General features: G+C 28.0%; 7 protein-coding genes and 1 long non-coding RNA gene across 12 annotated transcripts; 4 read left to right on the forward strand and 4 right to left on the reverse strand.

Annotated features, from left to right (window-relative positions):
• The first annotated feature begins 2,439 nt into the window (after nucleotides 1-2,439).
• On the forward strand, nucleotides 2,440-56,641 carry LOC123295293 (ecdysone-induced protein 78C). Its single transcript, XM_044876585.1, has 6 exons — nucleotides 2,440-2,779; nucleotides 52,788-52,912; nucleotides 52,979-53,120; nucleotides 54,133-54,650; nucleotides 55,751-55,930; nucleotides 56,450-56,641. The coding sequence occupies exons 1-6, from the start codon at nucleotides 2,440-2,442 to the stop codon at nucleotides 56,639-56,641; spliced, it is 1,497 nt and encodes a 498-aa protein (XP_044732520.1).
• A 14,665-nt stretch (nucleotides 56,642-71,306) lies between these two features.
• Nucleotides 71,307-116,834, forward strand: LOC123294735 (tyrosine-protein kinase Abl). Of its 3 annotated transcripts, none has more exons than XM_044875863.1 (8): nucleotides 71,307-71,571; nucleotides 84,109-84,141; nucleotides 111,488-111,778; nucleotides 112,087-113,349; nucleotides 113,422-113,689; nucleotides 114,067-114,164; nucleotides 114,229-114,488; nucleotides 114,547-116,834. In XM_044875863.1, exons 1-8 carry the CDS (start codon nucleotides 71,442-71,444, stop codon nucleotides 116,677-116,679), a joined length of 4,476 nt encoding a protein of 1,491 aa, XP_044731798.1. In that variant the 5' UTR covers nucleotides 71,307-71,441; the 3' UTR covers nucleotides 116,680-116,834. The 3 variants fall into 3 exon arrangements, with proteins under 3 accessions (XP_044731798.1, XP_044731797.1, XP_044731799.1); XM_044875862.1 differs by lacking the exon at nucleotides 84,109-84,141 and adding an exon at nucleotides 91,217-91,264; XM_044875864.1 differs by lacking the exon at nucleotides 84,109-84,141.
• Nucleotides 116,835-124,965: 8,131 nt separating this feature from the next.
• LOC123295188 (proteoglycan 4-like) lies at nucleotides 124,966-126,605 on the reverse strand. Its single transcript, XM_044876436.1, has 3 exons — nucleotides 126,449-126,605; nucleotides 125,793-126,379; nucleotides 124,966-125,195 (listed from the first exon to the last, which is right to left on the reverse strand). The coding sequence occupies exons 1-3, from the start codon at nucleotides 126,458-126,460 to the stop codon at nucleotides 125,120-125,122; spliced, it is 675 nt and encodes a 224-aa protein (XP_044732371.1). The 5' UTR covers nucleotides 126,461-126,605; the 3' UTR covers nucleotides 124,966-125,119.
• Nucleotides 126,606-128,721: 2,116 nt separating this feature from the next.
• On the forward strand, nucleotides 128,722-130,454 carry LOC123295690 (selenoprotein F). Its single transcript, XM_044877112.1, has 3 exons — nucleotides 128,722-128,780; nucleotides 128,851-128,966; nucleotides 130,085-130,454. Exons 1-3 carry the CDS (start codon nucleotides 128,739-128,741, stop codon nucleotides 130,416-130,418), a joined length of 492 nt encoding a protein of 163 aa, XP_044733047.1. The 5' UTR covers nucleotides 128,722-128,738; the 3' UTR covers nucleotides 130,419-130,454.
• A 2,584-nt stretch (nucleotides 130,455-133,038) lies between these two features.
• Nucleotides 133,039-133,671, reverse strand: LOC123296417. The gene is made up of 2 exons (XR_006535170.1): nucleotides 133,389-133,671; nucleotides 133,039-133,316 (listed from the first exon to the last, which is right to left on the reverse strand). It is a non-coding gene; the product is annotated as an uncharacterized LOC123296417 (long non-coding RNA).
• A 9,695-nt stretch (nucleotides 133,672-143,366) lies between these two features.
• LOC123295509 (UDP-glucose 6-dehydrogenase) lies at nucleotides 143,367-162,168 on the reverse strand. 3 transcript variants are annotated; one of them, XM_044876886.1, is made up of 7 exons: nucleotides 162,013-162,168; nucleotides 149,885-150,109; nucleotides 149,171-149,671; nucleotides 147,693-148,139; nucleotides 146,960-147,115; nucleotides 146,774-146,891; nucleotides 143,367-143,465 (listed from the first exon to the last, which is right to left on the reverse strand). In XM_044876886.1, exons 2-7 carry the CDS (start codon nucleotides 150,041-150,043, stop codon nucleotides 143,410-143,412), a joined length of 1,437 nt encoding a protein of 478 aa, XP_044732821.1. In that variant the 5' UTR covers nucleotides 150,044-150,109; nucleotides 162,013-162,168; the 3' UTR covers nucleotides 143,367-143,409. The 3 variants fall into 3 exon arrangements, with proteins under 3 accessions (XP_044732821.1, XP_044732819.1, XP_044732820.1); XM_044876884.1 differs by lacking the exon at nucleotides 143,367-143,465 and having other exon boundaries at nucleotides 145,399-146,891; XM_044876885.1 differs by lacking the exons at nucleotides 143,367-143,465; nucleotides 162,013-162,168 and adding an exon at nucleotides 152,035-152,163 and having other exon boundaries at nucleotides 145,399-146,891.
• A 1,422-nt stretch (nucleotides 162,169-163,590) lies between these two features.
• On the forward strand, nucleotides 163,591-164,748 carry LOC123296036 (zinc finger protein 180-like). The gene is made up of 3 exons (XM_044877498.1): nucleotides 163,591-163,823; nucleotides 163,944-164,095; nucleotides 164,318-164,748. The coding sequence occupies exons 1-3, from the start codon at nucleotides 163,591-163,593 to the stop codon at nucleotides 164,746-164,748; spliced, it is 816 nt and encodes a 271-aa protein (XP_044733433.1).
• Nucleotides 164,749-170,117: 5,369 nt separating this feature from the next.
• Nucleotides 170,118-224,992, reverse strand: LOC123296564 (epidermal growth factor receptor). The gene is made up of 4 exons (XM_044878088.1): nucleotides 224,857-224,992; nucleotides 174,023-175,550; nucleotides 171,476-173,324; nucleotides 170,118-171,152 (listed from the first exon to the last, which is right to left on the reverse strand). Exons 1-4 carry the CDS (start codon nucleotides 224,957-224,959, stop codon nucleotides 170,268-170,270), a joined length of 4,365 nt encoding a protein of 1,454 aa, XP_044734023.1. The 5' UTR covers nucleotides 224,960-224,992; the 3' UTR covers nucleotides 170,118-170,267.
• Between the last annotated feature and the right edge of the window lie 63,366 nt (nucleotides 224,993-288,358).

Genomic DNA, 288,358 nt, shown 5'->3' on the forward strand with positions numbered 1-288,358 from the left:
TTCATGATAACAGTCAACTTTTACTTTGGTATCTCGTTTGATTTGCCTTCAAGATTACATCGATGTGTTTTATAAGTCGTTTTCAATTTATCATTTCAGCGATTAGATGCTTGCTTTGGAATTTTATACGTTCTACTGTATATTCAAAGCCGCATCCTTCTTGAACTTTCTAAACTGAAGTTTTGGTTTGAATTGCTTTTAAAAAGATTTAGACATGATTTCGAAAATTCAAACCTAAATGTAGCCCTTAATCTTCTCTTTTTTTGGGGATCATAGGTCGATGTATTTAGTTGTTTTTGCATTTAGGCATTTCGTGGAGTCTTCTTCCAATTTGGGTAAAATTTTTCTATAGGTTATTCTAATTTACTTGAAATTTGACATTTCCTTTTTCTTTCATGATAACAGTGAACTTTGGTATCTCGTTTGATTTGCCTTCAAGATTCCATCGATGTGTTTTATAAGTCGTTTTCACTTCATCATTTCAGCGATTAGTTTGAATTAGTTTTAAAAAGATTTACATATGATTTCTGCAAGTTTCTGCGTGCCAATTCTGCGCTTAGTATGCATCATAATGAAAAGATTTTGGTGTTGTGGGTGACTGTGAAGGTCTATTATAGAAAATAATGAAATTAAGTCCTGAATTTTTTTTTTTTTTTTTAATTTATTTCCTGCACTTTCAACAGCTAGGGTCATTTGTACAGCTTGTATCTTGAATTTATGGTAGCTCTAGATAACAAAAATAGTATACTGTTTCTATGGAATATGTAGGAAAATGTGTAGATAGGTGCCTTGGAAATAAGAGTCAGTCGATATAGAGTTCACTATGATCAATGCGAGAAAATTGTGAAATGATTTTTTATTTAGAATGAAATTAGGGAATTCTTTGAGTTTTCAAAAAATGTTCGTGTATATGTAACCAAAAATAGAATGAATGAATGGTCCACCTTAAAAATTGAATATTTTGTTAGTTTCTGTGTATTGTATATTATATAGTCATTCGTTTGTTGTACTCACTTCTTAGTTGTTATAACGTTTGTCCCTTCCTCTTTCTATCTCACTATTTTATACAACAACAAAACGTATAATGTATCTCTAACTATACGCTCGCTATACGTGTATACTACATAATATTATTATCCAATATAGTAATATACACTATAAGGTACTATACGAACGAACTGAGCTGCACACTTTTATAATATTCGTGTATAATAACAATAACAAACAATACCTCTTGGATGGTTTGTTGTGGCCATCGCCATCCACCACCAACAAGAACAAGAAGAAGCAACAAACAAACCACTTACTGATACAACAAACCATTCACACAAAACCACAGGAACATCGAATAAAAACCTAAAACAATCTAAGGAACTATAAGAAATAATTCCAAGTGCAAACCATGGTTGTTATTATTAAGCACAAGAACAACCATAATAATAACAACGAAGCCACGTCAACACGTGCTTCTTCTTCCATCACTACTGGAGGAGGAACTCAAACATACTGAAAATAGTCCTTCGAATGTTGTACACATTAAACATACACACATACCTAGCACACAGCTGATTGGTGGCTTTGATTATAACTTGTATGTGTGTGTTTTGTTTTTTGTTTTTTGTGTAAGCTCAGGAAATTCTACCACCGTCCGCGTGCGTCGATTTATGCAAGTGGCGCCTATTTACGAAAAAAAGAAAAGTGTGAGTGTAAAAAAGTGTGATTTTTTTGATTTTTTAAAAAATTTTTTGTTTTTCAAAATCACTGCCTTAATTATTTGTTAATAATTTGTTAATTTATTTTGTTATATTTAAAAAAATATATATTATTGATTTAATAATTGTTGTGTTTTTTAGTAATTTGTAAAAGTGAATTGTCTGTGCAATATTCATGTGAATTTATTTAAAAAAAAATTTAATTTATTGTATTTCTAAAACAGGAAGTGTATTTTACTTTACAACAAAGTAACTGAAGTTTGTTCTATATGAGTTTTTTGAACTTGAGAAACAAGAGATTTCTTCTAATTGTAAATTATGGTAGAATACATACTATAGAAAAAAGAAATGTTGTTTGAATAAATTTACCTGTGTGTTCATTTACGAAAAGTAATTAGAATTATTTACATTTTAAATAAAAAAATAATTTTAGAACTTAAGTGCTTTTTTTTATAAATATATTTTCGGTTTGGAAAAGAAAGTTAAAAAGTTTACATAACTTTTTTATACATATTATTATTTTGTTTTTTATATAGAGTGTTTATTGAATATTTGTATTTAATGTGAGCTTTGGTTACGATAATTAAGTGTTTTTTTCTTTTTAATAATATTATTTTTGGGTGAATTGTTTTTTGGTATTTGATATAATAAATGTTTTGTGTTGATAATAATGTGTACGTAATAAACTCAAAAATACAAGACAATCGTGATATTGTCGTGATACATCATGGACGTATTTAAAATTGATCAAACGTTAAGTGGGAATCTTGGTAGTGCACCATCCCCGGATAAAATTACACCAGAAGTATCATTTGATGCTGGCTCAGAATTTAATTTGAGTTTTTTTGATCAACCAACAGAAGATAGTAGCACACAAGGATTTAGCGATCCTGGATCGGTTGGTTCTGCATCGGCTAGTTCACCACCACCACAACAGTTACAGCATTTACATTTAACACCTGGTGGGAGTTCATCATCGTCTGTATCATCACCAGGTGGTCCTGCAAGTGCTTTACTCTTGCAACCTGGTGCTAGTTCTTCTACATCCCAAATTGGGATTAAGCAAGGTAATAATTATTTATAATTATGATTAAGATCTATAATTATATCTTATTAGCTTTTACTTAAGCTCACGTAGAAATACTGACAGATCTTTTCTTCTCGTTGCCAATCCTTGCTTTGAGTCAAACTCAGTTTATATTACTTTACTTTTGTTTTAATTTATATGCTTTATAAAAAAAACAAATCCTTGTATATATCCGATATTTAACAAAATTAGAAAAAAAAATGTTTGAAATAATTGAAAACACTACTTTAAAACAAATAAATACTATCGATATAATGGTGGAGGTATATAAAATGTATTGAGTAAAGGTGGAAGCGTCGGGAAAAAGCCTATTGACGTGACAATATACAATCTTTATGTAGTTAAAAAAATTTTCTGATGGGTTAGATATATTCCAGAGATAAAAAGTAGTTTGTGTCATTATAGGGACCACCAGCTAACTTGGTGTTCAAAATTACATTGATCATTTTGATTATGAAGGATAAACAAACAACTAATAAGAAATATTATATGTGTATAGACTTATCATGTTTTTCACTTTTTGGCGGTTGAAATTTCTAAAAAAAGTAAACATACCTATGTTTTTCCTGAAATTTTTTTGATTTAAATGAAGGTCCTTTTTCATACTAGCTAGAAAAGTCAGATTTATATAGTATTAAATTGTGTTTTTGTCAGACCGAATGAGATAAGAATATCTTACCCACATATCGTTGCGTCTAAATTTTATTCGAAATCCAAAACTGTAACTCTGGTCTCAACATTCGAATTTTACATACTCTCGATAAACGAATGACCAGTGAATTAAAGAAACTTGGCTAGCTATATGTGTATATTACTCGTTACAAATTTTTATGGTGAATGTTTATCATTGTTATAGTATGAAATTAAATTGTTGAAAGTATTTCCAAAAGTATATTTTTCCTTAGTTATGTCGGGCAATATTTTGTGGAAAATTTGCAATATTCCACTAATTTTTTAATGATATTTATTTATATTTAAATTACTTACATTTTTGTTAAAATTGTTCTGATATTATAAAATATTATCATAAAAAAATTAGTGGACACACTTAGGCTATAGAGCCCATTGTGATGACATATATGTGTTTTTTCATCTTTCCGCTTATAGTTTCATTTATCAGCTCCTCAATTTCAGAGGCTCAGTGCACCTCCTTCATGCATTTACCATGCACTACACCAACCCATCACAACTTTTAATTAAATTAATTTTTTTGCGAACCCGCTACCCTAAACATACCGCGGACGGAATTGGTTACGCCTTAACCAACTGAGATAATAGGGCGACTAATTTATATTACTCCCTTTGGAAATGTTAAATCTTATTTCTAGAGAATATAAAATAAAAGTTTAACTTTTAAAGAAAATTAAATGGAACTTTGTTTTTCTCTGGAGATGTTTATATATAATTGTACTTAGATAACTAAAAAATGTTTTAATTGAATATATAACAGTCTGATTTTTAAAAAACGTTTCCACCATTATATTTCGAAAACAAATTGAAACATCATCAATCAGCTCCTTTTTGAGGGAAATGAAAATAGGTTGTTTTACATTCTTTTCGAATGTCGTCATGATCAACAGGATCATCTTTGTTTTTTTTAATGAAACTATTTGCTCTTTCCTTCAAAAAAGCGACTTTTGTTGTAAAATAGTTTTGAGAATTTGTTCATTAAAAATTTTCTTGGAGTAAGCTTGTACAAATACCTAAAATTGGGTCTTTAAAATTGATGTTAAGAAAAGTTTCCTTTTTGTGGCTAAGAACAAGAATCTGTTACAGAAAATATAGTAGCTCCTCTTAAAAAACAAATTAGATCAGTCCTGTTGGATCAGATAAACAAACTTGACTATTGGATCAATTTTTCCATTTTACGATTTTCCAATCCATTTGCAAAATATTCTTAAGGGTGGAATCTAAAAAATCACTTGTATAAACTGACTATTCATGAAGTTTTTGAGAATATAATCAGTGCGATAACAATATGTCTTATAATTACAAGTAGATTGTATAGTTAGAAGGTTTCGTCGCTTAAATCCCCCTTATAGGTAATTTCTTTATATTATGAAAAATTTAAAATAAAGCTCATGGTTTCCGAGATGACTAAGCTTGAATAACCACCATTCTTAATAGGTATTGGTTTTACCTTATTAATAGACATAAATTACGTAAATTGTGAATGATTAAAAAATCTAGACCGTCTCAAATCTTCTGGACTTGTTTCTTTCTCTTCAGATTTTATTTAACGCAGTCGAGTTTTTGACCATCTTATAATACTATATTAAATCTTTTTAAACCAATTTATTATTCCTAATTAAATTTGAATATTTAACTGATATATATTTTTGTAATCTCCTTTTAATTTCCTTTATTTTGATACCCTACTCGATAGGTTGGGTTTTTTTTTTCTTAACGTATTACTTTTACGCGCGAAATCTACCGGAGGAGGGTTTTAAGATGATTATATTGATACCTTAAATGTCGAAATCCGTCAAGTCGGAAGATACGAGGTAATAAAGAAATTTACAAATATATATAATGTACATACATACTATATGTATATACATACATAACACATACAAAACATACATAATTCAAGCAAAAAACATAACCATTCCTTGTCAGTCGGGTAATAAAAAATCCCAATATTTTTGTAAAAAGAGCTGATAATTTAATTAAATCCAAAGTGCGAACTAGAAGCTAGGAGCAGAATATCTGCCAAATATCCGCCACCGCACTTCTTGCACATGGCCATTCTTCTGATGAAATTTTTCATTTTCGCATAATTGCGGTTGAATTTCGCGGATAACAAGCTCTAATATGTGCTGTAACGAGTGCTTGAATTTTGGTTGAAGCCCAAAGAAAAAAGTTCAATGGTCTTAAATCACACGATCTCGGTGACCAATCAAATCCTTCATTAGCAATATATTCTAGTAGGTTAGATTACATAGATTAAACTATATTTTGATGAATCACAATTACTACTTGCAACGTTTGCACGAAGTCAATAGAGAAATATATTTTTTATTGAAATTTAATCATCTTAAGTTTTCCAATTACATTACTTTCATACTCTTGTTGTCTTGTTGTCGTTTGAAAATAAGAAAAAAATAAATAAAATAAAAAGAATATCCGTAATTCAATCATCTCAAAGTAAAGCCGCCAGGTACGTCTAATAGTTTCTATAGAAGAAAAAATTTTTTAATATAAAAATATTATTGATATAAGTTGATATTTTTTTCAAATTTGATTATATTTTTACAGTAATCATGTTGTATAATAATTTTAGTATTCCGGTAATGTATCAAATAAAAACAGTTATATAAAATAATGATAAAATATTTTTATTTCTATGAACGTATATAAATTGAATGAGAGTTTATTTATATAAAATAATGCAAATTAATTCATTCAGCGTTTTATTGATTATTATTACTATTATTATTATTATGGGTATTGTATACATCGAGAAACATCAACAGACATCATCCAATCATTCTAAAAAAATTTTTACTGGTTTTTACATACCTATACAATTTCAATGTATAAATAAATTATATAAACTAGGAAGCAGAATTACAACTTTATAGTCTCTCCAATCACATTTGGTCATTCAAATGAAAATTCGCTTGAGCTATAGTTTGGTAGTAAACCTTTTTCTTTTTTCTTAAGAATTTGATCAAATTAAAATATCATAGAATATCGACATAATAGACAGAAAAAGTCAATTGTGTTTTAAAGTCCAATCTTGTAGTCCACGGGACAGTAAGTGTTTTGTTAAATGATCAATATTTACTTGAAACCAAACTTTCTCTCTATCAATTTTTCCGAAACTGCTACGTTTTCAAATGAGCATGGTAACGGTATATTTTTGCTATCAGTCTGAACAAACGCAGCAGGAGACTTGTCGGACACTATGACCACTTGATAACACTTATAATTGTTAAACAATTCAGAAAAAGTGAATTATATATGTATTGAACAAATTATATATGTATATACAAAAATGCATAAATACGGCATGTTCAAGGTGATAGACAAGCTCATCGGTGAAGTCTTTGGACAAAATATTTTTCGAGTTTCTTATTAAATTATCTTGTAAATGCGTCAAAACTATAAGTAAGTATTCATCAAGAAAAAATTCGGCATTGCATTCAGAATATTTCGATCAAGCTCATTTGAAAAAGCTGCGCTAGAGAGAAAGTTTGGTAGGTAGGTCCTCCTCGCCAAGAGGAAGGCACTAACGAAGTTTCAACTATATCATTTAAAAATATCATTCTCTCGCGGATAATTGGTAGAAAATTGACAAATATAAAGTTCGTGTATGAAATGTATTGCTTGGAACTAACTATGTTGAAGCAAAGAAAGAGTGAATTTTTTAATAAAATTGATTGACTTTTCAACTTCAGACTATCTTTGCGGTCTATCTTAGGCATCTACAAGTAAATAAACTGATATACTTAAGTAATAATAATAATGAAATAATAATAATTCATGATCATTTGAGGTTGTTGATTCGTCTTAAACATAATGTTAAATATTTAAATTATATTTTGTTTAGGTAAACACTGAATAAATCAATGGAAAAGTTATTTTTGTAGACAATGTTCTGAATTTTAAATAATATTTTTGAATGGACAAAAATACAACACATGTTCTATTCAACTATGACAAGAACAGAAGAGTAAAGATATTATTTAGATGTGTAATGAGAGAATAATAATTAATATTTTAACGTAATATTTTATATATTAAAGTACAAACTACTTAAACAAGCGTTTATATAATCAACTTCAAGACCTTTAAAAATGATTTTTAGCGAAATGCCGAAAGAAATAGAGCTATTGCTTTTGTACTGATGGTGGAAGTTTGGAAAACTTTCTTCAAATGTTCATATGAAGGGTTTTGGTATTTGAAAAGTCAAGTTTGTTAATGAGAAAAATCGACCGATAAACAAATGGCGGGGGGATGAACAAGGTACAAAATTTTGAATTTTTTCGAAATAAAAATTCATGAAAAATTAAAAATGTAATATTCGATTTTTTTTAAATTGTGTAATTTTTTCAATCTCTTAGGCAATTGGCTTAGCTGACGCAGCTCTTGCCCTGCGAATTTTTTAATTTACTTTATTTTTGGGGTTTTTTTAAGGTCTTCAAATTCTTATGTCCAATTTTACTCCGGAACATGTTGCGACAAGTTAGGTATAAGATAATCTTGATAATGGAATTCAAGGGCAACTCTAACTATAACTCTCTGAGAGCTGAGTTTATTTACACCTAATATATATTTATTTATTTATTATCTGTTTCCCTATGAACGCACATAGCAAACCAAGGTGTCAAAGGAACGTCCTTAATTCTAATATATTAGTTTTTTTTTAATATAAATGCAATTTGATAAAGTCACACTATCAATGGTTGCGTTTTATATTACACAAATATTCCGTGTCGATATAAATATTATAATTATAATTTAGTAAAAAAATGATTAGAATGTTAATTAATGTTTTTATTTTATTTACTCATAAATGACTTATAATCATATTCCATTTCGTGAACTAATTATAAGTCATTCATTGGTTTATTAAATTTATAGTATTTAATGAGTATCAATAAAAATCTTTAAAGTGATTGTTATTTCTATAAAATCTAAAAATTAAAATGCAAAGGGCTAATATATTCAAATTGTACATTAAGAGCTAAAAATTTAAGAAAATGCACTTGATTGACATATGGATTATTAATACAAATAATTTTAACGACAGTAAAAAAAGGTAAAAATTCACTGTCAAAAACTGGAATGCTTTCTACATGCAGTTTTATAATTGGTCGACGTAACAGATATCCAACATTTTTTAACATTGAATTAATTGATTTTACTTATTATCATAAAAATTATTTTATAATTTTTAGTCCAAATGGTTAATAAAGTGTATTTTTAACCCCCGATCTAAAAAAAGTTGTGTTATAAGTTTGACCGCTATGTGTGTGTGAGTCTGTCTGTGGCATCGTAGCGCTTAAACGGATGAACCGATTTTAATTTTTTTGGTTTCTTCAAAAATGCTTTAAGGAAAAAAGTAATTTAATGGAGAGTGTTCTTATATATGTTTCAAGTGCGAGTTTAGAGTTCCGTACCTGAAAAATTAGTTTGGGGGTTTTTTAAATTTTGTAAGTTTTGTACTTGTTTTTAAGTACTTGTAAGTTTTTAAAGTGAATTTTTAAATGCAAAAATAAAAACAATTGCTAGTGCTTAATCAAGTATACGCCATCCCGTAACCTCGGTCATTCAAATTTCGATGAAATTAGGTCAAATTACTAATTTGGTACATCAATATACCTGCCCAAAAATAAAAATTCTGAAGGTCATAGGTACCTACGTGGTTCGATGAATACCAAAATTATTTCAGAAAGCTGCCCGTCTATAAATAATCGCCTCTAGATTGTTTTTTTATAGAACATAATTTATTCTATGACTATTTAACAATTTTAAAATTGAGGGTCTATTTAAAATGTTTTATACGTAAAAAAATTCATACAATAGACATATTAACAATCTTTATTGTATTATAACTCATATTTGACAGAATAAGAATTAAGTATACATCTTTAAATAATAATCATTTTCGTCTATGAAATAACCTTGAATTATTTTACTAAGTACCAAAGAGATTATTATTAACGTCAAAAATTTATTGTCGAAAAATTCAAAAAAAAACTTTTTTTAGTTAATTTTTTGGTGAAACACCCACGATTTAAACACTGAACGATGAACTTTTTAGTCACCTTGAAAATTTTAGAATTTTAATATATATAGTACAGGAAATAGTGGAACGCGAGTTCAATCTATCAAAATATTTCTTTTACATCTTCCATATTGATGTCCAAAATTTCTTCCAAAATTTACTAAAAAATGATTATTGAAAAGTGAAGCTACATGTTAAGATTATTTATTGATCTTATTTATTTTTATGTTAGCCAGTTATACTGGTTGGGCGGCAAGCATGCTGAACGCTTGAGCCTGACAGTTTATCATGGCTGCTGCAGGAGCTTTCATAGTGGTGAGGGAGAGGAGACAATGTATCATCTTCTCTGTCACTGCAAAGCTCTTGCCATGAGGAGACGGACTTACTTAAGCCAGCCTTCTTTGCGTGTCTTCATCCTCTGAATCTCCAATTTGGAAGTTTTGCTAGATAAATTACCATGCCAAGTTTGGGTTAGGTGTAACCAATTCCGTCCGCGGTAAGCTCAGGATAGCGGGTTCGATTCCCGCTATCGCAACAAAATTAATTTAATTAATAATTGTGATGGGCTAATGTAGTGAATGGTATATGCATAAAGGAGGTGCACTCAGCTTCTGAAATTGAGGAGCTGATAAATGAAATTATCAGCGAAAAGGTGGTAAAACACATATATGGTATCACAGTGGACTCAAGGGCCTAAGTTTGTCCTTCGTGGACAGCCAATATATTCCAACCTAACCTAACCTTGGGAACCAATGCTTTTGAAGTGAAAAATGAAAATTTTTCTGATGCATTCGCAACCGTATCCTATACTAATATTAATGTTCAATAATAATAATAGAGATATTTGTTAATTTGTTATGCGTATTTCGTGGTGTTTGTAGAGTCCTTGAATTACTTCAAGGTGATGTTCATTTGTATAGTTGATATACCTAAGAAGAAACACTTAAGTGAATGAATCAATGAATTAACTTGTTACTATACTTAACTTATGTATGTATAAAATAAACTGATAAAAAGTTATTATAATTAAAAGTTTCTTAATAAGGTCTACAACCTCTTACTTTCATATAATCAATTCACATGTTATTCTATTAGGCCGTGAGCCCATAATAAAACGAAATTTCTATGATTATTTTAGTCTGTCAATTAGACAACTGACAAAGTTTAGTTTGTCGATAAAGATAAATGAGCTCTTATGAGATAAATGAGTTCGAATTTTTCGATTGTCGTGATTTTGATCATTTTGTTCGTATATGTTAAACAAGTGAAATTTACAAAATTTAAAGAACCCCCGACAAATGCGATTTATTCCTTGTAAACCGATTTTTGGAAACTTAGCTATAAAATATTCTCAATCTAGTCGGTTTAGCCGTTTAGGGACTATGATGCCACTGCGAAACACACAGACACACAGATAAACCCTTTAAACTTATAACACTTAAATTATTAAACTTAAATCAATATCGAAGTGATGGTCAAGGACATCAGATTTTTGGGATAAAGTTTTGGAAATATTTTAATTGAAATTATTTTAATTATTCTAATTATTTTACCATTTCACTTTTCGAAATGAATTGAGCCAGGTTTATTTGACCATTCATCTCCATAGTATATATATATATGTCATGCCTTTCCAAACTGAATTGATTTGAAGATCATCGCCAATTTTTTAGTTTTTTCGGGTACGGAAATCTAAGCTCGCACTTGAACACTCTCCGTTAAATTAGCTTTCAAATGAAATCAAAAAAATTAACTGACACTGATACACACACGTAGCGGTCAAACTTATAACACCCCTTTTTTAGTACGGGGGTTAAAAAATAAAATTCTTCGTCAACCCATGAAATGATTGAAAAATGAAGTGAAACTGAAAAAAATAAAATCATCTTGTCAATCAACTCTTCGATATAGATCCTTTACAATTTGTTTGCACGCATTGTATTTGATTTTCGAAAATCGAAAACATCATAAATTCGTCAGACGAATCACATCTAAAAATTCATTTTTCTATAATGTAAAACTTACCTTCATCAGTCCTCCAAATGGCAGACAAAAAGAATAATAGAATTAGAAGATTTACTTTATTATGGACTTACGATCTATTTAAGAGAAATCTGTTGTTATAATTTATTTAAATAACATTCATAAAGTTTTGTTTGTTCATTTTGATTTAGGCAGAAATAAAATAATATATGTAATTTTTATGTCTAATAAATCTTTTAAAAACGAACTTAAATAATTTTTGTATGAAACTTTTATTAACTGAAGAATATCATATCAAGTTTATTAAGCGTTACAAATTACTATTAAAGGTTCAGTAAAAGTAGTAATTTAGTGAATCGTATGTGTACATGAGAGTGTGTATAAAGAATTATAGGCTTTGTCTAAATCGAGTTTAATAACAAAAATGCTCGGATCTTCAATTGGGATTCAAATTGGCCTTAGATATATTTAAAAACCAAACAGACCGCTTTTACAAAATCTTCACATTTCAATAAAACGTGTTTTCTAGTTTCTAAAACTACAATTTATTTAAGTTAAATACTTATAAATTAGCGATCATGTTCATCGAATGAAAATGTTTTCCCGTTCCTTCCACCAATTTTAGTTTCATATGTTTGCACTTCTGTAAATTTGAATGCTGTGAATAGTTTTTGTTTGTTTCAAACGTCAAATGTCTGTTCGAAATATTCTATTTACGATACTAATTGTTTAACTAACACTCAATGCTAAACTTGTTCATTTATTCTCTAGAAATTCTGTAAGAACGATGTGTATAGACTTTTACGAGATAATTATGGCCAATTTAATTGCCTTAGTAAACGAATAATTTGCATAATCGTGCAAAAGCTCGAGCAAACTGTAAGCATTAGTTTGAACACCTAAAAGCAAACATTCGCTTGGTTATAGCCGAAATACGTTTCTGAAACTTGCGAAAAATCATAGAAAATTTTCTCGAACGAATAAAATGTTCAGGTTTTAATATAAGTAATTAAAAGTCTGACACACATAAAGTTCGAACACTAAAACCCCGACAGTTACAGAATCGCGCTTTTAAAAGTATGAAAACAAGAAAATATTTTAATCTGAAATTGTTATGATAAGTAAAACCGTCATTACAGTCGGAGGGCCTCTAAGATTAAACAGATTAAATATTTTCTTGTTTTCATACTTTTAAGAGCGCGATTTTGTAATTGTCGGGTTTTTAGTTTTCGAACTTTATTTTTTTCATATTTTTGTTAATCGTTTTCCTGGGTCTCTCCAGTTTGTTTTCGGGCTTTAAAGTGGATTAAAACTTTGTAATTCTCGGCACTTTTCCAAAACGAACATACGTTTATCCACCCCTCACAGGATCTGTAGTAAAAACTTTCCTAAATAATTTCTTACTTGATATTTAAAAATGTAAATTTTGACTTTAGATACTACACCTTTTCCTATTTCTAAAATTTGAAAATATGTTTAATTATTCCTGATATTTTACTCCATATTTCAATTAAAATTTTCAAACTATATTATAAAATGTTTAAGTATGTACTTGAAAGCACAACCAAATGAAAAGAAGATTTGTATACTGCGTGCAGGTGGTAACGATTCCTGTTTCGCATAAGCATACGTAATACGTATACAACTTCGTAACGATAAATTAAAGATAAGTTATAATTTATTGAGTATAATTTTTTTTCTTCATAATATTGGAATAGTATGTATTTAGTATGTATACGAAACAAGTTTTCTTGTCAAACTACACACATTCCATTCGTTTTTGCATATGTATATTACATACTTATACTTTACAAGCGAAGAAGATGTACTTTTAATACGTGTGCGTATTTTAAAAAGTGTAAATGAAATATGCAAACATATTAACTTTTATAAATTCACTACTTATTAACCACATTATTACGGATTCTGTAATCAAAATTTTAATTTGTTTTAGTTTAATTATTTACGTATTTATAGTGTGAGCACTGTGAACAAAAAAGCATTTTTAGAAGAAATGCCAGGGAGTACCCAAGAGAGGACAGCCTTTCTATGAAAATTAACCAATTGTTAGTTATTTATAGTCCGATTTAAAATTACCGGTCGAAAACTTTTTCGCAAGTTCGTAAGTTTCGGAATTTCGCATAATTTTTTGCCTTCGTAAGTCTTTCGAATTTTTATACCATGTATATATGAAATATATATCAAGGTATACTAAGTTTAGTCCCAAATTTGTGACGCTTAAAATATTGATGCCACGAACAAAATATCTGTTAAATATTACTCTCAAAATATCTATCTCTTCTTATGTCTTTTATTTCAATTAGCACAAAAATTTGTTTTGAAAACAAACAATACTTAATTGCAAATTTTTTGAAACATAATTATTCATAAAATGATTGACAGTTATAAATTATACAGAAAATAGAAATTTCTAAGTTCATTCAACTTTATGAATAACACCAGCAACTAACTCAAGTAATTATTTATTTTTCGTCAATTTTTATTACTAAATTTATATTCTAACAAGTTGTTTTTCTATAAATAATAATTAATAACAGATAAAAATATAATTATTGGTATAAAAATAGCAATCATATATGAAACAAAAATAGCGAAACTTGAAATTAATTCAAATGGAAAAAGAAAGTATAAAAAATATCAGAGATTTGTTGTCAGTGATTTATGGTGACAGTTTCATTTGTAAATATTTCACAATTTCCCACGCGATGAATAGAGATTTTTTTGAATTCGAAGTAAATCATTCCTATTTACATTTCCTATTTTAATCTAATCTTGCCATTTTCTTTATAGGCTTTTGTCCTGATGTCACAAATAGATCAAACACTGTCGTGGAATAAACTTTACTGATCATAAAACAGGGCGAGCTATTTTATATCGAAGTCACCATTGTTATAATTTTATTGTGTGCCATAAACTTTATTGTGTGTATCTTTATCCAAGACCACATAGCTCATGGAACAGGAAGCGAGACGGGTATACGACTCTTCTACCTATTTCAGTTTCTCTTCCAGTAATGAGATACGTAGAAAAAAATGTTGTCTTTCTGTCTTACTCGAATTTTTGGTTGTCACTGCATAAGTTGTAGCTGTCTTACATGCCATGTTTGCCCATGCCTGGTTTATACGTTTATAAAAGTTTAATTTTTCAAATAAAATACCAAATAGATGAAACACTGTCGCGGAATAAACTTTACAGATCATAAAATACATATAATTTACACAATAATATAAACATTAATGTATTTATTGTGTTGCCTTGAACCTCACTCATATAATATCAATGATTTATAACACCAGTAAAATATATTTATTCGATAAAATATATTTAAATCGATTAAATACGAAGAGGCAATACATAATAACAATGTGCATGTTTAATGTCTGCCAGTCGGCTACAGTACGAACGATACGTTAACGTAGGTATAATACGATGGATTAAGAAATCACTTATAATATTTGAATGTTTAAAATGAATGACACTTAAATAAATCAAGGTAATATTAAGGCGTTTCGATACCAAAACGATAGTGTTAACAAAAATTAAGGAATTCCTTTGACATTTTGTGTGTCAATGAATATCGAAATAAACGTCTTCTGTTTAAATTCCAAGTCGATTCTCTGAACGGTTTACGAAAAATTAATTATTAAAAACAACCCTTTTTACATGGTGGTTAAAAGTAATAAATGTAGGTTTATAGTCACAAAGTGCTTTACCACTTACATAAAAAACTTAGGTTTATGCTTTATAATCATGTCAAAATTAAGAACTTTCTCATTACCACTATTTAATAAAATTAATACCGATATATAGTCAAAAATTAACGCAAAACTTAAACCAATCTAAGTGTAATTACATGTGATTCACAAATAATGTTATAGTTATAACACTTAGAATGGTAAAACACGTACATTATTTTGTAAAGAGTGTTGAAAATTTCGTCAATATCGGTTTAGTAGTTTTTGGAAGATATGGTGTAATACCTCTATAAGTGATCGTGTTTATTACGTACGAAGCAAAACCTACTAAACCTACTAAAACGTACAAAATAAACATTTTTACAAAAAATAAAACTGTCGCAGAAGAAATGCATAGAAAAGTAAGAAATTATTTTAAGTTCTAAATCCAGTTAAAAATGGGTAATTTGAACGACGCCAATGAATCGATTTTTTTAGCTAAGGATATGGTAAACGTCGACTTCAAAGCGTAGTTACTGACAAGGAATTTATTCATTTTTTTTTTTGCAAAATATGTTTTTTTTTGTACTTTATTTTAATCATATTACGGACATCTTAAAAACTGCTGTACCGATTTTGATAAAACAATTATGGCACCAACTCGACAGTTTGCCCTATAAAACAACCAAAAACTTCAAAATCGGTTCACAATTGGCGAAGAAATCGGTAAAACAAACATAAAAAAATACATTTAATCAATCCTAGAACTTTCCTTCTTTTTGAAGAAACCCTTTCAGATAATTTTGTATTTCACTTAAGATACAGAATCACCCTATTAGCTGAGTCAGCGATATGCTTAGGGTAGCGGATTTGATTATCGCCGTCGCAACAAAATTAATTTAATTAATAGTTGTGATGGGCTGGTGTAGTGCATGGTATATGCATGAAGGAGGTGCATTCGGTCTCTGAAATTGAGGAGCACATATATGGCATCACAATGGGCTCTATAGCCTAAGTGTGTCCTTCGTGAATAGCCAATATAACCTAACCTAACCTAAGATAGAGAAATTTGCAAGCTAATTTTAAAAAATTCATAAATACAAGAATGCAATGTTTAAATATTCTAATATTGAATAGATTATTATTAATAGATAGTTAAAATTCATAATTGTTGTTAAGTTTATTGAAGAATCACGCGTTTGATATTTAGCATTTTTTTTTAAACTTACTTAATTTTATTCATTTAATAATTGCTTCTTCGGATCAACGTTTTGCAGTCACGTTGTGTGAAATGATGATGGTGATCATCATAATATGTGTAGTAAGTATTCATTTTCAATATTTACATAATTTATTTCTCACTAAATACTCTTATGTAACTTCATTGTTGATCCGATGTGTAATGCAGACATATTGTCATTTCAAAGTATTTCTCTCCTAAACAAACAAAAAAATTGGCAGTACATAGTCGCTTTGGTACTGAAGTCGTGTGAGTGCGACCCCTGTAGTCCACACGACTAACTTCCCAGAGGGGGAAAAACATTAAAAAAAGGTCTTGTTAGCCTTCATAGATTATTCTTCGAACATGTACTGCAGCTTATGCAGGAACGATCATTATCTCAATAGATAATAATAAATGATGTGTTTTATCCACTTTTCAGATTCTGTTTATTCAGTTTTTTCCAGTTTTTTTATTACCATTAAAAAAGGGCTCAACTAATTCTGCTGAAACTCGTTCAGTTCTCAAACATACGCACATACATACACACACACACACACACACACAAAGACATCACATTGAAAAGGTTTGATTCGGATATTACGGCGTTAAAACCGCAGAAATATGTAAAACTGGAGATTTTCAAAATCGACCCCATTACATTAAAAAAAAAAACTTTAATTCTTCAATTCCTATCCAATCGAATGCAATTTTTTCGTTTAATTTCGTTTACTAAAGCCGTAAAAGAATAAAAAGAAGTAAAAAATTGTTTCCCTTAAAAAATGGCATTAGGTCGAACAAATAGTTAGAATTTTGCCTTTGCTTTCTAAAACGTACAATAAACGGTCGTGTATGGGCTTTAACATCATAAACTTTTAGAATTTTGGTCTGAATTTTTTATAGTGAGCTTAGAACAGAATTTACTTCAGAAAGATTTCTTTTTGATTGATTGATTTCACATTATTATTTAACAAACATATTTTATTATCTATACAGGGTGAGTCCTTTAAATCTATAATGGCTAACAGCCCGTTTTGTAGTTAACCAATCAAAAATTGCAGAGTTTAATGGGGGCATTATGTTCTGACATCCGATTGGACCTAGTTCTTCGGGTTGCTTTAATAGTCAATTTAGATTCTAAACGGTAACAGATAGAATAACACTTTAAATTAGTTGAATCTGCTAAAAAAACTAACAATTTTTGTTTAAAACATAATCGAAGGAAAATACGCTTAAAGTATATCATATACTTTTGTTACTAAATTTACAAAAAGTATTACATTTTCAACAGGTTTTTTTTGGGATATATGTATTATATTGATGTTTTTTATTAGTTACTTGTATGTTTTGCGTGTATTCTAATTTTTTCTTCTTAGAAAGAATCAACAAAGATTCCTTGCATGTACATAGAAATTATTGGATTAGGAAAAATCTTTAGACCTAACCGGATGGCCCAAGTATATCATAGATTTAATTTATTAAAAATTGAAGAGTTCGCCACCAAAAAGGTGTTATCTTAGATCCGTCTTCAAAACGAGAATTTATAACGAATAAGATTTTTTATCAAATTCATCGATTAACTTCGTTAACTTGAGAAACACCAACACTTAACATATTACACGTTATTTAAACATTGATGCAAGGTATTGGGTGATTTCTAGTAACCAGTATGTGGCCGATGCCATTTCTCTGTGGCAGAACTGACATGATGGTGGAGGTGTCTTTTCAAAGAGATGTTAGTTAGTGTGTAAACCTCATATGTTCAATTCGTAATATTGATACTAAGCATTGGAGTTCTCTTGTGGACATATAAGGAGCTATCTGCCAAATATTGTCACTACAATTATTAATTCCAGATGACCTTGCAGCCAATCAACATTTATTCCAATATTCTTCTGAATGTTTATTAGTTATTTTATTAACTTTGGTGGTACTTTCGTATCTGAATGTATTGGTAAAAGTGTTGCTTCTTTTGCGAGAGCATCTGCTCTTTCATTACCTCCAATTCCTTCATGTGACGGGATCCAGGCAAGTAGCAATTCTTTTTTACTGATATAGAATTCGAAGCGCTGTTCTTGTATATGTATTAAGGAATTGTTTGAGTTTATATTGTAGATTGGGAGTCGATGAAAATAATTCCTTCATTGTGTACGGAATTGAAAATTATTTTATTATTATTACTTTACCAATTAAAAACATGGCGAAAAGTTTCCTGTAAAGATAATTTTTCATAAAATATTTTAAATGGTTGTTTTATCTTTCCTATTTCTTATTTTCATTAAAATTATCAAGAAAGTTGCGTATTTATTGATTGAAAATTACGTTTTTCTAATTTTTACAAGCGTAGATATATGAAATTAATAATTATTATTATTTATTTTGTATACCAATTTAAATATATCCCCAATAAATGAACTACACAAATGTGATCACAATTTTTGATTGTTATCTCAATAGGTTCGTGATCTTAGGAACATAAAGCGACAAACGAAATAACTTGACAAAGGTATTAAATACAAAAAAATAATAAAATACTTTTTTTAATTTTGCGTTTAGCCTTGATATACGTGAAAATATCTTATATACAAAAACAAATTGCTTGTTAACTAAATTACACAATAATTAGTTTTTAAAAGTATTTTCCCAAAATCTCATATAAGTTATTTTTAAAGTTCAATTTACACTGAAGAACGAAATATTTTACTCTACGAATAATAAATAGAGTGAAGCACACGGGTTTTCAAATTTTTCTCTCACCGATTTAGATAAAATATGTCTTTAAATTAATCTCTTATGTCTTTTTTAATTTGCCAAATGTCTCTTTGTCTTACCAATTGAGGCACACTGAGTTTCAAAAAAAAAAATATGAAAAAATTCTAACACGTTGAAACGCCTTAGCTTCTTTCTTGTATTTACTTGTGTCTCTTAAAATAGTCCAGCAATTGTCCTTGGTGTCCCTTTAAATAGAGCAATGATAATCACGTAACATGGCCTGGTCGCAGTATTCATCAGAAATGTAAAAGAAAAAATGAAATATAAATTCTTAAAAGCTATGATAATGCTTCAGAAAGGATAGGAAAAATGAAGTATAAATGCTTAAAAGTTAAGCTAGTAATATTTAAAGTTTTGACAAAGTTTTAAGGTCTGAAAATAAAATATGATGATAACTTCATTCTTTGATTTAATCAAAATGAAACGAATAAATATTTGCATTTAGTTATTGCCACTAAATAAAACGATATGACATGATTATTTTATTTTGTAAACTAGTGTAATTTTATTACAACCTGGTATCCCTAAAAACCTGGGCTTTATGATATTGAAACTTGAAAACCATCACTTTCCACGTCTGATCCCAAGAGAGCTTTAAATTCATTTTTAATATTGATTGAATGAATATTTAACAAAAATCCTTTATAATTTTAAATTAAAATTATCTGAATTTTGTTTTGTTTTGTATCTATGTTTATCTTATGTTTGCTAATTTCAATGGAGTAAGTTTTGCATTCAATTGTACATAATGATGCTACTCAACTTCCAGGACCTTTGTTCTTTGTTCAGGTCTCAATTTCATTTTAATTGCAAAATATGAAAAAAAATAACACAAAAAAATTATTAATTTGATGTATCGTATTATTATTGATAATATCGCAAGGGTATTTAATATGTATGAATAAAGTACGTGCTAGGTATAAAGATAGCGTACATTTTTTAGAATTAGTTGCTACGAGTCAAAAATTTTTGCAAGGTCGCTACTAAGTCGCATTTTTTACGAAGTTTTGCTAAGCTCTTTTTCATTCTAACGTGAAGATAAGGAAAAAAACAAATACAAAAATCTTTTATTTGCTTAGCAAAACGTCGTGTACGTAAGTAATTTTAATTTTCAAAGTGTAGAACAGATGAAATAATTATTGCATCATAAAATGATTTTTGCATCTGTTTTTGAATTGAAAACTTCCTTAGCTGCGTGGAACGATTTTATTATAATAGTTTTATTAGGGGTCAAAATTATGATTAATTTTAATAGGGGGTTAGTGGTTTGATGTCACCATGGTTCTGATCGTCCCCTCAGAAGCGACATCATAACATGATAATAATTTCTTATTATTACAGTTAAACCTAGATAAGTGGGACCGGTATATGTAAGAAAACTCTACAAGTGAGTATAATTGCCAGGTCCCGTTATTTTTACCTTCTAAATCTAAAATCAATATAAATGAGAAAATCATCCTCTGTAAGAGAAGGTCCCTTTAATTGTTTTCTTCCTGGATCTCTATTATAAGTGAGACTGTTACTTGCCTGTGCTTCTATAAGTAACAGTCGTTAACAGTTCCAATTTCGTGGAACTAGCTAAAAATTGTTTTTGTCTAAAAACTTTATAAGTGAGAAAAACCACTCCCATATCTGTATAAGTGAGAAACTGGTTTAGTAGAAACGCGCCATAAGTAAAAAGCTATTGCGGTTCCTTAATCCTATGCTTATCCTGATTCGACTGCGGTTCCAAAAAACTGTACGTAAGTTTTACACCTAAACCTATCTTGTAACTTTGTAAGCAATATTAAAATTCTGCTTTATTTCGTAGATTCATACATACTTTACTTGTAGTATTACAATGTACATACATACATAATATTACGTACGTACAGCAATAATATAATCATTGGTTCATTGGTGTGTTCACCAACCAAAAGTTCATTGAACCCAACCAAGAGAATTATTTTGCCTTTGGCTATAAACATATATCCTCTGAGTATAAATGTATACCTATGTGTATAAAAATATATTATTATAAATAAAAAAACAAGCCAAACAGTGTCTCTCAATCAAAAAATAATCAAATGTGATCATAAAATTTTTTATTTTGTTGACGGAGGTATTGTCAAAACGACGTGATTGAATTCCCAAATTTTTTTTAGTATTAAATTTAGATAAGAATAATTAATGTAACCATATTGAATTTCAAATTGGTTTTTAATGCTGTACGTTTTTTAACTATGGAATCACCAAGAAAAGGACAGCTCAAAATTATTCTCATTGTTTTTTGTTTATATACCAAGAAACCAAACCTTCCAAATTTTTGCCACGGGTTGGGTTTCTTGCATTAGTATTTTTATTTTATCAACTGATAGTAGATCGTAATAGATTAAGTTTGAGTTAGGAGTAAGTCTTGGAGGATATTAGTAATGAGCGATGCTAATACCAAGACCAAAATCTATACTGTATTTGACTATCGGCCTACTTATTGATCTTGGTCTTGTTTGATCATAAATACGTGCAAGAGCAAAACACCAAGTATGCTAGACAGAAGCAGTTAATTACAGCAGAACCAAGACCAATGTCTTGAGAGCAAAGCTGAAGTCTAAGTGTGTAAGATAAAGACAGTCAAATTAACATTATTTTGGTCTTGGTGCTCATCATTAAGTTTGATCTGTTGTACCGTATTTGATTTCAAAAGTGCTCAAATAAGCATTACAATTTTAATTAAGTTTAGAACATTCCTGGATGACATTTCAGGCCATCCTAAGTAATAATGTCGTTTGAAACAGAAGCTTTCACATTTACACAGATTGTATATATGCTTATTCAGTTGAGCATATGTCTACAAAGGCCAGAAAGGATCCTAAAATCGGTTTCTTATGCTTAAATCTGAAATTTTTTTGCAACTGTCAACTTGTAAATACACAAATAGAAGAATAAAATTTTGTCACTTTTTTCGCGAAAAGCTTTTACTTTTAGCTTATTAAGAGATTAGACACGATTTTTGCTCGTGATCTGTAGTCCTTCCAATTTTGTTGTCATTATGTAAAGGGGAGGGACCTTTTTCGGTAATGGCGAATAAAATCACTGTTGCGGGTTGGAAGGTTACGGTGGGAAGGAGCGATAATGTTGGATAAAATCACCGTTGGAGAGATGATAGTGAAAATCTGGGCAACTTATGTAATATGTCTGGCCTTTTTCCAATATAATTTATGTCACCTAAGAAGTGAGAATGGAAGTGGGCGGATGACTAGGTCTTGCCTAACAAGTAAAAAAAAAATTATATTTTTCGTTTTGACATTTCAAAACAGGATGAAGGAGATACAATTTGTGGACATCTGTAAATAATAATGCAAGTAACGTTAAGTTTGGAGTTTTTATTAAATAATGTAAACATTAGGCAATATATTATGTAATAAAAAATCCTTACTGGTCATTACTAATATTATAAAATAACTCTGTTTGTCTGTACTAAATTTCATATAAATCGGTTCATTAGTTTAGGCATGATTGCGTAACACACAGACAAACAGACAGAGTTTATAATATTAGAAAAGTTTATAATATACGACTAGTAAGAACTTGTTTATTACATAATATATTGCATAATGTATACATTATTTAATAAAAACTCCAAACTTAAAATTACTTACATTATTATTAACAGATGTCCATAAATTGTATCTCCTTCACCCTGTTTTCTCACCCGCTTACTTCAATTTCTTAGGTGACGTAAGTTATATTGGAAAAAGACCGGACATATTGTATATAACGAGCAGATTTTTACTTTCACTCCATTCCCGCATCAGGGATTTTATCCACCATTACCGAAAAGATTCTCCTCACACTCCCTTTACATTATGACAACAACATTTAAAGGACTTCAGATCACGAGCAAAACTCTCTTCGTCCTCAATGTCCAGCCTACCTGCATTATCATAAAAATAAAATATCCTAATTTCAATAAAAAATGTTGTTCAGTAAATGAGAATATATATCGAGAAACTACAGAAAATTCAAGGAACATATAACTCTAGGACTAGGTAATCTTGCCCTATCTAATAAAAAAGTATTAAAAAAAGAAAATGATTGATTATATTTAATTAATTAATAGAAATTTGATATTTAAATTAATTATAAAGGCTGTCAATTATATTTACATGTGTTAATTTTCTTTTTTTATATTTTTTATACAAAGCTATTCAATTACAATTGAATAGTTTTCAAAGATGATATAATAATAATATAACAAAGTGTATATTTTGCTTTGTATAATATTGTTTGAGAAATACTGAGTGTATGTGATGCGCGATGTTATTCAAGTATATTGGTTTAGGTACTCCTTGTGTTATTGTAAAAAAAAAACCAGTTTTGTCATTATTATGAACAACACGTCCGGTAATTTCGTTGATTCACTAATGTTATGTGTGATTGTATCTTTTTGAAATTTTCTGTCGTACTTAAAAATTATACAATTGAATTTTATTTTTAAAAAAATAAAATTGATTTCACGGTTTTTAATGAATATTTTTGTGAATATATCCTGATTGAAATTTTTTTATACAATTTCCCACCGCTCCCACCAAATTTATATTTTATGGCATAACTTATTTAGTTATTTTAATTTTCAAATTTTGATATAAAACACCTTTTGTATATAGCTGTTATATTTTATAAAACCAATTTTAAATATAAGTATATTACACAATATATCGGCTTTAAGATGAGTTATCTTGACAAACTAGGAATCTAAATATACATACTTGGGGTTAAGAAGTACAACTGCAGCAAACTTTGGTTCTAAAGGAAAATCTGCCAATATCCTTTGATTTGACGTTGGCTTTCAAGGTCAAGTAAAAGTCAACTTAATTTCATAACTGTTGAGAAAAAGAAGAAAATTTTAAATAAGCTACACATTTTTGCCCTCGCTGATGCGAAAGCAAGAAATCGGTGTACTCTGATATATCATACATTTTTCTTAAAGCAAATTGCAAAATAAAACAAAAATTGAACTTAACTCATAATTATTAAAATTCAATTCAATTTTTCATCCATCAAGTTAATATATTCTGGTTTGTTCTGGAATAACTAATTTACCAACATGATAAATGAAGAATGACTCCACATTCCAATAAGGCAAAATCCTCTTGCGGCTTTTGTGTTTACCCTCAATAACCTATATTATATAACCTAATAAACTTTTGATTACACTTCAAAGCTTCAAATTTAAGAACGATATTTCAGGTACTCGATGTGAGCTCTGTATCTCACCTTAGCTTCTAGATCTCCGAGGTCGCATGACAACGGTATAGTAAATCGGAAGATTTTTTCTTAGGGCCAATCACCGGGAAATAAATTAACTGGCCTCGTCGAATTGGGGGCCTCCATGAACTTTTTGGAGCACGATCTGGCTTTCTACGAATGGGTGTTCTGGTGAACATTTGGCGTTATGGAATCGTTCCATGCGCTCCTGTGCCTTTAATAGGGATTCTCGGACCTGTTCGAGGCCTGGTGGAAGATCGTCACTTATGATATCGGGGAGCTTCCACCGGAGGTCCAATGTGATCAGAACTTCAATTAAAGATATTCTTACAGAAAGATAATCGAACTAATGAAAACTTATTGCGCACAGCCTTTAATAAAACGAGGTATTCATTGACCTACAACTTAAAAATTGAAGTTTTCTGAGCATTGGTTAAGAAACACACTACTATACTAAAGAACGAATTGAGGTGCAATTAAAAATTTCCGAGTCCCGTGAAAAATAACGCTATATTACCGAGAAACGTTAATTTTTTAATGTAATGTATTAACCACAAGGATATAAAGAAGACATATTAGAAGCCTGAACGGTAATGTAATCAGTATTTTTTTTTTTTGAGACTGTAGGTAATGTATGAAATAAATAAAATTTCAAACATTGCCCGAATGTTTTGCATATCTAACGATTCTAAAGTATCGTTTGTTATTTACATTGACGGTAACATGTACACTAATATGCAAATTAAATCAATGATGATAAATTGCTACTTAAATACATTATCCATATTTTAAAGAATATCTAATCAAAAAATCTTTTTCTTCTTATACTTAGTTTTGATCAGCAGATGTTCATCATCATTCAAAGAACTTTCAATAAGGTTATTATAGAACGAATATATATATACAAAACAATTCACAATACCAAGTTAAAAAATATTTTTTGGGAATGCCCTTGAATATGAAATGTTGTTATTCAAATGACAGCCAAAAAAAACTGACAACAAAATTGTATAATAATATTTTTTGGTAGTACAGTTTTGGACATTATATTTACTTTACCTATAATTACCATTCTATCAAAGATTATACACATTTTTTTAAAAGCCAGTTTTTTAAAACTGGATTCTGTGTTTCTGTTGTGGCTATATTTACTCTTGTTCTTACATATAGTTTTTTGGATATTGAATAACCATTTGCATATCTTGTTTCAATAAAAATAATATTATTTAATATATTTTTTTAATGAAAACTGTTATTAATAATTTTATTATTGTTGTTCAGGTATCTAAAAAACTGTCAGTCTTAATAAATTTTATTTTTAGTTTTCGTTTTTAAATTTTATACTTTAAAAATTCTATTGCAAATATGTCAGTTTATGAAAATCCAGAATTCCTATAATATAGGTCGGAAACTAAAAAATATGACAGGATTTTTTAACTGCTTCTTATAGATTTTTATCCACTTAAAATTCACGTTTTAAGGATTACAGTTTTTCTTGCAAAATTCATTTGAAAAATCCAAATTTCGTGGAATTAAGAGGCGTTAATAGACGGGATGCTGACTCAAGAGGAACCTTCCGGTTTTGATACCTGATTATTATGTGCATGATACCCCTGCGGAAAACAGAAGTTGAAGAGCGAAAACGTGCTCGGAAGAGCATCGAAAAGAAGAAAATCTTCAACAAGAAAGTAAAGTTTTTGAAAGACAAAAACAAGTAAACTGTAAATTCAAGGATTCGCATCATCCCTAATATCATCCAATTCAATTTCGGGAATTAGTATCATCCTAACTTACCCCTTCAATTAATCGAATTTCCGATTTTTAACTTTTCTAAATGAGTTTTGCAAGAAAATTTGACGTGGAAGATGAAAATGGATATTATTCTAGCACATTCAGAAACGTCCTCAGTGCCGGAATAAGCCCATCGGGGACCCTAGGCCAATAAAATTTTGGGGCCCCCCTTTTTTGAATAATTGTAAAATTAATCGTTATTTGTGTATTCGTAGCATTCGTACAGCCTATTCATATCATTCCAAGGTTATAAACGAAATAAAATGAATGATGAATAAAGAATTTTCGAAATTTGAAAAAAAAAACTTGAAATTGAAAATTTTTGTTCAAAAATAATCATATCAGATTTTCGTGGGGGCCCCTGCCCGTCTAAGGCCCTAGGCCATGGCCTAGTCCGGCCTAATGGGTAATCCAGCACTGAACGTCCTCAATTCTCCGGCGATTACCTTCTTTTGATATCTATGTCTACGAGATCTACCTCTAAATTTCTGAACGAAAACCTTAATTGCAGGACAAATCAGGGCTGTCACACCATATAGCCCCCTTTGTGGTACCTAGGTGGTTCGCAGAGTTACATGAGCATGTATAAAGGTTTCGTACTAATTATGCATACTGATTTTGGGTTAAAATTCCGTTTAAAATTTTCAATAACAAAAACTCTTTCAATTCTTTTGAATAAAAAGTATATACCTAAAAGAACAAACAAATTGAATACTACTTTTTTCAATATACATACAATATAAGAATAGAAATATAAAAATAAATAAAAGAATTGAAAATAGCAAGAAGTTATATTTGAATTTATGCTATTTGCTATTAATGTGTCACTGATGTGTGTGCATCTCATATCATATCATATAATATTTACGAACAAAACGCGACGAACGCAATGTAGTATTTACAATCACTTCCGCGTTACAGTGTGGCCGTTGCCCATATAACTATTTTACATTGGTTGAAGATATACACTATGTACAATGTATAATATATACATCTATCTTTATTCAACATAGTTTAAATATATAAAATGTTATATACGTATATAAAAGAGATTTGAATGCCTATAATTTAATGATATAATAATGTATACTAATATAATTGTTATACAAAATGTATCAAACGTCAATGTATTGCGTAAATTATAATAGACCGTAAATATGGATGTTTATACAGTCAAACATGGATAAGCGAGAGTTCAAGGGAGCACAATCTCATTCTCGATTATAGAGGTTTCTCACTAACCCGAGTTTCTCGGTAATGCAGGTACATGGGTAGCGTTTCTCTCTTATAGAGGTACGCAGCAATAACAAGTTATAGCAAGTACGAATGTAGTAAATTTGTAATATGATAAAATATAGTTCCTCCTAAATAATATAAATAGATAAAGCTCGACTGTCGCTTCTAGAGGTATAGATAAGTAGCAGTCTCACTTACGGAGGTCCATGAGGGAAAAACGACTCTCTCTTACAGAGATTTCTGTTTTTCGCTAATACAGGTTTTGGGAGCTTAAAAAGACGAATCCTGTCCCGTTTTCTCACTTATCCAGTTCTCACTTACCCAGGTTTGACTGCATCGCTTCTACCTTGGGGAAAGCTAAAATTGAACATTTGCGAGTGAATCACATGGATATGGATTTTTTCCCATTTTTCGAACGCTTTATCTAGCTTGAAGAACATTTAGAAACACTATACCAACATTCTTCGCTCGATACCTGCAATCTTTTTATTATTTTTCGATGTTAAGTTTTTTCATAAAATTCATTTACAACATAGAGCTGCAAAGAATTAACAAATTATTAAAGATTTAGCATTCACAAAAACGGCAAACTAAGTGTCTATCAAAAATGGCACGATTTTTTCAAACTGCTTCCAAAAATACCTGCTAGAACAAATTTTGGATGACAATTATTTAGTTTGCTGTTTTTGTACTATAAAAGTGAAGTTCTTGGCCAATAATGGCACGATTTTCGGAATACGTCACAGAATTCGTTAAGCTGACATCAGATTCGTAATCAGTGACCAAAAATGTCTTCTATAAACAGTTTGGATGATAAATACTTTCCTCCGTTTTTATGCCAAAAATGGCACGATTTTTGAAATAAGTCACAGAATTCGTATAATCTGACATCAGATTGGTATTCAGCGACCAAAAAGACCAACTAGATGACTATTGAAAGCTGAATTATAAGCAAAGATAATCATTTCTGACTAGGTTAATTTGGCTGAATAATAATATAAACATGGGGTCCTATAAACAGGGTACAAAAGTTTCATTAAAATCGGTGCTGTTTTTCCACTTTTCCTATGCAACCTGTCTTATTAGTTGTACTACAAATATATATGTATGTACATTCTGTGAATTGACTTTTCTGAAGTTTATTGAATCTGTTTATTTATAAACATACAAGCATGCACATTAGTAAAATTTCTTTCACTAATCACAACCTCTCGTTCATGGAGCACACGCATTATATTTACAATGTCCGCATGCATACGCCATGCTGTCACATACCAAATACCATACACATACAAACAAATTAAACGTGTATCCTACACACACAGTCAGCCAGAGATAGATAGACGTTCTAAAAGCTAAAAATAAATTTTTATAATATTCGCCGCTCGCTATAATACAACCTAATGACTATGCTGAATATCCCACCTGTTTTCCTTTCCATATAAATGTACACTCACACATTAATTATATTTTCAAATGTTTTCTTTGTAAATATTTTTAATTTTTTCGTGTATTTTTTTGTTTATTAAAATTATTTAAAAATTGACATTTGCTATTTTCGGAATTTCGTATATTCATTTTTCTTTTGTTTCGCTTCCTACTATTCCCACCGTGCGGAAGTTTTATTGGAGGCGTTTCCCTGGTCACCATACATTACTTTAATTATAGAATTGTATGGATGCATATATAATTGTATGGAATGCATTTATGACTTACATTGAAAATTTAATAATATTATCTCACAATTTTTAATAAATAATTATGATAATTTACATTTGAAAAATAATATTTGTGCAATTTGATTACTTATTTTCACAATTTTTAATGCACTAAATTTAATTAATTAGTGTTTTTCAATAATTTTAATTTGACATTTTCTATAACATTAACATATGAAAAGAATTGCAAATTAGTCATAACAGCCTCCTTTATCGCCAAAACTTATCACTGGAAGCGCTGGCATCGATTTTATTGTCCCTACCATGGCAACGCACAAAACGTATACTCTACACTATTTGCCTACCCGATAAAATTAATTAAATTAAAATTATAGTGGTAAATGATCTTATTGTCGATTGAAAATTTTAAATATATTTTTGATTATCGTTTTTTCTTCCCTGATGAAATTACCACTTTACTTTAGATTTACTTTAGAATAGATTTATCGAAAAAAAAAACTAATTTATTTTATTTTATATTTTTCAGGTATGTATCCAGAAAAATTATGCTACTAATGCAATTAAAAAAAAATTTGGGTAAGAAATAGAAATTTTGAGAGATTTGAAATACCAATCTCATAGTGTTAATTTAAATGTGGAACTTAATCCAATATGTCCACATCTACAAAAAAGTAGTTTTATGATAATTATAAAGTAGAAAATAATTTTTAAAATGATTTATCAGTGAATAGAATAATTTCATCATCAGAATACTATAATGACCTTTACAAGCCATTTCTACAACGCCGTATTTAAGGTAGATATTTGTGCCTTGGTGGTTAATATTAGTACGTCAGCCAGTAAAATTTTAAAGGTAAATTTTATTTCAATTGTTTATTCAATTGTTATAATTTCTTAACTGTTTAGTGTTTAATATCACATTCTACCTAAATGACTTGTAATTGGTACGTAATTTCTTACGATATATATCAGTTTTAAAAATTATGAAAAATATTGAGGAGGTAAAGTTTGAGCTTAGCTTATCTTCTGCATCTTGTACCACTGATCACTGATCATAGATACTTAATAATATTACAACCACAAACATGGTGGTTTAATTTACCTAATGACGAAGTACAAGTAGGAAAAAAGGCTCTAAATCTGGATATGTTAAGTCTTTCTGACTTTAGGTAAATTCAATTGAAGTAATTACTCTACGTTTGAGAAGAAGGTGGGTATAACAGAAACTTTAAGGGTTGTCAAATTTCATTCCTAGAGTAAACTGTAACGATTACATGAAGTCAAGTGGACTCGTGTACAATAGATTTGAGCAATTCAAAATATATCATGGTATGAGCCATGATCCATCATGGTCTTCTACCATGAACCTACCATATTTAAATAAAATATATCTTAATATTGTTTTTATCTGTAACTATTTAATATTTAAATTTTAAAAACATATAAACTTAGTGGCGGGCATAATGGTGCTATCAAAAGAGACATTGTTATTAATGTAATCAAATTTGATTTAAAAAAGATTCGTGATCCAAGGTACAAGAGTCCTTAACATTATATACATAAATTATATTAAACATATACATAATTATGTTAGAATTTCCATGTAAAATTTTAAAATTTGATCACAAACCACAAGTAAATAAATCATTTTGATTATTATCTTATTATTATTCTATTTGTTTGTATGTGAGCTAAGTGTGTAAGTGTGTGTGTGTGTGTGTGTGTGTGTGTGTTTGTGTGTGTTTGATGTGGGCACACAATATTTGTGAGTACCAAGCACCATTGTTGATGATATTTTATAATTCTATTATAAATGCTTATTTAGATATAAAATACCTATTTGTTTCGTGCAGGACCAAATTTAGCGCCAAGAGCGCAAATATTTTTAACTTCTATATTTTTCTATTATATTATTCTGAGTTTTCACACAATGATTGTGTCAATTATGTAATAAAATTGCCCAAATTATTTAAATATACAATAATATTACTTAAAAATAAAGATAATAGGTACTAATACAAAAATAATTAAATACTTGGGTAAAACTCGTATGAATAATATAATGGAAAAACATGTAACTTCTATAGATGTCGCTAAATTCGGCTCTGCACGCAGCGAATAACTATTCAAATGTGTTTGTTGTTTGTTTATGAAGTGAGGTGTGAAGAGATTTTAGTATAACTAATAAATGAAGCCAGCCATATTAAATGAATTTATTAAATACAAGAGTGATACCCAGCCGCTTCGCTGGGCTTAAAAGTAAAGATTGATAAAGATTTCTCTCGCTTATCTCCTTTCTATAACACTCGAAATAATGGTAAGGATTGTTTGACATAGGTAAAATATATGTATGGTTTTCTATTATTTTAAAGGTATAATTTTCCTGATTATACATTAAGTATATCAGAAAAGATGGCCGTGGAATATTTAATATTGACTATTTTTACAGAAATCTGTAATTTATGGTAATGTCAAATTAAATTTTTTTTTATTAATAAAACTTTATAAATTATATCTCATGTGTTATTCTGAAGTATGAGCTCTATTGCTGTACAGTTTCATTAAAAACCATTCGCTTGTTTTAGCGTGAAAGTGTAACAAACAAACAAACAAACATGTTTACTTTTACATTTATAATATCTAGAAATAGAGATTTATAAAAATATATACATTGACAAGTATTCTTAAAAACAAGTTTTCAACTATCTAAAATACTATCATAAAAAGAAAAAATCGTTACGACGGAACGACGTGCATCAAGCCAACTTTTTCATAAGACTGGAAAATATTAAGCCTTAATCAAATACGCAAATATAGTAGTTTAATTTTTAAAACATTATGTTTTTATACATTCATAAAAGTGCTAAAATCAAACAAAGTATTATAATAGACACAGGCAAAGAAAATCGTTCCAATTCGAATGCGTTATTAAAATGAAATAAAGGCTCCAAATATTATAACATATATACAAAAAAACGGGTATCAGAAATAAATCAACACCCCGCAATATCTGTTTCACATCAAAAATTATAACAAAATTCTTGCACAAAAACATTCGAATAATATCGATATAAAAATCTGTAGTTATTTATATATAAAAATTATAAAAATCATTTCATTTTCTAAATCTGATATATCGTATAGTAATACTAAAAAATTCAATTTTGTATTAGTTAAAGAATCGAATTTCATATGTGTCGACAAAACCACAAACATATTTTAGTCTACTATGTTTTTTGATGGATTATGTTCATTTACATATTCTTATATTTACATAACTAATATTCTTATTTACTTTTATGTGATTTCGTTGACATATAATATTTATCACCATTACTAATACCTAAATATTTCCAGTCAATGGATTACATTGCCGTATATTTTGAATTTTAAAAACAATGACTATTTTATTAATTTATATTATCGTAACGTAGGGGAAAGCAACCACAATCCTTTATTATACATAAGTACATACACACCAGTAGCGCAATAGACTTGATTCAACGTAAACCAATTCTTTAAATTTAGTATTTAATGGCACAATTAAAGATGAAAATTCCGAAACAAATTTATTTCAAAGGTTGTAGGACAGATTTTATTACCCATATAGGAAATAAGAAACAAGGCTAAGCTTTGAAACTGGCCCAGGCTTGTTCTAACATCGAAAGGAATTGTCGTTTCAAGCTTGGAAAGATATTGTTCTAATGACTAACGTATATGAACATATCTCGCTAACTCATTAGCCGTATTCAAACATCATTAGCCGTAGAATGTTTGATTTAGGACAGTTGTTGTCTTTGTATCCCTTCAAATGTTATGGAAGGGGGATAAGTGAGATCAAGAGAGGTGGAGGCTATAAAGTTGTGGTTTTTACTTTTAAGCCCAGTGAAGTGGGCGGGTATCAAGCAAGTTTAAAATATTTCTAATATCAAATCTGATTATCGAAATGCTATGCAATTAATTATTTTTAAATCTGATTATCGAAATGTTACACGAGGATATGTTATGCAAGTAATTTCACACATAAAGTAATTTTATCAACACATAAAAACAAAAACAAAGTTTATTGTAAAGTACGAGAAACATTAATTATATGAAAAACATTTGTACAGACATTTTCAATTCCCTTTATAGTCAACATAAATTTTATGCATTCATTTATTTTAACTAAAATAATGTACATACGGACGGTACGTTTACTTTTTAATTACCTAACCGTGGGCTGACTCTATTCGCACCGTGCGTGAGTTTTATTGGAAGCGTTTCCATTGTAACAATACACTACTTGCATTTATGACTTACATTAAAAATTTAATATTATTGTCTCTCAAATTTAAATAAATAATTATGATAATTTACATTTGAAAAATAATATTTTTGCAATTTAATTTCTTATTTTCACAATTTTTAATGCATTTTGTTTAATTAATTAGTGTTTTTTCAATAAATTTAATTTGACATTTTTTATAACATTAACATGTAAAGAATTGCAAATTAGTCATAACAGCCTACTTTAACGCCAAAATTTTTCACTGGGAGCGCTAGCTTCGATTTTATTGTCCCTTCCAAGACTACGCACACAACGAATTAAAAAGGAATGGTAAATTACTAAAGTATATTATACAAGATTATTCAGTAATAGGCTACCACTTATATGGTAGGTATATAATTTTTATGTGCTGACTTTAGAAGGGAGAAGAAAGTTGGGAAGGAAATAACTGCTACTTTCTTTCCTTTTTCCAAAATCACTTAGGATACCGTATTTAGTTACCATTATCTCTATTAAATTATGAATGTGATTTAACGGAGAGTGTTCTTAGCTATGTTTCAAGTGCGAGCTTAGAGTTTCGTTCTCGAAAAAACTAAAAAATTGACGATGATCTTCAAAATCGATTCAGTTTGAAAAAAGCATGACGTATAATTTTAACATATAAATAATTACTATGGAAATGAATAGTCAAATAAATCTGGCTCAATTCATTTTGAAAAGTGAAATTTCAATTAAAATATTTCAAAAAATTCCCCCAAAAAATGGACAGCTCTCTAAGTATCCTTTTCACCTCATCTGATATCCTTGACCATCACTTTGATAATAATTTAAGAAGGAGTGTTATAAGTTTAAAGTGTTTATCTATGCGTCTGTGTGTTTCTCAGTGGCATGGTTGCCCCTAAACGGTCGAACCGCTTTGATTGAGAAAATTTTATAGCTAAGTTTCCAAAAATCGATTTACAGGGAATCAATCTCATTTGTCGGGCGTTTTTTAAATTTTGTAAATTTTACTTGTCTTCAAGTAAATCATTTAATTTAACTTGTTAGGAAATTTTAGGCATATATGTTCATTTGTTTCTCAAATCTTGCTGAATTTGCTCTAAGGATGGCTCAGAAGTATCTAAACGTACTGTATACAATATACTATAATGTAATGTAGTAAGGTAATTTTAAATACTGGGTTAGAGGGTATATAATACAAAATGACTATATAGTGGCAATGACAAACATATTATATATATATATACTGTATAGATATGTAACTAAACTTATATAAATATATAAAACCAAGTACAAGGTCTTTCAATGATATTGTTATTATGTTTGTATTTGTGTTCCACTGTATTACACAAGCCACTGTATAGTGAGTGTGGCAGAAAACTAAGTTTCGCAAACACTATAATACCGTATCAATTTTTCCAAATTATTCAATTAGCATCTTAAAATCCAAACATTTAAGAGCGAGCAAAAAAGCATTGAAGAAAATTACATAAATTTAATTTTTAAGCAAATTAGAAGTTGTATTTTTAATTAAATATAGTTAATTACTAAAGAAAAAGTGTTGCTTGTTTTTGCTTAGTATATAGAAAATTTAATTTAATTTTCGCCATACCTTTATTTCGCCCTAGCTTAGGACATTGAGTTTTGGTAATTTTATAAGTGGTTTTTTTCGCCATAAAGTAATTAATAAACTCTTTACTCTTGCAGATTTTTTCACAAGACACTCTATATATACAAACATGTATAAGTATTATACAGTCATTGGATTATATCGAAAATTATTAGTAGCTAGAGAATATTGTTAATATTTTGTATCTAATCAATACACTACTGATAGAAATGTTTTCACTAGAATGTAATCTGTAAGTTTCTGTAGCAGATATAGCACGGGAGAACATTACAAAAATATATCTTGGATTTCATAATTTTTTTTTTTTTAATAACGATTAGATTTAATAGAAATAAAAAGTTGTATAAAAGTATTTTATAAAGAATAATTTTCGTAATTGAACTTCTTATCTCTTCGATATCTTTTGAGCCAATTTCAAAGTGTATTTTTAAACGACCTTCAAGCAATGGACAAATCTAAGAGTTTGACATCTCCATCCGAATAAACAAATTTGAAAATAAATTTTAGTTTATGTTTAAAATGAGACATTTTGGTATAAATACATCTTGAGAATAAATCATTTTTGGCACATAGTTTTTGTCAAGAAAGTACAGACATCCTACTAAACATGAGTTAATTCTGAGCAATTTTGTAAATAAACTTATTTTTATTTAAATTGTAAGAAAAAAGATCCGTATTGATGCCTAATTTTCCAAGCGTTTGAGGTAAAACTGGTGCTCAGTAGAAACGGTGGCTAATTGAGCACAAGCAGAGTGAAAGATATTATTTGAAGTTTTTTGTATATGATTGTATTTGATATTACCTTGTATTAAAGCATTGCAAATGTCATTAGGATAAGCGTAAATCATTAAGGGTGAAGAGTATTATACGTGGTTGAATTTATTTTTATATTGGAATTTTCCAACGAAGCACATGGGTAGCCGCTAGTAATATATGCAATAGGATAGTTTCAAAAGATGATAATCATTTGTTTTATTACAAAATCGATAAAGGAAGAAAATGTATTTTATACAATGCAAAATCGATATACAGGCTGTCTTTTTTAAGTTGACAAATGTAACTCGAAAAATAAGTTTTATCGATGAAAATACTTCAAGCAAAAAATGTCGGGTTTATAGGCACACATATTATACAGACCTTAAACTTGAACCAGGTTTTCAGGTTCAATGAAAAGTTTATTCTATTTCATACTTGGTAATAGAAAGACACTTTAAATTAGAAAGTTATTATTGATTAGAAGAGAAACATTTTTTGTTTGAAACATTTTTCTGCAAACCGCCCAGTTTAGGCAAAACCAGACGGAAAATTTTCACCCAAAAATTGTTTTTTCGTATGTTTTTTGCGGAATCTAGAAACTCTTCAAAAAAAATTTTCCAATACAAGTGTCTTGTTTTTCTATAAACCATTTTTGCTCAAATTGAATGAAGAAATGCGCAAAAAGCTATGATATGTAGCTTCTTGTAGTGTCTTATAGGGTATTTTTGCTATCAATTACTGTCTAAACTATTCGGTTTACAATAAAATGTTTCAAACAAAGTTTTTATGAACAACTTCTAATTTAATGTGTTCGTCTAATGTTTGCCAGTTATGAATTAGAGGAAGGTTTTAATTGAACCGGAAAACTTAAGTTGAATTTAATATCCGCACAAGATGTGTGCCTTTTAAATAAAATTTTTTCGTTTGAAGAATTTTCCTCGATGGAACTTTTTTTAGAGCTTCACGCATATGTCAAGTTAAAACAGACACTCTGTACATAGGTACTGTTAAAACAGGAATACTGATTACATTTTAACCATTATACTTTTGTATAATAAAGGAGTAACCAGTGGTGGATTTACACTAGGGGCAGTCGGGGCTAGTGCCCAGGGCGACAAATTTTCTAGGGCGGCAAAATTTGGAAAGTGAGAAAATATTTTCAATACAATATATAATTAACTTCTTTTAAATAAACATTTTATTTTTCAAGAATTATAATTTATGCATTATGTATCAAATCAAAATTTTATATATTATAATATAGGAAATTTAAGTGAAAACTATTAAAATAGTTTAATTAATTTATTTCCATAAAGGTTTGCAAAAATAAAATTTGATATTTTTATTTTCTGGGATTGATAAATTCCAGAAATATAGTTTTTTTGAAGAATTAAAAATATTTTCAAATTATCTATGTCTTTTTGATAACAGAAACTTTAATTGATCAATGAATTTTCCTAAAATTGCAGAATTATCCAATAACACTAATTAATTTAAATTTAAAAGAACAGTAATAAATAATATGTAATACATAATAAATTTTCTGCAATTAATTAGTTATCCTAATTTTTTTTAAATAAGATATCAAAACTATTAAAATAAAATTTCAGTCATAGGGCGGCATTTTCTTCAGTGCACCAGGGCGGCAGAAATTTAAATCCGGCCCTGGGAGTAACTAACATCCACGTGCATTTTATCAATGTAAAAATATAATCACATGTGAAATTCACATGATTATCCACAGTTACAATATAATAAATAAGATTGTCCATCCCTATTATACAAATAATTTATTCATGTCTACAAAACTATTTGCTAAAATGTATTATATTCATTGCAATTATGACTTCTAAAATGAATAATATAACTTCTAAAATAAAATTTAATAACTTAATATTAACAATTTTGCGTGGGATCTTAATACTACCACATTAACTTCAGATACGTTTAATATAAGAAAAGCATGATTTTGATTACTAATCTTCAAAGGACTAAACAAATCTTCATCAAGCAGAAGTGACTCAGAATATCAGAACTTTACCGACTAATTCAACCTACCATACCAAAAACAAATTTTTAATATAAAGATTTGAGAATTTTAAGCAGTTTTATCTTTTTTGAATTATTATATGTCATAAATATTATCAAAATCAAAACTCAACAATTTTCTCTTGCACAAAGAAAATATCGGGTGGATATGGTTTATGATAATATCTCCTTTTTTTTGTAATTGTGTCCCACGCAAGGGCCAAAAACTTCAGAACCAAACCAGCTCCTTTAAAGTCGACAAACTCAACCCAACCAACTCGTAATTACAACAATACAGAGTTATCAAAAATCAATATCAGATATGTTTGGGATTTATATTTTCGGATTTATTTTTTCCCTGGTCTATTTTTGCCGCCGCTATTATTTCCGGGTCTATTTTTCCATCTCTATTTTTTCCGATTAACATTTATTGAGCTAAAACTGTTTGTTTTCATGTATCCTACGACCTGTAAAAGTTGGACCGTAAATTTATAAGACATCCTGCTTTTAATCTAAAAAAAATAGGTAGCATGTTCTATTTAAAATAAAATCCACTTTTTATCTAAACCTCCTAATTCACTTCTCCAATTTTTAAATCAGTGGTGATAATACGACTGCTGTGAAATACTCTGGTAATAATAATAGTTATATAAACAAACGCATATTTATAGTTTATAATAATTTATATAAAATAATAGTGAAAGATGTGTGTAATAGTTTATGTATTCCGCATGCTTGACCCTGAGAGTGTTCAGCCAGGTCAATGGCATATTGATAATATACCTATAATATACACAAACATACAGTTTTACATTGCTAATATTGCTGCTTATATTCCATTCTATACATAAAAATGTATATCATAAATCAGTTCAAGTTTGTGTTTATTTAAATCAATTTTTACTTCCGATAATAAATATTTTTATAGAGTACTGATATATATTATTATCCATAAATGATTTTCTTAGTTCTGATGATATATAATAAATAATAAAAATGGTGCAGGTGCAAGGAAAACAAGCAAAGATGATTCACATTTTGATTCGTTAAAATCTGATCGTCTTTAAGATCGTCTCTCAAGTTAAGGTATTTCTATAGGAGTGAGAGAGAATACGATATGTTAGAAAGCGATAAAAGATATAGTTCTTTCAATAGTAGTTGTATCAATGTAGTAAATTTGTCGCTACAATGAATACTCTCCTAAATTGCACAATGTCACAAGACAGAAGTAAATTGTATAAGGCTGTTCTATACACATTTTTATTGGCGTGAAATCATTCTTTGATTGCCGTGAATCTTCATTATTTTTTTAAGAATCCATTTAAATATTCATTGGTGGATAAACAATTTATAAAGAAAAGCGCTTTTCCAGATAAGAATGGTTAAAGTTACAATTGAATTTGTTATAGGTTTGAGTTTGTTCATATTCTACCTGCTCCGGGTACTTTTATTTTTCGAAAATAATGTTAATTTTCACAATTTTCATTGTTCACATCCAAGTACAGTGGAGTAAGAAAAAGTACCTGAATTTATATTTAAACTTTTGTTCTATCTCTAACGGTTACAAAATGAGTCATACGGACCCAAAACCCAATTGACCTATGTTGCTCATTTACGAACTCGACCTCACTTTTTATGTTCTAAGCACGCTATAAAAATATCAGCTTAATATCTTTTTTCGTTTTTGGGCTATCGTGTTGACAGACAGACGGACAGAAACCGAAAATGGACTAATTAAGTGATTTTATGAACATCTGTACCAAAATTTTGTTGGTTGTATCAATATTTTTAAGCGTTACAAACTCAAGCGGGACTAAACTGAATATACTATGACATATTTCATATACACGTGGTATAAAAAAATACGCCTAGATTAATATTATATTGTAATTTCATAAAATTCTTAAGGAGGTCCTTTCGCTTTGGAGAAGAAAATTGTGCACTGGATGGAAGTAAATTGTGTATTTTTTTTTCTTGTAAATTAACATTGGCGGCGAAAATTCTTAATTCAATAAAATAAGTATTTGACTTCTTAAAAATGAAAGTATAGCAAGAAAATATTGTCTTAAATCAAGGTATTTACTTGCTGCTTTAAGAACACATTTTTCTGCTAGTACTTTTTTCAGTTTATTATTTATTTCTCAATAAATTTCGCGGTAACATATACATTTTAGTGCAAAAACAGAAAAATAAATATTCCCAAAAACTAATTTTCATTTTTTTTTAAATTTCATCTAAACGATAACTGGTAGTATAGTTCAAAAAAAGTTGATAGGGTGTTACTTTCTCGTAAGACTATTAACAAATGTTAACATTCTTAAACAATTTTTCCACAAAAATTTACACGGTAAGGTCTGATTGATACGATAGATAAAGACTTAAACTATTATTTTTCCTTGTAATCTAATATTTTTTAATTAACATGGAAGGTGAAAGGACCCTCTTAAGAAAAGTGGGTAAGAAATGCATCAACGATATTTAACAATATGAAACAAATATAAAAATGTGCTATTTAGTACTATTTAAGGTCAGTATTATTTCGGCTGGCTACGATTTTAGCACCAATTGTAATCTTGTTCAATTCAATAACTCCAAATAAAACAGGTGATCGAAAAAAAAACTGCTTATAAATTATATTGGATGTGATGTTTATATAAATAATATACATAGTTTACTTGAGAATATACTTATTTTTTAATCAAAATTGATTGAAAATTGAATATTATATTATATGATTTAAATTATCGAAATCAGTAGTTTATAAATAATGTATACCTACCTATCTATATAGATATAATTACTTCATCATAATCATATTGAAATTTATGTGAAACGTATTATCATACTTCTTGTGTACTACGTACTTATGAAAAAACAATAAGGATTGTATCTTTAATTTTATTAAATGCGTTTTATTTATGATTTAATTACTTTGAGACCTTTTAAAATACAATATTTTAAATTCATTTTTAACTCTTGACAAATAAGGAAAATTTTTTAATTCCCAGTTATTGTAATGGGTCTGAATGGGTTGTTGTAATGGGTTATTCTAATTTTCAAAAGATCTTTACGTTTCATGGTCAGGACAAGGCATTAACACCAATTTGAAGAAGAAGTATGTACGTGTGTGGAAATTTTTTTCCTAATCAATATCGCGTAACCAAAAAATGGTATCATTAAGGTGTCAATCGAAGCGTATTAATGGCAATATAATCCGAAAAGAACTTCATAACATTCGGTCAAGTCGTTTTCTTCGGTCGAGTTTTTTTAATTATTTTTTGCTGATCGATGACAATGTAGTCATCATCAGTAAGAATGAGCCAATCGTAATTGTTCTCCTGAGAGATATTACTCGTCGCTAATTTGGTGAAGATGAAACAATCAGGTTTACTAAATTTTGTATACAAATTTTAAATGTCAAAATTTTTCGATTATAATTGATGTTTTTTATAATACATTGGCGTAAATTATAAAGACAAATAGCTCGTCGAGCCTATCTTTTCCAAGAGAATTGGAAAAAATACACATATATCAGGAGTCGGACCCGGTTCTCTTGGATTCATAGCAAATACCTACCTTAACCAAGTGGGCCATACGTGCTCTAGGTACAATTTTTCAAATTTCTTATTTAGTTGTCAACATTAATTTATTTATTTTTTAATATTTGTTTACTAAATTTTTTTAAAATTCTATTTAATTTATATTAAAATGTCTTTATAGTATACACCATTGTATTGTAAAAAAGTTAAATATAACCAAAAGACTTTCAGGTTTAAAATTTTTATACAAAATTTAGTAAACAAACATGGTTATTTTGGCAAACAACAAATAAAATTTCGTTGAGTTGAAAAAAATTACACGTTGTGCCTAAAGCACGTATGTACAATTTACACAAAAATTTTCTAAGTCGATCTCGCTATTTAAAGCTTAATCTTAAATTGAATTTGTCATTTTAAAAGAATATATTTAATATTTTTCCTCTCACTTAATAAACAATTTTCTATATATATTTATGCAATTTTTATAATCAGAATAAACAAAGCGAATCGCTTTACATAATGTAGGTACATGCAAATAAATATTATGTTTATTATAAACAATAATAAATAAATAATTCATTTCTACAATTTTTTGAAAGTTGTAGGAGTTGTTTTAATCGAATGGACAAACCTTAAATTATGTTTAAATAACAATTGGACATACACTACAATTATTATTAAGGTTATTTGATTTATACGATATCCGTTGGTATCTCTCAAAAAATACCTTTATATTTTCTATGCATGCCTTGTTGTTAATTATTATCAGGTTAACCTACGATTTCTTTAAAATAAAAGAACGTTTTTGGTTTTCAAGAACTTTAATTGCGAAGCCTTACTTCATGCTCAAAGAATAAATAAATATGATCACCATTTTCTTTAAAAATGATGTTCACCACTCAAACCCACACCCACAAGCGTACTGCTCTCAGACTTCCTTATTTTTTTAACATTTAAATCTCGAAAACGGTGATATATATGTTAAAAATGGCAAGATGCAAAAAATGTATAGAACATAGTTAAAAAAAAAAAAAAAACTTTTACGATTTTCCAATCAAGTATTTGATCATAAACGCGATAATTTTTATTAATGACAAAATTTTAGACTAAAATCTCTGCTATATCTCAAAAACACTGATTAGTTAAAAAAATCTAGAGATAAAAATTGATTATGTTTTATTTTTTTTGTTTTCTTTATAAATAAAGACTCTTTTAGTATTCACTGCTCAATTAAATCAATTTACAATCAATTATTGTTTTATGATAGTCCCTTCTATATTCTAAAGTGACACCTACTAATTTAATGAATTTCATAGGTCTCTGAATTCATAAATATTTCTATTTTCCTAATTTGGTACAAAGCTTTTCCTTTTGTCTTGATAGGCTTAATTTACTGGCATAATATTCTGCTATCAATAACAGAACACCCTGTATAGGGTCTTGAATAAGAATCTTCATTTATCGTATCAAAGTTTAATTTTTTCATTACACAAAACGGAAATAAATTCGAACGCAGTCCTGTTAAAGGAGATGTTGGATCCATTTTAGAGATATTTTGAAGACTCTATACTTTGCATTATTAGTCGAATAAACTTAATAAATAGAAAGATAACAAATAAAATTCAGCGTCACAATATGCATATATAAGTTAATAATATATAAATATAGAAATTAAATATTAAATATTATATAATGATTTAAATAATAAAATAATAATAAAGCAAAAAAGTGAAAGATCACAACATCAACATTAAAATAAATTATGATTATTATAATATTTAAAATAAAAAAGTAAAAAAAATAAAAACGAAATATAATTTGTTATTATAATTTTAAAAAGAAAGTTTTTTTTACTACTTAATATAAAACTATCTATACGTATTATACTATAATAAAAATAATAATCATAACATTTATTATTACATATTATTTTAATTATGTAAATAAATTGTCGTTTTTTTATTATGATTATTATCTAATCGATTATTTTTTTATTAGATTTTCAGGGAAAATATTAAAACATTGTACGTATAACATATACGCACACTGTTATATCAAAGTTAAGGAAATGGAATGTATAAACCAGAATATTTTTAACCCCCGAACTAAAAAAAGGAGTTTTATACGTTTGACCGCTATGTGTGTGTGTCTGTGTGTTTGTGTGTTTGTCTGTCGGTGGAATCGTAGCGCCTGAACGGATGAACCGATTTTAATTTTTTTTTTTTTTTTGGTTACATTTGAAAGTTAATTTAACGGAGAGTGTTTTTAGCTATTTATAGGTTTCCGTACCCGAAACAACTAAAAAATTGACGATGATTTTCAAATTCGATTCAGTTTGGAAAAGGCATGCCATATAATTACTATGGAAATGAATGGTCAAATAAACCTGTCTCAATTCATTTCGAAAAGTGAAATGGTAAAATAATTAGGTAATTCAAAACAATAATTCAAAAGAACAAAGTCAACTCAAATATCTCAATTCCAATTAAAAAATTTCCAAAAATTTGTCCCAAAAAATGATAGATCTCTAAGTATCCTTTTCATCTCATTTAATTTTCTTGATCATCACTCTGATATTGATTTAAGAAGGAGTGTTTAAGAAGAATGGTGTATATATATCAACATACACTGATCAAAAAACATTTTATTAGTCAGCGGTTTTTTTTTTGGATTTCGCCGCATACTGCATACATGAAAAAAAAAGTTTTATCTTCATACAAAACTGAATGCAATGAAAAAACCATGTAACAATAAGTTCACAATAATTAATTTAAAAAAGTTTGTAAGAGAGATGAGTTGTAACTTTGCAAGACTAAATTGCATAGATACAAAATGAATTTGCTATGACGGTGCAGTGTCTTTTAAACCAATGCAAGCCCTTAACTTTAAAAAGTTTTTATAGTAAAAAAGTTTCATAGTGAATTAAATAAAACTTTTAAAATTTTACATCCAATATAAAATGTAGATCAAACACCAATAGCTGAAAAGAGTTTCAGAACAGTTTTGTATTTGAACATCTAAAGAGTCGGACAGATAAGTGTGTGATTTTGAAAACTCTGTTACCTATCAATTTTTCCAAATTATTTTTTACCACCTTAAACTATTAAAAAAAAGGAGTTAAGAAAATTACATAAATTATATTTTCAAAAAAATGTATATTTATAACAACATAAACGTTAAATTAAAAAAAAAATATTTTAAGAATATTTATTAAAACTAACTGATTCCAAGATTTGAGCCACCTATTATCAGTTTCGTTACTGCTGTCCTGATATTTTTCAAGTAAACTAAAAAAAAAAACCATAACGATAACGTTGATAACGATACAACTAAATTATAGCTTAATTTAACTTCATCTACTGCTTTCCATTAATTTTACTTTAAAATTTAATTTATGTTATATTGTTAAATGCTTTTTATACGTTTTAAGATCGTAAACAATTAATTTGGAAAAACTGATAGTTTTCGTTTTTACATTATTTTTAAATTCGCACACTTCACTGCTCCACCCTGTATAAAAAATTTATAAAATATCTTAATATTTGTAATAAGAACATCCTATTATATAATACATATAATGTAAATAGATGTATAAACAATAAAACTGTACTTTCTAACCGTTTTTACCTAATAATTTAATGTTATAAAACAAATGGTTCCGCTTCATTAATAAAACTACATAATATATACTTAATTCAGCAGTTATTATAAGGATTTTAAACAAAGTTTAATTACAACAAATGCATTTATTTATTAAATTTTTAATGTATCTAATCCTAATCCTTACTAATATTATAAATGCAAAAGTACTATATCTGTCCGTCTGTTTACCTGTTACTTTTCACGCCCAAATCACTGAATCAATTTTGAAATCTGGAATAGAAATAAATGAGGCCGGGGAAAAGGGTTGGGGCTGCCTTTTGTCGCAAAATTAAAACTAAAAGAGATTGAAATAGTGATAAACGTTTGTATAGATTATAACACATTAATGTTATAACAATTTCGTTTAGTATTCATAGATGTCGTTTATATCCAAATTAGAATATGATTTAAAAATTTCAAAGTTAAAAGTCATGGTTCATATTTTCAAGATATGAACAATTTACTATAATTACCCCTAAAGCTTCTCATAAGCTTGCAAGGTGTTGAATTATTTTTTTTTATGTATATGTCTATATACATAAACGGGCACCTTTTTAATTCATTGTTGGATAAAACATATTTTGCATTTATTACTCAATTATCTTCCTAATAGAATGATAAAAAGCGGTTATCCGCCTAATTGAATTGACCTTCTGGGGCGATCGAATACTTTCCAAGGGGTGTGAAAGAGAACGTGTTTCTCTTACCCTCAACAGTCATAAGGTACAAAAAGAGCAATTTGGCCATTGAATATGAGCATAAAGAGGATACAAAAACTCAAAAACTTTTTTTTTAATTCCATAAAAAATTATATAGAATAAAATGCGAAAATTTATCAAGCGTTTAAATCCCAAAACGGAAAATAAAGAAAATATATTAGAAAACTATTTACAAAATAGCAAATAGACTAAATGATATATAAAAGTGAGGATCATACTATCGCTTTACAAAAACAGCGTTAACTTTTTAAAAGTATTAAATTATAAGTAATTAAAAATGAACGGGAAAATTATTTATGGCCATTACAAAAACACATCGATATAATAAATAAAGTTGGGCGTGATAAATCTTTATATTCACATTTATGAAGAAAATAAAAAACAGTTCATTCTTAGAATTTTCACTCACAACAAATATATAAAATATATAGACAAATACCAACGGATAGAAGAATGGATTATTATTATCTATTTATCAGACTGGTAACTTAGCAATATTAGTCCAAGATTCAAAAATATCTAGTAATACACAATTTCAATTCTCTTTAATTAAGATTGACTCGACAAGCTTGTCGAGTCAATATGCTTTGACCTTAAAATTTGTATACAAAATTTAGTAAACAAACATAAAATATTTAATAAATAAGTAAATGTTGACAAGCAAAACAAAGTAAAAAAATTCGTTGAGTTGAAAAAATTATTAATTCTGTCAATAGCACGTGTAGTCCAATTGTTTAAGGTGCTTGGCGTGAATCCAAGAGACCCGAGTTCGACTCCTAGTATGGGTTTTTTTTAGATTCTCTTTTATTAATAATACAAGCTTTATTAACCCCTGTCCTATCCAGAAGTAGAAAATAATTTTTATGATAATGTAAAATCGAATATAAAAAACTGTAGGGTGTCTTTGTATGTACTGTACATTCACTCTTAAGATTAGTCAATTTAACATGTATCCATCGAGCATCCCATGCTTTTAACATTAAATTTAGATCATCATAAAAATTATTTTATACTTTTTAGTTCACATGTTAATGAAGCGTGTGTTTTGTCTTCATCAAATATATATCTTCCTTTCATTTCTACCAATCAATTACCTACATATCGTATTTTGAATTTCGTTATGACTGTCAGTTATGAAAGAAATATAACTTCTTTCATTGTATCATTGTATTAAGCCAAGAGGCGCTATAATACATAAGCGCTAAATCATGTTCGTAAGTGGTAAAAGATAAAGGAGAATTTATATAAGAACCAATATTCTTTATAAAATAACAAACAACTTATATCCGAAACATTTTTCCGTAAATTTTATAGATATGGAAGAAAATGAATTCAAAAATTTTGTTCCAGCTTATTTTCATGTAAGGTTTAACTTGAAGATTTTGCAAATAAATTATTTGTATTGTATTTTCGTATATACACGGACACAAGCGAAAATCCCCGTACATCGCCGAGTTTTTATACTTTTACCAACAGTTAACTATCTTCCTTTTGCATTAGGCATTGATTGGCCTAAAATTATCTTATATTTGGATAATATAAGATCATCAGTGATAATAGTAGACTTTGAGTATGAAATAGACATGTTGGATGTCATTGCAAGGCTTTTGATCTAGCAATAAAAACTTTGACTCCTTGACTAAAGTTATTTAATAAAAATCCATACATGTTTATCATTCTATTCGTATAAATTATATTGTTCCTTTATATACCTATCTCATTCTTCCAATCCATAATTACGTATCGTAAGAACGCATACTTTAAAAAAAAAAAAATACATTCTTATGCAAATTTTTTTCCTATATTTATGATAGAATCCGTTTGTTTCTTCTATTGTAAAATATTTTTATATAATAATAATGCATAATAATTTTAATCAGTCTGTGTTAATTGATAATAATATTTATGAGGGAAATTATTATTTAAGTAACATGATATATCTTCTTCATCAACAATACACGCATAATTTTTTTTCTTAATACATATATTGAGTGTTTTTTTTTAAGAGTAGAAAAGAGAAATACACGAAATGCAAATAATTTTTCTATGCTAATGGAGCTCGATTAAACCCGCACTCGCGTGATGAGCATTTTGCTCACGCTCGATTTAATAACTTTTATTTTTCAAATGGTGTATGAGATTGAAACTTTATCTCTTTTTTCTCTATTATCTCTCTATTTTCAACTTATTCACAGAAAAATATTAACTTTTCGGTTTTGTTCGTGTACTTTCGTTAGTTTAATATAAGTCGTACTCAGTAAATTATAAAAACTTAGGATAGAAATATGGTTAAAATTTTTTTTTTTTTTTTTTGGTATCCTAATATTCTATTATCAGTTCCTAAAGGAACTATAAATAGGTCTGATGAATAGATAACATGAACGGCAACTACCCAGTGATAGTCACCTAATCGAATTTATAGTATGTGAACTATAATTAAAACTATTTACGTAAATCTAAATCTTAAATCTAGAACACTTTGTCTATTTAGTCTATTTACTCTTTCACTATAAAATGGTTAAAATGAATTTAATTACTTAGATTCTGTCTCTGTTCTAATATTTTCACTAAATAAACATCATTCAATAATTTTGTAATCAAACTATTTTTAATTAGCTAGTGCATTAAAAAATTAATTTACACAAAATTAGGTAGAGGTTATGATTTGCAAAGTTAAAGAATATTTAATACGTAAAATATTTGACGCATGTGCAAAATCCGTAAGCAAATCTCTCATCACACGACTTAAGATTACCAAACAATTGGCCCGAGTACTAACGGGTTAAAGATTTTGCTAAAAACGCGTCTGTCCACTTCAAAGTCTATTGATTAATTGTACTGCCCTAACAAGACAATAACCTATTTAGTGTTTTCTAACCCTTTGTCTTGGGCATATTTTCAGCTTCGTGCAAAATTCATGATCTTTCTGTTACTGCTTCTATAGGCTTCTTAGAATATTGAGGATTGTACAGCAAGCAACTCCTTTTAGCTCCATTGCACTGCAATAATCCCCGTTGATAATTTTACTTTCAATTCGCGTATGCCAGCTGCACAATGGTAATGCACGGGAAGGTCTATCTTGTATTTCAGCATTTGCAGATAGTTTTATTTGCAATTATCTTGGGCCACGGACTTAGCGCAGCATGGCAATTTATACTGTTCTGCATCGTCTCGTGTTTCACGGAGATAATATCCACAATGACTAATTTATGTGAAATCAACCATTGTAGACTGTTATACTATGAGCTTATAATGAAATAAAAATTTTGATTTACTTATTTAAAGCATTAAAGTTATTTTCTGCCACCTTGTATTATTCATTCTGAGACTTTGATGAGAAATAAAACTGTCGATCTCAGGCGATTTTTGATACATCATCGAACATGCAATAAAATTGTTCATCAAGAAACAGTTTTATACTTATCGTGCTGTCAAACGGAAGGATCGAAAGTAACAGCATTTATTTTATAATTTTTTTTTAAAAAGTAACTATTCTATTTCTAGTTATCGATACAAATATTTATGTACATAATTTGTTCGTAACGATTATCATCACATGATATGTTCCGTTGCGTTGATTGTCACAAAGACAAGTCGTCATGTATTTATATGTAATTGAAGTACAATGTAACTGTTTTATAGACAAAACAAATGGACGAATTGCTTCCAGCATTTCTAATATTACACAACTCTCAGAGAAAGAAGTGTATATAAATAAATAAATACCAGCAAAATGGACATATAAATATTGTCGATTATTAGAAGTACTACCACACCCCATCAAACAACTTACGATGAAGAAAGAATATTGGAAAGAGTGTTTCAGGCTTTTAACCTAATAGAAAGGAATATTTTGAATATTGAAACTGATTTCTTTCCTCTTAGTACTCCATCTTCTTCTTTACGAAATTTGGTAGTCGTCCTTAAAGATTCTGTGAAAACTGGTTTTCATTGTTTTCGTGATTAATTTTGATGAAAATTTTAAAGAAAATTTAGAAAAAGTATGAAGGTTTTTCTTGTTTATTTCTTATGAAAAAGAAAATAAACTAATAGAATATAGATTATTAATTTTAAAATTAACTTAAACAAGTGAAAACATACAATTGACTGAGTTAATTGTTGAAATACCATGCATAGACAGTGTTGATTACTCTATCACATTACACCTACATACATGCCACATATACATAACTGATATTCCCATATAATACATACTATACAAAGTACGCCTAATTTGCGCACTCACAGGTAAACAGTGATTTTTACGAAAAAATGTTTGAAACAAAAGTTGGTTATTTTTTTATAAGGAATATTTTTTACATTTAAACTTTTGTTCTATCTATAACGGTTTACAAGATGGGTCCTACAACGCTTTCTTTATCTCAACTCATCCTCCTTTTTGTTTGAACATTATTTAAGGTTTATCCACCTGCTTTAGAAAACTTAATGTAACTCGGTCCAAAAAGCTTGCGTAAGAATACATAAACGCAGTTATTTGAAATTTCAGAAAAGTCTGATTATTTTAAAAAAGAGTGGCAAGTGTATATATTTTATTAGATAAAATATCTCTTACACTTATACACAAAGCCATATCATACTGGAACATTCTGTACATTTATTATATTACCTGTTAGTTATTATAAAAAACTATTAAATAATGCCCGCTACTTGATTACTTATTCTTGAATAGCTTGGCCTATCTAGTATAATAAACATACGATAACTATATAATATAAGTATAGCTGATATAGGCAGCCGATAGTTTATTGCAGAGTATAATTGAATTTTTAAAACAAAAAATGGTCTAGAAATTATTATAAAAACCGTTTATTTAACAGGATATTATCAATATTTATTTTATTAATTTACATTATAATCTAATCAATAGTTTGATTTTAATCGAACTTTATTCATCAGAAAACTTTTTTTTTCTTATTTACATTAAGGGCCAAAATAAGACATTGAAACCTAGACAAAAAATAGAACTAATTATGCAACCCGTTTATAGTTTTTTTTCGATTTTGTGAGAAAAAATCATAAAAACTTTATAACTGAGTTATCAATTTCGATGAAAGTTTACTTTGAAAATAAAATGAAGAATTCTATTGGGACACGACAAAACTAGATTCAAAAACTATAATTTCAACAAGCAAGTGAAAATAAACAATGGATTGAGTTAACTGTTGAAATACCCTGTATGGAAAATGTTGAATATCAATGTTTGCATTGTTTTTAATAAATTAGAGGGGTTTAAAAATCGTTTGTGGCAATCTGTCGCCCTCATTTAGTTTTCGAAAATCTTTCGAAGTATGTTATAAACTAATTTTTTTTTCGTTTTTCAAAACATTTACAAGACTCACTAGTTGAAGATACCTACAAATTTTCAACGCTCTACCTTTTATAGTTTTGGAGAAAGTGGATTCCAAAGTTTTGTCATAATTTGCATCCTCACGAAAAAACAATAATATTTACAAAAAATGTTTCTAATAAAAGTTGTTTATTTTTTTATAAAGAACTTTTACATCTAAACTTTTGTTCTATACCTTACGATTTAAAAGATCGGTCCTTTGTATTTATGATCCAATTAACCTATGTTGCTCATTTACGAACTTAAAGCCAATTTTTATGACCTGACGCTATAAACTTAAATTTTATATCGATATCTCGGAAATAACGATAAAACGGAAATGGATTAATTAGGTGATTTTATGAACATCTATACCAAAATTTTGTTAGTACCTACTATCAATGTTTCTAAGCGTTACAAACTTGAGACAAAATTTAATATACTTTGATATATTTCATTTCTTTGTAGATGATTGAGATTTGTAGAACTAACTTTGCCAAACTGTAATATAGGTAATACATATAGCATCAGTTTCAAATTCAACTTAAATCTGTGAAAAAATCGAATGATAAAAATAAAAATTTAGTTAACAATTTATAAATTTAGTACCACAAAGGGTAATGAAAGTTTTTAAAAACCACCGAATCTAGTAAAAATTTGAAGACAGAATACGATATTCTACTAATAATAATTTGTATATGATTTATTTTATAACGTTCTTTCTGTTTCACGTGAGAAAATTCGTTAAATCTACGCAGCTTCTGCTTAATATTTTCATCAATATAGATGTTATGAATTGAGATTTGAAAAGATGATCAATAAATAAGTACAATATAACCAGGAACTAAACCGATTCTATTTTCTAATAAAACACAACTATTTAATAGATATTGGAAATAATCAATCCGTAATTCAAATGGCATTCAACCTCCATACAGAATCTTTGTATCTACGTTGTGGCATATTATCCACATTTTTATTTCGAATGCATTTCAAGTCTGGAATTTTGGATAGGGTTGCTCTCAAAATCGTGGTATTAGAAAATTATTTCCTTCTCCCATAATAGAGAAAAAATATTCCTACGTGATTATTCAAAAGCCACATATATTTCTTATTAGAATCACATACACTTTTCTATAAACCTTATTGATGGCGAGTCAAGGTGCTCTGAGCGAATGAAATCATTTTTTAATGGGTGAATTATGAAATAGAACATAAAGATCAGCATAAGGTTTTCGGATAGCAAATGGTAAAAGAATTGAAAGAAAGATCTGATTTTTTAACGAAACATGGCTATTTTCGCGTTTTTTAGAAATTTAGCATATTTTTCGCCTGTCTTCGTCGCTAGCATATTTTTGTGCCTTCTACGTTTTAGCCGTTTTATATAGAGGTAAAAAGAAATTTGATAAAATTAATTTGCAAATATCGATTACATAATCAATGTAGGTATAAAAATAAAAATTATAACAAGTGAACATTGCTCTCATTAAATATTATTATTGATTGTTATTGAAAATTTCTATGGGCAATTTAGTTTAATATTATAATAAAGGTAACACAACAATAGTTCAATAAAATAAATAAATATTTTGTGGCGATTATTATTCATGTGATCGAATTGTTGTGTTATGTTCATTTGATAGCTCTTTGTTAGAAAACTAAACTAACGAAACTAATTATTCGCTTTAATTTGTTTCAGAACAACATTATGCTGCAGCGGATTCAAACAGTTCTACTCCGACCAAATCATTCGTCCCGTGTAAAGTGTGTGGCGATAAAGCTTCAGGATATCATTACGGTGTTACTTCCTGTGAGGGATGCAAGGTATTATTTCTTGTTATTAATAGTATTCAAAATCAATTTTATTCAATTTTGTTTTTTTTTTTCTAGGGTTTCTTTCGCAGAAGTATACAGAAACAGATCGAATATAGATGTTTACGTGACGGCAAATGTTTAGTGATCAGATTAAATAGGAATCGGTGTCAATATTGTCGTTTTAAAAAGTGTTTAGCGGTGGGAATGTCAAGGGATTGTAAGTAAATTTTGTCCTTATTTTTCAAAAGTATTTTCTAAAAAATTAATGCGAAATTCAGCAAATTAACGCAAAATAATGAATATCATCTTCTCACTTAATCTATGTCTAAACTCGTGTTTTTTTCATAGAAAAAAAAAACAAAATCATACCTGTACCTGTCTACCTGTCCGCCTGTCACATATTACTATCTTTCAGTCTACTGGAATTATAGTAACGGCAAAAATTTCGACTTCGAATCAATCCATCTTAGCGTAGGAAGTTTGGAATTTGGATTTTTCATGTTTTTAGAAATAATGAAATCTCATCTTCTTAGTGAAGAAAAGGAATCAGGCTCGGAATCTAACGGAAGATACGTATAGCTGAGCACTCAATCCTCAGCGTCGTCTATTTCAAAAACGGTTCGACGCCTAAAAAAAGGTTTCTTTCGAAATTTGTAGAAAATTTCATCCTCTACAACTTTTATAATAAATGAAAACACGATTGAAAGCAAAGGAAACGAGATATTCTCAAAAAACTGATTTTTGCGACCTTTCACCTTGAATATCTAAGGACGTGCAGATGATTGAACTCTAGATGCATTTAATAAATTGTGGAAACATAATTATTAAGCAGTATCAATTAGCATGCAGTTATCTGCACTTCCACCATATTTATCAGTACTTCCTTGTTTGAGAGAAACAAAGTTTGAATGCTGGAACAATTGAATTTTTTAGCAATCTTTTTGGAGAGAGTTCACTTATAAAGTTTGCAGTCAAACCTAAACAAAAAATCCAAGGTCCTTAAATTTTCTCAACATAGACGTTCTGTTGCATCATACAGTCCTAATCTACTGACGCCGTTGTGCCTTCTACTAATCTCTTAAAAATTTTTATCCGCCAAGCCAATAAAAGCTAAAATAACATGCAAATCAAATCTTGCACTCTTATCGAAACACAGCAAGATTTGTTATAAAAAAAATAATTAGCAATTAATTAATTTTGAGAATATAAAATTCAATAATATTTTTTAGCCGTGAGATACGGAAGAGTACCAAAACGATCCCGAGAACGTAGCTCAGACGAAATGTCGCGTGTGACAACAACCGATGCTGATCAATCCGATGCTGAAACAAAACAATTAGCTGTGTATGATATAATATTAAGTGTGTCACAAGCACATCATGCAAATTGTGGTTACACTGAAGAGCAAACACGTGGACTAATACAAAAACCGTTAACATTACCACCGCCTGTATCACCGAAGGGACAAGACGTTGCCACATCAACAGCTGAATCAATGGAATATGAACGAATATGGCTTTGGCAACAATTTGCATCACAAATTACACCTAGTGTACAACGAGTTGTGGAATTTGCAAAACGTGTACCTGGCTTTTGTGAATTGAGTCAAGATGATCAATTAATTTTGATAAAAGTAGGATTTTTTGAAATATGGTTAACGCATGTTTCAAGGCTCACTAGTGATACAATACTCATGTTTGACGACGGGGTATCCGTTACACGAGAACAAATTGAACTCATGTACGATGTAAGTGAAATTTTTTTATCATAACATTAACAATTCTTTTTCTTTCATATTTGTAGCAAATTTCTTATTTATCTGTGATTTAAAATTTTTAGTGCCGCAATAGTGACAATACTCCAGTTAAATAAACTATAAAAGTCGATACGAATGAAAAGAAATAGTTAGATCCGATCTTTTCCTACCTATCACAATAACTTTTTTAATATAGATTTTATATTGAAGGAAATACTAGCCATAATCGTATTCTTAAACTTAAAAAAAAGAACCTTGCTCCTACATATGATGACGAATCCACTTGTATGATGATGAATCCACGATTTGAAATCCACTTTCTGAGAGTAATTGGTTATTAGCGTAACCAAAGTAATATATGCGAGATGATAACCATGGATCTCCTTGACCTTATTAGACCAAAAAGAAATAAGCATCACCAGGTCGTTCAATTACTCCCCCTGCAATACAAAAAAAAAGGGAAAACTAACAATATTCAATTTAAAAATACTTTTTTTACATGGCCGCTTTCTAAGTGCCTGTCTATTGAAAGATGAACTTAACCCGCAACGGGATGTCAAAAATTATTCGAAATTGAACCCAAACTTCGTATTTTCTACGAAAAAAGTACGGGAACTGAAGTTGAAGCAGGCTCTAGGCCATGAATGAAAAGGATACGTTTTACGTATTTCTGGTGGAAATGACAAACAAGGTTTCCCCATGAAATAAGATGTTTTAACAAATGGTCGAGTTAGTTTGTTACTTTCAAAGGGCCATTCCTGTTACCGACCAAGACGTTAGCCGAAGCCCCTTAAATATTTAACTACAAATCCAACTATTATGAACTATGAATATTTATTACTAGTACATACAGGGCCATATTTACTTGTGGAACCACTTTTTTATTTAAAAAATTAGAAACATGCCAGATTTTGATGGTAGGAATGCTCCTAAACCCCCCCCCCTATTTTCTACAAAAGATGTTTAACAGAATAATTAATGTCATTAACTGTTTTATGTCAAGCAGCTTTTAGTCTTTCCTTGCCTGTGTTAGGTTAAGTGATGCAAACCCATTCAATTTTTATACTAATTGATTGTTTATTTTTATTTAGATCGATTTCGTGTCAACTTTATTTCATTTTACGGGATCTTTCAACGCTTTAGCACTAAATGATACAGAATTAGGATTGTTCAGTGCCGTTGTGTTGTTAACAGCAGATAGGCCTGGCGTAACTGATGTCAAATCAATTGAACACAATCAAGACAGGCTGATTGAAGCTTTAAAAGTACAGGTAATAAGCATGATATATTCATTATCAAAAATAATAAATGAGAGTTCAAGAATTTTTCGTAATAAATTATGATTTTTGCCCCAATTTCCTTGACCAATTTTCATACTATGTAAATACGTATTTCGACTATCGAGATTAATATGAATTAGCCATAAATAGCGTATGTTATTCATTGCTATAATTGCAGATGTTACCAAATTAGCAATGAGTAACATACGCTATTTATAGCTAATTCATGCTGATGGTGACTACTTGGTAATCGAAATACGTATTTATATAATACAAAAATTAATCTAGGAAATTGGGGCAAAAATTGAAATTTAATATACAGGATGTTTCAGAATTATGTATCACTATTTTACAACAATATTCTCTAGCATTTAATGAACAAACAAAACATTATATTTCTTGGGGTCAAAATAGCCCTAAGTAAAAATCAAAATTTTGTTATGTAATTCTGAAAGATCCATAATAAAATACAATCATAAAACTGGTATAATAAAAGTTTTTTTTTTAAAGGTTGGACGTAATCACGCAAATGAACCACAATTGTTTTCAAGTTTATTAATGAAATTACCTGAACTACGTAATTTGGGTGCAAAACATTCAGCTCACTTGGATTGGTTTCGAATAAACTGGGTGAAATTGAAACTACCACCATTGTTTGCTGAAATATTTGATATTCCGAAATGTGAAGATGATTTACAGTGACGGAATTAATAAATAACAACATGAAAAAAAATGATGTTCTTAGTTCACTATGTACAATACAGCAGTATTTTGGTTTTGAAAAATGAAAATATTGTTTTTCAATAATTTTCTCTCTTTTTAAGAAAATCAGAAAAATTTTTTTAAAAATAAAATAAACTTAGTTTTATATAAATACGTTCAAATCGATAGTCCTGGGACGAACTGAAACCTCATAACTATACAATGCGTGACAATATTATATTACAAAATAGGGATTTTTAACTTAAAACTAAAAACTATATTTTAGTAACTCTTTACTTATTTAGTACTTACATAATTGTTTTAAGCTAATAAATGTTTGCAAGTATAAAGAATGACCCGTAATCACAGTATTCACATAGCACAGTGATATAGACAAACAAATTTTATGCAGAAAAGTTCATAGAAGTTTTTTGATTCAATGAACCACTAGCGCTCTTTTTCTAATAACCTATGGATACTAAGAGTCTCTTATGAAAACGGAGGCGTGGGTGGCCACGTAATATTAATAATAATAATGGGGTTTAGCCTCCGTTTGTCAGACCACGTCTATAACAGAGGCCACCCACATCATTATTTTTAATATTTGGTGGCCACATAATAATGACTTAATAAGCCATATATACTTAAGCAGTTAATACGTGTAAATTCTTATTATTAATTAACGATTATTTCACTAATAATGTTAATTTTAAGGAGTTTCTACATCACTTTATTATTCAAATGTGATAACTATTAATAACCTCAAGAAATAGCCTGATTTTTTAAGTATGTTATAAACATACGTTCACTTCAAATTGCCACCGAGCACAGCTCTAAACCTTAAACCACTGGTCAAAATATCTTAAAAAATATCTAAAATTCATATATTAGTGGAAAATATAAAAGAAATTTAGAAAACCAATAATCAGGACCGTCTTTCCAAAGGATGAAAGGATGCGTAGACGTAAGATCTATGGTGGCGCCAGCCTATCGCCTACCTGTACCTGTACCTACATACACACCTACCTAATCAATCTGTTTCTTTTGAAAAGAATTTAATAAACATCCATTATATCTATGCGCCTCATGCAGCTCGATAAAATTTTTGCACCTCGGCGTAAAATATGATTAAAACGGCCCTGACAATGGTACTTCAATAGACCGGTAAAATATTATAATTATATTATTATTATTACTCAAAACAAATTTATGAAAAGATGATTGATTGACGTTTCACTCAATTCAAAAATATTTCAGGGTGTATAATAATTATCAGAGTGTGCGGGTCAGTTCCGGGTGTCACAGCTATTCGCCATGGGAACTGGTTCTAGCGCTGTCTGGTGGTAGAAAATAGAAGCTGTCTATGACAAGTCAAATTTCAACAGAAATAAGAAATAAATCACATCACATAGTTTAAATAATTTTTTTTATTTATTTCACTCATTATCAAAATATAAATAAATAATTCAATCATAGCCATGCATAAAGACTTGTCATAGACAGCTTCTATTTTCTACCACTAGACAGCGCTAGAATCAGTTCCCATGGCGAGTTCAAATTTTAATTTTATGCTCCTACGTTTTTGTCAAACAAAATAACTTTCCACTAGCACGTACTCAATTGATTATTTTTACTCATAACTCTTATTTTATAAATCACAATCCGTTCCCAGTAAACATTTTTCATTTTTATATGATGGTTATGTCATATGATAGATGTCTCTTGTATTGTTCCCACTTTTTTGCATAAGAACATGATGTAAATATGTTAAACGAGGCCAGAAGAAAGAAAAACTTTTTGTAAGTTTGGCATGTGGACATTTATTTATATTGAGCACTTTTTGCTGTACGTAAAAGCCCAATTTTTTCCGTAATATTTATACATAAAAAACTGGGAACTGGTCATATTTCTATGACATAATTATGTATTACATAAATATAATAATTTTTCACTAGGCAAGGTTCCTAAATCTTTTTGTCATTCATTTATTGTTAGCATTGTTTAGTAATGTCTAATAATGTATTACTGTTACATAATATAGTTTTTACTTGTGAATTTACAAATCATTAATTAATTAATTAATTAATTATGCACGCTTAACCTGTGATCTCGACATTCATTTATTAAAAATTTAAAAAAAAAAAAATTAACAATCAAACATATTATATTAAAGAAAAAAGTTAGTTAAGCAGTGCCATTTTGTTCAATTATTCATATTCATCACATTTTAAATTTAGGAATATTTATTTTAAAGTTAAAATCACTTTACTTTGCTTACAATGTTTAGGAAATGAGCGCAAGCCACTTAAAAGTATTTATATTTTGTAGTCACTAAATTTATTTAAATATATTGTAAACAATTTTAGGTTGTTCGTTTAAAGATCGAAATGTATAGGTGAATGATATTTGCTAAAATACCTGTATTATCGATTGAGCGTTGTAGAAACAATCAAAAGTGTTAGTCAAGCATTTTATAAGTTAAAATTGGTGCCATTAAAATATTAAAAATGAAAAAGTTAAGACATTAACTACCATCAAAAGTCTGCCCTTAACTACGGAAGCCTAAATGGCTGACAATCAATTTATGAGAAAGTGGCGTTACATAATACCACAAGTCACAAGTGCACTTGTTGAAAGTGAACTAGTGACTTTTTAAAAGATGGTTTTATACTTGTGGGTAGTAAACATTTAAAAAATAAGCTAGTGTAGCGCCACTTTCTCATAAATTGATTGTGAGCCATTCAGGCTTCCGTATTTAACTGATAGTAATTAATATTGCCAAATTGAACTAATACATTGTTCTGATTGAATCCGACACATTCACAAAATTCACTCAAATATTTTTTCATTTTCGCCATTAAATGTCCTGAAAAAGAGACAAAAATCAATTTTTGACAATAGAACTTTATTTTAATAGCATCAATTTTATTATAAAGAGACACAGCCTTTCTAAACTATCATATAGATCAAATAAATACATCATTAAGCAATTCGATTGAAAATTTTCACACATGTATTAACAAGACGACACAATATGGTCTCTAAATTTTAGATTTATGCTAAATTTATATCCGTATTTATAAAATAACCAATGAAAAAAATTCGTTTTGCGATTTTCAAACTTACATTGCTATCGTTTGTAAAACAATATTCGATTTTTAGAAAAATGACAATCATTACAAAAAAAAAATATATATATAAATTGGGATATTTTATGTAAAATACGGCTATAAATTATGTTGGTCTAAGTACCCGTGGCAAGTTTTCTTTTGTCATAAATCTTCCTCAATATTTTAGCTAAATTAATGAGTAAATGTACTCAAAAATAAAAAATCGTTAATTTTTCGAATCTTACATTGACGCTTTGTACAGACGGATGGTAGAAACTTCGAACCAAATTTTATTTTTTGAGTAAGTTTATTAATAATTTACTTCAAATATTCAGGTTAGTCTTTAAACTTGCCGTAAAGTCTTAGATTGTATGTAAAAATCTAGTGCAGCACTGCCAAGGTACTATAAATAAATATATTTAAAAAATACACGTGATATAAAAAGAGGAAGAAATTGAAATAAGAATAATGCTCTCTGAATTTTACTAAAAACCTTGCTCAAAATGTTCAACATGAAAATTAATGTATGTCTTCGTAAAGAGATGTTGCTTGAGATTTATGATGAGTACACCTGAATTTTATATTAAATAAAGATAAAAATTATAATTAAACTTGGGAAATCAAATTAAATTTTACCAAGTCGTAATTTGGTGTAGTTTTAAAAATTTTATTCTTCTTTCAAATTTTAGAAGTGCACCTATTATGAAATATTTAGGAAGTGGAAGTGATCTCAGCTTAGGAATTTAACCTCTTTCTAATTAAGAGTAAGGAAAAAAATTTTCCCAAAGTTTAGTAAATTATTAATTTTACACCCTTTTTGAGTTGAAAATTAATTTTAGTCTTCTAAATAATGTATATTAGGGTTGTCACCTATTTTGATAAAAAATTACGCAATATTTAAACTTGAAAAAAATGAATATTACATTCAAGTGCATAATATTTTGTTAAAAAAATCCGTTTCATGCCTTAATCTATCAATCCTTGTTTATTGTCAGTGACATTTCGTTTATCGGTGTTAACAAATTGTAACTAAATTAAATATGTAATTTTGGCGCCGCCATGTGGGCGCGAATAAAAGGAAATTCACTCTGATCATTTTTTCATAGCGCGTTTAAAGAAGTATAACTTTTAAAGTTCAAATTCTTTTCATTCAAACAAAACGAATCGGATTTCTTAATACGCAAATCAAACAGTTCATGAAATTACCCTAAATTTGAATAAATCATTAAAACCCTAATATATATTATTATATTACAAACAATGAAGTTGAGATAAGTTTCATGAATTCAGTAAGAACAATTTCATCATGAGAGCACGATACATACAACGTACATTTTATGAAGTTTTACGTCAAGCACAGAGGATAGAGGAGTCGATTCTCTAACTTAAATATCTTACCATTTCCACCTACTGATCGTTAGCCCATTATGAATTGAAATTTCCATTATTCTTTTTGCCTGCCTTTTTTGAGAATAGTTTGGTAATAAAGAAATTTGAAGGTTTAATTGTGGCTCGAGTGTCAAATTTGTGGATTTTTTTTAAATACCGTATATGTTAATAGAAATTTATTAAAAATGGGATATGTGACAGACAAAAAAAAATCTCGAAAATCGAAAAATTTGATTTGCATAAATTCAACACTCGAATCACGATTAAAACCACAATTTTCTTTATTACAAAACTTATCTTAATTAATCCTCAAAAATAATAAATGAAATTTCGCTTCGTTATAGGTAGACGGTCTAATATTCGGAATATAATATGCCTTTTAATGCGAGTCGACCCAGAACTGTAGATATAATCTCAACTTAAAAGAAATCGCTGCCCATTTGAATAAAATCAAACAGTAAAAACTATGATAATCAAAACGTACTATTCGACAATCGAATAAAAAGAAAACAGTTATTGTATTTTGTAAATATTATAAAAAATAACGAATGCACTTTAACAAATCGCTGTATGTAGTATGTATTTAATCTCTGATATACTCGATCATATATATGTAAGTAATATCGCTTATTCGACACGATAAAAGAAAATTTTAATAAAAAACATATCAGTTCAGTACATTAATAAGATGACATATAATTAATTATATAATATAATAACAAAAATAAGATAATATTTATATATTATATTATACAAGAAAATAATATAAATGAAAATATTTCTTTAAAAAAGAAAATAAAAAAATGTAAAATGAATATAATGAATATAATGAATAGAGTTTGTACATATTTTTTTATATTTAAAAAAAAATTCTTGTTAATTTTATAATAATTATAATATGTTATATATTTTGTCTTTATTAACTATAACATTGATTTATTATTTCGGTACGTATGGATTTCTTTTTCTAACAGATATTCATTTCTACTTAGAACTTTACTTAGTATATTTTGAGACTATACTGCGCCAACATCGTCATGCATAAAGTTTATGCCTAAATACAAGCCATCATGCTACCCATCACGGCTTATCTTTACCTTATATGAACGAACAACATTGCAATAGACATTTTCATTTTAAAAAGTGATTTTTTGTATCGGACAATTTGTTAAAAAACTATTGTGATAAAATGAATAACAAATATCGTGTACAAACAATAATGAATCGTAATTGAAATGAAAAGATCTATTGAGAAAATGACATTATCTATCATAGTAGTTAAAAGTCATTTGCGTCGGCGTAAACAGGCTAGATCAATACCGTTTTGAAATTATATAAACCGTTTGTTTGAAATTTTTTATATTGTACGTCAAAACGATTTACAAAGTCTATAAACTCAATATTTTGATTAATTTATGGGTAAATTTGCTCGAAAAAATTTATCGTTAATCACGTGATATTTGTAGACCATCGCTCTGATGTCATATTGGGTCGATCTCGTTCCGTTTTTGTACGCATATTTTGTCAGAGCGCAATTAAGTCACGATCATTTTGAACATAGAAAGTTCAAAATCATTTAACATTAAAAATAAAAATAAGTGCATACGTATCGAATGAAGTCAATGTTATACCTGTTGTTTTATTATAAAAATATTTTATCACAAGGAATATTATAAAACTATACTTTTAAAACTGTTATCAAATTTTATAACACGTATTTAGTTTGTCTTTCCCTTTTATGACGTATTTGCAAATAAAGCTATGACTCCATTTCGATGATATAAAACGTTAAACGCTAGCTTATAGAGATGATTGTTGCATAAGACATTTAACGCCAGCTAGATGTGAAATCAACCAAGAAGAAATTTATTATCTTAATATAATCTTATCATCTGTATACATTATGTTTGAATTAAGTTTTACGCCAGGTATTCCGATAACATCCGAGTCTTTTTTCAAAATTAAGTTTATCAAATTCAACGATAGGCAAATAATGGTTTCTATATTGCCGTTTGTCATCGGAATGGAATCTTAACTTAAGAATAATAATTATTTTTCTATATGACATAATTCATTAAACATAACATTTGCAAATATAAGTTAATTTAATAATATTTATTTTTTTTACCAATCGACCCGTTATTTGTTGTATACTTGGTGATTGGAAATACATAGATAAATTAGTTATTAATAGTTTAAACGTCTTTTTTGGTTGTATATTTCTTTATTAAAACATTTTCAGTTAGTCCTTGTAACAGAAAAATCAAAAATGAATGATTTCACTTTAGAAAGAAGCTTAATACTTAATATTTTGTTAGATTGTTTTAAAAATTTGATCACTGAATGAAGGGAACATCTATTTAAGCAAATTGACTGAGAAGCTAAACGTAAACAAAAGATGTGATCCCAAAATAAATGTAAGAGGTTACACAAATGTGATATTCTGTAACATTTGCGTTACGTAATGGTACTTTAATTAAAATAATAGATCTCAGTAAATTAATTTACTAAAATCGATGAAAAAATGAAGTATTGTATACAGTAATTGATTGACAACTTGACTGATTTTGCATATTTGAAATATTTTCGAATTTATCATTCTTTCTTTTCTCAATTTTTGGCAAAACGAAAACCGAACAAATTTATTTCACTTTTATTCTGTTAATCTAAATCCTCTTTGTGCAAATTATGGTGATATAAATTTTTCTGTGAATAACTTTTTATAATTTTATGGTACTTAAAATCTGATACTTATTCAGTTCTACTGATGGAACAGAGTTAGCATTATAAGAACGCTTGCATATTTTTTTAGTTCTGATTTTGTTCAAAATCAGTATGCAAACATAAATACCGCATACTGGAAAGGTCCCTAAGCATTCGACACTCAAAATATTCAGTAGAAGACTGCCGGTCTTGAATATAGCCTCAAGCGAGAAAAGCTATGTAAGTTCTGACGATATTTGTCAGTCGTATATTACCTCGCTCTAGCTGCAGTAAATTCATTCTCTGCCGTGTAATCATGAACGTTCAATATACTACCAAAACCAAAATTTTTGTCTGTTTGAACCGTTTTATGTAGTATTAATTAGGCTACTTGGTGCACAGAGCCGTAAATTCACCCACCGCTGACATTTATGAATGAGCTAAACACTGTTATATGACAAACCTAAAGTTCTAATGAAAGGCAGTGTTTGCAAACCAAATCAAATCTATCATTTCCATACCCTTCTTCTAGTATGTCCACAGGTTTTGAGCAAAATTGGAATGCGTCGACACCATAGAATAAATAATATAATCTATCTCAGTATCAACACCATGCCGACACTGAGAAAGGCCTGCATTGCATTGAGTTGGTTCGTTCATGATTTTGCCCTTAGTTTATCTCAATGTCACGTGGTCTTATTCTTTTTAAGTACTGATTAGTGTATTTTTAATTCATTTTTCAATTTCAAAGTTATTTTAAATTAATTAAATCATTCATGAAGATAAAATTTTTATTTGAACACAATGAATAATGTTACTGTAAACTTGTAATTCAGTTGTTTGCCACCAGAATACGTATCGCTTTTCTTGTTTCGTCTATTGGCATAAATCAAAAGGTAAAAAGAACACAATCATAAAACAATCAATTGAATAATTTATAAAAAAAAATGATATTTAAAATGAGAACATTGTGTAATTATCAGAATACATTGATTATCCACCAAAGTACAAAATGAAAATTAATTTAACATTAATTGTATCTTTAAAATAATACAAAAATATATATATGGGCAGTGGTGTGCTTAATTATATAACAATATACTTTTTATTATTATGTAAGCAGATGAGCTTAATAATATAAATAATATCAAAAATATCAACTATAATAGGGGCTATTTATATAGAGGTAAATAATGTTTATAATACGCGTAGATATTAAAACTATTATCATTTCTTATTGAAAGTTATTTTCTCTCGTGAATTTTAATGTAAAATAAACTAAAGATTTTATGTTAGAGAAATCTTACAGGAAAACATTCTTAAAAGCTTTAACATAGCCAACCTAAATACCAAATCAAACTATCATTCTTGATAGGATAGTGTAAATCAGGCTTTATATGACGAAACGTATACGTATACGACATACGTATACGTATGTTACAAATATTTTACGTACCTAAATATTTTTCTAAAAGACCTTAAAAGCCATATTTATACAATAACTAAGGTCATTTTATGTATTATTTACGCCACTATCGTTACAAGACGTTCATACTAAAAAATTGTAAAATGATGAGTTACACACATGACCTAAATATTACATAAAGATAGCATTGCTTAAATAAAGATGAGGATCTGATTTCGTCAGTTCAATTGTGGTAGAGCCTTGCATTAAATTAATATGGATTCATGACACACAATTGTTGAGAAACACAGAGTAGAAATTGTTCCATTTTAGAAATTACATAAAATTTTTAGTATAGACAATCTGTTTGACGACAATGCATCGAAAATTAAAGAAACTTTTGAAAAATTTTCGTAAAAGAGTGACTTGATATTAATTAAACGTATTTATTAATAATTTATTGTTTGGAAAATCGGTAGTACTTAAAACGAAAACCTTTTTTGTGACTAATAGATTTTAGGAACGTTTTTCATCCTGACATCATCTCTATAAATATTTAAAAAATATTTCACATTTACATAAATAAATCACAATTCGCATTTAAAGAAGACTTTTTAGATAATTAATAATTATAAAGTAATTGTAAAAAAAATTATGCCATAAATACTTTTTTAATAAACAATTTAGACGCACTAAGTAAGAAATGATTAAAATTAATAACATTTATGTAATAATACGTGTCATTTTTGAAAAAAATGTATTCTTATTTGTAGAAGCAAATTTAATCACAAAATTTACTTTGTTTTATAAGTAGAATTATTTTTAAGGTAGAAATTTTTACAAATACTTTTTCCACGTTTTAGTAAAACGTATGTACAAAAAAACAATAACAACACATATGGTAGCAGCACCACCAGCGACGTAAAAGCTACGAAGAAATTAATTTCTGTCGACAAATATTTGGTACATAACAAACATGTTATAGTATTGAAAGAGTATAAACTGTCTTGTAGAATATTTAAATTTCAATAGTCATTTCCGACCTTCCGGAATAATAGCCTTAGCATAGACTAAATAGTGAAAGCGCTGGCCTTTCTTTTATCTTTACTTTAAAATTGTATTATATCGACTAAAATCAACATTCTCGTAGCTTTTTTCGTCATAGGATGTACCACTCAACACATCTGACAAGAATTACAAAAAATTGACATTCAAAATAATAATAAATTCAGCTCCTATTTGCTATATTTTGATTAAAATAATATTTGTACTTAATAATAAATAATTTAGTAATTTTTTTAATGTACATACAAAATACAAACAAAAAAAAACTATATTTCTTTCTATTCACATTTCTTAAATTACCGAAATATCTTTATTTTTTCAAATGCAAAGTTACTATTTTTTATTTAAAATAAATACAACGTACACTACAGTTCAATAATACAAGTTGCATATCTTACATTTTAAAATAACAATATTTTTGTACAAATTATTACAAGTAGTGATCGCTTAATATAATTTTATATGGAATTTTTCTATTGAGATATTTATGTAATTTATGAAATGAAAAAACAAGTCTATAATAATTCCTTGCCATAGTTGGTAGCTAAGCCCAATTTTTAAAGAGGTTTAATAAAAAAAAAAGACATTTCTATGTACCTTATATATTTCACTTTGTAAATAATCTAATATGCAATACTATAATAATATATTTATAATATAATTTTAAAAATTGAGCTACGATGAATATTTTATAGATTTTTTTTATTGTTATATATTAATCAAAGTTTTTTCTTTATATGCAATCAACCTTCCCACTGCCTCAGCTGCTTTTGTTAGTCGAATATTTTTTGGATGAAAATCAGACGAAGGTAGCGTTGTATATGTAGAGGATTTGAAAGTAATTGTAGCAAAACGTGAATTATAAATTAAAATTATAAACGCATTTAAAATTTTTTAATTAAAAATTTGACTATTGTTTTGAATTGTATACACTTTTCTTTAAATTTTATGAAAATTAATTTTAATCACTGTTAAAGTCATATTGTAATTTTTCCACTATAATGACCAGGATGGTATTGATCACACCTTTGATTAAAGTCCTTGAGATCGTGTTGAAATTAATCGGTATGAACAAAAAGTAATTCTAATAGATATTAAAAATGTTTCCCTATAAAAATTGTTAATTAGGACACAATACAAAAATTAAAATGTTATTTTTCCATTTCAACTCATTAGCAATTTACAAATTAAATTTCCGATAATATAAAATTCATTTGAAGAAAATCCGCTCGATAATTTGTAATTCAATCCAAATAAAACGAATTTTGTGGATATTTTTACGTTTTCTTAGTTCCATGTGTTCTTCTATGTTTATTTCGGTTAAAGAGACTTGAACTAATTGATAAGAAAGTAATAAATGTCGAACGATTATATATCAGTAAAATAAACTTCGAAGCGAGTAAATGTTGATTTTTATTTCGAATATTCTAAACGGGAGATTGAGGACCATCCTTCCGATATTTTATTTCATTTGTGACATTTAGCATGATTCGAGCGTTATCTTTATATTTCCGATTCGTTTCAAAATTAATTTTCATAATTACAAATGTATTAATAATATTTTGAACTCCCAAGTTTATAAAGCTGTAAATTAATTATATTTTTTACTTAATATTTAACATAAATCAGTTTTTTTAATGTTTTTGACGCATTGAATGTTAAATTTTGTATCGTAACTGAGGGGGTCATGAAAATCATATTTTAATTTTCAAGTGCAAAATTTTATATATAAATTTGTGATTTTCGACTTTAAATGTAAACTTTTCATGATCATGTTCAAAATGTGATCTTAAGCTAACTCGAATGTAAGCTAACAGCTAACTCCAATTATACATTTTTTTACGAAAATCGGATACAGCTCATATATGAATTTTCTCGAAGGATGGATGATGGATGCTTAGAAGAATATACTTAATAATGGTTTTGATGTTTTAAGATCATAAGTCGAACACGATTAATTGAAAATTGTGATTGGAAAGATCATAAGTCGAACACGATTAATTCAGGTGTAATTAACATTGCTAAAAGAAATTTTGATTAATATTTAGCTGTGAATATTTTTGTCACAATATCAATTGTTTATAAAATACTATTAATACATTTAGGGTGCATTTGAGTTAAGATGGAAACTCGCAAGTCGAAGTGTCGATAATAAAAAATGTCATTTTAAGGTAAATAAAAAACACTGAGTAAAATAAAACACAATACGTCGCTTGAAAAGTTTCAAACGTCAAACTCAAATCTCAAATGCATTCTACCTGCAGACTTCTAATACAAATTTATTAGAAGTCTGTGGTTACCCATCAATCATCTGTACAATCTAGAATTCTTTTGAATGTGATTTTACAAAAAAAAGTGTGTACATGTGTGTATTTTCTTATTTTTCACATATTTTCTCACTGTTCCATAAAAAATTTTTATGTTACACACGAAATGTTTATAACGCTGTATATTTGTGAAAAAAATGCACAGTATTTTTGATTTTTGAAAAAGATACTAAATCCTATTTTATAGAAAAGTATTATGGAAAAAAAAATATTGACAAAAAAAGTATATAAACTATATATACAATTTAAAACTAAATTAAAAAATATATCAGAAAATATTTGCTCAGTTTTCAGAGAATAAATAAATTTAAAAAAAAATATATTATATATATTAATAATTTTATATATTTGTTTAAAGTTTTTCCATTTGTGTGTTTTTCTTTATATTTTTACTTATTATTATTGTTTGTAACTTTTTTTTTGATAATTATTTAATATAAGTAATATATTTTACATAGATATATTAATTATTAATTAATTCAATAAGACTTTATATTCGTAAAAATACAATTTTTTTGTTATTATTCACAAATCTTTTTTTTTTTTTGATAATTTTTTTGTTTATTGTTCTTTGTATAAGAATCTGTTCCTTACCAACCCCTTAATCTTTCTTCGGTACTTGTAGATTTTATTCAGAGTATAATATATTGCTGGAATAAATATGGGGTTGTAAAATATATTTGGAATGTTGTTTTATTTTACCCGATTTTAAAATCTATTTTTATCAATTTTTAGAGAAGGGTTTTAAATTCACAATTATGTTGGTAAGTAAAGAGAGTATATACTTACTAGATTTGAAAAGATTTATTGATGAGACTCCTTTCAATAGATAATTCACGGATTTTTGTAAGGGTTGCTTTCAAAAAAAAATTTCAACATAGGTTTACGAATTCCTAGCACCGGAAATACCCGTTTCTGGAAGAGGTCAAAAGGGCTTTTCAAACGTCAAGAAAGAAAAAATCGACTTACTGAAGATGGTGAATCCTCGAAGTAGTTAACAAATGCTATTGATGAGCTTTAAAATCGAATGCAACTTTTATAGTAAGCATTTTTTGATTTTACCATCGCTTCCACCATATTTAATATACATATATTTTTTTAGTTTTAAATTAAAAGTTTTAATAAATAATACTTTTAAGGAGCAAGCTATTATTGTACTCAAAAGTAGAAAATAAATTTTTCGATGAGTCACTCATACACGATTATTTGTAAAAGTAGGAGGAGAAAAGATTTTACAAATAGTCGTGTGAGTGACTCATAGAAAAAAATATTTTCTATACTTTTAACTTTACAGTTGGTCATATACGAGTCTGCTTCCGTAATCCGTGTTTATAATGTAAGGAAATAGCTATTAGGGGTTTTATATTCAATGATATTTACACAGCCCCGTTCTATCTTTTTATGAAGTGCACTGTCTAAAGCCATGTAAATGTCAATCACAGTCTGTATTTAATACAAATCTGTGATTTCCACAAAAATTTTAACTAAGGAATGTAAGGATTATAATTTGTGCAAATTGATCTTATTGGACTAAAGATGGCGCCATTGTCTTAGTCTCTTTCTCAAAGCATACTTGAACAACATTGTTTACAATTACAAATACCTAGCGTTTATATATACCTAAGGCTGCCTAATTTTTATTGAGTTAAATCTATTGTCTTTAAGTAGGTGCATTAAATATCAATTAATTAATCTATAATGAATTTAAACCTAAATAGAAGCCAATCAAAACAAATTGATTTGTGGAAAGCATTTTAAACTTTCGTAGGGATGCATATGGTTCTAAAATGCATACAGTTTCGTTAAATTACGAAAGACTAGAAGCATGCATATTTTTGTGTTAAATCACAATTTATTTGAAATTTCAAAAATTTGTAGTTCAATCAATTTTCATTAAAACAAGGAAAACTCTGTTTAAAGAAATAAAAAATATATATAATGATTTATTTTAACATGTAGGTACACGTCGTTCTCAAAATATAGATTATGTTCTCTCTCAACAATGATGAAATAATGGATAATATTTTAGCCAAATTTAAAGGGTTGCTTTTACTAATTTTAAACTTTTATAAATAAAATAAAGTAAAAAAGAAATGTTCATTATGAGTCTATTGATGTTGAATGATGTGTATTGTGACGTAGTTTTTGTCAGTTTCCGTATGGAATCTTTTATAATTTGAAAAATCAATGAAATAATAGTTTGAAAACAATTGGATTTTATTCACAGACAAAAACGAATCGAGTTTTATCAATGAAAGTGCATAATTTTGTATGGTGTTGCCATCTACAATCACAACTATAAACATAAATCGACTGAATTTTTATAAAATATAAAATTTGTGTTAGAATACTAAATTAACACACGGAATAAGACATAAATTTAATAATTTTTTGTATATAATATTTATAATAATTTGATTTAGTTTAATAAAATAAAATAATAACAAATGTCTTAACAAGAATACTGGAAAATAAATCCACGAATCTAAATTAACACATTATTTTATTTAACAGTATTATTGTGACAGCCAACAAGCTGCAACATGTCAGATATATAAATGGCGGAGTAGATGTTCACTGCCATCGGGAATTGATAAAAACGCGAATAATTCATTGTTTAATTAAAGTTTAACAATTGTTTTGTGTTGATTAAAAGTGTTTTTTAATAAAAATATAATTAAATAATTGATTTTATATTAAAATCATGAAAATAATGTAGTATTTAATTAGTGTAAGTGTATGAAGCCACCCTTGGTTGGTGTGGCTCAACGATTTGGATATTTTGGGAATGATCCCAAATCATGGGTGCTCAGCAAACTAAGGATCGAGCTGTAACAACGGGATCACATTCTATACGAACAACAAGGAATAAACCTCGTGTACCAAAAGATGGACGAACATTGGGCTCAAACATATTTACTGAACATAGTGGTAAGTTTTTTTTTCTTTCTAAAATTTGAATGATTCATCCATACTTTATTTGAATATATTAAATTTTTATAATATTTGTGAAAATTAATATGACCTCGAACTGTAAATATTTTATTCTTGGAAAATAATATCGTCTAGAAGTTGAAATTACGGTGCATCTTATACCGCTTTCTATATGGTATGTATCAATTGACAACCGACTGTCAATGTACCGCTATCTTATGTTTGTTCTACTTTGATCTTGTTTTTATTTTATAAAATCAAACATCTCCATAATAATATTTCAATTTATGAAGAATTGTTGGTATTCGATTATTCATTGTACAAAGTTGTTTATTTACAACAGACTAGTTTCATTTCCTGTAACTTTTTTCCTTCCAAACTTTGAAATTTACCTTTTTGATTAGAAATTATACTTATTTGGAACATTTAATAAATTATATTATTCAGAACCGTTCATCGCTTTAATACAATTTTATTTTTAACAAAAATAAAAATATTTTAATCACTTGTTGTGAAGAAAATCAATATTGAGGGGGTAACTATACAATTATTAGGGTTTCTTAACCCTCCTTTTACTACACATAAGTTTTTCTTGTGTCGTATTTTTTTTTAAATGGAAGTGGTCCACTAGCATCTGTCATGTTATATAAAAGTTTTTATAAAAATTGGTTTTAATCAACTTTTGTCGTTAGTCATTTTTCAAGATCAAAGATAACATTTAATTTGTAACCTTCAAAATTTGTTACATACAATTACTTAAAATATAAGAATTAAAAGTTTATAAAAATATGATGTTATGCCCCTTGGAAATTTTTGTATCGTAATTCATTAACAATCAAAATTCGGTGAAAATTCACTTCATTCCTTTTGATTTTTAACTGATTATAAGCTAATGCACCTAGTTTCAAAAATTAAATACCAAATTGAAAATCGTTCAGATCGAAATTTTTTACAACTATACAGTTTTCGAAAAATTGTTAGTACCTAGGTATAAACATATTTTTATACAAAATTTTTAATATTTTATAAATTTTTATTTTATTTTTTTGAAATAAAATTTGAAAATAGTGTGAAAAGTGGACGATTTCTTCAACTATCTAATTTGAATTTGCAATTTGTGTCAAGCTCTTCTCCGTATAAATAATTAGGCACTTAATTTAAAAAAAACCAATTTGAAATTTATTTATGTTTTTAAACCAATTTTAAAAACTAACAATTGATTGAGTTAATTGTTAAATACCCTTATAGAAAGTGTTGAATGTCAGTGCTTGCAATATTTTTTTTTATAAATTAGAAGAGTTTAAAAATCCAACACAATTATATTTTTTTTGTTTTCGAAAATCTTCGAGAATCATTTTTGTTTTTCGAGAATGTTTCACAATGACAATAGTTGAAGGTACCTGCAACTTTCAACTCGAATCTTTTATAATTTGAAGAAAATGGATAACAAAGTTTTACCCTAATTTGCGCCCTCAAAAGTTGTTTAAAACTGGCGAGAAAAAATAGTAATTTTAATAATTCTCATAAGAACTCATGTCGTCAAACTTGCATAATTTTCTTTTCAGACAATCTTTTAAAAAACTTAATTATAATTTCTTAATATAAGAACAATTTAAAAAAATTTAAGTTATAGGTTTTTTTTTTTCTCTAGCGCCTCAATAACCTTAAGCAAGTAATCAAAAGAAAACTTTTTCATTTATTAAGACTTTTTGAAACCTGTATATCTATATATATATAAATAAATACAGGATATTCCAAGACCTCCCGTCCACTTTTTCTAATTACAATTCCAAAAATACACTTAAGTAAACTTGCATTTCTTCTTTTAGTAAAGTGACCCAAATTAGATATATATTTAACTCCTGGCCGCCACCGGAAGCAGTATTCAGCTGAATCGGTGTCGTCTAACGCTCAATAAAATTCATATAATCGACTAACTTATGATTAAATTTTGTTTATCAAATTCGTAATAATAATCTCTTTTACAATAAAAAAAGTAACTCAGGTCTTAAATATTTAGTGCGAGACACAAACTGAGTTCTGAGATTGTAATTAGGGAAAAAATTAAACATTATATCCATTACGATTTATTTCGAATTTTAGAATGAAAAGTTAACGAGGTTTGGGATATTCCTTACAGTCAAACCTGGATAAGCGAAAGTTGAAGGAACCGCAATCTCATTTTCGCTTATGGAATGTTTTTACTAAATGAAGTTTTTCGTTTATACGGGAACAGGAATCGTTTATCCCATCTATAAAAGTTTTAGACAAAAATAATGAATTACTTCCACAAAATTGAAGAGTGGGCCATAATATCTGCAAACCGTTTTATTATAAATTTTAATTCCTATATCCATGGAGTGAGAGAAATATGTTGAGTTCAATGTGTATAAGAAAGATATACCTACTATTATATTTTTAGACCCTGTTTATATGGAATATATATCAAGGTATATTAAGTTTAGTCCCAAGTTTGTAACGCTTAAAAATATTGATGCTACGAACAAAATTTTGGTACATATATGGTATATTTGGTATAGTGAAAACGTACGTTTTGGTATAGTGAAAACGTACGTTATCTTTGACGCTCATGTGATCAAAACCTTATTGGCATAATATTCTTTATATAAATAAGTTAAAACTCGTGGGTTTTTAAATCTATTTACTATTTTTATACAATTTTTGAGCATGCTACTTTATTTTTAGGGAGCCAGATTGTCTTAGAAATTTTAGATAAGAGACTTTTATTTATTTTTTATTTTATTAAATTTAATAAATGGTGTATTAATCGATTTCCTAGATTTAATCTGGGTTTCCAGGCACTCCATTAATTATTAAGAATTATAAAATATAGGTTTTAATCTAAAACAAATAAATTATGATTTGTTTACTATCAAAATAATGAATGTTTATATAAAATTTGTACAAATGCTGATAAATGATAAAATTGTAAGTCATTTAGTTTATCATTACTATTATTCATAAATAATCAAAAATTGCAAGGCCATTTTATATTTAAAATTTATATTTTATGTTGCTTTGCATCGATTTTGATTCAAATCCCTCTATATTATAAATGTGAAAGTAAGGATGTATGTTTGTTTGTTACGCTTTGACGCAAAAACTAGCGAATGGATTTGAATGAAACTACAACAATATAGCTCATACATCAGAATAACACATGATCTATAATTTATAAAAATATATTTAAAAACAAGTGAATACAAACAATTGAGTTAATTTTTGAAATACCATGCATAGACAGTGTTGATGCGCAATCGTTTGTCGTCACGTAAATAACAAAAGATATTCACTTTTAAATCGATACACACACAACTGATAATCCTATATTAATACATACTATAAAATTTGCACATAATTAACGCCCTCGTGGGTAAACAGTGATGTTTACAAAAAAATGTTTCAAACAAAAGTTTTTTATTTTTTTATAAGGAACATTTTTTACATTTAAACTTTTGTTCTATCTCTAACGGTTTACAAGATGGGTCCTACGGACCCAAGACCCAATTGATCTATGATGCTCATTTACGAACTTGACTTCACTTTTTACGTCCTGAGTACGCTGTAAAAATTTCAGCTCGAGGACGTAAATAGTGAGGTCAAGTTCGTAAATGAGCAACATATGTCAATTGGGTCTTGGATCCATAGGACTCATCTTGTAAACCGTTAGAGATAGAACACAAGTTTAAACATAAAAAATATTCCTTATAGAAAAATAACCAACTTTTGTTTGAAACATAACATTTTTTCGTAAACATCACTGTTTACCCGTGAGAGACATGTATGTATGTGTAATGTGAAAGAGTAATCAACACAGTCTATACATGGTATTTCAACAATTAACACAGTCAATTGTTTGTTTTCACTTGTTTATTGTAATAATTCAGAATACTGCTCCTACTTGTTTATTCCAGATTTTTTGTACAAAAATCGAATAACCTTTTAAAAAACGGTTATTTTCTTTGCTTATGATTTATTTATAGACTTGAAAAAATATTTTTATTATTTCTTTACCATTTATAGATAGTTTTTGATAATTAAAAAAATGATTATAATTTTTTGTTTTAAGAATAATTTACGATCAAGTTTTAAATAAATTTATGTTTCTACAACTAATAAAATTTATATTTCTATGAAATATTGAATATTATTTGTAAAAAAATTTTATTTTTGTGAATATTTTTCTTACTGTAGAGATTCTGAGAAGCATGTACAAAAAATTTATGTCTAAACAATTCTAAGAGATAGAAAATTTAAAGTTTATAAATAATTTAGTAGTTATGTAACATTCACAGAATGTATGTTGTAATTACGTTAATAGTTCAGGGAATAAAAGAGCGTCCTTGGGGATATTTTGTTGAATTTCTTGATATTTGATCAAATATGTTACCTGTACAACATAACCAGCTGGTTGTAGTAATTTTAATTTGTTAAATTTTTATTTTAGTTTTGTTCGTTTAAATAATTTTTTTTTACTTGGAAAATTTTTAAGAAATAATTTTCGGAATCTTTACGTTCTACATATTTAAGTTTTATGTTTTAAAATTGATAAACATTTTTGTCGATTAATCTATTTTCAATTCAAGCTGGTTTGGCTATTAAACCACTTTTCTTAATAATTTAATGTAATTAAAATATATTGTTAATCTACTTAATTTGTCAAAAAATAAAAAAATAAAAAAAATAAAATAAAATTTTCAATCGATTATGAAGCGCGAGGCCGATAAAGTATAAATACAACCGGCCAAGTGTGAGTCGGACTTGCACATGATGGGTTACGTGCTTTTTTTCTTATGCAAAAGTATTTAATAACAAGTGAAAACAAACAATTGATTGAGTTAGTTGTTTAAATACCATGTATAGACAGTGTTGATTACTCTGTCACATTACACATACATACATGTCAAAAATATATAACTGATATTCCCATATAATACATACCTCACAATTTCCGCATAATTTGCGCGCTCACGAGTAAATAGTGATATTTACGAAAAAATGTTTTAAAAAAAAGTTGGTTATATTTTTATAAGAAATATTTTTTACATTTAAACTTTTGTTCTATTTCTATCTCTAACGGTTTACAAGATGGATCCTACGGACCTAAGACCCAATTGACCTATGTTGCTCATTTACGAACTTGACATCACCTTTTACATCTTAAGCACGCTCTAAAAATTTCAGATTTTCTTTTCGTTTTTGAGTAACCGTGATGACAGACAGACAAACGACAGAAGACAGACAGAAAACCGGAAATGGACTAATTAGGTGATTTTATGAACACGTATACCAAAATTTTGTTCATAGTATCAATATTTTTAAGCGTTACAAACTTGGGACTAAACTTAGTATACTTTGGTATATTTCATAAACATGGTATAAAAAGTACATAGTGTTATATCTTGGACGATAGTACAGAATTCTTTATGAGCGTGTTAGAATATTCCATTTTGAAATATCTATAGAGATCGCTAAATAGAAGAATCTATTGGTTGGTCGTTGCGCAATTTTTTTAATCGGGTATCGTTTATGGATCAATGTTTTATAATTATTGCGAGAATTGGTTGATTGTGTATGCTTTTTAAGAATGTGTACGTTTTTATACCATGTGTATGAAATATATACAAGGTATATTAAGTTTAGTCCTAAATTTGTATTTGCTAAAAGTATTGATACTACCATCAAAATTTTGGTATAGGTGTTCATAGAATCACCTATTAGTTCCATTTCCGGTTGGCTGTCCGTCAATACGATAACTCAAAAACGAAAAGAAATATCAAGGTGAAATTTTTATAGCGTACTCAGGACGTAAAAAGTGAGGTTGAGTTCGTAAATGAGCAATGTAGGTCAATTGAGTCTTGGGTCCGTAAGACCCATCTTGTAAACCGTTAGAGATAGAACAATAGTTTAAATGTATATTCCTTATAAAAAATTATACAACTTTTGTTTAAAACATTTTTTTTGTAAACATCACTGTTTACTCATGAGGGCGCTAATTAGGTGAAAATTATAGTATGTATTAATATGGGAATATCAGTTATGTGTGTGTGGCTATTTAAAAGTAGATATCTTTTTTTATTTACGTGACGTTAAAAGACAAACGATTGCGTCATCAACACTGTCTATACATGGTATTTCAACAATTAATTCAGTCAATTGTTTGTTTCACTTGTTCGTCATTATATTTGTTATGAATGGCTAGATTTTATAAAATTATTGAACTATACACTTTGAATTGATTAAATAATGAACATCTGTTTATTGATAAGGAATATATAAAAAATTCATTATATTATAATACACCAAGAGCCAAGCCAAATTTTGATCGTAAGCTAGATTTCTGTCATTAATATATACCAATACAGTATTCACTATCACTTTACGTTTTACATTTCATGACAGCAAATGGTGACTTTGAGACCTATACCATCTTTCATATAACTAAAATGCGATCGTTTAAGAATATCTGGCGTCTTCTTAAAATATCCCAGAATTTTTGAGAGGTGGATATGAATTTGAGAAATTAAACTTGAAATTTTGCGAGTGGCTTCCTTTTGACGAGTCTACCAAACTTTCTCTCTGCGACTTTTCGTTTTCAAAAGAATTGCGTTTTCAAATGAGCATGATAACGTCCTGTTTAAGCTATCGGTTTGAAAAAACGCAGCAGGGAATTTGTCGGACACTATGACCACTTGATAACATTAATAATAGCTTATTTGAAAACGCAACAATTTCGACAAAAGTCGTAGGACAGTTTGATAGACTCTCCAAAAGTAAGCTACACTCGCGAAGTTTCAGGCATGTATTAATCATTTAACAAAAAAGTAACTATTTTTACAATGTTTCATTGAATATTGGCCTAACTTGACAGTTTTCAATGATGAAAGAAGTCTAATTTATGGGATTAACACACGATTGATCGATAAACAGCTGATAATTTCTCTAGTTCGCGATTATTCTACTATTTTTCTAGAACTACCAACATTTAGGCAGAAAATCTGGAAATATGGAAGTAAACATGCATAAACTTATTGTTGTTCGGGCCAATCTAGGAAAAAGAGCGGGTATTTCAGTATACAAAACGGACATGGGACAGAACAAACGGGTATGTTCTCTTAAATCAACTTAAAAAGTAGCGGACGTCTGGTAACCCTAGCCAGAAATCCAACTTATGATAAAAATTTGTGCAGACTTGGCTCTGGGGATATAACATAGCTCAATAATCAATTTTAACGTAACATGTGTGTGTATGTGTTGATTGTATGTATATGTACACGATTTAAATAAAAATCTATACATGTTATTACATACATACCTACCTACATTCATGTAATAACCCTATCCTTGTTGAAACTTTCAAATGACAACACTGACCAAGGATATGTAGATTCATTGACCTCGTAAACAATATCAATAATAGATATAAATATATTCAGTTTAGTTATTATTTTTGTAGAAAATTTATTTTTAGGTTATCATTCATTTATTATTTGAAGCTTATTTATAACAATTTTTGATTAGCTATTTTTAGTAGTTTAAATTTAAATATCATCATTTTATGGTATTTTAAAATTTATTTATTACTTTTCATATTTGTCCCTTGTTAATGGTTCAAATGGAAAAGTGCTGTAGTTCAGATTTTTTATTAATTTAAAATAATTTGGAAAGGACCATTAAGCCATTCAAGCCTTAAACTATTTTGTATTGCAATACATTTTATAAAAATTATTTAAAAAATATTTTAAATTATTTCTTCTGAAAAAAAGTTATGTTAAGAATATTAGCACCGTGCGTGAGTTTTATTGGAGGCGTTTCCATGGTAACGACACACTACTTTAATTATAGAATTGTATGGATGCTTATATAATTGTATGGATTGCATTTATGACTTACATTGAAAATTTAATATTATTGTCTCACAAATTTAAATAAATAATTATGATAATTATTTACATTTGAAAAATAATATTTTTGCAATTTGATTTCTTATTTTCACAATTTTTAATGCATTAAGTTTAATTAGTAAGTGTTTTTCAATAATTTTTATTTGACATTTTCTTAAGATGTAAAGAATTGCATATTAGTCATAACAGCCTTCTTTAACGCCAAAATTTTTCACTTGAAGCGCTGGTATTGATTTTATTGTCCCTACCATGACTACGCACACAACGAATATGAGCATAACAAAAATGTTTGATTTAAAGGCTCAAAATTTTTGTATAAGTAGAATTTTACTCAAAGAATATGTGGTTAAAATCTCAGCTAAGGCATTATATCCATGTAAATTTTTCAGAAAAAAATCTTTGAAAATCGATATAAAAATAAAAAAAAACTTTTTAATAGAAAGTAAATATATTAACAAAGAAAAGAAAAAATCCGAGTGTCTTCATCCATACAAGAGATGTTCGAGCAGGGTAGATTTAGAGTTGAATTTATTTTTATCTCATTTTCAACTTTGAATTTTATTATAACTTCATGACTCGAAAAAGAAGAATAAATTTTTCGATATCTGCCTTAGTTCTTGAAATGAATGCTAAGTATGTGACAATATTTCCAAAATTATTATGCATAATTTTTCATAAAAATTAAATAAAATAAAATGAACGTAGTACTTATTCATCATATAATTTTATATCTTTCAAGGCTAAAAACCACATTTCCAGTCTGAATATTATTGAATCGATCTTGCTTCCTACTTGGTAAAACGATATCAAGTATCAACGCCAACTGAATAAAGTTGACAATGTAAACCAACCAAGTAGCCTAGCACAGTCAACAGACATTTTGAGCTCAAAAATTATATGAAAATTTTATTATATAAGTAGTTGATGGAATGTAGAATAATAATTTAAATGACCCTGTATCACAGAAAATTTAAAAAGTGGAAAATTAACTTTGAAAAGTCAGTTTTCCTCAAATAAATCAAAAAGCATGCTTTAAAAAAAGCTTTGTTTATTATTCGACTTTCGATTAATTAGCTGGCATATATCACATTTTACGATGAACCCATTTTTATGTCAATATATATATAGAACGATATAGGTAAATATTGTTTTATTTATTAATTTCTGATACGGAATACTAAAAACGTCTGTAACAAATTATTAATTGTAATTAATAATAATTGTTTGTATAGTATTGTTTTTAAAATAATTATTATAAAAGTATGACAAACATTGTTATAATGTGTCAAGTTTAAACAATTTATCTGATAAAAATAAATTCATCGATACTCGATACGTATGTATTGTAGTCATATTCATTATTTAAATATGAACAATTTTTGTAGTTAGCTTATTATTATTATGTCTCGATTCTATCTGTACATTAATCGTTGTTATTTCGATGTTAGAATTTTCATATTTATTTTTTTATAAATACTCTTTGCGAATATTCACAAGGTTACAAATCGAGCAATTTAAGATGAGTAAATGTTGTCATGCGTCGAGAAGTATAAATTATTTCATCAAATATTAAAAATTGTTTTGTTGCGGCTATCAGATATCTTAATTAGATTTTCTAGATAAATTTAGTCTCAAAAGTAAATAAAATCCAGTTCACTTATGTTAATATTTATTACATTTAAATGTACCATAAATATTAGTTATTATTTTATTATTAGGTGTTGTTCACGCTTCTTTTTATATCATGTATATAATACACAAAGGTATACTTAGTTTAGTCCCAAATTTATAACGCTTAAAAATATTGATACTATGAACAAAACTTGGTATAGGTAACACCTAATTAGTCAATTTCAGGCAACCGGAAATTGACTAATTAAGTGATTTAATGAACACCTATACCAAATTTTGTTCATAGTATCAATATTTTTAAGCGTTATAAATTTGGGAATAAACTTAGTATACCTTGGTGTATTACATATACATGGTATAAATAAAAGCGTGAACAACACCTAATAATAAAATAATAACTAATATTTATGGTACATTTAAATGTAATAAATATTAACATACACAAGAAAAAATTAAGAATAAAATCAGTTAATTCAATTGGTGAACAAGACATTGGTGTATATTTATGATTGTTTGTTAGATTCTTATGATGCATTTTATTATTGTCAGGATGAATACAGAGTTTAAAAATAATTTGCATTCATAATTTTATTAGATATGGAGCTGACAATAACCTATTTACTTAATAATAGTAATACTATTAATAATAATTTATGGCTTAATAAAAATTTATTTTAAAACTTATAAATTAATTCTAAGGTAGATAATAGATATAATTGAAAATTGTTTGTGACAATACAATATTATAATACCATGTATATGAAATATACCAAGGTATACTAAGTTTAGTCCCATGTTTGTAACGCTGTAAGTTTGTAAATATTAATGCGAACAAAATTTTGGTATTGGTGTTCATAAAATAACCTAATTAGTGCATTTCCGGTTGTCTGTCTGTCGTGTCTGTCATCACGATAACTCAAAAACGAAAAGAGATATCAAGCTGATCAATAATAAACAACTTTTGTTTGAATCATTTTTTCGTGAGCATCTCTGTTTACCCGTGAGAGCGCAAATAATGCGCAATTGTATAGTATGTATTATATGGGAATATCTGTGTAATGTGACACAGTAATCAATACTGTCTATGCATGGTATTTCAACAATTAACTCAGTCAATTGTTTGTTTTCACTTGTTTATATTTAATTTCATTCTAATGTCTGTGATTTGTTTTTAGAGTAAATAATTTTAACAAATATATGTTTTAATATACATTTTTATATTATAATTTATGTGTTTTTTCGTTAAGAAATTTTTGCGCCTTTCTGAGCAGACATTCTGTAATAAAACATCATGCATTTTAATTATTAATGTATAAGTTGATGAAAAAAAAATTATTTATATATAAAATTATGATCAGACTAGAAACTGTTAATTCTAAAACGTAAATAGCCTCAGTAGCAAATGCGTAAACAAAATCAAAAATAATAATTAGACGTTATTTTCCAAAGTTGCAACGTTTTGTTAATTATTTTTCAACTTCTTTAGCTAATCTACCAAATAACAAACTATCCAAAACGTATTTATAAGTCACAAAAATATTTACATAGAGTTTATATAAACTAAAATGTGCGTTTTTTGTGACATAGAGATATGTGTGTCTTAACATTGGATGAATTGATTAATTTAGCGATCTGTTTCAAGCATGTTATGTATAACAAAATAAAATGTATGAGATAAAAATGGTTTTATAATAAATTAAACAAATTACTTTCAATAAAATTGATAATATTGTTGTGTATACGATTGATTGATCGATGGTCATATCAAAGGAAACAATAATCAATAATAATATTATAGTAATATATATGATCATTAATATATAGAATCAATATATATTTTATTTTGATGACTCAGAGGTCGGATGATATGCAGCATATGGACATTTTTCCAAACCATTTGTGTATCGAAATTTAGCACAAAATATTTCATAATTATTTTTTTGTTCATCCTAGCACTTAAGAATAATTTAAATTCAGACAAAGACGACTAATAAATATATCGAAAAAAAATTCGAAGAAAAGTTGTTAATATTTCGAAGACCAATTTTGTAATTTTAAGTATTCCTCCACTTTTAATATTTGAAGGAGCTATTACCTCACAATCATTAATTGTTATTAATTTATTTATAATGGTTGCATCTAGCCGATATGAGCCTTACTGAGTGGAAAGATAGTTCTGACACCTCACGTTTTTTAGAGAAAGTATGATATTTGCATTATTTTCGGTCAATGATAAACCATTTTGTTGAAATGTTAAAAATGCAGTTCGATGGAGCCAGTTTACAATATATTTAACTTTATTACTGTAATCATTAAATAAGAAATTCGGCCTTTATAGTGAATTTTTGGAATATATATAACCGAGTCAATAATGCTAAATTTAACAGTTGCTCTGGAAAAATTGACTCCCAAATTTTCATAATTAAAAAAAAGGTTTTTATGATATTTGAACCAAACTCCACCCTTAAGTTTTAAGGACTGAGCATATTTACGGAGTGGGACACCCTAAAAATCGTACAAATGGCAGAAAATTGGAATAAAAGAGTCTTTGGGTCGCTGAATCTAAATTCAATATTAAATTAAATGTAAGGTTTTTTACGTATTTTAACTCCTTTATACGAAAAAACTTACAATTGATATTAAAATAGGATTCAGCGATTCAAAAAATATCTGGATACTAATTTTCAGCAATTTTTATGCTTTTTAAGGGGACGACATTACTCTCACAAAACTAAGTGGTGTCCAGTCAATAAAACTAAATGATGGAATTTGATTCAAATATCATATGGATCATTTAAACAAAAATATGAAAATCGGAGTTGTGCATTTTTCCTGGTTTTTTTGGCCTTATTGACTCGAGTAATAAATATATATCAAATAAGATAATTTTAATATTGTTTCCATGAATCATAAATTTTTATAGTAATTAAAAATTAAATACAATTTTACAAACGCAACTTTTTTTTTTTGTTTTTAGTTATTCAAGCAAAAGTTACATATCAAATTCAAGGTAATCTCGATTAAAAAATTATTTTTTGTTTCTTCTTTTCTCTGTAACAAATGATTATGTAACTGAAAATAATGGGAATTTTTCACAAAATTTTTGTATGAATGATCATGAAATGATTGAGTCATTGCTGTACCTCAATGTACAGGAAAGAGCCGCTAAGAGTATAGTTTAAAGATTTTAGTAATATAGCACTCCTGCTAAAAAATAGTAAGCCATAAACCAAGGAGTTACTGTTATATGACATGATAAAATGTTAAGGAAGGTCCAATACAAATCTGTGACAACACGATTCGATCTCCCAAAAATTTTGTCCAAGTATATTTAAATAAAGCTTCATCAAATTCTCTTGTAGGATATCCTCGAATTTTAATGGTTATTTTCACTGTGATAGTTCCAGCGCAAGCGAGCACTCGCTGAACTTATGTTTTATAGTTTTCATTTAATTTTCACGTTTTGAGATTTTTTGATATCGTAAAACGAAAATTATCTTATTAACGATTATACAGTACTTGTAAACATATTTCGAGTAGGAATATTTTAGAAGCGTTAAAATTATATGGCAAAACTTTAGGCGAATTTAAACTCGTCTAAAGTTTGTCGTCTAAAAATAAGGAATGCTTGTTGCACTAAAATTTCGTATGGGAAGTGACTTTCGGTTAAATTTTCTAAAACTACAGACAATAGTCCGATCAAGTCTCCATATACAGCACCTTTTTCAGAATGTGTAGAGTGATCCAATAATTTTTGCCTTCGAGGAAATATTATCTCAGATTTATGTTTCCTAGGAATGGATGTATCTCCATTGCCATTGGTTGAAGTTGGTATCACCTCATCCATATCTCATAAACCCGAATTGTTAAGATTTTGTGCTCTTGTGGATTCTTGATTTACTTCAAAAACTGGCATGGCCCATTTCCCATTAGAAACGTTAAATGTCCACTGTGGAGGCTGAGAATCTCCCATCCTTGTTTATCTCACGGCATTTGTATATGGACGTAGAGTTCATATATATTGAAGTTGTATATTTGTACCTATAATTTAAAAAAAAATCACACACCGGATATGAAAATAAATAATATCCATTTAATATCATTAATTGTAGGCGCCATTATGTTGAGCGGTGCAGAGTGTAATATCGATTAAGCACTTACTTTGAGAGCAGCATTTATTCAGAAATACATTTAAGTAAATCTGTAAGTACTTAAACTTTCTTTGAAAGCTATTAAAATGTAATAATATTGTAAGAATAATGAATGCAGAATTTTTTTTTGTTGTTTTATCATTCTTATTTCTGAATTGCATTCAACGATGTATTTAGTAATGAATCAAATGCAATTTAAGGCAATTTGATCTTAATACTTGATGTAATGAGTTGAAAGGTCAACAGTCGAAAATATTATAATTTTAATTGAAAAAATAATACACGTAATAATTCGATGATATGAAACTGATATTACACTTCATTTCGGAAAGACATGAATTTTTACTCTCATTTTAAAAATAAAACTTTTTTTTTAAATGTCTCTTTTCTAGCATTTTTATATCTGATAGTCTAACAACTTTGGACGGACAATGTTCCGTCGTGCGAGCAAATTCTGAATTTAATTGGGTATTTTGAAAATGGGTAGAGATAGAAAAAAATTTTAAAGATATATTTTGTTTCTTTTTCCCGCTATTTTTTCGAAAACCGAATAAATTCATCAAAAGATAAAAGTTTACACAGCATTATTTTGTAATTGGAGTGCTGATTGTAATTGGAGGGATGATTTATTTCTTTCTAATAATTTTTTGAGCGATAGTTTATAAAGGAAGTGAATGTAACACAAACGGAAATTGGACCTTATCGATACCTCTCCTTTGTTTGTAGTCGTTCTAAAATCACTAAAAAGTACAATCGCAAAAAAACTGCAACCGACTTCCCAAAAATGTACAGAAAAGTAAAAAATAATTTTAAAGTAAACAATCCTATCAATGATTTCCTTGTGAACAATTACGTTATGAAGTCGACGCCGATAAATCGTTGATAGGATTATTTACTTTTACATTATTTTTTTACTTTTTTGTACACTTTTTGGAAGTCGGTTTTATTTTTTGCAAAAAAATGTTGTTACATCTTCTTTTATATCCTATTATATATGGAATACATATGAAAATATACGTTAAAAATATTTTGTACATATTAAAAAAACCGCCTTCATGGTGATGACTTGCGTGATGACAAATCGAGAGTGGTTAGAATTCCATTCATACCAAAACATATATTTAAAAGAAAAACAATTTTAATTGAATTGAATTTTGGTGTAACACAGTTCCTAAAATTAAATTTATAGGTATAACATATTTCAAATATTCTACGAGCCGGTACATGATACATATGACCTTTGGTTCTATATATCTAAAAATAATATCAAGAGACATGAATGAAATATAAATTTCTCAATTTATCACGAATAGAAAGAACGTTGTTCGAAGAGGAATTCTCTACAGTTAAACACAATAATCGAAACGAGATATGTAAAATTTGATTAAATATTTAATCGAAAGTAAATAATGGTTTCAATATCTGTTTTTTATCTTTACCTCTTTATACACTTAGAAATAGAAAACTAATATTTTTCACTCGAAAGTTCGATGGTGCGTTTTTACGTTTTAATGTCACCTGTTTATTAACAAATTATGAAACACGCCGTGGATAGAGTCTGGTGCGACCCTTGAGGTTCACACAAATAACTTCCCAGCATAAAAAGTTATGAAAAATATAAACTCGAAGGACTCGAAACGAAGCGATCGAATCCTATGAAATGCAGATTTTAAACTTTTTTATGTGCTTTTCTAAATACCCTGTACAAAATTTATTATTTTCCGCAAACCAGTTTTTTTTGGTTCAAATATTTATTTCAAACAAAAATTTGTTTTATTAATTTTTAAATCATATAAAATGCATTTTAATAAATTATTACGGATGGAATAAATATATCCTGATGTATATGCAATGTTGTTAACTTTTAACCATGGTATATGTCTGACTTTTTACATTTAATAGAAAACGTGGTCTGCATTTTATATTTGGTGGTAAAAAAATATTACCTATATTATGACTCTGCCTCTCAATTTATGTTATGTTAAGCGATATATGAAAATACTGATGCATATAAATATCTTTTTATAGTCCAATAGACCATATCACATCGAATCATCTCTGTAATCGAACATACGTATAATAACCACCCTCAATTTGATCTTTTGCCAAGAAAATAGATTGCCTGATAAAACAGCTATATAATTAAGCATTCGAGAAGCTTACGAAGAATTTATAGCGTACGTACTGAGCACCAGAAACTTTTTTTCTAATTTATGAATGAAATTTACGAAGATATCATGTATAATTTGGAATTCGATTATTTGGACCATAGTATATTTTTAGAATATCACTATATATTGTTAATGTGAAAGTAAGGATGTTTGTTTGTTTGTTACACTTTCACGCAAAAACCAGCGAATTGTTTTTAATGAAACTGTACAGTAATATGGCTGATACATCAGAATAACACATGAGCTATAAATTAAAAAGATATAGATACTAAAAAAATTTTTAAATCAGAAATCTTTAATTTATGGTTCAAAATGATATGATCATCATTTTGAACCATAAATTAAAGATTTCTGTAAAAATTTAAAATAGTAAATGTCACAATTCATGGCTACCTTTTCTGATATACTCAATGAATTATGCCTATTTTACAATTTAAAAAAATTCAAAACTGTGCATACCTTTTAGCTGCGTAAAAAATCCCTTCAAGTGTTATGGAACGTTGATAAGTGATATTAAAAGAGGTGGAAGCTATAAAGCGGTGGTTTTTACTTTTAAGCCCAGTAAAGCTGGCGGGTATCAAGCCAGTTTATTATATATTGTCTTACAATCATCCGTTGTAAGTTTTGTCAATACCTCGACTTCTAAACTAACTTTGAAAAAATTGGACCTCAAAAAAGTGGTAAATTTTCGAGACTTGAAGTTTTTTAGATGGGCCAAATTTTACACGCTGTTAGAGTCGTCCTCGGTCCAACTTTTGCCGTTAGCCGATTTTGTCTGATTTTAGAACCGGAAATATTGATCAAAATGCTTTTGGGGCTACCCTTGGCTCAATTTTGTCATAGTGGAAAATCAAAATATGGGTGATAGGAGAATGGATTATATAACTCTCTCAAAGCCACCAGTTGTGTCCATTTATTTTAATCGTACAGTATATAGGTGTTTACTTGCTACAACTTTATTGTTATGTACTAATGCAAGAAGTCAAGATTACGATCAAAATTTGGCCGTCTTGTCCCTTGGTACACTTAAGAAGCATTATCTCACTAATTTAAACGCTTTATGATATATACGACAATACTACGGAATCCATTTTTGTTCGTATGTTCATACTTGACAATATTTTTTAAGCATTTTATATTTAATTTAAAATCTTAATATATATATTTCTTGTGTGCGTGTGTATGTGACTGAACTCCTCCTAGACGGCTGGACCGATTTCGATGAAATTTTTTGTGTGAGTTCAAGGGGATTGGAGAATGGTTTAGATTTACCATTCGGTCCACTACAACTGTTTTTAAGGGTTCCACACCAAAAAAGTTAAATCTCATTAAATGGTGGGAGCGCATATAAATCATATCACATTATATTACAACTTACTATGTGTACTATGTATTTTTTATTGTCAATAGGCATTTATTAGAGCCATCCATATGCGAGCGCAGCGAGCTCCACTGCCGAAGGCCAGGCCAAAGGTCGAAGCTTAAGCCGGTCCAATAAATGGGAGTTAAATTGGGGTTTAGCGGGATGAGTGTAGCAGACAGGCTAAACGTAGTATAGGTATTAATGAATTGTAGTTACGTTTCCACAGGACAACGTCTGTTTGGGCCGCTAAATAATTTTGTGAATTCAGGTGTTTTTTTAATTAATTTTTATTTGTAAGGAGTTTTTGATTTTGGAAACCATCGAGTTTGTTTGTTTATACTCCTCATGGACTAACTCAAAATATTGTACATCCAATGGCATTACGATAAATTAAGTTTTTGTAAATTAAAAAAAAATAAATATATATGTTATAAAATGTTTTGAGTGCAAGCTTTTTCACCTTTCATTAAAATGAGTTAAAGTTTTCATTTACGATGCTGTTATTTATTTAACAAAGTAATAACTTTTCAATAATAATTTTCATCAAAGCGGTCCAGATTGTTTCAGCTCATTAAAAAAAGACGTGTGTACAGGACAACGTCTGTCGGGTCCGCTAGTATGGTATATATTATTAAATTTAAAACACAAACTTTCATAATTTAATTATAAATTATAATTATTCACGTTCATTTTACCTGTAATTATTATTCAAACAATTTAATTACGTGATTCGCTATAAGTATGTGACATTATAAACATTTAACTAATAATAGTATTATTATTTATGAATTCTATTCAAGAGCAGATCAATTTATCGATTCAATGTTATTTTAATCTTTATTTTTATAATTAATAAATTATTTATGTAATCAAAATATATAAATATAAAATGTAACAACTTTAAAAATTATTCTAAAAGAAATTTTTTTGTTTTAACCATTAATTACTCGCAAGTTAAATGTCTCAGAGCTTTTAGGAATGGAGTCATATTGATTAAATCAATAACATATTGATTAAAATCTATGATATTGATAAAATTAATCTCAAATTAAAATGACTTAAGATATAAATTGAATTTTTTTTTTCATACTATAATAGGTTGGCTGATAAGTCCCCGGTCTGACACATAGATGGCGTCGCTAGTATTAAATGCATATTATTTTTATATAGTACCAACCTTCAAATGATTCGTGTCAAAATTTGACGTCTGTAAGTCAATTAGTTTGTGAGATAGAGCGTCTTTTGTGAAGCAACTTTTGTTATTGTGAAAAAAATGGAAAAAATGGAATTTCGTGTTTTGATAAAATACTGTTTTCTGAAGGGAAAAAATACAGAGTCCTGAAACTCATTATCAAGCCAAGTTTTTGCTTCCACTGTATTTTTTCCCTTCAGAAAACAGTATTTTATCAAAACACGAAATTCCATTTTTTCCATTTTTTTCACAATAACAAAAGTTGCTTCACAAAAGACGCTCTATCTCACAAACTAATTGACTTACAGACGTCAAATTTTGACACGAATCATTTGAAGGTTGGTACTATATAAAAATAATATGCATTTAATACTAGCGACGCCATCTATGTGTCAGACCGGGGACTTATCAGCCAACCTGTTATGTATAATGAAATATTGTGCAACAAATGAATCAATCGAAAGATGCTGTTACTTGAATTTCACTCGAATATTGTTCCACTTATTTCTCCGAAAACACTGAAACATACGTAAGAAGATATATATAAAAGTAGAAAAATAGATAATTTTACAATGTCGTTTGGGAAATAATTTGATAGTAATTTGTTTTCGCAAACTATATTTTTGTGCAAAAATTATAGTATATTAATTATTTATCAAAAATATATTAAAGTACTATATTACTAGCCCGACTCGTCGAGAATTCCGTAATGCGGTACCCTTGGCTGAAACAGGCTAGAGAAATAATATACTTTCCTGTTATTTATAGGCAATTTCATTGCAGATATAATATACAAATTACATAATGAACAAAATTAAATTTTAATATTATTTCTCAAGTCTGTTTTTTCCTAAGCGATACATTTTTAGATCTAGTCTATTTTTCGCCAGTAGCCAGCACAATAACTCTGAAAGTGGGGGTAAATCATGGAATTTGATAAAAGATAAAGATCTCGTGTGGACAGAAAAAACAGTTTAGATAATATATAAGATATTGTATGGCTGGCAACTCTTAAGTAAATAAAGCAACAATAAGGTTCATAAAAGACTTCCATATTTTGGTGTAAACTGTAGGATTTTTTTTCTCGGGGACCGAATCACGATACAAAATTAAAATTAATTTAGTAATTTGTTTTTCTATAAATATAAGATTTTATTCTTGATATTTTAAGGATATCCTTAACTAATCAATTTAATTTTGGTTTTTAGGTACGTATCCACAGAAAACTCGACGATATCATAATTTCAAAAACTCTGGTAAGAATTAACAAATTTCTGTCAATTAGCCAATTCACGTAGCTTAATCTTATAATATAGAGCCATAAATTAATTTTTCCATTGCCACTTTGCCTACATTTTAGAAAAATATATTTCCTGTTATTACAGGTTCGAAATTTTAGGGCAACCTAAAGAAACTAAACACATTCAAAGTCAATTTTTTTGTCACATGCTATTTTGGCTAAAGACAATTTTCTCCTTGGATAATAATTATAAATATGTTTGTTCCGGTCAGTTATGAACGTTCTCACTAACCGATCTTTCAAAGGATTGTTACTAAATTCAAGCTGTATCGTATTGAAATGCATTAGCCAGCCATACAACTCAAAGCAAACTGCCAAAGAGCAAAGCTCCAAACATATAATAGTATCTTTCTTATAAACATTGATTAATATGTATGTACTCTCTCACACTCACAGATTGTATATCTCTTTGTTAAGTTATGCGTTTTATTTGACACAGAGATGCCAAAAGGCTTGTTTTGGTGTGCTCTAACTCCTTAATTATTGACAAATTGTTAATGTACATGCTGTATAAATTTTTAAAAAAATTGGTACTGAACACTTAAAGGCAATGTTCGTTAGTGAATTGTTTGTGTTAGTTTGTTGATGATGACGCCTCATTAAAATAAGAAGAAAAAATATCTTCTTTTTTGAATAAACGTATTCCAAAAATAGAAATATAACAACTATGAAGAATAACTTTTTTTTTTGAATATATTATAATTATTATAAAAAGATGTCTCCCACAATGAAACCAACCATCCACTCAAACTCATGCAACATAAATACAAATACAATGTTGTCAGTAAGTGCTGATGATATGATGAGACTGACTACTCTCTTGGTCTTCACAAAATAATCAGATAGATACAATAAAAATACTTTGTGTTGAGTCACATGCTGGCTTAATATCATAGACATAAAATTTATTCACGCGCATTCATTTATTTATTTAAATAATCGGGTAGCTCCCTCTAAAAACCCAAAATTATCCTAGCGCCCGTACATCGTTAAGAGACAGTTCAAGCTTAGTATTTATAACGTCTTTCATGGACGTTACAAACAGCGTACGTTAAGTAACTCTGCTAATTTATCTAATTTTTAACTATTGATTACTGACTGTAAATCCTTAATAAAGTTGATCGACACCAACTTGCTGTTGGGTTGGTTTTTATTTTTTTATTTCTTTATTAAGGTTTATTTTTTCCTGGAAATGCATCGAAATATTTCGTCTAAAAGTCGCTTTGCTATAATACCAATGTTAAATATGCCTACTTTTTAATTTAATTAATTATTCATTTAAATAATAGTCCCAAATCATTTAAACTTAATTAATCTACGTAAAAGAAATCAGACCTTTTACTGAAATGGGTACCATGCTGGTAATTCCTTACTCTGTCATTCACGTAATAGTTTTATCAATTATGGCGTGTGACCGGACATAACGATAAAAATAATGTTATTTATGTTTGTTGGAGATGAATTATAAAAAAAAAAGAAATAAATAATGAATTCACAAATGTGTTGTGAATTTTTAATAATCTTATCATTTGATTTAATCTCTATATTTTTTCTCTATCCAAAGTGAAGAATTATTGTTTTGTATAATATTTCTTATGTTAATATTTTTTTAATAGTAAGTAAAGTAACACTTTCCAAAATTTATGATAACAATTGAAAATAATACAATTGGTAATTTACCAATTTATTTTGAATATCCAAAAGATTTTTATTTCATTTATTATATTCAAAATATATTATTATTAATATTGTAACAAAAATTAATTTAAGTAGAACACTTTTATTTTGAAAAAAATTAGTACCAGAAAAATTAATTTTTTGCTTTCAGAATTCTTTTTTTTCTTTTCAAGTTTTTTCTCGCTCTAAGAATTTATTTAAAAATTCAAATTCTTTTTTCTGATTAATTCCATTTAGATTATCCTAAATTTCTTAAATTGTATGCAAAGTATAAAAATTAGTTACAAACGCATTTAGCAAGTTGATAAATTACGCCAGTTTTTTTAACACCAAAAAATTTCTCAAAATTCTTATGGATAATGGCTTTCGGTAGGCACGTCCTAAAAGTTCGTGATTTAGAATTATGCTTACTGTCGTCTTACTTCATAAGTATCATCCCATTTAGGGCTGTTATCCCATTTAGGGAACTTTCGATATATCGATATTTTAAGTAGTATCTATATCAGCAAACTCTCGATCAAATTACCTTTCTAACAAACAAGAAATCAAAATCGGTTCATTTGTTTAGGGATGTGGCATCGTTAACGCATGAACCGATTTTGATTTGTTTCTTTTGTTGTTGAAAGGTAATTCCATCGAAAATATGCTTATAGTTGTGTTTCAAGAAATCTGCTCATCCGTTAGAAGATTATCACCTATTTTCTCGTTCTTATCGCGTATGGAACTCTAATATCGCAGTTGAAAGAACACTCTCGATTAAATTACTTTGAAAGGGTTAGAAACAGATCTGAAGTTTGGATTCAATGCTTTAGATTACAGTTATTTTCTCCAAAGATGCAGAAAAAAAGTATTTTCCATGCTTTTCCTTTCTAAAATCATCTTTAAAAATAAAAAAAAAACTCAAGTAAAATTATTCAATTTCTCTGATACTTATACCAACTTTTCATTAAAAAAACCCGACAAATTTTTCGGGTACACAACCCTAGCCCGCAATTGATGCATGTCTAAAAACACTTTCCATCAAATTACATTTTTCTTTAAAACCTTCTCCAAACTGAACCGATCTTAATCATCGCCTATTTTAACCTCGTCCTTAACTCGCAAACATAGCAAAGAATACTCTCCATTAAATTACCTTTCAAACGAAACAAAAAATCCAAATCGGGTCATCTACGATGTCACAGACAGATAGCGATCAACAAAATTTTTTTTTTTGTTAAGGGGTTGAAAACATTTAAAACCGTTTCCGATAATATGGACAATCCCTCTACATCTTCTTTCCTTTGTACTTTTTTAATTAAATAATACAAATATTATTGAATCTAATGATCTATTAACTAAAGTAACATTCAATAATATTGTAAAATGATATATTAAATGCATGTTTGCATGGTATTTACATTAAAAAAATTGTATATTTAGAGGGTTGTACTAACAAACCCTTCTCTCTTATATAAGCATTAACAACATTTAATAAATTATAAAATGAAAGAAAGCATAATAGTACCTACCTTTATAAAACAGGATGATTTGAAGCGAAAGTGATCTTAATTCTACATTATAAAAACTAAGCTGGAAAAATTCAAGGATTGGAAGGTGACTGGATATTGACCATTTAGACGACGATAGTCGATATTATGTCCTTCTATACTCACGATCTGGAAAAGTTTTATAGACTTAAGTACTCGCATTAAAATTAGAATAGGGTTCATTAAATTGCTCTCGTGGTGTGTATACTATTTTTCTCCCCGGTGTAGTCGGGAAGTGACAACTTCGTGTTGCACAGTGGGCAGAAAGTGGACACTTGCTGTACGGAGGTGAGAAAAAGTATTTCTGAAATATGACTCCGGGAATTAATGACGAATAACAATTATTTTTTAAATACGAGGATATTGAGCAAATAGAATGGATAATACTTCTGAATATCCAAAAAGAAATTGAATCTTGTTAAGTAAAATTCATTATTAACGTGTATGCCACAAACGAAGCATTGCCGCTAAAGTTACTTTTAAATAATTTCACGTACAGAAAGTTCTATCACAAAGAAAATTCACGTATAAAATAAAGTTAAAAATTAATGTTACGAACAATGAATAATAAAAAATGGGTAGGCATCGAAAGAACAACCTAATAAGACAATAATCGTTGAATTTAATTATCACCCAATTTTCCCAAATTCAACACGATTATAATTACCCAATTCCTTGTTGATACCTCCTGCACAAAGTCCTAGATAGAGTTGATATAGTAAAGCCATGCTTATTGGATATCTGATGATGGTGACAAAAAATCCAAAACTACATAAAAACAAATTAACCAGCTGTAAAACTAAAGCGCGAGTGGAGTTAGAAACACGAACAAAGTGCAGAGTGAATTAATAATGATAAATTCTCTCGTTGTGCACAATTCAAACCATTTACGTTCGACAAATAAATTTGACACATACAAATATGACGCCTTATAGACACCCAGACCAAATATAGCAACCAAATGCAATGACCGTACCATTTCGAATACATTTAGCGACCTTGATGATGAGTAACTAATTCTTCTGCCTGCACTTCAGGTGCAAGCATAGTCTACCTTTTAATTTGTTTTTAACATCAGAACCAAACAAGACGTGGGATGTTTGTCTGCTCTCTGGAAAGTTCATCGTCATTTAGCAGCTCCTTTACCAGAGACTAATCATCACTTTCTATAATCTTATCATAATCTGTAGTTGTATGCCTGAAATATGACTTATTAATCATAATCAATTTCATACTGTGGTAACTCCTTACGCCCCCAACTAATTTTGGGCTCGATAAAAAAAACCTTTACTATACCTAGGAGTATAATTTTTACCACGTCATAACTTGAAAATGAACGAAAAAATAAGATAATAACATAAATTTTTATTAGTAGTTTTCTTGAGTATAGAAAACACTCCTAACGTTGGATGCATTCCTTTCAACTCACCCTATAATTTATTGCATTGTGAAGAAAATCGATAAAAACGAACCTACTACAACCCTCGATGTAAATATTTTTATTTTAATTATAAGCGGGTTGATTTCAAGAAAAAAAATTTATACAAACCGTATAACTATTACACTAACCTTCATGTTAATTAAAAATATATCTAGAAAAGGGATCATTTAACAAAAAAATTGTTCTTATGTGTAATTATCATTTGATATTAACTACCATTAATCACCCCCTTTAAATTATATGGACGTATAAAAAAAGTAATAATAAAACATTTTTCTCTATGTAATATAATAATTCAAAATAATAATTAAAATTTTTTACATTCATATACCTAAAGTATTACAGGGTTTCCTCAAATCACATATTTGTTACGTGCGTAGTCATGGTAGGGACAATAAAATCGATGCCAGCGCTTCCAGTGAAAAAATTTGGCGATAAAGGAGGCTGTTATGACTAATTTGCAGTTCTTTACATGTTAATCTTATAGAAAATGTCAAATTAAAATTATTGAACAACACTTATTAATTAAACTTAATGCATTAAAAATTATGAAAATAAGAAATCAAATTGTACAAATATCATTTTTCAAATGTAAATTATCATAATTATTTATTTAAATTTGTGAGATAATAATATTAAATTTTCAATGTAAGTCATAAATGCAATCCATACAATTATATATGCATCCATACAATTTTATAATAGATCTTTTCATCATGTCATATACGCAAGTGCAGAGTTTATTTTTTCGTACTGACAGCAATAAGTAGGACTAAGATAGAAGATATTTGTTATGCATTTTATAACATTGGTTATAAATCATTTAGTACGAAACAAATGTGAATCGTGATTTTAAAATGAAAAGCCCTATTAAAGTAGTGTATCGTTACCATGGAAACGCCTCCTGTAAAACTCTTTGAAGATATATTCTTTGTAAAATTATAAATTTTTTTTCCTTTGCGGCTTTTTTTACAACTCAAAATTAACAGAGTTATTGACAGCGAGCTCGACGGCTCCGTATCTGTTTTGACTTAACATAGCTGGCAAAAATTAAATAAAAATGAATTATTTATAATATAATAATAATAGTAATTATAATAATTATTATTATAATTATAATGATATTAACAATTATAATTAGTAATAATATAAATATTAATGATAGTAATAGCAATCGCGAGCACGGCGCAGAGGAAGCGAAAGTGAACGCTAGTGGTAACCAAAACGGAGGCGATGCCACCGCTGTCCGTTTCCGGGCTATTGGCACGCTTTGATTGGTTATCTATAATCGTTAATAATTTCACTAGTTTTGGGTTGTGATAAAAAACGGCAAAGGAAAAAATGTTTTAGAATTTTGCAAGGAATATTACCTTTAAATTTATATACGGTGGTACACTCTGTATGTAATGTTTTCCATCTCAAAAATTATAAAAACTTTTTAGCAGATCTTTACCATTTTAAAAGTCCAAAAATATCATTTTGACTATAGATCTGTATTTGTTCAAAAATGTTATCGTAATGCCCCCAAATTAATAGACCTAGGCAAGGACAATTCTTATAAAAAATATGGCTTTTGATCCAGCGTTATAAAATTATGTCAATTTGCGGCCTCGTTGGATAGTCCCTTAAAATAGACTTTCCTTTTGGCCAATAATACACCAGATACAAGCTCTTAAATGGGTATTTGGTATTATTTTCAATGTTAAAACTTTGACTATAACTATATCTCAAAAACCAAGAATTTAAAGAACTTTTAGCGATTGCAGACTTGACCTACTCATCAATAACTATTAGAATTCATAGTATCAGAATACCACCTATTCAGAATATCTAGTAAATTTTAGTATCTAATTGATCAAAATCAGAAAAGAACACCAAGGAAATGGAAAAGGTGATACATGCCTGCGAGTAAGAAGAAAGCGTATATCATGCCAATGCCTAGCCAATCTAAAAAGCTTTTATTTTACAAAAATATTATCAAATGATATATTTATTTAAATCGCTTATCTAAGCATAATAAAACTTGATTCACTTTTTTTTACCAACTACATGTCAACAACATATATGATTCAAAATAAAAATATTAAATAATTCAAAGCCAAAACAATTTATTTTTGTTGATAAAACATCTTTCAACATTCCCATTTCTTATTGAAGCGAAACATAAACTAAACGAACTTGAAGGTATCGTATTTATAAATCTGTAACGCAATCATATCAAATGCAATGCTTACATATTTCATAGGCATACAGTCAAAATTGCATAAACCGACTAGTGATGTGCCGGATATCCGTATAAATAAAAAATTCGTATCCGTTTATTTTTTAGTGGATCTTATATAGATTTTTTTAATGCCAAATAGAAAAAATTAAAAACGAGCATTGCAAAAAGATTATTAATATTAGAAACAAGTTCAGTAGTTTACATACCGCTTTAAACAGTCGAGGGTCATTATTGGGAATTTTTTTATTATTTATTTTTATTGTAGGTAATTAAATTATCTACAATAAAGGCTATTACCATTTTTGGTCTTAAGTGCATGGTTATGGAGGTATAGCCTAAAACGGTTTGCTTAAAATGGAGGCACTTCGGCTGCCTATTTTTGCAAGGATTTTGTTCATTTACATTCAGTACGTGGTACTGAACCTATTTAAATAAAAAAACAACTGCTGTAATTTAATGCAGAAACAAATTCTCTGTAGTCAGAAGTATGTTTTTAAGACGATTCTTCACTCATTTTTCAAGGGCGTGAAATCATTATTTGATTGGCGTAAAACCTTATCATTTTTTAAAGACTCCTCTTAAATATTCATTGGTGGAAAATAATATTAATAGGATTTTCGAAAAATAAAAGTTACCAGGGTAGATAGAATATGAGTACCTATAAAATATCCAAATTTCAAATTGATAGAGTAAAGGGTATACTCGTAGTGCTTCAAATTCAAATGCAACTTTAACCATTCTTTTCTGGAAAATCACTTTTTTTTATAAAAATTTTTTTCCACCAATGAATATTCAAGAGGAGTTGAAAAATGAGTGAAGAACCGCCTTAAGGATGTATGAGCATGGTAGTGGGGGCACAAATTTAAAAATAGATATTTTCAATTTTGATGATAAATTTATATTATTACTTGACGATATAAGACGAAAAGTAAGAATAAAATTTTTCGATATCTGGCTTAATTTTCAAAATATCGAAAATTGAAAATTTTGTTTAATTATTTAGCTTTCGATATTTCGAAAACCAAGACACATATCGAAAAATTTTATTCTTATTTTTCGTCTACATTCATGAAGTTATAACAAAATTCATCATCAAAGTTGAAAATAATATAAAAATAATTTAAACCCTTAATCTACCCTGCTCTTACATCCCTTATATGGACGGTGACACTTAGTTTTTTTCTTTTCTAATTCATTGCTAATATGTTTACTTTCTATTAAAAAGTTTTTTTTAAATTTGTTTTCATTCATTCCAAATGAAAATTATCAAAAACTTCCAAAATATGTCGTTTTTTGAGATTCCTCCATAAGAGCCAATGTATTTTATATCGATTTTTAATGACTTTTTTCTTAAAAATTTGCACGGATACCTAAGCTGAAATTTTAACCACATATTCTTTGAGTAAAAGACTACCTACAAACAAATTCTGAGCCTTTAAATCAAACATTGTTGTCATGCTCATACATCCTTAAAGGTCAGATTTTTATTTTACTTTAGAAAGGGATGATTTTTAGTGAAAATCACCAGATCCTAGTTCCATTTCTCTCTGAAAGATAATTATTCGTAGTAGATAAAATGTGCATATTGTTCACTGTCGTTATAAACGGTTTTGACTATATTATTCTCTTATATGTTATGTTAGTATAATGTAACATATGTATATAATATTATATTAATGATCGTTACGGACACAAAACACAGATTATGTTTGTGTGTATCTTTTATGTCATTTGCGTGAAGTTCACACCTTGTTCTGCTACTATTCTTAACCTTTCATAATACCTCCCGCACAGATGAATGTTACGAATTACAATTCGAATGCCCAAAAAATAACTAAACTCATAAAATTGCTATAGAAACTTATAATATAGGAATCTTTTTGTTCAAATGTTAATTAGGATACAATATTTAAAATTAAAATTTTTATTCAAGATAATAAAAGTTATTTAAAAAAATTTTGCTGTACATTTTAAAATTCTTGCCCATGTAGACCTTTTCATTTTCTGAAAAAAAGCTCTAGACCCAATTTCGGCCTGAGGCCTAATTTTAAAGATATGGGTATGGTAAAAATTGAAAAATTTGTTCATTCACACACCAATGATAGTCAGTAGACCGTAGTAGTTCCCACTTAATAATATTGAACTATGGAAGGGGCTTTAAAAAGACTAGAAAAAATTATTTAATTGGTTTAATTTGTTTTCTTTATTTAATTAATAAATTATCACACTTTTTCGATTATTTTTATACTATTCTGAGAAGACATTATAAATTAGACTCCGCTCTTTACAAGCTAGGAGTCAGAGATATCTCATTTTGCAAAATGTGTGTACCATATTTTATCAATTGTATCTTGTCTAGAAAGTCGTATGGATTTATATTTCGGATGTTACCAGTAAACCCTATTGCTTCAATTTTTGTATATCCCTTCCACTTCCATAGAAACAGCCAAATATCTATGTTTTGAACCAAGTAAAGCTACGTTATTGGCAATTTAACGTTTGGAAAAACTCCAAAAAGGTCATTTTGAAAGCTAAAAAATTAAATTTATGAGCGTATCAAAATCCTAAATTGATTTCTGAACACATTTTATAAAGAAAATGAAGAGGTCTGTGTTCAATTGTAGAACACCCTGTATATCATAAACATAAGCAATGTTTTTAGATTAATTCCAAAAACGAATAATAGTCAAGTACACTTCTTTTCCAGTCCATCCCATGGGTTATATAAATCCTTTGTGGAGCTTTCATTTTTTATAAAAAATTTGGAAATCATATACGTGGCAAGGAATTTTTGTTTTGATCACAGAAAATTACAAAATTATTTTTATAACTTAATAAACTGAAAAAATAATTACTTATATGCAATGTGATGATAAATCTTCATTTCCTGTTACAATCGCGTTTTCATTTAGAATAATTATTATTAATTATTTTAATCCAATATAATTATCAATTCAACAGAGTAACTTATAATTTGTGATGTTATTATTTTCAGAGTAATTTTTTAGAACTTTTTTCCACCACATTATTTCGATTGTTACCTTACGTATATTGCCAAATATAAACAAATACTGTATTCGGTAATCAATTCTGGTGAATTTTGAAATTTAAAACAAATTTTTTTATTACTTTTTAACAGAAGAACTCAAAAGTCTATTCCGAGAATGAAAAAAAAATTCAACGACAATTAAAATGATAGGCAGTCATGGCAGGATTGCCGATAGAAGTGCAAAATTTGGAATAACTATGTTTTTTAAATTAATTTATAGTACCCGGTCACTCTTCACTGTGGCTTTGTCTGGTATTAATGATTAGGGGAGTAAATAAAAATAGTCTAGAAACACTTTTGACATTTAAATATGACTTTCATACCTTTTTTCAGTTAATTTTTAATTATTCGCTCCCGATAGAACTTCGAGATACAGCGTATGCATAAACACTCTTTGATACAAACACGACCAGTCAAAAAGATTCTCATATCAATCGATTTGTCTATTTAATAACTACTCAATGATCCCTCACTTAACATAGTTTATCGACTTCCTTTTTTTCACAATAAGGCTTCTAGTGATTGCCATCTTGAATTTTCATTTTGCCGCACTTCCCTAACTTCAGTCGCAATTTTAAGACAAATCGATTGACGTAAGTATCGTAAAAATTCAGAAATTAGATTCTAAAACGTACGATGGTGCCAACTTCTTTCGCATAATATTACCATTGTATGTAGGTGCTGCTCCTAGAGAGTATTATATAAATATTTATTATTTTATTTAAATATATTTTATTATACATATAATGTGTCCTCTTGCATTATATTATGTTTGTTGAATCATTTCAATGCTTCAGAATCCATTCAGAGATTTAGTCTATAATAATAATAGTCTCCGTTTGTATATGCAATGCACACTTTTAAATTGTCAATCAACACACACCACACGGTCTGAAAAAAATCATATTATTATGAACCTGCTCTATTCTAAAATTATTAATATGTAAATTTAGAAAAAAATTCTTCAAATCCATTATCGTTATTTTCTTACATGAACTACTTAGACTTTTTGAATTTATAATACGGTTCCTTTCGCTTACTTAACGATGTTGAACTTAATCCTTATATTCGTTGTATTTACACGGAAAAAAAGCTACTTTTTACTAAACCGAGCGTGAATTTCGGAAGTCAGGTAGCTTGCATTATGAAGACGGGCAAATATGGATGTTTGTCCGTGAAAGCATGGATGTTTGTTTGTTTGCTTGTTACGCTTTTACTCAAAAACTAGCCAATGGTTTTTAATGAAACTGTACAGCAATATAGCTCATACATCAGAATAACACATGAGCTATATTTTATAAAGACATTTAAATTTAAAAAATAAAACAATTAAATTTAATGTGACAATTAGTATTTTAAACTTTTACAAAAATCTTTAATATATGGTTCAAAGTGATGATCATGATTCAAGCTCTGTTCGTCTTTCTTATATGCCTATGATTTCTGTCTCCTTCTACTTCTCTCGCTGCAGTCAAGAATTCGCTTATTGCGTTTCCTATGTCTATACAGCTCTATGGTATTATCTCTATGGATTTTCAGCATGATAAACATCATAAATTTATCAATTAATCAATTATCGCCATTCTTATCTAGATTTTTAGTTGCCCCGATAATTTTTCCTCATTTTTTATCTTACGCCAATTCATTCATTTAAAACTCCATACACTTGTGTTACATCATACAATTCTAAATTACGTTTTGCTTAATTTAGCTATCGAATGTTCCATCTGTATTCTTCATCCATTCATTACAATGACAAGTTAAATGTTAGCCGGTGTATAAAGATTAAGAAACCGCACTAATATCGGCTATTCTTTTTGAATATATGTGACATTTGATACTATACCTAAACTCAAAACTTAAAACTTACACCACATCTTTGTCAAACATTCCATGCGTAACTCGATGGTATTTTGTTTTGTTAAAAAAATGTAAGAATGTTTTTTTTTTTATAAAACCCAAGTATTTTAGAAAATAATTTCAAAAATGCCATTTATAACAACTACATAATAATGTTAAATATGTTCATTTATAACAAGTTAGAACAGGCAAAAATGATAATAGAGCATTTGTTATCTTAGCTATGGCACCTGGATTCCTTACAATATGTTTTTATAAATGTTGTAAGAAGAAAGTTCAAAATAATAAATTCTTAAAACAGCTGATGCTGTGAGATCTCCTGAACCATTCAGAAATATCTAAAACAGATAATTATCATTGAATTAGGCGTAAATTGGATCAAAATCAAGGCCAACAAATATTAATTCGGTCAATCAAACCCCTTCTGGTGTGTCGTATCAAATATATTGGACACTGAAAAGATTTTACTACGTTCGGACTAATTTTAAAAATAAACAAGTGAAAACAAACAATTGACTGAGTTAATCGTTGAAATACCATGCATAGTCAGTGTTGATTTCTTTATCACATAACACATACAAACATGTGACACATACATAACTAATAAAGTATAGTACATATGTAAATGACTTTATAGGTTTCTGCATTACCGACTGACATTTAGTGTATAGTTTGTACACATATTATAAAATTTCCGCCTAATTGGCGCCCTCACGGGTAAACGGTGATGTTTACGAGAAAATGTTTCAAACAAAACTTGTTTAATTTTTGATAAGGAACATTTTTTACATTTAAACTTTTGTTCTATCTCTAACGGTTTATAAGATGGGTCCTACGGACCCAAGACCCAATTGACCTATGATGCTCATTTACGAACTTGACCTCACTTTTTACGTCCTGAGTACGCTGTACAAATTTCAGCTCGATATCTTTTTTCGTTTTTGAGTTATCGTGTCCACAGACGGACGGACGGACAACCGGAAATGGACTAATTAGGTGATTTTATGAACACCTATGACAAAATTTTTTTCCTAGCATCAATATTTTTAAGCGTTACAAACTTGGGACTAAACTTAATATACTATGTATATTTCATATATGCATGGTATAACGAGGTTTTTGTAAGAATTAATTATGTAAGAATAATTATGACGATTTTTGACACATGATAAGGTTTTTTAAGCAACACCTCCCGCCAAAATGCATACGTGCTTAAATGCTTAATTAATGAATAGCCCCTAAGTAGTATACAGGACATTGTTTATCGTGATTTCACGTAAATCAGCACTGAATGCTAAATTAAATTCTATTGGTATCTTAGAATTGTAATTGTACCATTGTTAGCAGTTACTCAATTATAATACTGCGGGATTAGATATATATAAGTTATTACGTTTTGTGCTAGAAATAGAAACATAGTCATTTGAATTTTAAGTTTCAGAATTTTCTGAATTTCTCCTCAAAATTAATTGTAATCATCTTACAAACTTATATAATTTTCCAAGTTTCTTGAACGAGTCCTTGAGCTTTCGTCTACATAAAATTTTTCTCTAAGTGTTATAATAACGTAAAACATTTTCTCTATTCTTGAGAACACTAATTGAGGTACTTTTTGCAAGCAACACTTAAATTACTGAGTTTAATCATTAAAAACTTGAAAATTAATTTTCTCTTCATGGAAATAAAAATTATATACAATTTAAAAAGTATTAAAACATTTTAATAGGTGGTTTTTATTGTACCAAGTGATTTTTAAATTCAATACAAAAATATAATAAATTGCTTGGGGTCGTTTTTTGGCTGATAGGCGGACTGAACTATAATATACTGGGTCAATCGTGAATCTCAGTCTATTATACGGGTTGTATACCATGTATATATGAAATATATCAAGGTATACTAAGTTTAGTCTCAAGTTTGTAACGCTTAAAAATATTGATGCTACGAACAAAATTTTGGTATAGGTGTTCATAAAATTCATTTCCGATTGTCCGTTTGAATGTCCGCCCGTCCGACAACACGTTAACTGAAAAACAAAGAAAGATATCAAGCTGAAATTTTTGTTGTGTGCTCAGGAAAAAAAATTGAGGTTGTGTTCGTAATTGAGCAACCCATTAGAAATAGAACAAAAGTTTAATGTTCAAAATGTTCCTTATAAAAAAATAAACAACTTTTGTTTGAAAATTTTTTTTGTAAATATCACTGTTTACTCGTGAAGGCGCAAATTGTATAGCATGTATTATATGGGAATATCAACTATGTGAGTGTGTCATGTACGTATATGTGGCTCTCTAAGGGTGGCTATCTTTCTTTACTTACATGACGTAAAAAACACACGATTATACTTAATTATTCATTAAATACTAGTTATCTTTTGTCATTCCTACTTAGGACAACTCCTCCATCAGATCTACCTGACTGTTTTTCAGTGCCAAACAGACTCATTTCTAAGCTATCATTCACTTTTAATATCTCTGTAGATATCATTTTAAAAGGTGGCGTATAGAGTGATATTTATAGTAGTAACAAATACAGAATATTATAATCGTAAGTACTGTAGTAAACTTGAAATTTATATTGTTATTGAGAGAGTCATTTTATGCAATTCTTTGAATTGAAATACAAAACCACCCTTGTGTGTAATAATATTGTGTCGTATTCATTCACATATTCAAACATCCATCCCCGTTCAATATGCACGAATTAGTCGCATCAATGAATGGTTTTTAGCCGGGAGTCCTCAATGACAGCTCTGATTTTGATGATTTTTTTTTCAAAATGATTCTTTTTGTATATTATTTAAAATCAGAAACATTTCAGAAGGGGGAAATGATTTGGAGGGACGCCCAGGAGGAGGAGGAGGGATGTTTGGAATTTCGAGAAGATATTGATCTTATACTGTAGGTAAGTATTACAGAAAAAAGGATTTTTCAAAATTCATCCCTTAAAAGGATGAAATAGAGGATGAAAGTTTGTATGAAAATATATATGAACCCCGTCATTTTTGAGTTCACTACTCAACCGATTTTAAATCGATTAAGTAGTGAACTCAAAAATGACGGATTATATATATTTTCATACAAACTTTCATCCCCTATTTCACCCTTTTAGGGAATGAATTTCGGAAAATCCTTTCTCCTGTAACACCTACAGTATAAAATCGATTATTAATTGAGCGTCGAGATATCAGTCGCGACATTGCCTATTCCCTCTCCAGATTATTTCCCCCATCTGAAATGTTTCTGATTTTAAATAATAGACTTTAAAAAGAATCATTTTGAAAAATAAATCATCAAAATCGGAACTGTCATTGAGGACTCCCTAAGAATGGCTATTTTATGTATTCCTTTATCCGACTATATGTATGCATTTTTGTGTTGAGTTTCAGTTACATACATATCCGTTCTATGTATATGGTACCTACCAGACAGACAGACAGACGTACATATTCATTATTATGGGTATAATATTAATATGTATTCCTGGTTTCATTACTAGTTAAATGTGATATGAATTGACATCCTTCGATAGAATAATGTGTTGTCTATACATGCTAGACTTCGTTCGGTTCATTACGAACAATGAATGATTTGATGTAGAGTAATGAGTAAGTGGTGTATTTATTTACGGTTTTAAAGTTTGTAGTATAATTCTGGATTATCTGAAAATTAATTAATTTTGTTTTAAAAATCTGGAGGCCATTTAAAATTTTAAGAAAAATCTCAGAGTTTTACGTAAAACATTTATAAATAAGATGGTAATCCTAAAATTCGCTGTAATAATGTTTCTCTTTTATTATTTATAAAGTCAACTCTAGTGGCTCATTTGAATTAACTCGAGCGCGTAAGATTAAGATATACCCACCATAATTAGGGCTAATATTTGGTGGAGGTACTAAAGAAGGCCCAAGGAATCCCTCATATCTTAATCTTACGCGTTCGAGTTACTACACAAATCCTTTCTTGGGCTCCCTTACTACAGATATGACGATTTTTATACGTTACGGCTATCTATTATTAGTTAATCCGAAAATAATATGAAAAATTAAGTTTTATACTAAAAGCCCCTAATTTGATTTTGTGGATCATAAACCTGTATTACGATTTGAAAATGTTACATCTTCAATAAATATCTAGAAGTAAAAACAATTGTACGTTGACAAATCATGACAAAAATAGAATCAAAAATGAAAATATAATAAAATATTTTATTGATATAAAAAACTTCTTTATAGGAATATAAACAGTCCTGTTTATAAATACATGCCTCATTAATTTTTAGGGAAAGCATGCCAAATAAACTATTGTGTAAAACTATAAAACTATAAATTTTATTTAGTACTAGCAGTTACCTATCTGCTTCGCTGGGTAATTTGAGCTTTAAAGACTATCGCATTATAGACACTTATTTCCTTACCCTCACTTGAAAAAGCTGTTATTTTGACAATACAAACAGGCAATCAATTTTTTTTATTTATGTAGATAATCTAACGCATACAATTTCATATTAACGATTCGGAAGTGCTTTATTTGATTTTCGAAATAAGGTTCCAAAATAGTTCATTTTTGAAAATAACGAAATAATCAATCTTTGGACAAGTATGTATGACGCCCTAAACTATTCTGTGACCGTGAGCTATCAAAAATCATGTACTGTCTTGTAAATAAAATATCCGGAGGCTCAATAGTGAAATTTTTGGAAACCTACGAAGCTTTACAAAAGTTATGGGCCTATGATTTCAAAATTGTTTTCATTATTTTAATTATCTGTTTATTTAGCAAAGACTTAAGAACTAGCTGTGCATAACCTTGAAAAACATTTAATATAAAAAAAATAAGATTTTCTAATTTAAGAAGCAAGCATAAAAAATCAATTTTAGTAATGTTTTGACAGTGTGAGTTCGTATTCAATAGTAGAAAGTAATATTTTCAATCTTTTATCCAAACAAACAAGGGATACAAAAAAAAAATATGACGACAAAAAAGACATCATAAAGTTTATTGTACATGAGGAAAATAAGTTGAGTGAAAAGTGCAGCGACCGTCTCTCTGTCTGCCTGTCCGTTTATTCGACTTTACTATATAGTACCGTCAAAGTGAACATCGTATCAACACATTCACATTATATGTGTAGCTAGCCGTGTCACCAGCTAGAAGTTATAGAAATACACTTGACACTTAGGTTTATGTATACTTCTGTTTACTTTCTTTTGCCTAACTCCGTTGATTTTATATTATGTTGTATATGTAAGTTTATATTCTTCGAATCGCAATCCCACAAATATTTTATTCTGTTACAGTATAGCTAGTCAATGAAAATTTTCCCATGTTTACTGTATTCATTGCATGTAGAACCGTTTTTACCGCTGCACGCGGGAATACTTAACACTTCTATATCGTTTCATTATATCATTAATTTAAGTTTTCACAATATGATATGTTTCATCATTTCTATAATAATGTTATCTGTATTGATAAATCAATATCATTATTTAAAAATACAGGCAATATTATTACATCAATGCTACAAACATTGTGTGAAAACTCAAATCCTTACTAATACATAAAGCTGAAGAGTTCGTTTGTTTGATTGAACGCGCAAATCTTAAGAACTACTGGTTCGAATTGAAAAATCCTTTTGGTGTATTATCTACTAAAGCTATAGACCATATAACATCATGCGCTATCAGTTACTATACAATAACATAGCTCATACATCAGAATAACACATAGGCTATAATTTATAAAAATAGCAGTTACCCACCCGCTTCGCTGAAGGATTTCGGTTTTAAAAGCATAATAATAAGAGCAAAGCGGGCGAATTAGGCTAGTTAATAGTATAATGAAATGAAGTTATAAAGTGTTTCCGGTTTAAATAGCCCGAAATTATATATCCAAATCCTCAATTAAGGCAAAAATTTCATGAAGTTATAGAACCGTTTGAGAGAAGGTATCGAAATAATGTACAATAAACAAAATCATTTTTTAATATTAAAAAAATTATGAACTTAATTTAAAAAATTGAAAAATGCTACTGGTTGCTGATGTTGGGTATTGGACTGAACTGAAATTATAACTTGATTGGTCGAGTTAAAACTGTTAATTGCTCTGTTATAGATACTTAAAATTCTAAATTAATCTTTTATAGAATCTTGCTTAGAAAATTATAGCATTCAATTTAATATTGTGGGTATTAAGTATCAATTTTTGATAATTATCCGGATAAATAAAAAAATCGATAATTATTCGATATTTATTATAAATATTGGATTTTTTTTAACCTTAATTAAATTTTATTTTGAAATTAGACTTTGTTTATTTAGTTTGGAATTAATTTCTTTGAAATTAAATTTTCAATAAATATCAAAATAGGATATTATAGAATTATTTTGTTTCAACTAAAAATTTAATACGATTAAATATTTCACAAAAATGGGTATAATGTTCAATAATAAAATCATTTAATTACCGATTATATAAAATTAAGTTTTTGTATAATTAAATATCGAAGAATTACTAATAGTTTAAATATTAATAATTAATTACAACGAAAGAAATTGGGATGCGGATACGGATTTCCTTTTGTTTTTCAAAATAACTTCTCAAGGTGAATGGATTTAAAATTATTTTCAACTGATGTAGTTCTCTTGAAAGTAAAAGTGTGTATGTGTGGACGTACAGCTTTGAAAATAACCTTTTTGGAGTTTTTCCAAACATTAAACTGATTATAACTCAAAAAACGGTGAGCTTTAGGAAAAATCACAAGGAATCTTTTTGACGTAAAATTTTGACCAAAAAACTTCCTTGGGTAGCTTTATTTGATTCAAAAAATTTACATTTGACTGTTTCTGTGTACGGGAAAGGGGATATACAAAAATTGGACCAACAGGGTTTCTGACAACATCCGGTCCGGAGTATTAATCTATAAGCTTTTCTGAACAAGAAACAATTGACAAAATGCGGTCCTTGGATTTTGCATACTCAACTCTATCTAGCGTCTGCTCTAACATGGTAGTTTATATGAAGCAATGTTGTGAAGTATTTGTATGGGTATCAGTTGAGTTAGTCAGAATAGAGCGCGATACGACGCGATGTAGTTCTTCAATGTATATATGTATTTGTATAGTAAAAGTCCTTATGAATGGGGTTGTCGGTAATCGATTTCTAAAGTCAAGCAAACAACAACTGCCTTTATATTCTACTATCAATAGACGCCGTGTAGTATATACTACCACTATAAAGTTCTCTATAAATATGATTCACGTTTTACACGCTTTTGACGATGATGATGTGTGCATGAGTATTGCTTCGATAACGATAACATATTGTATTTTTATAATATGCTTACCGTAATTTTTTTCAATATCTAATTAGTTTTTGTGTTATTAATTATTCTTTTGATTTAAAGAAATATCAAACGTCACGTTTATTATCTTTTAATTAAAATTTTAAAAATAACCTAAAAACTATTTTTAATCTGAAGCTTTTCTTTATTAATAAACCTTACACATTACTAATGAAATCTTGTACCGGGTGCTACACAGGGCCCGATCTAGCTATTTAGTCGCTTCGGGCAAAAATAATATTTGCCGCCCTTTACACTCATATCATATACAGGACGTCTTTTTTAAGTTGCACCTTTTTAAGGGTACACAAAATTTTAACCATAAGATTATTTGTTTACTAATTTAAAATATAGTTGTTACACTCCCACAATACTCTAACATAATTGTTTCTGTTCAACAATAAAACTAATTAAGTTTGTATTATTATATCTCAACAATCTAGAATTCTATAATTACAAAATTTGTTAATAACACAACCTCTCTTATGATCTCCGTGTTTATTGATCCGAACTATAATTAAGTTTATCTAAAGTTAGAGACGGTCAATCGACTTCAAATTATTATGGTACTAATATAAATAAACAATAATTTAGACTTTTCTGACACTATGACTATAGCGGGAACAGCCCTAAATGCGTTGGAGACTTTGTAAGGGGTGGGGTTAGAATAAATTTTAGTGGTTTCAGATGTATTATGACACAAGTTAACGTATTTGATTCTTCTTTTTTTAGTACTATCGAATTGTTTTATTTTTACTACTTTATACAAATTGAGTACATACCCCTTACTGCAAAATAAATGTTTCTCAAAAAATAAAATTTATATAAAATAGTATGCTCGGTTTATTTTACCTTAGTCATCCTCATTTATCAATCACTTAGTTCATGAACAATTCAAATGAATAATCATTTTTGTATTCGAATAAATTACTTATATATTTTGTAACAACGAAAATATTTTATGGGGTGTTTCAAAACTATTGATTAGAAGAGACTTTAATATAATTCCGTGAAATTTTTTCTTAATTTCTAATGAATATGATTTTCTTTTTCAGAGGCCTTATTACAAAGTCGGCCTTTACCTCATATCCCAGATTTACCAGATACAGAACCACCAAGCATATCATCTGGAGTTGGTACGGTATCTACTTTGGCAGCTCAAGGTACTGGTGCGACATCAAGTTCAGGATCAGGTCCAACACCAGGGACACCTCTTCCACTTGAATCAGCAAATAGATGGACGTCAAAAGAAAATTTGTTAGCTCAAGAAGAAGATGATCCACAATTATTTGTAGCTCTCTATGATTTTCAAGCTGGTGGTGAAAATCAACTTAGTCTTAAAAAAGGTATTTGTTTTGAATTAATTTCGTTATGCATTCGAATTTGGATAAGTTGAGTGAAAAAAGTACTTCTTATCTCACGGGCGTAAATAAAAACAGACACAATTCTATTTACAAGTACTTCCTCTTTAAGTGAGAGACACCTCTCTTGAACTTGCATTAATGAAAAACTTGGCAAAACTTCCATAAGCAAGAAAAAAAAGTAAAACACCATAAATAATAAAAATTTTTCGATATCTCGAACTCTCTCTTAACCAGATTCGATTGTTTTTAATTTGCGATTGTATATATTAAACCGTTTTTACCAAATTTAGGTGAACAAGTTCGAATATTAAGTTATAACAAAAGTGGTGAGTGGTGTGAAGCACATTCAGCATCCGGTCAAGTTGGATGGGTACCATCAAATTATGTAACCCCTGTAAATTCTTTAGAGAAACATTCCTGGTATCATGGGCCTATCAGTCGTAATGCTGCCGAATACTTGCTAAGCAGTGGCATAAATGGAAGCTTCTTGGTACGTGAATCAGAAAGTAGTCCTGGTCAGCGTAGTATTTCATTACGTTACGAAGGTCGAGTTTATCATTATCGAATAAATGAGGACAATGAAGGAAAAGTGTATGTTACTGCTGAAAGTAAATTTAACACTTTAGCTGAGTTAGTACACCATCATTCAATGCTTTCTGATGGACTTATTACACAACTGTTATACCCTGCACCAAAGCATAATAAACCGACAGTATTTCCACTTAGTCCTGAACCGGATGAATGGGAAATAAATCGAACTGATATTGTTATGAAACATAAATTGGGTGGTGGACAATATGGGGATGTTTATGAAGCTGTTTGGAAACGATATAACATGACGGTTGCTGTAAAAACGCTTAAAGAAGATACAATGGCTTTAAAAGATTTCCTAGAAGAAGCTGCAATTATGAAAGAAATGAAACACCATAATTTAGTTCAACTGTTAGGAGTTTGCACCAGAGAACCACCGTTTTATATTATTACTGAATTTATGTCTAAGGGAAATTTACTAGATTATTTAAGAAATGGCAATAAAGATCAAATAAATGCTGTTGTTTTAATGTATATAGCAACTCAAATAGCAAGCGGAATGAGTTATTTGGAAAGTCGATGCTTTATTCATAGGGATTTAGCTGCAAGGAATTGTTTAGTTGGAGAAAATCATTTAGTAAAAGTAGCTGATTTTGGTTTAGCTAGACTTATGAGAGACGATACATATACTGCACATGCTGGAGCTAAATTCCCCATCAAATGGACAGCTCCTGAAGGATTAGCTTATAACAAATTTTCAACGAAATCTGATGTTTGGGCTTTTGGGATACTTTTATGGGAAATTGCAACGTACGGCATGTCACCATATCCAGGTGTTGATTTGACGGATGTTTATCACATGTTAGAAAAAGGATACCGCATGGAAATACCACCAGGATGTCCACCAAAAATATATGAATTAATGCGACAATGTTGGCAGTGGGCCCCACATGAAAGACCAACTTTTAAAGATATTCACCATGCCTTGGAAAATATGTTTCAAGAGTCCAGTATTACGGAAGGTTTGCAACATACTTGCAATACGCATTTTATTTAACCTAATAAGTACTAACCTAATAATCTTAATTTTGTAGAAGTAGAAAAACAACTTCAAAGCGGTGACAGTGGTGTTGTTTGTGGTACACCACAATTATCATATAAAAAAGCGCACTCGGGTAGTGCCAGTAACATACACAATATACAAACAACACATCAAGATCAAAGTGAAAATCATTCAGTGATTGGAAAACTCAGTACTTTTACAGGAGCACCAATAGCATCAGGAAAAGCCAGTTTAGTTCAAATGCGGAGGCCAACAAATAAAAGAGGCAAACAAGCTCCGGCTCCACCTAAAAGAACTAGGTATCATATAATTTTAAGAATACTAACATATCGATTGTTTTCCGAAAATTTGTTTTAAATTGTGTAATATTTAATAATAGGATATTTGCTTTTGTATTAGTAAAATTAGTAAAAGCAAAATTAGCTAACGTTTGCAATTTTAATTTAACGTTTGCAATTTGTAAGCAAAAACTTACCTCAAATTGGAGAATTTAATAAATCGATTCATTACTTTGGCTATATATATTATTTTTAAACTAATCAAATAGATGTCTAAAAACACTTTTTTTCGTTTCCTGCATGAAATATTTAAATAATCAACTATGTTAGAAAATGTTTCTCTTGTTTTAAAATAAAAATAATATTAGTTTATTACAATTATTTTTAATTGTTTACAGTTTGCTTTCATCGTGTAGTTCATTTCGAGATAGTTCTTACGTTGCTGATGAAACAAATCAGCAAGAAGTCACTCTTGAAGATGGTACTGATATTAATGGTAAATTAAAAATTTATCATTTGCATTTTTTCAATGATATTTTATAAAATTTGTTATTTTAAAGGTTTGACAAGAGATTTACAAGGCCTTACAGCTAGTACAAAAGGAGATAGTGAAAGTGATATACAAGATCAAACGCCCGATACTGATGATTCTGGTGCACATTCATATCCTGAAGCAAGTACTGGTACTTTTATGACTGGAACATCTGCACCAGCTGGTTCTTCATTTAAACGTGCGCCTATTATGGGTAATCGAGGATTAGAACAGCGAGGAAAGAAATCAAGAACGTATCCACCGAAGGAGACTGCTAATACTCAAAAGGTTAAACAAATTTTAAAATAAACCATTTTATTATTTTATTGAGAGTTCTCTTTAATAGGTTGTACAAGTCGCAGCTTTAGAAGTTCAAAATGTTAAGCGTGCCATCAACAGATATGGAACTCTTCCAAAAGGTGCCAGAATTGGGGCATATTTAGAGTCCTTACGTCAAAGTGGTTTATCGACAAACCAAGAAAATGTTCCTACAACTTCAGTTACATGTCCTGAACAACCTACTGACTCAACGGTTAGATCTTTATCACCTCGTACAAACATCCGAACACAACCACAAATGATACGAAGCAATTCATCGAGTGGTGCTACACCGTTCCATCATTTAAATCAACCGCCATCATCACCTACCGCTGTGAAACTACATAGACCCCGTACTGGTATTTCGAGAAATAACAGTGCGGATGTGGGTCTACGTACTTTTATCTCTATGAATAATTCTTCATTTCGTAGTGGAGGTAGCCCTTCTCGAGCTGCTCAACCTTCATTAGCCGATTTAGAATTCCCGCCCCCACCGACTGATTTACCACCGCCTCCTGAAGAATTTGATAATTTAAATGATCCTATAGAACCCCCACCTACACTTTCAACTTTTAAACGACCAAATATTATAAAGACTAATAGCGATGTGAATAACACAGAACCATCCGTTGAAGAAGCTAGTTCAAGGTTTGGTATAAGTTTACGACATCGCGAAACATCAACAGAAACATCAAAAGAACGAACACCTAACACACCGGATCCTGTAGATTCTAGTCCCGCGAGTGATGCACCAGCTGTTGGAAGTCCCAGTCCTTTTGAACCATTACCTTCACCGCCGCCAACACCCGAATCTGATAAAGTTAAAAATGATATATCACCACTGTCTTCACAAAATGAAGATGATAAATCGCTATCAAAAGTCTTAAAGAGTACGGTACCTGGTGCAAAAGATATATTTGAATCAAAACTATTAGCAGAAATCAAAGAAAAATCGAATCAAAAACAAAAAGAAATCTCAACCAAAGAAAATGAAACAGTAGAAAACAACGATCCTAATAAAAATGAAGTGAAATCAACACTTCGAAAGACTTCCCAATCATCTTTACCACCAAAACCAGACACTAGTAATAACACATTTAAATCACAATTAAAAAAGGTAGATACTTCGAAACGTCCTCCTGTAACAGTAAAAGATGAATCCAATTCACAAACAGGTTTAATAATTGACTTTAAATCACGTTTACGAAAAGTGGATAGTGGTGGAAGTGATAAACGGCCAGAAAATGAAGATGACGAACAATCACAAGATGTGAGTGGCGATTCAGAAGGTACAAATCATTCCGGTGATACAAATACAAAACGAGAAAGTACCGCCAGTATTAATAGCAACGATAGTGGCTTGAAAGCGGATGAGAACGATGATAAACGAAGAAGTACCGGTAGTATTAGTAGTTTGAAAAAAATGTGGGAATCAAAAGAAACAAATGAAAATATTTCTGCATCTCAATTAAGTCCTAAATTAGCTGTGAAAAGCAATAATAAACAAAAAGATGATAATTCTGAAGAATCGCCTCCAAATCAAAACGATAATCAAATATCGGAGGAAACATCTGAAGAAAATTTAATGACAAAAAGTTTAACTGTAATAAAAACAAATGAACGACGTGTATGGCCACCGAATGCAGATGAAAAACCTATCGTACCCGTAAAACCATTAGTAAAAGCTGTTAAACCTGTATTAGGTGCTGGTAATCGATTAGGGCCAGCTATTTATGCAACACCAATTGCAATGAAACCACCAGTCTCAATAAAACCCACAGTAATTGACAATAATAAAACACCCAACGATGATGATGTGAACAAACAATCTCATGAGAAAACAAGTCGCGATAATATACTAGAAATATCACAAGCATTAGAAACAAGTTTATCATCAATAAAAGTTAGTTCGACTGTCACAACGTCAACATGGCTACAACTATCTGATAAATTAGGTTTGTTACATACATCGTGTGTTGGATATGCGGATACAATGGTTCCCGCTCACTTAAAATTTCATTTTAGAGAATTATTAAGTCGTTTAGAAAATGAAGCATTACAATTACGTTCAGCTGGTAGTCGAAACGTTACTGATAATACACGATTATTGGCTGATGTTACAAACACGATTAAAGATGTTGTGAATGCTGTTCTCAGATAGATTTTTAATATTGTATGTATGTATAATGTTGTGTAGTCGAGTTTTTTGTTTTTGGACCTTTTTTTATTTAAATATCAGTGAACACATACAAAATATTTTTCCTTTTTGCTATTATATATTATATAACCTTTTTATACCTAGCGGATAAGTTTAAAGAAAACATACCAATCAAAAAATACAATTTGTCTTTAAAAAACAAAAAAAAAAGAAAACATTTATCGTATACATAATTTTTCGTATATTATATATTCTTCGAATTTTTCTCACTTTTTTTGTTGTTTATGATATTAATATATATATTATGGGGATTACAGTACTTAGGCAACAACAAATATCTTTAAAGTCAGAGAAAACGGCTTTTTTTAAGAAAACCGTATTTATTTATTATTTTATTTAACTTAATTATTGTTTCTTAAATTTCATTCACCAGGACAGTTTTTAAAAAATTTTACTATCGTCTGGAGTTAACTGAAATTTTGGTGGAAGCTTTTATATCTAAAAGAGTAGCATTATGTGTCCACCGAATCCTTATTTTAAATTTGTTATTAAGGAATTATTAGATCAATGAAGTGAACTGTATATAATAAAGCTATTTTGGTATTAGAAGCAAATCCTAGAAGGGTAGAATCGTAGGTAGAAAGTAAAATTTTTAAGACAAAATCATTAAAATAAAACTTTAAAATAAAACCATTAAGACAAAATCTTGAAAATTAAATTAAATTTTGAAATCCTATTGGTCGTTATAATATGAGAGAAGAGAAATGAAAGCATAATGAAAATCATAATTTTTTACATACTTAACCACCAATTTGAAAATTTACGGCTTCTCCATCTGAATTTTATGTATTGGGAAATTGAAATTCGCCAAAAATAACCAAAATTTATGTTGTGGATACAACATCAAACTTCACAATCTTTTCAGAAATAAAAGTTTGACTCATGCAGTGCCCATAGCTAAAAACATGCTAGAGAAATTTACTTTCTTTTTATTATAAGCAATTTTAATACAGATATGATATGCAAACTACATAATAAACAAAATTAAATCTTAATATTATTTCTCTAGTCTATTTTTTCGTAAGCGGTTCATTTTTAGGCCAACACGATAAGCTTTAAGATGAGGGGTAAATCATAGGAATTGATAAAGGAATAAGAAAGATCTCGCAATGTGACAGAAAAACAGGCTAGAAAAATAATATATAACATGCTTTGCGTTTTAACGTTATTTATTCAGACCGATACAACGCTATAGATCTTTTTTACATTAGTCCTTCAGGGAGAAGATTGCCCGTAAAGTTGCCAGTTAATAACTTTACTATAGAAATAGATAGCAATTTAGTGTAAAAGAAGAACAGGTAGGGCACATAATTTTAATCTCCTTTTACATGCTTAAACACCAACAAAAAAATTTAACGTTATGAATGAACTCTCTTTTGAACCTGGTTGAATATTTAATGCAATTTTTAGTGAACAAAGATTCTAAAACATTAAATAACAAAATTTATTTGTTTAACTAATTTTTCTATAAAGATCTGTTTCAAATTATTATTTGTGATAAAACATAAAAGTAGTCATTTCAAACTATTCTAAATAAAAAAAAATCTGAATTCACATTACATATGGGTTTTAATAATGGGTGACAAAATGTATAAAGTAAAATTCTTATTTTCTATACAACTGTGATATGTGTAGAAGGTTATATTTTTTTTGTTTTTAAATAAAATGCTCAATATAAAATTAAAAAAAAAAAAAACAACTGTAATAATCTGTATGGTATAATTCCTCTAAATATTAATTAGAAAATCATCTTCAAACATCATCAACAATAGAATATCATGTTACAACGCAATTTTTGTATCATTTAGTATTTGTTTTTAGAAATATGCCTAAAAATAATAAGGTAGTTCATTTGTTTTTAAACATTTTGCTTAGCGTTTATACTAAATTTTTATTTAAATTGTTTAATCCTAGAAGAGAGACAGCTATTAAACGCTACATTTTAAATTGTTTTTCTATTATTTATGTGTATTTGTCGTAATTTAAATTAAGACAATGCATTTTACTAACTTTTATCCTTTTATTCATCCAATTGATTGTGTAATCACATCTATACGGCAGGTTAACATAAATTTAATCTTTTTAGTGCGGATTCTTGACCCATATCATACGGTAGTTTGGCAAAGATCCCCATTAAGCTATAAAAAAAAAAAATCTGTCAAAAATAAAAGATTTTTTATCAAAATCACAGAAATTTATCACTCGACTTTTTATCCATTATCCAATTTTCACCAAACTAACAAAAAATGATAATAATTTTGTTAGTTTCACTAAAAAGGGTACAGATGAATAGTCCGATAAATTCATTATTCACAAATTTTGTAGAAAAGCCTTTGGCCCAATTAATGGGAAAACAATGGGCTGTGCTATGATTATTTCTAGTCGACCCGTGCGTAATTCTGCAGTAATTATCAAATTTAAAAGTAGCGTTACATTTTTAGACCGTGTGTCTATTTTTCATCATTAGCCGCCACGATAAGCTTCATAATCATGGAACATGATAAATGAATAAGGAAGATTTCGTGTACCGGCAGAAAAGATTATTAATAAAAAAATTATATTATATTTGAAAAACTTTTTGTCTAACTAGTTTAGTACTTAGTATTTTACACGCTAAAAATAGCTACCTAAGCAGGCAAGTATCAGTAGATATTCCAAATTAAAAACTGGAAGTCTCCATAATACCCCTCCCCCTTCACCATTCCTCTATGATACCAAAATTATATATTTTTTCGACTGGTAATATTAACCTTTCATTCTAAAATTTACACACTATTTCCTAGAATAAATAATATTTTAAGATTATATGACTGCTTAAAGACAATTGAAATTGCCAAAATAATCTTATTTTATCGTCAATTGTTTGTATATATTTTTTAGATAGGGAATAAATTTTTCCTAAAATCTAAAAAAATGTTATTTTTTATCCTAAGGAATAATGTCGACACTTCTAGGATTAAAACATTTTAATATAAATTCTAAACTGTATACGGGGAAAACGATAAAAATGTTATCGTGTATTTTAACAATGAAATTTTGTTTTTTTACTCGTTTTTACCAAATTTAGAAAATTGGGAACATTATGAATTTCCTGCTCAAATAATGTGACATTTGTAAAACGTATTTATGTGTATATATCAGTTTTTGAAGTAATTAAATACAAATTAGTTTTTATCTGTATATTGTGCCATTGCCACATTTTAAAATTGGTTTTTAATGAATTATTTTAAACTAGCATAATATATTATTTGCAGGAATTCTGTCATATAGGATAAGATTATGTTTTTAAAAAGGATTGACAAGCGAAATATTTTATTTGAAATGAAATGGATTAAATTTGGTGAGTGAAAAAAATTCATAACAATTACTTTAAATTTTTACGTAAAAATACACAAACATTTTAATTATTTCATCCTCTGTATTGAGCGATTATTTAAATTGGTACAACTAATATATCAGTTAACATTTCGAGAGAAATTTTATTAAAAGCGTACAGCTGGGGAAATAATGAATAATGAGTATTATGGATGGTCCCACTAGGAATTGATCTGAACAATATTGTTTGCATATTGTTTAGATCATATATTTGCTGATCACTATGTTTGCTGGAGAACTTATCCGGTTTTGGAAAGAGTTTTAATTTCTATGTCTTGGGTGTTTTTGTACTCTCATACAGTTCTTAACCACAACTACCGAGGTCCAACAACACGTACCTTGTAGATTTCAATTTAATGCCTTTATATCGTTTTGTGTCTTTCCTTGGAATTAACAACAAGATTTTATATTTTAATATTGATCCTAGGAACTTTTCGGCATTTTTTCATTTTATTTCTACACCATCTGATTTATGTAATGGTAATGCGTTTACGACCACAATGAGCATAACCGCGGAGTGTAAAAGGGGGGTTTAGTGAAGGAGTGAAAAATGAAATTTGTAATTCTTCTGTTTATATTAGTAAATTGAAAATTTTTATAAGAATTAAAATTATGAAAGATAATTTTGACTTCAATTCTTTTACATTTTTATCATTTCTCATTTAACCTAGAGTTATAGAAATGTTTGTGACTTAAATGTAATTTTTTCCTCTTCTCTATATAAACCTTTTCATTTTAAAAAGTGATTACTTTTTGTTTCGGACAGTTTGTTAAATAACTAATGTGATCAAAAGAATAACATATATCTTTTTCCAACTTATTACTGTCTGTCCGAAACTTCGAAACAATCATGAATCGTAATTGAAATGAAAAGGTTTATTAGAAAAATCGTTACCTTGAAAGCCAGTGAAGATTTATCGTACGATATTATACTGATATTTTTAAACGCGTCATGTTATGACATTTTTTTTTTATCTCTGAAAATTCAGGCTGATAATGCTCGTCGAATTTTTTTGTATATAAGCCTTGGTTTCTTTACTTTTTCTTAATTTTTCACACCACAAGTCATTATAAATATCTATGTAGAAATTGCTCTTGATATTAGGTCTATTTTGTTTCTGCGAAATACTATATTTTTATTCATAACACCCAATATGTACGTTATTTAATATAAATCTCGATATAATGGCTATACTAATTTAAATGAAACACCCTGTATAAATAATATATAATACATACATTTAAAAGTAGTTCAAATCGGGATTGTGTACTAGTCTTATGTATTTTGTATGAAAGTAATGTGTGAAATTTTTTTTTTTTATAAAGTATAAATACAAATATATTTATCATTAATGTTAATCATAATTAATTATAGTAAAATTAATTTTATATGATCCAAAGATATTGAAATGACTAAAAAAAAACTATGATGTGAAAGCATTTTTTTATTTATTCATCACATCAAAAAGTAGACATCGTTTTTTTTTTTTAAATAAAATAAGGTGTAAAAATTATTTTGAAAGAAATTATTTTAAATTTCATCGAAATCGATATACGCATTTTATAAAAATTGTTTTCTGGTATTATTTATGCTTTGTCATAATATAATGCTTTATTCAAAAACAATGTATTAAAGTTCCAAAAATTATATTGAACGAGCTTTTATTTTAATGTAATGTAAGATTTTTTTAAAATATCATTTCAAATTTACATATGTATATAAATAATATTTTATATGAAATGTAATTTTTTTAATCATAAATCAGTGAATAAACATAATTTCAATAAATATTTATTACATCGATATAATGTATATGAATTTCTTAGAATGTGTTTTACTCAATAAAAACAAAATTTTTATTCGAAAATTACTATATTCTTATTTATTTAGACAAGACAAATATTCAAAATTATCATTTGATATCTAAATAGCGAGGAACAACTCGTGATCTCTACTAGGTAGCCATTAAAATTGGTTAAAATGAGAGATGAGGTTAAAGCTAAAGAAAATGTAAATCTTAACCAATTATTTAATTTTGACATAAGAAATTTTCTTATCCTGAGGAATTATTCGGTGAATTTTTTGGACTCTTATTCATCAAAGATTGCCAATCTCATTAATGCACAGATCAAATATTTTATTACGCGATCTTGTGAAATTGAAAGTAAACTCTTGCAACCGATTTGTTAAATTAAATATAAACGGGCGGCTTGTTAAAATAAATATCAAATTTTTGCCCTTTGTTATGGCGCGTAGATCTATTATATTACCAAACATGCGATTTTTTTCGATTTACACACTTCCAAAAGAGCATTTCGCCAAGTAACTATGAAAAAGTATGAATTCACAAATAACAAATACTTTATGAGGCAATATGTAAATTTTTTAATGGCATGTTTTTACTTTTACGCCACAGCGATAGTTTCAAGCAATCTTTAAAGCTAAGAATTGTTAAAAATTTAATTTAATTCAATGATTTTAGATTATTAAGGTTTTGTACCACTGCAATTCAATTTTCATTGAAATAAGTTTGATGATAAATGTTTCAGTTGGCTTACGCGGCCCTTATATTAAACAGTTCTTTTTATTTATTACACAATCGATGTGATGATCGAGAACACTTGATTTGAAATCGGAAACGCCATTATAAAAAAATCGATATTTTAGTATGAAGTCGATATTGGCTCTCTCCTTTGTAAAATTAAACATAATCTTAGAAGTGCAAAGCTCTTCATTTAAACTACGTTTAATTGTACCGATTTTGGTGACTAATTTGCATACTGTGAAAAAATAAGACAAATTTCCAAGTCGTCCAAATTCGTTAAACCATAAACTGTAGAATTTCAGAACATATAGCAGTGGTATAAACAGATGAATAAGGCAGCTTAAGGATTTCTATTGCCTTTCTTGTGCGAACGAATCAGGGAGTTTCAATATGACAAGAGAGCATTATTTTTAAAATATTCAGTATTAATTCTTGCATTTACTAATATTTTAAAGTGTCACTGATTTTTGATTAAAAAATAAACGATTTTAATGACAAGTGACCATACGATCAGATGTATCTTTTATATGTCTATTTTATTTTTATAGTACATTATTTTAATCCAAAAACAACGACAAGAACCGATTTTTAAGTATATACAAAATATCATCAACACTATGATTTAAATATTATGATTATAAGTCATAGTATGTTCCATATAAAATGTTTCTAATTTGAAAGTCCATACGCTGTATTTAAAAAAATATTCATTATCACATTTTTAAGATTAAAAAACAAACAAAAAATTATAAATATCCAATCTATATTCTTATATTTCTTTTGTATTTTAAAACAAAATGAATAGCTAGCAATCAACGCTTGGGATGAAATTAGCTCCAATAATAAAAAATATTTATATATAATAATTATGTACTTGGAAGAAGTAAATGTTTTTCTCTTTTATATATTTATGTATATTATGAAACAAATTATGAAACTCTTTAATTAGATATTTTTGTAAAATCACTTCTCATTAAATTAATTTCATCGTAGTCAAGAATATATACAATGAGTTTTGAATCATCAATTTTTTGTTTAGACCTGATAGATCGGGTAATTTTAAAGAAAAAAATTAATTGACAGTCTATTTTTGAATATTTGAAATAAAGATAGTTTCGAATGCGAGATGCCTAATGTTCGTATCTGGTATTAAGGAAAATTTATATTGCATTGTTATTCTTTATAAAATAACAAAAAGCTTTCTTCGTTTGTTCTTTTATAAAAAAAAAATGTTCCAGTAGATTTTTACTTCTACTTCTTACCAGAAAAAGCTCAGCTATGAACATGAGCTATCATTTAGTCCCTTAAATTATGTTATACCTACGATCACATAAAAGGGCAGACTATTCTGCCATACAATTTTTTTTTATTAAAATCGCCTGATCTGTAATTGATTTTCCACAGGTACGGTGATGCAAAATCATCCTTCTCATAACATGTCTTCGAGTTAACATAGTAATTCGAACGCTTTTAGTTGTTGAAACAAATTATGTAACATAATCGATCTACAAAATGTTCAACAGATATAGGTAATTGAGTATCAGATTTTGATTTAACTCAATTCTATTACCACTCATGTATTATAAATATTATTTAATGGCAAATTAGGTATAAAAAAATTCTTTTCTTAGTTATTTATAAAAAAAAAAATAAATGTTCTTTTTATAATTATAAAAACTGTATTTAAATTTAAAAAATAAATTATTTACACTCGAAGTTTCTATAAAATATGAGTATAAATTATGTTTTAATAATTAATAAATCTTTTTTTAGTATATTTGTTTGATACTCTTATGGTACATTAATATCACAATCAACGAACTATTACAGTTATATTCTACATTAAAATCGCAAAACGCGATGTAAAGATGATTCAAATTTTGCATCTTTGCAAATTTTACAAAGCTACCAGCAAATTTTCATCTCTGTATCTTTTATATTTTTGAAGAAAATGAATAAGTTTTGTCCTAATTTGTTCCTTCACAAGAAAACAACGATGTTTGCGAAAAATTGTTTCAAACAAAAGTTGTTTATTTTTTTATAAGGGACATTTTTTAAATTTAAACTTTTGATCTATCTCTAACGGTTTAACATAGAAAAATTCAAAATTTTAACATTTCTGAAAACCATGTAAATTTTTCAAGTACCATACCTCAAAAACTTCAGACATATGGAGCTGTGGGTTAGCTTCATTTATTTCAAATTTAATATACTTTCAAAATGATAGTAACCTTCAATAACAAAGTTTGTAAAAACTAATTAATTTTGATAAAGTATACATTCTTTATTCAAATCATTTATTTTTTTGCTTTTTTTTTTGTGTAAATATACATTTTTCCTGCAATTTTCAGGGTTTATAGAAATAACAATATTATATAATATTTATATTTAACAAAAGTAAATTATCTCATTATTCAAGTTTCTTTTCCTTTTTCGGGCTTAAATCAATTTTCTGTAATTATTTATGGTTTTGAAGTAGTCCATGAAGAATCCTTGTGTTGAGATGATTGATTGTCATCAATTCTTGCAGGTAAAGGTCTGAAAATTAATATTTTTATTTCAATTTCAATTGTAATGTAGATACCCTTCCTTAATGTAGAATAAAAAACATGCAATCGATTTTAAAAAGAATTTCCAAATGAAATTGGTTTATAAAATATGTATTCCATACACTAGAAATGAGTGTATTAGATATTCTACAAGTGTTTTTCAGATATTAGTGCGCTCGTTTAACCACACCTGCAATAGAATTTTTTTTGTAAATCAAAATAAATAATTTCTTTTGTAGGTATTATTTTAAGCAAAGGTTCTTACAGCAAAATTAATTTGACTATATTTATCTTTGTCATAGAATAACTTTGTTACCTTGTGAATCGAGACGCACTTTTATTTCGATTTTGAAAAACTTATTTATGTGCAAATGGTCTCTAAGACCAATCACAATAACCTTTAATACTACCTACTCTTAGATTTTAAATTTAAGCATTGTACCAACAAAAATTTGAATTTTAAGACTTGAAATATTGTGAAACATTATGGAAAATGTTTTGGAAAGAGCAAGTAAAATATGGTCAACACTTGTAAGGTGTGAAATTTTAAGTTAAGCTCTAAATATAATATTTAAGTAAAACTTACGCTATTCCAATAGGTTTTGGTGACTGAACATCTCGAACTTTTCGCACTTTTTCAGTAGTAGTTTGAAGAAGAAGAGAAGGGACCTTTTGCGTCGTTGTAGTAGCTTCACGTGTTTTTCTGCTTTTTTCGGTAGTTCCACCTTGATTTGTTGCAGGTGGATTTTGATGATGGTCGTCATGGGATGGTGTATTTCGAGCCGGCCGTTTTTTAGTTTCGGGTTGCTCGTCCTTCAAATTTTCAATACGTCTCTCATCCTCATCCGAATCTGATTCATCTGAACGTTTATTTCGTTTTTCTGTTGTGGTTTCTTGTGGTTTCCCTGTATTTTCTTTGTTTTCCAATTGTGGTATACGTACACGAGATGGCTCTTGTTGTTCTACATCTCTAACTGGACGTCTTTCAGGTGCTGGTGGTGCTGGGGGTGGAGGTGGATGAGGTGCTCCAGGCACTGGAAGTTTATCATCGTGTTCAGGTTGAGAAGGATTAGGTTGATCTGCCTTAGGAAGCCCTGTTGTAGAATCTTCAGGTTTCAATGGAACTGCTATCGAAGACCACACAAATAGGGTGAACAAAAGTGCTAACGATACCTTAAAAAATACAGAAATATTATTAGTATAGAAATAAATATAACAATACACCACTAATATTTCACTCACTTTACTGGTCATTGTTGTGGATGCAACTTGAGTATTTTTGAATATACTTAAATAAATCGAAAATATTCGTATTTATATACAAAGTATTTGAAAAAAGCCATGTGATAATAGGTGATAATTGGAACCGATTGTATTTTTTGCAAGCGTATATTGAATACTGGTACTGGATTGATAAACGTAATCGAATTCATTATTATTTGAAGGTTAGACATTACTCATTCTTGTTAATTAATATAAATTTATTTTCTTCATTAGCAATAATATTCTAATTATTTGGGAAAAATTTATCACATTTTGTAAATATTTACCTGACTATGATGTTTTGTGTACCTAATTCAATAACATAAATAAAATAATAGAAGGTATTTAAATCTAGATGATAAATGAAAAAACATTAATTGGGATTCGAATCCTAGTTTTGATCTTTCTTATACTTAGCTTAATTAAGTGATGAGTATTATTTACGCATAAAAGAGGTATATTTACCTATAGTGTAGGCGCTGAGTGGGTTTCGTATGCATTTACGGGTCCTACCGAACAAGGAGTGTATTTCGACGTATTTTGATCCGCTATATCTGAATTTTTAACTTGCTCATCGCTCAGAGTGGGGGGAAATTTGTTATAAACAAACTAATTGTTTATACGGCCATAGCTCCTAATCTATTGAAAATTTTACGAAAAAATTGTGTACCATTTTATTGTACACGAAAAAAAACAAATATTTCTTATTCGTCTTGATACGACCAGCAGAACTGGAGATATGGTTAAAATTGTAAAAATTCGTACATTGGCCAATAAATAATAGTTTTGTACTTTAAGGTACTTATTTTGAAGTAAAAATACAGTTTATGCAATAGCAACGAAGCTAGCATGAGCCCTTAGCGAAAGAAAACCCCATATAATTATATATGAGAAAATTGCAAATTTATTATGTTGAAGAATCTTTTTTATTTTTTCAAATATCTCTTTTAAAACTTGAGTTGTTGCAACCGAACGCGAATGTATTAATCAATTCTGATTCAATCAAATTAAACATGAAATGGGGGCCGGTGAACGTTGCATCAAATCAGGTATGTTTTTTTTTTTTTTTTGATATGTTGCAATGTAAAGGCAATGTTAAATCCAAGTTTACGATCTCGGCAAACGACCGTATCATGTTGAATCTGACGAATTGACGATAGAGTAAAAATTATAAAAAAGAAAAATGTGACGCTCTTGTTCTATTAACCGATTAAGTAATAACTTACGCAACCATACTTAAAGTATATTATTGTCAACGTTTTGCTTAAATGCAATGATTTGTTGCTTATAAAACGAAAACGGAATTATAAACTATTATGATTATTTATTTATTTATTTTACGACGCTCGTTTTTCTCAGTAATAGGTAAAATAAGTTAAAAATATGCACATTGCGTATAAGTATACACCTTGAATTTAACCTTGATCCAGCATATTTGGGTAAGTTTTTATGAAAACACTAGCGGTCTAACTTAAACCTTCCCCGAATCTTTTAATAGTGGCAGAAATTGAATACAAAAATATATTCCATGTATAGTTAGAATTTTACGTTCAATTTTGGCCAAATGTCTCTCTTTTTATGAGACTTATCATTAAATGGCCCGAGGTGCCTTCTAGATGACCCTCAAGATCAAGGAGGGACATTTCGAAAGCAAACTGTGTTTAAAAGATGTCCGTTTTACTCAACATTTTTTGTTTGTAAAATTGTTTGTGTCTGCAAGATTTTTTAACCTATTTATCAAAATGGTCCACCCTGTACTTATATGGATAAGCCGATTGGGCAGAACCCTAAGCTTTAAATTTATTTTAAAAGCTCGTAGAACTCGATCGTTTCTTTTAAACTTTAACTTATTGAGGTTTTACTGTGAATCTGTTAAAGCTAAGATTGGCAACACTGCCGTAACGTGAAAATAATATTATGTAGCTTAATATCTTAATATATTTAAAAACTATGTATTATAACTTTTAATTTCGAACTAGACAAACTTAAATTTTACTAAAATTTAAGAAAATCATCCTTAATGTGAACTTTAGGTATTCCATGCTACATGTGATGCTGCATCGCTAATCGGCCGGCTAAACTAATATGGCAACACTGTAATTTAAAACCTTTAAAATGTCATTGTAACAGTTGACAGAAGAACATGATGATCAATATGAAATAAATTAATGAAGTTGTGTTAAATAAAAATAAATAATCAAATATAAATATTGAATCAATATTTAATTTTAATTATCAATTTATAAACAAGTAAATTATTTAAATTAAAATGAAAAATTATATTTTGTTTTTCATATTAACACTTTTCTTAGTAAGTACTTTTTAATAAATATTGATATGAAAATAATTAATAATTTCATAATAATGTTTTTTATATTCAGATAGTAACAAGTGCTGAATATTCAGCTGATGATTGCTGGCAATTAGGTTTTAATAAAGCTAATTTGCTTTGTTCGAGGTGTAATCAATTAAGTGATTTTCAATTAGACATTTTAAAGTAAGTAGGTAATAATTTAGGTGATTACGTGTACTTTATATTTTTCTTTTTTATAAAATATTTGATGAGTATTTGTATTTTTCGATGATATAGTCATTATGAATAATTCGAATGTGATTGCTTAATCACAATTGCATTATCAATTATCAAAAATAATTTTGCATAATCCTGATATTTTTGTCTATACATATTTCTGATATTTCTTTAAAAATCATGAAATTTGAAAAAAGTTAAAATTTATGTAAAAATATACTTAAATATTCTGATTTCGAGTCATAAAAGCACTTTTTTCTTTTAAAATATTAAAATTAAAAATCGTAATTTTAAGCTGTATATCACGTGACCTAAAACGCGGGTAAGCCCTGCTGTGATGTCAGCGGTATGAGTCATAGAGAGTAGACAGTTGGGTATAATAAATACATAGATAAGTATTTATATTATAATCAGATGTCTATGAATATATATGTCAAAATTATTTGTTTTATATCGTATAGTGATACCCATATTACGTCATCAAATTGGATGCCCGCGTTTTTGACAGTAAAAACGGTTTAAAATTTAATTAATTTAAGTTTTTGGCAAGAAAGCGTGTGTAGTTTTCCGAAATAAATTTTTGATGGCTATTTATTAGCAAAATCAACATTTTGAAGTACTACCCTATTGGCGAAATATCTATATTTAATATAAGTCTATTATAAAATTATAATTCACTATTATTAAAAATTCTTAAATTCATATTGGTTTTGCTGCTAATAGCGCGACTCGGCAAAATGAATGCGTGCACTCTATACATCGAAAATTTGTATATAAGTAACATTATGTGGACGATACCCGTATGTCTTAAGAACCCTCTCGGCCAAATACACCTATTGGCGATCGTTCATTGTGAACACTAAAAATCAGTTCATGCTTTTATTTAAATTACCATCGGAAATTAGTACGATCGAGTACAGAACCCAAAAGTTATGCAATTTCTAAATGTCTACAAAACTTGTGTTTTGATGCTGACACTACCCGCGTGTTTTCATCAGCTTTTTTCAATATTCATTTTTTTTAATCCTACAAAGTGTTTTTGTTTACAAGCGGATGTGTCGCCATTAATATTTTTATTTTTTCAGAGATCACTGTAAAGAATGTTGTACTCCTGATGAAAATCCTGAGACAGCTAAAAAGTATGCAAAAGCTGTGCTAGAAGTTTGCACATGTAAATTTGGAGCCTATCCACAAATTCAAGCATTCATCAAAAGTGATCGACCGAACAAATTTCCTAATTTAAAAATTCATTATGTACGTGGTTTAGATCCAATAATAAAATTAATGAATGAAAATAATGAAGTTGAGGAAACTTTAGCAATTCATAAATGGAATACGGATTCAGTAGATGAATTTTTAAAAACACATTTAATGAGCGATGATGATGAGAAAGATTACTTAAAAACTAATCAAATTTAATGTAATTTTTTAGAATAAAACTATTTTGTAATTTCATTACAAAATTTTATTTAACTTGTAACGTATGTATGTATGAATGAATGTATGTTTGTCTGGGTGGAATCTTCCTACTCATTTTTGAAGCAGTAATGGTCGACGGATTGAGCTGAAATTTGGCATGCGTGCTTAGTTTGGATGACAATGCATGATAAGGGTAAGTGGCGTCCTGATTTTTCCATAGGTTCCAAAATACTTTTTAAAGGACAAACTTTAATGGTATTCTATGAGTCACTCATACACGACTATTTTTAAAAGCTTGAGGCGCTCAATATCAAGAATAAATCGAAAAATAAGTAGGTATGTAGAGTGGATGAGGCGCTTCGATTCATTTTTGAGATTTTAAATTGGGTGCCTCAAGCTTTTCCAAATAGCCGTGCATGAATTATTTTCTACTTTTTAGTGCAATAAAAGCTTGTCCCTTAAAAAGTATTTTTATTAATATTGTTTTTATTTTTATTGCAACTTTTGCTCCTTAATTATAAAATAGGCAACGGAATAAACAGAAGGGAATACTCGAGGAGTTATGTAATTATCTTGTAATTCATATAAGGCTGGTATAACGTATAATATTTTCGATTCTATTAAATAGGCATGGTACTTTGATCATAACATACTTAAAGAAAAGAAGTTTGGATAAACAGAAATGGTTTGAAGAAAACGATTCTCTAATTCGGTTACTCATTATTTATACTTAGTACCGATATCACATGTATTGATAATCTTTTTTTCTTTAAGATATCGGTACCGGTACTAACTGACACTACTGATGGCTTAATTCGTGTCATCGGTATTACATTTATTGCCGTCAAATAAATGGTTTAGATGAGCGAGAAAGATAATGTGACCAATACCTGACTATAGCCTTTATTTTCTTTGCCATTACCAATCTTTGATTTCAAATCAAAAGAATAAGAGACAAAATAAATAAAATTGTGTAAAAAACACGATAATAATGTTAGTTTTTCTGAGATAAAGAGACTGAAATCTCTCCAGAATATCGCTCTTCCCGTACGATTTTCAACATCTCAGAAACTACACTTTGTTTACGGTATTAGTCGATATCACAGAAATTCATCCAATCGTTAAAGAAATGTTTGTAATTTTGGGCCAAAATTATTCTAGAAAATAATTTCTATACAAATCGGAAACACAAAAGATATCCCATTTTGGCTATGATCCACATGGATAGGGACGGCAAGCTATTTGTAAAATATTCAATTCGCGATTGTAGCTCAAAGGTTAAAGTATTTGTATTAAACATTTTGAATTTGATTTGAATCCTTTAAGTTGTAAATTTTATTTTCAACATTAATATAAATTTTACGGCAATAGCATAAACTTATTTTTTTAAATTTTGTCAGTAAAATCACTAAATTATTTTTTTTAATTTTGTCAATCCTTCTAGAGATTTTGTGATATTGATAATTGTTAATAAGAAAGTTCATTCTTTAGAGATTCTGTTATAATTTCGCTCATATTTATTTCCAAATGTTTCGAGCTATAAAATAATGTACTCCGAGTTTTTGAATAGCTTCGTCGTAAGCTATGCATAACTATTAACAAGCTTGTAAACTTAATTGCCTATCTTTTTCTTTTTTTTTAAATAGATATTTTAAGTGTTATAAAATAAATCGATTGCTAGACTTCTCCCAAATTATAAACAACTTCATTAGCTCACAATTGTTGTTGTGAACTATTGGCAATAACTTTAGTAGCGAATTATAAACATCATTTTATTCTACACAAAAATACGTTCAAACATTTTGAACTCCGTATCTGAGTTTGTTTTAAAAATTTATTTGTTAAAAAATTAGTTTTAATTAACATTGCTTGGCTCCAATATTATTTAAATCAGAAATGTCCCACTGGACACTGCCTGTACAAATATCGCTGATATTTTATTATCTTTAATTAATTAATAAATATTATATTGTCCAGCGGCATGGCACCTAAAGGATGTAGGAGCGATCCTGTGATAGTGGTTGCGTAGGAGTTGCATATCTAAGTCCTAATGGATCCAGGTTGGCATGACCTTAAATTTTTAGTTGTCCCAAAAAATAACCTGTCACAATAGAAATCTTTCTCCTTCAACTTGCTACTTGCAAATCAACAGGCCTACATTATTTGAACCAAGCATTTATTTTCGGTTGTCTTCAATAAAACCTGTCTCCAAGGAGCATTTTGTGTCCAAAGAAGGTGCAGCTAAAGAAGCTATAACTATTAAAGTACTATCTGCAGATCTAAGTGTGGCAACATGACCAAATATTTCGCAAATCCATAATTAAGTTAGGGGTCGATTGCACCTGCAGACCTAGGAAGCTTGAAGATGTTTATTCTCTAATAATTATTTAAATATTTTAATGTACGTGGCTATCTCGCACTTTAACTTTATAGTAAATTTCTGCACGTAGCTCGTTTCAAACAGAATACTGATTCAATTTCGTTTGTAAAAATACACTTTAAAATTGAAAATGCTTTGAAACACATTTTTTAAAATATTTTTTTTCAAACCGACAAAGCTTTTTAAGATCAAATTTTCGTTAAAATAGAAATTATTAAATCACAAAAAAATAAAACAAAATTGATGATAATTAGATTACATATTTATTTTCACTATTTTTTTAATTCGGACTAGACAAGATCATTGAAATACACTCCATAATTTATTTATTCATCACCACGATAATTCTTCAAATTTGCCAAAACATACACGGGGTATGCAGTGCTTACTAACCCCATGAAAGCACAGTGTAAAAATTTGCTGGTTGTAGATATTTTAACACGTGGAGGTCCAGAAACATACACAATAGATTTGGCTCCTTTTGGAATTAAGGGAACAATTTTTGTGATAGCTTGCATCTAAAATGGAAAAATTAATTATTTTTTATTATTCAAGAATTATTTCGTTTAATTAATTTTGGAAGTACTTACTTTTGTAAAAAAAAATTTGTTACAATTTACACAAGGACTTGACAAAATTAATCTAAACACACCTAATTTACTAAAGGTACCTTATCTTATCGACTTCCACGGGTATAATCAATATATTTCTTGAGTTTCTACACTATGAGCAATATCAATTCACGATAATACACAGGATGTTTAGTATTTCAGTGGTTTAAATAGGGAAAGTAATAAATATTTAAATTACTTTATGCTATAAGAAACCTATGCTATAAAACGTTTATGTAATATTCTTTTTTGAATCTGTTTAATATTTATTTGTAGAAATCAATAGGAATAATGTTTTTCTTTTTTATTTCATGGAAATTTTTTCTACTTATGTTTTTTCAAAAGTATACTTATACAAACAACATGTGTCTTTAAACATATATCTAATAACGTAAATAAATGAAAACTTTATCAAAACAATTCAACTTTTCTATACAGTAATAAGTTAGCATGAACATTTTCAAGAACTTGACATATAGATGATTTATCATTTGATGAAAAGTAGTATAAAATTCGAACAAATAACCAGATCCATGCAATGGATATAAATATAATTGGTCGTAGAAAACAAAAAATCAGTGTTTAAATCATGTTTAATCCATAGGATATATTCAAATCAATTAAATTAGTGATAGTCCTTAAGATAGTGACAGTATTGAGTGCATCACTTTCTAACTTTTGTTTCAACTTTCAAAGAGGATTGAATAGAATTTCAATGTTGACTAGCATGGGCAGAAGTCCGAGATTTACTCATGGATAATATTTTGAAAAATTCGTAAACGATTAGTCGTTTATGTTTAAAAATCAGCTTAAATATGCCCAATGGCATAGCTAGGTGGACAAGGGCCCCGGTGTATAGAGAAAAAATCGGGTCCCCACCCACTCTTATAACTAGTCCAAAGAACGACCACTGGACAATGCGAACACGACTTAATAGAAACAGAATGCGAAACGGTCTCAGGTGTGTCCCTATGAAAATGAACCGCCAGCAACCCTCAACCAGATGAGTGAAGATTTTTAGGCATTATCTAGGACTATTTGACGAAACCTTATACATTATGTTCCTAAAAATCTGATTAATAATATAGATGTGGAACCAGTGGGGAAAGTAAAATAATGAAATATTTATATGACTTCTGTACGCTTCCATAACAAATCTTTAATAATTGTGAATGTCTCTAAAAGTTTTCTTGTTTTATTTTTTTAAATTTTCGAATTCTACTTGTTTAAAAGTTAAAGTTGACTTGAATGAAAGTGTTATATAGCTTGTATAAAAATTCCGAAAGTCAATTTTCATTCTCTTATAATTTATTTTCGTATCAGCTAGAAATATTTAATCTAATCTTTTGATGTAATTTGAAAATAATATGGCAAGAAGTTAAATTTTGAGACCTTGAAAAGAATAGAAAATGTAACTAATCTCTGCAATGTGAAAACTTTATTACTAATTATTTACGGTTTCGAAGATACTACATAATAAATTTAAATAATAAAAAATGTGACTGCAAATAAAAAAGCAAAAGAAAAAACTAGTGAAGTAGTTTACATAGCGACTTAAATAGTCCATTATTGGGAAGATTTGAGTCGGTTTAGGTTTTACGAATCCCACTATGTAAAAAAATTGGACTGGTTTTTATATTCTCAGTTTTTATTTAGCGCAGTAGTTTTTGATTTTTTTAATTTATTTTCTTTACTTTACACTTTTTAGTTAGGATTAAATACCTATACAATGATTTCCTCCTTAGCATAGATCTTTGACTTATCTCATTTCCAATCTTTGTATGTAGGTTTGGTTTTTGTGATACTCTAGAGACCAAACGCATGGATCGATTTAAATTCAACTTAACATATTCAAGACAAAGCGATTGACGTAAGAATCATCAAAATCGGCTCACGCGTTTGATGACAGAGTGCTGCAAAGAAGGAAACATACATTTACATGTATATTCTATGTAAATCCGTGCGTTTTCTTTGACAAAAAGTTTAAATATAGTCTGATAAACATTCTTTTTCGTCGCGCAGTCGGGTAAAAATATCGGTTTTGTAGTATTGGTATAATCTACATAATTCATTACGCTTGTGTACATGGTTTAAAAAAAAATTAAAAGTATCGCAATGTTCTATTTTTCACGAACACGAGTTTGAATGCAAAAAGAAAGCAAGAAAATCCTTTTTCTTGACGAAGTCCATTCAATTTTTACCATTTCTATTTTTCCATAAATACTTAATGCTATAATTTTTTAATTTTTAGTTTACTATTTAATGTTAAAATAAATATTTAGCAACCAAAAGTGTAAATAAAAATTGAGATTGTTCATAATTATATACTTTATTCTTATTTTAACATGAAAGTGAGAGAAAAAAGCCAGTGAACTTTTGGGTTATAAATTTTCCAAGCAGAGGAAGCAAGATGTGTTTTAGCATGGTTCAGCCTTTGACTGAGCCACAAATTTTATTTTCAGCTTAAATTGTTTTCCTCTGCAAAAATTTTTTTTTAGAAAATTGCGTTGCTAAAAAAATTTTCACCAAAATTGTACAAAATAAATTTTCTTAATCAGCCCTAAAATATTTTTTTTTAGAAATTGGCAACGAATTTTCGTAATATTTTTTTTAGATACGAACTACACTAAATATGTATAAAGTTTATCAAAAATCAATCTTTTATGTTTCTCAGTTTAGATAAGTAAAAATCGTTATCTTCTAATGAACTTTTCTCAAAAAATATACGTGCTTTGTAAAATATTTACTCAATAACGAAAATATATAGCGAATGAATAGAAATTTTAACAACGACATGTACAAATGTTTATCTTTTGAAAAGAAAGAAAAAATTCTAAGACAAAAATGTTTTTGAAAAATGATAATTTTTTTTCTAAAACTGAAGAATAAATTTTGTATTTACATAAACCATTTAGGGTATTTGTACACAAACAGCTCTGTTAGTTGTTACACCAATCTCGTGTACCGGAAATCAAGAAAAATTATAATTTATAGAGACAAAAGTGACATGTTTTTCATAAATTTGCAAAGTTCATGCTAACTTCTCCGACATCAAATCATATTGATTTTTATAGGAGTGCACGCATTGTAGACACGCATGTGTCTGTCTGATAGGATCAGTCTACAAGATATTTGGATTATGCTCCACAGAGTCGTAACTAAGAGGCAGTTGACCTTGAAAGTTCAACAGTTTTTTTACACACCTTCTATGTAGCCGTAAGTAATTGGAAAGAGAATTAGGAGTCCCTTGTACATGTGTATTCTAATACTGACTTCAATCAGCTCTCTTGTATAGTAAGATGGACACAGAATAGTTGGTAAGGGAATTGGGAATATACACCTACCTATTGTGTAGAGGTGTATTTTAATACTCGTTGTAATTCTTTCATGTATTAAAGGTAAAAAGGTACAAAGATGGGAAACTAAAACAAATGTTGAAAAGAAAGAAGTTAAGAAGTTACAAAAATATGTAAATATTTCGGTTGTTTCGGTGCACCATATATTACTATATGCTATTCTTCTTCACTAAGCGAAACCAAATTAATCCGCACAGAAAAAGCGGTTATATTATATTTTAAAGGGAAGACAAAAATTGTCTCTATTGAGACAAGGAAATAATTAATGCCTGAAACTTTCGTAAAGAATTGATCGCTAAGAATTTACCCTAAAATATCTTCTGAAGTGCCACATTCTTTCTTGCATGGCAGCGCAGGGGCTATTGATGCCTTTACACTTAAACACTTTCTTGTAAAATTAAGCGCTACATTCATTGTTCCATTGTTGCAGGATACCGTGACGTGTATATTAAAGTCCAAACTATTCGCTTTCCTGCAGGAAGCTTAGCATATATGTATACGCTTAGCTATCTGTTTAGTGTATACGATAAAAATACAGTTATTGAATACATAAACACAATGGCCATATAATAAGGACCAAAGGTCACTTTTGAAAGAAATTCCCGTGTATTTATGTGAGTGTTGTAAACCAGGGTTGAGGAGGATAAAAATACAAAAAGGAAATTTCGATTATTAGCAAATTTGTAGGAATTAATTTTATTGCAAGTTTCTTGAATTCCAAAATTAAAATTAGGATTATATAATCAGGGCCGGATTAACAAGTAGGCAGAAAAGGCAGTTGCCTGGGGCCCCCGATTTTAGGGGGCCCCAAAAAAATGAAAAAGACTTCTAAAATTTTCTTACAAACATAAAATTCTAGAGAGTGAAAGGAAATATAATCAGAACTGAAAATAAATTTTACTCAAAAAAATAAAACTCAATTGGCCGCATTCAAAAGGCGACGACCGACGAAGTAGACAAAGTTCCTAAAAAGGACATTTCCGACTACTTTGACACAACTTATAGTCATTTGTATAAGATTCTAATGGAAGATCAATTAGCCGATGTATTTCCTAACACAGAAATAGCTCTTCTGATTTTTTTAACATTAATGATCACAAATTGTTCTGCCGAACGATCCTTCTCGCAATTAAAAAAAAAATCGAAGCTGCTGAAAGAGCTACAACGCGACAAGAGCGATTCGAGATGTTAGGTATACTTTGCATTGAGTCAGATTAAGTTTGTATTTTTTAATCGAAAAAAGAAGGGAACGGACGTGAAAAAAGGGCCCCCAAGTTGATGGTTGCCTAGGGCCCCGTTGAGGATTAATCCGGCCCTGTATATAATATATCCTCAAAATAAAACTAGGTAAGAACGATCCTGACTTACTAATTAACTCATGGTCATAAAACTAATTGATTTTTTTATTTCTGTGTTTTATGTTTTCTAACATTCTGCACGTATATTATTTGTACATTTGACCTGTAATGTCTCATTTTATTAACTTCCTGACATGAACTTATTGTATTCGACGGAAAATCGACAGAAATTATGAAAATCTAAGTTACTATGTATTTTAAATTAGTAAAATGGGCATATTTATTATTTAGCAAAGTTATAGAAAATTATTTAAATTTATTAGATATTTATTTATCAGGTAGCGCATTCATTTTTCTGTAATAATTATTAGACGATTATTATTGGGGACATTTAAACAATTTTTTTAATCGACTTTCTAGATAAACATTGATTTTTTATCAGGAGATCATGATGACTAAAATTTGTAGTATTTATTAATGAAAATTTCTAGGAAATTCTTACTATAGTTCTCAAATGAATATGATTGTATAATTTTCATTGTTATCATGTTTTATGCTACATTTTCCTCCTTTTACACTCTCTCCACGGTACGTTATTTTTATCATTTCATCTGCCTACCATTCCTAGACATTACTTAAACGGGTAGCATCTTCTTTTTTCCTTTTAATAAAAAGTTTTAATTTTAGATAAACAATTATTTTTTGGCCATACTCTATACAGGTCCAACATATACATACATTATGTTTAACTTTTGGTGTATACATACATACAAATTTAATGTTTACATTGTACTTTTTAGTTTACATAATTAATATTATTTTATTTACAAAAGTTAGGCATACACTGTGGCTTACATCAATATGAGGTCGATATTTTTAGCACGAATCAATTATACTTACTACTACAGGTACTAAAATTGTTATTATTCATTCTTAATTTTCGATGCCCAAAATAATGGGACTAATTATTTTTAAGTGTGAAAGTTTCATGTGTCATTGCTACCACAGATGTTACAAATTCCACGGCCTTATCGTGTAAGGCAAGGGAGGCGAACCAGTGGCACGCGACACAATATTTTGGGCACGTCACCGATCACAAAGTTCACTATGAAGTATTTTATGAACAAACGCAAGCGATCCTACGAACGCGAGCTCGTTTGTTATTGTATAGTAACATCGTGGACTACAATTCCTAATAACGCATAGTTTGTTTACGCATAGCATAAATGCATAATAATATGGCCTCAATTGTTTCCATTGGAAACAGGCACGTTGATACATAAAGATTCGACACTCTGATACCCTGGTGTAAGGTACCTACTCTTCAGAATACCTAGGAAATCTATGACATACCTTATAATCTACATTGCCAGTAATATAAGTGCAAATAATGAATATTATGAAAGAACTTCATGGTTCACATATTTAAAAAAAATTAATTTAGCAATTTTGCATGTTTACTTTGTGTATAAATAAATATTATGTATTTTCTCATAAAACTTTTATTACTCATTATTTTATTACACTCTATGAAATAAGAAATGACATCAATGTTTAATTATAAAATTATATTCTAATTTACCCATAGTTATGTTTTCCTCATCATACGACCGCGACATTTGGAAATCCAATGTCAATTATAAACGAGCTTGTACGCACGTAGCCTCCAGTAAGTACAATGTGTAGGTATATTTTTGTATTAATCGCAATATGAAATATAGACAAATCCTCGAAATCTATTTTATACACCAAGTGCCATGCGATATGGGTTTGCTAATTCTATGCGAAGTTACAGTTGAAAAAAGGTGGTATTACGTTTTTTTTAAGTCTGATTCATCGATCTAGTATCGCCCAAATATTATTGATAACATTATTTAAAATAGCGGCCCCGATAAAAAAAAGGTTCGCCTATCCCGAAAAATGGGTCGCCACTATGATCTGGACGCTACTTTCATCAATTAATTATTAGAATCTAATCGAAAAACATTTCTAGTCTACTCCGACATCTATGTAAATAAAAAAATGAATGTCTATCTCGCCCTAAAATGGACTTACGAGACCCTTGTATATTGAAAGTAAATTGAACAAAATAAAATAAAAAATAAATTTTATATTATGACTATTTTAATTTTTACTTGTAGTTAAAAATAAATTAAATAATAATGATTAATTTTTTATTATTTTTTTATTTTAGGAAAAATATGTACAAATATATACAATAAAATATCGTTTTTATCAATTTTACTGGTTTAATTATTAATATCCAATATTATACCTACCTCTATCTTTTATCCTTTACAGGGATTTCCGAAATATCAAACAGAACCTACATTTTTAACAAAATATAATAATTACCATTCATTTATAGATGAGTAAAAGGTATTTATATTACATTATTGATCATAAAAACATGTCAAAGGTGGAGTAGTGGCTAGCATAGTCGCCTCAGATTTCAGAGTACCTCGGTTCGTATCTAGGGTTGTCGCTATTAATTTTTTTTTATTATAAATAAATAAAAATTGTTATATATTTTAAATTTTGTTTTATTTTTTAAATTTCTATCCTATTTTTTCTTTCAGAACAAAATTATCAATTAATTATTTATTTAGTAAAGGTAAGTATTAAGTTAATTATATGGTTATAAATAAGCCGGGTGGCTGTGTGGGTATAGCACTTGCCCATGAAACCAAGGTACGCTGGTTCATATACTGGTTATGGTTAACATTTATACTTTTAAATTAAATGAATTTATCATGATGTTAAAAATTTTTCACTTTTTTATAGTTTTAACCCGCCCTCTTGCCATAAATAACGTCAGTTATACTTATGTCATAAATCAATTCTGTCAGAGGGAGGGAATTTAAATAATTATAAATATATTTCACTCTTTAAAATCATGTTCTCCTGTTACATTATATTAAAAATATGTATGGCTTGGTTATGCTAAAATTTTAAACATTTTGATAGGAGAACATGTCATATAGTTTATCTCACTCATATTCTCCTATTACAAAATATTAAAATTTGTATTTATAAAATTAAAAAATATGAAAATGACTAAAATTTGAAATTCTGTAACAGGAGAATATGTTATATGTTATATATTTTATTCGACTTTTTTTTTATAACATATTCGCCTATTACAAAATATTAAAAAATACTTATTTTGCGTGCAGCTCCGCGATCTTAGCAGCTCATGTGCGGAATTTCGATTGACCAATTATACCATCTGAAAGGTCAGAAATTGGTCATAAAAGGTCAGTTGGTCTCATTAATTGGTCAGCATCAGAAAATTTTTTATTAAAGATTGAAAAAACTCCACCTATGCGCGATCGGGAAGCATTCGCTGATAATTGGTCAGCTAATATAAATAAATAATTGGTCAGTTTAATTTTTTTTATATTCAAAAAATAATATAATTTCGAAAAAATTTTCAATTTTTTCAACATTTGTACTAGGAGAACATAAGTGGGAATTAGTAGTTCCTGATAAGGAGAAAGGCGAGTAAGTGTTTTCACCCCGAAAGTCTAAAATTTTATTTTGGCAGAAAGTTATTGGTCTGCCCACTAGAGGTCACACTCACCAAACACGGGTGTGCAGACCACTAACTTTCTGACTTACGAGGTGACAACAATTACCTTGCTATCAGGTACTACTTATTCCGTCCGTCCTTGATGTTCTCCTAGTAGAAATGTGAAAAAAATTGAAGTTTTTGAACGAAAAAAAACTAATTTTTTCATCATTTACTAGGCAAACATGCTGTGGTGGAAATTTGAAAAAAAATGAAAATAAAAATCAGATTTTGCTTAAAAGATTTAATGAACTTTTTTTTAATATATGTCCTCACCTAGTTTCGAACCAAGGGACTATTTATTCGAAGTCAGATACGCTAACCATTATACCATTAGGGCTCTGTTATTCGTATTAATAAATAATTATATTCATATTTTCGACTTTCTTAAATTATAACAAAAAGTAAAACTCATTTTCGGAAAATTTTGAGTAGTATTATTACAAAAAAAAATGGCAAACGAAGTTTGAAATACTTACCTATCGTGAAGTTCGAAATACTCACCTATTTTTAACTGAAATAATATTGTATAGCTACAGAGAGATGGGGAAAAATAAAATAAAAACATTATGAACACCTATGACAAAATTTTTATACTAACATCATTATTTTTAAGCGTTACAAACTTGGGACTAAACTTAATATACTATGTATATTTCATATATACATGGTATAAAAAGAGTGAAAAATTTAAATAAAAGGAAAAATTCATTTTTTTAAAAGTAAAAATTATAAAAAAAATATTTCCCCTACTCTGTCTGGTTTATAGTGAAGAGCTGTGCGTAAGTACTCACTGCCCTGATAAAACCATCCGGCTCAAAGCATGCGCGTTACGACAGAGACAACTTTTTTAATTTTTTTTAATATTAAATTAAACTGACCAATTATTTATATTAGCTGACCAATTATCAGCGAATGCTTCCCGATCGCGCATAGGTGGAGTTTTTTATTTTTTCTGCGAATGAGGTGCTAAACTTATTAATTGACCTTGAAAAACTTTAATCTTTAATAAAAAATTTTCTGATGCTGACCAATTAATGAGACCAACTGACCTTTTATGACCAATTTCTGACCTTTCAGATGGTATAATTGGTCAATCGAAATTCCGCACATGAGGTGCTAAGATCGCGGAGCTTTTGCGTGCTTTTTTGTTTGTACATACATGCAAATTTATTCTTCTTAAATGAAATTTTATAAGATATTGTCATAGGAGAACATGTTATTTTACAAAAAAAAAAAAAAAAAAAATTATATTAGTCAAATTTTCCTACTAATGTCATAAATCATTCTTCTGTCAGGAGGTGGGTCTAAAAAAATTTTCTCGGCATAATAAATTATTTAATTAAATCTTAATCGTCGCATTGATGGATACGAACCGTGGTACTCTGTAACCGGAGGCGACCATGCTAGTCACTGCTCCAACTTTGACATGCTATATGTATCAATAATGTAATATAAATACATTTTACTTACCTTCTTTTTAATAACTTACTTTTAAATGAATGGTAGTAATAAAAGATAAAGGTAGGTATAATATTGAATAATAATAATTTTAAAAATAAAATTTTTTAAAGTTTAATATATCAACAAAATACATATACATAATATCAACCAATACACATAACATCAATCGTATGTGTACATAATACGAAACACTGATTGTGAACGTACATTTTACACTTTTTCAATTTTAAACAGGAATCATTTTCAAATATTTTGAAAAATTGAACCATTTTTTATGGCTTAGTTTCTTTGACTCTAGTACCAAAACGAAGTTACGCCCATACTTTCTTGAATGCGTACCAGTTATCTCTGATTATGAAATGGTTACCTATGGTCACAAATAGAAATATGTTTTAAATAAAACACAGATAAAAAAGAATTTGTATAAAAATTCATATTTATTTAGATAAATAATAAAATATAATAATACTTATTGCAAATACTAAATTTTGTTCATTTTTAAATGTACAATTTGCGATTAAATTCAATATAAAAACAAATTATGCATTATCGATTAAACTTTGTGTTAAACCTTCTGTTGAGCTTATAATAATTTTTTATAATTTGCATAAAATATTAACACAATAATTAATATCATATTCAATAAGTAGTTAAAGAATGGAATACTAATAAATATAAAAATTTAAAATTAAAATTGCACTTATTCGATATCAAATAAATATAATATTTCAGGAATCATGGACTGTTTATTTATGCGAGTTAAATAACTATCCGAAAAAAAAACAATTTTATAAATAATTTCTTAGTCTGAAAATCGAAAATTTTGAATAAATATTTGAAAAATGAAGAAAATATATCAGAAAATTCAACAAATAACAATGATGATTTATCAGTTTTTGCATCTTTAAAAAATATTTAGCTACAGTGTAACGAAAAAAATGTTTACGAATTTTAGTAGTCAATTTTTACTATGATTTTTAACATTTATTCTAAACATTGTTATAAAGAATAATAAGAAACAAAAATATAATTTAGTCATAAACAATCAAATCTCAATAGGTAAAAGCGGTCTTGTCGAATAAACTCAATATTTTCCGTTAAAAACAATGACAATTACAAAGTTAGCAATTTCATACGATAAATTAATAATAAATTTATATAACTTAATGGATCGAGCTGCTAGAGGTGGAGCAAAGACAATGGAGTTAGTTAGTTAGCTGCAGCGTCTTATGGAAATTTTTACTTTTAAAATAATCACATAAAAATGATTTTCTTAAATTTAAAATGCTTAAAAGTAATTGGTGAATAAAATTTTTACATATTGCGATTATAATATTGTAATTTCCAAATTTTTTGTTTGGAAATTTCAGTTGATAAGTGAAATATAAAGCATAGCATGACAAAAGCAGAATGGAAAGAATTAATCACGATTTATAAAGTTTAATTATCAACAATTTATCAATTTATGAGTTATTTGAAATGACAGTGTTTCTATTCTACTAAATTCGAAATAAATTTATTTAAAATGTCGCATCGTTTAAAAAAACTGCTAGTCAATTTTTAAAAAATTCGTTTAACATTTGATCTCTTGTTATTTGTTCTTCCTTACTCAAAATGAATTAAATATTTTTCATGATTATTTTCGCTACGTTAAATGATTTTAACTATGCACTTTTAATGTTATAAATAGAAAATGATGAATTGATATAATTACAATTTACTAATAAAACGCTAAATAAAAGCAAATAATATACTGTGCGCAAAATTAAAAAGGCACATAAAAGCTTAAAAATTCATAAATGATCTTAAGTATACTAGAAAATTCGAGATTAAATAAAAATAATACTATTGGTTTAGAGTAATCGAGGATTTTTTTTAACAAAGCATAATAAAGGCAGTAAAATGGAATTTTTCGTAAAGTAGTATTGCAAATGATTGTTTGGACCATGCCATCTAACGACAAAAAATTGGAATAATGAACAAAATGATCGCATTCAGAGAAAGTTTTCGATCAGTATATCATTGAGCAATGTTTCATGTTCTAAAAATCATTTAATAAAATATCATAAAAAACCGATGGTATTTTCTGAATGCAGCCACTAATAAACAGAATGCATGGTTTATAAAATGGGGTTGTACTGTAAAAAAGCAATATTCTGTTACGTTAACAGTATTTAATGGATCTGAATAATTGACAAATTTAAAATTGTACCTCCTTGTTAAGGAAACAAAATATAAAATTATAACTAATAAAAATAAATGTTACTAAAAATAATAAGATATTAATTTATTATGCATAACATTAGAATTTATCAGGTTTTGTTGTAAAAATAAAAAAATGGAGTTCATAGTATTAAATATTATATAATAATATTAAATCGTAATCACGTCCAGAAAAATAATAATATGAATGAGCCATAGGGGAATGGACAAAAAAAAATAGAATCAATCTTTGATCATTCGTTGCACGCTTCGTCCCTTTCTTTATTGGATATATTTGGAATTTTGTAAAACAATTTTTCTTGCTGATGAAATTCGAATAAAGAAAGGAATGAAACGTACAAAATGTTCAACGAATGATCATGGAATGATTCAAATTATTTATTCTCCTTTTTGCTGTGACTTATTCATATTTTTATAAAATAATATTTCACATTAGTTGCTTTATTCTAATGGTAAACTACAACTGATTTGCATTTAAATGTATAATGTAGAATAATTGGTACGATAAACAATCCTGGTTATTTAGTGCTAAAATAAAGCGATTGTAAACATCATGTATTAGGTTTTCTACATTTGTTATCTTTTTTTGTCATCAGTAGACCGATTCTCGAAATCAAATGCATTAGAAATATGAAAAATAAAATTTCCGAAAATTCGAAAGTACTCACATTGAGAAAATACCTGACAGGCATAGGTGTGTAATCGATACTTGATAATATTAATTATTTAATAATATCGACTGAGTTATAAAAGCGATTCACATATCATTCCCAACAGTAATTCATTACCAAAACCACGGATTGTAATATAATAGTGTGAAACGTTTGTGTATTTTGTATACACAAACATATAAGTAGAATATAGACACGAAGAGGTTACACATAATTTGTGTCGCTTACATAGAACAAAAGTGACAGAGTTGGTTACGGCCTAGACCGAATATTTAGAGAACCCGGGTTCAAATCCCGCTTTATGTGTAATTTTTTCGCTTCTTTCCATTCCATACAGATTTTTTCAACAAACGAATGCCCTACTAGGCGATACTGTAACCATATATTCATTCACTCTAGCAGTTATTTAAATTTCTTCTAGTGAGTTAGAATAATCTTCGTTAAATGGGCTTTTTCTCAATATTTTCCACTGTTTTTTTTTTATACATTATACGGCTAAGAATGGCGACGTTGTCGTATCTCTTTTATAAGATATCCCAAATTTTTGCTAAACATTTCATTCACATTATTTCGTCCAATGGCGATATTTAGAATAAGATTAAATTTTTATTATTTTAAGTTCCAAGTATAAATATATATATTTTATTAAGGATATAGCTTTCTAAGGAAAACTTATTTGTTATCAAAAATTTGGGATAGTTAAATGAAATTTTCGAATATTATTATGTTTGAACACGACTTCCCCATAATCTTGCTTGAATTGGTCGTTGAATACGTTTACCTATAGTCTGTACATGAAATCCAATTTTCAATAATGCATCATGATTTAAAATCTTACGTCCATCGAATATGTATGCTGGTTTCATCATCACTTGATATATTTTATGAAAATCAAGTGCCTAAAAAAATAGATAACATTATAATTATAAAAATAAAACAATTCAACTGTAAAGGATTTTATTATTACCATAAATTCATCCCATTCTGTACAAACAACCAACGCGTGAGCTCCTTTTGCTGCTTCGTAAGCATTATCGTAAATATGAACAGTTTTCCGTATAACTTCTGGTTCTTCTGTTACTGATGGATGTGTTAAATCAGCCATTATTTGATCATGCTCAACCTGTTTTAAGAAATTATTTAAAATTGAATTTCGATACTTTGTCACCATTTTAACTAAAATAAAATATTGGAGAAAGTAAACCTAATTTCCCGATCCTGTATTTCTAAGACATTTGATTAAGTGATTTAAGCCTCCTGAGTACAAGACGCTCACATCTGCCATGTGCGACAAAACTGATTTATTTTAATTATTACTCTTTAAAATTGGTTTGCAACTACTGAGACTGTAAAATGTACAAAACTGTAAAAAGACACACTGAAGTGAAAATTCATTCCGGGAAATCAGCTTTAAAGCACCACAGTGGTCGTTAGTTATGGAATGCAAGACAACCGTTGTAATCACAGAAAATTCGTTCAAATTAGCAATCGGAGTGTGCCTTCGGATTTGGAAAATCGCAACTACTTTGAAGAGGCTAACAACGAGAAGATGTATAAAGTTTCCAGTAATTACTTGCTGCTCAGGTGAGATGAAAGGGATGTTTTCCTGTACACTCAAAAGCTAATGATGTGGAGTTGAAAAGAAAATATATGAGTTTGAAACAAGAACTACAAGGAATTTTACAGAATAACGTACTTACTTTTGGATCATAGATGTGTAAAATTGCACCTTCGATCAGTAATGTTTTACAAACATGAATAGCCGGACTCTCTCTTGTATCACCAGTATTCTTTTTAAATGCAAAACCTAATATGGCAATATGTTTACCACTGACAGTATTAAATAATGATTCCACAATTTTATTACTAAACCTAGATTTTTGATATTCATTCATGTCAATCACTTGTTGCCAATAATTTGCTACTTCTGGTAGATTTAAACATTCACAAATATATACTAAATTGAGGATATCTTTTTGAAAACAACTACCACCAAATCCAATAGATGCTTGTAAAAATTTTGATCCTATACGAGAATCTAAACCAACAGCACGTGCAACTTCTGACACATCAGCTCCAGTTGCTTCACAAACGGCTGATAAGGAGTTAATACTTGATATTCTTTGAGCTAAAAATGCATTTGCAGCCTGAAAATTAAAATTAATACAAATTAAAATCATCTTCTTATGCAATCATCTTTACGGTGTTTTTTTCTTAAAGTAGTTTATCGTTCATCATTGTTTGGACTCAATTATATTTTGTCTCATAGATTTATAAAGATAAAATTAGCCGAAAGTTGAAAAGATTTTAAAAGTATAAATTTAAACTCGTAATTTTCTTACGAAGAACGAAGAACAGTTTTTATAAGTAATTAATATTATTACTTAATATTATTTTAAGTTTATGAACTTTATTGATTTTCGTAGGAAGTGTCGTTTTATGATACTATTAGAATCCTTAAGGAGCACCTAAAGTGAGCAAGTGTAACTCTTTTATTAAATTTAATATATTATGGAATCAGGTTTCATTATTTCAAACTATGTATTCAGAATAGAAAAACAGAGGATGTTTACTAGAAACTGTGAAACTGATAATCACTCATCGTAGAAAGCTGTAATTGGTCTTACATTGTTCAGAATTTAGTTTTCTATAACTATACTCATTCAATATTTTTGTTGAAAGTGTAAGTTTGCTCATAAAACGGAATTAAATTTGAAAAATGATAGTCTTTGTCTTCCAAATGCAAAATTGCAAGAGTATCACAACACCAAAAATTCTTACAAGCATACAGCATCTTGCATGAATGTACTGCAATAATTTTTAAGAACCAGGACTTTATTCAGTACTATCAAAATTCTACATTAAAAGTTTATTTTCTTAAAAATTAGCCACATTACAACGCGTTTATTTCTAAAGACCGAGCTTAATGTATTAATCACAGAAAAATCCGTAGAGATCCGTAGCTATGCACCAACATACTCGTTCATCAGTTAATCAGTTAATAAAGCAATTTACATGTTTTCGAAGAGCATCTTGTGGCTCAGTAGACAAAATGTCGGCCTAGAATTGCATAGTTTGAGGATACACATCAATACTAGGTAATTTTTGGTTCTATCAGGCAAAAAATAAACCATAAATTATTTATTTATTCTACCCTAAATAAATTTTGTAGACTTACAAGTTTTGATAATTCTGATGACCACGTGTTTGTAGTTAAAATATTTTTTCTTGGTATCCAATGTTCGTATACTTTACATAATTCTTCAATAGCAAGTTGACCTTCAGGTGTATCTTCGCCACCAATTAAAACACGATCAGCATGTAATAAATCTTCAATGGCTGTACCTTCCGCCAAAAATTCTGGATTTGATAATATTTGATACGATACACCTGGTTTGTTATTGGCACGTAAAATATTTAAAATACTTTCGGCAGCTCGTACTGGAACTGTACTTTTTTCAACTACAATTTTATTACTATTTGCTATATCGGCTATCATACGTGCAGCACCTTCTACATATTTTAGATCAGCTGCACGTCCTTTACCGTTTCCAAAAACTTTTGTTGGTGTATTTACTGATATGAATATTAAATCAGCTTCTTGAATACCAGTATGGATGTCCGTGGAGAAAAATAAATTAACACCTCGGCATTTTTTAACAACATCATCTAAGCCGGGCTAAAAAAATATAATATAACAGTCAGATTCACATTATTCACACATCAGACAAACATTAAACGAATTTAAACAACAGTAAATGAACTAGTGAGGAAAATTATTTGATTTATTTTACGGAAGGGAAAAACCTTATTTAAAGATGAAATAGCTAATTGATTTATTTAGAATTCTAGTTATGAGTATTCTGAATAATTTAAAAAATATATTTCTTACTTCGTAAATAGGTAATTTTTCTGAATTCCATTGAGCAATACGTTCTTGACTCCGATCCACAACCGTGACACAAATATTTGGACATTTTAACGCTATAACACTACATGTAGGCCCGCCAACGTATCCAGCTCCGATACAACATATTTTTTGTATACCCATAATGTTTCAATACTACTTTCGTTCCAGTTTTATTGAAAAATGTGAATGATTACTGTTATATTGAATCTGAAATGAAATATTAAAAAATCAATTAATAATAATTCTTCTATTAATAGTTTTTTATTTTAATTACAAAAATTTACAACCATAGATTAACTGATTTGATAATTTTTTTTATAAAATACACTAACAATTTTAGATTCGGACTTAGGATTCAGAAATTATGGAATGGCGAAAAATAAATGTTATGGTTTGAAATCATTATAAATTTTCAATTTTTATTTCGATAGAAAATTTTTATATAAAATAAAATTGACAATATTGGTCAAACTAAATTAATTATAGCATAGTTATAGAAAAATGATATCTATTATTGATAACTAAAATATTTTATGCGTTAATAATAAATAATTGGCGTAGCTGCTAGTGCCTAATTGGTAATAAAAAAAATACTTAAAAATTTATTAAAAAAATTAAAGATATAAATTTACAAAATTAAAAGCTATAACAGCAGTACGGAGGCGATATATTTTCACCTTGAAAATATGATTTGTCAGTAGAGAAGACGCATGTACTAAGGATTCGGGATTTTTGATAAAAATATACGGATCATAAATATTTTATATAATAGACCACTATTGTAGTTAGCTAATATGGTATGGGCTAATAATGATTATTATAAATAACGGCCGTTGAGGAGTAAATAGCGCTACGCTCCTTGCCCGTTTATTTATATTACAAACATATTTCTTGGTGATAGTAAGGAGACTAACAGAGTGCCCCTCTTTTTAACAACGGCATTATGATCCTAAAATATGAGGAATTTTGTAAAAATAAGGGTAAATTATAAATAATCGGCATATTTTAATGAAGAAAAAAGAAATTTATATGATGTCGAATTTATTAAATTAATTTAATATTTAGCTGTGTTGGATATGATGTGAATTAGAGTTAGACACACAAAAATCGCATTAAAAAAATACTTAGCTTGAAGCGAATGAAACTTATCATTTTAAGTTCTATAGTTAAATGTTTTCCTCAATTCCTATACTCCTTAAAAACTTATGAAACCTACCCATTATTGTGGATGCCGGAGGCGTTTATTTCGTTCGTTAATAAGGTGATATATAAAGATTAATATTTTTTGACATATTTCTGTTGAAATTAAACACAAGAGAGGCATCTCAGTTACTATAGTTAGTAAATATGGAAATATTTATCATAAGCAAAGGTATGGAAAATAAATTTTGATTAAAATTTATCACCAGGTCACATTTTTATGTAATTCTACTAGTTACAAAATATTTTGTTTAATCAGAAATTTGACATCAGCACCACAGTTTTGAGATAAGACTTTCGAGATTAAATATATGATTTATTCAAAAAACACAGATTTTTTTAATGATAATATTTATGTCACGTTTCTGAACATTAATAAGGTAAGATGTGGTACCTAAAGTCATTTTATATTTCTCGATACAAATTACTATTTACAGTATTTGTATTGAAATGATTTTATTTTTTCAGAATACAGGTAGGCTGAAGACTGATTGTCGGTGTGATATTGTTTTAGAATCAAATAAAACCAAAAATTTTTTGCGAAAAATTAAAAAATGTTGACTATTAAAAAAATTTTCAATTTGCCTTACTCTGAAAATATTCCAGATATCGAAAAATTTTAATCTTACTTGTCGTCTTATCAAATTATAACATAATTCACCTCCAAAATTGAAAATATGTATATATTTTTTAAATTTGTGTCACCGCTAACGTGCTTTCGCATCAATGTTAAATATGCCTACTTTTGAAGTCATTTATTTTTTTAAATAATCGAGCAATCCCCCTAAAATTTTCAGAATTGATTTAGACTTAGTCCAACTTCATATAAAAAAAATCAATCTTTTTATTTAAAATTGCCTTGGTGCTTGTACATCCTTAACGATAGATTTGTATGACTCAATTTAAATTATTTCATTAAATATATAACTCACATGTAAAAAAAGCAATATTATCACAAAATAATCCGATATCAATAATCCAAATGAATCCGTGGATTAATTGCACTAAGATGTTTAGTACTATACTTTATCACAAGCTTTGAAATAATAGTGATACCTGATGCACGGTTGAAGAATGCATCCGAACATTACCTGAACATAATACATATAGTAAAATTTGTTTATAACATGCAGCTGGAGGCATGCATTTTTAACAAAAATACACTCCCGCTATCTTATCAACTAATCAGCTATCAATAATTATTTCAAAATATTTGTATATTTTTGTATAATAATGAAGGTGCAACGTAGCACCGACTACGCTAACAGATCACGTTACACGCGTTGTTATTGCTAATATTAAATGTGTAAAACTTTTTACTTTATAAGGCACGTTTTAATTAGAATTTATTGTAAAAAATAATTTATTTTGTTATTTTTTTGAATGACATATAAGTAATTATGTTTTTATGACTAAAAAAGAATAAACAATTATTTTTTGTTTGATGAATAGCATTTCATTTTGAAAAAATGCATATGCAATTTCAGATGATTATTTCAAAAGATTCTCTCAATTTTCTCATTTTCAAGAAAAATAAACTAGCTTGAATGTTCGAGTGATTTTAACAAATTTGCACTAAATAATTTTTAAAATTTTGCTACGCTTAATTTCCGAAATATCGAAAGGTGGGGATTCAGAAATAATAAATCATTGTTTAGGATACGTAAATTTATCAAAAAAATAATTATAGACTTTGTTAATTTATTGACACAACTTCTATTTTGTACGATGAGTTGACTAGAGGTAAATAAATAAATAATCATTACTTTATAATTATTATTCACGAAATGCAATTAATTAATAAATTATGCCAAACACGCATAATTTATAAAGCACTCAAAAAAAAAACCCTCCACAACCTCTATATACAGGTTAAATCTAAAGATATAAACACTCTAATAAACTCCGGATCTTAAAACCAGATGCCAAATTAGTAACAATTATTCAATATTATTTTAAAGCTTCTTAAACCGCGGCTACTTGATTTCTCACTTGATTAACATCTGACTTTAGAAAAACAAATCTCTACTCTTCTGTATCTCGGTAATAAATGATTTTTCGGTCGTATTCTTATATGAGCTTTGTAACTTATTTTAAGTTAGAGAACACGGACCTAAATTAGTGCCGTACAATTTTCAAACACCTTGTATATAGAAGCAAGAATTTTTTTAGCGATTTTAAATTTAATTAAATAAAAGATAAGAACTCATGTTAACATAATAAATTATGTGAATCACTAGAATTTTAAGTATATCCGGTGTTATTGATATCGAACGATAAAAATAGAAAATATTTATTACTATTAATTATAACTTTTTATCAATATGTATTTTTTTTTATTAATCCGTTAAATTCTTCCATAATGCGTTGTGTTATTTAATATGTTTTGGCCGAGATCCGAACGAAGTCTAGTATTGTATTTGAAAAGAATTATATCTTTTTTTTTTTTTTTTTTTAATAAATGAAATTATTTAGGGAACTTTGATTTTATATAGGATTAGGATTTTACATTATTTCATCAAAGAACTAGGCAGATATGACGGAAAATGGTTCAGGTCATTCAATATAAACAAATTTTTAGGTAACAATAATCACAAATCTCAAAATTTATTGTTTTTCGAGTTACTTTAAATAGAAATTGAGCTAAGCATGCGATGTCTATATCTATCGGTCATCGTTTGTACTAGTATACGTCAAAGCAGATAAAGCTGTAATTTTCGGTATTAAAAATTTATTGCTTTAAGCTAATTAATACCTGCCTGCTTTATAGGAACTTTCATAATCAGTTACTGATCAGTTAACTTAATTCCAGTAGTAAAGTAAATTTTAAACACGTCAGTAATAAGAAATGTTTTATAGGCCAATAATAAAATATCAAGAATTTATTACAACTATTTATGGTAAACCATTTATTAAAACGTCAGCCCAGTGAAACATAACTTTTTTTAGAGATTTTCAATATTTTAGAAGTAAAAAATAAATAAAATTGTTAGATTGGATGTTTAACCACACAGCTACAGCGCTTTTAATATAGGTTTTTTAGCCGATTGCAAATTACGACTTCCAAATTTATGTAAGCCGATGTTATTTCTATTCATTAAAAATATCTATAAAACGCCATTTTATTATCATAGATCTGTTCCATCTATAATCATCATTTTGAACCATAAATTAAAGAATTCTTCATTTAAATAGTAAATGTCAAACAAATCATGGCCAACTTTTCTGATATACTCAATGAACTATGACATTTATATTACATTTAACAAAATTGAAAACTATGTATATCAAGACAGGATGGAGGCTATAAAGCGGTGGTTTTTACTTTTAAGCCCAGTGAAGCGGACGGGTATCAATCTAGTTTCTATTATAAGCTTACGTACTCGTGTTATAATTAAACAATGCTTAAATAAAATAAACGATTTATCAAAGTCAAAGTTTATATGCATTCAAACTTTGATTGAAATTTAATTAACATGTAAACCATGACTAAAATAATACACACTTCTGAGTAAAATAATAAACACTAAAATTTTCTTACGTAAAAATTAAAAAATTTATCGATTAATCCTTAATAAATCAAATTTTTACTTTTTTAATTTTTAATTCTTAAGCAATTTTAATAACACATCGTAAAAACAGAAAGTAACATTAAGTATCGAAATTTCTGTTTTAAGATTAATGCCTTTTTTAATTTATTAAAAAGTAAATATTATATTTTTTAATCATTTTAAGAATAATAAAAAAAATAATTTTAAATAACCTTGAAATTTGTTGGAAAATATGCAAATTTCCAACAATGCATGAAAATTTTAAAAACGATTACTATTTTAATAAATTATATATATTTTAAATTTAAATGATGTATAACAACTGATTACGTTTAATTGTTTTCAACTTTTTTTACATTTAAGACAGCAACACTTTTTGATAATAAAATTTTGATTACATACAATAATTTTAAATTGATACTAATTTAGAAAAAGTTTATTTTTAATTCAAAAAAGGCAATGATTAAGGTAAGAGGTAATTTCAGCAAAAATGCAATAAGGTAAAAGGGTTAACAAATTTAAAAAAAAAAAAAAACTAACAAACAAATGAAAACAAACAATTGACTGAGTTAATTGTTGAAATACCATGTATAGACAGTGTTGAAGACTGTCACATTACACATACATACATGTCACACATATATAACTGATATTCCCATATAATACATACCATATAATTTGCGCCCTCACAGATAAACAGTGATGTTTATGAAAAAATGTTTCAAACAAAAGTTATTTATTTTTTTATAAGGAACATTTTTTACATTTAAATTTTTGATCTACCTCTAACGGTTTATAAGATGGGGCATACGGACCCTAGATCCAATTGATCTATGTTGCTCATTTACGAACTCGACCTCATTTTTTACGCCAGGAGCACACTATAGCTAATTTCAGCTTGATATATCTTTTCGTTTTGAGTTATCGTGTTTACAGACGGGCGGACGGACAACCGGAAATGTGAATGAACGAACGGACATCCGGAAATGGACTAATTAGGTGATTTTATGAACAACTATACCAAAATTTTGTTCGTAGCATCTATATTTGGTAGTTAAGCGTTACAAACTTGGGACTAAACTTAGTATACCTTGTTATATAATACATATATACATAGTATAATGATCAACAGAATAATAGAAATATGATAATTGAACCAATTTTGAAGTCGATTAAAAAATATGTTAACCTATTGAAATTTCAATGGCAAATATTTTAATATTGTACGATATTTTTATAAAAGAATACAAAAAATTTTTTATTTCACAGTTATAATTTTATTTTTAAATAATATATAAAATTTAAATATGTATTATAAACAAAAAATATTTTAGTTATTAAAAAAATATTTCAATAAAATTTTATGGAAAATTAAAGCATAATTAAATTTGTTTAGGAAAATGACGTGTATTTGGCCGATTAACACCAGACAATTACTCATCCAACTTAGAGTCCTATTACCCGAGTCAATCAGATTTTCATAATTAAAAAAAATTACTTTATGATATTTGAACCAAACTTTATCCTTATTTTGCGGACTGGAAATATTTTGGGGTTTGTGGCATAAATAAATTTTGTTTTTTAGGGTCGGTTATACCATCTAAACTTCTTAAATAGCCCAGTCCATAAAACTAAACGATGGAGTTTCGTTCAAATATCATGATAAAAATGCCTTAGTTGTTAAAAGTTTCATACCCTAATAATACTGTCATAACTATGCGGAAAAAAATAGAATTACGTGATTTGACTCGTATTTACTAATGTAAATTGAACCCAAAATTTAAAATTGATGTGGAATATTTTTAGGCTTCCAGACATCAGAAAATTTGGAATTAATAGTAAAAAAAATTGAGTTACTTATGCAAATATTTACACACTAGTGTTGTGAGTTTGGCCTATACCAACAAATTTAAACTTTCTGCTCAGTGATTTCCGTTTACGTACCCGGATTTGAAATCAAGATCACGCACGAAACTAATAAAAGGCTTATAATTTGTTATTATAACTTCACGTTTTATATTTTGAGTTAGACAAATATAATATTCAAATTAGTTATTTTTGATAAGCAATTCAAATGAAGGTAACATTTAATTAGTTATACCTGTATATAATGAATCTTTAGTACATATTTATATTTTAGTTTATTACAAGTTATTTTTAACCAAGCAATATCAATAAAGAGTTTATGAGGCAGAAAATCATCATTGGTGTAGCTAAGTGGGAGCAAAAGTGGGTAATCAGAACCCTAAGCAGTTCATTGCTCATCCTAGAAAAATCGAAAGTTTATAGAAATTTATAATTTTGACTTTACCCAACAATTTAGTTGTGTAAATAACTACTGACAAATTCTTTTTGAATTAAACCGTGTATAAATTCTTCTTATGACCTCAGACGCAGATTAATTTTTATGAAAACAAACTAATTTAACTACACACTATTACTTCAAAGCGCTGACTGCATACTAATGAGTAAGAAGTCTATGACTTAACCGGTGTAGGTCATTTATATTTGTTTGATTACAATTAAAATAACACAAGGTGTTTTAACCATACAAAGATTAAAAATAAAATACAAATGAACTCGTAAATTACATCAGCGATGATTACTATAATTTTAATTTAACCTTCTAGGAAATATGCAGGTATGTTGGATTTTTTTGTTCATTTCAATCTGTAGCAGTCAACAAGCCGAGATTTTAATTGATTGCAAAATTATAAAAGTGATTTTTTTTATACAGAAAAAAAAATTGTTTATACAGAATCGAGCAGCCGAGTGTCTTAAGTTGGTGAATGTTCCAATGAAACTAAATTAAATCCTTTACAACGGTTCCACATAAGCAAAATATGCGGTTCAAAACAAACGGCTGAAGTGCTGCTTCATTTCGTATTCTAGCCGTATTAGCAGCGTTGTCAATTCTACCAACTTTGAGTATCTTTTACAAATCTACTACATTGCAAGAAAAATATACCAACTTTAGGAGTCTATAAACAATTAAAATTTTTTATAAAATTCCGTGAAAATGCCTCATAATATTATGTTTTTTGTTATACCATGTATATATGAAATATATCAAGGTATACTAACTTTAGTCCCAAGTTTGTAACGCTTAAAAATATTGATGCTACGAAAAAAAATTTGGTATAGTTGTTCATAAAATCACCTAATTAGTCCATTTTCGGTTGTCTGCCTGTCGACATCATAACTCAAAAACGAAAAGAGAAATCAAGCTGAAATTTTTATAGCGTGGTCAGGACGTAAAAAGTGAATTCGAGTTCGTAAATGAGCAACATAGGTCAATTGGGTCTTAGATCCGTATGACCCATATTGTAAACCGTTAGAGATAGAACAAAAGTTTAAAGTTCCTTATAATAAAATAAACAAACTTCACTATTTACCCGTAAGATCGCAAAATGAGGCGCAAATTATATAGTAGAATGTATTATATGAGAATATCAGTTAAGGCTGTTCCTGCAGGTAACGAGATTTTTCAAGCGAGATAACCAGAAGGAAATCCACAGAGCACCTATACGTCTATGGTGCTCTGGACCAGGTAAGAGTACTCTTTTAGTTGTTTGAATGCGGAACTCGATATTACATTGATCAAGTCTCTTACAGACTTGGTTACTGTACCAGGCTAGAAAACCGACCTCTTATATCCAGAATTTAAAACGATACAAAAAATCCGTTATAAATCAACCACCAATTAATGTTTACTAGAAAACATTATTTTTGTTAAACATTATAAGATTTTAAGAACTATAAATCAGCTTCTTACATTTTTTGTAATAAATAAATAGCTAATGTCTACGACTTTAAATCCTCAGACTGGTATTTTTAAATACACTTTATGAGTAAAAAAAACATTTAAATGTTAAGAAAGAGACCATTGTGTAGGGAGTCATACAATGGCTAGACATATAGTTATTGTTTGCCAGCCATTCGTTTTAACTTTTATTCTCTCATTTTTAAAATAAGAGTAGTTTAACTAGTTCAACTGAAATAATCGTATTGTACCATAGAAATGCCTTCAAATAGATGTTTCGGTTTACGGTTAAGAGTATAGACTACTAGCTTGATACCCGCCCGCTTGACTGGGCTTAAAAGTAAAAAACCACCGCTTTATAGTCTCTACCTTTTCTTGATAAGCACAGTTTTCAATTTTGTTAAATGTAAAATAGTCATAATTCATTGAGCATATCAGAATAGTTGGCCATGAATGGTTTGACATTTACTATTTTAAATTTTTATAATTCTTTAATTTATGGTTCAAAATGATGATCATAGATCTTATTTAAGATTTCTGTAAAAATTTAAAAAGTGGTAAATCAGATTAACTTTAATTAATTAATTTATTTAATATATCTTTATAAAATATAGTTCATGTGTTATTCTGATATATCAGCTATATTTCTGTACAGTTTCAAAAACCACACCAAACCACTTTATATATTACTTATATTTTTTAAATAAATAATATTATTTTATAAAGATATATAGAAAATCGGGCGATAAATTCAGTTCTACACGTAACTTTTCTAGTTGGAAACAAACAGATGCAGTAATTACAGCTTTCCATCTAATAATGTTAGGAATAATAATAATAAAAAAAACAAAGATGCGTTTATGTTATTACTCAATTAAGAATATACTTTCTAAAACACAAATATTTATTATTATTAAAATGTTGGTGGCATTTTAAAAGATTAAATTACATAATTTTGTGCGCATAATAGTTATCGTGATTTAACAAAAAAAAAAAAAAAAAATGTTTATGACCGACCGGATGTACGAATAAATCTGTGAATTGTAAATTACTATTATAACACCCACCCAAATAAAACAGAACGACTTTATTAAATAATGTTAGCGTGAAAACATAAAACATCCATGTACATTTTAACAATCGCACTTTTTAACAACACACTTAAAATTTCAAAATATCATTAAAACAAAAGGCCGAAGTGTCAATGAGCCCATGCTATTAAATCATCAGAGATATTCGAGATCAAAGTTAGAAATATAGACAACAGTACATGACTACGAGACTGTATTTAGAATAATTTTCGCTTCAAGAGAAAAATCCCTCATTATTTTTGGAGGTCTAACTAAGGTTATTTCAACTCCGATCCCAAATATTTCAATAAAATAAATAATTAAAAAATCAAAAATCCGACTACGTTAAATAAAATTTGAAACGAAAGAAACAATTTCGGTGAATGTAAAACATATATACAATCCACAGACTGATATTACATCCATATAATTACATTAATAAAGGAGTGTATCGTTACTATGGCAACTCTCTGAAATAAAACTCATGCATGGAGCGAATATGCACACTTTTTACAATAAATGTTACATTGAGAAACTTCAATTCCCCGAGAATTCCACTACCTCTAATTTTAATATCTTCACATAAATTCAAATCAGCTTTGTGGTCAACTTGAGATAGTATAAATATTATCAAAGATAATAAATAAGATCTCTAAGATATTTCGAAATATATTTCAATTTGAGATAGAATTAAATATACCAGTTGTATCAAAATAAAAAGTTATTAATCTAGGGGTAATTAAATACAGCAAAAGAGCCCGAAAATACTTCTCTTCAGATCTACAGACGTTACAGGATAGAAATATTCACGAACTTATAAGCACATACACTTACTGACATCAATAAAAAAAAGGCTCTATTCTAATAAGTAGTCTAGTCTGAAAGTGCTCTAGTCTTTGTATGGAGGTGACATATATGTACTTACACATTTTTTACCAGATGTGTTTCCAGTTAAAATCATCTCGAAATACACTTTGTGACATTGTGTGCAATGATTCCGTAGGATATTTGATACTTTTTTAAATAAATGTTGTTTTGTGTATGTTTAATTAACTTAATTTCTGAGTTAAAGAATATTTTTTAAGTCTTTCCCAATTATTTTAAATAAAACCACATAAATAAAATAGCACGTGTTGTAGAATCAAGAAATTTCTTTAAAGTATCAATATTAAAATCGAAACTTGTTGAATGTCAATAGTAGACATAAGTATCTCACTGTCAGAAAAAATGCCACAGTTAAAACATTCTAAGCGTACTCATCATATGTTATGTTATAATAGTAACACTTAGAATGTTTTAAAACGAGCATTTTTTCTGACATTGAGTATACATGATCCGCGTTGTCCCTCTTGAGCAGTTTTATTCGCCAGAATCTCACTGTAAGCTGAAGAGAATAGTTTTAGAAAGTCCATCAGCTTAGCCTTTCGAAAGAAATGTTTGGAGCTCGAAATCCGTTAGTATATTCTTTGACAAAATTGGAGAAAACGTGGATTGAGGAACGGGAATGTTTCGATATTAAAAAGTGTAAAAATAATTTGGCTAAAATTTTCCCTTTCTCTTCGCTTTCTCCAAAATTTTAGCCAAAAGGTCTTTCTATTTTCTGAGTTAATAACTAAATAAAGAAGTTGGAAGTTACCGATATGAACTAATGCAACATCAAAATTCCGTGCAGGGTAGAAATGCTTGACACGTATTTTTGCAGCTTTTGTAACATTGACTGGCGAATATAATGACACGATAATTTTTACGTTCGCCAACTGTACTAAAGTTGTGCCCTAAAATACTATCTTTCAATGGGTCTGTTTCTAGGACCTAATCAAAGAGATTATTCACACAATATCTCAACACCAGTAATTATTAAACGGGTTTAATAACTCCGACTTAAAAAATAGCAAGCAAATATCGTGAAATTAATTTTCTAATGTTATAACACCTACTAGCCGATTGATTATAATGATAAATACAATTTCCTAGTTTTTAGGGCATTTATAAGAGAGTACCTAGTAAAAAAAATTGATACACAAGACAAAATTTCAATTTTATCTACATCATAGAACCAAAACCGGCAAATGATCCTAATCAGCAAAAACATTCGCAAAAAATATAGGTAAAAATGAAACTATGAAATCAATTTCAATACAATATTTGAGAATTCACTTCGAAAACTTTTTATAGATTTCGATAGAAAGTAAAATACTTGTAACAATACCCCTGAAATAGCTTCATAATAGTTTAAAATTTAAACTAAAACAAAAAAAAAAAAAGAAATATTTTTCAAAATACCGTTATACATGATTAATAAAGTGTAATGTACTCATAAGTGGAATTTCCAACTTTACAATTTATAACATTATACATTTTTGTAATTCTTTGTAAAATTTACAACTTTTATTATTGATAATTAGAACATAATTGAAACAAGAGCTTTTTTTTGAATTTTCAACTTGTAAGACAATTAAGTAACCTTGTACTATAATTATTTTAAATTAACTCAAGATATAAATAAAATAAATAGGAATAACTCACCTTTAACAAAAATTAAAAAGTGTTTTTCTTTTGTTATGATAATTTAAAAAACAAAATTTGACAGATCTTCATTAAGAAGTTTGAACTGTCATTTGGAAAACAAATAACTAACAAAATGCACTACAATAACCCGTAGTCACAGAACTTGACTGTCAACTCGTGTATGACTGCATCCTGCATGCCATACCATGTTTTATCATGTATTTCATTCCTACTTATACGCATGTCATTTGAAAAAATATTATGAAGTCAATAAAATTTAAATATTTAATTGCAGTTTTTTAAGTAATTAAAACTTTAGAAATTTTTCGTTAACTTTTATAATTTAATTTTTTTATGCATTAATATACAAAGTGTTAAAATTTACCATATCTTGTTATGATTTAGCCGCCTACGTTTAAAAAAACTACATAAGCACATCCTAGTTATTATTATTTTCTCAGATGTCACTGTAAGGTATAGACCTTTTCATTTTAAAAAATGATTACCTCTTGTTTCAGACAGTTTGTTAAAAAACTAATGTGATAAAATGAGAACAAATATCTTAAATGTTTGTCCAACTTATTATGTCTGTCCGAAACAATAATGAATCTTAACTGAAATGAAAAGGTCTATTGATTCTAGTCATCTAGTTTCTTCATATAGAAGTCGAGACGTAGAGAATCTTTCACTTGACGTTCTAATAATGAATTTACATAGATAGCGAAATTATGATTAACTATTGAAAAATCTATGGCCTAATCATAATTTCATGGAGTTAGGAAACATCTATTTTAAAATAAATTTCGATTTTTGCCCCAATTTCCTAGATCAGTTTTTTGTATTTTATAAATACGTATTTCGACTACTAAGTAGTCATCATCAGTATGAATTAGCTAATCGTAATTACTCTTATTATGTATGTTAGTCATTGCCAATTCGGTGGTGTACTGCAGTACGCGGAGTACGCCTTGACGGAAAGCGTATATAAGATATTCTCTAACGACGTGGTTTGGCGTCTTAAGTAAACGTAGATAAATAATTACAGTAGGCTATTAATGTAAAAATATAAACTAACCAATATTATAAGCACATACATACATATAAAAAACAGATTCAATATACTTAGTGGCACGAATGATACGAAGCTTAATGAAAATAGTAAAGATAAGCTTAAAAGCAGTGATCAAACTTCATTTGATCTTTCTAGGCAGAGTATGGTAGCTCACACTCAGTTTATAGTGGGTGAGTTTAACTGAGGTTAGCATACAGGAAATTTACTGAGCATTTTTATCTAGTTAAACGGGTGCTAGTACCGACACCCCATACATTCAATACCATCCAATTTATCCTAAGATATATGACATAACAGTACTATATTTCCGCTCAGTATGACCCGCACCCAATCACTTCGCCGTTTTTAGCAATGTTATTAATTATCATTATCCATTTTGGTTATTATGTCAGTGAATCACACTGTACGGTGGCCATTTTGTTATGTTCTGTCAATTATTTATGTTTACATTTATTAACAAATGTCAAAATTCCGATTTTAATTGCAAATATATATTTAAATAACTGTTAATAATAATAATAAGTATGTCTAATTATGAAGACCAAAATATTAATTTTGATAATCAGAACATAAACAACGAGTTGAAAACTGAAGATGAAAATATTGATAATATGCGATCCCATGAAGAAGAAAATTTAGAAATTTTCCCATTACATTCAATATTCGGAGAAGGAGATGAATTGGTAAATCAAGATAAAACATTAACTCAACAAACTAGTTTAGTTCAATATAAACAAATCCATGCAGGAGAAAAACAGTTTGAATGTGATGTTTGCAATAAAATATATACGCGGCGAAACAATTTAATTCAACATAAACGAATTCATACCGGAGAAAGACCATATTCGTGTGATATATGTGATAAATCATTTTCAAGGCGAGGCGTTTTAGTTCAACATAAAAGAACCCATACCGGAGAAAAATTGTATTCATGTGATGTTTGTGACAAAGCATATACTTCACGATTAAATTTAATTGAACATAAACGAACTCATACTGGAGATAAACCATATTCATGTGATATCTGCAGTAAAACATTTTCCATGCACAGCAGTTTGTTCAAACATAAACGAATTCATGCTGGAGAGAAACCATTTGAATGTGATATTTGTGATAAAAAATTTATCGAAGCTTATAGTTTAACTAGGCATAAACGAGTTCATACCGGAGAGAAAATATATTTTTGTGACGTTTGTGATAAAACCTTTACCCATCTAAGCTCCTTTAAAAAACATAAACTGATTCATGAAGAAAAATCGCATCCTTGTAAATTGTGCGATAAAGCATTTGCACGAGAAGATGATTTACTTCTACATACACGAACCCATACCGGAGAAAAATTGTATATATGTGATGTTTGTAAGAAATCATTTACGTGGGAAAGCAGTTTATATGCACATAAACGCATTCATGCTGGGACTAGTAAACCATTCCCTTGTGATGTTTGTGACAAATCATTTGCTCGGCTAAAGAAGTTAATTGAACATAAACGAATACATTCTGCAGATAAGCCATTTAGTTGCGATTTTTGTAATAAGTCATATCCTACCAAAGGCAATTTACTTAGACACAAAAAAACTCATGATGAAGAAAATAACTTTGAACAAAATAGTCCTATGATGTTTGTAAATATAAAACACTCACCATCGCACCCACCTTCACCAGAATACATACTACCATAATCCGATAATCCTAAAACGATTTCCTAAACGATAATTTTTCACTTTGTTTTAGAAGCAATGATTATTTTTTAATATATAGAAATGTAATTGATGTTTTAAATAAATGTTTGAAATTTTTTCCTAAATTCTGTATTTAAAAACCTTTTAACAAATGACCCTCCTAATTATAAGCAAGTGGCGTGCAGCCAGGTACTAATCTGAAAACTTTTGGCAAAAGATAAAAGATTGAAAATGGTGACTAATTAAATTAGATTTCACCTGTTCTTTGCGTAACACTATTCGTCTTAATTCACCAAGTTTTTAGTAGTGAAAATTAGTTGTTCTCTTCGTATGAAAATGTATAGTTTAATTTTCACATCAATATAAGCAGAAAGCAGATTTTATTATGTTGTCATTGTTGTCAATCAAAAGATTATCAATGTACGCTAGATAGAGGAGCCAGATTTACAGAGAGATTTGCTTTCAAAAAAGTGATGACGTAGCAGAGTATTTTCTAGCCACATTGAATCAAAGATGCAATTTTTTTCTGAAGGAGGTGCATGCGTACCAAATCAAGCGTACTACGTCAAGCGTCATCATGAGATTGCGTCTCTATAATTACAGTTTTTATTATTTCGTTGAATGGGATAAAATAGTAAGACGGGAGTAATAGTAATTGTAAGTATGGGATAAATATCCCATACAACTTTTTGCAATTAATTCCACCATTCATTACCTAAATATTGGACCTTTGTTGAAGGTAGAGGACAGCTTAACTGCTATAAGTTAAAGTCTGAAGTTAATAGCAATTTGTTATTATTGCGTAGAAAACAAAATTTTTTTTTACAAACAATCTAAAATACAATAATTTTATTACTTAAAAAGCACAGTTGTCTCGATATTATCCTCTTTCACTGCTGTTAAATTACCATATTTCAGGTGAAGTTTAAACAGAGGCAATTAAAACTGTAGTGCTAAAAAGAATTGTCCTTCGAATTGCATGAAATGATAATCAGGCAACATAATTTTCAATCAGAAAATTAAATAAGTTGTAGCGACCATATCACAGATATTGTCGCTACATTGTCCTGACTAGGAAACGTAAAGATATGCTAAACATTTCGATTTGTATTTTCAGAGCCATATTACATAACAATTATTTAATTTTGTTGTAACTTGAATGTAGTGATTAAAATATCAATTTTCGAACTATTTTATTAAAAAGGTAAAAAGGTAGTTGTGAATAAAATTATAAATACAATTAAAATTTATGAAGAATATATTTATTTATCTGTATACCAAAATATATCTACATTCTAAAACTTAAGTAAATACATTTTATTACGTTGTTTTATGATACATATTGTACAATATATGGAAATAATTAAACTCAGTAGAAACAAAATAATTATAAATACAGAAAAGTATTTATTACAATGGATAGACAACGATCATTGATTGATTCAATAATATTTTAGTAAAAGTTTTTATAATTTTAATCTGTGTTTGTTCATTTTAAAATTACTAAAAATTGGCAAGTTCAAGAAGAAGTAAAAATTACTTATGGAAAATAAGATTTATTCTTTTACTAAATGACAAAACAAATGGAAGCTACCAATATTTCAAGATACAATTACTTTGAATATTTTTATTTCTGCTATTTTTAATTTTTAATGTTTATGAATAATTACTTTTGAGACAGATATATTGAAATTTTTTTTAAATACAGTATTTTTAAGTTGAAGATCGATTTTGATAAAATAGTTTAGTATCCGACATTAAAAGAATATACATATTATCAGTTGTTTTTCTTTTAAAAAATTGTTTAAAAAAGACCTTGATTTACGATGTAGGACTGAATTATGGAATTAATTGATTAACTGATTAAAATTTTTACTTATACACAAAATTCTAAGACACAGAAAACTTGGAAAGAGTTCATTGGGATCTAATATGTAGTTGACACTTCAAAATCACGAAAAAAATTTTTGTTAGAAGTCTGAGATGAAGACAAAATTTTAATCCGTAAATATTTGACACACAGAAAGTATGACCGAGTGATAAATTGTAAAATATTGGGCTAAGATAAATATTTTTATTTAACTAATGTTGGGCGAGATATATGTTCTAGAATAATAATAAAATCAAAGTTTTGGATATTAAACTTAAATAAAAATATCAGTTTTTTTACAACTCTACTTATGATAATTCTGTTAATATTAAAGGAGGAGGTCTAGTCTTCTTCCAATCGAAAAAACACACACTAATCAATTGACATTAAATTTTTGAACTTTTTAAATTGACTTTTAAATTAATGTCATTTTTCATTGTTTATGGGTTGGCTCGAATAACTAAAGCTGGTAATTTTTTTTTTCGCTACTCTTTTTACAGTTATCAAATACGAATATCATAATCTTTTTAAACAATTTCCTATTCTAACAACAAATGAAAAAAGTATAGTTTTCTGATTTCGAATGCTAAACAAAAAGGTATGAAAATTTTTAAAACTGTATAAAAGAATTTACAAATATTTTAAAAATATTTTTCATTAAATTAATAATAAATATAAAAAAAGAATTGAATTTTAAAAAAAGGGTTATTTTTCAAAAATTTGTTATTTTCAATCCTAATTGAGATAGTAAGTAAAATATAAAAATTTTAATAAAATAAATCAACATAATATTTTAACAAATTGAGTTTTTTTATTTTTATTTATTTAAAAAACTATTATTAATTATTATTGCTTATAAAATTTATAAAAGGCACAATTTATTGTTAATTTTTCTAAATACCACATTGACAGTATCATCCAAAAAATCATGTTATCGAATCTTTATTGGTTTTGGAACATGCTAAATATATTAAATTTTTTTTATTCTTTTATATGGAGTGCACCAAAAATACCTCATAAGAAGAAGAGGGGCGATATATTGATACAATTTTAAGAAAAAATTCCTTTACAGTTTTTGTATCCGATACATCGTTAACGAGTAACATCTTCGTTAATTATCATTTTTAATTTTGATTACATGTCGACTTAAAAGTATTGGTCAAATAGGAATTTCTATAATAAGAAACGTTGTAGAAAATAAAATTTACTATAATTCATTCTCTTAGTATTATTTGTTCTTTGAGTTTAATATTTACAGAGACTTTAATATTTTAGAAAATTGAGCGATGATATCTTTATAAATATTCTTAGAAAATTGTAAAAAATTTTATTTTCTATAACTTTGGTTATTATTACAATTTTAAATAAATTAATATAAATCGAAATATTCTCAAAATTACACACAATCTAACGAAATTCTATCTCGTTAATAATTTTTTTCATCTTAGAATTTCGTCCTTTATATGACCCTGCTTTTTTTTAATGGGATACTTTTGGTACACTCTATATAATAAAAAATTGCATTTTGTACATGATCAGAAATATTAAATGACAAATTATACAACATGATAATAGGATTATTCATTTTAATTTTTTATTTAAAAAATACTTAAAATCTAATAAAAAGGCAAACTTTGTTATCACAGTAAACGCCGTACTTTTTACGGCTACAATAAAAATAATAAATTGTTCATTATTTACTACATTTGATTTTGTAGTTTTTAATATACAATTTCAATTTATAAGTAAATATTAATTTAGTAAAAAATAAAGTCTTTTTAATATTATAATTTCTATTTCATTACAAAATTATAAAGACCGTGGAAATTTGGGGAATATTATGAATTTTTAAAAATATTTTTATCGCTTGTACATACATTTAACTGTAATTTTTTATTTGTACGGAATGTAGGTATTTAACTAAATTCATGTAATAAAATATTTTTAAAAATCCATTTAATTAAAAAAATTTTTTAATTTTTACGTTTTTTAAAAAAAATATTTTATAAATATTTACAAATTAAGCCACATTTATCTACTAAAATAGTGTCAATGGCACAGAAGTATATAATAATATATAAAAATAGTTTCTCTATTTTGTTTTCGATATTTTTTAATTGTATAAAAAATTTAAAAAAAATAGTGTAACAATTATTTATATAAAAATATTGTTTGAAGACCTTCGTGTAATTAATTATTGTACAATTATTATATAAAGTAGTTTATAAAAATAGTAATTTGATTTTAATTTTTATTATCTGTCAAAATTTATAGTTGTTTGTTCTTGTATGCTTTATTTTTAGGTTGCGGCATTCGAAGAGTGCACGCGCAGCCATTTTTTGTAAAAATTTTACTATTCGTAACGACCAGTTTCTTTCTCGAAAGTAGTTAAAAAAATTTTATTTAAAACATTCTAAAAATTTGGCTGCATAAAGTGTAAAATGGGACATTATTTCAAATTTAAACAGAAGTTCACTTCTGTCAATAATGTATCAGGAATTAAAAAGGGAATAGCCAGTATAAATAATTTGTACGTTATTTGTAATACAAATATGCATTTTGTATATGGTACGGGATCCTTTAGGTACGAATTTGATTCGTATTTGATCCATTTTTAAAGTTTAATTAAGTACTAATTATGTATTTTGTTTGAAATTAATATTGAATATTTATCTAAAGATATTTTATATTTATCTTTTGAAATACTTCAATATTCACGGTTTTTGGAACCAGCCTTAAAAAAATATCAGATGATTTACAATAATTTAACGAAATTCATAATATATTTCAAATATGAATATGATTTTCCATGGATTTCATGAGTATTTTGTGCGAAAATTTTCATAAAACTTAATTTTTCAATATAGCTTGTTTTTGAAGAATTAATCTGAATAAAATCAGTTCCGTTCGAATAAAATCGGAGAAACATCTTATGTGTAACTCTCTCAGTTTTAATGCTGCCCTTCATGGTCATTTAAAGAAGTTAAATCAGGATCCTATTTGAAAAGAAATTGGGAAATTATTTGAGCTAGAAAGTTATTTATACCTAGTTTTTTTAGAAATTTGGTTGTTTTTTAACATTTTTGTTGTCAATAAGTAACAGCTTTCTAATTCAAAATGCTCCCCTATCTCTGATTAGTTAATATACTTGAGATAACTTTGAAATAACTCTGAAGATCAAAGTCGAATTCCAAGCCACCATAAGATGCTTCCCTCCAGAAATAATAAATTCCATTCGGATCTTCTTTTTTTAACGACTCATTGTATGACAAAATATTCAATTGAGTCTTTTAAAGTGAGATATCCTGTATAATGTAACCACAAAACCAATGAAATATTCATATTTTTGGTACCTGAATACCAAATTAAAAAAAAATATTTTATAAAAAACAGTGATTAAAAAAATTGACTATTAAAATAAAAATTATCTACAATTCGACTAAGCATACAATCGAAATTCTAATAAAAATCAAATATACACAATAAAATTATTGCTGTGCGCTTGTGGGCTTCAATATTATTTACAATTATTTACACAAACTTGATTTAAAAAAATGGAAGTCTATAGTTTAATTTATTAACAATTTGTTTGAATGCATTTTGGCAAGATGTACGTAAAAAAAATTAATTAAAACGGAACAACACTTGGTCACACTGTCGTTTCACTTTTACGTAATGGTTGAAGTTCTCTTTGTAATCGATCAAAATCGTTATAATATTCATGATCAGATTCTTCTTCAATTGATTTTTGTGCGCCAACAACCGGCCGATGCACTTCATTTACTATTGCTGTTGTGGTAGTATCAGCACTACTAGCACTACTCGATGAGGGGACGTTAGTATTGGCCGAAGTGATCATTTCTGAAATTGTTGGTATGCCTAAAGTTTGCGTGGGTGTTGTTGGTATACCTAACGTATCTGGTGCCATTAAATATTCAGGATTATCAATCTCCGTTTGACCCATTTGTGGTAAAAAGTCTGGATAATTACCATAACCTGAATTCGAAGCTACTTGACTGTCTAGATGTTTGTTTGAATCACCAATTAAATCCATGTACGTAGTAACACCCTGAGGTTGTTGCGGTGATGGCATTAAATAATCATCTTCATCTAATGGCAACGATAGTTTTATTGTACCCACTTGAGCGTCCCGTTTACCAGATGATCCAGAATCATCGTCTTCTTTCAAATTAAATTCATTTACTCCTAGTAATTTAAGAGGATCACTACAGTATCTATTTGTTGTGGAACCTGGTTCCATGATACCATTACCATTTATATGATGAGGATTAAATCCATGCCCACCTGGATATCGGTCTTTATGCATGTTGTGTTGATTTTGTGGTGCGTAACCTTCTTCAGACACTTCACTTGTTGGCCATCCAGGTTTTAGTGGAGTCAATGGCGGAGAGCTAGATGTTGTTGTCGATATAGAAATTGGTGCACGTGATTTTGGTTGTAAATATTCATCTGTATCTCCCAATGAATCCATATTTATAGATCCTCCAACTGGATAAAGATGATCTTTAGGATCCTGAAAAATGAAAGAAATAAAATTAAGCAAATAATTATATTGTATCAAATCTTTGGAGAAGTCTCTTTTATCTAATTTTATAACAGTTTTGAATTAAAATATTTTTGGATGGATTGATTCAAATATAAATATGTAACATTACTTTTTTTAAGTATTTTCTGTTTATTAATCTATAATTCTATTTGACTTGAATGAAATACGTTTAAAGTGATATTTTTAATTAATTTTTAGATTTTTTGAATCCTCAGAGAAAAAAAATTTCCAAAACTATAAAATTAATTCGAACTTTAGATATTTTCGACGATTTGACTGTTTTGACTTACCTGTGAAAATTGTGGTAATCTCATAAATTTATCTCCAGGTATTACAAGATAACGTCCAGGATCTCTTGCCATTTTTGCAAATTCATCGGCTAATTCTTTAAAGCAAGGACGACTTTCGGCATCAAGCATCCAACATTTAATCATAATCATGTACACGTCAATTGTACAAATATTTGGCTGTGGAAGACGTTCACCTTTTTCAAGTAATTCTGGCACATCTTTTACAGAAATTTGTTCATATGGTCGTCCACCATATGTTAATAATTCCCAAACAGTCACACCAAATGCCCAAACATCACTTTTATGCGTAAATATACGATGTTGTATACATTCTAAGGCTAACCATTTAATAGGCATTTTTCCACCGGGTGCTTTGTACTCTTCTTCATTAATGTCTAGCAATTTTGCTAATCCAAAATCCGTAATTTTAACACAACTAGGTGTTTGAACCAAAACATTACGTGCAGCTAAATCACGATGAACCAAACGTTTTTCTTCCAAATAGGACATTCCTCTTGCAATTTGGGTACACCAATTTAGAAGTGCTTTAGACCCAATGCGTTCTCGATGCGATTGAACAAAATGTAACAGACATCCCAATGGCATTAATTGAGTAACCAACATTAATTGTTCTGTCATACATACGGCTAATAGTTGCAATAAATTTGGATGTTCAACGGTAGCCATTATATAAGCCTCTTCTAAAAATTCTTTACTCGTATTGGAACCAGTACCTTCACGTAAAACTTTTATTGCAACAGGTATTTTAGCATTTTCCCCTTCTGGTACCCAAACACCTTTAAAAACGACACCAAACGCACCCTTTCCTAATATACCGCCACGGCGTAATTCAGCTTCTTTGACAATTCGTAATTTTGCTAAATTTGGTTGAACATTTGTTGGACGTAATGGTTCGTTATCTTCTAATCCTGTTAATGCCATTGTCATTTTCATTGCTGACTCTTTGGCCATTGCTTTGCGTCGCCATTGATAACTGACAAAGCCCAAAAATATTAAAACTAAAATGGCACAAACTAATATGGTAGCAAGAACAACGGGAGTTCTTTGATTATCGATCATACCTCCTAATTGCATACTAATTTGTTCTTTGGAACAGTATGGCTCAACATTGTGTTGTGGGAATATTTTGAAGGGGGCATCTGGTGGGCACGATGCAATACATCTGAATGGGATTGTTATATTTTTATCACTATTTAACAACGAAATGGAAGTTTTAAATAATTTATAGTTTCGGCATTTATTACAATTTCCATCTCCGGGTCCGGTGCATCCACGACATTCACTATGGCATTGTATACACATGTGCGTACTATTATCGGCGTAATGATCCACAGGACATTCGTCTTCACATTGTTCGTCGCGCTTATAATTCGTACATTCTTGACAAAATTGCTCATGAAAACCATATCCAGTACATTTTTTACACCGTGGATGACATTTCCTACAGATAGCTTTACCAGCAAGTGGTTTTAATAATCCTTGTTCTTGGGGTCCAACCCATTCGTAATAGTATCCATCAGGACATGAGTCATTTGGATGTAAACATCGTTCAGCTTTCATATCACTGTTAATTATTGCACGTTCACAAGAATTGCATCCACCAGGCCCAATTGTATTCTTAGGACCGGTACATCCACCATCACAATTTTCATGACAATTTTTGCATATACCATTTTCGACGTATTTTGTTATTGGGCATTTTTCAACACAGAATGGACCATCTTTAACATTACGGCAACCATCACAATGATTTGCTTCTGGACCGTGGCAAGTAGACTTACATTGTTCGTGACATCGTTCACAATGTGTTGCACTAGCTTTGTATAAGCTGTAAAAGAAATAAAAAATAAATTAATTTTGAAACAATAATAATACAATAGTTTTCCTCTAACCTACGATTTACAATATTTAAAGTTATTAGAATTATCTGTTTAGTGTTAAATTAACAGCTTAACTTCTAGGGCGAAACTACAATACGGCAACCGTGCAACCGTGGCAGTTCTATGGCGATGAATATTACAACAACACAAAATTATTTGCTGTTGATATAATTTAAATTTAGTGTCTCCAGCGTTTTCTATATCAATGACTTCAAACTTCACTTCAATTGATAAACCTCAAATATGTATCTAAATCTAAGCATATAAGTAAGTTATTAAAATAACTTCGATTGTGAACTATGTTATCGTTGAGAACAGTGTTAACAACCTCGACATCATTACCAGGTATCTTTATTAATAGAGTAGGTTTCAAGTTGTTATCGAATACATCAGGAACAAGTAGCATGGAACAACATGGTACACATAGTAGTTTTAAATTTAATGGGTAAAATTTGAAAAACTTTAGCCTGCTATAACTTGATAAATTTGTTTTCGACATTTTGGATGGGTTCGCCAAATTTGCTTTGTCCCGCGGTCTTTACAGTTCTACTTTCGGCCCTGCTTAACTTACTAAATATTTTAAGTTGAATATTACAAAAATTGTAGGTTAAAAATTGATCTTGTTCAAATAAAAAAGAAAACTCACCCTTCTAATGTATTGCAATCTTGAAGACATTGTGTTCCCAAACTATAATTCGCACATGATAAACATTGATCAGCTCCAACATCCCAACAACCATGCTTCGAACATTCTGGATTACATATTTGTCCTTCTGCTTCACATAAAGCTGCATCTTTATTATTTTGCAACATCGTAGCATAATTCTTCGAATTTTTAAACCGTGACCAATCGATTTTGTCCGCAAAACATAAATTCTTGTTTTCCAAAATATTTATTGAACCAGCATGAATATGTTTGAGTGAACGTAGTCTTAATGAGCGTAGTGATGTTTTTACAATATATAGTGCTGAATTAAAGGAACCTAAGGTACGACCACCAATTGTTTCTAAATTTCGAAAATAGGATAAATTCGTAAATGCTTCATGGAATGCTTGAATACTTATAAATTCTGTAACTTCTTTTACTGTACTAAATACTTCCAATTTATCTGGATGCATTGTTTCATATCGAGCTCCAAATGAGTAATTTGCGTAAACTTCTTGGTAACCAGTAAATGATTGTTCCAAAATTTGTAGGTACCCTTCGATGATCGTACAATTTTTAAAGCTATTAATATTCCCTGAATGTACAATCACGCCACCTTTACAATTTTTCGGACATGGTCCAATACATGGTATACATTCACCGTTTTCAGCTTTTTTCTTTTCCGGACAACTTCGTACGCAAGCCCCATTATCTTTTAATAAATGTTCCGGACATTTTTTCACACAAGTCGCTCCATATGCATATTTTCCTTCGGGATTTGATTCCCAGGAATATGTTATAGAGTTGTATCGTTGCATAGGCGGACATTCTTGGGTACATGTTCCATTATCGTAGAAGTTTTTACAGGCTAGACAATCACTTTGTTTGGGACCTTTACAACCTCCGGCGCAAAATAGATGGCAACATTCACGTGGATTTGGTCCAAAGCAACGTCCTTGATCACATTGTGGACTGCAGTTTTCTTTAGAGAATTTTTGGCAATTTTGAGGTCCTTCACCCCAACATCCAGCTTCACAACTTTTATCACATTCGCATTCACGTTCTGGTGATGTGAAATTATAAACAAAAACACGTTTTCCTATTGGGTCTGAAATGATTTCGTTCCAATTAATCGTATTCACGTGACATAAATTATAATTATTATAAATTCCAACACTTCCACTGATGATATCTCGTAATGCTGGTAATTCGAGTGAGTATGCTTTTGATAAAGTTACCATTAGTGCAAAATTTTCATTGCTGATTGTCACACTGAATAATGTACGACCCCGTATAATTTGTAACTTTGGTAGAACAATACGCTTGACATCCACATGTGATATTAAGACATAACCAGTTACCTCACGTATATGTTGTAAAAAACTTAAATCCATATTTGGATCTTGTAGCCATGTTAATTCTAAATTTCCATCAATGTATGTGCAATTCAGGTACCGATCTCGTAAATTTCTATAATGATGATCACGGTTCGATGGTACGGACATCCGGCCATTTGTGCCAATGCATACTGTAAAAAAAAAGAATAAATATTATTTTTAATGTATAAAAGTATTTATTTAAAAAAAAAAAAAACTGTGACCTTTAAAAATGTTTATCTTAGTTTGAAATGAGAAATCCCCCTGATTATCAGAAATTAATAATGGGATTTTTTTTTGAGAATTAATTATTAACGTTTAGAAATTAATTTTAATCACTTAATTTGTTTTATTTGTAAAAAATTTTTTATGATAAACATGAACTTTCGACAGTTTTTATTATAATCATAATTAATTTTCATTTAAACATAAAAAAATTTCTTAATCATAGAGTATTGTTTAATTGAAAAATTTTATTATTATGGTTCTGTATGCATAAAAAGAACCTTTTATTAAGCTCGAGTAAAGAACGATCGCATAATCTTATTTTTACCGGACAAGAAACTAAAAAAAAATTTTTCAACACGCTTTTATTGTAGCTAGGTATGTATTTATGCAACGGAATCTTTGAACGTGATTTTCACTCATTTCAAAACGTTGGCTTGAATTGAAACTTCGCACACTTATCAAGGATATGATTTTGTGCGATTATCTTAATCAGAATCTTCAGGATTAACGAATTTATCCATATTTGGAAATACGTTAGTGTCTTGCGTCACGTGCGCCACGTAAGGTTTGTACTGAAAAAGAAAGGAATGTTGTTTCCACGTGAAAGTAACATTTTCTCACTTCACAGGATCTGATTATTTGAGATATTGATTGAAGATAATAAAAATGAATTTCGTATTATACTAAAAAGCTGAAAATAATTTAATAATTGATTTCAAAAGCACGAGGCGCCGTTGAGTTTCCAACACAGCTAGTTTGAATTATTATTTAAAATTTTAAAATGTTTTATCAAGAAAATAATATAAACTTGATCTAAAGAAATTATGTAAATTAAAAAAAAAATTTATCTAACAATAATAAGTATAGACGTTTAACATGGAGAAATCGTATACCTACTGTCATAATTTATCTTTCTACTGACAAATGGTACAATTTCGTGTAGGATAATTTAATACAGACAGTTAGTCTCTCTTATTATAATAATGAAGTTTTGCATTAAGTATCTAATTTTTTTTGCATAGGTGTCCGATAAATTTAACATAAATTATATACCAAAATATTTCTAAGACAATTTTATAAATTATAATAAATTATACCGCTAGAAGTCATATCCCTGTAGCCTTTTTAGCGAGAAATTCGAATATATTAACAGGATTCTTTCGTTTTAAGGGTTCCGTAGACAAATAACAAACGAAAACGTTCATAATTTCCCTAAAATCTATGGACTTGTCTACTATCCCGTAAAACAAACCTTTTCTTATTTCCGAAGAAAAACTGAAATCGATAACTTTTTAACAAGAAACAATTAAACAATAATGATAATTTTTTAAAGCTAAAGAGGTAGAACAATAGCAATAATTTTGACACAGTTGAATAATTTGGATAATTTATTTTTAATAAAATATAGTTTAATATTAAGTTTAATTAATTGTTATAATTAAATTAATTTAAAAAATATATAAAAATATTTTGATTTCGCCTATTTATTGGCGCCATAATCGTTATGTAGGTAATAAGCATTTGTATTTGTAATCGTTATTTCAAATCAAAAGTTAATTTGTTGATTTTTGGATTAACTTTGAAATATTCTTTAATAATTATCTTTTCATTTAATTATTTCAATTTTCGTGTTTCTTTTTTTTGTAAAAAAAAGTCATTGGCATTACAATATGTACGTGAAAAAATGAGGGCACATTTTCGATAGTAGTTTTGCCTAGGATTATAGTTTTTTCACAGAATACTTGTGGTATGAATGATAAGTTTTTAGAAATAGGATGTGGGAATAATTTATGATTATTAATATTTTTTTATTAAGTGTTTTTCATGAATTCTTCTTTATTTTAAGTAAGAGGTTTGTAACACGTGACTAACGAACGTTTTTAGAAAGAATTATTAATCTATTGAAAATAAAAAACAATATATATTTAATCCATGGGTTTCGAGCAGCATCCGTGTGCGCCTCTCATCAAACTTTTTAAGTGTATACTTACACACATATACAAACATAAGATTGGTTAAGAGCCCTTATTTATTGTAAATTAAAACTACCACACACATGTATATTTAAAAACGCATATGTGATATGAGGGGTGATATCTACTTTCATCATCCCTTATTATCTAATATTACATTTTTTATATGTAATTTTACACTTTATGGTGTTATTTTGTGTGTGTTATTGCTTTCAAAAATGATATGGGATTATGCGGGGGATGATACCAATATTTTTATTACAAAATTATCTATTTAATTGTATTTTATCTGTTATATCCTCCAGGAACTGTATATTATTATTCTAATGGATCTTATCCCAGGTGTCAGGTTCATAAATTATAGAAAATTTATTTTTTATAAAATACTAACTGAGAAATTTTAAATTAATTGTCTTAGAAAATGATCACCAAAGTCTAAAAATTTAGTACAGAGAATTGATATGAATTTTTCACAAAAAACGTATAAAAGAATGATTAATTGATAAACCTTAAATAATCTATGAATTTAATCTAATTTTAATTGAATGAATCTAAAAATTTAAAATATTCTGACGATTTCAATGAAAGATTTATTTTCTTGATAATATAGACTAAATTTCGCTGGATGTTCTACAATGGACAAAAAATATCGAGTAGAAATCATACTCATTTTCTTTCCTAGTTCATAGGGCAACCCTTATACAAAATTTTATTTGGATAAATAATCTTTTTCATTGCATTTAATCTGAATTATAAATAGTTAAGAACAAATCTCGTTAAATACAAGTAAAAGTACCTACAGAGTAAACGTTGTATAATCCTTAAAAAATGTATGTATACAAACATCTCTATCTCTATATATTATAAATGCGAAAGTAAGGATGTTTGTTTGATACTTCAGAATAACACATGAGCTATTTATAAAAATATATTTAAAAAAAAAATAAAAAAAGTTTATCTGGCATTTAATATTTTAAATTTTAACACAAATCTGTAATTTATGATTCAAAATGATGATTATAGACCTGGTATTGAAGTATTCTGTAAAAATATTTAAAATAGTAAATGTCAAACCATTTATGGCCAAACTTTCTGATATACTCAATGAATTATGACTATTTTACATTTAACAAGATTGAAAACTATGCACATCAAGAGAGATGGAGGCTATAAAGCGGTGTTTGTTACTTTTAAGCCCAGAGAAACGGGCGGGTATCAGGCTAGTTCATGATAAAATTCCAGTCGAAATCTAACTGAAAAATGACCGTTAAATAATATTTTTTTTTATTACTTGCTGATAATTTAAAATAAAAGTAAATAGTATTATTGATGATAAGAAAGAACCCTTCGTTTTCAACAAGAAACGTCTAATCTTCAATCTTAGAAATAAAATAAGTTTATACATTTTTCTCATAAAAATTCTTCTCCCGTTTATTTAAGATAAGAAATTATTAATCTCTTGTAAATAAATACATATTATGACTATTAAATAAAAAAAAATTATATTAAAAATTAAAAAAAAAATTATATTTATTAAAATATTTTAGCTTAGTTAGCCATCATGTTTATTTCATTACATTTCATTCGTTCGTCTTATTCAGCGTTTTATTTAAATTATGTAAATAAGATTAGGTTAAGGTCTTTGACCGGTAGTATTTAAATATTAATTTTAAATTAATAATCACTTTTTTTTTCAAATGTTGATTCCGTAGCTAAAAATCAATTATATTTTTTGATAATTGTAATTATTTACTAGTATCCTTTGCTCAATAGATTTGATGTATGCTTAATAAAAGTTTTTATTTTATAATCTCTTAAAGATTTATAGTATGTTAATTAGAAATTTATTAGTTAATTAAAATTATACGTAAATTTGATTTTCCTTTTGAAGAAAATGCGTAGGGCTATTTCAAAGAAATTTTATTTATGGTGATTCAAATAGATAAAGATTTTATCTGTGATTAAATTAATTAGAATTTTGGCTAGAGTGATTTAAACTTGCCATCAAAAAAATTCACCTTAATTTGCTTGTTTTTTCATTCAGGCAAAAAATAGCTCACAGCTATCTTTAAAAAATCAGAAAATATACAAAAATAATAAAATTTAAAATCTTACATGGAATAATTTATTGGCTGTGGAATGTGGAAAAAATCAAAAACTCGACTGCGTTAAATAAAATCTGAAAAGAAACAAACAAGTTCAGTAGTTTACATAGCGACTTTAACAGTTGGGGCTCATTAAAATCTACACCGGCTCAAATCTTCACAATAATGGGCCCCGAATGTTAAAGTCGCTATGTAAACTACTGGATTTGTTTGTTTCTTTTTTTGTTTTATTTAAAACAGCCGGTTTTTTTTTTTGCACCAAAAAAAACATCTTATTATATACTAATTAAAAACATGTCACTTATATATATTTTTCTAGTCCCCTTTCAATTTCTTATATTCTGATACCCTACTTGAGGGGTTTGGTTAACTTTTTTTTTTAATTAGCGTATTAATATTTTACGCCAAAATTCGGTAATTTTTTCGAATACCTATATGAGGCCACTTGGTTTTTTAAGACGAATATAACGATACCTTAATTCAAAATCCTTCCACCGCGCGAAATACATAACCAGTTCTTGGCAGTCATAACTGCCAAGAACGAGGAAATTTAAAAAAAAATGTGGAAATTTTTTCTATAAATCAAATATAAAACAATTATTTTCAGAAATTAAAAGAGATTCATTTTTTAAAATACTTTTCAAATTGAAAGCACAATACTTGGAAAATAATAAAATCAATTTGAAAGTAAAAAATGAAATTCGAAGAAAATATGCCATTGAAATTATAACCCTCAAATTCTTGCTTGACTACTGCAATTTTGTGTAATAAGTCACCGTTAGACTGGTTTGATAATTGATCTCTCGAGAAACATTTTTCTTATGAGAAAAATATAAAAATTACCTTGACATTCCATCTAAAAGCAATCAAATGCTACAATATGTGTGAAAATAAAAATTTTAAATGATTGTAATTCAGACCCGTTCACATTCAAAATGCAGTTAATCAGATATCTTATAAAATTTTGTACCAACTAAACTTGCTATACATGAATCCAAATGTTAGCGTCGTTTTTGACCACATTAAAAAATAAAAAAAATTGGTTTTTTCTCGTTTTAAGAAAAAGTTACTGAGCGGTACTAAAATACACATTTGAAAAGGCAAAACGAGTGAGTTATATTTAAAAAACAAAACACCATTTTTAATATAAGACAGTTATACAAATTTCAAAAATTTGCTAATAAAGCTCTATTTTCTATTGATCAAGATCTTGACAAAAATCCAAATTGTCTATAAAGATATTAAACCACATTTTGGATCAAGTATTTGCAACAAGTCAAAAATTTGTGTTTTAAGTTATGGGTCCGGTAAATTTTTAATTGCCCCGCAGCTTAAAATAAATGAATATTACTTAATTTCCTATTAAAATAAGAAACAAGCAGATACTCATGAATTTCTAGCTGGCGGGGCAATTAAAATTTTGCCTGGGCCATTACTTTAAAACAAAACTACCTCAACTTCGACCTTGCTCAGTGTTGTTAGACTAAATACAGGGCCGACTACACCTACAGGCGAATTAAGTCATGTCGCAACCTATATGTAATGAAATTCACCGGGGCGTCCAGACAATGTGACCATCAGATCAGGCGCGATCAGTTTTGTGATTTTTGTCTTCGTAAATTAAATTGGCACCCCCCTGAGACGCCTTTCCAGTATAAATTTGCCTTTCCTCACTGTTTTCTTTCTTTTTTCCTTTTTACTCTTTGTAAATCAACTTGGCACCTCCTTGTGCCACCCTTCTCTTACTATTTTGTCTTTTCCCCTTTTGAACTTTCCCCGGGATCCTATAGCCAATGCGGGACCAGTTACTTCGCCTCATGGTTAATCTGTCACTGTACACCTACACTAAGTTTAAAATGGATAGAAGTAATTGAATATCGACTTCTTAGATTGATTTCCATGCCACACACGTGAAAATCTAATCAAAACAATTATATTTCATAGCGTTACAAATAAAAGTATAATATCCTCTCGTGTAGGTACTTCATACCTGTATATGTAATTAATTCTAATATTTTTTTAAATAAATTTCTTAACGTCATTCACGGGATCATTGCGCTTAGCAACAAACTTCTTAGGTTTCTAAACTATCTAAAACAGAAAAGATTACCTTAAAATATTTGAATGTTATTATCGAAATGTTCGTGTACCACCTCTGGGTACAGACCTGAAATAATTGCCACTAAACATTATAATTTTTATTAAAAATTGTAAATTTGATATTGAATCAAGTTTTGAATCCAAACATTATACCGAAACGTGAAAGAGTTATTATGAAAGTTGTTTAAAAATTTTAATTTTTTTTTTTTAATGTAACGGGATTTTTATATACTAATCGATGTTTATATGTATATTCATGTATATAATTTTGTTTCGTTTTGTTTTAATGCCTAGCTTATGAAATACAGTTAAATTATACGATTGTAAAGTTTTTATACCATATATATGAAATATACCAAGGTATACTAAGTTTAGCCCCAAGTTTGTAACGCTTAAAAATATTGATGCTATGAACAAAATTTTGGTATAGTTGTCGTCTGTCCGTCTGTCATCACGATTACTAAAAAACCAAAAGAGATATCAAGCTGAAATTATATCGTGCTGAGGACCTAAAAAGTGAGGTCGAATTCGTAAATGAGCAACATAGGCCAATTGGGTCTTGGATCCGTAGGACCCATCTTGTAAACCGTTAGAGATGGAACAATGTTCCTTATAAAAAAAAAACACTTTTATTTGAAACATTTTTTCGTAAACATCACTGTTTACCCGTGAGGGCGCAAATTAGGCATAAATTGTATAGTATGTATTATATGGGGGAACATCAGTTGTGTAAGTGTGACATGTATGTATGTGTAATGTGACAGAGTAATCAACACTGTCTATACATGATATTTCAACAATTAACTCAGTCAATTGTTTTTTTTCACTTTTTTTTTTTTTTTTAATATTGTTTATTGGATGTATTTAATTGAAAAGTATACTTTTATTAAATGTAATTGCAGCAGCATTCTTCGACCCCGAAAATTATTAAATTTTAATAATTTTAAAAATACTTTGAATCAAATGTGTAGACAATACCGATAAGATACAATTAGGTAATGAAATAAATAATGCGGGCATTTTAAAATAAAGAATAAATTATTAAAATCTCAATCATATCTGTATAGTAAAAATTATATTATTTAGAAATTTGTTTGGAGATAACAAATATTTTTACCTATATCGAAAAAATAAAGAGAATCATTGAGATGGTATCGCGATAAAAAAAACGCAAGCATAGTTTATTATCGATTATAGTTTATTATATCTTCCATTATTTGAAAATTTGTAGGTAACTTCAACTAGTCTTGTGAAAAATTTCCGAAAAATTCGAAAACATTCTAAAAAATACTTTGAATTTTTTGAAGTTTTCGAAACCCAAATAACCCGCTATAATTGTGTTGGTTTTATTACCTTTTCTATTTTATTAAAAATAATGCAAGCATGGAAATTCAAGACTTTCTATACAGAGTATTTCAACAATTAATTCAGTCAATTGTTTGTTTTCGCTTGTTAATTTATATTTTTTTCAGAAAAATCTTCGCTTGGCTATTTCCGTATGTTATGTGCATGGTGCTTTAATTTTTTCTATGTCGTGTACTATTTAATACAAAATATTGTTAGATGAGGAGGAGCTGATAAACAAAAATTTCTTTAGTATTTAAAAAAAATATTGATGAAAGAGTAATAATTGATAAAAAAATAAATTATCTCACTTAACAAAAAAAAGCGGATATTCAACCCCAATTGTACGTTAAACGTTATATTATTATTTTTTTATATTTCCTACTCTAAGTATTTTGGAGGGCAGTAATAAATAATAACAAGGAACTTAGTTAATAACCTATTTTAAAGGGTTTCCATGAGAGTGAAGTACTTAGTATAATATTGTTTAGTATCTCATCCAGATGAGAAGTATTAATATCGATTTACATCTAGAGAAAATAATTTTTTTTCAAATCTTTTATACAAAAATCTTTTGAAGAATATTAAAATTTGAATATTAAAGACAAGAAAGCTGTTGGTAGACGTTAATCTCATGTTTGTTTTCTTTACAGGCTGTTATCATTAAGATTAGCCATTGGCAACAGTTTATATAAAAAATAAATTGATGCATAACAACCATAGAGGTATGTGTGAGTAAAAATTAAAGCAGTAAAACAAAGGGTTTGCATAATACAAAAATGCAATTCTGAAAAAGATACATAATTAATATGAAATCTATCTAAATTATTGTTTAAAAGAGAAATGAAATACAAAAAATTGTATCTTTTTAAAAAATGTAAAAAATTTGCTACATCCCTTGCACAAGACGTTTTGTGACTAACGAATAGTACTGCTAGGACAATATTTAGCCCGAAATAAGGATCGATACTCAATATCACACCACAAATAAATTGAGAGGTGCCGTGCAACACCCGGTAGGAACTATATTCCTTTAGTACCTTGGTACATTATAAATGTAGCGCTTACTTCTTTATTTACAAGATATATTTCTGAAGGTATAAATTTAGAAGTCAAATACTTGTTTGATTCTTTAAAGAATTTATTTTTATAGCTTTTTTTATAGCTAATAGTTTATACTGTATGAAATAATTGCAGTATAAGTTTAAAAAAGACTTCTGATTTAGTAGTCAACCCAATATGTGAGTACATTACGTTTGGTTTGATTTTAATATTTATTATGATATAACATAAAAATTACATTGTACTTACTTTAAACTATCTCTGTTTTCTTTAACTTTTGATAACTTTCTCAATTCAATTTTTTAAAATGATAAAACAAAATTTTGACAAAAAATACAAATTGACAGTTAAAAAAATATTTTTGCATTTTCTAAAAATTCATGGCAACCTGAATCGATTGAAAAAATTTTAGTTTCCTAGATAGATGACGGTTTTTGGTGCTGCAGTTTTTTTGGTTTTAACACCCAACCTTCAAACAAATATCGTGCGATAAGGAACATAGTTCCAAAAAAAATAAAATACATTAAACATAAAAAAATTGATTTCTATAAATCCAAGACTTGAGCCACTGTTAAACCCTTAATTGTCTTTATTACCAAACTTAAACCGTTATCAATTCTCAAAAAGGCAGACAAAAATAATCATGAACATTTCGCTTCCCTGTGGGCTAACGGTCTATATACTTGTCAAAAACATAATTATGGTGGAAGCGACGTGAATAATATTTAATAAAATGATGATTCAAAAATAATTTAACGAATAAAAATATTAAATATTTATTAAAATAAACGAACATATCAAATGTCACACAAATGAAAAAACGTTATTTTTTAAAAACATCATATTCTAAATGCTTATAAATTGTAATTTTATCGTATTATTTGTGTAATCAAAAAAATATTAAATATGTATTATTTGCGTTTTGGAGAAAAAATTAATTTAAAATATTAAAAAAATGCGGTAAACATCCGGACATGTGTAATAATATTTTTTTAACATATATTTTTCAAGATTTTATACATCTTTATTGTGTACCTATTTACACCTATATGAAACAATCTGATGCGAACACCAGATGAATTCCTTGTACGATTATAAAAATTGTCAAAATAGGTTCAGGGGTAGTTAAAATTGTTATACATATTATTCACCCTGTATCAATAGTCATGACGAATCTCTGGAGAATGAATTTATCGAATCAATATCAGTCAAAAAGTCCTTAGAGTTTTTGATGCACCATTAATGAGATATAGCCTCGCTAATTTAATTCTTCAATTTTCAGAATCTCTCAAATAAAATTAAGAAAATGGTAGAAGTGGTAGAAAATAAATTTTACTACATATTATCAGAACATTTTTTCTCTTTTGGTTTGGTTTAAAATTTATACAAATATTAACATTAAATTTCTCTATAAATATTAGACTTATGAAAAATTGTAAAATTGATTTCAAATAACTTTACTGCTTACAAAAATTTCATTTGCCGTATATTAATCGAGAAATTCTCAAAATTTTAAATGATAATTTACGTAAGTTCTATATCAACAAAAGCGAAGCAGCACAACTCAATATTCAAATTCGAATACCATTATTTCAGCATAGTACGATTCATGACATTTTCGATATGTCTACGTATAAGAAAGTGCAAAAATGAAGGTTCATAACTAAATGTAACAATAATTTTTAGTCCAAATTATAACATTTTACTGCTAACGATTTTTGAGTTATTCCGAAATTAGTCAAAATGGATTTATTGCAATACTTCCTTTACTGACTGTACAAGGAAGTAAACAAATTATTTGTTATAGTATAAATTACGTCATACAAAGATCAAATTTTGAATTTATTCATTTTATTATTACAATCACCAACGTGATTTTTCTTAGAAGAAATAATTAATCACAGATTTAAAAAAATTTGTTTTTTTATTTGCTCGTAAATTTTTATTTCTTTGTGAACTACTAGTAGTAACGTTTAAAGTGTTGTTAGATTTTTTAATCTTAATGATTTATTTCACCTTCCAACGCTCTAAATATAGCTAGAATTAACTATCGGTACCGAATTACCGGTACCGAATTTTTGCATATCGTTCAGTTTGAAATTCTCATTGATTTCGAAATATAGACAAACAGAATGCGAAAGAACTTCCTTATCCATCTCAATGATTATTACATTAATTTATATAAGATCGTAGCAGTATTGTGACACGTTACGGAGTCTAATTTTCTCGCTTCAGTTTCGGATTTAGCGTGAACTTCATGATAACCCCAAGTCCAATCGCCGACTTGTCAAGAAAAATTAAAATTTTTTAAATGGTTTTTCATGTAATTTTAAAATTGAAATAAATGATTGTTTTCTAAACTTGCTTTCAGTATATTATAACGTAATTTTCCACAAGCTGAAAAATGTGAATTTAGTTTGATTCCGATTGACTCACTCTCAACGGGTGCAATTTCTGGCAAATCTCGATATACCACAAATTGACAAATGAGCCCGGCGGCCAAATTCGTGGAATTTGTAGAGACCTTTATACGATTATTTTTTTGTGAACTTCACATTAACTTTGGTGCAAGTCTTAACGTATTTCAACCTTTTTTTTGGGACACATAGCAAAAACTATCAATATACAAAACCTAATAATATTATGCCTGCTATCGTTTAATATATTCTTAAAAAATTTATTCAAATAAAAGTTAGACATTATTAAATTCCTATAAAGTTGTTAGTTAACTGAGACATGTAGTTATTAGCTAATGAAAGGAACCTTTTAAAAACTTGTTGATTATATTATAAAAAAATAAAATACTACCTATAAAATAATAATAATAATAATATAATGTAAGCATTTTTATTTAAAAAAAATGGCGTCAGCGTAATATAATATAGTCACAAACATGTAATATATATAATTTAAAACGTGTGTCTGATATGTAAAACAAAGAACACATTAAATAAATATAAAAATATTATATTTTACTGCAAACTATTTAAATATTAAATCTAAAAGGTAAAAAAAAATGTGTAACAAGACGACGAACATGGCGAGCATACAAAAATGATTAGGAAAGAAGTACGGTAACATGTAATATGTCGGAGGGAATTGACAATGAATTACTCTGTTTTTCGGTAGATACTATGCAGACAAGGCTACTTGTTAAAAGGCAAGCAACCGAACGAGTGATTATCGATTTGAGTTTGTTTTCAAGTAAAAAACAAATAATACTTTTAAGTGTTTCAAACTTACTTTCTATTGTATCTTAAGTTTTTAATCACACACAAATGTTCAGATTTGAGGATAACGAAGAGGTAACGTTTACAAAGACCCGTAGTCATATATCTTGAATCAAACAATGTGATGTACCATAGATACATGATAATGGTTATACGCTAAATTTAACATTTATTTTCGCCTGTATTTATTATGGGTTATGTCCCTAACAACACTCCCTACACTATCTCCTGTTTTATGTCATCATGAGTCAAATAATTAATCATAGATAAATAAAAAATACAGTTGAGGAAAACGGAAATCAAGCAATTACGATTTTATCGCGAATTGCAGAGTATGTACATACAGTACACCCGCAGTAATCCGGCCCCTGTCTAATCCGGCACACCTTGTAGTCCGACATAACTATAACGGTAATTACAATGCAGATTTCTTATAAATACATGAATTCTTCGTGGCTGAAATTAGAAAATCTTAATCACTTTGATATGTAATTTGTCGGATTACAAGGCATTCTTTTTCAAAAAGTTCCGGATTACAAGGAGATTTGTGGCAGTACTCTATAGTCCGACAAATTCGATAATTCGACATTACCTTGCAAAACGTTTGTCGGATTATCGCGGGTCCACTGTATATCTCCTCGACATCCGTACAGAGCCCACATTTCGCAATATAATCAGTGATTAGGTAGGCGCACAAATAATCAATTCAATATTTAAAAAAAAAAACGCTGATTTTGCAGTTATTTGAGTGTAAGTACAAAATGTATCAAAAACCAATCTGTTATGTAAAAAATTTTAAATGAAGTTATTTATTAACATTTGATCTCTTACAGTAATTAATCATTAAATGAGTAATTTATTGAAATACTATTGATGAAAGATAGAAATATTAAATAAATAATTAAATCAAAACAAAAAAATAATAAAATTTTTGTAATGACAATTGATTGGCAGCTAAAATTTAAGTACAATATGATTAATAAAATATTTTATTTCATCAATATATCTACTATGGTGATGGAATTCTCCATAGGAGTTTTATTTCTGTCTTAACTTACCGTGAAATATTTAATGTTTCTATAATTTCTAATATTGAAGGCGAACAAGAGGTTATTTGTTATTTTAAAACTTTCTACGAGAAGATATAGAAAATACAACTTTTATTTTAAAAATCTCATAACAAAAAGTTAAATAATGATGTTTTGGATTCATTACTAACTTTGAGATAAATCATATAATACAGGGTGATACAAAAACATGTAGCGGGCTATGTTGCACCGATTTCTATAGATAAAACTAAGTAAAATAGTTCAGGCTTTTCAATTTGTGTTAGTTTTACGGCTAAACTTCTTTTCTTTTTCAAATCAAGACAAAGTTAAAAATTGTGGCCGTTTAAAAATTAAAAATTTTTAAATAAAATTCCATAAAAACCAGGCAATCAAAAACATCTAAATCGAAAAAGATTAAACATTTGTACTTTTCTTTACAAAACATTTTCCCAAAAACTTTCATAAAACTTTGGGTTTTAGGTTAAGTTTTCATTACAATTATTTTAAATCAGGTAATGGTTCTTCGCCTATTAACATTAGCTTTTTCTTTCAAATATCCTAAATATAAAAGAAATAGTCAGGAGTGATTTATCTTGGAAAATACTGAAAACTTCAAAACTTGTTTTTTTTTACGATATGTGTTTACCGAACATAAGCTTTAACAAAAGCGTTATACAATTGTACTTTTTGACTTTTGATTTTGCAATTAAGATCAAAGCCAAACGTTAAAATATTGATGCTATGGACTCTAAAATCGATTCAGATCTGAAAAAATAGTTATTTTTCTAAATGAGGTAATTTAAATGATTTTTTTTTCGTGTTTCGATTGTGTATTGTTTCAGTAAAACGTCCCCAAGTCTTCTATAAAGAATAAAAAATTAAATTTAAGATATTTATAAGCTGGAACAATATTCAACCATGAAATTCTAATTTAAGGGCAAAGTCATATGATAGAGCCCATATCATAAATACTCAAAGTTCAAATAGTTTAATTACGATACTATGACAGGTCGATCGAATTTTATATGAAACTATGTATTTATAACTAGATACCTATATTTTAAAATAATAAATACAATGAATAGGCATTTTTTTTATTTTGTTTTTAAAATTTTAATGGAACCACTTTTACAATAAATTTTAAAAAACTGTTGGCTCATGTCTTATTGTATTAATTTTATACAATCAAATCGTCCATTAAAGAGTTCCTGTCTATAGCAATAAAAAGTAAAGCAGTGTCTTATACATATATGTACTCAAAACGAATAATTATATACTGAAAAGTAATTTATTTTAGGCATTTTAAATTAAAATGCATGTTTGACAGAGCTATTGGACAAAAAAATGGAATATACTATTGGTAGTTAAAAAAAAAAGTTTTCTAGGGATGTAAGTGAACATTTGCTTTTATTCGTATTAGGGATATGCGCCTTATAACGAAGGTAGTATTCTTTTTTGAAATGGAGTTATATTATGGATTAAGAGCCTGGCCAAAAAAATTCTTTGAATTTACTAAGTATAGTATTTGTGTACACACACATACTGCGGTCAGTCAAGCGAATGATAGAACAGGGATCAGATATACATATGCTGTCGAAACGGTTATGATTTCCGTGGTATTTAAACGGATTAACTAAAGCTAAAAATTGTCAAAGATTGTATATTGCATATAAATAACATTTGTGACTGTCAGTCAGTTAAAGGTTGGAACAAGGCTGGTCAGTCAGCCCTAATGTATGTACAATAAATAAATAAGATTCAGTTATGATTGCCGTGGTATTTAAATGAATTTATTAAAGCTGAAAATTGTTATAGAGATTTGTATATTGCATATAAATAACAGTTATGATAGTCAGTCAGTTTAATGTTAGAACAGGGCTGGTCAGTCAGCTCTAATGTTTGTACAATAAATAAAAAAGATTCAATTCATTTATTAAGCTTGAAAATGTTTTTAGAATTACTTAATTGTATATTAACCATAAATAAAATGGTCAGCTAAACATATTGTTGAACAACTACCGTCAATACGCTAAAAATTCAATGAGAGAATATATGTATGTTTATGACAGAGCTCGTTAATGATCAATTCAGTTAGCGCATGACAGAAATAGTTCTGCATGGGTTTTCATTCACGTATACTATGATATATTCCCATGCAAACACACATAAAAAGTAATAATTAGACCATCGAAGAAGTATAACTTTTGGCATGCATAAACAAGAAAACCCAATCTTTTATCAAGTCCCAGTCGACTGTACTTGAAACATATTTCTCAATTGATCGTAGAAGGGCTTAAATGAGATGTTTATAAAAACTTATAAAGGAATAAAAATCAAACAATTAAGTATAAATATGAATATTGAATTTAATATGTTTATAACAATATATTCGTATAGTCAGTTCTCAAGTCATAGTTCCATGAAAACCTTGAAAACTTATATAGTACAAACAAAATATTGACACAAGTTGGTTGTACAATAAATGATTGTATTCAATAATATAATATGTATGTATTATATAGGTATAATATTTGAAAAGTATACATATACTTAAAATATATACTTTATATTCATAATATTTATTTTTTTAAAGTACACACATCAAATAGTATATAATATATATGGTAAAAATGTAAACGGAGAAGAATTTCTAAGAACATCTACTATTTATGGATAATTATGTCATTATAATCAATATATAAGATATATTATGCATAAAATGCAAGTAATTGTTCGTGTACGCCGTATCTTCTTTTTAACTACCTCGATTTGCAGTTACTAGACGTTTTCTAAGTATTATTAAAAATATTTTCCCCAAATTGTAATACAGTAGAATCTCGATAAGTTAAAGTCCAAGGGAAACACAAAATATTTTAAGTTATAGAGGTTTTAAGTTATCAAGTGTCTATGTTAGGTAAAGGTTAATATAGAGGTATGTACATGTTTCTATGTACGCTAGTTAATATAGAGGTATGTACATGTTTCTATGTAGTTACTGAGGGCCTATACAGAGATTATTTATTTAAGTTATAGAGGTTTCGTATTTTAAGTTATAGAGGTTTTGGGCTCTGATGGGAAGGGAACATAGTATTTTTTGAAGTAACAGAGGTTTTTATGTTACCGAGGTTTAAGTTATCGAGATTCTACTGTATAATGCTTGCTATAGATTTGAGGCTTGTGTTTGTAATTACAGTAGAATCTCGATAAGTTAAAGTCCAAGGGAAACACAAAATATTTTAAGTTATAGAGGTTTTAAGTTATCAAATGTCTATGTTAGGTAAAGGTTAATATAGAGGTATGTACATGTTTCTATGTACCCTAGTTAATATAGAGGTATGTACATGTTTCTATGTAGTTACTGAGGACCTATACAGAGATTATTTATTTAAGTTATAGAGGTTGCGTCTTATAAGTTATAGAGGTTTTGGGCTCTGATGGGAAGGGAACATAGTATTTTTTGAAGTAACAGAGGTTTTTATGTTACCGAGGTTTAAGTTATCGAGATTCTACTGTATTTGTATCTTATTTTCAACCTATTTATTAGGTGATTTATCAATTTAAATAAATTCGGGTAACCACACTTAAATTTTTGGAATTGATTTAAACTTAGTCCTTAAAATTTTATATACAAAAATCAAGCCTTTTATCCTAAATTGTCATGTCGCTCGTACATTCTTAAGAAAACAAATTCGTTCAAAGCGCTATAATATAACAATTCAATATCAACAAGTGAAAACAAACAATTGATTGATTTAATTGTTGAAATATCATGTATAGAAAGTGTTGATTACTCTGTTACATTACACATACATACATATCACACATATATAACTGATATACCCATATAATACATACTATATGATTTACGCATAATTTGCGCTCTCACGGGTAAACAGTGATGTTTACGAAAAAGTTGTTTATTTTTTTATAAGGACATTTTTTACATTTAAACTTTTGATTTAAACAGACAGATAGACAGACAACCAGAAATGGACTCTTTAGGTGATTTTATTGAGACCTATACCAAAATTTTGTTCATAGCATCAATATCTTTAAGCATTACAAACTTGGGACTAAACTTAGTATACCTTGGTATATTTCATATAAATGGTATAAAAAGTATAAGTAGTCTACCCAACAAATATCGAGGACCTCACGTTTTTTAACATTACAATTAATATTATTTTGGTACTTTTCAAATTTGAACAAAAACATGTTTTCTTCTGTTTTTTAAAACTTTAATTTTTACAAATGCATCATAAAATCCCAAATCTAATTATTAGATTTATTAATAATTATTCTTTTGTTTCATTGTCTTTTATTTTAAAAATTTTATATTTAATTTGCCTAGGAAGTATTTATTTGTTATTGTTATATTATGCTTACTTCAGTAGCTTTATATTACAGGTATAACTAACTTTAAACCCTGTTCTGTTCGTTCACATTCACTATAAAATGAAATAAAATAGTAATAATAATAATAATAATAATTTATTTAAATATTAAATATGTAAATTATATTATGTATGACAACAATTTACAACATTTTATTATAAACGCATACCATTACGAGTACCAACTACCAGTAGTAGTTAGCTAAAACATTTTATACAATGGAATAAAATATTATATATTTTACTAGCGAATATTCGCCATTTTCGTTGCTAAATTTTAATTAATGTATACATACAACAAACAAATTACGCTTTCAAAGGATTTTTTTTAGAGATCCAGATCTTTGGGTTGGCACGATTACTCGAAAACGAAAAGAGATATCAAGCTTTTTAAAGCGTGCTCAGGACGTAAAGCGTGAGGCTAAGTGCGTAAATGAGCAAAATAGGTCAATTGGGTCTTGGGTCCGTAGGACCAATAATGTAAACCATCAGGGATAAAACAAAAGTTTAAATGTAAAACATTTTTTCGTTATCATCACTGTTTACCCGTGAGAGCGCAAATTATTTAGTATGTATTATATGGGTAAATCAGTTATATGTATGTGACATGTATGTATCCCAATGTCAAAAAAAATGCTCGTTTACAACGAACATTACAAAAAAACATTCTAAGTGTTACTATTATAACATAACATATGATGAGTACGCTTAGAATGTTTTAACTGTGGCATTTTTTCTGACAGTGAGTATATGTGTAATGTGACAGAGTAATCAACACTGTTTATACTTGGTATTTCAACAACTAACTCAGTCAATTGTTTGTTTTCACTTGTTATATACTTTAAACAAACTATAGCTCATAACCCATTTAAAAGATTTATATAATATTAGATATTATTACTAATAAAAATAATTTCAATATTTATTATTATAATACGAATTGAATATTATTATTATAAATTATTATTAAAACAAAAACTTTTATTTATTGTGGTTTTAGAAAAGCTGTTCTAGAATTTATTATTATTATTATTATTATTATTATTATTATATACACATACTATACCTACGAATATAATAGTAATATTATGTATATTAGAACTTTGTATATGTTTCTTTTCAATTTAAAATAAAAAAGGAAAAGAATTTAGCGCGCTATTTTGTTACAGAAATATATAACATGGTAGGTTTTATAATTCGAAAAATTAATTTTATTTTTATTATAGTAAGGAATTTTTATTCAATTTTTAACGGTATACCGAGTCTTTGTTTTCTTTGAGAGAATAAAATTGTTTTTTGTACTTCAGTATTTGCAGTAGCTTCGGTTGTAACTCATTGATATTTTTAGGAGATTACTATCTCCCATTTTTGATTATTATACAAGATTGAATCTTTAATCATCATTTTGAACCATAAATTAAAGAATTCTGTAAAAATTTAAAATAGTAAATGTCAAAAAAATCATGGCCGACTATTCTGATATACTCAATGAATTATGATTATTTTACATTTAACAAAATTGAAAACTGTGCACATCAAGAGAGGTGGAGGATATAAAACGGTGTAATTTACTTTTAAGCCCAGTGAAACGGGCGGGTATCAAGCTAGTATCTTATAGGTTATGAAACAGTAAAATGCATAAAATATGCCGTTTCTTAATAATATTATCATCATATTATTTTTAAAAAACAACAACAGTGAATTTCATTGTTCCTTTTATAGTATATTAATGTTATGTTTAATAATACTCAGATAAATACATGTACACTCTTTTTAATATAAAATTGTATCACGACCGGAAAAAGATTTCCATTTTAATCGATGTGTGTTTTCAAATTTATGAAACAAGCAATTTTATTGGTGAGGATATTTGGTTAAGGTCTTCTTAATACATTGGTTTCGTATGAGAAGCACCAAAATGTTCCAGAATATTTTATAATATACCCGTGACTAAGAAATAAAAAAAAAATAAAAAAAAAAATTTGACAGGAAAATTTTTCTATGATAAACATCTAACGTCTTCCGTTACGGAAATCACCTTCAGCATCTAACTTTTATATCGTTTTCCATTAAGAGAATCTGAACTTTAAACTTAAATTAAACAAGCTGTGTATAGCATCTCGATAAAAATACTATTTATTTTATGTTATTCTTCCCGGTATATTAATTATATTTGCGCTATCTAGCGGTATTGCGGTTGATTGAATGTTTTACGATATGAATCAAAAGCTTCAGGCGCAATTAAGCTGTTGGTAGAATATTTCATACAAAAATTTTTTTGCAGTAAGTACAAACTTTTAAATAGTAAGAATTGTGATGTATAGGTCGTTTAAACCAAAGTGATATCGAAAAAGAAAAAATGTAAATTTTAGTGCACATACATATACATCTACACTCTCTCTTGTTCGGTGGCCAATCAAATTGTTCGTTAATTTTAAAGATGTTTGACTGAACGTTTCAAAGTTATCAAAATATTCAACATAGTAGGTAATTTGAAATTGAAAGTTAATAGAACAGATAATTAGAAAAATCGATTTGATTGCTAGTATATATGAACTGGAAAAATAAGTTTCATTACAACAAGGGCAAAAACATTAAAATCCTATGATGATTATAACATGTTCATAATTTTTTTTTATTGCATATAGAAAATGACTTAATGCAATATTCTTACAACCATATATAGCATAAAAGCAAAGCATAAAATTAATAAGAAAAATATAGAAATGGTGTAAAATATAACTTCAAGGGCAATATAGAAATTAATATTATGGTAGTATTATTTTTTTCTGAATATTTAATACTTCAAGTTATTTTTACTTGATCTACAGCTAATATCATGATTTATGACAGATAAAATAAAATATATACTTATTGTAGATTAAAATATTATAAAAGTGTTATTATAATAAATTAATATGACAAAATGATATTAAAATAATTAAAAATCTATAAAATCATTTGTGTTAATTTTAATGATTAAATCTCGCAGTTGAAAGCGGTTACGTTAACCGCGTTCTTTTTGTAGTTTTCCGTTCGAAATATTTCTTAATAATCACTTTAAACATTTTATTTGAGATCATTGAACTATTTTCTTCAACGTGAAATACAGTAGAGGGCTAAAGAAAGGATTTATGGTTTATATCTGAATCAATCATGCATACTTTTTCATTTTCCAAAAAAAACTGTTTTCAAAATGTAGTGAATTCTGTATCCCATTACAAAATTGAAGGGCTGAAAAATGATAATAAACAGAAAATCCAGAAACACCCCTGGCGATAATAATAGCGTCATTATATTATATTCGTAAATCAAGTTTTATATATTTTGAAGACATCACAGGACATCAAGATATATTGAATGAAAGACCTCACAAGTTTTTGCATTTGCAAAACCGAATATAAATAATTACACTGGCTGTTGTAAACTATTAGAAAATAATTGAGATAAAAATAATTGTCAATAAATTTAAATAAAAGTAAATAAATATAAAATATATAATAATAATAATTTTTGAATTATATATTGTTGAATTAATTTTATTATTTAAGCGTAATAACAAAAAATTTATATACAAATAAAAATTATGTGTGATTTAATAAAAATATTAAAATAATTATACTTTTTATACATAATCCATAGAGTTCTAATAATGATGTTAAATATTTCATAATATCATAAAATTTTGTAATATTATATTTTAATCATTTGTTATTGTTATTAGAATTCCGTATGTCAAAAGAACAAAACGAAATTGGAGGATATACTCTGTTTTCACCGAAAACTAGGATAAAAACAAGTGAAAACAAACAATTAACTGAGTTAAATGTTGAAATAACATGTATAGACAGTGTTCATTACACTGCCACATTACATATACATACATGTCACACATACATAACTGATACTCCCATATAATACATACTATACAATTTGCGCCAAATTTGCGCCCTCACAGGTAAACAGTGATGTTTACGAAAAAATGATTCAAACAAAAATATATTATAAGGAACATTTTTTACATTTCAAGTTTTGTTCTATCCCTAACGATTAAAAAAATGGATCCTACTATGTTGCTCATTTACGAACTCGACCTCACTTTTTACGCCCTGAGCACGCTATAAAATTTCAGCTTGATACGTTTTTGAGTTGTTGTGTTCACAGACGGACGGACAAGTTATTCATCAAAAAAAATTCCTGCTTTTCGAGAAAGTAAGATTACCTCAGTATCATTTTTAAATAGGAGAAGTATACAATTTTTATTTAAAGTATCGTGGTATTTTATTAACTCTGTCTCAACACGAAGTTAAAAAAATTAATTCTTATAAAGTTAACATTGCTCTGAACTTGGCTAATCATAAAATTCGTTTTAAAGGTAAAGCTCCCAAATTTGTATGGCAAATATCTTGTCATTCATCGCATCTCTAATAATATTTTCATAAATTTACGCAAATCAAATATGTTCCCGAATAGTAATGAACCCAAACCACACATTGGGGCCCAATTGTTTATTGATGGAGCTTGGATAGGAACCTGTTGGAAATACCCAATGTAAAAAAAAAATAGCTCGGCATCGGACTTACCCAGTTGGGGTAGAGATGGGAACCCGTTTTGATAACCCAAGTGAAAAATAAATGACTCAATATTAGGCTTATCCAGGTGGGATTTGGGTGGGAACCTGTTGAGTTCTACACGTTAATTTCTAGTCGGGTTGATAATTTGCTGTTTTCTTTTCTGTTATATGAAGTCTTTTCAATTCTGTTATACATAAAAAACAAAAAACAAAAACAGGTTTGCAAATGCATATATTTGTGTAAAATTACATTGAACATCCTATGTACTCTGTCGAATGATTTCTTATTTTTCAAAAATTTCTTTGAAATTTTTCTTGGGAATATAACCTCAAAATGATAAATGAAAGTATATGAGAAACAATATTTTAGAGAAAAACTGTTGAAAATAATACAAATTTCCATTCTTCGTATTCTTCTCTTTGGTAACTTCATTTTGAAAATACAGTGGAACCTGGTTAAGTGGACCTTGAATATGTGAAAAAGCTCTCTTGCCGATAACTACAATGACACCCTCACATTTGGGTAAAAACAAAATTAAATTGAGAAGTATAAAAAGTATAAAAGCAAAAAAAAGAAGGATACCATTGATATTTCAACGGGGTTGCGTCTATCATGCTTGCATATTAAAGATTGAATTCTTTATTCAAATAAACACGATTGTTTGATTTAAAAATATAATATAAAAGAAATAATTTAAATAAGAGTTTTATCACCTAACATATAATAAATAAAATTATTTACAATATTAATTTTCTTGTAAAAATTTATTACAAGACGCCATTGGTAATAAAAATATTTAAATGTATATTGTAATTATTTTGATATGTCTATTGTTCGATTTTCCACATCTAAATATTCTCACAGTTATTTATTTTTATTACTAGAGTGATACCCACCCGCTTCGCTGGGCTTAAAAGTAAACAGTGATAAAGATTGCTCTCGCTTATCTCCTTTCTATAACACTCGAAATAATGGTAAGGATTGTTTTACACATGTAAAATAGTCATTTTTTTGATCAAATTTTAGGAAATAAATTTAACTACAACTTCTTCTCTAAGCATTTTTTCTCTTAAAATAATATTAACGTTCAAAGTTTTAAAATAGTCGAGTTACTCCAATTTAATTATACACAAAATTTCCAACCAAAAATTTTCATAAAAAATCAAATAAAAAGTATGAATACATTTTGAATACTTATTAGATATAGGCAGCTTTTTAAAGAAAAATAACTACCACGACAGTTTTTGAAATTAACGATGATATAACGCAATAAACACATAAAAATTTAATTTGATACATAGTATCTTTTGAAATTTAAAGAACAGAATTATCTTACACATAAATATTATATTACACAGCAAATTAAGAAAATAACTATAATTTAATTATAATACCATGAAAATTATGCAATTTTGATAAGAAATTTTTGTAGCGGAACAATAATAAAATGTGATGCGACGCGACGACACATGCATGTGTGTAATTAATCTCTTTATTTTCCATTTTTAATTATGATGTATTTATTTAAAGTTTATATATTTACATAATAAAAAAAAAAATTAAATAATTTAAAGATCACTTATAATGCCCAATCTTTATCCTATGGAATCTATCAAATGGGATTTTAATATATACAATTTGGCTGGTAAGACAATTTTCAAATTTGAAATGTAGCGAGCCTTGAAGTAAAAAAATGACAAGTAGAATTTAAAAAATTTAAAAAACTCTCGACAAATTTTTTAGGTACGAAATTACTACTTAATTTCGCTCTGGAAACATATTTATGAACACTCTCCATTAAATTACCTTTCAAGTCAAACAAAAAAATCAAAATCGGAAAATGATTCAGAAAATATGTCTCTCAAATATTATGCTGTCTAGTTCGCAGGGAAACACCCTTTTTGTTAAATGATCAATACATACTTGAAACTTCGAGAGTGGCTTTTATATTTCTGGCGAGTCTAACAAACTTTCTCTCTATGATTTTTTCGAAATAATTGTTAATGTCATCAAGTTTGATCATAGTGTCTGGCAAATTTCTTGTGGCGTTTTTTCAGTTCGTTAGCAGTTCAGTTCGTTTTTTCAGTTTCATTTGAAAACGCAGCACTTTTGACAGAAGTCGTAGAGAGAAATTTTGGTAGACTCGTCAAAAGGAAGCCACTCAAGTTTCAATTATGTATTGATCATTTAACAAAAAGATTGTTGTCTCCCGGGCTTTTTACTTGGATTTTTGAATAAAAAATAAATAAAATATATCAAAGTTTATACTAAATTTGTGATAGTGAGATTAATACATTCGTTAGTTTTGGCAACGACCGAAATGTGCATCAATCTTTCGAGTCGGAAATAATTATTTCAAATAGTAACTACTATAGAAGAGTGAGAATCTCATTAAACAACTGAAACTGACAATATACGTATTATTTCAATAAATATAGGTACGCAATAAAATATAAGTGTTTATTTACATAAAATTTAATATATCTAATATGTGTACCTAAACGGTTGAAATAATGTTGTCCTTTGAGTAAGAACTACGTTGTAATCATAATATACGTTGTATTATATTTTATCTAGGTAAACAATACTGTGCGTATACATTCAAGTCATCTAGTATATATATATATATTTTTTTTTTCTTCTAATACCATATTTCAAGATATTTTTTTATAAATTAATTTCTTATCGCCATTGAACTTTCCTATTGTATTTTATTGATAAAAACGGGATCAAATATTAATTCTCATATTTTCAATATTAAAAAAAAAATTATTAATAATATTGACTATATGTCTTCAATACAGTGGCGTGATAAACCGTTAATTAACTTTGCATTATAATTATAAAACTAGCAGATATTTGGGACATTTTTACTCAACGTTTCGATTTTTCGTTAGTTTATTAATCCATTTTCAGGATTTTCATGTATTATTTTCATTTGGTGCATTGTTTTCAGATGCCTAAGAGTTATGAAAGTAGTTTTACAAGAGGCTAAAACCCATACAAATGCTGTAATGTCAGTAGAAGAATCATTACAGAAGTACTCTTAGATATTATTATGTAAGAATGAATAAACTTTATAGATTATTTCTATATTTAATACTTATTTTATTTTTTACCTAGGATTTAAGAATTCTTTAATATTTCCGAAATCTATAGTAATGCCTTCCAATATGGTAAAAAAAATACTGGATTGAAGTAAAAACGTTTACTTGGCTGTAGATAACCTCAATACTTAATTCAAGAAAATAAATATTGATTGCTTAAAAATTTTCTAGAATCAAGAACGAAATTTGAATCTGGTTTATTCCGATTGATTGATTTCTTAATGACGCTTATTGAGTTTATATACTACCTTATTGTCAGAATTGAACAGAAAAACAGAACTCACCTGCAACAAAGAAAAATATAATTATTAATATGCCTTAAAAAAATTTAAAAAAACAATTTGCATATTAAAATTAAATATCGTACGATAAAAGAAAAATATTTTGTGACTACAACACTGTTTTTCAAAAATCTATCCATAAAATATAATATCTATTTAAGTTTTATATTTATACAGTTAGAATAAATAGTATGTAACAGATCTAATTCGACATTGTGTGTCAATGTTTAAAATGACTAAAGTGAAATAATGTTATATGGACCTTATTTAAAAGAGATAAAATATAGGTACACGATATAATTCTTATACAGTAGAATCTCGATAAGTTAAAGTCCAAGGGAAACACAAAATATTTTAAGTTATAGAGGTTTTAAGTTATCAAGTGTCTATGTTAGGTAAAGGTTAATATAGAGGTATGTACATGTTTCTATGTACCCTAGTTAATATAGAGGTATGTACATGTTTCTATGTAGTTACTGAGGGCCTATACAGAGATTATTTATTTAAGTTATAGAGGTTGCGTATTTTAAGTTATAGAGGTTTTGGGCTCTGATGGGAAGGGAACATAGTATTTTTTGAAGTAACAGAGGTTTTTATGTTACCGAGGTTTAAGTTATCGAGATTCTACTGTAATTTAAACATTTATACATTTTAGTATAGAATACATAAAAATATACAGGGTTTCTAAAAATTTTGGTCCAAGTATTTTTTGCTCTTGAATTGTATGGATAAATACTATATATAAACAAACAGGTAAATTATACATAAAATAAAGATAGTGCAGTAATATGGTATTCTACTATATTTGAAAAACTTGATTTTGCTAATAAAAAGTCACAAAAAAATTATATTTCTTAATTATATTCAAAATTAATACGCTCTCTTGCCATAAAATTAATTAAATTTTAAACCTATTTTAAACTGCCAAAAACGCGGGCATCCAATTTGGTGGCGTAATATCGGTATCATTATACGAAATAACACAGATAAGTTTGACAGATATATTCATAGACAACTAATTATAATAAATATAAATATTTATTATCTATGGATATCTTATACCCAGCTATCTACACTGAACTAACTGATGGTCTATGGTTCATACCGATATGACATCACATCAGGGCCCGCGTTTTAGGTCACGTGATATACAGTTTAAAATTACAATTTTTAATTTATTTTTCACTACCGAAAGTACCCTATTAAATCAGTTTGATTCACTACTATCATGTTCTTTAGATAAGAGTGTAATACTTGATTGAATAATTTTTTGAGTGTGTCACCTTAATTTATGTTATTAGTTCAAGAATATAATTTTTTTTTAAATCAAGACGGAAAAATGATTTTAAACAAGGATTGTATTTGGAAGTAAAAATTATTCTTCACTAAAATAATTTTTTTCTTGTATGTTTATAAATGGAACATTATTTTCCTATGTTTGAATATAACATGCCCAACCCTGGAATAAAACGTATAAAATACTTTAAAGTTTAAATAAATGTTTTCAATTATATTATTGATATATATTGATAGAATTAATATAAGTATAATATGAATAAAAATAAAAAATGATAACGAATTTTATTTAGTTCAGAATATTAAATAAACAAATGATAGTAAGTACACAGAAGACGCGCTACGTTGTGCTATATATTACAACAACTGTATGTTGTATGTGTACAGGATGGAGCAGAGAAGTGGGCGACTTAAAAAACGCTGTAAAAATAAATCACATCATTTTTTCCAAATTATTTTTTTACTACTTTAGGCTTAAAAAACAATGCATTTAACAAAATAATGTACTGAAAAAAAATTAACTGTGCTTTTAAGTAAACTATATTTTGTAAAAATAAATAAAAGAATTTAGTGCATTTAGATTTAGTGTATTTAATAAATTTTAACTCTTATAAAGATGACGCCCGCCCAGACGTAGAAATTTTTGTAGATGAGTTCTGAAATTATGTATAACATGCCGCAATATTATCTGTCTGATTTGCATTTTTCAGTGCTTCTATATTGTTTTGGCAAAAAGTTTTCATGATGTAAACGCAATGCTAGGTTATCTACCGCACCATTGGAACTTAATGAATGACCAGTATGCAAGTTTATTAAATGCTTTTTTATGAAGTTGGTAAAAAGGTTATTTGGAATATTTGATGAGGTTTCATTTTACAACGTTTTCAAAATCACACACATCTCTGCGCACTTTATATTAAAATTTAACACAACTTATGATGATAAAAATAATAATCTCGTTAAGTATTTGTCACGTAGGAATATAATATTTTAAGATCATTAAATAAATACACTCATTGTGCGAAAAAAAAACATCATAAAGTGTCGTTTCTTATCTAAGAATGAATGACAAGAGTCTTAGCTCTCTTGATCGATTGTAAATTTAGTACCTATATGCACTTTATGGGGTGCGATAAAACTATATCATTTGATAAGTAGAGAAGTAAAACGGATTATATACTAAGTTCTTTTGGAGTTCTTGGACCCGATGTACTCTTAACTACATATAGAGCTTCAGTAATTATTATTTGTAATTTTGAAAATTTATCGATGAGTGACCATACAAATTCAAATTTGTATAGTAAGCAAAGCTGTTGAAAAAAAAATTTACTACAATTTATCCTATTAGCATCTTTTTGCGATTAAATATATTTGATTTTTTGTCGAAAAATTTGATACTTTGTATTTTAAATTAAACGTACATACATTGAAAAAAAGGGTTTCTTAGCGCAAGAAACTATTTTCTTGTCTCAAGAAAATTTTTTATTTTCTTTTAAGAAATAGAAAATATTCGTGAGCCAAGCAAACAATTTTTTCTGTGTATTTTCGAAAATTTCCGTTTCTATTCTTTAGATTTTCACAAAACTCATAAAAAATCTATAATTAGTTCTAATAAAAATTTGCATTGAGCGCAATGAATATTTAAATGTTACGTCACAGAAAAATTAAATTATAAACATTTTATAAAACTACATTTAATTAATAGTTATTAAAATTAATTTTCTAAATATTTATTAATAGTTTAATAAAATGTTTACATTAAAAATTATATTATAATAATAATAATTTATAAAACGATTTATTTATTTTATTTATAATATAAAATAAATTATAATATTATTGATGAATATTTTTATTATATGAATTCATGTGATTTATGAAATTATATTATTGAAAATTTTATAATAAAAATCGTTATTAAGAAATATTATTTTTAAGATATCGTTCGGCTGATTCTTTATATTTTTATCTGAAAGAATAATTTACTGTAATAATTATACCATGTATATGCAATATACTAAGGTATACTAAGTTTAGTCCCAAGTTTGTAACGCTTAAAAATATTCATAAATATAAATACATATAAACCAAATTTTGGTATAGGTGTTCATAAAATCACCTAATTTGCCCATTTTCGGTTGTCTGTCCGTCTGTCTGTCATCACGATTACTCAAAAACGACAAGAGATCAAGCTAAAATTTTTTTATGTTCAGGTCGTAAAAAGTGAAGTCGAGTTCGTAAATGAGCAACATAGGTCAATTGGCTCTTGGGTCTGTAGGACCAATCTTGTAAACCGTTAGAGATAGAACAAAAGTTTAAATGTAAAAAATGTTTCTTATAAAAAAATAAACAACTTTTTGTTTGAAACAGTTTTTCGTAAACATCACCGTTTACCCGTGAGGGCGCCAATTAGGCGGAAATTTTTTAATATGTACTATACTTGATTATCAGTTATGTATGTGTCACATGTGTGTATTTGTAATGTGATAAAGAAATCAACAGTGACTATGCATGGTATTTCAACAATTAACTTAGTCAATTGTTTGTTTTCACTTGTTTTAGTATTAAATTCAACGTTCGAAAAATAAACTAAAAAGATGATGCAAATCTTTGAAAAAATACCCAGATCCAAGAAGAAAAAATCGTAGCGCAGGAGCTGCGTTAACTAAGCAAATTCCCTTAGCTATTTTTCAAGAATTTATATTTCGAAAACTAAGCATTTAGAGAAAAATCACAAGAGAACTTTAAATATAAACTGATTCTACTGATGGAGGTATGGTTATACCTTTCCAGCAATATTTTCTAATCGAGAGAAACATATTTTGTTTGTATATTTACGGTCCGGTCCACCTTTTAGTATATTAAATGAAAAAATATTTTTATAAAAAATTAATTTGTTATAAAGAAAGAACGTTATTTTTTGTTTTGTTTTCAAAGTTAAAATTTTTTCGCTAAGTCATGATAAAAATATTTCATAAAAAAAATATCTAATTGTATTTTGTATGTAACAATAGATATTGAAATAGTTTTAATATTATATTTTTATAAAATAATAATTACTGATATAAAAAAAGATTAATATCTAATTCATTTTATTCTCTTATTACGTTCATTCTTTTTTTTTTTTTGTTCTTGAAGCATCATCATAATTTTTTTAAAGTTGTATGTATGTTCGTTAAATTAAATAAATTCCTAAAATTCCATTTATTCTAACAGTTTTTCTTTCATATTTCAACATCAGTTGGATATTATTTTGATTACTTTACCGAGTATAGATTATCTGCAGATAGTGAGTGAGTTTATTTGAAGATGTATAAAGTGATCTTAAATATTTGGTTTACAGTTGAATTAAAAAAACTTTTAACAAAAAGAAAACCAACTTCAAAATATAAAAAATTATTCCAAAACAAATTAATATGCACTAAAAAGTAAAAAAATAACGTTAATATAGTGTAGTTATAATTATTGTAATTTTTGTAGTCGGTGTCAGCCAAGAAAACAACTGTGACAGAACAGTTTGCTTCATTAACTTAGCTGATACCTACTCCAAAAATAACAATAATTTCAACTACATTATATTATCGTTATTTTTTTACTTTTAAGTGAACATTAATTTGTTTTGGAATAGTTTTTTATTTTTTGAAGTCGGTTTTCTTTATGTTAAAAGTTTTTTTATTTTGTAATTTTTAGTGAATCTGAAGTACACTGATTCGTCAGTGTACACTAATTCGTCACTAAAATAAGAATCATCGAAATCGGTTGGCGTGATATTGAGTTATTCGCTCATTTGTCGCGTACATACTTAATGCAAATTTAAGATTTATATGCTTTTTCTCATGGATGCCATTGTCAGAACTGGACGAAATTGAAATGGGACCACATGGGAAGCAGCAGCTTTCAAATAAATAAAGATCGAGATTATCAAAATCGGTACACCCACTCAAAAGTTCTGAGGTATTAAACATTAAAAAAAATACAGTCGAATTGAGAACCTCTTCCTTTTTTGAATTTGAAGTCGTTTAAAAAAGGTTTACCAATGAGATCGTACGAACTTTCTCAACATATATTGTGTAAGTCATTAAGCTTTTGCTCTATTTTATTTGCTATATTTCGATATCGTTAAATTTTAGGACAATCTATGATGAAAGTCGAAATTTCCTATAATTATTAATATCTATACTTAAACGTATCAAATCTAAAGATTTCATCTTTACTCTGCGTTATTCATCTTTACTCTGCGTTAGTAATGAATAAACATGACAATAATGAATTGATACATATTCATAAGATGATAATAATCGTAATAAGGAAATAAATTGGCATATATGTACACGAGTTTTTTAATTGCAATAAATTTTAAAAAAAAGTACCAAGACAGCTGAACACTTAACAGATAGATAATCATAAATTTTTATTTAATAAAGAAAAAAAACAACTAAGAAGTTTAAAACTGAAAAGTTTATCAAAATCAAAATCGTTACGCATCAATTGATACAATTATAAATCGTTTAAAACTGGTTTTTTTTGAGTCGAAATTAAATAAGAAATATTACACTCAATTTTTTTTTCTAGTCTTTTCAATTGTGCTAATAAATTTATAAATTAAATCAATTTTGTGTTAATGTTTTTGTTTCCAAGAGTTATGTTTTGACACGTGGATTACATATATAAAGTTACATTTTGCAAAAAACAAAAAATTATTGACAAAAAAAACTTTCAAACATAATTCCACGAAGTTATTACTAAAGAGTGGATTGATTATAAACAAAATATTAACATTAAACTGTGAATTATCATGGCTAACAATGAAATCTTGCTCCAAGAATCGTGTGCAATCAAAATCGACTATAACGATAAACGCATTTTCATCTATTCGTTCTGTGCGAAGACATGGTAGGGATAATAAAATCGATACCAGTCCTTCCAGTGAAAAATTTTGGCGATAAAGGAGGCTATTATGACTAATTTGCAAAACTTTACATGTTAATGTTATAGAAAATGTCAAATTAAATTTATTGAAAAACACTCATTAACTAAACTTAATGCATTAAAAATTGTGAAAATAAGAAATCAAATTGCACAAATATTATTTTTCAAATGTAAATTATCATAATTATTTATTTAAATTTGTAAGACATTAATAATAAATTTTCAATGTAAGTCATAAATGCAATCCATACAATTATATATGCATCCATACAATTCAATAATTAAAGTAGTGTATCGTTACCATGGAAACGCTTCCAATAAAACTCATGCATGGTGCGAATACTTTAGCTTCATATATACCTACATAGTTTTTCAGTGAAACAATTAGCAAAAACATTATAATATTATTTCGAACCTTTTAAACTTTATTTTGGATCTTATTAATAACTCATATATCGCTTGTGACGACCAATTGTCATTTGAATTAATTAATCATAATTATGATGATTAATTCAATTGGATAAACAATTTTGATTGTATTTATATGAAACAGAATAGATCAACTAGTATATTTTCTATACAAAAAGATATGAACAAATCAAAGAATGTAATACATACAAATTTAGAAAATTTTTTAATACACATTTTTTAGCAATTTGTCCGGGTACAATTTTTTTTAAGTAATTAAAATTCGATTAAAAAATGATTTCTGAAAATATATACATGATTAGACCTTTTCACATAAGTTTAAGTGGAAAAAAATGGCGACGAAAATTAAAATTCTTTAAAGTAATTATAAATACACACATATACAGGTAATTTATATAACTATCGGTACAATAAATAAATAAAGGTTCGTGGGTAACAGTGATCCAACAGTAAGGTCATATTTTCCACTCATGAATTGTTTTTTTTATTGTTAGAAGATGATTTTTATTGGCATGGGACTTTTTATCTCATGTTCAATTAAAAGGAAGTGTGGAAGTAGGGAAAACTTTAAACCTTTCTTTATTTCGAAAAACATGATTTTTCGGTACAAAAAATGGGACAAAGAAGGCAAAATACACTTCCTTGGCACAAAACAGACATGAATATTCAACCAACTCAATTTGGAGAGGCTTTAAAGCAGAGTTTTTTCTTTTGGAAATCTCTTCAAATTTGTTGATCCCCGCGTCTATAATATTGATACGTCTACTACACGACTCGGCATTCAGAGAGCACATAAGAGCTAAAAGGAATCGCACTCTATCAAAACAGGACATAAGTCTTTATTTTCTGGAAAAAATATGACTAAAAAGAGTGCATTGCACATGTTTCGATTTAAGAGAATACCTTGTGTTGTTTATATGTTGTTTAAAGTTGTTCAATGGCGCAATAATTCAATCACAAATGTGATGTTAAGAAACAAGTGGTATTATTTTTTTTATATTAAAAAGCATTTGATTTGAGTTATTAAATATTTAACGTTTGAAAATAAAAAGTGTTATTTGTTTTTCTTCGAATGAATTAAATTGAATAAATTTTAAGTTATTAAACGCATTCTTGGCAAGTTGTTGATAAGAGTGATTGTTTTACAGTAGGATAAACAATATGTTTTTGGAAATTTTCTCAAAAATGTTTAAATATTTCTAAAATGTTTGAGGTTTCTGTTCAAATTTTCTATGATCATGTTGTACCGCGGCTCTTCTAATTCGGAGAGCCAAGTTCTATAGAAATTTTACTGATAAATATTATCTATTTTTCCCATCAAAGTATTGCAGTTTGCATTTTTGTTCTTTTTTTTTTGTATTCTTATATTACTCTAAAGTAAAGAGTATTCGAATTTTTTGGGAAATATTCCAGTATGCGACTTAATATGGCATCGGCCCATTACAAAAATAGCTCATCGGGATTAATGATGTAAAATATAACATTTCCATGGGCATCTTCTATTAAATACGAGAAATCTATTGTAAGTATCATTAGGTGCAGAAGATCAACCTTCGACCATAAACTAGAATCATTGGAATTTGGCGTACTCAAATTGATTTTGAGTAAGATATACCTTAAGTCCAATTAAAAAGAAAGTAAAAGAACATTTAAAATTATAAATACGTTGTGTATTTTAATAATTACACTAATTTATTTATAATTTACGAGTATGTATTTCTCTGGTAACATTTAAAAATGATGATACATCTTCTCCATGATAAACATATTAAATTACAAAATTCCTTTATAAAGCAGTAAAGTACACTAAAAACTGTTAGTTAAGGAGCTGACAAACATTTTATGTAAAAACTCTAGCCATTTAATGGTTGGTAAGTATTGAACAACAAATCGCGACAAACCTAAGATTTAATGACTTTATGGTCACTTGGTTATAGGTTCAGTTGATACTCGATAGCATCTAGGTTAGGTTAGGTTATATTGGCTATCCACGAAGGACACGCGTAGGCTATAGAGCCCATTGTGATACCATATATGTGTTTTACCACCTTTCCGCTGATAATTTCATTTATCAGCTCCTCAATTTCAGAGGCTGAGTGCACCTCCTTCATGCATATACCATGCACTACACCAGCCCATCACAACTATTAATTAAATTAATTTTACAACGGCGGGAATCGAACCCGCCTTAACCAACTGAGCTAATAAGGCGACCGATAGCATCTAATTAAGAGAACTTTCTCATTTAAAATGGCGAATAAATATTTAATTGAAAAAATAAACTATTATATTTATTAATATTAGTCCCTTGGGATATTGTGCATGTCTTAAAGTTAAAAAAAATTTGCATAGGACTTTTGGTACATTTTGACCGCTGCAGAGAGTGTCTTCTTTAAAGTGCATTTGAGAGGATGCAACACTTTATTGACAGAAAAAAAATTGCAGTAAAAAATTTATAAAAATTCAAAAGGGATTCGATTTGTGAGACTCAAAATTAGACAATAAACTTTTTAAAAGTAAATTTTTATTATTTTTATGTTTTTTATACAAGTTTTACTAAAAATTTCAAAAACATACCATTCTTGAAATAAATTTGTACCCTGTCCAAAAAAAATATTAACTTTTTATTGGATTATTGTTTATTTTTTATTAAAACGAAGGTATTTAAAGATCGCTCACGTAGACTGCGAAAAATAATGGATTTCTTGTTCAAAAAAAGTAGTTTCGAGAAAAATGCGAAAGTTTTCATACGTACTCCATAAAATTTTACTAAAGTTTTTATTTATCTTTAAACTTGATGATTTAAAAATTTTAAATGAGACAGTCCCCTTTACGCGGTCAGACAAAATTTTTTAGTTTAACCCCTTCCAACAACCCAAGTCCAATATTTCGAAAACGACTGGTTTCCCAAATAAGTGTAGAGGAAACAAAAGTTTTGCCTATTTTCACCACCCATCAAACAGCCAGCTCCTATACTATAAACAACATCACGCTTTTTCTTCCTCTCATACCTCATAACAAATATTTAGTTCATGATTTTTAAAATATTGAAGATATTTCATGATTTGAAAACATCACGATAAATATTTAGAAGAACGAAAAAAACAAACATATCGAACAAATAGATACCTACTACATGCATAGGTACAATCATTATGACAACGAAATATATTACAGGTATGGTATGTGCGCTGCAGCAGATAAATAGTTTAGAACTATTTATCTGCATGTATGCGTGTTATGAGATAATGACAACACTCATTCTCGACTCTCGACTCGATGATGAAAACGTTTACAGATGAAATAATCATGTTGAAATTTGTTATTTTTAAATTTTATTTCAAATAAACTGAATGTAATAAAGAACAATTATTTCTAATAGGAGAGATAGAGATACACTGAAAAAACAATTAAAATAATGACAACCTCATCGCGAAGTTGGCCGTTTCCTATTGAAATAAAGTAAAAATACTTTCAAACAATTGTCTAACAATTGGAACAAGTACAGCTAAATATTTGTATTAACAATAGTATGAATTAAATTTAAAATATTAATTCATCGATACAAAATCACTGAAGTTAAATAAACAAAATCATTACTTCTATGAAAGAGATTGATTTTAGTTTAAAGTCATGCATTTTATTAATGGAAAACACTTGTACTTAGTTGAAATATATAATCGTGTAAATAAAGCGAATATACAAATTAAAATAACATATCTTTACGTTTGATTTAATATAGAATTAGGTTAGTACGAAAACATATCTATCATGCCTAGTCCATATGTGATTGAGGCAACTTCATGAAGATTGTTGTTAAAAGTAAACAGAGAGAAATGATATAAAAATTTGGTATATATGCAAAAAGCATCGATAGCGCAGTTGGTTAAGCTTTAGACTTAGGACACTAAAATCAATAGTAATCCATATGTCGCTGCTTCAAATCCGACATGAAGAAATCTACCTTTTTGTTCTTTTTCTTAGTTCTCGGGAACCTATCTAAGGTCCCACAAGAAGGGTACAGACTCATATGTTTTGTGGTATAATGTGTTAGTATAGCAAAAGCTATAAATAATATTAGAAACATAACTCCAATGATTAAATTTTACTAATCCCAACAAAGTAAGAATTTTTAAATAATATCAAACTTATAAGAAATAAACTCAAACCCAAAATTTATTCCTTATCATACCTAAAAATAAATCTAACATACATTTTCAAAATCAAGAATACCTACATATCACATCAAAATTGAGGAGGAGTTTGAAAAAAAATGATTGAATTGTGTTTAGAACACTGAACACAGTCCACTTGACTTGGATTGACTTTGTTTAGTACGCACAGCAGGAATCATATTACAAAGAACCTACCTAGAAAACTACATGTGTACTTTGTTTTGTTGTACAGAATAGATGTATTCTTTTGTGGTCTATCTGTATCTAGCTCACTACTTGTTGTATGCTGTTGTATCTAGCTCACTACTTGTTGTATGCTGTTGTCTTTGTTCAACTAAATACTCTTTTACTTATATCATGGATTCATGGTATGGTATCTTGTTGTGTTTAGGTATACGTATATTATTATTGTTGGTGGATGGATGCTGTTTGAAGTACCAGAGTGTTTTAATACCAAGTGTTTCAAAAATATTGTCAAGTTTGTATTAAATCTTAATAGGAGAAATACGCATGATTTTAAAAATTTATTTATTTTAGCAACTTGCTAAAAATTTGGCTATATGTATTTTAAAGGATGTAAAATTGCTCTCACGTGGAGCATTTGGAAAATTAAGAAATGATAAATTTAAAAAAAATTTTCCTTCAATAACTTAACTATAAATTAACTGAAGTTAACAGGGTAAGAAATTCATTGCGTTTACTACCATGAAGGGTATGGTATAGGGATAGAAATCACAGTATCTATTTAAGCATAAGTAATATTACAGTATTGAATAGGGCTATTCACCAGAAGTATTGTCTGACGCCCTTACTGAACTGATTCGTCCGCCGTAACTATTGCCATTGTTACTATTCCCTCAATACAGTACACAGCGATACAGTACACAGCGATACTGACATAGTGATATCCACCGTGTAGCTGGCGTAATTCTGCACATTTTCATTTTTTGTTCATTTTCTAAGGTCAATATTGCCTGAGATATATCAGCTTTAATTTTAATACTTTTTCGCGGATAGGTCAAAAAATGTGCATTCAATCGGAAAAAGAGTGATATCACTATAAACCGTATAAAATTCGACATTCATTTGATGTTGTCTCGCTCTATTCTCTTAATATGTATAGCACATGTTGGTTGGAATTATTACGCAAGGATTGGAATAAATTTGAGATTGATATCATATTTCATCCATGAGAAATTGTGTAGGAAAAAATTTCTAGATACGCTCCTGTACAATCGTACACACATTTACAGACATACACTAGCCGTGATATTGTCCTTGAATTACTAACATTATCACTCTTAATCGTTTTCTTTTACTTTTTTAACAAAATCGAGCAATTTGAATTTCCATTTCCTATCTTGGATGGCTTTTCACAAAAAAGATGTCGATTAATTTTACTTTTCCTTTAGCTTTGCCAGTTCTATTAAGGTTCGTCTTAAATATTCGATTTGCCGAAAAAAATTATTCAACTTTTATTGATATTGATATGATTCTGAATATAAAAGTGAAAGAGTTAGAACACTCAATTGATTTATGGTGTTAAAAAATATTTTTTAAGCCAAGCTTTTATTTCAAATGAAATTTTTTTTGTCGATTTAAAAATAAAAGAAATAAAAGATATGAAATGAAATTTTGAAACTCCCTATACCATTAAAAAAAGCATATATTCTGTGCCACCATCAGCTTCATCATCATTTCTCAGAGCATCATCTTTCATATCATCATCACGATAACTTTTTTTTTTTACCTTTTGTAGTTCCCTCTGTACCCCCAACTGAACGTCTTACCTATGTACTGAATTCTTTACTTGTCATTACGATGGAATTTTTAATCTTTATTACTTTTCATTTTTATTTTAAATATTATATTCATTAAAAAATGTTTGTTAATTTTATTCAATGTTCCTCTCAATTTCGAATTGAAACAACTAAAAATTTTAAGAAAATAATTGGAAATGGATTCAGCCCACATAAAAATTTTCAGTGTAAATAAAAAACAAAGAAGTGTGGAATGGTTGGGAAGATGTCCGTTTGCCACAAAACATGGAGTAGACATTTAAATCAGATTTGGTACACATTAACTCTCAGTCTCCAACTAATTGTAGGAAATTTTGGTAGCATTATCTTTGGTGGAAGTAAGCGATAAATATATTTTTTTAACTAATCGGTGGAAGCAATGAAACTACTTTGAAGCGCTCAAATTTGAAAGTATCGCTTTAAATTTGAGTTTTTCCAAACGAAATATCTGTACACGGGTACGATTCAAAATTTTCTCTAAATACATTAATTGGTTTCTTGCGGGAGGTGCCAAAAAGTTTCTTAATATTTGAGAATAGACTAATTAGCTTGGAAAAGGAAGTACATCGGCCGGTGGTGATAATGTACGAATGTAAATCACATAACGTTCTGGAATGTCTTGAAAATTTTGAGAGCCCTTTAAGTAGCTGAGAGCTGCAAATTCAATGTGAGTTACAGGTAAGGAAAATATAAAATTTGACTAATGTTTTAATTTTTTTTTTTGTAGTAAAACGCCACTGAAGTTGTATTTACTTGATACAACATTCAAGATTTGAACTTAACAGGTGTATAAAAAACAGTATTGATAAGTCTTAAAATATCCAGTCAATAACGTTAAGATGAAATATGATTTACTTCTAAATTATACAAAATAAATAATTAATGATATTTCAAACTGGTTACTCGAATAAGTATACTTTAAAATTAAAAATAAAGAAACAAACAAATTCTAAGAATTTTTAAATTTAATACTACTGTCAAATTAGAAAAATATTTAATTAATAAATTGAATTTTTATAAGACAGTAAAACCCAAAAATAAAAATTGAAATACAATATAAAAAAAAAAAATTAAACTTAAAAAGCACTTAACTAAATATAGATATCTGTATGGTGTGAATTACGAATAAATTATAAAAATTTTATATTTTATATTCATCAATATGGCATATTGTTGTACCATCTATCATAATTAATTATTAAACAACGACATTTAGAAACTATTAACGTATGACTTATGGTAAAAGGCCATAATGTACCATGACTCAAACCTTTATGTATCTCGGATCACTCTTATAGATTTTACCTAGGGAATCCTCTAGACTCTAGAGAGTATCAGGTGTGTATGTTTTCTGAAACATTAGAATCTCTCCTGTTTTAAGTACACAAAATTGTATTTCTTTTTTAAAAAAGAAAACGAATGCACATGGACAACCATTCTCCCTATTACTTGCCCTCTGGTAAAGTACTTGAGGCTCTGGTAAATAGAATGTTGATAAAGCTAACCTGATCAATAGAAATACCTTTCAAGAAACTTTAAAGTGATTGAAAAGGTATTTTATCACCAAGGTACAACATTCCACCTAACTATGAGGCAAATTTAATAAAAGTCGTTATTTTTATTAAAAAATAAAAAGTTAATTACTATAAATTATTTATTATAAGTAATATAAATTTTGTGACCGGCAAATTATAATAATTATATGTTTGTTTAATCATAAAAATGGCATAAAATTGATTGAAATCTATTTTATTTTCTAATGTTTTTTTAAAATGTTGCGGTATTTAACTATATTTCTGGTAATAATCTCACATAATTTGATGGCATTTATAGAGCCTTTAAAAAGCTTCTACTCTTAATTACCTACCTACTTCAATTTTATTAGAATTGTTCAAGGGAAAATTAAGACAATATCACCATTTTTTGACAAATAGGTTTGGTATCCAGAACAGGAAAAAGGCTAAAGCCAATGGTAGACTTATGATCAGGACAGAGACTTTAAAAAGCATAGTTTTTGTGCATATCTTGTATATGGAAATATTTTTCCATACTGTCGAGAATAGCTCCTATATTATTCAACAGATACGATTTTTGACACACGGTTTCTTTTGTAGTTTATCCAACATGTTTGATTAATTAACACTTTAATAAAAAAACTTAATTTTAGAGACGTCATTGTCGTGTCGCCCATATTAAAATTATACACATACTCAGACAGAAAACCATATGATTATAAATTTGAGGATAATAATAAAATTTTAAATATAAAACGACCACCATTATCAAAAAAATTATATGGGCATCGTAATTTATTGAAAGTTTATTATTAAATTACTATCGAAAGTTTATAACAGGCATGGGCGAGTTATTATTAAGTCGAAGTCATCATTGTTATAACTTAATTGTGCGACTCTTCTACCTATCTCAGTTGCTCAGTTGCTCTGATAGTAATGAGATAGGTAGAAAAAAAATGTTGTCTCTCTGTCTTACTCGTATTTTTGGTTGTCCCTGGTTAAGCGGTCACTGTCTTACTCGTATTTCAGATACAGAAGTCTGAGAAACTTCTCTAAGCCACGTTTGCCCATGCCTGGTTTATAACGTGAAGACGATTTTTTGTTGTTGAAAATTTTATTATTATTAAAACAAAAATTATTATTTAAAATGTGCACAAACAAAAGATAAAATCCTAAAAAAACAGATGCGGGCTGAGAAACAATTAAGTGTGGGTGTTACGTGTAATCATAATCTACCGCAAACGCATCTTACTATTTAATGTGTCTGATCCAAATAATGCAATAGCTTAATATAAATGAATTGTATCCTTCCTTGAAGAGTGTATAAGGTATTTAAACACCGGATTTTTACCGATTTTAATTAATTATTTTCTATTTAAAATACACATGAATTAGAGAATATACGATGCACTTCCGCTGTCTATACTGATTTTAATAGTTTATTGCTTAGGATATAACAAAATATTTGGTGAATGCTAATGTTCCGGTGAATTTTTTACAATATTTTTATTTCCATTTTTATTTACTGTGTAGTTTTTAAATTTAAAACATTTGGTTTTTTTTTTAATCGGTCGTGTGGGTTACAAGAAAACCGTCGTGTAGCAGTTTGAAAAACGTAGCTAAGAGAACAACGCAAAAAAAAAATATTTTTGAAAATTTAAAATGAGAAAGCTTAGGTACGATATTTTGAATAGTTCATAAAGGTTCATTTACACAAACAGCTACCAATAATAATAAATATACCATTTATTATCATCAGTACCAAATAATGACTATGTTAGGTTAGCAATATTATTCGTTTAATTTGCTGAAGTTCTGATTGATTTCGTTGTCCAACATGCAAACTATTATTAACAAATACTCCATTTTCAGAACCGTAACTTATAATTTTTGTAATTAATTAGAAGGTACTTCGTCTTCACCAATGAAATATATAACTACTCAATTTTTTGGGGTATACGATTATGTAATTAACGTATATAAATAACTTTATTAAATGCATGTAATAAAATCAAAAAAATTATGTAAACTATTTCTTGAACGCATTTTTACACCTGCATTTAATACATACACCATATTAAATATTAAATATACATGTAATTTTTTTTATTACTAAGATATTATATTTTTATAATTTATTACGTTGTTAAAAGAATTTGTGTACATATATTTATTTATTTATTGTATTTCTTTTTTTTTTACCTCTATAAACACAGAATAGTGTACCAAGATCCAAACTTACCAAATTTGTGTTGAATCCTGAACTTCTTGCATTAGTTTATACCGATAAAATAGTTGGTATACGCAGTGCCATAATCGTAAAGTTAGCAGAAAGTAACAAGTAAGTAAACCGTAAAATTGCTATTCTGCTATTCATTTACGAACTCAACCTCACTTTTTACGCTCTGAACACGCTATAAAAATTTCATCTTGATATCTCTTTTCGTTTATGAATTATCGTATTAACGGACGGACAGTCAATCGAAAATGGACTATTTAGGTGAAGTCATGAACACCTATACCAACATTTTGTTCGTAGCATCAATATTTTTAAGCGTTACAAACTTGGGACTAAACTTAGTATATAAAATATACTACCTTGATATATATTACATATATACAGGGTATAAAAATTGTGATTCGTAAGGTGATGTAAGAAGTTGATGGAAATTGAATCACAAGAGTTACATTTCGTTCGATATTAAACAAAATTTAATTTTACTAATATATTAACATCAGACTGTATATATATCTATATATATATATCAGCAATATCGAAAACGGCTCCAACGATTTTCATGAAAATCAATATGCATGGGTTTTTTGGGGTGAAAAATCAATCTAGCTAGATTTCATTCTTAGAAAATTTCGTTTTTTCAAAAAAAAAACTGATACAAACTGCAAAAGACGACTCTTCCTGGCATCTATTGGTGTTTATCGTAGTTAACGAAATACAGTACATTAGCGGGACATTCAAATTAGAGTTTGTGTGGAGACATTTGAAAGGGTTCTTATATTAGTGATAAAATTTGTGTCTTTTTAATTAAAAAAATATCGAGCAAAGCTCGGTCATACAGGTACTATTAATTTTTCAATTTCCCTAAAATACCTATTGCGTTTTCGACGTAATGTGTGGACTTAATTATTTATGATAACCAATGTATAACAACAAAAATGTGTAACAAATATCTTTAGGTCTTATAAAATTTATTCTAGACAATTTTTCTATAAGTTCCTTTTCGTTTGATAAATTAGATCCTAAGATAATTAACTCACTCTTTTTGAATTTTTCTATGCAGCTTATTGAATACTCACCTGAAACAAAGAAAATAATAATAATTAATATATTAAATTAGTACCAAATTAAATGAGAAATTTTCGTTTTAAGCTGTGATAAGTAGAAAACAATTTTCCAGTGGCGGCTTTAAAATCGGACTTATCTATACCATAGCCTCTTTTTTCTATAATAATTAACATTTAGTTGACATTTGTTTATCTAAAAAGTGTACGTTATTGGTTTCAAAAAATATTAATCATTATTGCACTTGTATCGACATAAAATTCATATTGATTGTTTTCGTTTAGAATCTTAGTAAATAGAGATTTTTGTACATAGATGTTGTGTGGCGTGCATACCAGTTTATTTTTTTTAATGATTGTTTATTTTTAATAACTTAAAAGTAATTAGTTTTTTACTCACAATGTGTGGTCAATGATCTAATGTATACGATTACAACGACTACTCTCTCAAAGTAATAACTGTGTACCCGAATCATCATATACTCTTTATTAGTTATAATAATAAATTGGGTATTTAATTTGCTTAAAATATTCCAATGGAAGAAAAATCCAGCCGTATTGCAAGATGAGATAGAAAACCTGTTGTAAAAACGACGCAACAGTGTCCTTTACGCAATAGTGTCTTCATCTTAAATGCGCACCCTGTATAATTGATTTAAGGAATTGTTTTACATCGATTTCTCACTTTTATTGTAGTAATTACATAAAAATTACATGGTTGCCGTGTTTTATGTTTTCTTATTTTTCTCAGTATTGCAATAATAATTTCTTACATACTGGTGTAAATAGGTATTGTTTAAAAAAAAAAGTAATCCTTATCGAAAACACAATAAATGGTTTTGTTTATGATTAGTCATGATTAATGGTTTATGTTTTGATTACAAACACGTGAATAATTGAAAAATTCCTATTTGATTAAAAATGGTATGTGAACCTAAATAATCGTACCTTAACATAATAAACATTGTATGTAGAACATTTTTTAATAAAACTACACTGGAAAAAAAAATTTAAAATAATGACAACCTCATCCCAAAGTTGGCCGTTTCATATTGAAATAATGTAAAAACACTTTCAATCAATTACCTAACAATTGGAAAAAGTACAGCTAAATATTTGTATTTACAATAGAATGGGATTGGATTTTGAATATGAATTCATTGATACAAAATCAATGAAGTTAAATAAACAAAATCATTACTTCTATGCAAAAGATTGATAATAGTTTAAAGTCATGCATTTTATTGATGGAAAATAAAATTTTACTTTGTTGGAATATATATATAATGGTGTAAATAAAGCGATTATACAAATTAAAATATCTTTACGGTTGCGTTAAATATAGAATTAGGTTAATACGAAAAAATATCTATTATGTCTAGTCCATATGTGATTGAGGCATCTTCATGTAGAATTTTATCAGTTAACAAAGATAGATATGTTACAGAATCGATAGCGCAGTTGGTTAAGTTGTAGACTTAAGACACTAAAATCAATAGTAAAACATAGGACACTGGTTCGAATCCTACTTGAAGAAAACTAATTTTTTTTTAAAATAAACCTATTAGCAAGTATAAATCAAGTATTAATTTTTTTAAAAGCTCGTGTAGTTGTGACAATCACATCAGTATTTCGTTATGTGGCATCATTCGCCGTATATGATCTCGTGATGAGGTTATCGCAACCTCATATCGGTTGCGATAACCGATATCAATTAATTGAATTTCTGGTATCAGAAATTGTTTTAAGTTTGTTGGAAAATTGTATGAAAAATTTAAGTTTGTTGGAAAATTGTTTGAAATTTTCAATGACCACTAAAAAAGGAAGCATTCCGGGCTATATTACTGTAGAGAGAAATTGTCATTATTTTAACGTTATCTATGATTTAATGAAGCCCAACTACTAATACAAAGTTAGGAAAAGTATAAAATGTTTATTGGCAACTAATTTTGTGCGGCATGTCTTTATATATCTTTCATATGCTTAATTTACATCGCAAAAAAAATTACAACAGCGGATAAAACAATTTTTATTTATGATCTTTGCAAATCATCAACTTTAATATTCAATAACAAGAAATTCCGCTAAACATAGATAATATGTATATAATAACTAACACATATTTAACGGTATAATATTATAAAAATTTTATGACATCTTGTTACTAATTGCCTAGGTCACCATTCACTATTGTTTATATGGCTGAGAGAAAAATATATCACTTATTTTCACATAATTTTGTAAAAAAATAAAATTCTTGTTTTTTTATTTGATTGATTTTAATGGTTACAAAAACAAAAAACAACATGTAGGCCATTAATTTAGATTTGAAAACTAATTAGTAAAGCCGATTTAGTTAGTTTTTATACTCTGTATTAAAATTATTGAAAACAGTAATTAATTAAACTTAATGCATTAAAAATTGTGAAAATAAGAAATCAAATTGCATAAATATTATTTTTCAAATGTAAATTATCATAATTATTTATTTAAATTTGTTAGACAATAATATTAATTTTTCAATGTAAGTCATAAATGCAATCCATACAATTCTAGTTGGCTGATAAGTCCCCGGTCTGACACATAGATGGCGTCGCTAGTATTAAATGCATATTATTTTTATATAGTACCAACCTTCAAATGATTCGTGTCAAAATTTGACGTCTGTAAGTCAATTAGTTTGTGAGATAGAGCGTCTTTTGTGAAGCAACTTTTGTTATTGTGAAAAAAATGGAAAAAATGGAATTTCGTGTTTTGATAAAATACTGTTTTCTGAATGGAAAAAATACAGAGTCCGGAAACTCATTATCAAGCCAAGTTTTTGCTTCCACTGTATTTTTTCCCTTCAGAAAACAGTATTTTATCAAAACACGAAATTCCTTTTTTTCCATTTTTTTCACAATAACAAAAGTTGCTTCACAAAAGACGCTCTATCTCACAAACTAATTGACTTACAGACGTCAAATTTTGACACGAATCATTTGAAGGTTGGTACTATATAAAAATAATATGCATTTAATACTAGCGACGCCATCTATGTGTCAGACCGGGGACTTATCAGCCAACCTATTATATGCATCCAAACAATTCTATCATTAAAGTAGTGTATCGTTACGCACGATGCGAATAAAATCAGGGTTATTCACGTTATTCTACATCAAAAATTACGGCTAAACTACTTGATTTAAAAAAAAATTTATTTCTGGTTAAAATTATTTTGGTAATGATCAGGTTGTCTGTTTTTTTAATAAATGGAACACCCTATATAAACATATTGTGAGGAGGTTAAATAAAACTCACTGTCTATTGAATACATTGTGAGGAGATAAAAAACAAAAGGGTTTAAACACAAAAAAATTCATCAAAATCTTTTCCTACCCCCGGCAATTTTTTAGTACAGTCAAACAAACAGGCAAACTACACTTGTGTAAAATAGTATACGCTTTAAAATAAGGCTGTTGCACTTTTTCAATTCAAATATTTTTGCAAATTAATTAAATTTTTTTTATAAATATTAAGAAGAAACGCTTACTTCACATAACACTTTATATAATGGAATGTTTTTAAGAATTTAATTAATAACGGTATCGCATAATAATAATCTAACATTCCAGCGTGGTCTGCGTACGATTATATTTATAAAATTGTACACTGTTTGTACATTATTTTTAGCTTTTTACACTGTTTTTCAAAAAAGTTATCAAATTCACATAAATCACAATAATTTTAACCGACTTTTTTTTAAACTTTACTCATTTTTATCTTGGAGAGAGGAAGTGGAGATTAAAATAAGGGAAAATTTCTGAGTGAACCAGGTGTATAGCATAACAAAACTATTTTCCATAGAGATAATACCATAGAGTTGTAGATAATATATACGAATCGCAATAAGTAAATTCTTGACCGCAGTGAGGTAAAAAGGAAAGAAGTTGTAGGCGTATCAGAGAGACGACAACAGTTATATGCGCCTACTTTATCTGTCTCTCTCTATTTCGATCACTCTACTGAGTTTGGCGACGACTTTTCAGCTCTATGGAATTACCTCTACTCTATGCTAAAATTTTTCTACTCTATGCCAAGGCAGTATTGTCTCACTTATTCGATACTTCAATAGACCGCCCAACAATCCTAGCGCACAGACAATCGAATTTTATAAAAACAATTATCAAATTTCGTGCCAGTGATGATATTTATTATGAATTTTTCTATATATCTATTTATTATACACTTCAGTATTCCGACACCTTTTGGTTTTAAATAGTGCCGGATAAGTGAGATTATATATTTGACTTTTATTTCGATTGACAGAGCACTTCTAAAATACATTTAAAAAGGACGAAAGTCCGATAAAAATTAAGATCTTATTTCAACGCTTTTAAACTTTGAAAACTCTTAGATATATTGTTTTCTAATGTTATGTTTATACAGTAAACATGGGAGTTGACAAAATGTTATCCCTTTCGAAATTTAAAGATGATTTTCTGTATGTTACCTATTCAGAAATTTTCCCTCATTATTGTCAAAATTGAAATAAGAGTAAATCTGTCCGTTTATCTATTAATTTACTATCAATATATTCTATAGATAATGTGAGACATCGATTTTATTCATCGATTTTCTATCAAATTGGGGCTTATAATAAGTGAAAAGTTAGTTTTATCAAAATGATTATAATGAGTTATTTCATCAGAAAGTTATTGAAGTCATCCCTAAAACTTATATCTACCACAGTTTGTTTATTTTGAAATGTAAAACGTAAATACTGAGATACAAACAAATAAATAAAAACAGTTGTTTTTTTCCTTCATTTAAAAAAAGAAAAGATGAAAATTTCCCACATATTCTTGTTAACTGAATGTATAACGGATTTGTTTGTCAGGGAAAACAAAACACGATTATTATCAAAAAATAGTATTATGTTATTTGTAAAAAGAACTTTCTTTTAATTAAGTGATAATTCGTAAACTCTACATTACAATATCATATTTTTGTTATTATTAATAATTATTTTGTTATAATGAATGCATAATTAGTCAAATTTTAATAATAATTATATATTAATTTACATTTATTTAAAAATTAAACGATCTTTTTATATTTCTCACATGAAATTTAAATTTGTATCTTTCTCATACGTTATCTAACCACTTTCATACCTCCACTCTTGTAACCACAAATTTTTGATATATGATTTCGAACTAAAAAAAAGAATATTCTGCGGAATAGCATCCTTTTTGACGTAAATTCGTGAGTGGTTTCCTTTTGGCGAGTATACCAAACTTTCTCTCTACGACTTTTTTCAAAAGTAATGCGTTTTCAAATGAGCATGATAGCTTCATATTTTAACTATCGGTCTGAAAACACGCAGAAGGAAATTTGTCGGGCACTATGACCACTTGATAACATTAATAATTGTTAAAAAATTTTGTAAACTATGTATTGAAAAACAAAAATACTTAAGTACAGCATATTCGAGGTGGTAGACAAGCTCGCCTGTGCAGTATTTCTGTCGGATAAAAATTTTCTTGTTTAATAATTATTAATGTTGTCGAGTCGTTATAGAGTCCGAAAAATTCCCAGCTGCATTTTTTTCAAATCGATAGCTTAAATATGACGTTATCATGCCCATTCGAAAACGCAGTACTTTCGTAGAGAGAAAGTTTGGTAGACTCGCCAAAAGGAAGCCACTCTTTCGATTTTAAACTACAGTGCTTCCTATTCTGTTAGGCAGGGATTCAGTAAGAAAACAATGTTAGAAAACCCCTAAAATAAAGATATGCCGCTACTGAGCCACGGTTATATAATTTTAAATACATTTTTTCTCAAATTAAGTGAGATCTTTTGATAAAAGCATTTGATTTTTAGCTATTTGTGATATCAATCCGTCTTTTTATTTGACGTCTGTTTCCTGTTTTCACATGTCCTTATTTGACGAAAATTTGTTCAACAATTGATCTTTAGCTTTTCGTTCCAAGTTATGGATGAATCTTTATGTGGGTGGAAGCGCAAGTTAATGAATTCAACATATCTGTTTAGGACAAAATTAAATGTGCCTTGCGCTTCCACCATAATATTACTTATATTAATTTTAGTATATCTGTCTACGATATTATGGTGTGTCGCAAGAAGGTGCGTCGAATTTAAACACCTTCTTTTAAAGCTGATTTAAAAGGAGTCTTTCAAGATTCTAAGCTTTAATTAAGGATCTCAAACATACAACGAATAATTTTTAATTCAAAAATATAATAACTTAGGGTTTTCATTGTTTCAAATTTTAAGTTTGTAGCAGTTCTTTATTTTAAGAGTACCATCTATAAAAACTTAAACGAAATGCAATTAAATTATATAAAATTGTTTGAATTTTTCGTAATTAATGGAACATAACTAAAGTACTCATTTGATAATAGAAGTTTACCTCCTTGAAGAAACGTAACGAATGACTTATAAGCTTGGCGCCATATTTGTAATGTTCAAAGTAATATCGAAAAGATTCTTAACAACAAATATTTAACATATATCGAAATCAAGATTCGGCAAAATATATTTTTAAAAATTGTTTGAAAACTTACTTTTTGCTTTACTAACTTCTTTGTCAGCAAATACAGTTGGCACAATCAACAAACATAATCCAATACATGTTATCAATAATTCAAAATTATTGAAGTATTGCATTCTGATCTGGATAGAACAGTGATTATCGTAAAAATTAAATTGCTACACCAATACATTTGTAGAAAAATTCGAAAAAACGTGTTCAACATATAGAACTATGTTTTATTAAAAAACAACAAAATTTCCTTTAAAACATAAAAAAACACTCAACAATCACAGAAAAAAAAAAATTAAAAACACTCCCAGAAATAATAAAAACCACTTTCTTTAAACATAAATAATAAAAAAAACACACACTTGATTATCACAAACAAATTTTTTTAAGTTTTTCTTTTCAATAGTTTTCTTTATACCATAAAATAAATATAATATTTTGTATGGAAGCCATAATTAATACAAAAATTTAATTTTAAAAACAGTTTTTTTACATTGTGTAGAGTTCAGTTTGGTTTCTTTTAATAAATGTGGTTTGTTTCTTGAAAATTCTTCTTCAGCATCTCTCAACTTTACATCAACAACAACATTAAAACCTGTTGAACGTTAAGGTAAGTTTTATTAAATGTTAAGGTAGATGTACTATGTATGGCTCGCTCGTTCGTTCGTTTGCTCGGTGGTCGATGGTACCTTCTTACAACAACACGAATCAACACAACTGTTGAATAGTATAAGGTAGAGTATCTTCGGTTCGTATTATAGTGTTCCGATTCGTTTTGTTGTTGAAAGTAAAGCAAGCAAAAGAGCAGCGCACACTAAAACGTTCAGACATAACTTCAACAACACACATACGTACACATAAAACACACATCAATTGTATAGGTGTACACATACACCGGTAATATTAAAAACTTTCTGAAACCAGTAATAATATTTTCTCCTTCCACATTACAATTTTACTCTTGTAACAGAGAGAATGCTCTGTATATTTATATAACCATAGATATTATATTATTCAATATAGAATCGCTCGTTCAATTGTAGATTCAGAAACTGATACAAGTATAAAAACTTGATACAAGTGAAGATGAAAATGCACTAATTTACAAAAAATACCAACGAATTTATACTTTTAATACTTAGACCTAACTGGACATTTGTTGTTTTATCGTCATGTTAAATTTTAACATATAATATTACTTCCTTCAAAAAATCTCTAAAAGGAAACATAAAAAGGGCTATTTTTGTCATAAAATTTTAAAGATCAGTAGTATAATTTAGTAGTAGAGTTTTTCGTTTATGTTTTATAAGTTCTTTCTATTTTCATGATCACGAAGCTCTTCATAGTCATGAAAAGTAAAGTTCTTGACTAAAAATTACAGACCTAATTCCAAACTAGCTTTCAATAAGGACATTTTATTATTTAGCAGTGTGATCAATTGGTTATTCAATTAAATTATGGCATGTTTGAACGAAACGAAAAAAGAGTTTCATTTCACGATGTGCTGCAAACGTCCTTCAAAGTGCAGCATAAAGGGTAGGAAAGTCTAACACAATTAATGAAAGAAAATATATCTTCCGAGGTAGCCTGAAGATAGAGAAATGCCTTTTTTCTCCGCCAGGCATGAATGAACTGTCAACTGTTCCCAATTTCCATCGAATAAAAAAAACATTTAAATTTGCACATTTCATTTAAACTAAAATTTCAAAGTTCCGAACATAGTCCTAACTAACCTTTCAGAAGAGTCAATATTAGTAATCTCGTTTGTCAACAGAATTACTTTTGATATTATCCATTACTAGCTGAATCCCGCGGTGTTTCCCGCGATTAAAAGAGATTTTGAGAGTTTTTATCGCTACAATATAAGTTAATCAAGCCCTCTTGATAAAAATGTGCTAAAAATCTATTTCACGAACGTTTAAAAAGTTCTTTAGAAAACACGGTTCCTGCATGCTATCCCATAGGAATCGTGCATTTTTCCGGAATAAAAATTTGCCCATGAGATTTTCTGTCCCCTAAACTACCACTACCTAAAAATCATATCGATCCTTTGCTCTATGAAAAATTAAAACAAATATATCCTACAGAAACCATACATTTTAGCGAGATAAAAAATATGTGCCGGCCAGTCGTTTTGGAATGATTAAGTAACAACCCTCAATCCATCCATCCATCCAACATTAATATTACCAATGTTAATTGGAAATGCTAATATCAGAGGCGGTATACCTAAGAAGTAAATCGGAATTTTCTAATTTCCTCCTCCAAAAGAATAGAGAAAAGCTAAACTCGTGACTCCTAAAGGGTGAATTTGTTTTATTCAATCTCTGTAAATTCTTTTTAACGGAAATGAGTCTATGATCCGCTATAATGCTACATCCAATTTGAAATTACAGCATAGCAAATTTCCAAATTAATATTTACAATATCTATGGTACTTTTTGTCATCATATGGTGTATTTGATGGCATGGAATACAAAACTATGGCCTTCTGCAGCCACTAAACAAAACATTCAACATAGTTGTTAAATTTACCTGTAAATTTATATTTCCTCGTTCACTCTTTCACATTCAAATAAACAAAGAGCATTCTATTCAACATACCACTATCATACAACAAATAAACTTACATACTTTACTATTTTATATACCATTTTAATAAAAAAACATTTTAATAAACAAAGAGCGCGAATATGTGTAAACACTTAATAAACATCTTTGTGTCTTTGTTACACATATAGTACGTAAAATATATTATAATAATTAATAATGTTTCACAAAACAGAGAAATGTAATATTTTTATTTAATAATACTTATATGTTCTTTTCCTTATCTAACTTATAATTGTTTTTACGGTATTATTCAAATAAGAAGGTCATTATTGTAATGTAGAGTTTTGTTTATGTTGTGACTGAAATATGTTGACTGAAAAAAAAAATGTAAACACATTTTCATGACATCAGGTTGAACTTTAACGAATATCGTATAACCGGAATCGGATTGTTTTCAAAAGTACTCAATTTTAGTGTAAATTCTAAGTATCAATAGTGATAAGATGTAGCTTTCGAAAACAAAAAATATTCTAAGATTTAATTCTTAAAATTCTTAAAAATTATCGAATTAAACTTTTGATGAGAAAAGTTGACACCTCTAATAAATTGTACTGTTGATGATTTATTTTAATCGCGCAAATTTTTTACGGAAAATCATTTATTGCTGGGAAATATCATTTCCTTCCTTATAAGTAATAAAAAAGATAAACATATACAGTCTAAGACTGTATATTCGAGATTTAGATACCATAATACAGTTTTGAAATCGAAACTTGAAAATATTAAGTTAATTTGCTTAAGGATATTGTCTCGCTATGGGCACAGTGTCAGAAAATTTTAAATTTTTCTATACTTATTAAAGATATTAAAATACAATTACCATACATCGAATGATCGTCTTTACTTCGAGATAAACTTAATTAAAGTTTGGATCATTAACACCGAAAGCATTGGAGAGATTGTGTTTTTAATTATTTTAATTCTAGAAAAAAAACTTTCAGAAATTTTCAAAAAATAAAATTATTTTAATGTATTTATTTTTAGTTAGTAAAAAAAAACCAAAATTACTGACCATTTTATTGTTGAGATATAATAATGCAAAATGAAAACATTTTATTGTTGAACAGAGACGGCTATAGTTAGAGTTTTATAAATGAAAAGAAATAACTATATTAACAATATTATAACATTTTTTTAATATATATGTACTAAATTTGATCTGAAATAGCTCTAATGTTATAAATTATTCAAGCTGCATCGTTTATTTTGTATCACTCAGTAAATACAGATATATTAAGCATGTTATCCAATACAATTTAAAATTTGCCGTTTATAATATATAGCATATACCGGATGTACAGTAAATGTTTATCTGATTAATTGTTTCAAATAAGGCAGATCGTATGTAATATTCGCTGATCAAGCGTGAACAGACACATATACCTCAATATCAATAGCTAAAATTTCTCATAAAATTAGCAATGCGTTAGTTGATAAACTGAACTCAATAAAGGTAGGTACACATTTTATTCGGAAATTAATATATCAAGCTCCAAGGTAGTAAAATTTTCAATAGCCAAATACAGTGGACCCGCGATAATCCGACAAACGTTTTGCAAGGTAATGTCGAATTATCGAATTTGTCGGACTATAGAGTACTGCCACAAATCTCCTTGTAATCCGGAACTTTTTGAAAAAGAATGCCTTGTAATCCGACAAATTACATATCAAAGTGATTAAGATTTTCTAATTTCAGCCACGAAGAATTCATGTATTTATAAGAAATCTGCATTGTAATTACCGTTATAGTTATGTCGGACTACAAGGTGTGCCGGATTAGACAGGGGCCGGATTACTGCGGGTGTACTGTATTATCAAAAAATTCGAAATGGGTTGGCTGATAAACTGAACTTTATAAATGTAAGACTACTAAAATTTATATCGTGTTCTGTTCTTTTTGCAAAAGTAGGTAAATCATCGATAGGCAGATTACATGTTTATATCAACGAATAATTTTGGGGATTTTCATTTCGTTTAAAGCAGTGTTATTGTTTAAAAAAATTTTTGGCGCCTTTGAAATATCAGATATAAATATTAAAGGTAAAGTTAATAATATAATTGCGTGGTAAAGTTTTGACAATGAAAAGGTAACCTGACTTATACCCTACCTACTAGAATCAATGATTCTCGAATAAACACATCGGTTTGTATGATACACCCAGTACACAGTACAAGGTATATATTGTATTGTGGTATCGAAACATTATAAGAGAATAGTTTTTTACCTGTAAGGCAGGTGATTTACTTTACATCACTATTTTTATTAAGTGGTTGGATTTTGTTTCTTCTTCATCTTCTTCTGCTTGTATACGTATAAGATGGGTATACAAAGTTTTTTTATTTTTATTTTTAAATAATATTTTTTATATTCTTAAATTCCTCTTCATCTATGTTAGTTATATGTTATTTCATTATCTTGATTTCTTTTCTTGTTTTATAATGATAATTACAATGTAAAGGTGTAATTAAAACAAAAAGATACATATGTATCCTTTTTAGTTATATTATCGTCGAAAATATAGACTTATGCACTGTACCGAAGATCAATACGTATGCAACCCTTAATATAGAATACTAGCGGTCCCGACGGACGTTGTCCCGTAAAAACGTAACTCCAATTCATTAATACCTGTACTACGTTTAGCCTGTCCGCTAAACCCATCCCGCTAAACCCCAATTTAACTCCTATTTATTGGAGTGGCCTGACCTTCGACTTTTGGCCCGGCCTTTTATAGTAGAGCTCGCTGCGCTCGCATATGCCTCTAATAAATGCCTATTGACAATACCTGAATACCATTAAAAATACATAGTACACATAGTAAGTTGTCATATAATGTAATATGATTTATATGCGCTCCCACCATTTAATGAAATTTCATTTTTTTGGTACGGAGCCCTCAAAAACAGTTGTACTGGACCAAATTGTAAATCTAAACCATTCTCGAATCTCCACGAACACACACAAAAAATTTCATCAAAATCGGTCCAGCCGTTTAGGAGGAGTTCAATTACATACACACGCACACAAGAAATATATATATTAAGATGATTTGTGGGGATTTAGATGTCAGATATACATAGAACTATTTTTAACCCCGGTACCAAAAAAAAAGGGGTATTATATGTTTGACCGCTGTGTGTGTGTGTCTGTCTGTCTGAACCAATTTTTCTTTTTTTCCTTTGAAAGGTAATTGAATGTAGAGTGTTCTTAGCTATATTTCAAGTGCGAGTTTAGGGTTCCCTACCCGAAACAACTAAAAAATAGGCGATGATTTTCAAAATCGGTTCAGCTTAGAGAAGGCTTTAAGGAAAAGGTAATTTAATAAAGAGTTCTAAGATATGTTTCAAGTGCGAGCTTAGAGTTCCGTACCCGAAAAATTTGTATGGCGTTTTTTAAATTTTATAAATTTCACCTATTTCTCGTTACTATTGTGCACCCCCAGTGGCGTTCTCAAGTCATGGGTGGATCGATGTTATTAAAGTGTTCCTTAACTTAAGTTAGTGTTAAGGAACTTTTCGAGAGTAACAACTTTCCATAATCTCTATCCCTTTTTTATGCTTAGGGAAATATAATTCTTTACGCAGATTTTATGAATTTTCGTACTTCTAGAGCTCTACAAAATTGACTTACGGTGTTGGAAATTTATCTGAAAATTTAATTAATATTGAGGAAGTGCTTTTCGGTAGTGTAGACTTACAAGCCTTCTGTTGCTATTTTCAAGTGTTCAAAAACATTAAAAAAACAAAAATTTCATATAAATTAAAGGCATCTCATCATAAGAAGCATCAAACGAGGAGAAAAATAACCTAGGTGATGGAGCTCTTCTGCTCATAAGCTTTTTTTGAACATATAACATTTATAATATTAAGTGTTTTTGGGTACAGGTTGTGTTGTATGTTATTAATTTTGGGTGTATAATTTAAAAATTAGTAAGGTAAAAGGATTCAACACGGCGTTTGTACAACAAATGATCATTAATTTGTTTTTCGTAAAAGATTTGACTACTGTGTTTAAATTATTAAAATCGATGTTGCTTAGGCTCAAGATATAAGAGGTTGTTTTAACCGCATGTTAGTTTCAACGCAACCTGTAATGAAGTTCAAGTACGTTTTAGCTAATTTTCAACTCTTTATCTTTCATAGATTTGGAGAAAATGGATACCAAAATATTACATAAATTTTTTTCTCGCGGGAAAGCAATGATATTTACGAAAAAATGTTGCAGGAAAAGTTGTTTATTTTTTAATAAAGAAATTTCTTTATTGAAGCTTTTATTCTATTTCTAATGTCCAATTTTGCTCATTTACGACCTCAAACTCACTATTTACGTCCTGACCACGCTACAAAATTTTAATAAAATATAAATTATTTCAGATTGATATCTCTTTTCGTTTTTGACTTATCGAGTAGACAGACGGATAAACGGAAATAAACGAACTAGGTGATTTTAAGAATATCTGTACCGAAATTTTGTTGCTATCATCAATATTTCTAAGCGTTACAAACTTAAATTAGTATACCTTGATATCTTCCTATATACAGGGTATAAAAATGACCAAAATTATCAAAAGAATGTCAAAAAAATAATTTTTTACAAACTTGTTCAATAATCAAAACAAAAAAGTCAAAGTTTGGCTTGAATTTCACCTTTGTCACTAGAAAATCTAAAAAAAAGGTTACCTAAAACATAAGCATAATTTAGAAGTGTTCCATATACAAAATTTTTAATATTGAAAATCAGTGTTTATTTCAGTAGTTTTAAACATTTCAATAATTTTTTCCCAAATAGTTTCAGTAGGTATCATTTATTTAAATATGGAATAAAAAAACATGCTTTATCCCATGTCAATCTTATGATTTGACATTATTTATTTACAACGTAAAAAAATTGAATTTTATTATTTTTAAAATAAGTTAAAGGTATTCCAAAAAAAAAAGAAACAATACACCCCATGGTTATTTTTGAATAGTTAATATTTTAAGACAATATATCAAATGAAATAGCATTCTTAGAATTTTTAATTTCAAAAGGTAATAATTAATATTTTTATATTAAACAGAATATATATCTACCTATCAGAAAAGGTAATTTTACCCCCTTGAGAGAATCATTTCATAGTTTTTTAAGAAAAAAACTTACTAGTCTCAAAATTACTCCCTCTGACCTTCTCATAAACATATTTTATGCCTATTTGGTATAATTAATAATCATGGTGGAAAGTTTAATGGTAATTAATTCGTATTTGGATCTATAATTAAATACCAAAACCATAAGGCAACCACAATTCATCCGAAATACAAAACATGTTTCCCATACTATTTCCAAAAACAGCAGGACTATTTTAATATTATTATAAAGAAGAGAAATTTTGACAGAGGTATAAAACTGTACGTCAATAATAGATTGCTCTCAAAATATACATACAATCTGGTTCTTAATCAAATCAATTTGATATACCTGATAGGAGAACATCTTATATAACGTTACCAGATTTTAGGTATTTTCTCTCTTATGCTATAAGAAAGTGGATTTTAAATGCAACATATGAACGTTTAAAATTCCCAATTAAACAAAGAGGAATATAGTTTAGTGACGTCATTGCACGGTATCAGAATAGAGATTACATATAAAATTTTGTGTTGCTAAAAGGAGATGGATAAAAATCTTTGAATACTTATAACTCCTTTGTTTTTTAATCAATTTTTATTTCACTTTCTTCTGGGTAATTAGTCTAGTTTTACATTTTTTTGGGTTATATGGCAAATTCGACATCATTTTGATAATTGAATTATGTTATTTTTATTTTCCAAAATAATATTCGTTTGCTTTACTAGCGCGCATCCCGCGTTAATTAACGCAAACCGAAAAGCCATCTTAAAATAAACTCTCGAAAACGTTAGCAGCTCTAGTACCGCTATTTTTCGGTCACAGATAAGTTTGATCGACACATTTGAAAAAAAATTAAATCCAAACATGTGAAAATTAATTTACCAATTTGAATACTGTGTTTTCAATCTTTAGAGGCATAGTATAGTTTAAAAGGGACAAAAATGCGATTATTAATTTAGAGAAAAGTTGTAGACAGAAAAATTATACGAATAAATGCAAGAAATAACATATAGTTTATTATCGTTTCGGAAATACACTAAAATTTCATCATGGTATGATGCACAAAAATATTTTAAAATAATAAATAAATAAAAAAAATATTAATAACTAAAATAATCTTTGATTTATAGAAGATTTTGTTTCATATTCACAGAAGATGCCTCCTACTTTCAAAACTTTATGATTTTGGGATACATTTCAAAAACATCAATTAATTATCCTACTGTCCGAAGCTTCAGTCATTAGGTCATTCGGCCATCAATCTTCGTGAAGTACAAAGAATTTTTATAGACAAGTTTTTTTTTTTGTTAAACTTTTATTAATTAATATCAGTTCTTACAAGATGATTTCATTTAGGCCCACTGTACATCCTTGCGACTATTTTAAGATTTTGCGATTATTTTCAGTTACAAAAATCAAATTTTTTTAAAGTGCTCACAAAAGAATGTTATTAATTTTAGATTTTGACCGTCCTTTGTATTAAAATCCAAATATTAGCATTACGGTTTAACAATTCCAATTCAAATAATTACAATATAAATAATATAACTTATACAAGTAAAAATTTGATTAAAATAAAACGAAGGCCGATTTTTATCAATAACAAGTTTTGTAAGCAACAAAGTAAAAAGCTTGTGTAACAAAACAAAAAATAAAGTTGCCACTTAAGTAAAATAATGATAAATGTTATATTAGAGAGAGCTGCTTTCAGTATAGAACACGAATACCTTTACTTAACGCATACAGTACTTAGAGAGTACTATTACCGACAAAAATAGTGTACATTTCAAAAGAGCTATTACATATTTATTTTCAAAAAATATCTGTTTCAAAATTTTTAAACATTTTTGTGGGTTAAATTGTGTATTGAAAGGGTTTAAGAATTCCAAATTCCATAAAAATATCGACGTAAAAAAAGACAATAGCCTAGTATTAGTTATTTTCTCTAATTTTGACTTGTAGATTAAAGATTCGATACTGAATATGTAGTAATTGAATGAAAAATCGAATTATATTAAAAACAAAAATATCAAAGTCAAGATGATTTATCTGTTCCGAATAATCAATATTTATTAAATCAATTTCTGCTTTCCGTTGAAGACTATTTTTTAAAACCAGAATGATATGAATAGCGACGATGGAAAAACTGAATCGAATTGCAGGAGTACGCATAAAAAAAAAATTGAATTTAAGAATACCTTTTTTAATGTTAGGAACTTCTTAGTTAAAAGTTCTTAGTTAAAAAATTGACCCGTTTGAAATATTATCATTAATACCACTTAAAAAAATTCGGAGTTCTTATTTTTTAATTTCTAAAAAAATGATTTTTATTAATCGTATTTTCAGAATTTAATCGACTGATTTCGATCAATTGAAATCATTACAATGGATTACCACTAATATCAACTAATCAAGCTACAGGAGTTGATCAAAATTGATTCGGTTGTACAGTAAATTTGGACACATAATTTCCACCGTTAGGTTAGATTAGGTTAGGTTATATTGGCTGTCCACGGAGGGTACACTTACGCTTTAGAGCTCATTGTGATACCATATATGTGTTTTACCACCTTTCCACTGATAATTTCATTTATCAGCTCCTCAATTATTTTCAGAGACTGAGTGCACCTCCTCCATGCATATACCATGCAACACACCACCCCAACCTTACTATTAATTAAATTAATATGTATTGTGATGGCGGGAATCGCTACCCTGGGCATACCGCGGACGGAATTGGTTACGCCTTAACCAACTGGGTTACAAGGGTTGGCAATTTCCACCGTTGGAAGAATATAATTATTGGGAGTTTTGAACTTTCATCAAAGAAATGAGATCAAACTTTTGAGTGTTGTGAAACAAATATGTTAAGATATGTACACAACTTTTGTTTGTGATAATACCTATATATAACTTAAAATCTTTACTTACTAAAAATAACTTGATAGTTTCACATATATATAGTGAGGATACCATATACTACAGGCAGTAAGCAAAGGTAGGTATATTACTTACCTATATCTACTTAAGTATATCTACACTCTTAAAGAGAAACAGTACACGAAACGAACTACAAAGTGAGTGAGAGAGCCCCGCAGCGGCCGGTTTGACCATCACGAGTGTAATTTTTAATGGCTTGTTGTAAAGTTAAAGATTATGTTATGTATTTTTCTTCTTTGCTTTTAATATCGTTTAGTTATTTTTTTTTGTTTAAAAGTATTTTTACTTACTATTTTTTAATACGCGAAACTTTATTATATAGAATAGATATAGGTAACATAACCAATTCCATTTTAACTTGTTGTTTTTTACATAAATAATTTAAATGTTGATACAAAGTGTGCTTCACTATAAAAATATTATATAACACAAGTTAAATTTAGAAAATCGTAGTTAAGAACACTCTTCATTAAATTACCCTTTTCCTTATATCAGGCATGGGCAAACGTGGCTTAGAGAAGTCACTCAGACTTCTGTAAGTAATATACGAGTTAAACAGTGATAACCTAACCAGAGACAACATTTTCTGAGAAACTGAGATAAGTAGAAGAATTGTATACACGTCTCGCTTCCTCCTCTATGAGCAATGTGGACTTGGTGGACACACAAGTATATGGCCCACAATAAAGTTATAGCAATGGTGACTTCGACTTAAAATACCTCACCTCCTGTAGGGAGTCCGTTACTCCTGAAACATCCCTGTATACATAGTATTAATTGCTACAAACAAATATTGTACATTTTTAACATAAAATAAATTAATTTTGAAGATTATCGTCCCTTTTTTAGTTACCTCGGATACAGAACTCTTAACTCGCATTTGAAACATAGATAAGAACAATCTCCATTGAATTAACTTTCAAACAAAAAACAAAAAAACAAAATCGCTTCATCCTTTTAGGAACTACGATGCCACAGATAGAGAGACAGATACACATAGTGGTCAAAATAATAACACCCCCTCTCTTTTTGGCTCGGGGGCTAAAAACATGGCATAGGTGATGGCTTATCTTTGCAAATCAGTGTTGAATTTCGAGTTTTATAATCGTGTGTCCATTTTTGTAGAATACTAATTGAAGAGAAACTATTTGGTAAAATTAGCCAAAAATAGAACAAACTAAGCTTTTATTATTTAATACAAAAGGTTGGAAAGCAAATTTTAAATTCGTATATATTTTATTCGTAATAATAAGGTACAAATAATTTCAAGTACAAGTCTAAATTTGCCTTGGCGCTCGTACTACCTTAAGCAGAATTTATTTAATTTTGAACTATTGAAATGAAAATATATCACAGAACAATATTACATAACCTAAAAATAATTGAATACAATTAATTCTATTATCATTTTATACAAAACAATAACACAATATAAGAAATCGGAAATATTGTTTTGTAGTACCATTTTATAAATTTAAAAAAAATATATAAAGGTAAATCGCGCGGTTTTATATATTACAAATTTAAAATTGATTTTTATCTTAATAGTTCTATTAATTAGTAGGAATTTATACACAGAAATATAAAGAAGAATAGAAAAAAAAAACAATTTAACAATTAAAAAAAAAACGATTCCTATCTTTTATAAATAAGAATACAGTTGAAAGTTTGTGGAATTGTAGATTTGTTTGTATTTTAAATTTAAAATCAATTAGTATGAATTTTTAAAACGTTGTAGGTGGGATTTATATATTTAATTATGTAATTCTCATGTAAGATTTAAATTGATTAAAAACGTAGCATTTTGTAAGAAATTTAGCATGTCAAAAATGTTTGCTTAATTGTTAATATCCAGGAATTAATCATTCATTTTTTTCTAAACACAGCTTTTACTCAAAAACATTTAAAAAATACAAAAATAATTTTCAAATTTTAATACAAGCCTTTGTTGTAAGTGTGTTCTTTGTCAGTGATCACAAACAAAGATAGAATATACATTTTTTTAAATGACTTATTATACATAAAAGCTCGGGGCGATGGTATTTATTATCGGAGACTAAATCAAACACGATATCTCCTTCTATACTACTTGGCCAACTCCCGTCTCTAAAACTTAGAATTGGTTACACCACAGCATTTAAAAGAAAATTATTTTATCTTTGAACCTTTCATCAGTTATCTAAGAGCTTGAATTCTTGTTTGAAAGAATCCTAACACTGAATATGAATGGCGTTTGGATCAGATTCAGAACAAAGGCATACATTCCGATTTGTATAGTTATAAATCTCCAAACTAGATTTCAAGCAAATAAAAAAAAAGCATAAGCGTGTTTTCGACAGTAGTTCGCAGAAAATATCAGTAAAAAATTACCAAAAACTATTTTAAAATGGCAATATTTCACAAATTTATATAGAAGAGTAAAAAAAAATATTCCATATTTAAAAAAATTCAGAAATATAACAAAAAAATTCGTAGCGCAGGAGCTGCGTTAGCTAAGCGAATTCCCTCAGAGATTGAAAAAACATAGATTTCTTAAAATCGAATATTGCATTTTTAGTTTCCCAAGACTTTTTATTTCGAAAACTCAGCGTCAAGAGAAAAAATCACAAGAATACTTTTTGCTTAAAACTGATCAAAAAATACAACTATATTTTTTATTTTGAAAAAATTAAAAATTTTGTACTTTGCGCACCCACCACCTCTTGTTTATCTGTCCATTTTTCTCATTATTTCTCATTTTATTCAAATCGGACTTAAATTGCGACCGCTAGAGAGTTTACAGACACATAATACATATACCATATAGATGTCATTTATGACATCTATTAGGTAGGATCAATGAACATTTGAAGAAATGTCTAAAATTCCATCATCAGTACAAAAGCAATAGCTCCATTTCCTTTGGCAATTCGCTAGTATTAGAGGTATGTGAATTCCTTATAATATGCATTAAAAAAAACAAAAGATATATATTATTGATATATTATTAAAAGTTTTTGAACAATAAATATTGTGAACTTAAATCATGATAGCCATAGCTCTCTGGTTCTGGTATGTTTTGTGTGTTTGTATGTATGTTGTAGTACAACGTTAAACAGTGGAACAAACAACACACTAGGTATATAATTTGCATGTCTATTTTATTTTTTATTGAAATCGTGTGGTTTAGTTCATTCTAGTTCATATAAATACTTATATACATATGAAGGTAAAATATATATTAGAGGTAGGTTACTACACACACACAAAACAATATATTTTTTTACCTCATGGTTCCCAAAAAATGTCTATATTTATTATGTACCGTCGCATAGATTTAACAATTTAATAGATTTTAACGAGACATTACAAAAATAGAACTCCCAGTGACACTAAAGTAACAAGCATTCTTCTTTGAAATCAACGATTTAGTCTATTTCCGGTTGTCCGTTTGTCTGTCTGTCTGTGAACTCAAAAACGAAAAAAAATATTGAACTGAAATTATTATAACGTACTCAGAACGTAAAAAGTGAGGTTAAGTTCGTAAATGAGCAGCATAGGTCAATTGGGTCTTGGGTCGGTAGAACCTATCTTTTAAACCGTGAGAAGTATGCCACCAAATATATCTGATGTACATCTTTTTGCAATTTTATTGTCCACAAGTATACATTGAGTAAGTGAGATTAAAGATACTCTTATTACTTTGTGTGTAAGAGTTACTACCTTTCTTTACTTACATTGGCATAAACTATACATGTATCAATTATAATATATCAACACTGACTATACACGGTATTTCGACAATTAACTGAATCAATTGTTTGTTTTCACTTGTTATTATTATATTTTATACAGTGCTATGAGCGCGATTATAAAACGTAAGCCGGACGCATGATTTTGTGAGAATTATTGTAGTATTGGATTTTACATTAGTTTCAAAATTACTTTGAAGTTTATATCTATGTTTCAAAATTTTTAATTTAAAGATTACAGTAGGTAGAACATAATTAATCCGACCCTTTTTTCTTCGAATTACTAGGTTTGTATTGATTTAATAAGATTTTTGTGAGGCTAATGGTACAAGAAGTAATGTGAAAAGAGCGGTAGGATAATGTAAGATTACTGAACGTGTTGGTTGATCTGAATGTCGGGATTACAGAACTACGTTCGAATTGAACACTTTATCATTTCTGCTTCTAACGGGTATATAGTAAATGTAATATTTAAATGAGCCATCGTGTTTTTGTTTTAACGATATAGTATTTACCATCGAAGACGTAAAATCAACTTTTAGCTCTAGGAGTCAGACTAGATAAATATGATATATGAACATGATGTTTGTTGTGCAAGTATATAGGTATCTACTATAGTAAGTATATAAAACGTTAAAAAAAGAAAGAATATATAATAAATATGTATGTTTAGAGATGGATGACCAAAGGTCATCATCATCATCGAAAACACTGTTGCCAACAATATACCTATACTTGTAAAAACATACAAGACGTTTCAGAATTTGATCGGTTTGAATTTATTTGATATTTTTAAGATAGGTGGAGATTTAAAAGACTTCAGGACTGGAAAATTAAAAAAAAAGTTTTTCCTGTATCCGCTAGCCGTAAGTACGTACATTATGGTTGAATTTGACCCCAAAAAGAAATACTTTTGTGGATCATAAAATTTTCAGAAGTAGTATGTTGGGGATACTTTTTACAGTTCTTCCTTTGTGGACATGATCTGAGTGTGCCTAATCTCATAAAATTATTTATAGATAAAGAACAAGTGAAAGTAAATAATTGACTGATTTAATTGTTGAAATACCACGTATAGACAATGTTACGTATAACTGATATTCCTATATAACACGTGCAAAATAATTTGCGCCCTTACGGGTAAACAATGATGTTTACGAAAAAATGTTTCAAACAAAAGTTGTTTATTTTTTTATAAGCACATATTTTTTTACATTAAAACTTTTGTTCTATCTCTAATGGTTCACAAGAAGACCCAATTGACCACGCTTCAACAATTTCAGCTTGATTTCAGGCTCTTTCCGTTTTTGAGTTATCGTGGCGAAAGACAGGCAGACAGATGGACAATCTTGTAAAATTAAGTCTTGAGGATAATTAGCACATAATCTAGATATAAGATTTTATACGAAAAATAAAACAATGATATGAATATTTGAGATCAGATTTTCCGAATAAGCGAAATTCGGGTTATATAAGTATAATATAAATAAAACTGCCATCGAGTTGCGGAAATGTTCAAAATCATCCCCCTTTTATTCGACATTGTGAACTTGTGAATTTCAGAAACAATTAAATCAAAAAACTTCTTTTTTTCGAGTAGATGTAGTGCTTAGGCATTTTCTTCAAACTTCAAATTATCAAATAAAGATAATCCAAAATAATTTTCCATGGCAAAAAATCGATTACTTGCGGTTTAAATTTCGCATAAAAGTAAGAGTGAGGGTCAACACTGTGCAGAAACGAAGGTGATTCGTACAAGCATGAGTTATAAAGGTATTTGCGTTATTGAGTTTCGATTATACTTCGTTCATTTAGTTCTTAGAAGCATTCTGTAAAGAAGCGAAACAGTATTTAAAAATAGAAAAAGGTAACACATAGCACTGCTAACTAATAGTGTATAATAAAAATTAATAAAAACAAAAAAAAATTAAAAAGAATGCTAAAAACTACGATCAAATGTAATGTTCAGAATTGAACAGCACACACTGGAGAACAGCAAGCAAATCACGGTGAAGAGGCCATCCAACACAACCAGCTTACTTAGTTAGCAATGTTTAAAAACATCTCTTAAACAATAATTGAATATTCATGTAATTTTACTAAGAAATTAATATTAAAATTATTATATTGGCATTAATAATTTATATTACAGCTAATTAACAACAATTTGTAAAATCAATTTACGATTATGAGTTTTTTAACGTTCATCATTCTATTCTCATACAAACAACAAGCAACAGATGCTAAAATGCCGACAACTCATCATAGGCATAGTCTTATTTTGTTTATTCGAAAGAAATTCTACTTAGTAGGTAGCAGAATTTAAAAAAAAAACGTATTTATATTAAATAAGTCGAAATTTCCAACATATCTTTACGTTTTATGGTTAGGACAATGCATTAACACCCTTTTCAATTGTGCCTGTATGTACGTATGTGTGTGTGTCTCAACTCATTTTTCGGATTAAGGATCAGACGATTTTATAAGATACAGACATCCAACTCATATACCCACTTTAAGTTTTTCACATTTCACAGAGAAACGGAATTTTCTCATTTAAGGCCATCTATAATATACAAAATAATCCCCATAAAATTATGCCTTTAAAAGTGCATTTCTTTTTTAAAAGTTCCACTTCGAAATGAAAAAATGGGAATCTTTATTGTTTTTTAAGTTCAGTTCATATATCCATATATTTGTTTTTAATGAAGTTGATACATCGTTCAAAATATCTTATAAAAAGGATGCAAAGTATTTTTAATACATGCCTTTTCTCCTTATGAATACTGAGTGTATACGTCCACCTTTCAATTTTTGTAGTATTGCAAAATTCATGAGAAATATTTTTGTACGTAGAAGTCATCGAAATATTAATTGTTTGACTTCAAATTTCGAGTCTCACATGTTAAATTTGTTTACATTTGAATCCCTCATCTCTTTACCAATTTTATCGTACTAAGACGGAACATATTTTTTATAATTTCGAAATTAAAAGTAGCTTCGACTTTATTACTAGCAATATTTTACTAAAACAACTAATTGTAAAAAGAAAAATTCTCACATAAAAACATACATTAATTTTAGGTAATTAAACATTTTAAATAGCTACTATATATCCTCTTCAGTACATAAAATACTGCTAATTTATTGTCTAGGTGGTTAACGTATTTATTAGATTTTTATATCTCCAGAGAAGTGTGTATTCTTCCACCATTCTCAGGAAGTGTAGTTAAACTTGAGGCTTAAAATTCATTGCTCAAACTGTACTTAGAAATAAGTTTCTACCGATTTTTGTGCTTGTATGAAAGCTTTCTTGATTAATTTGTATGTTTATAACACGTACACGATAAGAAATTTTTTCACACTGACTAGGCCAACCGCATCACGATTATTGCAGGAGCTGTCATAGTTTGGTGGTAATCGATGTCTCCTCTTCTCTGTAACCGTCCAGCTCTTACCATAAGGAGATGCAATCACTTGAGCCAGCCTAACTTTGTCGATTTCTTCGACCAGAAATACGTTGATGTCAAACTACTCTAGTTGTTCTTAACTAGCTCCAAATGTGTGATGGAGTGACCAGGGATAGGCCAACCCTTTATTCAACCCCCATAATCTAAAAGCCAAACTAACTTAACCTAATATAATGCCAGAAGTTTTAAAAATTTAAATTTCACCCTTGGTGTACTAGTTTGTACTAGTAGTGTCCAATACCGTGGACACACAAATTATTTTGAAATATATTACACTTGAAATATTTCATTGCCGAAATAATTATGAATATAAATTAAAATATTTTTCATGTAAAACGATAGCGATAGACGAGAGTATTTTATTTAATAGGTCATATCATAATAATAATGATTTAATTATAAAATAAAATTAGAACAAGTTTATTTATTTTGTATATAATATACTTATACACGTATATGGAGCATAAATTAAATATAGCATTCACTATTATATATACTCAATGTATACATATCATCTAATAGTGAATGTTTGCAAAAATACCATTATATACATTAAAATGCTATTACTACTTACCAAATAATGTGTGTTTTATGATCGTTGTTGAAAAATCAACAACCATACTTTCATCAAATTTTCTTTCTATTCACTATTTCATCAGTGTGTTTTCAAAAAGAGATACCCACAGAATGAATTGAAGAGTATTTCTCAAATTTGTATACCATGTACACGGTGTTCTATTATTGACTGCAGATCGTTGGCCTACAGAATAAGCTCATAAAGACGAAGGGAAAAGTTATTTACCAATTTGGGATCTGAGCCTTAATTTAAGCGATACAGGTATGACAAAAATTGATAAATTTGTTCATTCACTGAGTATCATTCGATAACCAGCAGCCAATGATAATCAGTAGATATTAGTAAATTTCATTTAATAATATTCAACTAAAGAAGGGACTTTTAAAAAGTATAAACTGATTTAATTGGATTATATTATTTTGAAAAAACATTTAAAATTAATAATTAATATAAAATTATTTAATTGGTTTGGTCAAATCCCACTTTTTATATTTTTATTATATTTTTGCAAGAAAACATTAGATTATTAGCAAAAAACAAATTACGTCACAATAGGTATGGTTTGTTTGTTTACGTTAAATTAAAAATTTGAGAAAAAAGAGCAAAGAATGGAAAACGGGGATATGCATCAAAGATTAAAGATTTACCTTTATAACGGGGTTTTTCCGTAATTATAGGTAAGGAAAGTATATTATACTTCCCTCATTCTATATCAAACCAGGAATCAATTTAAATAAACTGTTCAATTTATTTTAAAATTACTGTGAAAATTATAGTTACTATTAAAGTAACCATAAATCATTATGACACGAGATCAATAAAATATTCATCAAGAATTTGTGAAGAAAGGAACAACAAGCAAGAAAAGTGAATAATTAATTGTAATTAATTTTATATAATTAAATATCATTTTGAACCTGAAATTTAAATTGAATATTATACATTAACATGTAATAATAAAAACAATTCACTGTAAAAAGTGATATTTAATACAGATATATAATTAAATTGTTGTATTTCTTAATAATTAAAATTAAATATAATTAAATAAAATAAAATATTTCAGTTAATTTCGTATTCAAGTATTCCGTAGCAAAAGAATATATACATTGAAGTTTTTTGTCTCAAAGTTAAATCAAAATCTAATTTTTTTTAATGATATTTAATTTAATAACTCTACAAAGAAAATAAATAAAAATAGTTTTGGGTGCTTTTACAATACAATTACACAACCTTGAATGTAAATAAAAAGCTCCAAAATTATTTAAAAATAAATACTTAAAAAATCGAATGAAAACAACTTTAATTGCCGTTCAATTAACAAATTTCAAATTAAGTTGTTCGCAATGTATCGTGCTTAAACACTACATCCATATAAATAAAATAACAAATTTTACTTTAAACGTTCTTTGCAATAAAAGGTTCAGTCTAAATATGTGCTCTTTAAATTATTTAAGCACTAGGTTGATACCTGTCCGCTTTACTGGCTTAAAAATAAAAATCACCGCTTTGTAGCCTCCATCTCTGATGATCTCACTTATCCCCCTTCTATATCGAAGGGATTGTTTTACACAGCTAAAATATATGCACAGTTTTCAATTTTTTTAAAGTGTAAAATAGTCATAATTCATTGAGTATATCAGAAAAGATGGCCATGAATTGTTTTACATTTACTATTTAAAATTTTCCAGAAATCTTTAATTTATGGTTCAAAATAATGCTCATAGAAGGCAAAGTCAAATATATCTTTATAAATTATAGCTCATGTGTCATTCTGATGTATGGATTTTATTGTTAAGTTTCATTAAAATCCATTCATTTTTTCGTGAAAGCGTAACAAACAAACAAATATCCTTAGTTTCACATTTATAATATATAAGGATCTACTTAATTGTTTTTATGATTAATAATAATAATCAATCAATTCAAAAAATAATATGCAATAAATTTTCCAATATTCAATTTCCTAACTGTAATTATAACAACATTAGTAATTGTTCTAATAACATTAATATTATTTCGTACAAATCGGCAGTGCAAAGCGACAGTTTTGATAAGAACTAAAAAAAAACAACTCGGTTAATGATTTCAAATGATTGATTTATCTGGCAAATAATATCTGAAAGAAATAATATTACTAACGCATTGTATATTAGTTCCGTAAGAAATAAACACATGAATTGAACATAAAAAACACAAATTGATCGAAATTAGCTTAAGTCATTAAATAAATATCGGTTAGTTTCTTATCCGATTTTTAAACCAGTTTTGTTATATTAAATAAATGACATAATTAACTTTTGTCAATGCAAAAGTTACAAAATTTTTTTGCGATTGTCTCCAGTAAATTAAAAATAAATGATGTTCTTCTACCATTGAGTTTCGATTTTATGTTTCAAATTGATAAAGTGATTTATTATTATTACAAAGTTAAATGTCTTCCAATAAAAAATTTGTAGTTTAAATTACTACATCATACTTTCATGGACATTTTTTTAAATATTTTTAAGTTAAAAGAAGCAAATTTTTTTCCCACTTATCAAAATATTTGCTTCCAATTAAACTTCCGTCTAAGTTTTCATTTTCACAAAGTTTAAAAATTTAATTCGGTATACATATATTTGCTCTGTATTATATCCTAAAATGAAAAATTATTAATTATTCATCATAATTATGAATGAATGTGTATGTAAATTTTAACCGGAAACTTCGTTTAAAAAATAACTAAATAATATTTTTATTAAAAAAACAGTCTATAATAATTATTGTAACAATTGTTGGTTGGGTGTTACGGAACTTCTAATAATAATCATAATAATATTTATAGCGGTATAAAATTCATTTCCTTTCATGATCAATGAACAAATAATTAGAACGAATTCCATAAATATTTATAGGTTTCAATGATTTTAAATGCACCGTTTTTGGATTATTTGCAAAGTATTATATATTAATTATTACACAGGTCAAAAATTTGTAGAGATCCGAACATAATGCGCCAACAATGAACAATCACCAACCTAAAATTTACGAATATGTGAGCGACAGTCTTAAGCGGCGTACTATGCTAAAATCTTCATTTTTTGTCCTTATGTCTAATTTTGTTCGGTTTTCCTTAAAAAGTTGAAAACATTTTAAAAAATGAAAATTGCCGTTAAAAATATCATTTTTAACAATGAAGTCGTGGTTTTGTCACCCTATGTTCACCGCAATTTTTTCTATAAAACTAGTAAATAAAATCGAGTAATTAATTTTCTAACTTAAATCGGTGATTTTGTCTTCACGCCGACGTCAATTTATTCAGTTTGTGTACACAACTGATTCGATCACGATGATCTAAGCTATGTTTGACGAAAATCAGCTCAGCCATAGTCAAGATAGTCTAAGCAAGCGCAGGGATCTCAACTATAATAATTTAAACCATATTCGCTCCGCACATTTCCATGGTAACGATACTCTATTAATATAATTATATGGATGGACATATAAGTTAATGGTTTACATTGAAAATTTAATACTATTTCTAACTAATTTTAATAAGTAATTACGTTAATAAACATTTTAAAAAAATTGAAAATTAGTCATATTTTAAATAAAACGAATGATTTATTGAACATTTTATATAAGATGGCAGCTCTGACCCTTCACCGTTACGCACCCAACGAATAGGTAATTATAAACTATACATCATTATTTCTTGCTTTTTAAAGTTTCGATTTAAAAATTGTACAAATTTCACGAAATAATTAAAAATTCTGTACACGATATGAAATTTTCCAGATAAAATATATTCGAAAATTATTTCTCATACTGTAGCTTGAATGCTGCAGATTTTATAGCATATATTTTATAACTATATGAATGTGAGGAAATGGCTTTAGTGGCCGTCTACACATTCTTAAGTCCTTGTCCATTAAAAAACTAAAAACATTTTTGTATTGAAGCCCACATTTACATAGAAGCATGCATACGGATGAACCAATATACAATACAACACATATATGCCTGACAAAGACAACAAATTCTATATACATATATTGTACATTAAAATATTATACAGTATATATTATTAAACATGTATGTCACGTCGTGTTTACACGTGTTTACATATACATGAATCAAAATGCCGCCCAATTTGATGTGATAACATATAATTATTATTAAATATTATATATAATAATATTTTTGTAAAATTGAAACGTGCCAAATGATTTATGAAATTATTAAACCTTAATAAGGCTATACGGACATATTACATATTGTACTGATTGTAAGTACATACTCATATGTAAGGTTATTCGAGCATTAATTTATACAGGTACCTACATTCAATATGCCATTTTTAGTAACCAAAAATAAAAATAAATAAAAATTGCGTTTTGAAGTTAGGTAATAATTTCGTTATTTGAAACTTTTATAAACAAACCTTTAAGTTTTGAAGTTTTGCAAAACCACACGTATTTATCATTTTATTATTTTAAAATGATAAAGCATAGTTTCTCAATGCATTGAGAAACAACGAAATATATTGGTTCGAGAGAAAATTCTGTTTTACACTCACTTATTGAAACTATGTTCCTTATTGCGCGTTTGGCGAATGTGGACTAGACAAAAAACGTGTCCGACACCGATTGACACTTTTTCTATAGTTTATTATCTTGAAATATTAATAGTATTCTCAATGAGGCCATGATCTTATGGTTACGATGTCCTCTTCTCATGTGGAATGTCGTCAAGTTGAACTCCATCCACGTCAATAGCTCCTTTTTAAATTCTACTTTGTTAAATCACTTTTTATTTTAAAATTTGGTAACTTTCAATTAGTGTTCATAGATGGATTTTGACATTTTAAATAAACGAAAAAAATGCATAAACCAAAAATTCTTGGTTTATGGAAGTGATAGATTTATGTACAAAGACAGTCTAAAAAAACTGATGTTTTGACAATCACAAGATTTAGCCATTTTAAAATCAAATTATAACTACAGTAGAATCTCGATAAGTTAAAGTCCAAGGGAAACACAAAATATTTTAAGTTATAGAGGTTTTAAGTTATCAAGTGTCTATGTTAGGTAAAGGTTAATATAGAGGTATGTACATGTTTCTATGTACCCTAGTTAATATAGAGGTATGTACATGTTTCTATGTAGTTACTGAGGGCATATACAGAGATTATTTATTTAAGTTATAGAGGTTGCGTCTTTTAAGTTATAGAGGTTTTGGGCTCTGATGGGAAGGGAACATAGTATTTTTTGAAGTAACAGAGGTTTTTATGTTACCAAGGTTTAAGTTATCGAGATTCTACTGTATAATAATCAAATAAAAATGTAATTGGCAGTAGATTTAAAAACAAATCGATTTTGACAGAGTTGAAAATCGTTGGCCACAATATGTCGGCACTTGGATCGTATTTCCCCTCCAAATTTGCTAGCTATATTATATAAATTATGTTTTACAATTTCGGTAATAAAAAAATTGCCTTTATAATATCAATAATACCTAAGTAATATTTGAAAATATAGAAAGGTCAACGGTAGCAAAAGAAAATTTTCCATGTAAAAATTGCATTCTATTGGGGAAATGCATTTGAAGGATCATTAAGAGTGAGACGTTATCCCGCAAAAATTGCAAAAACATCACGAGATATCTTCTCCCTTATCACTTTGAAATTTCTTAGAAATCAGCAAAACACCTTAAATCATTCATAAATTTTATGGGGGCTAATACGAATAAAACCTATTTCAATGCCTATATGTATTAGTATTATTTAATTTTGGATTTTATAAGGATTCAAAAAAATTGTTTCAATTAATTTTGATCAAATGTATACAAAATAACGAACAACCTCAACATATCGGACGTATTATTAAATTTATGTAAGTACACTTTGTATGTCCATGTATAAGTTCGTAATATGCCCATTGTTGTCATATAAGAACCTACTATAAACTATACTGACTGAGTAATCAATAGTCAATGTATTCCATTAAATTATTATCAATGATTATTATTTATTGATTATAATTTATCGATTATGATTGATGTTGTTATTTTATTTATTATGTGCATAAAATAAATTATCAACTAATTTCAATTTATACTTATGTATGTTTAAACAATTATGTGGTAATTATTTTTATGTAAATTATATGCTATTATTACCTGTAGAGAACGTGTAAATGTATGGAATGATATATTATTTTATTTTAAAAAATTCTTTTGAATTTTAACTGAACTTTGGATAAAATGTTATGAAGAAGTAAACTCGATTTTTTTTTTTTAAATACAAAAATTGTAAAAAAACACGTGAAAATAAACAATTGATTGAGTTAATGGTTGAAATACCCTTCATAGAAAGTGTTGAGTATCAGTGCTTGTATTATTGTTATAAATAACTTAGAAAAAACAAAAAAGTTCATGTAGGATAAAATGGCGGCCATTGTAAGCAAACTGGCAGAAATCGTCACATAGCCATGTAAGATATAATGTGTGTGTGCCATATCCATGAAAACCACAACATGTTCACCTACCTACTTGACAGTAATCAAATTAATGCCTGTTCTGTCAAACGAAAAATTTAAAAACGTTTAAAATTATTAAATAAATTATTATAACTAGTTAATTTATATCTTTAATTAGAAGATCAATAAAAAAAAAGCATATAAATAATACAGATTTAGAAAAGTAAGTTAATAAAACTATATATAAGTATTTATTTAACGTTTACATTTGTTTTTGCGCAGGTTTGGATAGTAATTTCGTTCCTAACGGAGGTCCTACGTCCGCACTCTTTTTATTTTTTGGTATGCTTTGGAATGAATTCTAAAACAAAAAAAACTCCCCCACAAAATGAAGGGGTCCATCATATTATCAGATGAATTTAGTATAAAATTAGAATCTGCAACAACTTGATGCAATACAATAAAAAAAAATTAGAAGAACAACATATCTTTGATTTTGGACGATACACCAAAAATGAAAGAGCTTTAATATTTAAATTTTTGAAGTATCTCTTACGTTGCTCATTTACGAACTTAAACTCACTTTTTACGTCCTAAGTACGCTGTAAAATTTCAGATCGATACCCCTTTTCGTTTTTGAGTTAAAGAACAGACGAACAAACGCGAACATAATTACGCGGGAAGTTCTTTGACAAATTTTACGAGCCATGGGGAAGTATATCTCTTTTAAATTCTTTTTTTGTGCCTTCAGTTACAGCGAATAAGTTTATGCCTTTAAATTTATTTCAAATTTGAAAAAAATTATATTTTATTAAAGATGTAAAAAAATAAACCGTTAAATTAGTTCTTAATTTAAATTAATAATCAATAATTAATAACTAACTTTAACGTAAGTAGAAAAAAACTTAAAAAAATACAAATAAAAACTATTTGAAAAATTACTCAAAATTAATCAAAAAATTTGCATATAATTTGAATTTTATAAAAAATCCATATACATAATAATTTGTTTGCGCATTCAAATCTCCAACAACATAAATTATCATGTTCAATAAATTACACTGTACATTAATAGCTTGTGTGTGCATATTATATAAAATACAATCCATCTTTTTATTGTTAACACGACACGGTAAGAAAATTATGTATTAACAACATATATCCCATCATGGTGAAGCGAATAGGAAGGAAACAAGCAAGCAGAAAAGAAAGATACGAAGAAGCTACGTGTGCTCTGCAGGCTGTAAAAATAGTGCTAAAGCCATGAATATAGTGAGTGGTATATTAAACTTTTGTGTGGTTGGAAAGAGAAATGTACATTTTATAATATATGCATATGATAGAGATGTGAATATAATCACAACTATATATAATACAACGGTTCACGAGACAAGTAAGAAAAAAAAACTTGTTTCTCAACTCCACATTCCACTCAAACAACATTGTAATCAACAGGATTGTATTTAGGTAAATTCTTTTTTGTTTTATTTTGGAAGCGTTAAAAAAAAGAATTCAAAAACACTTAGCAACATAATATTATGTTACTTGCGTGTTAAAATTAGAATCAGAATATTAATTACGTAGTTTTATATAGATAAAAATTTATTTTATGTTAAAAATGTACAATATTTGTTTGTAGCAATTAATACTATACATACAGGGGTGTTTCAGGAGTAACGGATGCCCTACAGGTAGAGTTGCATCAGGTAGAAAATAAAAAGATGAAAATTCCTCTTTCATTTTTTGATCCGATGCACTGATATACTCTCTTTTCTACACATTCATACATATACATACGTACACGCCAACGTAACGTTGAATCTCTCGCGTCTCACTCTTGCAATTTCAAACTATTTCTCCTTCCACTGTCTTACCGTTGTAGCGCACTTCTGATTGGTTGCCTATTTTAATTAATAGCTAATTATTCGTGTATCGGATCAAAAAATGGAAGACGACTCTTTGTCTTTTATTTTTGAATTTTATTTTCTACCTGATACAATAAGGGCGTCCGTTACTACTGGACTTCCTGTATATAATATTTTTACCCTTACACATTACTGAGACCAAAATGTTTTATATCCGGATACTAAGTACGCCAAGCTTTCCTTATTGGTAGTGATAATCAAACATCACCAAAAGTATTACGAAATGAACACACACCACCGTCTTAAAAATGAGTCTTGCTCTTGCAAATCTTGATTGGTCTTGTTAATATGTCAAGTTAGTTATAGGGTGGTCCAAGTTATATAATAAAAATAAGTCTTTATTTCTAGATACAAAGTGTTGAAATTTTGGAAAAAATGAATTTTGTGAGTATTACCAAAATGGCTGTTAAGAAAAATTAGAACATCGGCACACAGGATTAACTGAAGATTTTCTAGCTATGTTCAGAAATTACAAAAACCAGTGGTTGATTTTTTTCCAAAATTTCTACACCCTTTCTTTAAAAAAGAAGGCTCTTCCGGCTATTAGTAGTGTAGAGAAAAATTATTATTATTTTAAGTCTAAGACCAAAGTGCAAAGAGTGATAAAAGTAGTCAAATTATTTTTGTTTTGGTTTCATGCTCAGCACTGCCTATGGGAAACTGCTTTATGCAGGAAATCATTCCGATTTATACCCTGAAGATAAAAAGATCAATATTTTAATTGGTCAAACCTAACACAAAAATATTTTAAAAATCTTAAAGGAAATCGTTGAGTTAAATACAGTTCTGTTATGTATACAGTGGTATACATAACAGAACAGTACATTCGATTTTTCCGTTGAAAATTCAAAATTAGTCCGTAAATAAATATTTTTCAAAAATGGAAAAATCTATGTTGGCAGAAATTTTAAGTATTTTATCGCAGTTAAGTTTAAGTTAAGTCTATCGAAGCCAAATCGTGTACTATTTAAAATAATTATAAATCCTTTGTCTTGCATACCAATTTTTAAAGTCAAATAGAGTTTCTAAGAACATTTTTATTTACACAACCCAGAACAGGTTATTATATAAATATATGATTTAAAAAAAGCATATAAACATACGACCTTACTAACGAAGGTCATTCGATAAACTGAACAACTCAAAAACATAAAAATTAATCATTGATTACAAATAAAATGTTTTCATTTTTGTATTTTAAAATTTTCTTTTGTCTTAAATAAAAAACTTCTTGTCTATTTTAAATGAAAAAAACAATAACATATTTGTCTATTTACTATCTATACATACATGCAATGTTTTTATACCATGTATATATGAAATATACATAGTATTATAAGTTTAGTCCCAAGTTTGTAACGCCTAAAAATATTGATGCTACAAAAAAAAAATTGGTATAGGTGTTCATAAAATCACCTAATTAATCCATTTCCGGTTGTCCGTCCGTCCGTCCGGCCGTCCGTCCGGCCGTCCGTCCGTCCGTCTGTGGTCACGATTACTCAAAAACGAAAAGAGATATCAAGCTGAAATTTTTACAGCGTGCTTAGGACGTAAAAAGTGAGGTCAAGTTCGTAAATGAGCAACATGGGTCAATTGGGTCATGGGTCCGTAGTACCCATCTTGTAAACCGTTAGAGATAGAATAAAAGTTTAAATGTAAAAAATGTTCCTTACAAAAAAATAAACAACTTTTGTTTGAAACATTTTTTTGTAAACATCACTGTTTACCCACGAGGGCGTTAATTAGGTACAAATTTTATAGTATGTATTAATATCAAAGTGAGTATCTTTTGTTATTTACGTGACGTCAAAAAAACAAACGAGTGCGCATCAACACTTGCGCATTATATGAGAATATCAGTTAAATATATCAGATATGTATGTATGTGAAATGTGACAGAGTTATCAACACTGCCTATACATGGTATTTCAACAATTAACTCAGTCAATTGTTTGTTTTTACTTGTTTTCATGTAAATTAACTAATTAAATAAAAATATACTTAAAAAAATTAAATTTTTTACCTATAAACGTTTTAAGTTTTTTTTTTTTAAACAAAATACATAGTTGTTGTTTAATTAGAAGAAAAAAATTACAACTTAATTTTTAATTAACTCATTTTAATATAATTAAAATGTACTCTGATAATCATAAAAATTGGAACAATGATTTTTCCCCGACAATTTTTATGGGTACGGTATCCTAAACTCGTACTTGAAGCATATCTAAAAACACTCTCCTTTAAATTATCTTTATCCTTAAAGCCTTTTCAAGCAGAGCCGATTTTGAAGATCAACGCCCTTTTTTAATTTTTTCCGATTAGGTACCTTAAATTCGCACTTGAAACATAGGTAAGAACACTCTCGATTAAATTTCTTTCAAACTTAAAAAAAAAAAATCGGTTCATCCGTTTAGCCGCAACGATGCCACAGACAGACAGACAGACACACAGACATAGCGGTCAAACTTATAACACCCCTTTTTTTTAGTTCGGGGGTTAAAAACTGTTAAATTCGATATTTTATAAAAGCATGGTGTGAATCACTCAAGTTTTTGTAAAATTTACACTAAGCCCTTTTCAGAAAACCTATAAAAAAAATTGAATTTTCATTTAATATATCAGATTAGAATAGAAAGTAGATACAACTCAAGTTTGAAATTTATTGAATTCTCACTTTCTATGCTTTTCAGTGTACATAAAAATGAGCATTTAGAAGGTAAGTAATATACATGATTATGTAGGTGAGTTTTCAATTTAAAATGTTAATTTGTTACTTCCGTCCCCATATGCTGTTGGTTAGTTTTTTTTTTAATAAACAATATATTATAATTTTTATTACACATTGCGCTCATGTAACTTGTTTTTCATATCCGATTTGTTTTAAAAATGCGATATAATTAGAACATTGTTTTAATTTCATTAATTGAAATTCATTCAAATGTTAATCATGATTAACTAAATATGGTTAAAAAATGTTAATAAATCTCTGACTAATTCTTTAGGTATTTGTAACACAAATATTATTATTTCATTCAAAAACCTGGACAACAAAATTTGTGCACACATTTTATTGATTTTATATTACGTTTGTATCGATTTTTTAACCCCCAAACTAAAAAAGGGGTGTTATAAGTTTGACCGCTATGTGTGTGTGTCTGTGTGTTTGTCTGTCTGTGGCATCGTAACGCCTGAACGGATAAACCTATTTTAATTTTTTGAGCTTCATTTGAAAGAAAATTTAACGGAGAGTGTTCTTAGCTTTGTTTCAAGTGCTACCTTAGATTTCCATACCCCAAAAAACTAAAAATTGACGATGATTTTCAAAATCGATTAAGTTTGGAAAAGGTATGCCATATAAATAATTACTATGGATATGAATGGTCAAATAAACCTGGTTCAATTCATTTCGAAAAGTGAAATGGTAAAATAATAAGGTAATTTAAAACAATAATTCAAAAGAACAAAAGCATCTCAAATATTTCAAGTTCAATTAAAATATTTCCAAAAAATGATAGCTCTCTAAGTATCATTTTCATCTCATCTGATGTACTTGACCATCACTTTGATATTGATTTAAGAAGGAGTGTTATAAGATTAAAGTGTTTATCTGTGCGTCTGTGTGTTTCTCAGTGACACCGTATCCCCTAAACCGTCGAACCGACTCCATTGAGAACATTTTATAGCAAAATTTCAAAAAATCGGTTTACAAGGAATAAATCGCATTTGTCGGGGGTTTTTTACATTTTGTAAATTTCACTTGTACAAAGATTTTAGTAAGAAACTTTTTAATAGCACGATTTTTAACTGTCTTATGGAATAAAATTGACACTAATTTGACTAATTGAGAAATGGAATACTTGGAAATTGTTATCTCAAAAGGTAAAACATAACCTCAAATACTCAGGGTCTGAAATTTCCCAGTATTACGGGAAATATATGTTACCATCACAAATATCTTGTTAATATTGAAAAGTATGTCGGCAGCAAAAGGAAAAAATTTACAATTTGTCAAGTCTCTAACGTTGATTGCCCCTCGATGGCCATTTAAGAGAAATGGACATCTCACAGCTAGATATTTAGCAAAACAGCAAAATAGAGATTTATTGAGCTTTGAATATTTCGAAAACCAAGCCAGATTTCGAAAATTTTATTCTGAATTTTTCTTCATGAAGTTATAATAAAATTCACCATCAAAGTTAAAAATAAGATCAAAATAATTTTAATCCTAAATCTACCATGCTCGTACATCCTTTAAATGAATGGAAGTTTTTTTCTTTTTTTATGTCATTTTATATTGATTTTAAAATCTGCTAGTAGCCGAGTTTGTTTAAGGCGTCTTAACTTGCTTTGACCACTGGCTGAGAAGTTGCAGGTTCGAATCCAGGCAAAGGCAGTGTGAACAAAACAGATAATGGGGTGGTAAATTGATAACACTGTAATTGATAACAAAGAACGAAGTAACCGACTACAATCACATCACAAACTTAATTGTATATTCGGATGTAGTTTAAGAAATAAATAAAGATTGATGATGTGGGTCGCCTCTGTTATAGACGTAGTTTGAGAAACAGTGGTTAAACCCCATTATTATTATATTGATTTTCAATAAACATGGGTACCTAAGCTTAAATTTCAGGCACATATTCTTGCGTAAATTCTACCAATATAAAAATTTTGAACCTTTAAATCAAACATTGCTTTTTGTCTTCGATTTGGAACTCTTGAAAATCAAGAGATCGTTGCTTTTATTGTGCAAATAATAATTATTTAAATTCAAAATCAAATATAAACCTGTTAATTTTTATGTTCGTGCAGCTAATCATTACACACTTTTATAGGTAATTAATTAGCTATTTGTTATTTTTCTAAACAAATTCACATTGAAATACATCATATTATAAAATACTGAAATCCGTTGTTAATACTTACTTGACTTTTACAACAGCAAAATTTAAATACATAAAATCAATAATTATTTAAATAAATAATATGGTATTTAATAATCATAAATTCTTAGAAAATCTGTTCGATAATTATCTATTCAACGCGAGTTTTTTTTTCAAGGGTTCCGTATCACACTATTCAGTAAAATTCATCAAGTATGAATGATAATAATAGGAAACATAACATAATTTTGATACTAACGTAGTTTTTAGATGATTGAAAAATAAAATAGATGCAAAAATATATGTTAACTAGAGCGATACCCACCCGCTTCGCTGGGTTTAAAAGTAAAAATAATGGTAAGGATTGTTTTACACAGGTAAAATATATGTATGTATATTATAAATGTGAAAGAAAGCATGTTTGTTTGTTTGTTTGTTATTATAGCTGATATATCAGAATAACACATGAGATATAATTTATAAAGATATATTACCAAAAAATTAATAAAATAAAAAAAATTAATTTAATTTGACATTTACCATTTTTTAAATGTTTACAGAAATCTTTAAATTATGGTTCAAAATGATGATGATAGTAAATGTCAAATAAATCATGGCCAACTATTCTGATATACTCAATGAAATACATTGAACAAAATTGAAAACTGCGTATATCAAGAGAGGGTTTAGACTATAAAGCCATGATTTTTTATTTGAAGCCCAGTGAAGCGGGCGGGTATTAATGTAGTAAATTCTAAAAGAGTTAAAACCTCCCGAAAACAAAGAAATGGAATTCATTACATGCCTCATGAAAACCTTGTTGGAAAGCAAACTGTAATACTTGAGAGAGTTTGTAAGAAAAGACTCGTGAAAATTGATTTTTAAATATTATGTTAAATAAGTTTTTGTCATCGATCAATTTCCTAGAATTTAATTGAAATCCTTTACAAATAAGAAGAGTATGCCATGTTTGCATAATTTTTTTTGTGTAATTCAAAACACTATACTATCATGCACCGATCACACACTAATTCGCGCAAAAAACTTTTATGTTGTAAACAAATTTTTAGCTTTATTTCATATGTTAATTGTTTCGCAGAAGTGTTTTTCCAATATAGTTATTCTTATTAAGGAAATTTACAATTTATATATTTATAAAATTGAAAAATATTTAATATCCCGTTTATCAAGATAAAAAGATTTATTTTAAGAATCGCCGATTGAAAAATCCAATGGAAACACTTCTTTGTTCTTACTTATTGTTGTTGTTTACATTTAATCATGCACACGATTCTTTGTTCATCTATAGGTATAAATTTTTAGGTCTTTTTGGAACCAAAAACTTTGGGTTTCTACATCGATTTATTAATTTTCTGCAGAAGAGAGTTTTTACAATTCATTTTTGCTAAAATTTTTCCAGACTTATTTGAACCCTTCAATTCATTTTCGTATTCATTTAAAATTTCTCAAATAATTAAAAAAATTATGTGACAAAAATGTAAATGTGAGAGATAAGCTTCAACTAAAAGCTAAAATTAAGAATATAATTTAAACGATTTTATTTTTTATTTTTTTAAATAAGCAGTTTAAAATTTTTACAAAGTGTATACATAAATTATAAAGATTAAGTACCAAAAGTCAAAATAAAAATGTTGATTAAACCAAAAAGGTATTTTTTTAAACTTTTTTCAACTTAAAAAACAACTATACAGAGTGGTTCACATTTTTATCGATCACCCCCATAATTTTGGTTCGAAAGAGAGACTGATGATAGAAACCCCAAACATGATCTAGAATCCTTTAAAAGTTGGTAAACTAAGTTGGATAAAAGGTTTAAGAAACAAGTTTACAATTTTTGTTTGAAACATTTTTTGGAAAAGTTAATTAATGCAGGAGAAATTATTATTAAATTTTCATCTATCACACTAAATATTTCGCCACATATGCCCTTAATTCTAAAATGTTCTGTAAGAAAATCGACGGTATCCAACAGAACAAATTTTTTTGCTCCTCGACTTAAACCTTCCAGGTTATCTAAACTTCAACTCAAGCTCATGGCATGAAGAGATAGAAGCCCAGTTTCTTACTAGAAATTTCAACAATTTCATTAAAAAAGATTATGTTGAAAGAAATGTTTTCAATTCAATACTGATCTGCTCCTCCTTGATACCGAGGACTATCATGCAGGTTATTTTAAGATTAAAGACTTTCCTGACAAAATAAGGGATTTTTACCCCGAAAATACAATTCCGAGTGTTATGTGTTTGACCCATATGCATGTACGTTCATCTGTTCGGACCTAGCTTCTAAAATACTTATCACAATTCGATAAATAAGGTATCGTAAAAGCGTCTTGATCGCCCGCTAGTTACAGGTCATGTGGCGTCACATTAAATTGAATATTGTGCCCTCTAGAGGGCATAAAGCTATTATAGCACTTTTCAAATATATTTATGTTGTTATACTTTCTCGCCAAATTAAACCCCAAAATGGTTTAAATAAAATAAAGCTCGAAAACTAAAACCCCGGCAGTTACATAACTGCGCTCTTAAAAGTATGAAAACAAGAAAATATTTTCATCTGAAATTGCTCTGAGAAGTAAAATCATCATTACAGTCGGCGGACTTCTTTCCGTCCTGTGGAAAATTGTTCAATCTTAGAGGTCCCCCGATTCTTATGACGATTTTACTACTTTAGAACAATTACAGATGAAAATATTTTCTTGTCTTCATACTTTTAAGAGCCCGATTATGTAACTGTCGGGGTTTTAGATTTCGGTGAGACTAGATTAAAATGAGACAGCCTGTACAAAGTTTGTAGTAACTACGTTATCTATAATCATCCATAAACATAAATAAAATTAATATTTACCCACATTCCACCTAATCATTTTTGTATATAAAACTTGTTTATTATTATGATATGTGTAAGTTTGTGTTTCTATATGGTTTTTGTTTTTGATGTCGATGAATTCAAACGACACGAACTCTACACGCATGCATATAAAATGTCACCTTACTTAATTTTGTGGTTTTGTGGAAAAAAGATTACTTAAATTATTTTAATTTTATAAAAAACAAAAAAAGTTTTTTTTTTTTTTTTAATTAATTAAAAAACAGCTTATTTCATATCTTTTAATCAATTAATAATAAACTTTTATATTCAAAAGCAAGAAAATTTTTTATATTTATATTTTTCAAAAATATTTCTATAAATGGCCGTTAAAAATAATTAATTTATGTATTTTATTTTAATTCTGAATATATTTGTGAATCTTTATCATTTGTTATAAAGGATAGTAGAAATGCTTAAAATATAGGGTGTTCACGAATAAACCCACAAGTTTCAAAGCGTTTTGAACAAGCTGGAAATATATATTTAATGCTTTTACCCAAAACTCTATAATTAAAGAAAAATGAGATGAAAAAAAAGGTTAGGTAATAATAAACTGTCAGCTCATCACAGAAAAACATAATCTATTTTTCACAGTCTGCCAATGATATAGCACATATATACAGACTTAAGTAACAGAAAAATTACATAAAATAGCATTCATAACAAATTAATGCATAGTTAAAAATTAACATTTGTTTGTAAAACATAGAGAGAAACTTTTTACAGTCTGCCATTCATTTGAATAAAAGGCAAGACTGTTCAATACACTAAAAATTGATTGACAGACATTTATTTACAAACTTTAACAAAACTATTTCTTTTTATAGCTAATATTGGTTATTTTTGTACACGAGCAAACACTTCTGAAAGCATGAATTTTATGAGAAAATATATTTGTTTATATTAGTACAGGAGACGGTATATGGCCGACCTTCATCCATCTGATAACCAGATGAGACATATTTTTAATGAAATTTTATTGATTTTCATTACTTTTCTTAATTAAATTAATTTTAATGTAATTTTTCCATGAAAGGGTTTTTGCAGACATATCTATGCAATTATTTCGTAATTAAATTACCTTTTTTCTTATACCAATTTCGATTGGTTATCAGATCGATGTAGATATGTTTATACCATATGAACAGGTAAGTCAATACAAGTAGCTATTCCAATCTGTTTATCATTCAAAATTGGTATCATAAAAAAAATAATTTAATTACGAAAATAATAATATAAGCTTACCAGCAAAAACCCGTTCATGAAAAAAATTAAGTAAAATTAATTTAACTAAAATAGCCACGAACAATTTTCGATAGTCAAGCTATCAAAGGCGTGTTTATAAATCAATAAAATTTCATAAAAAATAAGTCTCATCTGGTTATAATGGTCTCGGATGAGTAAATATATGTCTCATCTGATTATCAGATGGGTGAGTATACCGTCTCCTAGACTATATTAACTAATTATGTACATTATATAGATTCCCATAGCTTCCACCATTGCAAAAAAGAGCTACTTTTGTCAACCAATAACAACACATCTCCCGATATTGACTTCTATCAAATTTTTTTATTAATGATTCATTGAAGATCAAGGACTATCTATTGCAATCGTAAAAAGTAAGTCGAGGTAGTGATTTGTTTAAAATTCGGTTTAAACGAACGATAAAGAACACAAATTAGCGCTAGAAACCAATTTTGAAGAGGAAATTGCAATGGATTTCGATATCATGACAAAGGATTTTAAGATTTCACCCTCATAAACTTATCTATCATAAATGTATCATATTTTTCTACTAAATTGATTTTATGGTGTCTTTTAAAAAAATTATATTCTACTTGATCAGAGACTTAACACTCACATCCGATAAACGTACGGATATCCCTTTCAATAAAAATACCTCTTTGTTATCTTAAACAATTCAAGTGTGTTGTTGTTCTTGATGTATTACTACACTAATATGTTTTAAAAAATATGCATATAACCAAAAAAAAATATAAAATTGCATATGTTTTCAATACATATTAGTTGATGCAAATTAAATTCAATGTCTTCAGGTGCAATCTGATATATTTAATATAATTTCCACATGAATAAATAATCATTTTTATTAAAATGTCTTTTTTTTATTATTTAATCTTAATAAGATATTTTATATGTTGCCAAGTAGGCCATTTTGATTTATTTTAACATTATTAAAGTAGATGTAGATTTACTGAATGTAATAATAAATTAGCAAAATATAATTTTCAAATATTGTAGTAGATCAGATGTTTTTAACCCGCGTTCTATTCCACACACAAATATTTCCGAAGAATCGTACGCATAGCTAAATTATCAGTAGTTGATATTTTTTATTATGGTTTGGAACATGACTTTGTGAACGATATTACAGTATTTTCAAACATTAATAATTTTTATAAGTTAATAAAATAGAAATGGAGTGATTAAGAAAAAAATCATTTTATCGTAAAAAAGCGTGTGATGTTAGACTTCAATTATAATAAATATTTTATTGACAGATATTGATAAAAGTAAAGCCATTATCAAATATCTTAAAAACAACCCCACGCTTTTTTACGATAAAATGATTTTTTTCTTAAAACATTATTTAAAAATAACAGTTATAGGGCGTAAAATGCCACCCGCTTTTATTAGAGATTAAATAGAAGGTTAATAATTAAATCTGACTATAATTCATTGTTTTAGGTTGATTTGAATAATTAAATTCAATTTCGTCATATTTCAAGAAATAAACACGTTCCAAATAGTAAACAAAAAAAAAAATCAAAATCAATTCTTATTGGCAGGAAAAACTTCTTGTAAATTGATAACTTGCAATATGAGTAACTAGGACAAAAAGTTCAGACATCGTACCCAATAAATTTTGTTGATTACACAATAAAATATTTACGCACAAATATATTTTTTAATTTTACAACATCCGGTATAACAATTTTTAACACATACTTTGTTCTCAGCAGTTTTTAAATGTTTTGCTGCATTTTTAAGATAAAAATATTGGAATGGGCTTAATTATTTTAATATAAATTATATTGGTTCGTTATACTTTTACAGTTCAAATAACAATTTCATCAAACATTTCTTAACTCCAGAACAACAATCCAAAACTACTACTTGACTGAACACAAAATTCTAGAAAATTTCTATACTTATTTGTGCCATATTTGCGCCAAATTTAATATCGCGATTTCTCGCGATTTAATACGTCGACTGGGATCAAGTATTTTAATGCCACTAAACTTTTTCATAAACAAATGATATCATCAATCAATTTATGCAACTGAATCATTGAAAATGTACTCCCTCGGATTCTTGGCCATCTTGAGCAAAAAGGCACTTATTTGGCAGATATAAAATCGAATATTCTTTAAAAAAAAAAGTTCGAGTGCGATACAAGATGACCCACTACCACTATCAAGTATCTTCATCTTCACCGCTAAATTTATTAAAATTGACAATTTTTAACTCATTGTAATGTCATTTAAGATTACTGTGCACCTGAAAAGTTATACACAACCGAAAGAAATTTAAAAGTAAACGATGTCTACGCCCAAAAAAACAGTTACATAATAAAGTTGTAATTTATATTTGATGCCTTTCTTGATAATTTTTCATCATTTTTTATTTTAAATAAAGATCTTCATCAAAAGTTTTCTAGATAATTAATCAATAATTATAAGATGAATAAATATAATTGTCATATTTTTTAATGATCAACAAAACCAAAACACAACTAGTTAAATTGATCATAATGTGCGGTAATAACAAAAATCTTAATTTGATTTATCATTTCAAAACCATTACTTTCATTAATTAATTCAAATGAAATTGATTAATTATTAAAAATAATAAATAAATTGTTTTAGAAATTTAAAACGTATAGAAATAATATTTTGTATTCATTTTATTTTATTAAACTTTAAAAAAAAAAAAGTCTCTTTCTCTGTATTAAGAAAGTAGTTTAAATGACAGATACAAAAAGTCTATATATAACCAGTTTACCTTTTTAGATATAAATAAATATACATATTTATCTCTACCTCTATATACAATGCTACAAAGCTGTAAGCGCATTCAAAATTGAGCTTCTGTACTAGTCTCTCAACTCGCAAACAAATTAGAGCCGTGCGAAAAGGAACATAGTTCCAATGTTTTCAATGATCCTGATTAAACAATACATTTTATTGCCATGAATACATATTACACAAAATTCCTTTAACTATTCGATCACATATTAATCAAAGATTTTTTCATTTATTCGTTTACGGTAAAATATATTCTTCCCGATTTCTCTTCCAAAAACATTGAAAATGCGAACAAGTTTTAAAAAATTCAATCTTGAATTGTTATCGCATTAAAACAAATTAGTAAGCATGTGGAAGAAGCAAGTGGTTTTTTAATACATGTATAAAGAAGTTATGTGAGTGTCTCAAACAATTTTTATTTTATTTTAACTATTTATTTAAACAAATAGATATTATAATTATAAATAATAATCTATGCTGTAATTTATCTATTTATATAAATGGGGTTTGCGGTTGGAATATCTTTTTCCATTATTTAAATGATTTTTAAATAAAAGTTTTTAGGTAAAAATGTCAAAAAATCAAAAGTTTGATTTAGGTATGAATTAAGATTTTTAGTTCTGTATACAAACAGTTTGAAAGTCAAACATTATACATTTGTAGCTACATTGTTAAAAATACGGCTACCATGAGAAAAAAATATTCTTCTATATGTCCAGCACCTGGGTTTATCAATTTTTTTAATATTTCAGTTTGATAAGTTTACTTTAGAAAAGCTTATATAATTATTCTTCATTAAAAAAAAAAAAAAAACTCTGCTTCTTAAACACTGAAATTTATTTTATTTAAAATTTTTGAATTATTTGAAAATGTTTTACTAAAACATGATTTTCTGCGTTTTAATAAAAATTCATTCTTAATAAGTATTTTGACTTAAATTATTTATTAAGGCTGGAAGTGGAACTTCCCAAAGTTTTCACTATTTGGAAAATCTTTTCGAACGTGACCAACCTAATTTGAATCGAAAAGTTCATTACAAATATTTACGCACAAAATTTTGGTATAGGTAGATGTTCATAAAATTACCTAATTAGCCCATTTCCGGTTGTCCGTCCGTCTGTGAACACGATAACTCAAAAAGGAAAAAAGATATCAAGCTGAAATTTCGAGTTCGTAAATGAGCAACATAGATCAATTGGGTCTTGGGTTCGTAGGACCCATCTTGTAAACCGTTAGAGATAGAACAAAAGTTTAAATATAAAAAATGTTCCTTTAAAATTTGCATAGGTCTTACCATTCTAAGTGACATACCTGTATGTACTGTTATATTAATATCAATTAGAATGGTAAAACCGTGCGAATTTTAAGACGATGAGTATACATTGTCATATGTTTTGAAATTCGTATGCTTTATGGAAATGCAATTTTTGGTTCGGGTGGAACAAAATAACACAAATTTTTCCACAGTGATTAATCTCATACTATACAAAAATAAAATGAACATCAATGCTTTAACAAAAGAATCTAAAGACTCCTCTTACATATCAAAATCAATATACAATAACTCAGTAATAATCAATAGAACGAATTACAATCAACATACACAAAAAAAGGTATTGAATGCCCTTTTTGAACAATCACTATAATAATTGCATTGTATTCACTAAATAGGAATTAAATAAGTATAAGGTTTACACACCTGATTGTAGTTACACATGCATACGGTAGCCTTGTAAGGATTAAAATCCTAAACTTAGAGTACTTGATCTTTGAAGTACATAATATTATTTTACACAGGCTCTTGTAAACTCTTGATAAATAAAATATATGTAATTAAATTACAATTTTAATTACAGTATTTAATATCGATGAATATCACTTTTTTTTAATTGGTTCTTAATATTTTTTTGAAAACAGCTAGAAATTTTTAAATCGAGGAATTTTTAAAGATGAAATCACATACACACATTATTATTTAATACTTTTCGAACATCAAAATCAACTAAAATTTCTGTTAGACAAAACATTTTATAGAATTTTTCGTAAAAAATGGCATTCTTTAACTTCCCAGTATAGAAAAGTTTTTACTAATTATTAGGAAACTGACCATTAAACCCTAACGCTGTACCAAATTTCAGCTCTCTGGGTTTATGGGTTCTGGGTCGTCGATCTCAGTACCTATTGTATAGAAAGCGATAATTGAATCTCAAAGCCACTACAATAAATAATAAGAAAAGGATCAAAGAATAAGAAAAGCATCAAAGAATAAGAAAAATGCATCAAAGTTCAAAGAATTTTTTCTTTAAATCGTAAGTGTAAGATTGTAAAATGTATTATAACGGATATTAAATATCTCGTCGTTTCTATGCATACTAAAAATTAGTAATTTCTATTCAAGAAATTAATTTTCAGCGAATATAATAAAGTTTTGCAACAAATATAATACAATAAAAGTACAGTACCCAATTATTTCCATAAATTTTCAATACTCATTTATTAAATAATTTAAAATCGAATGCCATGTGTTGTTGATCATTTCATATACAATGTGGTCCATGAATCCAACAACTAATTATTATTTTTAATTTTATTGTTCAATTTTGTTCTACAAAATTCATTTATAAACACATATTTCCATAGCATGGATCATTTTCAATTAGTTCAGTTTGACGTTAATCTGTTCAATCTTCGAAATATCATAAGCTTTTTTCTAATTAAAGTAAAAATTTTCATATAATTGGGATCCACAGACCAATAAATTGTAAATCCGTAGTTAATATAAAAGTTAATTTGTCTGATTTTTACTCCCGGCACAAAAAATCGGGAGTTTGATGTATCTGTCTGTATGTCTGTCTGTCTGTGAAATCGTAGTTATTCTTAAACTGATGAACCAATTTTGATTTTTTGTTTGTTTGAAAGATGACTTGATCGAGAGTTCTTAACTATCTTTCTGTCGCATATATAAACAGAAAGTTATTGAAAAAAATACATCAAAATTGAGATTATACCAAAAATAAAAGCCAAAAATATTTTTTGATTGATGGGTTCAAAATATATCAGCTATTTTGCTAATAATTGTAAGGATCTTTTCCATAGATTTTTCTACAAATTTAGCTTTTTACCATATACATACTGTGTCCAAAAAATGAGGTGACATTTGAATTTAAACTGCACGCGTTTGTTGTGCATTATGAATTCCTTCCGCCTGAACAAACAGTTAACAAGGATTATTATTTGAACGTTATGCGTCATTTGCGTTACGCTATTCGCCTAAAAAGGACGGAATTGTAGAAAGACAATTCATTGTTTTTACACCCATCCCATACTGCACTAATAAATAATTCGTGATCATCTCGTCAAAAACTCAGCCCATATCGTTCCGCAACCACCGTATTCACCTGATCTGGCGCCGTGCGACTTTTGGCTGTTCGCCAAGCTCAAAGACCGCTCCGGGGACACCGTTTTGATACGATAGAGGAGATTCAAGCCGCAGTGACGACGAAACTGAAGCCAATCCCGGAAAGTGACTACAACCAGTGTTTCGAGGATTGGAAAATCCGTTGGCATAAGTGCATTGTATCGGGAGGGGATTACTTTGAAGGGGATGAAATTGATTAAGAAGAATAAATAAAGAATTTTCAAAATAAATACAATGCCACCTTATTTTTTGGGAACAGTATACTTTATTCAATAGATACCAAAGTTTGTGGATGTTTTGAGCCATTCTGTAAGAATATTCAATTTGATTTTTCAATTCTTTTAAATCACAAAGTATAATGTAGATTCAATTGAAGAGGTGTATAGGTAAAACATGTTGTATAAAGGTGAATTTATACATATTGTATTTCTTTCTTTAATTTCTAAAACATCTGTTCAATTTTTTTTCTTATATAGGTATTTCATAATTCTATACGCATAAACAGTATGCACTATTATTGATGTTTTCTTTTTTCAATTTTTAATGATAAGTATGAAATTATATTATGTAAACATATTCAAGAGATTAAATGGAGATACATCTTTGTAATCTCCCATCAATGCTCGATATTTTTCTATAACATATAAAAAATAGCTAATTGTATTAACATGACCGAGGGAGGCATAATTGATGGGAAAACCTATTTTTGAGATAATTTTATTTACATCATTGAAATAAATTTGAGTACTTTTAATGTCTTTTTTTTATTCTTGAAGAATTTGTTTGTAGGAGTGTTTCAGCAAAAATTATTTCTAACCGTCGACAAACACAAAAACATTACTATTTATTTGTTTCGCAAGGTTTATAAATATTACAAGGACAGAAAAAGTTTGCTCAAATATGTTGCTTCAGTAAGATCTTAACATGAGTTCAATCGCAGGTCTTATTCCGCTTACGGTTTAAAATCACGATATCTGAGTTAATCGACCTGATTAAATCGGACTTGTCTTAAAAATTACAAATCATCAAATTTTCTAAATTTGTGGAGGGACCTACGAAAAGCGAACCTAAAACGTATCACCTTTTTTTTAATTAATGAAGGAATTTTATCACTACCACGACACGTCCAACACATTTAAGTATAAATTTAAACAAGGAAAAAAATTCAAGAAAAACTATTTTGGTTGAAAGAAAAGTTTCTTCGTCATGAAATTATTTTTTCTATGTAAATTTGATCTGCAAAACTAAAATATTTATTTCAAATGTATTTTACACAGGAAAAATAGATTGTCTCAAGAAAATTTAACAAAAAACGAAAATTTTCTGAATACAAGGAAGAAGTTCTCATTCCAAGAAAATGTTTTTCTTCCTTTTAATTGCTTAATCCAATAAAACTACTTTGTTTGAAATAAAAATTTCTTCGTCACGAACTGTCTTTTTTTATGTGTAAATTTATCATTATCAGGCCACTATTTTCAATGCTAAAGGTTAAACTTTTACATATTGAGTATCACCTAAACTTGTGATTATTGAGTATCACCTATTCATTTTAATTATAGACACGTGGTTGAATATTAACATAAGTAATTATAATTTAGAAGCTATTAGGTTCTATCGTTGTTTATTCTAAAACCTACTTGCCATCGTTAAGTCATACACCCACTTTTAATAAATTTGATGAAATTAAAAAAAAAAAGGTGTTAAAATGAAACAGTTAACATCTTAATTTAATATGCAGTCAGTCATCTAGAGTTGTTTGTTTTAAAAAATGGAAATGCACTCGTCTTATATTCATTAAAAAAATTGTACTTCCATAATAGACCGTAAGCTCATAATGAAACGAAATTTTAATAATTATTTTTTTTACCCTATTATTGAAGTTGTAACTCTTGCTGTTATTTCTTAACAATCAAATATTGGAATACCCAGAGTTCAACGGGTGAGCCATGCCTCTGGATAGAGTTGAGTTAGCATGGAGTTTTTCTCTTTGAGGATAGGTTATTCCATAATAAAATGATTGATAAAGGATTTCCCGAAAATGAAATTCCATGACGAAATGGCCAGAACAAAATGACTTAGATGAAATTTCCGAAGATGAATCAATAGGGAATCGTTAAAAAAAATTATTAACAACACAATACCAGAAAAAATGGGAGGAATTTTACTCAAAAAGACTTGAAAAATGGTGTTGATTTTAATAATTTCACTGCCTTTTTCAACCCTTTAGACCAGTTCAAACTATCTGCCATTTTTATTTCACTTATTATATTACCAATAACTATGTTTACACTAGAGTGATACCCACCCGTTTCGCTGGGTTTAAAAGTAAAGATTGATAAAGATTGCTCTCGCTTATTACCGTTCTGTAACACTCAAAATAATGGTAAGGATTGTTTTACACAGGTAAAATATATGTATGGTTTTCTATTTTTTTAATTGTATAATAATCGTAATTATTCATTGAGTATATCAGAAAAGATGGCAGTGAAATATTTTAAAATGACTATTTTTACAGAAATCTGTAATTTATGCTAATGTCAAATGACTACTTTTACATAAATCTGTAATTTTTGTTAATGTCAAATTCAATTAATTTATAATTTTTTTTTTTTTTAAATTAATATATCTTTATAAATTATATATCATGTGTTATTCTGAAGTATGAGCTATATTGCTGTACAGTTTCATTAAAAACCATTCGCTAATTTTAGCGTGAAAGCGTAACAAACGTATAAAAAAGCGTATAAAATCGACACTCTAGAAAAAATTAACACTGACCCTTACCAATCCTCAAAGAGAGATAAAAAGAATAATAGAAATGCAATTTCATTATGCGCTCACGATCAAACGATCTATTATATTCATTAAAAATTAGTACTTCCATAATATATCATCCTAACTAATTATGGTATTAATCTTATGTAATGGTGTCGTCAGTCACTATGTAACACGTCATGAATCACGTTAAAAAAAAGAACAGAAAAACTAATTATTATACAATAATAAAATGTATATGAAGTTTATTTTAAAAAAATAAAAAAAACATCTATTTCCATTTTAGAAAATTATGATAAATCGTTATAAAATTTATGTATTTCTTTTTATTTTATTTTACATTTTTTAAATGTTGTAGGCTGTTGTTTGATTCTTTTTGATGTAGGAATTATTACTGAATACAAAATTAGAGAAACAACGGGTATATATTTTACAGTGTGTTTTAAGTGTTGTTGTACATAGAAATGAGATCTTGTTTACACTTATTAAATCATTGTAAGTTTTAGAAGGAAACCACCTTTGTTTATATCTATCGGGAATGTTTTAAACATACCGCACCTGTTCATCAAAAACTCATTTAATTAAAAAAACTTTGGTAATGAAATCGAGACCATAATATCGAAAACGTTTCGAGAAAATTTGTTGCAAAATGCATACATGTGTTAAGCAGATAATAAAGATAGTAAACATCAATTGTGCGAAATTATTTTTATACCATGTATATATGAAATATATCAAGGTATATTAAGTTTAGTCCCAAGTTTGTAACGCTTAAAAATATTGATACTACGAAAAAAAATTTGGTATAGATGTTCATAGAATCCTGTCTGTCAACACGATAACTCAAAAATGAAAAGAGATATCAAGATGAAATTTACAGCGTACTCAGGACGTAAAAAGTGAGGTCGAGTTTGTAAAGGAGCAATATAGGTCAATTGGATCTTGGGACCGTAGGACCCATCTTGTAAACCGTTAGAGATAGAACAAAAGTTTAAATCTAAAAAATGTCCTTATAAAAAAATAAAAAGAGGAAGATTGTGGAAGATGTTGTACCAATATGATATAGTATGTATTTATTTAAATGCATTTTGATTACTAACTGCCTATAGTCTTTTGTATTAAATAAACTACTATGGCACGGTCTTTCTACCTACTCAATACAAATGATTTTCATGTAACATTGTATATTTTTATTTTTATTTTTGAATCTAATCAAAAAAACATTATTTTAATTTTAATACATTTCAACATAGATTTTTATTTAAAATAAAAAAGAGATAAAATAGATGATTTTATCATATCTGTGTGTCTTTACTTTTTGAGTGTGGTCCTACATTTGAATCAATTGAATAGGAATAAGACATCATGTAAATAAAAATAAATTATTGAACTTCTGGAAACACCACCATGTTCATACACCTCAATTTATTACCGTCAACACTGTGGTTTATACTAACATTATTATTGCTTTTGAAGAAGTTGCATACTATATCCATTATCAACCAAAGACGAAAGTAAATAAAAATATATTATCGAACTTCTGGAAACATCATGTTTATACACCTCAACTTATGACCGTTGAATCTAAGGTTATTCCAACATAATTATGACTTTTGATGTCCATTATCGACCAAAAACGAAATGGTCAAAAGAATTTTCCTTCTTGCAATACACCCCTTCTATTTTTTAACTGCTACTGAATTATTTAAAAAGCTTTCGAAAATTATTCTACGTGTATAGAATCCTTCTCAATTTTGTTAATTATAAAATATGCATTGCAATAATTGAAAAAGGAAAGCTAAATTTACAAAATTTAGGAGTTTTCATACGTTTAAAAATGCATACTGATTTTTTCTTTACAATAATCAACTACTCTAAATCTTCAATAATCCAAAAATTTATAAATCATTTTGGAAACTTCAGAGGTAACTATGCGGAATATTCTAAAACTTTCGGAATTTTCGATAATATTTTAAAGGATTTGAGAGTCGTGAGTGTGTAAAATACAAAGTAAAGACAAATTAGGAGTTTTCGTATCAATTTGAGCTTCAAGAGAAAAAGCAATAGATTGCAAAGGTAAAAGCAGAATTTAAAAAATTTGTTTAATATATGGAGTATGTATTTTTCCCTTTTTATATCTAGAACGTATTTCTTTAGACGTTTTGGGCTTTAAAACTTTATTAAAAATTCATATTTATAGAAAAAATATTAATGGAAAACAAATTACGATCCCGGCTTAACGCAAGCTTTCTTTTGTTTCTAAAATATAGAAAATACAAAATTCTTAACATTTAGCACCTTAAACGATTTTTATAATGCATGAGAACTTTTTGATTTACGATTCGAAATTTTAAAGGCATATATAAAATTTAAACACTCGTTGGACGATTTTTGGATGATTATCACTTAGCTGTGAAATGGGAAGTATTTCTGAAGAAAACTGTACTGAATTTAAACCGGATCACTTAGCTGTGAGAATGGGAATTACAGGAGAGGCAATGAAAACTGTACTGAACTTTACCGGTTTTAAGTCCAATCAAACATTTCGACTATTTAAGTTTTTCTAAAAATAACATAAAATTGATTAAACATAAGATTTTAAATCGCATACGCATATAAAATACCATTCCCATGCTTTATAAAACAAAAATTTGACATTTCAAAACATTTTTATTAAAATGGCATTCAAAACAATCAACAAATCAAACATTTAACAAACCCATAATCACACATTCCAAACCACGAGCAAACAGATTCTCTGAATAAAATGCATTCTAATTTTTTTCAAATAAAAAATAATGTTTGAAACACACCTTAATATTTGCATAGGAAAACACTGCAAAAATTAAATTACGAATACACAATTCAAAATTAATTTTAAAAACAAGACTACACACATAATTATAACAATCACCTTTTTTATTTTAAGGAAACACCAAATTTTATCATTTGGAAAATTCTTTCAATACTGTTTTCTAATAGATCACAATAATGAGTGTCTGTCTGTTCAGAAGACCTTATGGGATGCATATTATGTGTGTTTGGCTTGTGGAAGGAGGCTGTGTGTGTAATGTTTTTAAATAAAGATATGGTGCAGCAAGGAAATGGTGGTATACTTTATTACAACGCAGCTATAACAATGGTATTATAAAATGTTTTTAAAGTTAGGTGTTTTTTGAATTGTTTTGTTTGTTTGTTGGCTAGCACAGCATAACTTGAGCGACTAGTGGCTCCAGTTCATTTTCTTTTTTCAAATTATTTCAAGTAACTACAACTGGTCAAGGCACTAAACGGTTTTGAGCATGCAAAATTTGATCATCTAAATTTTTCATTTCATTTTTCAAATCATTGCTATCCAAGCTATTAAAAACAAATACTACCACATTGAAACCAACTTTATCTCTACCCCTAGGACAAAAACGCAACCAATCCTTCCTTGACCCTAGTCAAACCTTAATTCATTTTATACGTAATATAACCAACACCAATATTAATGCGCTTGCTGTCAGTAGCCCGTCACTTTAAAATCAGCTTTGCTTTCAACTGCTGTGACTTGTGTTCGACCTTGCTCTTTGACCTCAATCCTTACTTTGCTCGCAATATAGTTTAGAACTGTATAAATATAGAAGTGTGGCTTATAATATGGATAAAAATGGCCAGAAAATTTCCATTAGTTTCACAATATATACCAATTTTCGTACAAAAGTCGAAAGTTTTGTACTTCAAAGTTTTTGCTTGCAAAACAAATTATTGCTTGCTTATTCTAGGTATAAACTGTGAAATAGCATGAAAATACGTAGTTATTACAAAGAAATTTTCGAAAATTGCAATATTTCTCCAGTTATCAAATATAGCTTGAGAAAAGTAATTGAATAGTCCAGTTATCGAATAGAGCTAGCGAATGAAGCTATTCAATATAGTTTATATACTTTGAGAAGTAAAGCCATCTTTTAAATATTACATTTCATTCCAAAGTTTGTAGGTACTGTTTAAATTAGAAAGCCAAAAATGATTTTTTTTTTAAACTTTGAAATAAAATATCTCGAAAATATCACAATTTTGATAAAAATACTCCTAAGCACTTTTGAAATAAGTAACAGAGATAATGTATGCAAATTTTTAGATCGATTCGGCGAAAATTGTTTTTACATCCCTCCTTTCCCCCTTCAAGAAGGTGTGGGTGATCTACCATTTTTCAATCTGGAAGCATGGGTTTTCTTAATAACTCCACTAAACAACACACGAGAAAAATTTAAGTTCACGAATTTTGTATACTCAAATCAATCTAGCGCCTACACTAACAGCAACAAGTAACGTTGGTTATGTACAACGATATATATTTCTATCTCTTATATAGTTTATTCACTTCTTCGTGGTTGTTGTCGTTTGTTGATGATGATGACTACCTTGAGATCACCTACCTTTAAGATATCACACGAACCAGGTAAACCAGCTTATATCATTTCATATACAATTGTAAAAGGTTTGCTCTATGTATTCATGACGTCATGAGCGAGTCACTGCCATCTATTTTATTTATTTTAAACTAACATTTAATATTACAGGATTTTTTTAAAATTATTTTAAAACTATGTTAAAAATTCATTAAAATTTGCCCCTCTTTCAAACCACAAATATAATTTGTACGGTTTTTTAGAAAAATAAATATAAATATCTAATTGTTGTATTTAATTTGATAAATCAGAGTAATTTGCTGCTTTGAAGGCAAAAAATGAGCCAAAATTATTTGTGTGATATATTTGGGTCCTTCAAGTGCAAATTTTAGCTAAATCGACAATCCAATCTTCCAGAAAATGTTTATTTATCGGAATACAATGAAGTATTTTTAGAATCTGTAGTCAAAATATTATAGATAATTCATTGCGAAAAGTAATTACATTTTAAAACGTTTCTCTGACTTTTGGAACACTCTGTAATATGATAAAATATAAAATAATTTTTTAATTAATATATATCTATTGCATATTTGCGTATCGTTTTATACAAACGCAAACAACAGTTGATATTTTATTCCATAATCAATAAAATAAAATATATTTGACACTAGATTTGACACTAATTTATTAAATTTATTGATTATTATTATTAATAATTTCAATTAAATGAATTTTACTACAAAAATAATAAAAATAATGAATACTGAATATTATCAAATAATTATTATTAATTATAATAAAAATTGAAAAATTGAAAATTTATTATTTGGAAAAAATTTTATCGCTGAAAATGATAGATAAACATGATTTCCAGAAAACACATCTTATAAGTGAATTTCAGTCAAAGTTTCTGAGGGTTCAAAATCATTTATTAAAATAAATATGCTCACCAAATGTCGTAATTAGTTCATTTCAACAAATCCGTAAGCATGCTCGTCTTTTATTTACATCGATAACGCAATTAACAAACTAAAATTTTAATGACTGATACCCAAAGTCAGTTAATAGTTTTTTAGAATAGTCTTCCAAAGCTTACATGTTACGTTTAGTCTGCAAAATAAAAAAATCGATCAAATGATCGGAACAATTCGCAAAAAACCGATTTTTAAGCTTTAAAAGATACAAGAAAAGTATCGATAAAAAATATTTCAAGAAAATCATTAATTATATTATTTTTCAAGAGCAGGACAATTTCTTGAAAGATTTTGAAAGCTTAATTTCAGATTAGGTTAGGCTGTAATTTGTGCGACCCCAATGAAAAATATATTTTATTTGACAATATCATTAATAATCTGGACTGGCATATATATTACGAGAAGGGTAGGGATTCTGGAAATACGTCCCAAGATATGAATGTCGCATTCCAAAAAACAAACAAAAATACATGTGGAATTAAAAAAATCATTTAATGGTATTAAAACCACCCCTCCCCCAAATGTCCCACACAGGCGTGGCGACTACCTTTGAATATATTCAATTTCGTATATTAACTTTAAAAAATTAGTTTCAAAAATTAAAATTGACTTTTAAATGATCTATTGCCAGGCCCCAAATGGTAAGGAATGTTCAAAAACAATAAATCCAATAGGTGGTACTGTCCATAAGAAATATTATACTTTTAAAAAGACATTTGTTAAATTGTTTTTCTATAAATATAGCTAATTTCCTGGCGATACATATTTAGCTAACACAATTTATTTCAAATATTCATATCCTTTAATGAATTATTTACAAACTTTTATTTCCTTTTAAAAGTAATCGGTACATTATTACTTATTATCGTATAAATGACAAATTTTAATTTTATAGCTAATTAATAATTATTATTAGTCAATTAATTTTTTCCTTTTTATAAAATGGATATTATATTTTATACATATTAGAGAAAGTATCCTTTCTCTAAATTAATTTTTCAAACTTTATCCTAATCAATTAAAATTGTAGACTAGAAAATCTTCATTTGAAATTTACTATTTTACCCTAGAGAATTATGAGTGAATTGTGTAAGACGAGAAGGCCCCGTAGACTATATAGGAACGCCACAGTAAAAAAAAAAGTTTCCAACAACCGAATTATACTTTTTTGACGGAGCAGTAAATTTTTGAACTTCACTAAATCACTAATATTTTTGTTAGTAATGGTAAAAAAAATAATAATATAAATAATATGCTTCAATAAGAGAGCAAAAAACATTTATTTTACCATAAAATATTGTTTATGAGACAATTTTAATTATTTTAATAATATGTCTAAAATAAGTCATTTCAAAATAAAATTGTGACGTCAAACATTTACAATAGAGAGAACACCTTTCATTATATGAGCGTTGATTTTACAAAGGTATATCAAACACGAAATACAACGAATTAAACCGATGTAAAAATGGCTATATTATATTATTATTACCGTTTATACACACACATAGGTACTTAGATGACTACAGTGAGAACATTTTATATAATAAGATTCAACATTCCAATATTATTCTTTTAAAAAAATTTGATGTCCACAACACATGACTTCCTTGTACGCTTATAAATTATTTAAATGGGGTATTCTACTATATTTGAAAAAGTATTTCAAAATGTTGATTTTGCTAATAAAAAGCCACCAACAATTTATTTCGGAAAAATACACATGCTTTCTTGCCAAAAATTTAAATTAAAAACGCGGGCATAATAATATCGGTATCATTATACGAAATAACACAGATAAGTTTGACAGATATATTCATAGACAACTAATTATAATAAATATAAATATTTATTATCTATGGATATATTATACCCAGCTGTCTACACTGAACTAACTGATGGTCTATGGTTCATAGCCATATGACATCACATCAGGGCTTGCCCGCGTTTTAGGTCACGTGATATACAGTTAAAAAATTACGATATTTAATTTTAATAATATAAAAGAAAAATGTGCTTTTATGACTCGAAATCAAAATATTTAAGTATATTTTTACATAAATTTTAACTTTTTTCAAATTTCATAATTTATGTTTTACTACCGAAAGTACCCTATTACTGAGTCCTTACAAGGAAGTAAAAAAAAATCTCCACGATATGTACAAACAAATAAACGTTTTGTAAAAACTATATTAAAATAATACGTATATAATAATATATAATATTTATTATCATACTTTTTTACATAATAATTAATGTAAATTATTATTAAAATATAAAAAAAAAAAACTAATTACAATAATAATTGTAATAGGTATTATTGTAACGAATAAATAATAGTTTTATCTTTCATAATATCGTCGTAGATTGTAGAACAAAGAAACAAGGAAATTAAATGTTTTAGCAGATAGTTTTTTATCAAGTATCATGTTAACAGTTTTGCTGTAGTTTGAACTCTACAAAGATATTTATTTTTTTACAAAAATTAACATCATCACCTTTTTCCTTGAGCTTTTAAGGAGATTAGGTATATCGGAATTATTTGGTAAGTATATCAGAAAATACATATTAAGAAATATACCAAAAAGATGAGCTTTGCGGGCAACTATTAATTATTCTTACTCTATTTGGGAAAGTGGAAGACATTAAGAAGTGTCCAAGAAACCTACGAAAGTAATTTTTATCTTGTGTCGAATTTTTTGGGTACATGATTGAGACATCACTCTTTACTTACGTGAAAATTGCAATATAAATAAAAATGTTCAGCATCTTACCTGAAACAAACAAAAAAAAATTATTATTTTGAGTTCAATTTGAGAAAAAAACCTTAATTTTGTTTAATTTTCGTTTCTGTCTAACAACAACAGTTATTATCAATTGTGTGATACAAAATCTAAAATTTTATCTGTGTTGTTCGTTATAGATCTATATTTCAATACCAAAAGAAGTTTAGCATTATAAAGTAGAATTGTTATAATTTGGTTGTAAAAATGATTTTAATTTTGTGTTTCATTGTTTTTGTTTTTATAGTAAATGTCAAAAAAATCATTATCCGTTTAGAAATTGCTTCTAATAGCACAGGAGACGAAATAAGGTCAAACTTCACCTATCTGATAACCAGATTAGATTTATTTTTTATGAAATGCTATTGATTGATAAACACGCTTATTATAGCTTGTCTATCGAATAACCATTAATTAATACCTATACCATTAATTTTTTAATTTAATTATCTTTCTTCTGATACCAATTTCGATAGGTTAATAGATTAGTGTAGTTGCTTATGTTGACTTAGCTGTTGATAAGGTATGAACAGATCTACACCGATCTGTTAACCAGTCGAAATTGGTATCAGAAAAATGAGTGAAGAGCGACCTTATACAGTCTCCTAGACTATAATAAACTCGTTCAAAATATCTAATAAATGTCACTTTAATTATACTTAAAAGAAGTATTTAAGTTTTAACGATATTTTTATCATTTTCGGATCATAGAATTTACAAAATATCAAAAGAAATGCAATTTTTTTTTCATTTTAAGTTTTTGCTTGAAATTGTTTTGTAGAGTTTTAATCGCAAATTTTGATAAAAATTAATTCTTATTTGTAAAAAAAATGAATATTTCATTCATAATTTTTATAAAATAAAAAAAAACTAAAAATTCACGATAAAAAAGTTGAACTTCAAAATATATGTAAATTGAATGAATATTATTAATAAATTTACCAAAAACATAAAGGGTAAAAAATAAAAATTACAAATTCATTGTTTTCATAACAACACACAAACAAACAAAAATACAAAGTTTGGAATTAAAAGAACAAATATACAAAGTTGAAATTAAAACAACAAATATTCATTAAGGCTGTTGGGGCGATACAGAAAAAAAAAACTACTAAAAACTAAAAACTTAAAAGTTGTCATAGTTGGTACATAGTCGTGTGAGATGCGACCCCTGTAGTCCACACGACTAACTTCCCAGAGGGGGAAAAACCATTAAAAAAAGGTCATGTTAGCCTTCATAGATTATTCTTCGAACATGTACTGCAGCTTATGCTGGAACGATCATTATCTCCATAGATAAATGATGTGTTTTATCCCCTTTTCAGATTCTGTTTATTTAGTTTTTTTATGACCATTAAAAAACGGCTCAACTAATTCTGCTAAAAACTCTTCCAGTTCTTAAATACGCGATTACGCGATTACGAATAAGTCACGTGTTAGTGTCATAACTGGTTCGCGAGATAACCAAACGAACATACGAATATACGCTCATACGTACACACACACACACACACACACACACACACACACACACACACATCATTGGGGCCCTGAAACCGCGGAAATATGTAAAACTGGAGATTTTCAAAATTACCCTATTACATGGCCCTATTACATTAACTTCCTGTGGAAAGTTAATAACTAACTTAAAATTTTAAGAAATTGTTCTTAAACATGTTAAGATGCCTCAATTTTTTTAAAAAGAACCTCTGAAAATTATAAAAGTTTTTCAGAAAATAAGATACTGTAAATTAACAGTAATTCTTATGGGAAAGCAATACCTAAGTTTTAAAGATCTAGTAAAGTTTTACCTAAATATTAATTGTAATTTTCAGCAAACATTATTTTTCTAAACAATGAAAGCTTAAATTATTTTGAATACAATAAATCAAACAAAAAAAACACTTTTTTCTTTAGAATGCCAATTTACGGTCATTTTAAAAATTTTCATACTTTTTAGACTTTCATCTTTTTTAAAATTTAATTGCGGAATCTTAACATGTTTAAGATCAATTTCTCAAAATTTTAAATCAGACAGTTTTTTTTTTCTTAAGGTGGCACAACCACCTTAAGTGAAAAAAAATAAAATAAAACAAAAAATATTAATTAGGTAACATACATACATAGTTCAAACACACCTGTACCTGTACCTTAATGAAATATTTTGGCTAAAAAGGTCAATAAACCGATCACAGAAAATAATAATTGTTATTTGCGTGATTGTAGTAAAAAAAAAACTTAATAATTATATATATGAACGCCACATATCATCCATATACAAACTCAAAGTTTTTATAGACGTTGTGTGGCAAGTTCACATTTCATTTCTCAAACCTTGTATCTCAAGTTCATGATATGACACTTCGGTTTGAAATGAGAGAGCATTCCCGCATTTAGTAGCATTTAAAATGTTTGTTTGGAAAAAATATGGTCTCATTTCAAGTAACATGTTCACATACTTAATACATTTATCTACACAGACCAGACCAATGCTGTGATTTTGATATCAAATAGTCAAAACCTAGAGAGTTTTTAAAAACTATCCATCGAATATCTTGCGACGTGGCAATTCCCAATGGGAGAAACATTTAAAGCTATCCAAAACCTCACAAAAACAAGCGTTACATTCCTTTTATATCATTTTCAAGCAAAGATCAAATGAAAATTTTATAAATTTACCCACCTCGACCGTCACCACCTCCTCCGGGGCGGGTTTTAACTTGTAGTTGTTGGCCTTGGATTCCTTCTCGGTACCATGGTTCGGTACCGTGGCTTAAATAAATTGTTAAGTTAATAGCACGGTACATGTAAATCTTGATTTAAAAAATAATAATTAATAGGCAACTTGTATTACGGATATGTTATAAATATATAAGAGTTTTTCGACAAAAACGTATTCGTCAATTTGATTTGACAAAAACTTATACGTAATACAAGTTGCCTATTTATTAAGTTTTTAAGTTAAATTTTACATATGCCATTTCATTTATTTAAAAATTTATTCTTTATTAACAATTAGAAATATTTGCGCAACTAACTCATGTTTACGAATAAGATTTGACACATAAAAAACAAATTCTACCTTCGTTAATTAGCCGAAACACCTTTTACTGTACTAATATGCTGATTGGCAATTGTTTGTACTATTAATTTCGATTCAAAAAATACACTTAATATTTTACCATAAGTTTGGAGGTATTGTAGTTTAGATTTAATTCGATTATAAACAAAAGTTAGGATTTAAGTTTATTGGTTTATTATCGTTAACAAAACCTCTTATGACACACTATACGATTACTACATAGAGGTAAATAAATTAAATTAAATTTATTTCCAGGCATTTTATTTTATAAATATATAAGTATAATTGCGTTTTATATTTTATTTTTCAATTGAATGAAAGAAAAGTAATTACTTAGTAATGTCACAGGGGAAAAATATTTTATTTAAAGTAATTTTGTTATAACTTTTTGTAATTTCATCACTTTTATCATCAACAGAGATAATAATAATTTATGTTAACTGTTTTATATGTATTTTATTTTGCTTTTATTATTTAATTGTAATTGTATTATATTTTTACATTTACATTGTTTTACGAATTATCTATTTAATAAAAATTCGATCGTTTTAATTCAATATCTTTGTACCCCACCATTTCCTCTATAAATGTTCAAATTTATGTATTTTTTGTATTGGTTTTTTGTCGTTAAACTAAATTATGAAGTACCTACTTTTATTTGGTTATTTATTAGTCTAAAGGCCTGTCCACACGCCTAAGTTTAATCATACACATTAAAATAATAACCCAAAGACATCTATCTCTATCTGATGTTATTATATAATTCGAAAATACAAGGTGAAGTAGAAAATGGTGCACGGGCAAGCATAAACTTGATATAATTAGTTGCATATTTAATAAACCCTTGAAGTTTTTAGAAGAAACAAAAACACTAGAAAATGCTAAAATTCTTACGAATTCTAGGAATGTTTGGTATTTTTCTAATGTTTTTTCGAGGGACCATTAAATTGATGTAGTATAAAATGTATAATACTCATTCAACGTTTAATTTAATGTATTTTAATCTGTAAAATACTAATATATCCTTAAAAATGTAACGTTTAGAAAACATAAATCGAAAACAGAAAAGATTTCGAAAATTTTTAAACTCTTTTTACATACAAAACCGTTTCCAGTTTTCCCCGATTAATGTATCTTTCACCCTATTTTCTTTACTAGGCAACTGGCGTTAGGTGAGAAAATGTTTCAGAATGTTTTGTCATGGAAACTTAAAAAAAAACTTACTTGTCGTGTAAACGGACCTTACCAAAAGAGATTGTCTATTAGATTTATTTATTACACAGAAAAAATTTTAAAACTTAAAAGACTTTATTTCCAAAACAATTTAATCTTTATATAATTTTGGCAATAAATCTGTCATTGAGTTATGTTCGCACATATTAAAAATTCATTTCTTTCTTTAGTTTACTGACATTTTGACCTTATTTTAAAAAAGCAATAAGTTTAAATAATAAAATTGTTTAAAAAAATTCCAAATAATTGAAAACAACTTTTCCAATATATTATTTACGAAGCTCGCAAATTACTACACATTTTCATCATACTGGAAAACTTTTCAGCTTACTCTGAAGCAGATTCGAAAAATGAAGCACCGTATTTTGTCACTATATAATTTATTTATGGACTCGGAAGTGGATCAAATTTAGTTTGCTAGATTTGATTTGACTTAACCATCAGCTAGGTGAAACTAAACACAAGTGAAAACAAACAATTGACTGAGTTAATTGTTGAAATACCATGTAAAGACAGTGTTGATTACTCTGTCACATTACACATACATACATGTCACACATATATAACTGATATAGCCATAACATACATACTATACAATTTGCGCTTAACAAAAGTTTTTTTTTTTATAAGGAACATTTTTTTTATATTTAAACTTTTGTTCTATCTCTAACGGTTTACAAGATGGATCATACGGACCCAAGACTCAATTGACCTATGTTGCTCATTTACGAACTTGGCCTCATTTTTTACGCCCTAAACACGCTATAAAAATTTCAGTTTGATATCTCTTTACGCTTTTGAGTAATCGTGATGACAGACAGACAGAGAGACAGACAACCGAAAATGGACTAGTTAGAAGATTCTATGAACACCTATACAAAAATTTTGTTCGTAGTATCAATATTTTTAATCGTTACAAACTTGGGACTTGGTATAACTATATATACATGGTATAACTTGGGACTAAACTTAATATATCTTGATATATATTTTACATACATATACTTAATGTCACAAAAAATGCTCGTTTTACATATAATATTATATGTAATCTGATGCATTTTTTGTGCAATTGAGATACATGGTATAAAAAGCTTATAACATAATTTTTTCGACATAATCGTACAATATTTATTAACTTAATTGCAACTCGGATAAAAAAGTTCCATAACTACATTTCTTAATTGCAACAATTTCATTAGAATTTTGTCATTTAATTATTTGCAACAACAAAAAAACCTAAATGTTACAAATAATGATTTTATTAAGATACTAAAATAGTATATAATTTTTAATTTCATAATATTGTAAATCTGAATATTAAATCTTAGTTTTTATCTAAATAAAATTTTTGGAAACTTTCTAATAAGTGGGTGTGAATAATAAATTTATTTTTAGGAAAAAAAATTTACTATATTATTATTCTAACGTTACTAAATCTTACAATTAATTTTACTTGGTAAAAAATTTCACAGTCTGAGAACCTCATTATTGGCTACTAAATATGTATACATTGTACAAACAAATTTTGTTTTAAAATGTGAGAATTACGGTTGACTTGTTATGATAAACAAACAAAACAACTTTTAATATGCACTTGTGTATGTGCTGAGTATATGTATACACACTAAGTCTAAATATTATGTACAGTAACATGGCTGTTGTCACAAATAGTGCACGGACTACGAGCCTATTTTCATACAGTTCTAAACCAATGAATTTTATAATCATTGTAGATTTGAATCATACTAGAAAAGCCTATACTGAAATAAAAATTCGAAAAATTGATAAATATCAGTATCGGATACTCAAATTCTGCTTAATTTGTAACGCATTATCAGATAATTTTAACCTAAGTTTAACAAGTGAAAACAAACAATCGACCGAGTTAGTTGTTGAAATGCCATGCAAAGACAGTGCTGTAGCAGTACCCAAACATACATACATACATGTCACACACATTTAACTGATATTCTCATATAAAACATACTATATAATTTGCGCACTCGCGGATAAACAGTGGTGGACAGAAAAAATATTTCAAACAAAAATTGCTTATTTTTTATAAGGAACATTTTCTTGCATTTTAACTTTTGTACTATCTTTAACGGTTTACAAAATGGATAATACGGGAAAATCTCAGCTTGATATCTTTTTTAGTTTTTGAGCTATCGTGTTGACAGACAGACAACCGGAAATGGACGAATTAGGTGATTTTATGAACACTTATACCAAAACAAACTTGGGACTAAACTTAATATACTATGTATATTTCATATATGCATGGTATAAAAAGCTTATATTACAGACGGTTTAAAAAATCCTTTTAAATCTCATAATATATCCTTAAGGCTTAGAAATCTAAACTATAGAAATTCCATTGTAATCATAAAATGATATTCGATACGATAGTATCAGCCATCGATAACAAAACAAGGCGTGGATCTATCGACAAATAAATATGTATATTTTGATATTTATCTACGATATTATATAAAAAAAATAAACAATAATTATACCCCGTCAGCATTAATGTACTAATTTTTAATATGGTTATAATAAATTACATTGTTTATAAATAAATAAAATTAATAATAACATGTTGTGCCTTTTTAATTCACAGAGAATGTGGGGGGTCAAAATAATAAGTTTGCAATGTGAATTTTAAGAAAAAAAACACATAAGAGCCTTGAATAAAATTATTCATAACGAAAAAAATTATAATAAAGTTTTAGTTATAATCAAAAACAGTTATTACATTATTGTTCGATTGCATATGTTTTTCATTCAGTTTCAACGAACAATAATCAGATGGCCTTGCTATCATCTATATTTAATAATTTTAAAATTCTATCGATAGAGTTCACTACCAATAAATATGTTTCTGCTGAAACAACTTTAAGAAGAAAATACCTTTTAAAGAAGATAAGACGATATGAGAAAGAGATACATAAAGATCATGTATTTATTATAGTACGGCGGCTTAATAAATTTGCGCTCCGAAATTCGCGTATTCTTATGTGCCTTTTTCAATAGTATTTTCACTCGTTGATTTCGAGAAAGGCTTGTCCAAAAGTGATCCCAAGTACCTTTCATTTATAAAAAAAATATGTATCAACAAATGCAAGAATTAAAGAATCGCAATATTATATTTCCAGTGAATGGGATGAATCGAAATTCGCTTCATTTCTGTCAGGAAATATTCATAATTAATGACTGAAAATATTGAATACTTCAAAATTTACCATTAAAATTCCTGGGGTTGGACAAACTTAGAACATGGGTTCCGTTGTTATACTGAAAAAGAGTTGGCCTATCCCCGGCCACTACTTCATGAACCATTTGGAGCTGTTTAAGAACAGCAGGAGAGCTTAGACGTCGACGGACTTTAGGTCGGAGAGATCGTCAAATAGAGGCTGGCTCAAGTAAGTCCATCCCCTCATGAAAAGAGCTCATCACTTCATCCTCCTCACCACCGTGGCAGCTCCTGCAGCAGTCGTAATACACTACTAGGCCCATGCGTTCAGCACGCCTGCAACCCAACCAGTGTCCTGTAATAGCCGCAACAGCTTTGCGAACAGAGGTCCTTGGAAGTGATATAAGATCTTCGGAACGCCTGCCTAAAGTTTATATTTAATAAACAAATATTAAAAAATGATTTTACTTTTTTTTGAAACATGAAAAAATCTAATTTGTTTACAGTAATATAAGGGCAAGCTTTCATCTATGCTTAAATAATCCGTGGATTAAGGAAAAACTTGTGTATCATTTAAGCACATTTGAGGTGTATTGGCCGCCGTACTATTAAATAAGATAAGACAAGGTGAGAAAAAGAGACAAAGATTATATATATTTAATAAGTATTAACCTAAGCGGATATTGAACTAATATTTTATGTTTCACTAAAGAAACGTTTTAAATTCATTTATGCGTAAAATTAATATCATATAAAAATATTTTTTATTTTGTTATTATCATTATTATTATTATTATTATACATATGAATTGTTTCATAGAAATTGTTTTGAATGAATTCAAATGATATAAATAATATTTAAAAAAATAAACTTATTTTACATAGAACCTTGTAAAGGCCATACATTTAACGCCCACGACAATTTTTTTTTTAAATTTGCCGTAATAAATTTATAATATTAGTGAAATGATTTATTTTTAAATAAATAAGTTCTTATGTTGAGACCCAATATCGTATCTTGCCTAAAACGGTTTGAAAGTATCTAAGAATGTATTCATTCATTTTCGTATTGAACTAATTTATTTTTGACTGTCCAATTATATTGGCTAGCCACGAAGGACACACTTAGGCTATAGAGCCCATTGTGATACCATATATGTGTTTTACCACCTTTCCGCTGATAATTTAATTTATCAACTCCTCATACACCAGCCCATCACAACTATTAATTAAATTAATTTTGTTGCTACGGCGGGAATCGAATCCGCTACCCTAAGCATACCGCGGACGGAATTGTTTACGCCTTAACCAACTGAGCTAACAGGGCGAGATTTGTATGAATTTTTACGTATGAATTCTGATTTGATTGACTAGAATAATTTCTCCGATTACGGAGAAAATGTATTCACAATTGATCAAACCAATTAAATAAATTTAAGTATTTCAAAATTATTAATTATTATTATCAAGAACGTCTCAATAAGAAATACTATATTTAAATAGAATAAAAAAATTGTTACTTAAAAAAGAGCGAGAATTGTCATGGAACACCAGATAGGAACTATTATCTTTTCGCTACAATTTATGTATTTTTAATTTAAAAAGAAAATTTATTTTTATTAATTAAAAAAAGAGACACAAGACCACGGCCTCGGAGCTAAAGGTTGCTTGCTGGGTAAGGATTATAGACACTTTATCTTGAATTTGAACTATATATTTTATTTTTGATATAAATCAGTTCTAATTTGCGAATCCGAAAAATAATGGTTATTTTTCGTAGTAGATGACGTAAATAAAAGTCATAAAAATAGGCTAGAATTATGATTTGAAAGAATCACAATTGTTCATAAGATTGGCATTCAGATCAAAGTTTAAGCTCGGACTTAATGTCAGACTTGTGCGGTTTTGTGGTTAGCTGAGGAATAAAATGTCAGACAAATAGACGCCATGGCCATATTAATACAATCTCTCATTAGTCAAAAAAACGTCGCAATTTGTGTTCGACCTAAAGACAACTACACCACACCCCATACAGAAACCTAATTTACTCATTCCGCTCAGTTATAAGTAATTTTCCAATAAATTAAATCCACTTAAAAATTAAAAAGAATAGGCTAGTTGATAGTGAGAAAAATAATGTCATAACAATTAGTGATATCTGCAAAGATTGTGGATTTTAAAATCTATTTGCCGTAATCTGACAAAAAAATAACAGATTACTTATTTTAAAAAATCGACAAAAATTTAAATTTTTATAACTGTTATCACGTGATTGAAAACGATTTGTATTGGTTGAATTTTATGACAGGTAAAAAATTAGAAAATCGGGCTTGGTCAATTATTATAGAGTTGCTTAAAGATTTCTTTACTCACGTGAAAATTACAATTTTAAAAAAAATTTCTGCGTCTTACCTGAAACAAAAAATTAAATAAATTGATTACAAAAATATATATGTTTTATGACATTCAAAAGAACTAAATACTAAAATTAATTTTTTAAACGAAATTAAATTTAGTTTTTTATTTTTAATTATTGATTTCATGTTGATATTTATAAAAAATGGAACAGTAAAATCCATTTTTATTAATGATCTAAATTTGTATTTCTAAATAGAAAATTCGACGAAATCAATATTATTTAAATTTATAAATTATTTAACAAGGCTCTTGACATTACCTTTTTTAGTGGTTTAGTATTACCTATTTATTTTGTATCATTTCCGTAAAATTGTAATGCTGAAAATGTACTGGTAACTCTTAGGGAATTGCATTTAAGGAGGTTCGCTAGCGATTTTCTGATGATAGTTACATGAAAATTTTTCTTTACATAAATCAGATGAATGCACTGACTGACTCTTTGAAGTTAAGAGATATAATTATTTTTTTTTTTTAATTTTAAAGCTATATCGATAATGTTTCCAACTTAAGTTTTTATGGTAAACAATAAACTTTATTTTAAAGGTAAATAAAATAAATTTAATAGCAAATTTGATTAAATGATAAAGA

This window comes from Chrysoperla carnea, chromosome 3 (assembly GCF_905475395.1).
Source record: "Chrysoperla carnea chromosome 3, inChrCarn1.1, whole genome shotgun sequence".
NCBI classification, from domain to species: Eukaryota; Metazoa; Arthropoda; class Insecta; order Neuroptera; family Chrysopidae; genus Chrysoperla; species Chrysoperla carnea.

Coding starts and splice junctions, on each gene's coding strand:
- LOC123295293 (XM_044876585.1), top strand. CDS start 2,440: ATGGACGTATTTAAAATTGATCAAACGTTAAGTGGGAATCTTGGTAGT. Junction 53,121..54,132: donor GGTGGGAATGTCAAGGGATT/GTAAGTAAATTT, acceptor AATATTTTTTAG/CCGTGAGATACGGAAGAGTA. Junction 54,651..55,750: donor AAATTGAACTCATGTACGAT/GTAAGTGAAATT, acceptor ATTTTTATTTAG/ATCGATTTCGTGTCAACTTT.
- LOC123294735 (XM_044875862.1), top strand. CDS start 71,442: ATGGGTGCTCAGCAAACTAAGGATCGAGCTGTAACAACGGGATCACAT. Junction 71,572..91,216: donor CATATTTACTGAACATAGTG/GTAAGTTTTTTT, acceptor TTTGGTTTTTAG/GTACGTATCCACAGAAAACT. Junction 114,165..114,228: donor AGATGGTACTGATATTAATG/GTAAATTAAAAA, acceptor GTTATTTTAAAG/GTTTGACAAGAGATTTACAA.
- LOC123295188 (XM_044876436.1), bottom strand. Junction 125,196..125,792: donor CCAAAACCTATTGGAATAGC/GTAAGTTTTACT, acceptor ATTAATTTTCAG/ACCTTTACCTGCAAGAATTG.
- LOC123295690 (XM_044877112.1), top strand. CDS start 128,739: ATGAAAAATTATATTTTGTTTTTCATATTAACACTTTTCTTA. Junction 128,781..128,850: donor TCATATTAACACTTTTCTTA/GTAAGTACTTTT, acceptor TTTTATATTCAG/ATAGTAACAAGTGCTGAATA. Junction 128,967..130,084: donor TTTCAATTAGACATTTTAAA/GTAAGTAGGTAA, acceptor TTATTTTTTCAG/AGATCACTGTAAAGAATGTT.
- LOC123295509 (XM_044876884.1), bottom strand. CDS start 150,043: ATGGGTATACAAAAAATATGTTGTATCGGAGCTGGATACGTTGGCGGG. Junction 147,116..147,692: donor TACACATCTATGATCCAAAA/GTAAGTACGTTA, acceptor TTCTTAAAACAG/GTTGAGCATGATCAAATAAT. Junction 146,892..146,959: donor CAGAATGGGATGAATTTATG/GTAATAATAAAA, acceptor CTATTTTTTTAG/GCACTTGATTTTCATAAAAT.
- LOC123296036 (XM_044877498.1), top strand. CDS start 163,591: ATGTCTAATTATGAAGACCAAAATATTAATTTTGATAATCAGAACATA. Junction 163,824..163,943: donor ATCCATGCAGGAGAAAAACA/GTTTGAATGTGA, acceptor ATCATTTTCAAG/GCGAGGCGTTTTAGTTCAAC. Junction 164,096..164,317: donor ATATTCATGTGATATCTGCA/GTAAAACATTTT, acceptor TGATTCATGAAG/AAAAATCGCATCCTTGTAAA.
- LOC123296564 (XM_044878088.1), bottom strand. CDS start 224,959: ATGCAATACTTCAATAATTTTGAATTATTGATAACATGTATTGGATTA. Junction 175,551..224,856: donor AGAAGTTAGTAAAGCAAAAA/GTAAGTTTTCAA, acceptor TTTTTTTTACAG/TATGCATTGGCACAAATGGC. Junction 173,325..174,022: donor GATTGCAATACATTAGAAGG/GTGAGTTTTCTT, acceptor TTTCTTTTACAG/CTTATACAAAGCTAGTGCAA.